Source organism: Pseudoliparis swirei, chromosome 19 (assembly GCF_029220125.1).
Source record: "Pseudoliparis swirei isolate HS2019 ecotype Mariana Trench chromosome 19, NWPU_hadal_v1, whole genome shotgun sequence".
In the NCBI taxonomy this organism is placed as follows: domain Eukaryota; kingdom Metazoa; phylum Chordata; class Actinopteri; order Perciformes; family Liparidae; genus Pseudoliparis; species Pseudoliparis swirei.
The window spans coordinates 13,343,106-13,628,636 of record NC_079406.1 but is presented as its reverse complement, the minus strand read 5'-3'; the positions used below and the strand labels follow the sequence as shown (position 1 = coordinate 13,628,636).

The 285,531-nt window shown below is 42.3% G+C and overlaps 18 protein-coding genes and 2 long non-coding RNA genes across 28 annotated transcripts; 12 read left to right on the top strand and 8 right to left on the bottom strand.

The window, feature by feature from the left end:
• Positions 1-3,497: 3,497 nt before the first annotated feature.
• cdx1a (caudal type homeobox 1a) lies at positions 3,498-6,621 on the bottom strand. The gene is made up of 3 exons (XM_056440237.1): positions 6,288-6,621; positions 4,984-5,132; positions 3,498-3,792 (listed from the first exon to the last, which is right to left on the bottom strand). The coding sequence occupies exons 1-3, from the start codon at positions 6,619-6,621 to the stop codon at positions 3,607-3,609; spliced, it is 669 nt and encodes a 222-aa protein (XP_056296212.1). The 3' UTR covers positions 3,498-3,606.
• Positions 6,622-14,730: 8,109 nt separating this feature from the next.
• Positions 14,731-39,901, top strand: pdgfrb (platelet-derived growth factor receptor, beta polypeptide). Of its 2 annotated transcripts, none has more exons than XM_056439868.1 (23): positions 14,731-15,116; positions 24,816-24,890; positions 25,457-25,774; positions 26,136-26,393; positions 27,007-27,137; positions 27,460-27,625; positions 28,370-28,550; positions 29,304-29,419; positions 29,584-29,707; positions 29,851-30,062; positions 30,483-30,577; positions 30,703-30,835; positions 31,694-31,798; positions 32,088-32,198; positions 33,186-33,342; positions 33,509-33,675; positions 34,067-34,179; positions 34,461-34,583; positions 34,855-34,966; positions 36,327-36,426; positions 36,526-36,631; positions 36,984-37,270; positions 38,470-39,901. In XM_056439868.1, the coding sequence occupies exons 2-23, from the start codon at positions 24,842-24,844 to the stop codon at positions 38,615-38,617; spliced, it is 3,312 nt and encodes a 1,103-aa protein (XP_056295843.1). In that variant the 5' UTR covers positions 14,731-15,116; positions 24,816-24,841; the 3' UTR covers positions 38,618-39,901. The 2 variants fall into 2 exon arrangements, with proteins under 2 accessions (XP_056295843.1, XP_056295842.1); XM_056439867.1 differs by having other exon boundaries at positions 24,813-24,890.
• Positions 39,902-40,817: 916 nt separating this feature from the next.
• csf1ra (colony stimulating factor 1 receptor, a) lies at positions 40,818-52,069 on the top strand. The gene is made up of 21 exons (XM_056438845.1): positions 40,818-40,901; positions 42,799-43,080; positions 43,256-43,543; positions 43,641-43,777; positions 43,860-44,025; positions 44,125-44,326; positions 45,465-45,580; positions 45,721-45,832; positions 45,935-46,134; positions 46,460-46,551; positions 46,647-46,773; positions 46,975-47,079; positions 47,187-47,297; positions 47,418-47,580; positions 47,685-47,767; positions 47,854-47,957; positions 48,326-48,448; positions 48,536-48,647; positions 48,741-48,840; positions 49,709-49,820; positions 49,927-52,069. The coding sequence occupies exons 1-21, from the start codon at positions 40,850-40,852 to the stop codon at positions 50,071-50,073; spliced, it is 2,934 nt and encodes a 977-aa protein (XP_056294820.1). The 5' UTR covers positions 40,818-40,849; the 3' UTR covers positions 50,074-52,069.
• Positions 52,070-52,667: 598 nt separating this feature from the next.
• On the bottom strand, positions 52,668-64,823 carry hmgxb3 (HMG box domain containing 3). Its single transcript, XM_056438844.1, has 21 exons — positions 64,686-64,823; positions 63,979-64,141; positions 63,640-63,814; positions 62,398-62,898; positions 62,166-62,273; positions 61,882-62,016; positions 61,516-61,772; positions 60,768-60,877; positions 60,605-60,685; positions 60,313-60,395; positions 60,042-60,149; positions 59,790-59,930; positions 58,986-59,293; positions 58,736-58,863; positions 57,823-57,954; positions 57,548-57,732; positions 57,165-57,387; positions 56,733-56,866; positions 55,988-56,107; positions 55,468-55,677; positions 52,668-54,692 (listed from the first exon to the last, which is right to left on the bottom strand). The coding sequence occupies exons 2-21, from the start codon at positions 64,116-64,118 to the stop codon at positions 54,060-54,062; spliced, it is 3,912 nt and encodes a 1,303-aa protein (XP_056294819.1). The 5' UTR covers positions 64,119-64,141; positions 64,686-64,823; the 3' UTR covers positions 52,668-54,059.
• Positions 64,824-64,997: 174 nt separating this feature from the next.
• On the top strand, positions 64,998-66,352 carry LOC130209284 (SLC35A4 upstream open reading frame protein). Its single transcript, XM_056438848.1, has 3 exons — positions 64,998-65,324; positions 65,678-65,776; positions 66,142-66,352. Exons 1-3 carry the CDS (start codon positions 65,310-65,312, stop codon positions 66,337-66,339), a joined length of 312 nt encoding a protein of 103 aa, XP_056294823.1. The 5' UTR covers positions 64,998-65,309; the 3' UTR covers positions 66,340-66,352.
• Positions 66,353-66,366: 14 nt separating this feature from the next.
• On the top strand, positions 66,367-68,128 carry slc35a4 (solute carrier family 35 member A4). Its single transcript, XM_056438846.1, has one exon. It carries the CDS (start codon positions 66,812-66,814, stop codon positions 67,775-67,777), a length of 966 nt encoding a protein of 321 aa, XP_056294821.1. The 5' UTR covers positions 66,367-66,811; the 3' UTR covers positions 67,778-68,128.
• On the bottom strand, positions 68,115-72,474 carry si:dkey-201i24.3 (kinesin-like protein KIF17). The gene is made up of 17 exons (XM_056440149.1): positions 72,448-72,474; positions 72,287-72,341; positions 72,134-72,192; positions 71,989-72,039; positions 71,750-71,878; positions 71,595-71,669; positions 71,429-71,511; positions 71,211-71,321; positions 70,853-70,981; positions 70,167-70,303; positions 69,875-70,086; positions 69,709-69,774; positions 69,490-69,601; positions 69,294-69,415; positions 68,669-68,836; positions 68,405-68,555; positions 68,115-68,258 (listed from the first exon to the last, which is right to left on the bottom strand). The coding sequence occupies exons 1-17, from the start codon at positions 72,472-72,474 to the stop codon at positions 68,185-68,187; spliced, it is 1,761 nt and encodes a 586-aa protein (XP_056296124.1). The 3' UTR covers positions 68,115-68,184.
• A 5,919-nt stretch (positions 72,475-78,393) lies between these two features.
• cd74a (CD74 molecule, major histocompatibility complex, class II invariant chain a) lies at positions 78,394-86,074 on the bottom strand. Its single transcript, XM_056439276.1, has 9 exons — positions 85,855-86,074; positions 84,618-84,787; positions 82,452-82,537; positions 82,244-82,297; positions 80,597-80,680; positions 80,429-80,501; positions 79,912-80,106; positions 79,768-79,825; positions 78,394-79,062 (listed from the first exon to the last, which is right to left on the bottom strand). The coding sequence occupies exons 1-8, from the start codon at positions 85,941-85,943 to the stop codon at positions 79,770-79,772; spliced, it is 807 nt and encodes a 268-aa protein (XP_056295251.1). The 5' UTR covers positions 85,944-86,074; the 3' UTR covers positions 78,394-79,062; positions 79,768-79,769.
• Positions 86,075-86,991: 917 nt separating this feature from the next.
• On the bottom strand, positions 86,992-127,860 carry LOC130209463 (bifunctional heparan sulfate N-deacetylase/N-sulfotransferase 1-like). 2 transcript variants are annotated; one of them, XM_056439140.1, is made up of 15 exons: positions 127,679-127,860; positions 99,088-100,100; positions 96,754-97,236; positions 95,647-95,734; positions 95,212-95,366; positions 94,307-94,492; positions 93,033-93,161; positions 92,118-92,300; positions 91,626-91,722; positions 91,268-91,391; positions 90,275-90,449; positions 90,002-90,172; positions 89,658-89,767; positions 89,127-89,229; positions 86,992-89,034 (listed from the first exon to the last, which is right to left on the bottom strand). In XM_056439140.1, exons 2-15 carry the CDS (start codon positions 99,631-99,633, stop codon positions 88,915-88,917), a joined length of 2,670 nt encoding a protein of 889 aa, XP_056295115.1. In that variant the 5' UTR covers positions 99,634-100,100; positions 127,679-127,860; the 3' UTR covers positions 86,992-88,914. The 2 variants fall into 2 exon arrangements, with proteins under 2 accessions (XP_056295115.1, XP_056295116.1); XM_056439141.1 differs by lacking the exon at positions 127,679-127,860 and adding an exon at positions 121,505-121,615.
• Positions 127,861-129,770: 1,910 nt separating this feature from the next.
• rbm22 (RNA binding motif protein 22) lies at positions 129,771-134,362 on the top strand. Its single transcript, XM_056439981.1, has 11 exons — positions 129,771-129,843; positions 130,919-130,972; positions 131,079-131,108; positions 131,215-131,347; positions 131,451-131,551; positions 131,934-132,106; positions 132,269-132,469; positions 132,574-132,738; positions 133,212-133,300; positions 133,445-133,573; positions 133,696-134,362. The coding sequence occupies exons 1-11, from the start codon at positions 129,790-129,792 to the stop codon at positions 133,848-133,850; spliced, it is 1,284 nt and encodes a 427-aa protein (XP_056295956.1). The 5' UTR covers positions 129,771-129,789; the 3' UTR covers positions 133,851-134,362.
• On the bottom strand, positions 133,940-139,688 carry LOC130210001 (myozenin-2-like). Its single transcript, XM_056439982.1, has 6 exons — positions 139,460-139,688; positions 138,543-138,636; positions 137,393-137,556; positions 136,341-136,497; positions 135,627-135,807; positions 133,940-134,934 (listed from the first exon to the last, which is right to left on the bottom strand). Exons 2-6 carry the CDS (start codon positions 138,628-138,630, stop codon positions 134,751-134,753), a joined length of 774 nt encoding a protein of 257 aa, XP_056295957.1. The 5' UTR covers positions 138,631-138,636; positions 139,460-139,688; the 3' UTR covers positions 133,940-134,750.
• Positions 139,689-141,239: 1,551 nt separating this feature from the next.
• LOC130210159 (soluble guanylate cyclase 88E-like) lies at positions 141,240-147,609 on the top strand. The gene is made up of 16 exons (XM_056440148.1): positions 141,240-141,359; positions 141,546-141,686; positions 142,073-142,212; positions 142,347-142,481; positions 142,993-143,122; positions 143,214-143,333; positions 143,486-143,570; positions 143,938-144,024; positions 144,841-144,958; positions 145,533-145,662; positions 145,826-145,972; positions 146,714-146,860; positions 146,950-147,106; positions 147,186-147,295; positions 147,383-147,472; positions 147,583-147,609. Exons 1-16 carry the CDS (start codon positions 141,240-141,242, stop codon positions 147,607-147,609), a joined length of 1,884 nt encoding a protein of 627 aa, XP_056296123.1.
• A 532-nt stretch (positions 147,610-148,141) lies between these two features.
• LOC130209188 (uncharacterized) lies at positions 148,142-148,946 on the top strand. Its single transcript, XR_008834565.1, has 3 exons — positions 148,142-148,212; positions 148,314-148,451; positions 148,622-148,946. It is a non-coding gene; the product is annotated as an uncharacterized LOC130209188 (long non-coding RNA).
• Positions 148,947-152,584: 3,638 nt separating this feature from the next.
• Positions 152,585-157,001, bottom strand: arl3l1 (ADP ribosylation factor like GTPase 3, like 1). The gene is made up of 6 exons (XM_056440249.1): positions 156,777-157,001; positions 155,087-155,230; positions 153,823-153,939; positions 153,464-153,514; positions 153,137-153,322; positions 152,585-152,975 (listed from the first exon to the last, which is right to left on the bottom strand). The coding sequence occupies exons 1-6, from the start codon at positions 156,792-156,794 to the stop codon at positions 152,919-152,921; spliced, it is 573 nt and encodes a 190-aa protein (XP_056296224.1). The 5' UTR covers positions 156,795-157,001; the 3' UTR covers positions 152,585-152,918.
• Positions 157,002-168,119: 11,118 nt separating this feature from the next.
• Positions 168,120-178,567, top strand: rgs14b (regulator of G protein signaling 14b). 5 transcript variants are annotated; one of them, XM_056440019.1, is made up of 15 exons: positions 168,120-168,239; positions 172,438-172,459; positions 172,608-172,759; positions 172,893-172,985; positions 173,537-173,680; positions 173,777-173,950; positions 174,051-174,132; positions 174,229-174,332; positions 174,470-174,688; positions 174,884-174,960; positions 175,243-175,369; positions 175,739-175,820; positions 176,580-176,623; positions 177,176-177,254; positions 177,527-178,567. In XM_056440019.1, exons 1-15 carry the CDS (start codon positions 168,120-168,122, stop codon positions 177,778-177,780), a joined length of 1,773 nt encoding a protein of 590 aa, XP_056295994.1. In that variant the 3' UTR covers positions 177,781-178,567. The 5 variants fall into 5 exon arrangements, with proteins under 5 accessions (XP_056295994.1, XP_056295998.1, XP_056295997.1 ...); XM_056440023.1 differs by having other exon boundaries at positions 177,564-177,668; XM_056440022.1 differs by lacking the exon at positions 168,120-168,239 and adding an exon at positions 168,956-169,045 and having other exon boundaries at positions 172,893-172,910.
• Positions 178,568-179,303: 736 nt separating this feature from the next.
• LOC130210032 (uncharacterized) lies at positions 179,304-186,365 on the top strand. Its single transcript, XR_008834758.1, has 5 exons — positions 179,304-179,419; positions 184,448-184,545; positions 184,625-184,702; positions 184,818-184,871; positions 185,507-186,365. It is a non-coding gene; the product is annotated as an uncharacterized LOC130210032 (long non-coding RNA).
• A 3,506-nt stretch (positions 186,366-189,871) lies between these two features.
• Positions 189,872-203,998, top strand: slc34a1b (solute carrier family 34 member 1b). Its single transcript, XM_056440147.1, is given in 15 exon segments — positions 189,872-189,937; positions 190,040-190,169; positions 190,172-190,219; positions 190,627-190,773; positions 191,030-191,173; positions 191,298-191,308; positions 191,983-192,020; positions 192,541-192,736; positions 193,272-193,367; positions 193,509-193,572; positions 193,709-193,824; positions 195,510-195,561; positions 195,730-195,846; positions 198,514-198,630; positions 199,123-203,998. Coding segments are annotated over 15 exon segments (1,653 nt in total). The 3' UTR covers positions 199,434-203,998.
• A 27,677-nt stretch (positions 203,999-231,675) lies between these two features.
• Positions 231,676-236,955, bottom strand: adra2db (adrenergic, alpha-2D-, receptor b). Its single transcript, XM_056440026.1, has one exon. The coding sequence runs from the start codon at positions 236,641-236,643 to the stop codon at positions 235,363-235,365; it is 1,281 nt and encodes a 426-aa protein (XP_056296001.1). The 5' UTR covers positions 236,644-236,955; the 3' UTR covers positions 231,676-235,362.
• Positions 236,956-251,808: 14,853 nt separating this feature from the next.
• simc1 (SUMO interacting motifs containing 1) lies at positions 251,809-258,080 on the top strand. 2 transcript variants are annotated; one of them, XM_056440017.1, is made up of 11 exons: positions 251,809-251,913; positions 252,029-252,196; positions 252,704-253,969; positions 254,066-254,313; positions 254,469-254,538; positions 254,806-254,954; positions 255,366-255,458; positions 255,579-255,710; positions 256,380-256,536; positions 256,682-256,766; positions 257,758-258,080. In XM_056440017.1, exons 2-11 carry the CDS (start codon positions 252,050-252,052, stop codon positions 257,967-257,969), a joined length of 2,559 nt encoding a protein of 852 aa, XP_056295992.1. In that variant the 5' UTR covers positions 251,809-251,913; positions 252,029-252,049; the 3' UTR covers positions 257,970-258,080. The 2 variants fall into 2 exon arrangements, with proteins under 2 accessions (XP_056295992.1, XP_056295993.1); XM_056440018.1 differs by lacking the exon at positions 257,758-258,080 and having other exon boundaries at positions 251,809-252,196; positions 256,380-256,420; positions 256,682-256,767.
• A 327-nt stretch (positions 258,081-258,407) lies between these two features.
• On the top strand, positions 258,408-270,105 carry cnot6a (CCR4-NOT transcription complex, subunit 6a). Of its 2 annotated transcripts, none has more exons than XM_056440025.1 (12): positions 258,408-258,481; positions 259,388-259,509; positions 260,460-260,646; positions 260,894-260,979; positions 261,076-261,180; positions 261,368-261,436; positions 261,849-262,006; positions 262,282-262,436; positions 265,204-265,358; positions 265,592-265,825; positions 266,765-266,967; positions 267,085-270,105. In XM_056440025.1, exons 2-12 carry the CDS (start codon positions 259,398-259,400, stop codon positions 267,298-267,300), a joined length of 1,680 nt encoding a protein of 559 aa, XP_056296000.1. In that variant the 5' UTR covers positions 258,408-258,481; positions 259,388-259,397; the 3' UTR covers positions 267,301-270,105. The 2 variants fall into 2 exon arrangements, with proteins under 2 accessions (XP_056296000.1, XP_056295999.1); XM_056440024.1 differs by having other exon boundaries at positions 261,076-261,228.
• The last annotated feature ends 15,426 nt before the right edge of the window (positions 270,106-285,531 follow it).

Sequence of the window (285,531 nt, the reverse complement as noted above, 5' to 3'; positions counted from 1 at the left end):
CTGTCCGTGTCCGGTGAGAGGGGTCGCCCCACCGGTCGCCACAGCAGACTCCGCCTCCGTATGGGTGGAGCGACCACCAGAATCCCCCGGCCGCCCAACAAAGGCGGGCAGACCCAGCCGCCCAGCGGACGGGAGGGGGGGGACCAGTGCCCTGGTGCCTGCCTCACGGTCACGCCTCCGTCATCCTGAGGACTACATAGCTGCCATTTCAGGGCAGCATGCTAAGCCGACAAGGATGCGGAAGGGCCCAGTGACTATCCCTGAGCCCCCCGAGGGCTCCTCCAGGGGACTGCCGGGTACTGGGACCCTATGCTCGCCTCCCTTGGCAGAGGCAGAGCTGTGTTGCCGCCGGCAAAGACCTTTCATCCTTGCCATAACTGCGGCAGGGCCATTGCCTGGGGGGTGGTGGTGAGCGTCCGTGCTCTGCCAAAACTCCTCTGCTCAGATCAGGAGGTAGTTTTTTGGGATTCCTCGTGACTCTGCTGGTATAAGTCATCCAGCGAAAGGATGAATAAGAATGCAGTTACGTATGTAACACACTTGCGGTTTCCCGTGTTGAGTCACATGAAGCCGCAGGCTCCACTCCTGCTGGTGCCTTCCGTCAATTCCTTTAAGTTTCAGCTTTGCAGCGGTGTCCCCGCCGTCCCTTTCATCACGGCCCAGTTCATGAAGAAAACCCACACAGTCAGTTTGCCTCAGCAGCTGCTAAAGGAAGACTAGAGGCCTTTAGATTGTATCATGGTGGAGTTAATGGTTGACAAAAAAGAGAAACATTTTCTGTTTAACCCTCCTGTTACCTTTACATTTACTAACATATTTTACCCTCGGGGTCAATTTGACCCCAGCAATTAAAACCTCCAGAAAATTATTAGAATTAATATTGTTTCCCAAGTTTAAGTGTGAAGTACTTTATGTTTGTTTGTTGACTACCTAAATAGCCCATTAAATATATAAAAAAGTTGAAATTTCTTATATGTTTGACACAGTGAAAAACAGCCTGGGGTCAAATTGACCCCAAAGAACACCAACATTAAACATTGAATGGGATCAAATTGACCCGAAAGGTAACAGGAGGGTTAAACATTCTGTTTAGGATGAAGATGTATTAATGTTCCATATGGAAGAAAACTGCTAAATAACTGCTGAGTTGCAGCACCATTGTATAGAAGAATGTATAAATGTATATATCCGTCTTTTGTCATAAATCTCTATGTTCTCACAAAATATACCGAGAATATCGGTAATATGTGATTAATCATGATTAATCCACAGAAACCTGTGATTAACCTGATTAAAAATGTTAATCGTTTCACAGCCCTAATATATATATACATATGTGTGAGTATGTATTTTATGTGTATATATATATATATTCTTTTTTTTACAACCATTTGTGCACAAAAACATATATATATATATATATATATATGTATTTTCTATGTATTTTAGCGGTTACTGTGCATTTAATCAAAGAGAGAGGTTTGGTTTGATAGCTTGAGCTTAAAAGTTGACAAACATGGACTTCCAATTCAGATGATTTACAGAGCAATACAATGTGTGTATGATAGTTAGTGTCCTTAAACAACCACCTGAGATCATTTTTGTAGTGCCCTCTCATTGAACACAGTCGAACTTCTGACCGACATACTAGTGAGCAAATAATTGACAACACAGGAGGAGTGTAATAAAGCTGCTCCAACAATAAAGTATCATGTTGCTACTTTGTTCAAAACAAGAAGTGTACCAAAATATCCAGTAATGTTGAAGCAGTTTTAAAAGGTGTATAGCGGAAATCCAAAGAGATTTAACTGTTGCACCGCAGCTCCTGATAGGTTTGGGTTGGACCACAATTAAACATTAATTTGTTTCCTATATAAACCAGGTGATTTAGTTTTAGTTGTCATGTGATGCTACCCAGCCATGCCAAATGTCTCTAATTATAAAACCAAGACTGGTGGCTGATGCCAATTCTTCAAATGGTTGTATTTTGATTCAGTATTCATACATTACATGTACAATAGTTATTCACTGTGGAACTGTAAAGAAATGCCGTGTTGAGACATTTAAAGGTTTCTGTGAAAATCATTCTGTAATGTGGTCTTTATTAATGTATGATTTAATATAGAATTATGGTTCAAAACATCAGTCATCTTGGGTCACAATTTCAGTAACTCCATGTATTTTGTAATTGTGTGGCAGATCAGTCAGTACACTATTACTTCACTTCCTCATTGGTAGCACAAACTTATTTAAGAAGCTTTTCTCTGTTGAAATGTTTCAAATGACTAAAAGCCGACGCTCAGTGCGAATTAAAAGAAAAACCTTGATTAACCGACACACCTATGCCGTTGCTTTTTATTTTATATGCAGCACAACCAACATATAGTGACGAGTTGCACACAGTTGGTGGTACAGTGGTTTATTTAGAAAAGAAGGTTTTTGCAATTCTTGGACAACTGTCAGTACACAATTTACATTTCCACATTCGCCACTTTTTCTTCCTCATCTTTAACATACAACCAGGCATGATGTGAAAGTGTGTTAACATGTGCAATGTAGTACATACTTTAACATTTCATTCATATTGTGTGTGTGCATGCCGGCATTTAGCAGTACAATGTCGGTGGACCGTTAGTCATGTAGCAGCTGTTTTTCAGGATGTGGCTAAATACTGCTGTCTGAGTGTGGTATTCCGAGATCCTTTTTAAACGTGTTAGCTCTCAGTTCCTTGCTGCAATCACAAAATTTAGCTCAAAAGGTTTTTAAAAAGTAAGTCACATTTTTTTTTAAAATGTCTATTATACACCTGTTCAATGCCAAATGACGACATTTGTGTTCATATCAAAATCATGCTGGTTTTATTTCTTTAAAAAAAACACATTTCTGTTTATTCACCCTTTCCATTCCACCAAACTCAGCTTCCATCCTCCCTAACTGAACCCTTTGGTTTATACTTTTGAATGATCTGTCTCATGGTAAATCAACATTTCAACAGTTTGTAACTTTTTTCTCTTCTTTTCTGAGAAGTAAGAACTGTACACTCTCTGTTTTCTCTCTCTATTTCCTGTAAATTGAAATGCCGATAAAGAAATGTATTTGCATCATTGAACGTTTTTATTTCTTGACAGAATCTCCATTATTCTTTTTTCCTTTTTATGTTCAAGTGTGATTTGGAGATGTATTTTCTCATGCAGTTTAATCAAATACATTGTCCCTCCTACCCACCCAGATCTCACACACATCTCAACATTCAAGAAACTTCTGAAATGCTTTTTCATTGTTGATTTAACCGAATAGTTTTAAAGAAGACACTGACGTTTGACAAATGACATGTTGTCCAGTGATTCTTTATCCTCATTAAAATCAGTATATTGGTGCTGAAAAGTATCCATAGAAACACACTGAAGTCGTGTGATTGGCAAATGCCCATCAGAGACAATCAATGCAACCGACATGTGGAGTCCCGTCATTGTGAAAGTTGGAGGTGCAGGTTTAAAACATCATGTTGATGTGAATCATCTTCATTCATTGTGTGGTAAAGTTATAAAAACTAAAATAAGGTATGTACATATTTCACGCTGTATCAGTCTTCCATATGAAATCCACCTAATAGTCCTCTGATAAAGTGTTCGACAAGATGTTGTTGCTGGGGCTGGTGTTGATGTGGGTGTCAGCGGGCCCACACAGAGCTGGTGGGGTGGGGGTTGTTGTGGAGGCCTGTTGGGAGTTCTGCAGCCTCTTGCGGTTTATCTTCCTCTCTTTGGCACGTCTGTTCTGAAACCAAATCTTCACCTGCGATATCAACGTCAGAAACACATTTATTAAGTGTGTGCTCCACTATGATGGTTATAAGATATGATCAGAAATAGCAATGATGCTTTCTCTGTAATACGTTGGCTTTCCTTTGACCCTCTGCCTGTGATTACGTGTGTTGTCTTCAGTTGACAAATCGCCCTGCCTCACCTACTTCTGCTTAAATTTAGTAATTTCCTTCATTCTCAGACTTACACAAGATGTTTTGGTGGCCACATAACATTATGGTTTACAGAGGTTCAAGCTGGTTCCTCAAAATGGGGTTGTTGAAGAACATTCTGCTAACGTGTGTGATGCTAGAATGACATATATATATATATATATAGCAGTAAGAAAAGGACAGCACCGTGCAACTGCATGTGCCAAAGGTACTATTTCACTGGGTTTTTAGGAATTGCAATTATTTTTTTTATATCACTAAAATATCAACAATCACATGAAGAAAATACAGCCTTTACTTCTTTCATATCTTTCACACCTCCCTACTGTCACCCCCGCAAAGTCACAAAAACATACAAAACAGAAACAAGAGGGGTGAAGCAAAATAATCCCGTGGCTGTCATTGTGAACAGAAGGCCCTCTTCCTCAACCTCGCACAGCAGCAGGGTTCTCACTATGTGCAAGGTTACATCACTTTTAGGGAGAACTAACACATTATATGTTTTACAAATTTAGAACTGTTTTAAGATTTCGGTACCCTGTGAATCTCTTTATTGCTACAGCTTTACTGGGCCTGGTAAGACCTCTAGCTTTTGATGCATTAACAAGAAGCTTTCAACGACAACTTGTGGCCACAGTGGCATGCTGTTCAGCTAGAGCTATATAGTTGAATAAAGGAAATCTTAATTTGACTTATCTTTTACTGGCACTTTATACTCCACCTCACGGTATCGATCAGCTGTTTGCAGGATGACCATAACATTCTGTCTCCAAAGGAGGCATTTGCTGCCCATGAGCCCAATTACTAGTTTGTGGATCTCACCTGGTGTCTCCATGCTACATTACAGAGCCTTTATCGGTAATGACCCTCTTTAACAATGTTAAAGAGTTTGGGGTTGATTTTTATTTTACATTTACTTCTGCCTTTTGCAGTAAGGCCTCGTATGTTTCTAACCTGCTCTCTCTGCCCCTTACTTTTCTCTGTCTAACTTTAATTTGCTCCGGGCTCACCTGTCTCTCAGAGAGGCTCAGCAACATTGACAGCTCACTCTTCCTCCTCATGGTGATATATCGGTTGCATTGAAACTCCTTCTCCAGCTCCAGGCGTTGCTGGTCAGTGTACACCACCCTGTACTTGTCTTTAGTGCGTGTCTTCGTTCCTGAATTACACAAAAATAACCCTGATTTAGTAAAACAATACCAGATTGGATGATTGACTGCCTTTGTGAATGTAAGTAAAGAGGTGTGTTAAACATGATTATAATGCCAGTGAGTCACGTGCAGAGTGAGCTGTGTCAAAACAGTTGACTAATATGAAGACGTCTGGTGCCACGTTCAAGTTCAGGCGCCGCTTAAAGCCTCATTAACTCTATTAATCACGCTAACTATAAGTCATGTAAAGACTCCCCTCTGCATTGCATCAGTGGTTCTCCTTATCACTGTGAGTGGTGTTTACATAGGTGTTTACACAGGCAGCTATTCATTGACACACACATGCACACACACACACACACACACACACACACACACACTCTCCACACATGCACACACAGGGTAGTCAGAGGTATTGATCGAAAATCTTGCCCATGTGACAACATTGATTGAGTCAGACCAACACACACACACACACACACACACACGCATACCCCACCCACATACACACACACATAAATAAGGGCTGAGGGTTCGCCTTAAGAGGACATTCAGTTTGACATCTGTAGACTTCCTCTCGTACCCATGTTATCTAGCAGGTTGTCACCCTTTTGCACCCACCCAGTGGACAGAGAGGGTGGGGAATGACATTTCTGCAGACTTCCTGTTAGCTTTGCATTGACATCTCAAACCATGCTGGCGGAAGGGAGACGCCAAATGCTTGATGGATGTGTGTGTGCAGTCCGTCTGACTTTACTCTGTGTACATGTTGAAATTATTCCTGTCCATGAATATGCGTGTTGCCATATCTGTCATCTGTACACCCACTCAACTGGGTTTAGCTTGTCATCATCTTGTGACTGGACTGGGGACTGTATCTAATACAAGTTATGGTACCTTACCCTGAGGGAAAGTGTTATCAAGATGACACATTTCCTGTTAGATTATCAGTAAATTAAAACATCCGCCCTTAGATAGATAAGAACATGTGTTTTAAAACAACATCAGATAAAAACTTCTTTTTTTAAAATCAATTCAAATTCTTTAAATGTATCTTTATATCTTAACATGTACAATGAATCATATGCCACTGCGCCATGCATCCGATAATAAGCCGATGGTGAGCTCTGTGGCGGTCAGCAGTATGAAGTCTGAAGTCCCACCTGAAAAGGACGGCCTGATGAGTTCATGTGGTCTCCTCCTGGAGCTGAAGGGGTCCTGTCCGGAGATGAAGTTGTACGCTCCTCCAGCGGAGTGAGGCGTGACGCTCAGCTCCGAGGAGGAGAAGCTGACCTGCCCGATGTCGGGGCTTGACCCCGGGAAGCTGAACGGATACTCCTCCCGGGGAGCGTAGACGGAGTTCCAGCCACTTGTCGACGGGTCTCCGACTCCCGGGACGTGATGATAACCGGTGAAGTCATACGATGGCTGGAAGTACTGACTGTTCAGTGACAGTGTCTGAGCCGGTTGTCTGGCCGACTGTGAGTTCGGGTACATACCGGTGCCCTCGACCGACAGGTAGGGCGACTCTCGGGTAGACCTCGGGTAATCAAACTACCTGGAGCATGTTAGGCCTCCTTGTTTATTCCCAGAATGCGCTGGCGCTCTGTTTTCACTTCAGTCTAAGGTTCGGCTACCTGTGCAGTCAGACTGCACACACACCTTTATAGATTTACTGCCGAGGAGTTCAAAAGTATCATCGTGACGTCACGTTTCGCCTGAGACCCACCTGCCTGCTCGTCTTGGCGACGTGAGGGCATTGACCCTGATGTACCGAGTCTACCTGGTGGATCATTTTGATAAGGCCAACATGCAGAGTGTGTGTGTACACCTGCACGCACGTAGACGTGAAGGAGTCATGTGCTATCCAGCACACTGATTGTAAATCAAGATGTGATTTGGCTTAGTGGTGGTAGACGTTTATTATACGTTAAATATTACCATGGGAAACATAGTGAGAGGTACCACAAGTCCTTCCTTCCTGCTGCTGTCAGGCTGCACAACAAACTGCAGTAGATTGCTGGAGATCCTGGCAAACTCAACACTTTACTCATCACTTTACTTTACTCAGCACTTTACTTTGTTTTCCCCTTGTATATTTAGTATTAGTATTAGTATTTCGTTTTTAGTTTTGTGTTTTATAATTATTTTTATTAATGCTCTGATGTGCACCGCTGCTGTGATTTTTTAAATTTCCCCACTGTGGGACGAATAAAGGTATATATCATATCATATCATATTGTGATCATCTCACCAAATTAAAAGTATAAGTACAAGAAATGTAAAAGTATTCATTAGGCAGGACAGTAGCCAGGAATTAAGGAGTTTATGAGTCCACATTGCCACACTCATACAAAACAATGTGACCGGGTATTATATTATATTATATATAACTTGAGTCTTTACACAAACGAAATATCAGAACCAGCTTTAAGAAATACAACTGTGCATTTGTGTAATAGCAGAGTATACCCTTTATATGATAACATGTAACCTCCTTGAGGGTTTGCAAGAACATTTAAAAACTAACATGAACTCAAAATAACTTAAAATAGCCACATGAGGGCAGCAACATACTGTACACTGTAATCCATTTAATGTACCAGGTCTGAAGTCCAGCAGATACACACACCTGCAGTTTTTATATGATCCTTATTTTCCACATTCAATTGATGTACTCAGGATATCATGGCAAAATAAGTATATAAGTATATTGTGTATTCCACATGCCATTGAGGGCAAGGAGGTTACATGTGATCATATACAGTTTATACCCTGCTATTACAGAAATGCATAGTTGGATTTCTTAAAGCTGGTTCTGATATTTCATTTGAGTAAATACTGCGCTGGAGACTCTATTTATATATAATATAATATGTAGTTCTTTCTGCATCTGAGTCTACCAAGCATACATACAATATAGATATATTGTTCAGAACAGTCAATATAAGCTCTAACAACTGTTCCATGAAGAAACATGAGGCACATGTTAATGGAGAGAAAAGTGCAACATCAAAAACAAATCGCAAAAAGCTAGAATAATAATAGATCACAGCCAATTGGCTATACAATGAAGAAATGTGGTTTTAGCACTTACAGAACACATTACAGCATGTGTTGATGTACAAACTGGACTGTTAGTTTTTAAGTGACCCCAAAATTGGCACTAAAATAATTTTAAACAATCAGACCTTCATTCAGACATCCAGAGGAGGTTTAGTTTAAATGTAAAGCCTGTATGAATCTCTAATATTTACCTAAATGATGGGTTACTTTAGGGAATGCAACATGTATATGGATCCAGTTCAAACAGTGGAGCATAAACAATGTTCCCACTGGTCTCCTCGTAGTCATTCAAGTGCATTGAGGGGGAACTAATAAAAGGCTTGGAGCCTCTTTTCACCAATTCTAAAAGTTCACATGTGTTAAAATGAGAGCTGCTGGCGGTGCCCAGACACACCCAGATCTTTCATCTTCCACAGCCAGGTCTCCTCTGAGACATATTACAGTCCACAAAAAGCCTGAAAACAGTACTTATCAAGTGCTAAAACACCGTGGCAGAGAAAACTGGATAATGATTTGAAATGCTATACAAGAAGCATCATCATCATTTATCATGGTTAACTAAACAACATAATGTAATAACTGTGGTTGATGCTCAAAAACATTATATATTTGTGAAGATGTGAATCTCTTAAAAAAGATAGAGAAAGTGATTCAAGTTGAATCATATTCAGTAAATTCTGAGTGCAACCCGACCACTCAGATGATAAAGTGAGAAAAGAAAGTAGCACATGTGTACTTAGTGCAGTGGTTCTCAAACTTTTTCTGTCGCGCCCCAATCTGGAGGAAGAAAGATGTTCGTGCCCCACCACCCCAACAAAATTGTAACTAAATGGTCCACGCTGAATTGTTATTGAAATAAAAACTTTTTGTGACTCCTAAAGAAAATAGAAAAAATTACCTTCACTTTTAATTAAACCAGATACTCCATCAGACAAAACAAAAATAGAACAAATATTTGGCAAACAGCTTATTGTGGCTGGAATTAACATGTTTTGCACTGGATATCTTTACAAGATAATAAGTGCAACCTGTAAAAAAAAAAAAAAACTCAACAAAGTTCAAATATTTTGCAATAAAAGGTTTTACACTAACTATCTTTTTAAAACAATAACTTGCTCAACAAAATTAGTGCAGATATGTGTGAGCCATCAAGTTGTATCAGTATTAGTTAAAATTTACTCAGATTCTCAAAGGATCAATATCCTTGATCGAGTCTCCTGTCACATCTCAGCTTCAGTGAAACCTGATCTGGTCTGCAGCTGAGGAAGATGCTGCTCTCTGCCTTGAAGATGATGATTTAATTCATTCAGCTTTCCAAATAGGTCACTGAGATAGGCCAATTTCATCAGAAATTATACATCAGCGAACTTAATAATTAAAATTGAATATATCAATTTGACTCCAAACAGTGGATACATGTTCCTTCCTGCTGCTGTCAGGCTGCACAACACACTGCAGTAGGTCGAGATCCTGGCAAACTCGGTACTTTACTTTACTCAGCACTTTACTTTATTTCCCCCCTGAATATTTAGTATTAGTATTAGTATTTGGTCTTTAGTATTTTTGGTGTGTTTTATATTTATTTTCATTGATGCTCTGGTGTGCACCGCTGCTGTGATTTTTGAAATGTCCCCACTGTGGGACAAATAAAGGAATATCATATCATATCATATGTGTAACGTTACAAAGATAAAATAAATGATAAACTGAGTCCACCTCCTCTTTGCATAATAATATGTGCATGAATAATATGTGTTCAATTTAAATTGTATTGTTCTGTCCTGTCATCATATGACGGATGTTTAGTGTCTCTGAGCTCAAAGACGCGACAACATGATTCCTCGTGAGAGCCACCGAGCTTCATGAGAAACAGCTGAAGGCTTTGGCTTATCACAGAGGGAAAACAGTGGTGCTTTCAGGGACCTTGTTTTTCTGAAACTGACCACGCTGATAGCATCGGTCAAAACCTCGTGTAGTTCACGGCACAGCCGTTCATCAATTCCAAGTACGCTAAGTACAGACTTTTGTACTTTTGGAGTTTGGAGTTTGGAGTCCAGACTCCAAAGGACGGGAGGACGGTCTTTCTGCAAATGGAATAGCAGCTGACTTGATGACGTCACCACATCAGCTGTTCTTGCTCATGAGTTTACTCCAATTATTCACTGTCAATTATTTTTTACTGTCAAAATATGACAACCCTGCTATTTTCTTTATCTTCGAAATATAATAATTTTATTTTGAATTGTGTGTGATGATATTTATATACACACAATTCAAAATATAATAATCATACACATATAATTGTATATATTGTGTACAAAAAATATAGTAATATATATATATATAGTGTTTATCTATATAAATATATATATATATATATTTTGTGTTTATAATTGTATATATATAGTGTTTAGAAATATATATATATATACATTTATATATTGTGTTCATACATATATATAGTGTTTTTAAATATATAGTTTAGATATAAATATGTGTATATATAATAACTATGTTATATATACATATATATTTGTGTATATAGATATTTGTCTATATATTAATATATATATATTTGTCTATATATTAATATATATATATATATATAGTTATATTACACATGTAATTGCAAACAATTCGGTCAAAAGTAAAAAGACACCGCTATAGTTCAACGTTAAAGTTTAATTAAAATATTAAGTTATGAATCTTATCCCTCAGTCAAACTGATTTAACGTTATCTGTGAATAATTAATAAACTCGTTGTGCTCGTTAGATCCTCCAAAACCCAATTATTATATCCAGTGGCGGGCCGTGCATTTACTACCTAGGCCTTCAATGCCGTCTTACTACAGCTGAACAACCTAATGTAAGATTAGTTCACCATGTATTTATGTATGTACATGTGTATATATCAGAGAACCCCCCACCCCCCCACCCATCAGTGCTTGAGCCTGCTCTATCCCCCCCACCCCCCCACCCATCAGTGCTTGAGCCTGCTCTATCCCCCCCAGTCTACGAGTATCCAGGGTACACATCCTGGTTACCATATTCTGCTCCCCAGGACTCTCCCAGATCCTCAAGTAGACCTCTGAACAGTGCTTGAGTCTGCTCTCTATTTACGCACTCTGGATCAAAGCTCCGTGACGTCACTATAGCTTATAGCGAGTATCGACGTCACAGCACAGAACCAGAACGCTGCGTTGTGAGAGCCAATCAGCGCTGAGCTGCTCCGCTGTTGGATCTAATTGGCTGTTGCTGCTCTCGTGATGCTGGATGCGGAAGTCATTCACACCGCGGCGCTAGATGTTGCGACGTGTGTGGCATTTCCACAAGAAGTATAACGTAGACAAATTGGTTAATTATTCCGTGGCGGATGGCGGAACATATTTTTCCACGGAGCAAAGTAACGGAGATAAGCCACGCAACCCTCAAATATTCTGATGATGTTTTAATGACGTGGTTCAATTAAGTACTCGCTCTCTTAAACTTTAAATCTTGAAAGAAATAATGTGTTGTGTTTATCTCATATTTGACCGCTTCGGAGACATCAGAGCCAGCGGAGCATTTAAAAAAGTCCAGGCTGCTGTTGGCGGCCACACTGAGCGCTGACCGCCCGGCGCTGCCGAGCTCACTGGTCCCGCGAGCAGAACCTTAACTCTACAGCGCATATTTTTATTAGGCTGAATCATAAAAAACTGACCACATATTTTATTTTAAAACTACTAACTTCTCACCTGAAAACATCCTAAAATTACATTCTGTGACTCAACAACAGTAGTATTTAGAAGAAGTTAACTGTCAGTTGTTTATTTCCTCCTCCGGCATTGTTTCCGGTTGCTGCTGCGAAATGCATTCTGGGATATCGGCTGACCAGAGTACGCACAAGTCTCCTCTGATGCATCCTCTGGAAAGTGGGAGGATCAAGTCACATCCGGGAATTTTGACCGTAGAAGTGGATTTAGAATTGGACCATGGACTCGGGCTGCAACTGATGAAGTTTCACAAATCCATGAGAACACAAGTACAGACAAGTGCGCATATTGGTAAACGCCTGTTCTTTTGTAATATGTGATGTTCTCCGCACTGCCCCCCACGCCCCACCTGTAATACCTCGGCGCCCCACAGTTTAAGAACCACTGACTTGGTGCTTCTGTACCCTACTTTCTCTTTTTTGAAAGCAGTTATTTCTTTCCTGCATTTGATTAGACAGTATGCAGTAGAGAACTGACAGGAAATGAGAGTCAAAGAGAGGAATGGCATGCAACAAAGGCCCCGAGTCGGACTCAAACCAGAGATGTTGTGATCACATGCTCAATGTCTCCCACACTAAGGTCACCCGGACGTCTTAGTTTCTCTAATCCTGCTGGACTTTTAATCTCTCATGATGTTCTGTATGTATTTGAGTTAAACACTATTTAAGAAAATAGTACAAATACCCATTAGAATTTAACTATAATTTTCTTAAATCTAAAATGATGTCCTCAGATTTGACAACAGTTTGGTATTACATTCGACAAAGACACTTTTAAAATTAAAATTCTCAAAATTGTTTCCAATTAATATTCTATCAATTATACCACTCACTTATGAAACTAATTCAGTTTTAATTCAGTTTATTTTGTAGAGCCCGATTTCACAAATTTGCCTCAGAGGGCTTTACAATCTACACATACGACATCGCTGTCCCAGGACCTCACATCAACCAACTGTTTAAGCTTTAAATTGAGTTTTTCTGGCTGCTCAAAGTGATTTGTTGAGAGGCGCTTTCCAGTAATGTGATGAGAGGTATGATTGATGTTGTTGTTGTAGTATCATACAATTCCCGGTGCTTTCTGATTTTAAATGTTGGGTCTGAATAACATCTGAATCAAGTCTTTAAGGGTCTCTGACATCCCTATATGTATCGCTACAATTATGGATCTGATTCAGATCAATCATTGAATGGCTTCATCCATCTTCATCTATCAGAGCTGTGCTGGGTTCAGCTTAAGTTCTCCTCAGCCCCAGTGTTTCCTGCTTCTAAGTCATTTTTGCTTTCCACCTTTGATCTCAAGCCTCTTTCACCCAGAAACCCATTTAGATACACATAATAGCCCTTCCCCTGGTTCTCTGCTCACACTTGCTTGACAGGTTGCACTAGTTGCTCTCCAGCAATGGACACAACCAGATTAGTGGTGAGAGGAACCACTCTGTAGCTGCTCTGATAGGCTGAATAGGCTGCGTATTGTTGTAGCAGAGCCCAGTTTATTGTGTGGTCTGCGACTTTGTCAAGCTGCAAACAAGGACAGCTCTAAATATAAATCCATTGCCATACCCCTGTGTGTTCTCTTTCTCCACCCAACCACTCCACTGTGACAACGCTGCAATTATAGAAAATAGCAAAATGCCTCATTAGACATCTTTTTTGGTATTCTTAAAAATTTAGAGATATAGCATGTCCTGTTCGAGGTGCAGGATGTTAGACAGAGAATGTGTCTTATCTCAAGCGGATAAAGGATTGTGTGCATTGCCCCATTATCTCTGGTAAACATTTTAATTGACTTTGCACTACAACGTACACAAGGGGATTCATGGGGTGGTGGACTTGGGTAGATTTATTGCAAGAAGTTGTTAATTACATAGTTATAAATAGATTTATGTTAAGGTGGCACAGTCCTGTGTGGTGTTGCTCCCCTCCTATCTAATAACTGGGGCGTCACTTGCTCTCTAATTACTGCGAGCAGGGCCTTTAGATTTACCCTCACAATTAGAGGAGAACATGGTAACTGTCCAATTTAGCCCCTATTCCCTCCTCCCCCTGTCTGCCCGCTCCTTTCAAGAGAGAAAAGGCCTTCGTCAGCTGCAGGACTGCGTTCTGAATTGCAAGCCATATGCTCATATCCTGGGAAAGGGAGACATTAGGCTGAGAGCCAATAGATGTACTTGCATGGCTTGTGTCTGATGTGTTTGAATAAGACAGGCGGAAAGTAAAGGGACAGGTGTTGAATTATGTGATGTGGGAATGGAAAAAGAGAAGAAGTAAAAAAATCCCAAGCTAGACGTAAGGTATAGGTTTACATCTTTTACACCTGATTCTAGTGTGATTATGTTAAGTTATTTAGCTGAGAAACTGAGACTTCCATGTTTGTTTCCAAAGCAGGCCACCCTGGGCTCTGCCAAAACCTTTCTTCTTGTCCCCGTTTGGACCTCTCACTCACTCTCTGCCCCCCGCCTCTTCCTTTATATTGTGTTTGTTGTTTTATGAAAGGTTTCGATGCCATCCAGATTTCTGCTGCCAACAGAGACTGTCTCACTTCACCTCAAGTTGCTCGCTACTCCATTCATAAACAAATCACTCCACCTCGGGACCTCTGAGCTGCTATCGAAGAACAACAAGCAGAACCTAACCTGCGTTTCAAACTTTTCTCCCTCGCTCTGTTCTCTTTCTCCCTTTACTTTTTTTCCCTTTTTTCAAACTTCCCTCTATTGCTGTCTGCTCAACTCCCACTCGCATCTTCCCTCCCTCCCACCCTCCTCTCTCTCTCTCCAACTCACTCTTACTCTAGCGTCAGAATCTGTCAGGGAAGCAGTGTGTATGTGTGTGCGCATGTCTCCATTGAGAACACTTCTTTTTAAACTTACAGCACTCTTTGGGAACGGTGGGCAGGCTTTTCCAGAGTGTGGGAGAGGAGACCCCCGCGGTGCTGTGATTTGACTAAACAAACAGCCGGGCTCAGAGCGGTAACTCCTCCAGCAGACTCCCGGGACAGCAGAGCTTAACCTCAGACTCTGAACATCTGAGGGATCTATACATCTGAGGCAGCAGCCCCTGTAGACAACCAGCTGGACATCTCTCCTCCGATTTCAGAAGGAGGACCGACTGCTGTCCAGCAACCTCCTCGGACGGTTGAGGAAGACTTGTCTATGCTTCTCGAATCACCCTCAAGGTAAGAGGTCTTACTTCTCTGTCACTGTGAAGGATGTCACTGTTAGTCATGGCTGCTTGGCAGCTGTTGACATAAGTAAAGATGAGCTATACCAAGCGGTGCATATGCATTCTCAGCCCTCTGTGACTGATTCAATTTCATAGCTGTCTGTCAGAGAGACAAGATGCACTTCATCCTTGCAACACTTCACTGTTGGTTCATATCATTTAAACAGAAACAAGAATCTGATTGAATGCCTCAAGGCAATGTCTGGCGTTGACACTTGAGTCTGTTTTGTTGTGTCACGTTGCTAGTTCGAGGTAATGTGTCTATGTTGGTGGTATTTGTTACCCACATACTTGGCTGCGCACACACAAGGAATTGTGAAAGGGTGTGAGCAACCTGCTCAAACACCTACATGGTGAGGGCTTGCATCTCTGTACATAGACACCTTTTCATTCTTTTCACAGCGCAACTTTAACAATGTTTATCTTCTCACTAAGAGAATGCGTTTGACAAGGTATCCCGGGGTGTCACACACATATACACACACACACATGCACACAAACACACACACACACGCACACACACACACACACACGCACTGGGCTTTATAGCACAAGCTGTTTGTATGCGCTCCACTTTGTGCTTCACTGCTAAAGAGCTTGTTTATACAGCTCTCTTCAGTCACCGAGAGTGAACCGGCGGTCCTCACTGCTCGCCCATCAGTCTTGTTAAGTTGTAATAGTTTATAATCCATGCGTGTCCGGAAGCCTGTTTCTCCACCATCTGCAGAGTGCCCAGTTTTGAGAATACCTTACAGTCTCTTTCCTCCCCTGTGAATGTCCCTCACAGAATCAATCTTCTCTGCAATGCTACATGGAGAAGCTCATTGAAAAGACGCGGGTGAGCGGTGATACTGGACCTGGCATCAGTCACTGTCACCAGCATCCTTCGGATCTCCTTTTAGTTGATACCACTACCAGCTTGAATACAACACTTAATGCCTTTGTCACCCTTCATTCAATTTAAATCTCTCATAAAGTTGTGGTTCAGTCTCATCTGAGGAATGCTCAGCCGAGGAGACACAATCGGTTGAATCATCTCCTCTCAATCATCACAGGAGAAGGTTTTAGTATCTGGAATGAGCTACTTTGCAATGCAAGCTATTTCATGGCAGACACATGTGTCATCCATGTCTTTTCACTGTAACACGCCATATGTTTTGCACTGGAAAGCCCCCCCACCCCCATTTCCCTGGCACGAATGGCTGCTGGGATGTTAATTTGTTGGGTTGGTTAACTATATTCATCTTCTTTAAACAGATGATTTTTTCATATGGCAGCATCTGAATCGGCATACGCTGTAATCAAAACAATGTTGGCATGTGCTTTACGTCTGCTGCTCTCCTCCTCTACAGTGAGTTATTTTTTAAGTTGTTGATCTTCACTGGCTCTGTGGATATTTTGGTCAAGGCATTTTCTCGTGATGTTGTTGCAGATGAGCTGTTGGAAAATACCTTTACCATCAATAGTATTAGACTGCATTCCATAGTTTCACCATCAGCTGGATGTCTCCTGCTGAACATTCCACAGCACCTTAAAAACAGAGGAGGCACTCTGACAGATCTGTATAACAAGGATTTGTAAAACATAATGAAGTTTCATTAGTCTCCTGACCCGTGGGGATGTTTCACCCTGTGCGTCAGGCGGCTGGTATGCACTCCAGCAGAGCTCCTTCTCCACGGCCCTGATGCAGTGCGGCCCAGTCGGCTCCACTCCCCTGGCACAGACTTAATCCTTCGTCATCAGCTGTTTCCCGGCTTTCTGGGCTCTCTGCATGCCATTCGCTCTGAGAAAATGTGTTTCACATTATGACCATGCAGAAAACATGCCAGGAGTCTGATTTGGCTCCCATGCGCCGATATGTCACAGCCTGATCTCACCAGCAAACACATCGATCCCATTTTGTCCTCTTGTGATTTATCCCCGTGACCTGAACACACAGCTGTCCAGCCATCGCGCACTAAAGTTCGGTTTTGTTTAGATCTGGATGAAGTATAGAGTTTGGTGAGTGCACTTTGTTTTTTAGCAGTCTCTGACTCAGTCACTTATTAAGCGATTCATAATTCATCCTTTATACTTTTGAGCTGAGCTGTTGCCTCTTTGGAAGTCCATCAGTCTCATGCCATTGCCTATAGACCATTGTACTTTGACACTCATCATGGCTTTAATGATCAGAACTAAGTGCTGCTGCGATACAGCATCCTGTATGGCTGCCTGTCCATCTGGCCTCCCCCTCATTCACTCCCTCCCTCTCTCCCTCCATCCCTTCTTCCCACTCACACAGCACTGACAGGCAGCTGCATCTCATCTTCAGCCAGAAAGCACAGCCACTCCTACAGGACAAGTCCTGGAGGAAATCTTTCTTTTTGAGTTATCATACCCAAAGGATGGAAAGTTAATTTACTTAAATAAAACAGGGGTAAATAATGTCCTGTTAACTCCACTGCATGTACTGTGGTGGACAATAATAGTTGCTATTAACGTTCATAATCAAAACCTACAAAAACAAAGCCCTTTTGTGTTCACTGTCAAACACATCTGATCAAACCCTACTCTTTATAACCAATAACTAATTATTTTGTTTTCCCAACCTTTAACTTGAGTGCTGCTTATTTAATCATAAATATGTTATGTCAGAATAGAATTACATGCCTAAGAGCACCTTTTAAACTGCCTAATTAACAATCTATTTATAGTTTATTTAATGTAAAAATGTTTCCCTGTGTCTAGTCCTCGTGTTAAACTAAGCTAACTGGCTCCAGCTTTATATTTACCAATCAAACATGAGAGTATCGTTCTTCTCATGCAATAAAGTCAAACAATTCCTCAGATTTTAAACCAAGTTTAAGTAAAGTTTAGCTTGTAATGCTTTTTACATCGTTGTCCAGGATTGGACGACTTCTTCCACCCCTGTATACATATAACATTAAAGGATACGACAATCTCCTCTCGGAATTTACTGCATCAGGAAGAATCCAGATTTTATGCAGGAAGTTTTGCTTCCATCTGATTTTTTTACAGCACTAGTCTTTAACTCTGGCATTTGTGTTGTCCCGAGTCCAACAAAAACAGGCTGGACATGACGGTACAGTGCAGTGAGACAGGAGGACGAAAGAAAAACACCCTTTGCTTTTACAAGATACGAAGATTTCACAGAATGGAAAATGGGGACTTCGTCTCATGGTTTTTTGCTGCTTTCAGAGAAAGTCTGAACATCTTTGAGCTCTAGTGATATTTATGGCGCTTAAAAAAGTGTTAATCATGCATAGGAAACGATACCCAAGAGAGCTATTCTAAGATTGTTTTGCTGCAAGTGTCAAAGATAACATAACTTAACTGTTCACATTGCATAAATTATCTGCCAGATTGATGCTTCTACTCTTTTCCCCTTATTTCCAACATTAACAAGTAGAATTGAAAGCCAGTCTGGCCAAATTGTATTCAGCTGTTTCTGTTTATTTATTTCAGGGGGGTGTGGGTGTGTCACAGTGGAGGCTGGAAGTGTGTGTAGGCGTCTGCCATTTCTCACGGGGAAGGTTGGGGGGCTTACACCCTCAAGTGTTAGTGTGACGGTCGGAGTGCAGGAAAAAGGAGGGTGCAGAGGTGGGAAAAACGTGGGAGGATGTGGAGCTGCCTATGCTAGCAAATATATCTGATATCCCTGTGTTGAACAGTTTGAATTGCGGCAAGTACAACAATAATTACAGCTGGAACTGATAATCAAAGATCTACTGCTCAAGAAAATGGGAAAAATGGACATGACTTCAAGAACAACAACTACTTTAGCTTTTTGACATCTTAATAATGTTCCCCTCATTTAGATTCCAAAATGAGTAGAAAATGAGATCATTAAACTGAAATCAAACATGAGCCACATCAAAAGCTGTTCTTCTACAACAGTCAGTTTTACCCAGAAGCCCTTTCCATCCCCCCACCACCACTACAAACAGCATTTACAACTCTGTTTGAAAGGGAGAAAACCGAAATTCCCAGTTTTCCAAACATGTGTTGCCTCGGTATGAGCAGGAGAGTCACTCTGATTACCGAGGTGAGACCTCTCACAGTCACCGTGCAATGCTGAACCAAATGAAACCAAAGGGGATTCATGAACAACAAGAATGTTTTTATTTAACATTTTTTTAAGTGCACCAAAATCCATTATCGCAAACTTGAGACATCTTAAGTGAAGCTTCAAGCTCTGAAGTTACAGCGGTTGGTTCTTGCTAGTCTAGTCCTGTTTTGAGCCCTGTAACTGCAACTTCATGTTGGGGTCATAAGTGACTGTTGGTCAGCAGAACTGAGCCCCCACCATGACTTGTCATTGTAATAAAGCTGTAAGACACATGTTCAGGCTCAATATGTTCTGCAAACAGTTCATTAATATTACCAAAACTATTATGACGCAGATTTCGGGTGTGTAGAAATATGCGGTGGGTTTCTATTTTGGTGACATATACATTTTAATTTATTGATTCTGCAGCTCTGATTATGGAAATGTACATGTGACAAAAGACACAAATAAACATCCAAGCTGTGTGGACTGATGAGATGGTGACATCCCCTCAAATTAATACATGAAATAAACAAAAATGCCATATTCCCATCATGTTTTCGACATCTTTTTCAACTCTTATTACATCATCTACTATAATGTAATTAAAGTTGCAGAAAAATATACTATAGGATTCTATAGTATATTTTTCTGCAATGGTTAAATGGCACAAGATTGGAAAATTAAGCACTCAATTGTATTTTCTACTTGCAATTTGGAAAATATTTAAACTTGGATGTCCGCATCCCCCAAGTGGCAAATAAATGTATTATTGCAGCTTTAAACACGTGATGCAAATTGGGGTTTAACAAAACAGATCAAATGCAACAGATATATGTGGTCCTGATATTTTGACAGAGATGTTCATCAATCGCCCTCTCTCCTTTTACATGATGAAAGATGGATTGTTGTGAAACAAACACAGACTCCATAATCAGCCTGCACACACTTCCTGTTTACATCAACTCACATATTCTGACAGTATGTTGATGACGCATGTTCTCGCCCAGCTGAAAGTGCCTTTCTTGCATGAGCCTGCAGTTTATCCATCATTATTACAGCTCTGGTAATGCACAGTGTGGTGGAAGACAACAAAAGAAACAAAACAAGATGTGAAACACTCAAATGTCTTTTAGGATTGATTGAACAGATACTTGGAATAATTAAATTGAACGGATAGAGCTCTTTCACCTCAGATGGTTCAGAGGACTGACCCGATGAAAAGGTTTAACTGAGCCTTTATACACATTAGCTTGCACCCCTCCGCCTGATTCTCCCTCCCTCAGTCGTCACCCTGCGGCAAAATCTCAGCGTTGGTGCATCTCTGGAAGGTGGTTTTGTCTACGAGGCTCTGGGGGACAGGCCAAGAACTTGAAGACAGTACAGCACATCAGACAGAAACAATAATAAGATACACTTGTTATTTGGCCCTGCTGATGGCGCCGAGTTGGTGGGGTCAGGATGAGCTTTCTCTTATGTATGTTCAGGGTTAAACAATACGAGTCGCATCTAAAAAAACACAGTACATGTATTAACCATGTCGGGGGACAGCCAGGTCGTCTCGGGTCGGTACAGTGCATTGTGGGTCTGCTTCTAAGGGACCAGAAGGTTTTCCTCAGGGGGCTGGGGGAAGGGGGTCTGTCCAAGACGAGTGATAAAAATGGAGGTTTGTTTTAACAAATAAACCCTGGGTCATTTTCTTCCCACAGAGCTTGCCAAAATCCGGCTGTTCAGAAATTTGTCAAAAAAACCTGCCATCCATCCCTCAAAAAAATATTTTTAAAAGAGTAGGCACGTCTATTTATTCTGTGCGGCAGCTAATCTAGTGATGTGATTTAGTTCATCTCCTAGAAAGCGTTCAGCTTCAGTGATTTAGTTATCTGAGTAATAATTGTTTGCATTGGAAAGAAGCGGCTGTTAAATGTAAGATGTTTGTTTTGCAGATCACGGCTTCCTGTACACTTACGCAGAGTAAACATCACTGTCTGTGATGCCAGACTCCCTCTGCTGTTTCACTCTGTGCTTTGATGTGGTGTTCCTATGAATTGCATTCTGTATATCGGCATGGTCCCCTGGTTGTCTTTCCCACTGTCTGGTGCCGTGTGCAGTCTTCTTGTGGTGTGGTGATGGTTTGTCATGCTTTGTCATTGGTCTAATTGGTCTGTTTTTGCATGTTGATTGTTTTTTCTCTTCCTTTGTTCTTGTTTTTCCTCATTCCTGATTTCGAGTATACATCTTTTCTGTGCAGCTTGTTATATAAAGCAGTTTTTTTCTTTGTAGCAGTGTCATTATGTGCAGATTGTCCTCTTCACATTGTGGCATATCTTGTTGTCTCCATCAGTATTTGGTTAATGTTTGTGGTGGTCTGCTGTGTCACTGATGCATCACAGCCATACACCCACTCAAGGCCAGGATATGTTCCAATACAGGAAGTCAGAGCTTTCCAGCTGGACATTTTTCTCTCTTTTGTTATAGATTACACCCCCCCCCCCCTCTCTAAATGCAACCCCCTTGGGACACACTCAAGCAAACAGTTGGCTGCAAATGTGGTTCACAAAGCAGTTCCCACCTCATCGAGGAGTCCTTCATCACTGCCAGATGTTTAAATAAAACATGCATCGAACAGTATACATATAGAGATAATCCCAGAAGTGGGATTACAGGCTGCTGTGGGGTTGTGCATGGGCTGCGTGCGTCCCACTGAGGTCAATTTTGGCATTCTTCCTCATTAGCCGGTGACACTTGGAGTGTAGCAGCGTTGTTTATGAAAACCAGAAAAGGGTCAATCAGCCACCAAATTCCCAGCATCTGTGGGAAAACATATACAGTGGGATTACAAAGTATCAGTCATGGTGATTACTGCACCATCACTTAAATAAACAATTTTGTTTTTGACCTCCACGATCATTGCAGGATTGGAGTATTCCATTTCAAAGATAACAAAGACAACAATAAACATCTGTGCACAAAAATGTCTTCAGATAAATCATCTTTGAGACCCATCACAAAATCCTCAGAATGAGAGCCACTTTACTTGATTTATGGATATCGTTTATTTTTCTAACTGTAAATTGCCTCAAACATCACTTTGTTGTCTCTCTGATTCAAACAAATACCTACTTTTGGTTTTAGTGGTCAGACTGCTACCGAGTGCTTTTAATAAGTAGGCAAAAAGTAACACTGCCAAACCTTCTTGGCAGGTTCACTAGTGTCCTGGCCCTTTTTAACACTTCAAATGTGTGTTTATTCACTTTCTTGCACAAAGAACTCACATTGGCAGAGCACAAAACAGACATGTTTTCAAATGTGTTCGGAGTCCTTAAGTGTCTCCTTGCACCAAGACCATGACTTTGATGTGCTGTGATTTGCATATTCCTAAATCTTGGAGAAGATCTTGCAATAATGTTCACTCTCCAAACTCTGGCTCCCTTTGGCCCTCTGATCCGAGTCAGCACATCCTATTTTAAGGGTCAGCATCCTTCGCCGTTCAACCCCCCCCTCCTCCATAGGTCAACATAAAACCCCATCGAATTGCAGTAGCCAAACATTATTTTTCCTTCCTTTTCAAAGACTAAACCAGATTTGAGCACACTGAGATTCTTGTTCAGCTTTCTGCTGATGTAAATATATATCCTGCTGTACCTCTCTAATTTAGCTCTTTGGCTGATTTGAGCATAGATATCACCAGCAGCCAGTTAAGATGTGTTAGTCCTCATGCTGCCAAGTGACCCCTGCCTTCGGCGTCAACGCATTTGGCTTCTTGTCGCTCAAAGTCACATCCCTGACACCGAGGTTACTGGTTCTCATAAGCACTGATGCGTGGCTTCCTCAGAGAACGTTCCCTCCGTTTTGGTCCGTAGGGATAAGGTGACCCCACACCCCACAACCCTCACCCCCACACCCCCTGCCGTCATCACCAGCAGGGTCCCAAGTGTTTCAGCGGTCCTGGGAAAGTTCCAGAGAAGTACTGTGGGAACGTGAACTGTACACAGACACCAGTGACAAGAAGAGGAAGAGGGGGAGAGATCTGTGTGTGTGGATGTAATGGGTGAAGAAGATGGTGGGGTTGAAGTGTAATACAGCGTCTGCCTGTCAGGATGTAAGAAAGGATGTGTCTATGTGCGCATGTCCGTGAACTACGGCAGAACAAAAAAAAGTCTCTCGCTCTATTTCACCACTTTTTATTAGAACCAGGAGGCCAGGGAGGAAATGGAGCAGTCATGTTTAAGGATCAACTCAAGAGCTTTTCGTTTTGGGAGCGGAAGTGCCAAAGGCAGTTAATTTAGAGAGACAACATGTATCTCTGGTTTGAGTCACTGGCTTTGGGTTAGTCATAGTCATAGAACTTCTTGTACCTCACCACCTCTGCTAAAGGGCTTTTTCTTCTTTTATTATGTTACGTTATTATATATATATATATATATATATACTGTATATATATATATATATATAACCTAATATACTTTAATAGATACGCTCTTCAGGTGGTGTTTCCAGACATCTTCAAATGATAAATGAAAAGAGTTGTCGATAAATTAGAGAAATTTAATCTCTAAAACACTTATTACATAATGCATAACTCTTTCTTAAAATAGAAATTGTAAAATGTTATCGCATCATCAAGGAAAAATGTTAAAGGGGGATACATTTCACAATTCTTCCACTACTTCCCTCTCTCACTTCATCCTCCACCCTCGCTCTTCCCAAGCCACGCTCTTCCGCCCTCTCTCTCTTTCCCACCCTCTTGCGTACAGGCCTGTGATCCATCCGTAACTGTTTCCAGACGTCTGCGTGCTGCAAGGCTTATCCCCCATCCCAAACATAATAACAAACCATTCCTCCCTTCCTCAATCTTTCTTTCTGCCTTCTGACTTGCATTGACTAACTGTGGTTGATCTTCAGTATGGGAGGAGGGTACAGTAAGCTATTGGTTACCTTTGACCCCAATAGCTCTTAAACAATGGGACTATCTCATTGGTGTACAACTTGATATTTGTATTACAAAACCAAAGCATCCTTTCAAAGTCCTGAGTACTCCTGTGTCATCAGTTTATGTGAATGCCCTCATTTTGCTTACACCAAAACCAATTAGTTGCTTGGACGCAGCATTGTTGCCAGTGAGTGTGTTGCAAAGCCGCACACAGTGACCCGCTTGTTAGTGGGCTGAATGCTGGTGGACCGGGAACAAAAAGAGCCGGACTTTGTCACTCTGTCCTGGAGCAGCGAGGCATCAAATACCTCCAGTACGCTGTATCTGCACCTCCGTGTGCCAACCAGAAACCATTTAAGAAAGCAGATTGACAGCCCACTAAATGTGTTTCCTTCAATAAGAGCCGAGCATTTTCTTTGATTGGAAGCAGATTGTCATGATGTGCAATGTCAGCTCCCAGCTGGAGCTTATGTGGGCAGGAATCAATCCATCACGACAAAGCCTTGTGCTAACTGTGGTGGTGTTATGTGTCTCTTGGAGTGAACTCAAACCAGCTTTTTCTGTGGACAGGATGATCTGTGTTTATTGAGGCAATGGGCAAGGCATGACATTTCCAAAAAGGGTACATGAAGTTTAACGAGCCTTAACTTCTGTAACTTCTGTTTTTTCAGCAGAACAAAGTGCATTGAAGGCTTCCACCATGAGGAGGGTGACGGCATCCATGCTCCATCTGACTGTCACAGTTACAGGTGAGAACTCAGATTCAATAAACAAACTAAAAATGAAAATATGTAACACAGGGTATTTTGCAGGGAAGCGAAGAGCATTATGCCAAGCTTAGGGGGAGTAGTTTACACTTTTTCTTTTTACAACATATCCAAATTAAATTGTATACGATTGAAAGGGTCATAACATAATACAATTTAGATTTGCAGTAATGACAAAGTTGTGCTTACTGTTGTTATTTATAGTGTATAAACAGTAATACGTTCATCTTAAAATATATAATATCTTACAAAAACCAATGTATCTTTTTAGAAGATGTATTAGCCGCCCAGCCTGTGAGATAACAAAGAAACACCATACTTGATGTAAGGGACGAGTGATGCATTCAAACTGACCTGTGCCCTTTAAAACACATCTGTCACTGACAAGGCATCATTATCCTCCCACAAAGCCACTCCACACAACTCATATCCTTCATCATTCAGAGATAGAACAGGATCTGGCATGTATTGTTGATTTAACCTTTGACCTCATGCTGCTGCCTCTTTGACCTCCAACCTGATCTTCTTTCTTGTTGTGCCAAACACAGCTCTACTTTTTTTCTGCACCAAGCTGCGTTGTCTGGAGATCACGCCCGATGACAAGGAGCTCGTCCTGGCTGAGGGCTCCTCTCTCACCCTCACGTGCTCCGGCTCAGAAGACACAACGTGGGAGTTCAAGAGGGACCATGTGCCGTACTTCCAAGCGGAACAAGTTCAAAACGATGGTCAAAGCTACCAAATTGTGCAAAGCAGCGTCACATCCAGTGTTTTGACCTTGTGGAACGTGAGCTGGACACACACGGGAGTGTATCAGTGCACCGACCTACTCACTGGAGAAACTAAGGAGGTGGCTGTTTTTGTCCCAGGTGAGGCCCTTTTTTATCCAGTTTATTCTAAGAGTTATATATCAAAGACACATTTAGGCCAACTCACACTGGTAAAGTGACAGACCAATGTACACTTAAGGAAGTGTGATGATGACCATGCACATTATTACTCCGCTTGTAAAACATACATCCTTCCATCCATTATCAATACCGCTTATCCTCATTCGGGTGCTTGTAAAACATGATTAAAAAATATATTTAGCTCACAGTTCAATTGAGTCCATTTATATCATCCTCTGTTTGTAGAAGACGTGGATGTCATGTAATCTAATTGTAAAAATAGGATACTGGAAAGATGAGTTATAGAACTGTATCAAACGAGTGGTGCTTCTGCCCCTAGACCCTGATGTGTGGTTCATCGAGAGCTCACACGGCATGGTAACAAAGACCAGTGAGGAGAGCACCATCCCCTGCGTGGTGACCAATCCCAACATCACTGTCACCCTGTTTGAGAAAGAGACGGATCTGCCCATCGAGGGGCTTTATGTTCCTAGTGAGGGGTACAAGGCACTGCTGGAGGACAGGACCTATGTGTGTCGGGGAGAGCTGAACAACGAGGTGAAAGAGTCTCAGGCCTTCAACGTCTTCAGCATTGCGGGTAAGTGTTCAGGTGAAAGAGTTTGAGAAACAACTTTTCCCAAAATAAAAATGTGGTCATTATTGATATAACCCCGCCTTAATGTGCTCACAAGCACACACAGAGTTGAGCCCTTCTCAGCCTACACCCACACTATTTAGGTTTATAAGTCTATCTTTTTAAAGCACCAGAGAAACAACCAGAAACATTCAACAGCTTTTGCAGCAAGATTTTGTTAGTCTAAACATATAATTCATTCCCTTATTATCACATACACTCTGGAAACATTACAACTCTCTGGTGGAAGACTTGCTACTGGTGGGCGTGTCTCAGAGTGCAATCATTTGCATATAAAACACATTTAAATCACAGGACAAGCTTTTTTTCTTGTTTTTCTTTTACTTTTGTAGAGCTTTAAAGTGTTTTGTTCTCCACAGAAGCCAGATACAGTTTAGTTATGTTCAATTCTGACTAATACTGATGAGATAAAGAGAAAAACATATTTAGTTCTGGGTTAATTTAAAAAAAAATCTGTTATTGATAAATAGTGAAGGACATTTTTTCGCCCCAATAAACCATCATCACAACCTCCTCTTCCTCCTCCTCTCCCCCACACTCTCTCTTCCCGTCTCAGTCCCCGAGGCCATCGACGCCTACATCAATGCGTCAAAGACCATCCTGATACAGGGAGAACCGCTGACAGTAAACTGCACAGTGCACGGAGTGGAGCTGGTGTATTTTTCCTGGGATTTCCCCAACAGAGATGTGAGTAGGAGTGTAGCTGAACGAGCGCTTTTGTTCAGCTTTCCCTCGGTGATCACTCTCAGGCCTCATGACCGAGCACAAATTGCATCAAGATGTCAAGACACACCTTAAATTCTATCCCCCGGAGAAATTCTACTGATAACATGTGGCGTTGGTATTGTAATAATCTGTTAAAATTTTTCTTTTGTGTTAATCGGTGGATCATATTAAAGATGGAAGTTTCAGTTTTTCAGTTTTTCTTGCTGATTTTTCCTGAAAATATTGTTATTTCAGGAGACAGCAACAAGACTCGTTATGCAGATGTCATTCCTCTCTCTTCAAGGTTGTTGATGTGGAGCCACTGACAGACTTCCTGCCTCTCATGACCATGCGATCCTGCCTGATCTTCCCTAGTGCCACGGTGGCCCACAGCGGACACTACGTCTGCCATGTCGAAGAGAGTACCCAAGACCAGAGGGCCTCTGCCAGCATCGACATCACTGTGCTCGGTGAGACATGCACACTAAACTAAAACAAACTGACGCTGGACAGATTATTATTGTGTTTCGCTGACAGAGAGAAGACTGCTCATTATAGACCTTTCCAAGTCAAGGTGAAAGAGGTGCTTCTTTTAAAGGAAATGAAGATGGCGGCGATTTATTTCTCTTCAAAGTGTGAAATAAACCCCTCTCACATGGTGCGGATGCCCTGAGGGACGCCTTGAAAAACAGAGCTGCAAATCCGGGGGGTACAGAAACTCTATATTTAGACTCTTGGGAATAAACAGCAAGTAATGTAGGATTCATCATGCTGAACTTCTCCACCTTGTTCTCTCTTAACAGTCACTGAACACGTTTGGGTCTGTGAATGCTTATTCTGTCTGCAGCGAGGTGTGCTATGTTTATGAAATCCTTGAATTACTTCAACCGCCATGCTCCATGGAGACTAAGGCTGTGTAGTAGTGCTCGCTGGACATCTCAGTGGAAAAGACATATATTGTCTGGCCACAGAAGGTCAGCAGAAAGACAGTACTGTCGCTAGTCTGCTGTCCAGTGAAGCAACTCGGATATAATTATACAAGTAGGCTATAATAAATGATTTTATATCAACAATGGAGCACATGCATACTAGTACATGAAGAGATCGCTCGTAGTGCTAAACCTACACAGAATGATATGGCAAACCTCTTGAGCAGAAGACCAAGTGCATGACATTTACATTTAGTTACTGATGATTCTATTTTCTTTCTTCAGAGCGAGGCTTCGTGGATGTGAAGACTGCTCCGCAAAAAAATATTTCAGCCAAGCTGCAAGAGAACGTGCAGTTGAGAGTGGAGATTGAGGCCTATCCTCCCCCCCAGGTCCGCTGGAGCAAAGACGGCGCCTCAATCAAGGGAGATAAAACCATCACAACCAGACGAGAGCATGGGATCAGGTGACACATTCAGCCACACCCGGTAGAGTCCCCTACACACCTCGGAGCAATTGAGGATCTCATACAAGTTTAAACATCTAGATAATTAGCTCTGAACCTCCGTTCGGGTAGCAGCCTCCGGAGGCATCCCGCTCTTGTCAGTCATCACCAGATAAGGCCTCCGCAGAGAGAAACACAATACTCTCCAGAGGGCAGGGCTCCAATCATTCATCACACGGAAACTATAAACACAAGATACCTGTCACAACTCACAAATGTCCTTCAGTAAAATGCCAAATAATGTTGTAATTGCATGACGATGTTTTCACATTTCTGTGCAACACGGATCAAAAGTGAAACATCATCCACGTGCTTGACTCCCAGATGGATGGATGGACAAGCCTTCTGTTAACAAACATGTTACTCTATCTCTTATTGACATATTTAGATTCCAACACATATTTACAATTTGTCCCACTAAGTTCCTTTGAAATACATCTAGAAATGAGTATTCCCTCTCAGAAGAAGTGGAAACCATGACCCCATATCTGAATGGTACTTTATTAACAGAGAGGACATGAGTCCATTTGCTCAAGATAAACAGGGTGATGAGCAGCTGTTTGTTGCACATAAAAGTAAATGTAATAAAATCTTTGGCCTCTTGGTAATCATCTTTTATATATTCATGGGTCAAAAATGTGGCAGCTCATACATGTTGTGGGACAAGAATAAGACATACTCAAATATCTTTTATTTTCGCCCTTTCTACCTCAGGTATGTCACTCTGCTCACCTTGGTGAGAGTGAGGAAGGAGCAGAAAGGCCGCTACTCTGTCCTTGTCACAAACGGAGATGACACAAAGGAAGTGACCTTTGACCTGGAGGTCCAAGGTGAGAGGCTGTTTTAAGAATCCTCACAGTGTGCAGGGTGTTCTTGTACATTTTTAAGCTCTTATACCGACGATTTGAAAGCGCACACGGCAAGTCAAGAACATAAATAGTTTTTTTTATCCACGTCAGAAATGATTAATGTCCGTTGCACCCCCTGTGTGTAGTTCCCTCTCAGATTAAAGACCTGACTGACCACCACCTCCCTGGGAAAAGACACTTGGTGACCTGTGTCGCTGAGGGGGTCCCAACCCCGACCATCCAGTGGTACAGCTGTGACAGCATGCACCGGTAAGTCACCCATTCATCACTCAACTGTCCCGTAACAAACACCAGACGGCGGATCAGTCACAGAAATGTATTTGATTTTCATATTCTGTGCTTTTGCTTTGACTTCTTTTGACTCCGTCCGCTGATCTCGTGCCGTGCTGCAGGTGTAGCAACCAAACAGCGCTGTGGCAGCCGCTGATACCAGAGCTGGAGGTGCTGAGCATCCGGACCAATGTCACCTACAGCGAGACTCACAAAACCAGCCAGGTGCGGAGCCAGGTGACCTTCCACAAGCCCCAGCAGGTCACCGTGCGCTGTGAGACCAGCAACCAAGCAGGACTCGTCGACAGAAGAGACGTCAAACTGGTGTCCAGCAGTAGGTGTCATCGCAACAGTCACCGTTTAGGGTGCTTTTATATTTCAGGACCAAAGGAAGTGAACATTGCGTGTTCATCAGTTCCACCGTGTAAATGTGCTCTGTACAAGTTAACTATAAGATCATTAAAACATGATATTAATAAAACATACAATTATATCACAGTTGGTTTATCTAAACAAACAAGGTGAACAAGAAAAAGTCAGAAAAGTTACATTTTAGAGATACATGTCAAGGTTTCACGAAACAAAATAATGTGTAGACATCGGTCTTAAGTTTAATGATCGCTTTATTTACAGAATCATTGCCAACATGTTTATAAAGGGACGTTTTATGTTGATATATTTGAGAAAACTTGGTTAAATGCTTCTTGCAGACGACCTTCTCTTCCCTTATGCTGTGTCTTTTTTCCTGTTGCAGCACTCTACTCCCAGGTGGCAGTATTGGCTGCTGTTTTAGCCTTAGTGGTTATTATTATCATATCTATCATCGTCCTCGTTGCTGTGTGGAGAAAGGTGAGACACAAAGTGACAAATTCAAAGTGACAAACTCAAACATCCATATCATTTGTGATAAAAAAGGGGACGCCTTTTATTTTGGTGTTTCAGTTTTGCTCTTGTGTCGTTACGTGTGTTCTCAGAAACCTCGCTATGAGATCAGATGGAAGGTGATAGAGTCAGTGAGCCAGGACGGTCATGAGTACATCTATGTGGACCCCATCCACCTGCCCTACGACCTGGCCTGGGAAATGCCAAGAGACAACCTGGTGCTCGGTGAGTCCTGATGATGTGAAGCCCATTGAGACACTTTATGTCACATAAGTTCCTCTTTTAGTAGTAGTTTTAGTTTTGTAGTGGTCGTTAATTTTAACAAAAAATTTGTCCATTTCACTAGTTAATCTCAGACTATACAGACTTCAAGAGCAAAGAAACAAGTGTGTAGCTGTCACCGGGTGACTATAGTGCTGTGGGTGGTTTGGGTCGCCTGAGCGCAGCTGAGGCTAGAATACTAAGTGAGGTGTTAAACTTGTCTTCCTGGCTCTAATCCCGCCTCATGTTTAAAGCTCTTTGTTTTTGACGATGTATTGTTAGTAGTCAGCTGCTGCGTACAACCAGGACAATTTGATGGTTAGAATTCTGCTCGAGAATCTGGACCATCAGTTAGGATCTTCTACCAGATAATTGTATTTACATTAATATTTAACCCTCCTGTTACCTTAGGGTCAATTTGACCCTATTCAATGTTTAATGTCGGTGTTCTTTCGGGTCAATTTGACCCCAGGCTGTTTTTCACTGTGTCAAACATATAAGAAATATCAACTTTTTTTATATATTTAAAGGGCTATTTAGGTAGTCAACAAACAAACATAAAGTACCTCACACTTAAACTTGGAAAACAATATTAATTCTAATAATTTTCTGGAGGTTTTAATTGCTGGGGTCAAATTGACCCCAAGGGTAAAATATGTCAGTAAATATAAAGGTAACAGGAGGGTTAAACATTGAATGGGGTCAAATTGACCCTAAGGTAACAGGAGGGTTAAATGAGCAGAGAAGGATGTCCCTTCTGTTTCAGGTCTAACATGTTCCCCCTCCCCCTTCTATCCGACTGAGCCTTTCTTTGTGTTTCAGGTCGCACTCTTGGATCAGGAGCCTTTGGCAGGGTGGTCGAGGCCACTGCATATGGTCTCGGTCATTCCCAGTCCAGCACAAAAGTGGCCGTGAAAATGCTAAAATGTAAGACACACAATGTAACAACACAGTAAAGCCATGTGCGTACTTGTGTGAACAATGTGGAGACCTCAGTAGAGCCCCTCCGCATACAGTCCCTGTCAGTTATTATGAAAGCAGTGCCAGATTCCTGCGAGCACTGAGAGAGCAGAAGCCCGCTGAGCTTCAGTTCGGTTGCCAGCCTGTTGAAGTTTCAGTTAAATCGGTCTTTGAGCAGTTTGGTGCCAGTGTCCTGGCCTCGCTCTGTTAAGTTCTCCTGTTCTCGTACTCATACTGCTCTACTCTCTCCATCCAGCTACAGCCAAGAGGAGTGAGACTCAGGCTCTGATGTCAGAGTTGAAGATCATGAGTCACCTGGGTCCTCACCTCAACATCGTCAACTTGCTGGGAGCTTGCACCAAAAATGGTGAGCACCGGCGCTTTGCTGTGCAAGCACCCATGATCATTAAGTCATCTTATATCTGTTTACGCATTAACGGTATACCTTAGATCTGCTGGTAGCATTTTCTTAATGCAAAACCTTCCTGGTGGTTCCGTTGTCTCGTTTATTTGTCTGTGAAATTATTAAATAATTTATTTTCATTAAAATGTTCTCCGAAAGAGAATATCTCACTGAGTTTGAGCTCTGTCCAATCTAATAATTACAATTCTAAGGTATGGTATGAGATGAGTCAAGGAAGACAATTATGATTAACTAAATTAACAAGATGTTACCAAATAAAAATATGTTTCCACACAAGATCAAACAATAATAAAACATGCAGTGCTTTTTCACTTGTTTTTCTCCATACGATGAAGTTACAGACATCCTATCTGCACTGTGAGCACATCAAAGAATAAAGCGAGACAATAACAATTTCACGCTGAGGGTTCAAGCATTTATGTGGCTTCAAAGGTTGTTGAAGAGAGAGGGAAAAATGACAGAACTAAACATGTTGTAGAAATGCTGCTCATACATGATTTCACCCCTTTATCCAGTTTATTCACCGCGGTTATGTAAGCGTCAGTTATAGAATTAAACAGACAGAATGTATATTTAAATATTCATTGTTCAATAATTCACAAATAGTAATGTTATCTTTTGTAAATGAAATTATTTAGATTTTTTAACAGACACAAAGCACATCAGTTATAATTCATAAATGAACAGGCCAGAAATATAACTGAATACTATTTAAGTGTGTACAAATAAATATTGACTAATTTTTACCAATTCATGCATTCATGTATATTATTTAATTCGAAAAGAATGTTGTTAATATTCAAGCTTCCTCCAGCTTAACATTTGCTTTTAATGTATATTTTGTTGGATAAAAAGTAAAAATGTCTTGCCTGTAGGGAAATTAAAGTTGGTAAAATTCCACATTTTTACTTATCTTCTTCCACCAATCAGGACCTCTGTATCTGATTACGGAGTACTGTCGCTATGGCGACCTGGTGGACTACCTGCACAGGAACAAGCACACCCTCCTGCAGGACAAGCCAGAGAAGAACCAAGACGACGGCTGCCTCATCTCTGGAGGGAGCACTCCGCTCAGCCAGAGGAAAGGGTGAGAAGAACAGATAACATATGTGTGTGTGTGTGTGTGTGTGTGTGTGTGTGTGTGTGTGTGTGTGTCTGCTGTCACAGAGACACATGCGTCTTCCTCACATCAATGAAATGAAATACACAAGAACGTTTATCACATTGCATTTCTTCCCGCTTTGTGCATCCAGCTACGTGTCCTTTGGAAGTGAGAGTGATGGAGGATATATGGACATGAGTAAAGACGAGCCCACCATCTACATGCCCATGCAGGAGCAGATGGACACCATCATGTACGCGGACATACAACCCTCTGCATACGAGTCGCCCTACCAGCAGGACATCTATCAGGAACAAGGTTTGATTTGTGTGCCTATGTAAATTATTTTAAATTCGATTGTATATGAAAACAAGTATTAAAAAGTCAAGCACATTAAACCCAGGAAACAAGGAAGCATGCTATGCATTACGAGGCCAATTCTTAATCAGTGAGCTTGAACTAGTGTATTTCATGAACACATGCATTGTTTTCGCCTCACAGATCAATGAACGCAGCTTGACTTTTCTCCGGTTTTTGAATAGCACTAAGAAATGTGAAAGCATGTGAACGGCATGAGCTTCATTTCAGGCCAGGCAGTCACAGGACAGCCGGAGTTTCCCCAATAACTAGACAATGTCTTCATTTATTAGATGCTCCTCACCTCCTCTTCTTCTCATTGTTTGTCCTCTCACTTTGTCGTCGTGTTCAGGTGGCAGCAGACTGGACCTGGCCATCAGCGACTCCTCCACTCTCACCCACGACGACCTGTTGGGCTTCAGCTATCAAGTGGCAAAGGGGATGGAGTTTCTCGCCTCCAAGAATGTAAGACATGAGACATATTTATGCTTAATATGTAGATGGTGATATTTGACTCAAGGGTCCGATGGATTATGTGACATTGTTTCCATTTAAGGGGATAGTTCCACGTTTTACCTGTACTTTAAATATGAAGATACAGCAAGCAGCCGGTTAGCTTAGTTTAGCATAAAGACTGGAAACGGGGGGAAATAGCTCGTGAAGCTCTGTCTGAAGATAACAAAAAGCCACCAACAACTACAACTCATTAATTACTACTTTCATTCAATGTAATTGTATTCCACCAGTGTGTCCATAGGGACCTTGCTGCCAGGAATGTGCTGATCTGCGAGGGCAAACTGGTGAAGATCTGTGACTTTGGCCTGGCCAGAGACATCATGCATGATTCCAACTACATCTCTAAAGGCAGCGTAAGTGATAAAATCATCAGTTAAATAAACAAAATAGTAAACACATTTTGCCACTCAGCTCTTGTTCCTATCAAGCTTAAATGAACTTATTAAACGTCAAACCAAAGCAACTGCTCAATGAATGTAATGTAATTGATATAATTTAACCAAAGTGTGCTAAGTAAAATGCTGCAAATATGATAATCAGTGGGCCTGCAATGGTAGCAGATGAGTGCATAATAAACATTTTTTAGCCTGTTCGACTGTCTAATGTCTAAACTCTTTCATTCAGACCTTCTTGCCCCTGAAGTGGATGGCACCAGAAAGTATTTTCCATAATTTGTACACCACCCTGAGCGACGTGTGGTCATACAGCATTCTTCTGTGGGAGATCTTCACACTGGGTCAGTCCAAACACACACATATCAACTCACAAAAAAGCCATGAACCCAAAAACAAATCAAAACTGGGATAGACACAAGAGGGATTAACTCTTTTTTAATTGCTTATGTATGTCACATTTCAAAATGTCCACCTGTTTGACTCCTCGTTAATTATTGAAGCCAAACAAACATTCCCAGACTTCTGGTAAACCGTACATTTTGAAAACATGTGTCTAAGATGAATGAATGTATGCAAAGCCAATTTCAAATGCCATGTCTGATTGGAAGAACAAACCATTCAGTTTGAAGACCTTTATGAGTTCTAAACCTCATTAAGCACAGTCAAGCTTTGAAATCACCATTTCCTCTTAAAAAATAAAAATAAATCGTAAATTTGCACGATTTTGGAAACTACTCCGAAAACAAAGGAGACAGTTTCTAAGTGTTTAAGTGATGGGAAACAAACTCACAATCCAGCCTCTGTAAAAAAACTGATTTTTTTCAATCCCTTTTCCTGACAGACCGACAACTAGAATCAATTGGCCCAGATTTGTGATTTTTAATTTCCAGACGGCGCATGACTTTATTGATCATCACGTTAGTGAACACGTCCTGTTTTCTTCAGCAAAGAAATATCACAAAAATCTAAAGATCTAGAAATCCAAACCTTTATTTTCTCCCATCTATACTTACTCTAAATACTGACAGCTGGTTCAAAATGCATCTGCCAGGTTATTAACTAGACCTGGCCCTTTGTTTTTGTTCATCCCTTCATAGGCTGTAACATTTATGAATAAATTATATGTTATCTTATTAATTACATACAAGGCAGCGCATGACCTTGCCCAGAGTTACAGTTCTTATCTCCTTGTTCCAGATTCTCGAACCACTCCGATCCTTATAGCTCATCTGTTTATCTTTCCTCCGCTATAACTGCAAAACAAAAGATGATCGCATAGTTGCTGTTTTGCTGATGTTTGGGCGGTTTTATGAGGCTTCAAAAAACCTGTCTCTATAGACAAGCCTTTTTATAGATCTCATCCCTGACCTTTCCGTTCCAGTTTGGTCTGTCACTTATTGTGTTGCAAGGTTTCTTCCCTTTTTTCCCTGTGAAAGTGTTTTTTATATTTCTTGGTTTTTTTCCTGATCCGATGTGAGGTCCTGGGACAGGGATGTCGTATGCGTACAGATTGTAAAGCCCTTTGAGACAAATTCGTAATTTGTGATATTGGGCTATATAAAATAAACTGAATTGAATTGAAACTAAACCATTTTTTTACCTACTTGTTTCAAATTTTTCGGGTGTGATTTACAAATAGCTATATAAATACAGCTGTCTCTAGATGGACTCACATTCTTACTTCTGCGATCCTTCCTGCAGGAGGAACCCCTTACCCTGACTTGCCCATGAATGAGTTGTTCTACAGTGCTTTGAAGCGAGGCTACCGGATGGCCAAACCTGCACACGCCACTGATGAAGTGTGAGTCTCATTGTAATCCCGCCACATTTGTCACCTCTCCAGTAACACAGACATTAAAATCTAGAATAAGAAATTAACTGCATGTTATCTCTGTTGCAGTTATGACATCATGAAGAAGTGCTGGGACGAGAAGTATGAGAAAAGGCCGGAGTTCTCCTTCCTGGTCCACAGCGTTGGGAACATGCTGGCCGACAGCTATAAAAAGGTACATATGCTTCAGAACTGTGAGCTTAGACGTTTACTCTACACCACACACTCCTAATCTTCAAATGTTTTTATACCAATTAATGAATCGACTCAGTCAGCCTATCTGCCTCCCCGTAGCTGGTTGGAAGAAAGAAAGAAAACTTCAGTTCACGAAGTAGACACACTGTCCACCAGTCTGATTCCTCACTGATTCTTAAAGTAGATATAAAGTGAATAGTGTTATCAGCTGTGATGTAAAATCCTTTGTGCTCAACATCTCATATCTGCAATCTGCAACCGCAAGCTCACAATCTGTTGACTAATTGATTTGTCATTGCTGAAATAGTAAAACTATTGTTCCCTGAACACAGAAATACAGCCAAGTCAATGACGACTTCCTGAAGAGTGACCACCCGGCAGTCACTCGCACCAAACCCAGACTCTCCTCCCCCTTTCCGATCGCCAACCCAGCCATTGGCGCCCCTTCCCCCCATTACCTCCCCCCGGACACCTACAACCAGAGCCTGAGCCCCGGAGAATACCGACAAGAGGCAGACACACAGGAAGTCAGAACTTCGAACAACGAATACATCATTCCCATCCCCGACCCTAAGCCAGAGGACGTTTTCCCTGATATGCCGTCAGAAAGCCCTGCAAGGTACGGAGACGCTCAATTATATGCTGCAGATGTATGCCAAATGCTGGGGTAGCAAGAAAGATGAGGGTGCTTAACAAGAGCAGTGTTTCTTTCCACCACACACCCACCCGTCCAGATGTTGAGCTGAGACAATAGCTGTATTATAGCGGCAGACATAAACATATAGTTTAATAAAGGCCAAATAAACACAATTTTTTCAACCATAACACTGCACAAACTTGGCTTTAATAGTTTAGTTTAATATGTGTGTTCAAAGAGTTTGTGAGTATTCCAACCCAGTGTTTTGGCTGTTGTGATTGTACCTTAAACATTGTGGTTTGGGTTTGAGGTCTTGGTGATGAGCCACATGCAGACTGATGTGAGGATGTCACAACAGGCAGTATTTTAAAATCCAAATCAGAAGTACTCCCTGCAGAGGGCAATCAATAAAAAGATTATTCAACAGTCAAGCCACAGTTATTTATTCCAAGAAATGTATTTCCTATTCATTCATTTCAAAATCAATTAGATGCAGCTCTTAAAAGCAGCCCTTTTCCCTGTTAAACTCGTTTGCTTGTTGATCCTTCACAGTCCGTTTTGTTTTTACGACCTTTGCCGTTTTCGTGTATAATGCAACAAATGGCGCATTGAACTGCACGCTCGGAGCTTGAGCGCCATCTGCAGAGGCTCGAGCTCACGATGCCGAAGACGCGTAAACAAAGCTTTAGTGCCGCTCGCACCGTTATCTTCGAGCGGCCGGTTCACCAGCGAAATGTTGAGAGGCAATATAAAGTTTCAGTTAGATCACTTCTTAGAGACCACATTATATACTTTCTTTTTAAATGTATTTAGGATGTTATACCATTACTACTTAACCTCCTAAAGAATTAAGAAGTGTTCTCACTTGTACTGGTCGGTTGTAACCAATTATTTAGTGCATGTTCAAAACACTTGAAGTACTCATTATATATACAAAGAGCTGCATTGGAAGAAAAAAAATGAAAATACGGTAGAACAAAGCATTTAAATGTTCTCAAAATGGGTGAGTATTTTAATTTTTTTGTTATGACTTGTGGTTGCTGGAAGGAAAATGAAAGAGCAAAGGATGATATCAGGATTTATTATAGGCATGAATAAATACAGACGGTGTTGTGCATTTCTATGACTCCTATGTGACTGAGTGCACAAAGTGAAGTTGTGCTTGGTCGTCCCACCCTCAGCTCTCTGGCTCTGGAGGAGGAGATCGACGCCACGTCGCGAGACACGGCGGACACTCTCCCGGAGGAGGACAGGCTGGAGGAGACCAATGAGAGAGACGCTCTGTTGGGTCTTTCTGGTACACCTGAGGTAGAAGATAGCTTCTTGTAGCCACACAGCTCTGAGAAAACATCCCCTTTTCCTTTTGAACCTGCCTGAAAAAGTGAACGTGACGAAACTAGAATGTAGCAAAATTGAGGCTGAGAAGAAAATCTTTGTATTTCCACGAAGCGCTCGAAACGGCTTGCCCTTCTTTTGAGTTTTTGTATCAAACTTCGTACCTCTGAAATAAAATGGTAATCATTCAGTCATTTAGTAGATAACATAATATAAATGCGGTACTCTGTAGGTAATCAGTTTCCAGTAATGTGTTTACTGTATTTTCTATTGTAGCCAGAGACGTATGAGGCCTTATGTGGCTGGTGAGACACAGTTTAGTTAAAGTTTAAATACTGCCCAATCAAGAACATTATGTCATTCCCATATTGGTGAGAATCATTAACATTATACAATAGACCACAATCAGCCATGGAAAGTATGAAATTGAATTTAAACTTTATGTTGCATTTGTTCTCTTAAGTACGACCTACTCACTGTATTGTAATATTTTGCAACATTTTATTTCTAGGACATGAAATACAGACATGCACTGTTTTACTATGACAAGTACTTTATTTTTTGTATTTACATATGCCATAGTGCCAGACATATTCAGTTATCTTTCTTTTTTTGTGAGAATTATATGAAATCTATGTCATTTGTGAATTTTGAATACTTTTTTTGTGTACAAGTTTAATTCATAGATAGCTCTGTGCCATATTTGCACTTTATTTAGAAACATGTGGATATACATAATGAAGATATAAATAAATATACTTAAATGTAGATTTAAAAGTTGAACTTGAAATCAACTTTTGACTAAATCCAGTTGTGTGGTGACAGGTGATCTCACAAGGAAAACACTAAATACAGCGTATCACTGCCTTAGCACAAGATGGCACACATGAGTGCCTTTGTACAGACTGACAGATTTTTGCCTTCCAGCTGTTGTTGTTCACCGATTATGAAGATTCTTTTATGGATGGATAAGCAGATATGAAACCCACTGTACTTAAGAAACCTATAGCCATATGTATACATGTAAAACTGATGCTTTTAGTCTTCTACTGCATTGTTTAGCATTCACTCACACATCAAGTCGGTACTGTAGTATTGACAAGAGTGACCATTTAAAACCAACTCGTTGTTATTTTATGTTGCATCTTAAAATGCACAATATCACTGTATCACAAGCTATGGTACCAAAGCTCTTCTTAACGTTTACAAATGTATTTTTTATATGTGCCATTTTGTATGTTGTAAATATGACAATAAATGTGTATTATCATAGTAGCACTGGAAGTGTAAGTCTTTAATCAATCATGAGAACGGCTCTCTTTAAACTGCTGTACTCTGTCCTCATCTCATGTCACAGCAGCTAAAAGATCACTGATGTTATTATAGTAAACTTAAATATAGACTTTTTTTAATGTCTCTCAGTGTCTTTCTTTGACTCCATATTTCTAAGAGCCCTTTGATTTTCTTTTCCTCTCCCACAAAACCATGCTTGAAAAGCCTGGCAGCCATGGCCCAGCAGTGGTGGAGGTGATTAATCTCACCTCAACGGATGTCTCGGGAGAATTGTGCCTTTCTGTAGCTAATTGAAACTGGCTCATTAATTTGTTGAGCGTGATGTGCTGATCCGGCCCCCCCACATACACACACACAAACACCCACCCCCACACACACACACCCACACACAGACACACAGTTCCCTCCACCCACCACCACTTGCTGTCTGAAAATAAAATCATGTTTGCTGTGAGAGTGGTAAAGAGACTGTGAACAAGCAGACGGGAGAGAGGAAGGTCAGAGGCAAACAGAAAGAGAAGAGGGGAGTCCTGTCAGCTCTGGATGCTGCAAACATCAAACCCTGCTGGGGAGCGATCGTAGCCCTACCCCTTTGTTAAACTGAAGACATCGGCAGGTAAGTACTTTTGAATTAAATGACTGATGCATTTGTCCGCTGTATTTTGAGATGAAGTGACTCATCGGAGAGTGCTTCCTCAAAGTATTCCGTACGTTAGTCTGTTTCCTGATTTTAATGTCCACTTACGAAGATAGACATTGGAGAAGAGAATTGTGTTAACGGGCAAAGTCAGAAAAGAGATCATAGGGATGAGTGATGGCTTAACGTCAGAGGAGTTTTTCTCCTTTCTCTCCCTAATGCCACAGATTAAAGGAAGAATTGTTGCGAGCACACAAACTTAAACATTCACAGTGCAGGTTTGGAGTCGATCCAGGATGCAGTCCTACCTCGCTCTGCTGCTGGGGATCGTGGCCTCTGCTGCTTCAGGTAAGGCTACACGAACACTGACTGCTACATCTACAGCTGCAGTGGATTCAGTGTCTTTTCTTCTCATTTTGGTTGTTTTTTGACCGATACTATAGATTTAAACAATCAAATATAACAATGTGATTGAAACAGGCATACAGAAGTAATTGTCTTCATCATTTTGGATGGATGGATGTATACTTTATTTATTTTTTGATTTTCATGTTAATTTGAAATTTGATGTGAAGTGTTTGCTATGTAAAAAAAAAAGTCCAAAAGGTTTGGAAACATTTTCAATACATTCTTTAAAGGACACATTTCTCTGCACCACAACTGACCAACTACTAAACTACTACTAAAAACACATAATCTGTAACACAGTAACATGACTTCTCATTTATTACGCTCAAAGGATTTTATGGTACATTTCATGGCATAAACTCGTGTTCAATGCAGAGGAGCTAAGAAACACTGCATGCTTCTTCATCTGAGATCTAACACACGCTTTTCTATCTTTTTTCCCATCTTGGTTTCTGCTCTGAAAACAATCACCCGTCAAGCATCAAATTGCAATTTCATGTATTTGCATTCGTGCACATGAAAGCATCTTTTGTGTGGTTTATTTACGACTCAATAAATTAATTTAGCCTTCTTCATCTGAGATCTAACACATGCTTTTCTATCTTTTTTCCCATCTTGGTTTCTGCTCTGAAAACAACACGTGTGAATATCACCCGTCAAGCATCAAATTGCAATTTCATGTATTTGCATTCGTGCACATGAAAGCATCTTTTGTGTGGTTTATTTACGACTCAATAAATTAATTTAGCCTTCGGGTGCATTATTTTATGAGGTGCTATTGGAGTCATGTTAAGGTCGGATGAATAGTTAATGTGGGGTATTGATCAGAAACATTGAAGGAAAGGCAACTAGTTGCACTGATAGCCAGGAGGTCATTTGTTTCATTCCTAGTTCTCCATATTATCTTTTGTGTGATTGTGAAAAGGAAAAATGCTGAACATAGATAATTTCAGTTCTGCTTCAAGCTTCCAAACCTCTAAACCTTGTCTGACCTTTACTGAGGGTGTCGACTGAACTTTAAATGAGAGGAAAGACATGTCCGTCTCTCCTGTGTTTGAACAAAAGTGGTCCAACGCCCTCAACAGTTTATGAATGATCCTACTCTACAAAGTCATCAAAGAGAGCATTGTTTTTTATCTCTAAAACGTCAACACTCCCTGAGGCTCCCTCAAAGATAAGCGAAAAATAGGACTCCACTCCAAATGTGTAAACCAACATCAGTACACGGTAGGGCCTGGGACCTTGCAATGGAGAGACCTTAAATGCGAGCACTGGGGTGAGCAGACTGAACATTTTTTTTTCAGAAATAGTAACAGTAATACAGTTGTTCAGCCTCTCGCATTCCCAGTGTGTCAAATACCGAGGATTTGTGACACGGCTCGGCGCCTGACACCCTGGGGTCCGTATCAGACCCGATATCGGGTTTAAGTAACTATAGAAGTAATCCTACCTACGTCATTATTAGACCATCAGAGAAAATGGTCCGGGAGAGTGATGACCTAGTTAGACCAACAACAAAAACAGAGCCGAAGTAAAAATACAGTAACAGATGAGATTTTCTTTCTCAGGGTCCAAGTCTGGTATTTGTTTCCTGAATTCATGAGATTACTTCAAAATAGATCTGAATCATGGCACAGGCAAGACACTTCTGCTTCTAATTATTTTGTGTGCGACCAAAACAGAAACAGAAACTACTTATTTAAAACACCCAATATATAAAAAATACCATCTGATGATTCCAAAAACTGATGTTTTAATGTGTTTTAATTAATTTGTTCTCAAACTGCATGAAAGGACAATTAATTAATTGATTAACTTCATTCATGTTCCTTCTCAGTGGAATGGAGGCGTCCGGTGATCAAGTTCAACTCTAAGGTGGTGCAGAGTTCTGAGTTGGTGGTCAGACCCGGGACCCCTCTGAATCTGAGGTGTGAGGGCGACGGACCCGTGAACTGGCAAACGAGGCTCGCCAAACACAGACGCTTCGTGTCCAGGGGCAACGGGAAAGTCCGCACCCTAAAGGTGGAACGTCCCTCTGCAGAATTTACGGGAACATACAAGTGTGTTTACACGGCGGGGTCGCAGAAACTCAGCTCCTCAGTGCATGTGTACGTAAAAGGTGAGGACGAATTAATGAGAACAGAACATTGGGACAAGCTTCCTTATGTTGACGTGTGAGTGCTTGGGCGGAACATTTTCCTCTTATGCGTTTTTATGTTTATTCGATTCCCTCAGTGTGATTCTCACATTATTCCATTGCTCTCATGAACCATAACCTTGCCTTTCTTGGGCAGAACCAAACCGTGCATTCTGGACCAGCAGCACGTCCCTACGGGTAGTGAAGAAGGAGGGTGAGGACCACCTGCTGCCCTGCCTGCTGACCAATCCGGCAGCCACAGACTTGGGCCTCCGCATGGACAACGGCACCTCCGTGCCACCAGGCATGAACTTTACAGTTTACCGGCACCATGGTATTCTCATCCAGAGGCTTCACCCAGGATTCAATGCTGACTATGTCTGCACAGCCAGGGTCAGCGGAGTGGAAATGATCTCCAAAGCCTTTTCCATCTACGTCATTCAGAGTGAGGCCACTCGGTCGGAATGATCACCCAAAGCGGTCACAGAGTCATTTTAAGTGCATCAAGTTTGATACTCATGTATGGTTTCCTCCTGCTCTAGAGCTTCGTTTCCCTCCATACGTACTCTTGGAGACAGATGAATATGTGCGCATTGTTGGGGAGGAACTCAAGATTCGCTGCACAACACACAACCCCAACTTCAACTACAACGTCACCTGGAAATACACCACCAAGTCGGTCCGTATTATGCATTCAAAGGGCCTTCTTGATTGTTTGGGTAATCATGATTTTAACTTAGATTTGCTCTTTTGGTCTTCAGAAACCAACAATCGAGGAGAGGGTTCGCTCTGGTGGAGAAAATCGCCTGGACATCGAGAGCATACTGACCATCCCTGCTGTGGACCTTACAGACACAGGGAACATTTCCTGCTTTGGCACTAATGAAGCCGGGGTGAACAGTTCATCGATTTACCTGCTGGTTGTGGGTAAGCTACAGAAATAATCACTTCTGCTATGTCTCACATTAAAAATCCTGGAGCATTTATCAACCACTAAATTAAAACTATTTGGGTTGTTCTAAACAGACGATGCCTACATCAGGCTGCTGCCCCAGCTGTCCCCTAAACTAGCCCATCAGGGTCTTTCTGTGGAAGTGAACGAGGGAGAAGACCTGGAGCTGACCGTGCTCATTGAAGCATACCCAGAGATTACAGCGCACAGATGGCACACCCCAACACCTCCCAACACGTCCACACAGGAGCACAAGCTCATCAGATACAACAACAGGTACAACACCACGGCCGGTAACAGGGGAGAGCATACCCCCTTCGTCAAAAGGTGGTCTCCAAAAGCTCCAATATGTCAGCACAGTTTGAATGTAAAGAACAAACAATAAAGAGCATCGTAGGAAGGGGAAGCTATTCTGGTTTCGTGAATTATGGGTGAATTTATTAAGGTCATTACATTTCCTCAGGTCATGCTAGAGCAGGGGTCAGGAACCTTTTTGACTGAGAGCCATAAAAGCCAAATATATTTCATTGAGAGCCATATAGTATTTTTAACGGTTAATAAATTAAATATATCTTTCTTTTAATGCGACTTCTGGGGGGGGGGGGGGGTGCAGGTGATTTTTTTCTTTGGTCCGCACTCCGCACCGATGTGCGCGCACGCCGGCATCGGATCTCTGCGGCGCGCGAGACGGCGAGCCGAGAAGTGTTACTGCGACACGTAGAGACAGAAGTGACATGCTGTTGTGTAGATACCATCAATAACAGACATTTAGAACAAAGACGTCTTTAACCCTCCTGTCGCCTTAGGGTCATTTTGACCCGATTAAATATTTCACCCTCCTGTCGCCTTAGGGTCATTTTGACCCGATTCAATGTTTCACCCTCCTGTTACCTTTATATTTACTAACATATTTTACCCTTTGGGTTCAATTTGACGCCAGCAATTAAAACCTCCAGAAAATTATTAGAATTAATATTGTTTTCCAAGTTTAAATGTGAGGCACTTTATGTTTGTTTGTTGACTACCGAAAGAACACCGACATTAAACATTGAATGGGGTCAAATTAATCCTAAGGCGACACGAGGGTGTAATATTGATTCGGGTCATCAGATACAACAAGGGTTAAGAAAAGGACCTGACATTACTTCTGCTGTAATCTGGAGCGATAGAGAAAATTACAGGGGGCGGGCGGAGATTTTTTTTTTTTTCAACTCAAAATTGTCTGCGAGCCATATGCCGTCACCGGAAGAGCCATATTTGGCTCGCGAGCCATAGGTTCCCGACCCCTGTGCTAGAGGGAAGAGTGGTGTTGACCTACTCAGCGGTGATGCATTGGAACTGTCTGAATTCCCACTGCAGAATTAGTCACTTCAGATTCCTCTTTCTCTAAATATCCTTCTTCTTTTTTTTTTAGATACCATGCTACGCTAAAGCTTAAGAGAATGAATGCACAGGAGCAGGGGATATACACCTTCTATGCCAAGAGCGACTTGGCCAATGCATCCATCACATTCCAAGTCCAAATGTATCGTAAGTGACATTACAAACACAAAATAAAATAAGTAAACAAATTCATGTTGTGTTCTCTGGTCAGAACAAAATGCATGTTTCTTTTAAATCTGCGGATTGTTGTTGGTCTCTCTTTACATGTATTTTCTTCTCACTGGCAGAGAGACCTGTTGCTGTGGTGAGATGGGAGAACACAACCACCCTCACCTGCACCTCATTCGGCTATCCTGCCCCCAAAATCATCTGGTACCAGTGTTTTGGGATACGGCCTACGTAAGTAGCACTGCACAGGGAGCAATACTCTGATTTTTATTCAAACTTTCAACCTCAACAGTTTGTCCTTTTCCTGACTGTATATGTTTTGCAATGAGGCAGGTGCAATGAAAACACCACAGGGCTGCAGCTGGCGATCCCTCTCCAGGCTCCCACCGTGGAGGTCCAGAGGGAGGAGTACGGGGCTGTGGAGGTGGAGAGCGTCCTCACTGTGGGGCCATCCAGCCGGAGGATGACTGTCGAGTGTGTGGCCTTCAACCGTGTCGGCGTCAGCAGCGACACTTTTGCCATGGAGGTTTCTGGTGAGTACCGGATCATTTGATTAGCATTTGTTCCTCTTCAGGAAGTGATGTAGTTCTCAATTTGCTCAGATGGTCCTCAAACCAAATCTAATGTCTTTGTTTGTGAAACTGTGTCCACATGGTGTCCAGATTCCTTATTTGTTGTTTTGAAACTGCGTAGTTTATTGTTTCAATTTGTGTTGCAACATTTCATAAAACGATACATATGCTAAAAGTGCACAACATCCACAGAGGTACATCATCTAATATACGCTTATGAGCCTGTACGACTCACAGTCAGTCCATGTAAGTTAATTGAGTTCATGATCTTTTTCTGATTGGTCAGAAAAACTCTTCACCTCCACCTTGACTGGAGCAGCAGGCATTCTGACTATCCTCCTTGTGCTACTGGTTTTTCTGTTATACAAATATAAGCAGGTAAGGTGTACTTACATCCATCAAAACAGAGCTACTCATTTGCTGTGTTGTTGTTGGTGTAGTTTACTTCCATTTGCTCCTGTTTTCATCTTCAGAAACCCAGGTATGAGCTCCGCTGGCAGATCATTGAGGCAAGAGATGGAAACAACTACACCTTCATTGACCCCACTCAGCTGCCTTACAATGAGAAGTGGGAGTTCCCAAGAGACAAGCTGAAGCTAGGTCTGCACCATGTAATCATGAATTGACTCAAATTTACTCATTTTTAACCACTTTTGAAACTATAGAAAAAGTATAAAGAATAGTGAATATAAACACGATACAATTAAAAAAAAAACATCTGATATGTTATTGTCAATAACAGACCAGATCTGGGCAAGTTAAACTCATAAAGCTTTCTCATTGTATGTTCTGTCCGACCAGGCAAGATCCTGGGCGCAGGAGCTTTTGGAAAGGTGGTTGAGGCCACAGCCTACGGTCTGGGAATAGAAGACAATAAATTGCGTGTAGCTGTGAAAATGTTAAAAGGTTTGCTGATCTAAAGGCCTTTAAGATTGAACAGAAAATCTGTGAAATCCTTTGTTGCGCATGATCAGATATGATCACAATTACAACACTGTATTGTATTCCTGCAGACAGTGCCCATTCAGATGAAAGGGAAGCCCTGATGTCTGAACTGAAGATCCTGAGTCACCTGGGACACCACAAGAACATCGTCAATCTCCTGGGAGCCTGCACCTATGGAGGTCAGACAGCAGCCTGTATTTGTTCTGTAGCTCGAGGAAATCTACTATATTCAAGTAATTTGCATGCAACCGTGTTCTCCCTTGTTGAGAGGGCCATGCCATGGTGTGTCTCTCCATCAGGACCAGTGCTGGTGATCACAGAGTACTGCAGCCTCGGCGACCTCCTGAACTTCCTTCGCCAGAAGGCAGAGACGTTTGAGAAGTTTGTTATGAGCATCCCCGACATTACGGAGGGCTCTAATGACTACAAGAACGTCTGCATGGAGAGACAGTTTATTAGAAGGTACGTCACCAGACATGTGCAGTCTGATGACGGAGGATTTGTGAAAAACATTCACATTTCTGACACCACTCTGTCTTTCTTCTCTGGGTTTCTCCATCCAACAGTGACAGCGGGATCTCCAGTACATTTTCAAGCAGTTACTTAGAGATGAGACCTAGCAGGGTGCCCAATATGGAATCATCTACAGGTAAAAAGCGTCCCGAAAAGCATCCGCCCCTTTACTTCCTGACACCTGTGTGATACTAACATTATTCCTGTCTGATTATTGCCAAGACTGTGTGTGTGAGGAGACAGGTGACTGGCCGCTGGACATTGACGACTTGCTGAGATTTTCCTTTCAAGTGGCTCATGGCCTTGACTTTTTGGCTGCCAAAAACGTAAGTGATTTGACCAGTAAAAAGCATCTAAATGAACACACATCGAGAAAACATTACCGTGAACATTTACAGCAGCAGCTTCTGTGTTTTTGCCACGCATCAAGCCAAAATATTCAGGCAAAAAACTATCTTTGTTCTATAGAATATGATGCATGACTTGTGAGTTAATTTGTGAGGGGCCTGTAAGGGTTTTCCCCATTACATTCTCCATATGTACACATCGTCATAGTGACAATATAGATTGTAATACTTCATGCTGCACTAACATACACTGTTCAGTGATATTTTCGTCTTTTGATGTGTGAGACGACAACCCGAGATAAACTGTGTCTGTGTGTGTGTGTGTGTGTGCGTGCATATGTTTGCAGTGTATTCATAGAGACGTGGCTGCTAGGAATGTCCTCTTGACTGATCACAGAGTTGCCAAGATATGTGACTTTGGCCTGGCACGGGACATCATGAATGACTCCAACTATGTGGTGAAGGGCAATGTAAGCACAACAGAGCGAATGTTGGCTTCACATTAACCCCGTTATGGTCAAATAAACACTTGTTGTGCTCCGATGTTGTTCATGAAGGCCCGTCTGCCAGTGAAGTGGATGGCTCCAGAGAGCATCTTTGACTGTGTCTACACCGTCCAGAGTGACGTCTGGTCCTACGGCATCCTCCTGTGGGAGATCTTCTCTTTAGGTCGGAACATTTGCATGTGTCCTACATCCTACATCCACACACATGCATTTCATGATTTGCTTGCTAAACTTACCGTATATGATTCTCTATCAGGCAAGAGCCCGTACCCCAGCGTGGCTGTGGACTCCAGGTTCTACAAGATGGTGAAGCACGGCTACCAGATGTGCCAACCCAACTTCGCCCCGGCTGAGATGTAAGCTCGGTCCCTCAGCCACATAAAGCCTGGTTCATAAACGGATGAATCACTGCTTCTTTTTCCCACAGATGCCCTTTTTAACACTGGACTTTGTCCGTAAAATGTCACCTGATTATCAGTTGAGTTTAATAATAGTCGCCTTTTTATCCACTGCTAACACGTTGTCACATTGTGCATCAGACTCTGATGGACACAGGGGGCAACTAGTAACATTAAAGATGAGAAAGGCTTTAACTATGACTGATTTATAATAAATAGGTGATCCAAAGTTGACTTCAACATTGAACAGTTCAAGTCGTGTGCGTCTCAAATGTTGATCCCAACAGAACAAAGAGCCCTTATATCTTCTGCTCTAACGTCTGAAATAACTGACACATGAGGGGATCTCATGAAGTGCTTTCATTATTCCTTACCAAGCCCAAATCTTAACAAACAAAAATTATTTAAAAAATTAAAAGAGTATTTGTCCCAGTACCTCCGAGAGCACTAATGTCTTGTCCGTGCTGATTTGGATGTTGCACCAACCGGAATAATTGTGGAAACAGAGGAGACTGAATCATCTGTTGTTCTGCTGTTTGTCAGGCCTCCGTTCTGCCTGTTAGCCACATGATCTCAAACCAGGAAGCCATGTAACTGCTATTTCATGGCAGCAAAATGAGACTGGAGGGGCAGTGGTTGTTTTGAAGAGGGACTCTCATCAAACTGCGTCACCACCTCCTTAAACCTCTCCTTTATCGTCTAATTTGGCGTTTCGCAAATTCTTGATTTGAACTCTGCACAGTTTGGGTTACAAACCTCCTTCAAAATGTGTGCCATCAATGTTTTTTGGAATCTGTTTGATAAGAGTGGTTCACTTGTGTTTCAGCTACACGATCATGAAGATGTGCTGGAATCTGGAGCCCACAGGGCGTCCGACGTTTAGCAAGATCAGTCAGATGATAGAAAGATTACACGGGGAGCAACCCGAGCAAGGGCGGGTGAGTTAGCTTTGCCAGAATTGTGTTCCCCTTATCACACCATCATATTCAGATGAAGCTGAGCCTTTGGATCGAGGCTCACCCTCCTAATGCTGCCTCTCCACAGCTTATCTACCAGAATTTGCAGCAGCAGGTCACGGAAGGTGAAGTGAGTGAAGAGCCCAAGTGCTGTGCCGGCCCCTGTGACCAGTCTTGTGACCACAGAGAAGAGGAGCTTCCTCTGATGAAGACTAATAACTACCAGTTTTGTTGAAATCCCGAGCATCAGCAAGCATCAGAAAGTGGGAGCAGCTGTAGTTCGTGGCCAGAGAACCACAGCTGGTTCTTCTAGCCGCCAGGCAGTCGCAGAGAGTTGCCTTCACAGCTATTTTCTGCCTGCTGTGTTTGCTCGCCAGCCAGACAAGCAGCTGCAGCAAGCATGTGACTTGCTTCTTTGCAGACCATGACTAGTAATGACCACGTCTAGGAGGAAGAGGAGGAAACATGTCAACAAACTGCACAAGCGTCCAAAGCTGTGCCATATCCTAAACATCGCTCCTTCTGATATGTATTTGAGGTATAATCTGTTATCCAAAGGAGAATGTGTGCGTGTTCTTAATGATGTATTGTGCACTGTGTTTATTCCTATTTCATATTACTTCCTCATGATTGTCATTGTTGAGATTTCAGCCACATTTGTCAGCAGGTTCAATTTTTGTATGGTTTCTCAGACGAAGCAACACAAGTCACAAATACTACGTGACTGCTCAACTTTATGCGCTCCAGACAAGTTAGGTTTTATTCTCTGATCACCTTACAGTTCTTCGACTTCTAAACAGAGCTAGTGTGTGTTTTAATATGCTGAATCAACCATGGAGAGGCAAACAATGACCATGTTGTTTTCCTCTCTGTGCTTTGGTCATAGCTGTATTTCTTGAGACACACTTAATGCAGCTGTAAGTCGGAGGAAACATGTGATTGTTCCACTTCAACTTAATACATTAAGCAGTGCTCTGTGTGATGTAGGAGCAGGAAATACAACACATCTGTGGATCTCTTGTGGATGAGACAAACAATGTTACATGACAATGTGAAACCCTTTTTTTTCTTCTTTTTAGGAGCACAACTTAATCTTAATTTCCTGTAGAATAAGACGAGTGTTAGGAAGTAAACCTCACATACGCCTATAATGTAGCAGTCAGCCTACACTGCCAACTGTTTGAAGACTTTAGAACAACATGTCTGCCATGTGAGCGACACACACTGCCAATCTGGATGACTCCAGGCCTTGCATACGAGTGAATCATGAGTGACATGTCAGATATTGTATATATCTCATCATGTAAATCAAGAATTATCTTTATATTTGCTGGAATTTTGTAGAGTATATGGTAGTTCATCAGTATGTCATGTTGTGTGTTTGTTGTGTGCAAATGAGGCAATCAGTGCAAAAGCTGCAAATTAAATCACTGAAAAACTACAGAGGCTTTGAATGAAGCTTTACCATTTAAATTTCAGAATGTAACGTTTTTATATACTAAGAGATTATGATATTTTATATGACAGCTATTTTGAGTTTTTCTTTGTTGTACCTCACTGAGCTTTACTGTCTTTATGTTTGTCTCTCCTCACTTCCCTTTTTGTATTGGATAACGTCCACTCTGTATTTCCTCTGGAACATTTCCCACAGTATCTGTCAACATTGCAACTCCGACATCTTTGGAGGGAAGTATTCATCCCGCCGCCGAGATTACGGAAAGTCTAAGTGCTTTTTTCCCGTTGTGTGGTTTCAGCTAAAATCATATTTTGTTTTGAAGGAGCCGACCACTTATGGACACTTCTATGGTTCATTTTGAACAAGTCTCTGTTTAGTTCTCCATCAAGAAACTAAAATATTACAAAGTTTAAGTAAAGCATGTGCCTTTGTTGCTCTGCACGCGTGTCTTCATCTGTTCTTTCCTTCAGTTGCCTCAGAAGGATTTATTTCTAATAACTGTGGCATTTTGTCGTCATCATGTCGATAATCTTATCAGCGACAGACAAAAAACGAATATTCCCGGGCTTTATGTCGACGTTTCTCCTCAAAATTCAGTTTTTCAGGAATGTAAAGTACAAATCCTGAACTAAATTGTACTGCGCTACAATAAGTGAAGATTTAGACTGTAAAATGTATGTGTTTTGTTGGTGGTTCACTGTAATTTGAATGATGTTAATTCAATTATGCCAATCTGTTGAAGTTTCTTGAGAATAAAAAAAAAATTAAAAGTCAAGAGTACTCACTGAAGAAATGGGCGTGTTCAGCTGGTTACGGTGGTGTGAAGCATACTATATCACTGAATCATATTTAAAGCTGATTTGCAAAATGTTATTCAACAATGAAAAGCCACGCTATTGCTAATGCTAATAAAAAAGACACAATATATTTTTTTTAAATCTTAGTGGAGTCAAAGTCCCCTCAGCTCTTTATACAGAAGTCCAGTGTATCTACAATCCTGACAAGGCTGCGTGAAATGCTGCGATGTTTAAGAAAGTTATTCATGAAGTCCAAACATACAAAAAGAAGAAAATACATGAGATCTGTTCTACTCTTGGCACAATTTGAGCTTTGACTTAACGTTTGAAGCCTCTTTTCATACAGTACCCCATGACTAGAATGAGAACAATGGTTGTTCCAGTAGCTATGATGATGAAGACACATGGATGTTATGTGTGTGGTGGCCAACATGAGGCTGAGGCTCCCTCCACCGTCCACCACTTCTGACGAGTTATAAAAGGGTATAAGTGGTCAAAGCCAAGTTTACTTAAATCACCGAGATATTGCACCTCCATATTCTTACTGTTCATCAGACAATGATTTCTTATAATCTATCAACTTAATGATTTATTTAATTACTCATTCATATCCATTTGTTACATCAGCAGTTTCATTTACAAGATAATTGTTTAAACTATTTTCTTTATCTACATAATATACGATAATAATAATAATAATAATCATTTATATAGCGCTTCTCTTGACACTCAAAGTCGCTTTAAAGTCCAGAGTCCAGTAGTCATACACACACACAGTCATCCCGGTGGTGGTAAGCTACATCAGTAGCCACAGCTCCCCTGGGGCAGACTGACGGAAGCGTGGCTCCCAATCAGCGGCTTCGGCCCCTCCGACCACCGCCAACATTCATTCATCCATATGAACCGGGGTGAGGCTGCGGTGCATGTCTTTATGATGGTGGGGGAAACCGGAGTACCCGGAGGAAACCCACGCAGACACGAGGAGAACATGCAAACTCCACACAGAAAGGACCTGGAACGACCGGGATTCGAACCCAGGGCCTTCTTGCTGTGAGGCGACAGTGCTAACCACTGAGCCACCGTGCTGCGATGTCTTCAGTGTCTCCTATTGAACACTTTAAGTCTGACCTTAACTATTTTTTATTAATTGTTAAGCAAAGCATCGGTGACAAAAAGTGAGTTCTATAAAGCACCTCATGCAGATCTCTTAAAATATCTTCAATTTATTCTCAAAGGCTGACTGTGGATTGGAAATGAAGCCAATCAATTGTATGAGTCCTTGAATGGATCTCCATTGAGAAGACTCAATATAAAAGATCCATCACCACATTATGAATGAGTACGTTCCACAGAGACGCATTGATCCTCACTTCTCTTCTCAGTCCAAAAGACCACCAGTAGCAGAGGAGAGGTAAAAGCAGAAATGCTTCTGGACATAAAAGCGGCAATAAATACAAAATACTATATTCATGGTGAAATAATAAATACATTCAGGCTTGAATTAGAAGAGTTATTAAAATCCTGTTTACATTGTTTGAGTCACAGGAACACCGTTACTCAAACTTTCACTTCATGGCCCCCTAATGGTGAACAACACATTGTTACATTCCTTTAGTCATTTGAAATAATAATTTTGACATTTTAGTCTCCATCATTTTGACTTATACCAACTCCCTGATATTGTTCCCTGACCTTTATTTTCTTTGTTTATTCACAGTAACCATGGCTGATATTTCCTCACATCACAAACACACCCTTAGGCTGTACAGGTTCGTTAGGAGAACGTCTGCCAACACTGAATTGCAGATAGCGCCGTGTCGCCTCCTGGCTCCTTCTGGTAGCACCTGCTTCTCTCCTCATGGCACCTCATTTGTCCTCATGTCTCTTGTTATTATCTGTTCTCCTGTCTGTGTATGCAGCCATCTTTACATTCAGGTCATCCATGTTGATTGTCCATCCTGAACATTTCTACTCAGGCAGCTCGACCTCATACGTGTCTGTCCCTACCTCGTGTGTCTGTCCCTCCACTCCACTTCCTTCATTTCCCTCTTTCTCTGTGTTGATCTGTGCCACTCCCAGTCGGTACAGAGCATCCCTGATCACGACCTCTCCCGGTTGGCAGGCTTTTACCACGTAGTTGATCTGCTGGCTCACGATGTCTCTGCTGGTGAGGAAATCTACCAGGCGGTTGTAAAGGTAGTAATAAGCTGTGTTGTTGAAAACTGCAGGTTGGCGCCGCGCACGACTGACCGAGTAACAGTCCTCAGATTTCACGGCGGAGTCATCCTGGGCTTTCGGTTCTTCACCTTCGTCAACCTGAGCTTTCGGTTCTTTACCTTCGTCATCCTCAGCTTTCGGTTCTTCACCTTCGTCATCCTCCTCTTTTGCCTGCTCGGCCATCAGGTGGACGTAGGGTTCCAGATCTCTGCAGAGGGCCATTGAGTGGTGCTTTGACGGAGCCGGAGGCTCCTGGGCTGCTTCAGGAGGATGAACCAGCCAGCAACTCGATGACTTGGTGATGGGGTGGACCTGCTGGTTCTCGGCTACCAACGAATGGTCCGCGCTGTACGGCTGCTCTTCTAGCTCAGCACATGACACAAACTAAAGACAGCAACACAGTGTGGGCCTTTATCCAAGAAACAAGTATATATGCATACAGCACACAGTGTGAGACCGTCTTCCTGATAGAACTACACTACCGTTCAAAAGTTTGGGATCACCCAGACAATTTCATGTCTTCCATGAAAAATCACACTTTTATTTATCAAATGAATATAAAATATAGTCAAGACATTGACAAGGTTAGAAATAATGATTAATATTTGAAATATTAATTTTGTTCTACAAACTTCAAGCTCAAAGGAAGGCCAGTTGTATAGCTTATATCACCAGCATAACAGTTTTCAGCTGTGCTAACATAATTGCACAAGGGTTTTCTAATCAGATATTAGTCTTCTAAGGCGATTAGCAAACACAATGTACCATTAGAACACTGGAGTGATAGTTGATGGAAATGGGCCTCTATACACCTATGGAGATATTTCATTAGAAACCAGACGTTTCCACCTAGAATAGTCATTTACCACATTAACAATGTAGAGAGTGTATTTCTGATTAATTTAATGTTATCTTTATTGAAAAAAACTTTTGAACGGTAGTGTAGATGGACTTGGACTTTATTACAGGCCTAATCTGAGATTTCTTATACTGGATGGGAAAGGCTAAGGCCAGGCACAAAATTCAGAAAACTACATTTAATCCTGCTTTTACTTAAGCGGAATTGACAGGTCTAACTCTAAACATTTATTTCTTTTTTGTTTTTTTAAACACATGGGGTTTCCTAAATAGATAATTGGATTTCATTGCAATCACTCACCTCCGGCTTTTCGAAAGGGTCAGAGAAGCAGCCTTGGTTCCTGCTCCACATCTGGGTTGCCTGTTCTGGGTACTGCATGTCAGCACAGAGCGCCACCTGACGGGCACAGTCACTAACGTAGACTGGGGGCCAGTAGCGGGAGGACAGGAGCAGGTCTACGTGGTCCCGAGCAGTCTCTCCTCTCACCAAGTACTTCGAGCCGCACACCACCTGGAGACAGGTATGGGAGCGCAAAAGATGAGTAACACGAGACACTTGGAATTACACAGGGGACATTTGAGTTTGAGCCGACTTTGGCCCCGTTCAGACCCGGCAGTATGCATGGGTGGTCAGATCACAGGCGGACACCTCAAAGTACCGTTGAGAATGCAACCAAGAGACATTGAGGATGCACTGAGGTCCGATTGCTCCAACCACATTTGGGGGAGGAGCTGTCCACTGATGATCACCCAGACGCATGCCAATGGCAGATCTGAAAAGGGAATTTGTTTTTCACATATGACCGAGCTGCTGTTTTCACCTTGTGGGGGCAGACCTTGCACAGCTTGCCAGCAGTGAGGTGTGGAGGGGGTTGTGGGGCCGTGGAGAGGCCACCATGAACAAGTGTGTACAAGGAGATCAGGGACCCCAGCAGCTCATTCTAAGTCGGGAGAAAAGAAGGAGGCTTTTAATGACGCAAGATCGCACAAAAATAGAAGTTAGGAACAAGGAAATCATCTTTTAACTATGATGCAAACCAATATGCTGACAAAGTCTGACTGTTCCTTAAGGCCAAGAACTTAACCCATGTGTATACTAGCTAGTATTTTACATTCAACATGCTGTCTGTCTGTGTCTGTGTGTCTGTGTGTGTCTGTGTCTGAGTGTCTGTGTGTTGACATGTTAAGTGAAAAGAGACCCGTGTAGCACCGGGGTCCAGGCTTCAAGGCTCTGCCGACCGAGTCTAGCATGTTGGCCGCAGCTCATTGACTTTTCTTTACTTCCATGGAGTCAACAAGTACGAGCGGATAGCCTGCAGGAACAGCACCACTCGGCGATACTAATTAATAACGCTCATGACGTTGGTGCTGGTCAAATGACTCTACTAAGTCGGGCCCGGCCGCCTGTGGTCAAAGTATTGTTTTACCAGAAGACTGTTCCCAGCCATGGGTTCACTGAAGTATGCATTTGTGCACTAGTTAATATACAACAGCAAAAACATGTGAGCACAACACATTTGATTGTCTCCTTCTCCCTCATTATCTCTCTCTCTCTCTCTCACTCACCTTCGTGGAGTCTGGGGTGAAACTCGCTGCGCAGCGGTCCAGTATTGTTCTCAGCTCGTTCTCGCTGTGCTCTTCTAGCTTGTCGAGTCTTAGCTGACCGTCATGAATGAGACGCACCAAAACTGATGGATCTCCTAAAATAGATGATTAACAACTTAAAATAAGTTTTTTTTATGGTCCATATAAGCAACTTGTAACGTATGAAAACTATTACTCACAAGAAAACATTAAACATGAGAGGATATCTCAACAAGTAACACTTAATATACAATACGTTGAAACTGGAACCCAGACATTTGCACCATCAAACAAAGCATACCATCCATCTTAATGCCATCATCTTTTTTCATCTCATTCTCTAAGCCACATCTCCATTATTTCAGACGCCATAACAGTTTACTACACATTCAGTGGTTTAAAGGAATCCTGTACCAGAGGGCGGCTGGGTGTGTGACAGGACCTTGTCCTTCTCTGTGTTGATGACAGTGGGACTCCTCATCAGCGGGGGAATAAAGGGAGCGATGATGGAAGCATCCACCCGTGTGATGGGGATGTCCGTGGGGAAAGTTGCTTGCTCGATAGCCTCACTTTCCATCGTCAGCCAGAAGTCGTCAACGTGTACCTCATCCGAGACTGAAAACTCAGGCCAAGTAAACTGGACAGAACGACATGTGTGTAAGCTAGTGAAGCGGTCACTACAGTACACCCAACATCTTCGCAAGTTTACCTTCTGTAGGTTTGAGGAAAGAATACTGATGACACCGGCTCTCTACATTTGTTAATGTCCACCTCAATTCTTTATGTTAATCTCTTACCTCCACATTCTTTAGCTCCAGGACGTTGCTTGTGTATCGCTTTGCAATCTCCAGTTTGGGGGCAACACCACAAATGCCGCAGATCATGTCGTTGTAATCGCGCACCGTCAGACACTCAAAGGCCCAGTAGCCACTCAGGAGAAGCTCCTGGATTTGAGAGATCTCCTCTGGACTCAGCGCGTGGACTGAGTGACAAAAGGGAAACAAGTGAGATCCAAGATGGCAACATTTTCAAATTAAGAATTCATGTATGTAGAGTTGAATCCAGTGTTTACCAGGGTGATTGGGGGTGTGGTCTAGTGTGGTCCTGGCTGCCTGAGGGGGGGCTTGGCCCTGTTTGATACAGGTCCTGATCTTCAGAAACAGGTCAATACTTACAAGCAGTCTGTTCCCAATGTTGAACAAACCTGTCACAAAAGAATCAACATTGACTGAACATTGCGAGCTGACATCCGGCCATACCACAGTTACGTGTTGATGCATTGCTGTACCATGAATACATGAGCAAAACACACTGTGGTCTTCCACACACATAAAAGAAAACAGTGTGGAAAGCTGCAGCCAATATATACTTAAGAGTCTTATACTAAGCTAGAGAAAGTTTCTGTTCAAACAGTCGTGATACATGATGATACTCATAGCAGTTTTACATATATGTTTGCATTTTCATCTTAGAATGTGACATAATGCTGGTTCTGAAATATATACTGGCCACAATAAGTAGCTAAATATCACAATATGTTGGTGTCTTAATCTTAAAATTACAATAATTTGGCTGGTTTTCATCAGCACTTACACAAAAACAAGTAAAACATTTTGAAAACATGTTCCTAATAAATGCGAGCACAAGAGTGGGAATGTGTGGAAAAAAGGGGTCAAGTACTTTTGACTGAAATCTTACTTCAGACACATAGTTCATAGTTGTGGTGTCTCATCTTGACAGACCAATAAAATACTGAATGTAAATAATGTAAAGTCTCAGCAACACATTTGTATTTGCAGAAGCTTCCACCATGAAACAATCAGTGTACTTCTGAAAATCATGAAACGGAGGTGAAACCCAGAATTTCCAGAAGTACGAGCATTTGATTTGAGAAATTCTGAACAAATCGCTTGGAACTCGATGGAGGACAACGAACCAGGAGGAAGCTAAAACTATGAGGCTTCATCACTTGTGGTGCCGTTTACCTGGATGTAGGTCAGTGAAGCTGTGCAGAGCCAGACACTGAACGTTGAGACACACCTTGAGCTGAAGAGTGGCCGTCTGGATCAGAGTCTCAGTCAGCAGCCAGCAGTCTTCTTGTCCTGCGACGGTACTACGATGTAAACAAACACACACACACACGTATATATGAGGAGACATTCGGGAGGAGAACATCAACACAACATGATGGTACCAGGGGCAGAACGGTTATCATACAGAGACCCATCTTCTCACCTCTGACCTCCTTTGAAGAGAGGATAGCTACACAAGCCACAGTGAGTTGCTGCTGACTCATAGAACTGAGGCCACCCAGACTCCACCAGCGTCTCCGTCTCCAAGTTGTCCCCGTGCTCCTGTCCACATGGTTGAACCAAGACGATCTGGAGACTGTTGAGCTCCTGGATGAGGGTCAGCGTTTCCTGAAGCTCAGTCTCGCTCTCAGGGATCTGCAGGGAGCGGTGCAGAAGCTGCAGAGTGTTCTGGCGCTGGATGTCCTTCTGAGCAGGACTCAGGGTCTGGTACGGATCGAGCAGAGTCTCGGACTGACAAAAGGAAAGAAAAAAATCGTCATTCACCCTGACACCCGCGGAATGGCTGACATTTCTGTCTTTAAGAGGCTGTATTGTCAGTCTTAACACAAACTGGTATCAAGGAATCCATCCATCGGTACCGACCGCGTCAAATAACACTCCAAAGTCAGGCTCAATGTTGACAACATGTCATTTCAATTAACACGGGGGGACCTTGAACTCTCAACTGGAAACATGTGAATGAAAATGGATTCTATGTTACACACAAGCCTCTCCCTCTACAGACATACCCACTTTTGTCAAAAACCAAGCAATTTCACCCGTTCCACAAATTGTGTAACTCAATATTTCTGCATACTGGGGACATTATTGTATTCATGTGTGATGATGTAAGAGGCAGAGGTAGACCCATGGTTGTTCTGAGACTCATAAAGGGCTTCAAGGGCAAGAGATACATCTGAAAGCTAATCCAGAACTACAGCACAATCTGAAGGAAGTAAGCTTTCACCTTGGTTGCCTTGGCGCTCTTCTGGGTCAGCTCACAGCCACACTTAGGGCACACTGCAGGTTTGTGTCTGTTCTTGTACATATAGTCACAGGACGTGTTCTTACATCGACCCCTTCCTCGAGCTGTAGACAGTCCCAAATCCTAAAAGAACAAAGTAGAGCAAGAATTACACAAATCAAGAAAAAGGGGATATCCAGAAATAAATATACATTACAGAGGAATATTTAGTGTTATATATAGTAGTTTACTGACAAAGCTGGAAACGGTGTGTTGTTTGAAAGGGACGAATGACACGATATTCACTCCCTTATCGACCATTGGACAATTCGGCTGGCTTCCAGCTACTGGAACAGAAGAGTCCTACGAAAGACATACGGAAAAAGACAATATTGGACCAAATCTGAACCTTTGCCGTCTGTATTTATGTGTTTCTAGGTGTCTGTGTGTGTGTGTGTGTGTGTGTGTGTGTGTGTGTGTGTGTGTGTGTGTGTGTGTGTGTGTGTGTGTTTGTGTGTGCACTAACCTGCTTTGCTACAGTTGTTGGGACCGTCTGGCCGAGCTGCTTTAAAGTGCTGGGTTTGAGACCTGAGAAACCCTCTCGAGGCGCTGTGGTTGTCAGACAATGATCGCATCAGCTGAGAGCTGTGACCTCAGAATGTGCAGTCACCTACAGTATATCACTCCCTCTCTGTATAATACCATATAGTATGCCAATAACAAAGCGCTGACTGAACATACAATTAGACTGTGTCCAAACTACGAACTAAAAGATGACATTTAATCAAATATAATACAAATCAAATGATTCACAGTACCGGTTGATGATTTATTGTCGTTTGCACTCTGAATCTTTCCTTTGTCAGGTGGGACCGTTATGATCTGGAACAAAGCCCGGCCTAGTAACACAAACACAAGCCTATATGTAGATTGATTGAACGGCTTAACACTATTGCCCGTGTGCCGTATGTTTTAGTTCACCTGTGTTATAGTAGGCAGGAAGTATGGCTCTCACTGGCCTCTTCTGAACTGCAGCATTGCTTCCGTCTTGGCTTTGGCCAGCCGTGCTCTGAAGGCGGCCTTTCATCGGTCTACTCAACGACAGAATGAAAGTACATCAAGTGAAATGCACACAATCATCCAGACCGGCAATGACAACAGCTGCAAAACACTTTAGTGCGACATTAATGTTTGTTAAAAATACTTTGGGCTGCAACTATGACAACTATCACAAAAGAATGGGAACAGTCAGAACTGTCACTTACAAGACGTAATTGAAATTATAAAGGAAACCTATGTAATGGAGAAATAACCTTCTTTAATTTTTTTAGCACTGCAACAAAGCAGATTTCAGTCATATCAGCTTGACTTATATATTTGCAACATTATATGAAAGAGTAATTTTGAGAAAGACCGATGGTGTAAAACAAAAAGGCTCTCTCAAAAACTACGAGTGAAAATAACAGCTGCAATAAAACGCAAATGTCTCATAATCTTATTCCTTCCATATTTTCGGGTCAACTGAAGGTTCCAATCACACACTTCCATGCACTTCGGCATTTCAAATAAACACACTTAAATCTATTCATCACGTGTATCGTAAGTATTGTATATATTAGCACTAATCTGAAAACACAGCCGTTTTCACACAGCTGTCACAGTCCACATGGTCAACATGCTCTTGAGATCCATGTGGCAAACAGAACCCAATAAAAAAAATTGTCATTACAATTTCATGGTTGCTGTCTTGTTTTGTTCCTGCTCCTTGGTGCTGCTGCCCTCTGGTGGCTTTTCAGCTGGAACTGCACACTGCTTTTTGGCGCGCCGTTGAACTTGCCCTACTTTTTTGCTCCCAGTGGCGTTTATTTCAATGACATCTGCATTCTGAGCCGGGGGAGGTGTGGCTTGGCAGCTTTCGTGAGTCTTGGTTTCAGCTTTCTGTGGCAATTGCTTGGACGCAGGTCCTTTCTCTTGTGCCTTCTTTGCCTAACACGTAAATGCAGACAAGGTTAACTGACTTGAGGAGGCAACTCATAGATGTTCTTTTAAGATTGAGCATCCAAAACTGTTTGTGCAGATGTTGTTTGACACTTACAGCAGGGATCCATTTTCCACCCAAGTGGTTCCCGCATTCAGGACACTTTGGTGGCTTGTGGCGGGTGACATAAACAAACGAACACCCAGGATTTAGACACCTCCCTCGACCTCTTCGGGTGTATGTCTTAACAGACTGCAAAAAAGAGCAAATCATGGAGGTTCGTGTCTCCTAGCTGCGATGGACACGATCATCTTAAATCTAAATAATGACATTATTAGACTCTTTGCTTGCCAATTTCAGTATTGACATTTGTAAGGTTGATGAATAATGTTGGTGCTTACCATTTTATAGAAAGGTTTGGCACTTTGTTCTGTGCTGGCTCCGACAGAGACCAGCATCAATGGGCCCACAGAGCTGACACCTGGCAAAGACTTGGACTCTAGCAGGTTCTAAATTGATGGACAAATCATTACGCTGCATTAGTTAAAACACTTTCTGTGATTAAAATGGTCAATAATTCTTGAGTAAATTAAGCTCATTCTGCTAAGTGGTAGAAAGACATTTCAGTCTCACCTGTGTGGGTACGATGGAAACCACATGTGTCATCTCCCCCTGTATCTGCTGCACCATCGCTCCACCATAACCACAAGCAGCAACTCTTGTCTCATTTCCATTTAGAGTGACCCCATTTGCTGTAAGGCCACCAGAGCCCTGTGAGACGTGAGCATCTATAGAGGACTGGGCTTTGCATGAAACAGAGGAGGATGAGCAGCGAGGGATGCCTTTGGGGTCTGTGGGATTAGACACCACTTCTGTTTCGTCTGCTATGCCGTCGACAACAATGGACTGCTCAGAAAGCTCCACCTCACTGTCCAACTCAAGAGGTGTGAACTGGGGGAGAGGGACTGAAGGCAGGCCTCCCTCCCCTGGAGAGTCCAGAGCCTCCAACCTCACCTCTGACTGAGCGCCTGCTAGCTGCTGATTTGAGGAGCAGCCTTTGGATAAGAGAAAGTAACTGGCTCTGGGGAGGATTTTGCGGAAGCCAGGCAGATCTTTGGAGAGGTTGAGAGACGACTGAGGAAAAAGCACAATCGAGAATATTGTTCATAGCTATCCATAGATCTATCCCTTTGACATTATAATAGCCACCAGCAAGTTTGGCCATTTTTAAGACAAAGCAGGTAAAAGCTGCTTTATTTGTGCTGTGGTTCTTGATGTTAATGAGTCACTTCTTCCTGACCTCATCTCCAGTTACATGAGGTAAATGTATTCATTACAAACTAAATCAAGCCAATTGACAAAATGAGTGCTCGGCAAAGCTTAATCATACAGAAGGACTCTGATATCCTCAACAACCGATACAAAATCAAGCACTCCATTGTGGAAACATTGTGGTTGTTTGCTTTGCACTATCATTAAATTACTGCTGCAAGTTGCCACTGATGCAACATAATATACATAATTATCCCTGCAGGTCTCAGAACCTATTAAACAGGAAAATTAGTTTAATTTCTGATATGTTTATCCTAGTATGTTTTGTTTATCATAGAGTTTTCTGCTAATTGTTTTGCACTTTCTGGTCATGTAGGTTATTATTGACCCTTAAGCTGTTTAGAATTGGTTGTGCCTTACTTGGTACCACCACGATTGAGTATTTCTTGGAGACTAGGAAACATCATAAATCTCAACAAAAGATATTCAGACAACAGAAAGATATCAAAATATACATTTGAATTACCTTCAGACAGGCAAGATGATTCTAATGTTATTAACACGTTTTATTTATGTCCAAAAGTAGTTTAGAATGCATCTTACAGTGTCTTTGCCCTCGTTCTCTGACTTGGCCTTCTCGAGATAGTAGCCTCTCTCAGCTACACTGAGCCTTTTCCAGCTCTCGCTGATTCTCTTGTTGATCTCTGACTGTGGTAGACTCGGGATTTTCTTTTGCATAATCTGATGAAGATCAAAGTAGTATAGCAGGTAGGCAGACCTAAAAACAGATACACAGACAGACATGCCACATCTTCAATCAGTACATGACAGTAAGGGGGAGACATTTTATTTGTAGAGGCCCGATCCCTGTTAAGACAGGGTCATAATTTGCATTATATTGTAACAGCTGTGAATGAAGGTCTTTTGGACTTTGTACATTACCTAGGCTTTTTAGGTTTCTCAACACTGTCTTCTTGACCTTTGCTCTTCCTCTTTTTTGGAATAGTCACCTCCATTTTGCTGTAGTAGCTCTCCACCTCCTCAGTCACTTTCACAACCTCGAACACCTCCACTTTCTCCATGATCTCCAAAGATCTCAGGCCAACTTGGAAAATATGACAAGATTAGTCGGTTGTTTATGTCTGAGCCTTCACGAGAGTTTAGTTTATTACGGGGATGTGTATCAGACTGCATACATTTAAGCTAAATATAGGTTTATTAAATATAGATTGCTTTGCATATTACTACGCTTATAACCTCCTAATGTGGAGATGGCACAGCAGGCACATACTTGAGCAGCATTACTCATCTGTACTTTAATGACATAACTGGATTTCTGAAGTGTATCATCGCTCAGCGTGTAGCTATATCCCATAAGAGGCACACAGAGATACAATGTCAAGTAAAAGCCACAGAGTAGCATGTTGACTACGGGAAGTAACTTCATGCAGAGAGAATATAGCACGGAAGTGTCTTACAAATATACCATGGAAACGTGTCATGCATATTGCTCTTGGGAGACTAATAAAGCGCAAACATATGAAATGCAGCAGTCCTTCCCTGCTTCAAAAGTAGATGTAATAACGTGTGCTTATACTGCCTGCACAGTCAGAGGTATCCAATGAAATGCCTTCTTATTGAAGCCTTACCTACGACGACCCGAGGCGCTACAAACAGCTCTGGGCGACCTTTAGAAGTCGCTGATGAAGTCAGGCATCTTCCCGACGGAAGGTAATGCTGGAATTCAGCTGAGCTTCATATTAAATCAATGAGTTGCGATGCATAAATGTCCTTAAAGTAGCCTCCCTTCTTCGATTTGTAAAAACATGGCGGTTTGTTGCCATGGTCTTCATCCAATAAAATGTCGTAATAAACAAGTACGGGCCAATCACGGAAGACGTTTTTGACACGTGAAAGTCATGCGTCGCGTGCGTCCCCTCGGCTTTTATTCCCCATCACCGGTATTACGTTAGCGTTACATTTGCTGACGCTTTCATCCAAAAGCAACTTTGATGAAGTTACTCCAACATGTTGGTACCCAGTACAACCCGGCCGGGCTTTATTATCGAATGCATTAGTTTCAATGTGCTAAATGAACTAATCTGGTCTTTCAAACTACCAAATTAAGGCAACAAGTCACGGATGGAGCGCCTTTCCTCGGGATGAATATATGGGTATCTTATTTTGTCCCAGGCCAAATTAATCGAGTTGATTCAACAACAACAAAAGTCCCAGGCTGACGAGCCGAACGCCGACCATCCATCTGAGCAAACATGGCGGATGACAAGGTGAGCGAATTGCACAATGTTGTTGTTTTCAAATGTTTTACCTTCATGTTTCGTCAAATGACAGCTACTGCTAGAGGAGGACACAAATATGTGTCCTCTTACAGGCAATTGTCTATCAAATTAAGTCAACGAGGCGATGATCTTTCCTAAATTAAATGTAATCGATCACCGAGCTGGTTAAATTATGTTGCAAATGAGTAAACCAGCAAACATCGAGAGACTGCCGTTTAGTTGCAGAAGCTCTTCAGTGACTAACTTTAGGCTGTATTGACGCTAGCTATCCTCAGTTAGATTAACGATGGTATTGGTACACTGTTTTCTAATTTAAATGTGAGTCATTGCTTTCATTACAGAATCCTCTGAAACAGTTAAAAGACTTGACGAGGCTCAAAAATCAGCTGGAGGCGATCCAGAGGCGCGTGGAGAACGATGTTTCTGTAGGAATCCCTCAGGTAAGTTGTTAACGGTGCCCCTGATAATCGACCTCCCCAGTGGTGAAGTCGGTGTGCATTGTTGTTTTGGGGATGGAGAGTGTAATTCTCATGGCAAGTGTAAATAAGCAGATTAGCAGAAACACGTCTTGTATTTTTTAAATTACAATACATTCCCCCACACAGAGGGTGATGGGGTTTATTTTTTGTTTGTCCTCTTGTGATTTTTTTGGTGTGTTACATTGTTGAAAATTTGTCACGATTGTGATGCCTATGCTCCCCTTTTTGTGCTGTAAATATGTTGGATATTATTCACCCATATGTGTGTCCCCTTTCTTTGGTGCGACTGTGCTTATAACTATTCTACCCGTCTTTTAATCTTAAAGGGAGACTCAGTGTTGGGATCGCCATTTCTGAAAGGCTTTCTGGCCGGCTATGTGGTGGCCAAGCTACGCTCCTCTGCCTTTCTGGGAGTGCTGCTGGGAACAGTCACTGGCATTTACGCGGCACAGAACTACCAAGTGCCCAACGTTGAAAGGACTTTGAAAGAATTTATTAACAGCTGTAAAAAAGGGCCAAAATGATTCGGGCTGACTGCTCGTCTGGTCAGTGACCGAAGGGGCACAAGAGAAATACATACTGCTGCTGTCTTGTCAGTGGCTTGTGAAGGACCAGCCTTCAAGACTGGACTATGGGTTTAAGGATACAACTGGACTTTCATTGAGAAATCAAAGTAAAAGCCTGATGTTTTTTTATTTGCGTATTACTTTCTTGGTTCAGTTACATACTGTTGTTTCATTTCCACTTGTGTCTGTGTCAAGTTAACGGAGTGGAAGACTTTGTTCCTACAATGGTTTAATGTTTGGTCCATCAGATTTTTCACATTTCCAGCAAATGTCTCCTACTTATTGCTCCGATTAAAATACATAGTCAAAGTTATACAGAGATTAATGCAGAAGTAATTTAAAATGGATATTTAAATGGCTGAGATATATATTTTTTGTGTTTTGCACTAGTATTTAAGTTTGAGAAATTGTTTCTTTTGAATAATTGAGGATGATTGTGATTGAGAATGTGGGGCCCAGATCCCCAGGAAAGATTAGGAGACAGGGGAGGAAGAGGACTCTGTGGGGTGTCCTGTTTGGGCTGATGGTTCTTATCTATGGCTCTCATGCACCACTCATCGCCCTCACCAAGGTACACGGCCAAGTCCCTTTCAACCCCTCCTCATGTGTTGTAATGATCGAGTTATCCAAACTCCTAATTTCTCTGGCGACTCTCGTGTTCACCGGGGGTACGTCCGCCTTATATGCGGCTCCACCTCTAGTCCGTGTGGCCCCCTATGCAGTCCCTGCGATACTCTACGCCCTCAACAACAACCTGGTAGTTCTCATGCAGGACTACATGGATCCCAGCTCATACCAAGTCCTCTCTAACCTGAAAATTGCCTCCACGGCCGTGTTGTACTCACTCTGCCTGGGCAAGAGGCTCCGGCCTTCTCAGTGGTGGGCCTTGGGGCTCCTCATGGGTGCAGGGGTGTGTCACAGCTACAGCAGCCTGGATCTAGGGGGCCGTGTGAAGGCGGAAGGTCCCGGGCTTCATATCACAGCGTGGGGGCTTTTCCTTGTGCTGCTGTACTGCTGTGTTTCAGGGCTTGCAGCAGTTTACACAGAGAAGGTGCTTAAGAGCCAGAAGTTGCCCCTCAGCTTGCAGAATCTCTACCTCTATGTGTTTGGGGTGGCAATAAATGGGATCTCCTCCTTCTTTGTAGCGGGTGACAAGAGCTTCCTGGAGGGATACTCGGGGGTGGTTTGGGCCATCATAGCAGGGCAGGCAGCTAACGGACTTCTGATGTCTGTGGTGCTGAAGCACGGCAGCGGGATCGGCAGACTGTTTGTCATTTCCTGCTCCATGTTGGTGAACGCTCTGTTGTCTTGGGCCGTCTTGGGGCTGCAGCTCACACCTTTTTTCCTCCTCCCTGTTATTATGATTGTACTGGCAGCTTTCATGTACTACAGATAGTTAATGTAACTCATTACAGTCTGTACATTGGGTTTTCAGATGTGATTTTTTTCTTTCTGCCTTTTTAGCGATCTGCCTTCTGAAATCGAGAATCGAACGCATATTTTTATTTGTAACCAACAATATCGTGTGAACATTTGTCAGCTGAACCCTACTTTTGACAAGTATCTTTTTTTAAATGTTATTCACAATGTCTTCACACTGATGCAAGTGAAATAAATCATGATCATTTATATCTTCAGTGAAACATTTCTGAAGAGTGCTGCTCGTGTAATTTTGTTTTTGTATTTTATTCTCTGCTAAGGACAATGTCAAAGTGTGTTCATGATAACGAATAAACTGTCAAAACTAGTTTTATTTCTCATGATTTGCATTACATGTTTCAGAAACATATTCCGGTGATGCATTCAGTGTTGTTGGGATAACCCTTCAGCCATAGGACCACTCCGCACAGCTAGAGTATCCTTTAGCTCGCCCAATGCTGTAAAAGAGAAACGCAGTATGTTTGAATGCTGAGAGAAATCTTCATATCTGGGCCTCTGTGCAACATTTGACTTCAGAGGTCAGGGGAAGTTCTTTCTCCAACATGACATGCAGTCTGGTTGAGGTTGAGGAACATACACGCACCTTTACGGAGTTGTTTGTTGTCGGCCTGCAGCTCCTGGTTCTGGGCTGAGAGGTAGACTGCATCCTGCACAGCTTCCAGCAACACACTTCTGTATCTGCTCTCTGACATCCTCCTCTGCTCCTCACTTACCTGCCGAAACACTCTGAACACCTGCAGTAAAACAGAAAATGAATTATCCATATTGGTGAAGTAATAATAAAACAAATTAAATGGAAAAAGTAACATTTGAATCGGTGTTCTCTCAAAGTGTGTCCTCTCCCAACCTGCAGGCTCTCCTCTCTCAGACAATGCAGCTCTGTTTGTTGGTGTTGATATTGATTCTGCAGGTCTTGCTCAGCCTGCTGGGCCTCAGCACGCAGGGCCTCTATCTGCAGCACCAGGACCCGCCTCTCTCTGGTCAGCACCAGCAGCTCTCTCTGGGGGCCTTCTGTCTAGCAGAGGAATGGATGAAACCATAACAAATGCAAGGGAACAACAGAATTAAGTTGCACATGCAGTCGTTTCCACTGCTCACCATAAATCCAGCCTTGAATTAATTCAAACTGACTCAGCATCCTCAGCTAAGATAGATCACAAACTGAATAATGCTAAACAGCGCATCTCATGATCTCACCAGTAGCGGTTCCTGGGCCAAGTCTCTCTCCATCTTCTCCACCTCCTCCTGAATTAATCTCAAGTGGTCCTCCTTAAATTGCCTCCTCTGTTCTTGTGCGTTGCTATATTCCAACTGAGACTTAAATTAGCAAAATACATGTGCTAAGTGTGAATAACCCACTCTCACACACATACATATTGTTAATATGTTTAATAGATAACCACAACGCCTTGTTAATACAGTATCCACTTAGATATACAGGCATACAACATATTCAATAGATAGAGCATTACTTGTTGGCGGAGGTCAGATTGCTCTGTAGCAGCTGGATTGAGTGTCTCCTCTCTGAGAGCATCCATCAATTGCTGGATTCTTCCTGCCCTCTCCTGCACTTTCTCTACATCCCCTTTACCCTCTGTGGATATGAGAAACACACAAGTCAATATCATGGATGTCCCTATATATGAACATATTATCACAGCAAATTACCTCTGATATGTTCTTCCATTTCTTGTTTCAGTTGAGCTTGTAAGTGTTTCATTGGGTCTGAAGCCTCTCTGTGGTCACTGCTGTGCACATTGCTTTTTGGAGGCCGACCACTCTGCCAAATCGATGCAAAAAATGGTTCTCATTTCATAATGTTGGGAACACATAATCTGTTATCATTCTGTTAAACTTTGTGGAAATGTTTAATACATAAGTAGGAACCTGTGTTTTGCCTTTTATCTTCTTTGACTCTTCCCTCCTCTTCTCCCAAGACTGATTTTTCACAATCTGTTTGAAAGACGGCAGAATGCATTTCAACTTTGATCTCATTTAGTCTACAGATATCACTACAAGCACCATTTCTTTCTAGGTTTATTTAATGAATTACCTGCAGGTTTTGGGTCAGCTCTGCTAGCCTGAAGGTGTTGTGAACTTCGCTCCCGCCCTGCGACATCATCGTGTTTCTTTGGTCCACAATGCTATCTCTGATCTTTTGCTCGTTTGCTCTTGGAAACCAGCGATAAACAGTGGCCCTGGTGACCAAACCGCTCGCCTTCTGGGCCAAAGCTAAAGCGCAGGGGGTCTCGTCATCTAGAAGACCTGATGGATAAAGACAAGTCATCGCTATGATCAAGGGATTATGGGTAACTTGGTGTAGCCAGGCTCAGAGGAACGCTTACCCTGAGGGTTAATACAGTAAATGAGGGCCGTCCTGCTGTTTCCTGTTAAGGCATCATTTAGGAGGAAAGGGAGGATCTTGTCATTTGATGTGGCTTCCCGTTGAGTTTGGTCCACAACCTTCACCAGTGGGCTGACTCTGGAAAGTGTTTGTGGCAGAAAATGATGAGCCGTGTTGTCATGGTTCTGTATTTTAAGAGGCCTACTTCACACTTGGCATGCTTTATGTGAAGAGGCTCTGGGTGTTGAGATAAAAATGAAGACCGTGAAGCTTTTCAGATGCACCTTGTTTATGAATATGATACCATCTATATGAAATCTGGGTGATTTAAAGTCTCCATGGCAGATGATCTTGCGCAATGTTGATAATAACATTGTTTACATGGGAGCAAATGTCTTCATTGTTAATTTGACTTGACCCTAAAAGGTATGTACACCTGGACTTCTCCTATGACTGTTGTTTTTAAAGATACTTTTTAAAGGGCATTCTGGAAAAAAAGGGGTTAAAAGGTTTAAACTAACTAGCATTTCTTCCTCCAGCATATTTCCTGGGACCTCTTTAATTCACCAGGAACATCTCCAATCAGTCAGATTACTGCTGAAACATGGAGCTGAACATCAGCATATCATTTCCAGTTCCTCTGGCCCATGTAATAGATAGCTGACTGTAATTGAGTACAGGACTGACCCCCTGAGGTCGGTCCTGCTGGCTCCTCCTGCCAGTCTGAACAGCTGCAGTCTGCTGCGACAGACCTCCGGCTCCACCTCCTCTGGGTGAAGTTTCCACTCAACAGCCACTGAGAACAGGGAACTACATCTGAAGGAGGCGCACGCGCCACGAGGAACATGTAGAGACAATAACAAGTCAATTCATTCAGGAAGCTCAGGACTTCACGACGAAGCACAGCGGCACATTTTCTGCGTGATGATCCAATCACTAATGCGACAGACACTTAGTTCTATGAGAGCAGCGATAGTAAATAATCCATTTAATGTTATTTAATTCATGGATTACATGGCCAGAGTTTATTTGACCTGTGCTCTACCTGCTTGAGATGGATCCTCCATCGGCCTTCAGGCTCTCCCTGCACGTTTCATACAGAGAATAGGCTTCTTCCGCTGAGTACACACACACCTCACATACACCTCCTACAAGGCTGAGAAGATAAACAAAGACTACCTTTGGTTTACACTTCATATTAGGTAAATGTACATGTAGAATGCGTATGTGTTGGTTGTATCGATGGTCATCAGCTCAACTCACTTCCCGAGGACGGGGTGAGCCACAAGTTTTAGACTCTGTCTCCTGGGGCTCAGGAGATCCACAGCATTGTCATCTGGGTAAAACTGAGATTGACAAACATCAGTTATCTTGCACCACATTGTGTCTGATATGATTCATGGTGATGCTCATGAATGGAAGGACAAACCTGAACGAACGACACGGAGATGAACAACTCCTCCTCCCCTTGTGGCAACACACTACTAAACAGATCTGCCAAGACCTAGGACAGAGTCAGCGGTAAGATGAATTGTTATAGATCAAATCTGACAATATTAAGAGTAGTTCTGTTTTGAGCTCCACCTGTTTGGTGATAGTTTGGTCAATCAGAGTGCTAATCTTCTCTGTGAAGGCTCCACATATCAGCAGCGCTCCATTGTAACCACTGGATATTGACTCAGCGAGAGGCTGCAGGAACTCCGGTTGGAAAATCTGCAGATGTATATTCAGGCTTTTAGTTTCCAGACATTCAAATAAGTTTGGTAATAAAAAGCTGTAAATCTCAAACTGATGTAAATCAGAGGTCAGAGGCCCTTTGGTACCTGTATGTTGTCAACAGTCACAACTTGGTCAAAGGAGAAGGATTTTGCTTCCTGATTGAAACACACATTATAGCCGTGAGACAACATCAGAGGCTTCACAGAGCAAATATTTAAATGTTTCTTCATGCAAATCCAAATGTTTTACCTCATTATTTCCCGACTTGTAGTCCAAACCACGTCCTTCCTCACCAATAGATACATAGTCTTTACCCAAACACAAGGAAACAAACATGTAAACACACATTTAGGAGAGAGCATAGCGCATTTACAGATGATATATTGTTTGTCTTTGCTTTACCTGTGAGTGCAGTCAGAACTACTCCCACTCTCACTGGTTCTCCTCCCTCACACAACTGGAGAAACATGGAAATTGGTCAAAACTGATCAAATCAATCAGTCTTAAGTCCTTTATTGTCTTTCACATCTTTACACATGTGCTTGATAAAAGAAGGTACTTACAGGTGCGTTCATGTTCACAGTGGCCATCCCATGCGTATGCGTACCACAGCCACTGGGTCACCTGGGTTTCATTACACTGCACTGAAATATTTACGAGCCAGAATCTACTTTGATTGGTCAGGGTGTTCAGGGTGGAGTCACCAGACAGATGAATGGCACAACTGACGGTGTCAAGGAGAAGTACAAAGGATCAAATGTTTACTATAAAATCACTTTTACAATGCCATTTTGAAATAACAGAATGAGATCAGATTCACATATTAGTGAAAAGTATGAATTCATCAGATTTACTTGATCTGTTTTTAATCATTTACACATATACACAATATTGCAACACTGATTAGATGTTCAATAACAAGATACAAAATAAAAGAAGATTTATCATGCATTAGTTTGACATTAAAGTTGACACTTTTTATGGCACCCTTGAAATGTGGGTTGAAATTGAATAATGTTTGAAGTCAACATTTTTTATGGTTGAATCATTTTTTATGCAAAGTTGGCTATTAGAAATATCAATTTCTAACATTCACTTTTTGCTCAGTGTCTGAGCAGAGAATGAAGTCGCTCTCCTTCTTCATGGTCTTGTCCTCGCTTGGTTGACACAGCCGGGTCGGCGCACGTGAGCGCGCTCTGGTTAGCTCGCGGCTCTTTGTGTGGCAGCTTCACCTCCGCTCAGTAAACACCGTTAGCTCTGAGATTGTACTGTTAGCTACGAGCTAACGGGCTGAGGGGCAATATAAATGCCCCCCCCCCCCAATTGTGTACATTGTGCATGTAATAAATGATCAACTAATTGATTTGGCTCCAGATCATTGAAGAAGGTAATCATCCAATCAGTAAAAGGGATTTTTACGACCTATAACCTATTTAACTAATGCATGTAATTGTTTTATATATTTATAGTCGATAATCTGTTCGCCATTATCTATATTGTTAAATTTTTTAATGCTTTATTATAAAGTGGTCCACAAACAAAGATGCTGTCTGCAAACAATCAACAAAAATAAACAAGGTATGACAAAAAAACCACGAAGAGTGTCAGGCAGAGAGGAGAGTCGTTGGGTTGTGTCCCACCGGTCGATTTCACACCATTTTCAAGAGACAAATTCAGCTTTTTCAGGGTCAGTGGAGGGCTGTTGAATACCTCCAGAGAATTATGACTTGGATCCAGTTCTTCCAGAGAAGTGGAGTGCAGCAAATGAATCTCTGTGATCCCGGAGTGGGATAGGTTGAGCATCCGGAGCGGCTTCAACTGGATGCATGCAGTGCGGGTGCTGGACGATGGAGAAGTTGTTCCTGCTGATCAAGTACGCCGAGGGCGCGGGTGAGACTCAGGAGCGTGCAGTGGGACTGGAGGGAGGTGAGGTTGCTGCGTCTCAGATGAAGAGATTTCAGACTAAATAGAAGAGAGGAGCAATGTGAGATATTCTGCATGCTATGAAAGAGATACGTTTCTCTGACAGATCGAGCTGCACCAGGTTTTCCAGTATTAATCTCAACTAGGCCACACCGAACAAGGACGAGAGATCTCAGAGAGCTAAACAACCACTGGTGGAATGAGGGCTGTAGGAGAACGGCGTCCACTCTTACGTCTTCTAGTAGAAGTGTTTCTATGTTAGATGCTTTCAGTAACTCTGGATACTTTAAAGGCTAGATGGAATTATGTTAATTTAGCTCAAACGTAATGAAAACATTTGTCTACCGGGACGTCTCGGCCTCGAGGACATTCATGATTAAATTAATTAAAGTTAAACAATATTTAATGGCAAAAGTAGATAGACAATTAAGGTTCAAGATCGTGAGGCTGGAATGAGACTAACGCCCACAGTCAAATACAGCTCGGTGTATTAGTCCCTCTGTCTAGCGAGCAGACCCCAAAAATAACTCCCTCATTACAACTTCTCCGATAGTAACAGACACTGCCCTGAACACCTCAAAAGTTAGTAATTGGCAGGTTCAAATAATTCAACAATTCAGTTGGTTAAAAGCCAATTCAAGATTGCGGGTGCGAGTTTCCTGGTTCCAGACCAGCCAGACCCACACGCCTTCAGCATACAACTTTCTTATCTTGCCTTCAGAATAAAAGTAACGTCTCGGGTTTCAACCGGCATCCATTTTAACATCATCTCTAAACAATACAATCTCATTCATTCTCATGCATCATACAGTTAATTGTTACATTTTTCATCACAAACAGTTATAATAAAAACAGTGTCTTTCTCTAATGCTTTACAATACATTCATCTTAATATTCTTCATAATATTATCTATTAATTATCATAACCTTCTTAATGCATTGTACTGTAAACACAGAGTTCCCTTATGTACATAAGGAGTAAGAAGGGCAGAAACGGGATCTTTGCACTGATGAATGACGTGGAGATAGTGACGTTATTAAAAATGAGTTTATCCATCCAGATTAACAAAAGAACATATGGATATGTTCTAGTATCCACCTCAGAGCTGACATCCAGTTTACCATCTCTCAGCTCCACTTCCAAAGTATCGAAACAATCCAGTCGTTGTGGGTTGTGGATAGTCATGACCTTGCGCACGCACACACACACACACACACACATACACACACACACACATACACACACACACATACACACACACACACACACAGAGAAGTGGCACTGAGTCCCGACAGCAGGAACAGAATAATTCTCGGATGCAGTGCCTTTGTGGGCAGGAGGACTGTCAGTGACACCTGAAAATGTAAAGGTGCAGAGTGGAGATCCTAGAAGTGATGAAAAATACATAAAAAAATATTACCAAATATGTCTTTAAATAATAGAAAGGCACCCTTATAACATAAAAAAAGATCAGAACAGATGTTAAATTTGACCGTCTGTAACCTAAAGAAACTCTGCTAATATAGTTCTGGGTGAACGACAGAACATTGAATTTTAATTACTTTTCTTTCTAAATATGGTTTGTATTGTTTTCTCGATTCTAATTGCAAAATGGTATTGTTCTGTCAATGATGCCATCCATCTCAATCAGTTTTTTCAAAAGCTTCTAAAAATGTCTCCACCCAACCAGACAACTCTCAGGTTCAAAATATAAAAGTTCTATGATCTACAACTGGACCTCAAAATGAAGTCAACCAGTCCAGTTAAGCACTTACCCTCCGGTCACTTATCTGCCCCCCCCCCCCCCCCCTTGTGGTAATTAGTTGGAACACTTCAGCAGTCCAACTATTGTTCTTTAATAAACGTATTCTTCTATTTCTTCCATACGTATTTTGGACCCTTTCTCCTCCTTCAGCTACATAAACTATATTAAAATATTCAGCTTCTTCAGCTCATGATTGCTTTGACTTTTCATATTTCTAACTCTTCAACTGTTCATATTATAATATTTTTATATTATAATAAAATATTTTATGGTTATTAATTTGAATGGGATCACAATGGAGAAAGTCTTCCAATTTATAAGCTTCTAAGATCTTCATACTTTCAGCTAATTCAATCTTTTTTTAAATGTTGACATAACCTTCAACTTTTACTGCATATTTTCAGATATTTTGTATCTTTCCACATTATCAATTGTCTTTTAGTTAACTAGTTCCTGTTGGATGCAGCATTATTCAAATAGTTAATAAAAGGCTTCCAGGTCTCTTCAAAGGATTCACTGGAATCTCTGAGTCCAAATCTGATCTTTTAAAGTTTTCTTTGATTTATTCATAAGGCGCTGATAGGATTCAAAGTTAATGTGAAATGGGATCTTTGAGAATTTAGTACCGTTGTCAAAAAAACAAAAACTTTAAGGAGTCCAAAGTTGAAGTCATAGGGTAAAACCATGGAGATAAGCCGCTAAAACTCACACGAGTAAACACAGCTTAAGGCGCTGAGAGGACTCAAACTTTTATTTATTTTTATTTTATTTTATTGATTTTGCAAATACAGGAATGAAGAATAATACCACCCCCAAGAAGTTGGGGTACACAGAACTTTACATTCAGTCCTTTGGAAAAATACAAAATAAGGAAGTAAGGGGGGGGGGGGGGTGGTGTAACTAGAAATTATTATAACCCACAAGCCTCAAAAACAAAAAAAGGCACTGGTAATGGTACTCCTGGTTTACTGGGATGGGGTTTGATTCCCTGAAGTGTCCTGCTACTTTTTTGGCATAAACATGGTGTAATATTTTCATTGTCACTTTTTCTGAAAATAGTGTTTAACGCTTCCTACATTCACAAATAACCTGTACATAAATTTGTGTACAATAATTCAGATGGGCATAAAGTATGTCGGAGATAACATTTTCTGACTGTTGTGCCCACATCGTTACAGATTGAGTCCATTGTTTCTCTAAATCGAGCATTACGTTATGGTTGCACGACAAAACAGAGTGCAGGTGGCACGAGAGGAGCTGGACTTTGATTATTGGTTTGTCAAACAAAGTTAATGGTCAATACTTTTAGAATATTACACTTTTTAGATGCTCAGATGTCGACTCTATTAACTGCCCAGAAAACTTTTTTGTTGCTGCGGCTTACATTCCTTTTGATGCAAATAAACATAAATGCACAAGCTCTATAACAAGTGTAGACAACATCATGTGCATGTCATGTAAATGAGATTGTTTGTCACATAATACTGACTTCCTTTTGCCAGTAGGTGGTGCTATGATGGAGTGAAACCTTGAATGTTTTGATTCTATCTCTGAATACTATTTTAGATGAAAGGCCATAAACATTTTTTTTTAAACATACAACATATGTGTGTGTATGTGCTCTAGTGTTTGTAACACCAGACCATCAAAGTAAATACAGGCTTCTAAACCAACTGTGTAAACCAAGTGGTGTAGAGGGGAATTACTTTTCATATTTCAAATGTTTAAAATGTTTGTATTTTTAAATACTTTTATTTCTTTTAAATTCATTAGATCCTATGGAAAAAAAATCGTCAACTTTAAAAAGCTTACAGTATCTTAATATTTTCAGCAAATTCAATCATTTAATTTGTGTAATGTTCACATAGCCTTCACCTATTACAGTATATTTTCAAATATTTGTTATCCTTTCAAATTTCCAAATGATTGATTTCTTTATGGAATAAAAAATGAATGGGATCCAATGGTGGAAATCTTTAAATCCGCTTAAACCTTTTCAACTTTAAAAGCTTACAATATCAGCATACATTCAGCTAAAGGAACAATTCCACCTTTAAAATGTTGGCAGAATTGTGAGCTATAACTTTATCATTCAGCTTTTATTGATAACTCTTATAGTTATTTAACTGTCCCCGTTTTAGTTTGATGTGTTAGCCACACCATCTAAATGTATTGCGACATTTTCTAGTTGTATCTTTCTCCTCTCTCTCAATTTCTTTCTTTCTCTCTTTTTCTCTCTGTCTGACTTTTTCCCTCTCCTATTTCTTGGATTGTGATTCATATCTTTGAATATTTAGACAATAGAGTTTTGCTTATCTTTTTCAGTTATACATTTCCACTGCCAGGATGTTCAGTTCATGTCAATGTGTTTGTGCTTCAACGCTTTCAGCAGGAAGTTTCCCTTTTTTAGAATTTTCAGCAATTTTCTGCTATTTTCAGCTGTTGTCTTTTTTATTTCAGCTTAAGTATTTCAAATGTTAGCATTCCAACACATTTTCAGCAGGAAATGCTTTTTCTAGTTCATAGTACCTGTGGTAAGTCGTGGCTTTGTGCTTTAATGTCAGTCTGCCAACATGACACTATATTTCATGACTATATACACATATATGCCATATGTCATGAAAAGGTCAGACTGTATCTATAAATTACTGGTTGATTGTTCTGTTTGTGTATGTTTTAATTTATTGAACAGCAAACGTCTAAAACTAAGTGAGTCCAGCATGCGTCAATGAAAAGTGAAACTTTAAACTAAGAGCGGATGGAAGAAGTAAGTGAGCAGTGTGAGGGACTCTTATTAGGTAGAAGTTAACAAGGCAAATATTGTGTCAGAAAACTTTATTGAACCTTCTTATCACAAACATCATTATTAGTCGGTATTGCATTAGTTCACAATCTTGTTGAACGCTCACCCAAATTTCAAAGAAACTAAACTTGTATATAGCCATGCAGATAGTTTGAGTTTTATTTATCTGGGGTTTATTTGCGATGCTCACAGCATTGAAAAACATTTATGTTGCAAATTGTCGGGTGACTATGCCATGTTGTCAGCAGGTCTGTCTTTCAATCAGGGGATCAGCTGTTCGATCCCTGCCCTAGTTGATATGTCCTTGAGCAAGACACTTAACAATCGACACTGTTGGGTTAAAGATTCTGGCTGTTAACGTGTTTTAAATGTAATGTTTCAATACTGTATGCACCATAAACAAACAGCTGTTCCTCCATTGTGGTTGGGTACAGGCAGACATATGTGATTATATGAATAAAGATTAAAATGTCAAGAACACTTCCAAAATGTGTCTGTTAGAAAAGACACAACGATTAAACCTTAAAAGCAATACACTGAGAGGCCTATGTTGATTTGATTTCAAGCAGCCAGCAAAATAGTTCAAATGACAAATTACATGGAAGTGCACAAACTGATTAGCAAATCAAACAATAACTGTCGGCAAAACTTGGTCGCATGTCTTCTGCTCCATTTGTTTCACTAATCTGGAGAAAGAAAAAATGAGTACAACATGTGATGACGTGTAGCTTGTGAGTGAACATCTAAACAGATTTTTGCAATTGCTAAAATAATTCCTGCAACTGGGCCCTATTTGTTATTATCTTACACCCAAAAACATAAACACAAAATATATAACATTTCATGCAAAACAAATAGCTACAATGGTTTTAATGTAAGAACTTTACTTGAAGATTTGTCTGTTACTGTAGACCAAATACAGTATATTGTAATAACAATACAGGATACAACAATACCATGTCTACCCATGGGTACAAATCAAGTAACCTGATCCTGATATTGCATTTACAGTCCTCTAACGCTCTCCCTTGTTGTGCACCCTAGAGTCCAATTTATAGAGTTCAAGCTTGTGTTCATAACTGATCTAATTGGTTTCAGGTGTATTCTGGGTGCAGGTAATTGATGAGTGAGTGTGGTATTTCAATGGTTGTGTTTTGCACACACAGGTTTTTAGTTTTTAAATGATGTGTCTGATGTAGATAACTGTTTGTAGTTTTATCAATAAAGTCAGTTTCAGAATTTCTTAGTGTAAAGCAGACAATCGGCTTATGGTTTATCATACCTGGTCAATACAGTGGTTGAGTTAGTGGTTTCAATAACTGTGCCAGTTTTTGCATCTTGGCGGTTCCAAAATAAAACCTCTAATCCACTAAAAAAACTAATATTCTCACCATCAACGCTGATTCTTCAGCAGCAGCGTGGGTGGAAGCATCCTGCGGCTAGGCTGAGCTGAGGGGAAGAAAACGGGGAAATTAACTTCATGATTCACGTGAAGCTACGGACGTCGCGTTGAATCCTTCATCCGTGTCTCCTACCTGTCTGACAGTCGGGGCGACCGCGCATGCGGGTGCCCTCGATGGCCGTGCCGGTCAGGTCCACACACCAGCAGTAGCCGGTGGGGGACCAGCACTGCATGGGCTTGTAGCCGCCCTGCTCGTCACACTGGGGCTTGTAGAAACCGATGGCTCCAGTTAGTGCACCCGTCTGGCATTTGGTCTTGATCACAGGGGCTGAGGGATGGAATTAGTAGAGGACAATGAATATTTTCTTTAAATTTCACCATCAACAGTGCAGACAACAACATTATTATTATTATTACTACCTATTGAATGATATAATTACGCGTGTCTGGATGAGAACATCAACTATGGTGAGTGCCTCATATTGGGTTCTCTCTCTCTTTCTGGACGAATTCACGTCTCTTCATTGCACATTACGAACTCGACTTCTTCGCCGGAGCTCTCTAAGACAAATGTGTGCTTCTGGGCTGTATAAAATAAACTGAATTTAATTTAACGGACTAAAATGTAAAGAAAAGAAAGTTCTAGTAACCTGGTGTTGGGGTTGCAGGTTTCTGCTGGGCCATCTGGAAGATCAGCCAGAAACGCATCCAGGACTCAAAGCTCTGCAAATAGCAAAATGTATAAATTCATACAAATCAATATATTCATGGCTACCTCTGTCTTGGTGGTGTCCATGTAAGTGTGTGTGAGGCGTCACCTTCCACTCGCTCTCATTGACGTGCTGCTTCAGGCTCTGCAGGTTGGCCAGGAAGGTCTCGTTGAACTGCGGCAGCTGGGAGTCCTGCTCAGAGCACGACCGGAGCTCAGTGACAACATCAGCAACGCGAGGACACACAGGACACACAGGACACATAGGACACACAGCACACACAGGACACACAGGACACACAGGACACACAGGACACACAGCACACACAGGACACACAGGACACACAGCACACACAGAGGACACACAGGACACACAGGACACAGAGGACACACAGGACACACAGCACACACAGGACACACAGGACACACAGGACACACACAGGACACACAGGACACACAGGACACACAGGACACACAGGACACACAGGACACACAGGACACACAGGACACACAGGACACACAGGACACACAGGACACACAGCACACAGCACACACAGGACACACAGGACACAGGACACACAGGACACACAGGACACACAGCACACACAGGACACACAGGACACACAGGACACAGAGGACACACAGGACACACAGCACACACAGGACACACAGGACACACAGGACACACAGCACACACAGGACACACAGGACACACAGGACACACAGCACACAGGACACACAGGACACACAGGACACAGAGGACACACAGGACACACACAGGACACACATCACACACAGGACACACAGGACACACAGGACACACAGGACACACAGGACACACAGGACACACAGGACACACAGGACACACAGGACACAGGACACACAGGACACACAGGACACACAGGACACACAGGACACACAGGACACAGAGGACACACAGGACACACAGGACACACAGGACACACAGGACACACAGGACACACAGGACACAGAGGACACACAGGACACACAGCACACACAGGACACACAGGACACAGAGGACACACAGGACACACAGGACACACACAGGACACACAGGACACACAGGACACACAGGACACAGAGGACACACAGGACACACAGGACACACAGGACACACAGGACACACAGCACACACAGGACACACAGGACACACACAGGACACACAGGACACACAGGACACAGAGGACACACAGGACACACAGGACACACACAGGACACACAGGACACACACAGGACACACAGGACACACAGCACACACAGGACACACAGGACACAGAGGACACACAGGACACAGAGGACACACAGGACACACAGCACACACAGGACACAGGACACACAGGACACACAGGACACACAGGACACACAGCACACACAGGACACACAGGACACACAGGACACACAGGACACACAGGACACACACAGGACACACAGGACACAGAGGACACACAGGACACACAGGACACAGAGGACACACAGGACACACAGGACACACAGGACACACAGGACACACAGGACACACACAGGACACAGAGGACACACAGCACACACAGGACACACAGGACACAGACACACAGGACACACAGGACACACAGGACACACACAGGACACACAGGACACACAGGACACACAGGACACACAGGACACACAGGACACACAGGACACACACAGGACACACAGGACACACACAGGACACACAGGACACACAGGACACACACAGGACACAAGGAGAACATACCTGCATGAGATCCTTCAGCTGTTTCTCCACGCTGACAACGGTGTCCTGCAGTTTCTGATGGGAGGGAATATTTTGATCAAATAATGTTTGAATTCTTGTTGAAACATATTCTCCCATTATACATCATCCAGTTCAATATCTTGAACAACTTGTTGCCACCTAGATAGTTTAAATGATTTTATTTGATAGAAAGCCTGTGTCAACCTACTGTCAGAGATGTCTTGGCGTCCTCATCTAATGTGAGGTCCATCAGCAGAGGAAAACTCTTGATGGGTAGCCGCATGTTTCTTTGAGCTGCAAACAGACACGCTCATTAATTTGCAAAGAAAGACAACAAAATATATGTCATTGCAAAAAAAGAGATCAACTTTGTTTGTTTTTACTGAAAGCTAATAAAGTGATCTGTTTTATGTGTTATTAACCACACACATGGTTAATGCCTGGTCTAAAATCACAATACACAAGATTAATGCGTCACAGAATAAATAAATACTCTGAATTCCAACATATAAATATAAAATTAAAACTGAATAAAATGCAGGCAACACATAATCAATCCTCTAAAGTATGCGTTTCATCACAGCAACAGCGGACGTGTGAGTGCTCGAGAAATATGGTGACTCCATATGATGCTGCTCTAAATTACAAGATCAACAGAGGTACTCACACAGCGACTTGCTGACCCCTCCCCCCATGAATCATGGGGGGAGGGGGTCATCCATGTTTTTATCCATCAATAAAAACATGGATGACCTGCAACTTCTTGATGTTAAACTCAGACAAAACTGAAGTAATTTTACTCGGCCCTGAGCACCTCAGAGATCAATTATCTGGTGATGTGGTTTCTGTAGACGGCATTGCCCTGGCATCCAACACCACTGTAAAGAATCTTGGCGTTATCTTTGATCGGGACTTGTCCTTTAACTCCCACGTAAAGCAAATCTCAAGGACTGCATTCTTTCATCTACGTAATATTTAAAAAATCAGGCACATCTTGTCTCAAAAAGATGCAGAAAAATTGGTTCACGCGTTCGTTACTTCGAGACTGGATTACTGCAACTCCTTATTATCAGGCTGCTCTAATAAGTCTCTTAGGTCCCTCCAGTTGATCCAGAATGCTGCAGCTCGTATTCTCACTAAAACTAAGAAAAGAGATCACATCACTCCTGCACTAGCTGCTCTGCACTGGCTCCCTGTAAAATCAAGAATCACTTTTAAAATTCTTCTCTTAACGTACAAAGCCTTGATTGGTGATGCACCATCATATCTTAAGGAGCTTGTAGTACCATATTGCCCACTAGAGAGCTGCGCTCACTAAATGCGGGACTACTTGTAGTTCCTAGAGTCTTAAAAAGTAGAATGGGAGCCAGAGCCTTTAGTTATCAAGCTCCTCTTTTATGGAACCAGCTTCCAATTTCAGTCCGGGAGGCAGACACAGTCACCTCGTTTAAGAGTAGACTTAAGACTTTCCTCTTTGACAGAGCGTATAGTTAGGGCTGAATCAGGTTCACCTGGTCCAGCCCCTTGATATGCTGCTATAGGCTTATAGCTGCTGGGGGACGTTTTAGGATGCACTGAGTACCTCTCTCCTCTTTTCTCTCTCCTTAAGGATGAATTTTCATCTCTCAATCACACGTTACTAACTCTGCTTTCTCCCCGGAGTCCTTTTGACTTCACGTCTCATGGGGTCATCGGACCCTATGAGACGGCATAGATCATATCTGCTGATGGATCATCGAGGTCTGGGTCGTGGAATTCCTGCTACCAACTACGCCACTGTCCTGTTGAGACTCCGCCCACTGTTGAGACTCCGCCCACTCCTCCTCTCTACCGCCATCTGCCTGATGGATCGTGGAGGTCTCCATCGTGGAATATGCAGACTATGAACTATTCATACACTCTGTCATATTCATTGAATGTATTTAAACTCTAAATCTGTCCTTCTGTACACATTACATCTATTGCACCTGTCCATCCTGGAGAGGGATCCTCCTCTGTTGCTCTCCTGAAGGTTTCTTCCCTTTTTTCCCCCTGAAGGGTTATTTGGGAGTTTTTCCTGGTCCGATGTGAGGTTTTGGGGCAGGGATGTTTATGTGTACAGATTGTAAAGCACTCCGAGACAAATTTGTAATTTGTGAAATTGGGCTATACAAATAAACTGAATTGAATTGAATTGAATCAGATGCAAATGTCATGTTTCTCTGTCCAGGTTTTAGTTTTCATATCAAGTTCCTTTAAGCAAACTCTCACTTCCTTGTCCACCTCCTTATTCCTACCTCCTCCTCCTCCATGTCTGACAAAGACTACTCATTAGTGACACATTACGGCTCGGACCACCCTGCCTGGTCATTGGGACTTTCATGCTTCCTTCTACCTTGGGATGAGTGGGTCAGCTGTTTGTCCAATCTTTCTACGTTTCTCTGCAGTGAGTGGATCTCCTGATTCTGGTCGAACACCATGTAGGCAGTGAAGACCAGGCTGGCCAGCAGCAGACATGCAATGGTTGTCAGGCCTGCCACCTTAAAGGCATAACGGTTGGAGCCCCTGAGAGAGACCAATGGAAAACTATGTGAGGATAAAGCAGCAGAGAAGAACATGGAAATAAAACATGGGAAAAATTATATATATACATACAGTATATACATATATATTATGTACGTATATACATATATATATATATATTATGTACATATATACATATACACACATATATACATATATATAAGTGTGTATATATACATATATATATATATCTACACATATATTCTCTTAATCAGTTGTTACCAGGCAGACACATTATTGATGTTGTAATGAAGTACACATATAACTACTAGATAATACCTATTAAAAATGATAAAGGGGTGCAAAATCTATATTTTATAGTGGCTTCAGAAACAAAAAAATAATTACAACCAAGAAGCTCATTGTACAGTATGTAAACAATGGCACCGTATCTAACTGAGGATTGTTAATAGGATGTTGGTCTGTTAGTTCTATTTTATCTTCAGAGAATATATTTAAAACTGAATACAAAACAAGTTACGTGAGAGGGATAAATGAGGGGTATCATTTGATACCCCTCATTTATCCCTCATAAAGAAACATGTTTTAAACATTACAAACTTATTTTGGAATGTTCATACATCTTATTTATCTCTAAGTTTAAATGTATGACGTTGGACAATGTTTTTTCGCTGTTGTTAATGATGGCGGCAACACCTGTTACCAGGCAGACGACTTCGAGGCCGCTGTCAGATTTAAAGTTAGACGACGAACGACGCTTTAAAAGCTGATTGGAAAGCAATAACTAAATCCACTTATTGTTTCATCAACTAACCTGATGGAAAGAAAAGATGCGGTTCTATATCTATATAATATTTATAATAATAATAATAATAATAATAACAACACAGAAAAAAGTCCGCTAATTAATAAGTAATTCCTGTAAATTAAATTAACTGGGCTTCTAACTTAAAGTGTAACACGTTTATATTTGGTTTATATCGTAATTACACAAGTAAGAACGAGTACTTTCGTAGCAAAGGTGTGAACCGAGTCCTGCTCCTGACGAACAGCTGCTGATATGAGGTCCAGTTCATCCGACTACTCACCCTGTGGGTCCAGCAGGGGCAAGAAGGACTTCTTCGCTCCCCGCCTGACTCCCGCTGGCCAGGGGAGCATCTTCTGCAGAGTCGGCCATCTGTTTGGGGAGTTTGTCCTCAACGTCTTCACTTTAAAGCAAGAAACTAGCGAAAGTCCGACGAGTTTGCTGGATAAATGTTAGAAATGAGGAAGGAGCACAGGCGTGTTCTTCAAAAAGGTGAAGGCTGTGGAAAGTCCCACCGCCTTGAACGCGCAGCTGGGTGTATCGGCGAGAGCTTTGCGAGCTGTGATTGGTCAATTAATAACTGCCGTCACTTGTTGATGGAAGCAGACAACAGTGAAGGAGTAAAGTTCACTTGTTGTTCTGGATATTATCTATAGTTTGCACACATTCTGAGCCAACGTGTCGGTTTAATACTACTAATACGTTATGACAAAAATACTACTTATATTACATAAATAAAGTGTACTCCTAAATAGCCTACTTCTAATAAACCTTTTCAGTTAAGCATGGTCAAAAAGTGCTATACAGGAAAATGAAATAAGCAAACAATAAAAGGCAACCATCATATACAAGTATACTTCCTTCCATACCAATACTAATAATACCCCAACAATATATTTTATAATACTTAAATGTACTTGTATCCGTAGTGACAATGCAAACAGGCATTTCAGTTATGTATTTAAACTTGAATCCATTATTCCTCTGACATTTTGCAATTCATGGTATCATACGTTGGCCAATGTTTAAGTCCTGGAGCAACAGAGGAAAACCTTTTTGGTAGTCTGTTTTACCAAATTAGGAATACAGATAAAAGTAACACGAGCCGCATGTCAATGCACCCTGGGCCAAGTTCCGCTTCAGAAGAGCAACACAAAAGTGTATTTTGCTGTTGAACCGGTCTATTCTTGTGATGTTGACAATCAGGTTCTTTGCATCTCAATTATGAAGTGAAACTAAAAGACAAACCAACTTTGTTTTCAGCTAAATTCCAGCCCATGTGTGATGCCAATTTCAATAAATCCCTGCACTATAGACACCATAATCCTGCTAGCACTGAATTAAAAGCTCAATTAAATAAGTGTGTTGCCAATAAAGAGGTAGGACTTCAACTGAGAAATTAGGGGAAACCAGATCAAACTATTGAAAAATACAGTGGTGTTTTATTTGCAAATTAAAAAGCACCGACAATATTAGTTACAATGTAAAAATTATTGACAACAATTACAAATCTTTATCATACAGTCCAGGAGATTAGTACCATCATTGCTGTTATGCGTTATCACTTAATACTTTATATGGAGACTCAGTACCTGCGTACAATAGTTGGCAGTGAGAGGAAACGATCGCAGCGACACACCTCTGCCCGATGAGGCAATCCAAACTCCCCTCAGCACAGCACGGACATTTCACACTACGGGAATGGGCTGATGAAGTGTAAACCCAAACACATTCAATAATTTAGGTCTACCGAGGGTTGCGTATAATGTACATTACAAAGTCGGGAAATGAAAGGATCAACATGTGCATTGATATTACATCAAAACATTGTACAAAACTATTGCAAAGAGAGCAGCTTTTTGTTATCTATGCTTGACATGTAGTTGCAGTGGTAACACCTTAACCGACAACCAAATGTCTGTCTGGTCTCAATGGGCATACTGTTGTTCTGCCCGGCAACTTCTAACGTTTTTCCCAGAGACAGTATTCCCCCCTCAAAACTTAAAATGATCTAATAAATGAAATGAAATAAAGTATACAGTTCTGACATCAATAAAAACAATCCAATGCTAAAAACTGATTTGAAAAGCCCAACCTTGTTCTGTACACTATCTGAATCTCTCTGACCACAATGTGTCATTAAACATACAGTAGCTAGCTTATGATCTTCTTCACAGACTGTAGGAGGATCCATTTTGTTAGTGTGCTTTCCAGTAACCTGTATGTTCAGAAGCGATGTTCACTCGAGTGCCTTAAATATTGTGCTTTCAACATTATCTATATATATATATATCCTACTGCGATATAGATATATATATATATATATATCCTACTGCTCCTGCTTGAGCCGACTACTTGGTCTAAACTGACTACACAGGAGGCTGAGCCGAACAGTTTAACACTTCTGTACATCCGGCCGGCATGAGAAAACTGAGCTAAAATGTTTAGTTTTGGTACATTCTACAATAATGCATTGCCTTCCGCATTATAGAAACGTTAAAACAAAAATCTGAGGAAAGTAAAGAAAACATAAAACTTTATAAAAAAGGAACCCTTAAAAATCCACATGGTAATATTTCAATGAAGATTCTGTCCTGGCACTTGTAAATGCGATAACTAGATACAACCAAGGCCCGTCGAATAAGGCTACAACATGCAGCCTGAGTCAAGACTCCAGATGTCTCATTTTTCTCTCGTTCAAACACTTATTCACACTTTATGTCAACGGCATTTGCCACCTTTGTCTCTCTGTCAACCAGGCTGTCATCCATTTAAGTCAAGGTTAAGTTGCCTGTTTTCATGTGCTCCAAACACAACAACTCTTCGCTGGAGACACAGGTGAACTTGTGTTAATCTTTTCCACATGTCTTCCAGAGGTGAAACCGTGAAGACCGCTCGAGCGAGTCCGTTTTCCTTCCTTTCATTTTAAAGCTGAAATCCATGTGAAGAAGAGATGTTTGTTTAAGGAGAGCAGGGATGTGAAGGCCCCTCCTATGCACCATACACTGAGCCTTTGCTTCTTCTGCTGGACACAGCGGAGGCCATCACTCGGACTTCCATGGTTCTGGTTTGTCCTGCAGGGGAGTAACAGCTCCTGGAAGCTCGGGGAGAGAGGGGAGCGCCAACAGCTGCTCAAAGCAACTTCGCTCTCTTCTTGATCATCATCCACTACTGATCATTTGGGAAGATCACAGTTAAGTTTTGAGTTCTGGTTGGACATCCCATCCTCAATTTTTGATAAATATCAGTCCCTTTCAAGACTATTTGGGATCTTCAACATTTCAGGCTTCCCCAGCAGGGTGGAGTTCAGTGTGTGGAGCTGTGGTCTCCCCCTGTGGTGCTGCTACCTGGTGTGGACCAGCTCTTCTCTGAGCCAGCTGGGCAGCAGCTGACCCATCCTGTAGAGCAGCTTGGACAGCTCAATGTTGTGATCCCTATAGTACTTCCTAAGGAAGCCCTCGGACTGAAGGAGACAAGGAGACAAGATGAAATGACCTCGAAAAAACGATTAGCAAAAGTAGAAATATAACAGCTGGTAAAACGTATTTCTCATACCTCCGGGTCCATGTCAGGGTACCTGCGCCCTTTATTCTTCCCCAAACACTTGGTCTTCCCTCCCTCCAGCAGCTGACACCAGAACCCTTTCTTAGGGTCGAACCTGTCCATGCATAAAAGAAGTGTGAACTACAGAGCACTTACTTTGGAGTTCAAATCCACTGTAACCCATCACAACTCCTCCTTACAGTTGCATTAAAAACAAAAACACAATTTGAAGCAATTTTGGGACATTTTTATGAAACAGCATCAGTAGAAGGATGACAGGAAACTGGGATGATGCAGTTCATGGTTGGCATCTTTACCCAGTCAAACAAATGATTCATAGCGAGACATGATTTCTACCAGATGAATAAAACCAAGTCTTGTGTATCTGCTTTGTTTCAGTTGCATTTGAAACACAAGTGTTGAAAAGTGCCAAACAAAACTAAATGTCTGTCGTTTCTGAGTCTAAAGCTATAAAACAATCTGTAAACATGGCAGTTGAAGAAATGACTCTGCACATGGTTTACAGTGAAAGGTGATGCTCACGCTAGGATCTTGTGGTAGTTGATGACGTTGACCGGGGCCAGATACTTCTGGATTTTATCCATGATTGAAGCAGGCTCAGTCTTCAGCATCTGTCCATCCAAGACTAACAGCTGGGTGAGACACACAAACCGCAACCAACAGTCAGAACAGGAGCTGCTATGTCAACAGCTGTGAAACGTCATCATTAAATCATTTCATGAAAATATAGAAAATACAGATGTTCTTTCTTTTACCACAATGGCTAACTGAAAAAAAAAGTCTACATTAAAGGATCGGCTAATAGATAGCCTAATAGCCAGCCACCTATAAAGTCTGTAACGGCATGCTGCCCGCCAGCACGGTACCTGGCTGGAGTGGTAGAAGTTGAGCCAGCGCTCCAAGTGGATGGCGTACCAGCCTGGCACCAGACAGCGGTTCTGCAGGACCCGGAGTTTGACCGGAGCGTCGTGGCCTGCGGTGATGACATCACGGAAGGAGTACTTCAATGCCACCGGGTCATCGTGGGCTCTTTGGTGCTGTGGGCCGGCAGAGAGGCGAGTCAAATAAATCTCATTTTATTACGGTGTTTTTCGTGAACAGGTGCTCGTGTTATTAGTTTGCCGTTGCCTGCGACTGACCTGGTACCAAGAGTAAGCTCTGTCCGCTGGGTTGATGAGGATGGTGATGATCTTGGCTTTGGGCAGGAGAGCCGCAGCCCTCTGAGCAGCCACCTCAGAGTCAAAGTAGTTGGCACTCTTCTCAAAGTAGTAGTCTGAACTGGTGTTGGAGGGCAGGGGGAAGTACTCCATATACCTACGCACAGCAAACACACACACACACACGCACACACACAGCGTTACAAGCAGCCGTAGTTGATCTGGTCCATTTTGCTCTCCGTAGATAAGAATAATCTTCCTGTGCGCTACGCGAGTGATCGGCCATGTGCATCAGCTTGTCACCTTGTATACAAGGGAAAAAATCATCAAGCAGCACTTACGACATAACTATCAAGCCCACCAAGTAAATTTTGTGTTGGACTCTTTTTGCTGTGATGCATGAAGCGTCTTGTTGGTGTCGGTTTCACATCAATTACACCTCCAGGAAACTCCAAACATTGAAGGTCTCACTAAATAGGTGTTGATTGTGCCACTGGTCTTGCTCTTAGGAATTTCACTAATGAGTATATTTGTTGTCGAGTGGGGTCTTGGCATCATTTGCTACTTGATTTAATTTGCATGAAATAAAACACCCCTACCACCTTAGGGTTAAAAAAAAAAAATCAATAAGAATTTCTGAATTAAATCAAATTATTTGTTGTAACTGTTCTTTCATGTTTTCGTAACTTGACATGTGTTGCACACCGATATCACCTGCAGTCCCTACAGGGATGTAGTATTAAGACGTGTCCTGTATATTTTAAGGTTTAGTATTAAAAATTTAGAGTTTTACTTCCTCAAGCCACAACTAGTCTGTGCTCACAATCAGTTTGTGAGCACAGCGAAACTGAAATTCAATTTCAAAAACAAGTAAACACCCAAACCAAAAATAAAACATGCGCATGAAGCTCGTTCAATGTGCTTGGTAACTGTTGCCATGCACGGCTACTTGACAAACGTCTGTGAGCTACTTACCAGTCGATGCCTCTGTGGTAGTTGTGCCCATTGAAGAACTGGATCTCCTCAAAAGTCTCCTTGCTCGGGTAGTTACTAGTCAGGTCAGGGTGCATTCCAAGAAACAGGTAGAGCGCTGTCGTCCCTGAGAGGAGAAAGAAAGAACAAGTGATGAAGACGAGAAAGAGTGGAAGAACAGAGAAAAAGGGTTTTATGGGAGTGTACATCCCATTTTAAGATTAACACGCAACGTAAACAACAGCAGCATTTAAACCACTCTGAACATGGCCCCGACTTCTGCCAAGAACTGACTGATGAACTTCTGATTAAATAACTTCCAGATTCCTCCTGCAGGTGGTGCTGAAGCCCCGCTTCTCACCTGTCTTCTGGGGCCCGATGACAAGCAGTTTGGGGAAGCGGTCACATGTTTTCTCTTTGGACCAGATGTCCTTGTGTCTTTTGTCCTCACATGGATCCTGTAGCCACAAAGAGATAAACACTCGATTTGTTTTATGTCTGGTTTCTACAGAGTCCTCACAAATACGGCAATTTAACAATACAAGAGAAAGCAGGTTTGTCCAGGACTAGTTAACACATGAGATGCATTTAATACAATATATAATGAGTAACAACATTGCTCTCCATCCATCCATTAAACAACGTATTACTCATTACCAAAGTCATTATAGGAAAAGATTCAAGCTATTACTGTTTAATGTCATATTTAAGGGATACAATGTGTGTTATACAGTACCCTCGTCTGCAATATGGGTTCATTATTGCAGTATTCAACTGAAAGCTGTCAAAAAAATTACTACTTAATGCAAATTTTATATGCAATAAATCTATAAATAAATGATGTCACCATCACCTGCCAGAGTGGATCTCTCTCAGAGGGGAAGAGGCTGAAGTACTTCTGAGAGAGCTGAACAGGCGACAGGGTCTCCAGCTTCAGGTTGGTCCACGTCTGGAGGAACATCACCAGGCTTTTAAAGGTGTACAGGCCGAGGCGGTCATTGCCATAGTTGGACAGATGGGTCATGAAGATACTGATCTGTGATGGGGCAAGCATAAAAAGTGTTATTAAAGTGGATGAAGGCAAACTCAATATGCTTATACATCGGGGATGGGTGGTATCAACTGTGTCAACGGCACGTTGTCAAAAAATACTAATGAAGACGTCACATTGAGATCTAGGCAATCCTATATGTCATATGTTTTTGCTATGTTATGATGGATTAAACAATGAACGGATTTATCAAGGAAATACTAAACACATTATATCGATAATGACATAAATATATTATGTATATATATATTTTTTTAAATCCAGAACCTATCATCTAACTAAGGCAGTGTCACCGACAGGACACTCAAAATACAAGCGTAATTGCTTCCCTTTCATTCTTATACGAATGCACTTCATGGTAAAGTGGTGGAGAACTTGATGGAAGGAAAAGACCAAACAATAATCAAATTGTTTAAAAAAAAGGCTCATTATTCCATAGTTTAGTTTTTCTTAAAGTAATTGAGACATACATGTATTACAATATCTGTCATGCTGTACATAATTGTAACCTGTTTTATCATCTCAAAAGTGAAGCTCCAATAAAAGAAGCTTTCACAGTGGTGTAAAAAGAGAAAGCACGATGCAGACATCACTGCGTGAGTCACTGCTGAGTCACTGTCCCATCCCTCATTTAGATTTCAATGTAAGCTGCCAGTTGAACGGGTTTCCAAGTGAGCAAGACAAAGGCTGCGCCTTGTGGATATGCAGTTGACTCACAGGGTTCAGCAAAACTGTGAGGAAGAGTTCTCCTCCATTGATGAGCTTGTCCAGTTCATTCGGACTGCCCGGGTAGTCTTTATAGAAGATGGTGTGTGTGAAGAGACCACACGTCTGCCTGGGCAGCACCTGTCATATCAACACAAAGTCACCAAAAGGATTTTTTTTTTTTTTTACGAAAAAAATAATTCACAAATACATTGATAAGGAAATCACAAAGAAATGCATTCACACCAACAAACCACAAACACCATCAGCCCTCCGCTGAGCGCGGAGCCGTCAGGACTCCAGGCGGTTACCCCACACATTGTTTGCTCTCAATAACATTCATATTATGCAGCTCATCTAGCCAAAGCAAACCCCTTATTCACTCCAAGTCTATATGGAAATTGGTGGAAATGCGTTTACAGTTTTTAGAGTCAGGGGAACTGAATATCAATCATCAGTAAGCAGTGCAGACTGTCCATTCAGACTGCAGCGCTATCTGAAGGACGGTTGTAGAGCTCTGAGACCACACGGGCCGACTGAATGCCAACGCTACAAAGGAACTGCATCGAGGATGCACCGTTTGCTATCAGCGCTGAAGGTCAACCCGGGAATGACATAGATTAGATTTCTTCTTCCTTTTACCAAACCTCTTGAATGTTATCTATTCAACTTGAATTCTGCCAACTTTAATTCTGCTCTCGTGGCTATTTTATTCAGCATCGGCTGTGAAGTTGAATGGAGTGAAGTTTCTTTGGGGTGGTGTTGACATTTCAGTGATTGGTTGCGAGCAGACTGGTGCTAGTTGTGGTGCTGAGGCCGGCTGGGCAGCACTACTCGGACAGGGGACTCGAGCAAGACTGGTTCACTTGACTTTCGCCCCCATCATCTCATACTTAGAAGAACACAACAGCCCAGCTTGACTAATGAGATGATTGCCTCAGTGGTGTACCGTAGTGACATTAAGATTCTGCTCTGTATCTTTGGAGACAAGACGTAAGAAAAGCAGAGGCGGCGAGGAAAGGAGGCTGAGGGAAACATGCAGGATGGAGAGTAGCCGCTGGTCCTGAGAGATAATGAGTAAAAAGAACTGGAGGGGGTGGAGACGGCGAGATAATGAATGAATGAAGGATAATATATATGTTGTTGGAGTAAGAGAACCCTATAAGGGGCTATTAGCTGAAAAGATAATGGATGTCGAGAAGACAAGTGGGGGAGAAGCAACGGGCCAGAGGTAACTCGACAATGAGGCCTTGTGGATGCTCGATGTGGATGAGACGTGGTCTTACGCTGATGCCGCTGTGGCTGAAACCTCTCCGAAAGCGGGCAGGCTTCAGGTGGGGGTATTCCTCCGTGCTGGTCACCTTAATGCCCCACACCTTCTTCCAGGCGTCGTACAGCTGCATGTGGACAGGGTAGACGCCAGAGTGGTGGGGCGCCACCGCATAACCCATGTTAGTGGGGATCCCATGCGCCTAGAGGTTGAAGACATGAGTAAGAGTTGGGAGGCGAGAAAAAGAGATCATTAAAAAGGTCAACCCATCATAATAAAGCTATAATAGTATCCTCAAGATTTTCATGAAATAAAACCCAAGAAATATTTAAGGTCAAGACATTTGCCACAATAGCCACTGAATGCTTTTGTTTTTCTTGGTGGCGGTGGAGCCCACTTCTCCCACACTGGATTCAGAAAGCCGACATTCACAGGAGGGATTCACAAGAAAAACACAATTTTCACACCGTTTACTATTCGCTCCCTTACGGTCGTTGCCAATGCTAATTCTGGCGGAAAAAAAGGCGAACAAAGTCAATGTCATTTCCGTCCCCTCTGTTTGTTCCAACCTAACAAACGTCACTGTGAACGCCTGTTGTGTGCAGCGTGACGTCTGAAGGTTGCAAACATGTTTGACCTGAAATATAAACAGCGTGACTTTGTTTGGCTGCACAGCAAACAGATACACCAGTTGCTCTCCCTGTATTCCTGACTAAGTACGAGTCTTTACTGTAGCACCAAACTTGCTGTTGCCTTGGTTACCACAGGTATTGTCAAATCAACGAGGACTCAACTCTTACAGATTCTAGCTTGTAAAAAGCATAAACAGCTTGCCTGAGACCGCTATTTGAACAAGGAAAATGAGATATGAAGTACAGCTCACCCAAAGCTGTGATCTGACCTTCGCCCCCTGTGACTCACCACGGCAAATTTCTTGTTGAGCAACATCTGCTCGGCCAGCACCGACTGGTTGTGGAATAGATGGGGCTGCATGTGGCTCCACATGTGAGGGAACCACCAAAACTCCTTCACGTAGTAAAGCAGCAGGTCGTCTCCCAGGTCCTCCTCATCAGATCCTGGACACGACAGAGGTGTAAAGGAGGGAGGCGATGGAGGGGGGGACAAAGGTCAAATGGGATATGGGAGGAAATGGAAGTCGTTCAAACATTAGAGAGGAGCATGTGGGAGATTAACGGCAGAATAAATTAAGTCAGGGCATGAAGGGGAAGAAGTGGAGTAGCGAAATTAAAACATTGTGAATCAAAACATAGGTGTCATCTGTTTTGGTGAAGTACGTGTTCTTATCTCTGCTTGAATTAACAGTAGCAAAGGCTTCCTTCACGGGCTGCATCTTACCAGCATGAAAGAATTTCCCTGAGAAACCCAGATTGAAGGTGAAGTTGGGCACACGGGTGCGCAGCTCCCTTTGCGTCTCCAGCAGGGCCTGGAACAGTGGGAGGAAAGCAGAGTGAGTCAATGCACGTTTTGCTCATACTGGTGCACGAGCGCATTAATGAGGAATACATATATTATTACGCAACATCCAGTCCCGCTTGCCTCACTCCTCTCCTTCATTCCATTTGATAGTTTTCTCTCCTCTGATTTGGGTAATAATAATAATAATAATTTATTTTATAAAGCGCTTCTCAAGGCACCCGAAGTCGCTTTACAGAGTCCAGAGGTCATACACACACACAGTCACCCCGGTGGTGGTAAGCTACATCAGTAGCCACAGCAGCCCTGGGGCAGACTGACGGAAGCGTGGCAGCCAATCAGCGCCTCCGGCCCCTCCGACCACCACCAACATTCATTCATCCATACGAACCGGGGTGAGGCTGCGGTGCATGTCTTTATGGTGGTGGGGGAAACCGGAGTACCCGGAGGAAACCCACGCAGGCACGAGGAGAACATGCCAACTCCACACAGAAAGGACCTGGAATGACCGGGACTCGAACCCAGAGCCTTCTTGCTGTGAGGCGACAGTGCTAACCACTGAGCCACCGTGCTGGTGTCTCCCGCTCACTGATTTCTCAGTCTCGTCAGGGTACGATTTGTTCCTTAAAGCTCTGTTGCTCTGCCAGTGAAACGGCTTTATGCTTCCTCCATGTATCCTTTTTCTTACACCCTCGGCCTCCAGATGTGAGGGGGTCTGTTCTGCTCCGAGGGGACGCAAACAAGGAGCTTTTCAACATTCTTTGTATGTCTCTGGGCCCCTGAAATATTCATTGCTGTGGAGCTTCTGTGACAGTGTGAGCAGTGGGGCCTGTCAGCTTTGAGTGGCCTACTGGGACAAACGCATTCAAAGAGAGGAGCGGGAGACGGGGTTCTCCGTGTGACTGGCACAGGGTACCATATGCTACGTGTGTGACAAAGAGCAAAGAGCTGTTGAAATATACATTAATGCGTTCACTTTCTATTCTGATAAAGTTTTTATTTCACTCTGAAACTCATGCACAAACTCACCTTGACATCAGGCACCTTCATGCGTGTGCCCTCTTTGCCCACGAAGATGTCATCTATGTCCACCAGGACGTAGCGCTCCAGGGACAACGAGAGCCTCTTCCCCGTCAGAAAGGCCACGGCGTCCACAAACACCAGCTTGTGCAACCAGAAGCCCAAGTTGTTGCCGAACAGGACCCTCTGGATGCCATCATGGAGCCCCAAGTCCTGCACCACCGATGGGAGCAGAGCCGCGTTCTGCCCCATCGAGGCCACGCTCTCAGCTGACTGGGTCTTGGCCAGCAACACGGGCTCGTACGTCGAGTGGTTCGACTGGAAAACGGTCCAGTCATCCCCGGGGAGGGGACCTGGCAAGGGCTGCCCGGATCGAGTGATAAAGAGCAGGGGGGACTTGGGGTTGACAGTGCAGTCCTTCAGACCCAAGTTGGAGTGCAGATAGAGAGGGAAGCCTTTCAGCTGTGCACTGAGCAGACTGTTTTCATTGGCCTGATCAACAGAGACGGAGACAAGAGAGAGCGAGAGAGATCACACATATGTATCAGACACCAGAGTGATGAAGAAATAAATGTATTGGATATAATTCCCCAATCGTGTGTGAAATGAAGAATGTCAGGCCGACTCAAACATGAAGCTTCTACCTGCTATGCTGAATCTGCGAGATTGCAGTCAAAGTGAATGACCTCCTGCTGTGTCCTCTACGAGTCAATGTCTACGGGGTTCAGTGATTATTCATTGAAATTTCTCCTCTATGTGTCATTCTCCAAATCTCACATCTCCACTGCCACGGATAGACAAGGCCTATTTTCTCAGGCACTTTGACTTGAGTCTTAAAACTTCACCACGACGCATGTGTGGTGGGTGTAAGATCCACACACACACACACACACACTGACACTGTGGCGTTCAGCCTCTTAACTACAGCCACTGATATTTGAAAAATCCAATAACAATATATCAGATACTCTTTAATCCGAGCCCACAGACCTGATTGCTGTTATTGTAGATATTATAATTGCAGATCAACAATTTATTTTGTTATTTTCTTGTCTTTCTTTTTCAAACCCAATATGGAAAGGTGAAAGTGACATGTGTACATGACCATAAAGTATTGTTAATCCTCCAAATAAGGGAACATTTGATGAGTTGTTTTATGGCTGTGTCTGCGTTAATGAATAAGTCTTTTGTTTTCCAATACAGTTACTGAATGTTATCCTATACATTGACTCTAATGCCTACTTAGAACTGTATAACACCAAGAACAGAAATCCATAGATAGAGCGCATATGAGAACCTGTTATGTTATAACTGAGTTCTCTAAGAAACTGAAGTATTTTGTCAATTTCTACTGTGGACTGTTCAAAATCATGTTTTTTAAGCATTATAATAAAATGAGGAAAGGTCATGAAGTGCCAAGCTGATAAATCAATGTTTAAGTCTGGGTTTTGTTGCCGTTAAGGGCCCCGAGGTTCTCAGGATGCCAAACCGAACACAAGAGTTCAGATAAAACGCTGCACATAATGTAAACTTTTGTATATGGATCCTTTAAATTTGCTATAAAATAATTGTGACCAAGCTATGTACCAAACATATACACATGTAGTTAAACTATACTTGCACTATCCTCGTAATTACCTCAAAAATGATCTTTTTGTATTGCATTTTCTTGTTCCTCATCTCTCTCGTATCTTATCAACACGCATGACGATGCAGATTCGTAACATTCAGATATTCAGTAATGTTCAGATAGTCGGACAGCGGCGTTGTGTGTCCAGTTCATTGGGATGCACACCCTTGCTCTACTTCCTCCTCTCTCAAAAGCTGGTAAATCCCACCAGGCTTTCATTTCTAACCTTCACCTACACCCCCCAATATCCCTGCACCACCGTACATGCCTCCATATTTCTTTCTATATTCTTTCCATGGCTCAGAGCTGGTGATGATGAAAACGATAAGACCTGAAAACAGGCCTTTAGGCAAACAGGCTGAGAGGGATTACTCTGGGGAGGGGGGAGAGCGGGGGAGAACGAGAGAGAGAGAGCGAGAGAGACAAAGAAAAGAGAGACCAGAGACAGACAGACAGAGAGAGAGCAAAACAAAGAGGTTTAGAGCACCTTGGAGAACTTTAGAGAAACTAAAACAATCAGATAGCAGAAGAAAAAGTAGAGAACGATAGAGCATAAGAGAAAAAGTGCAACAGGAGTGAGTGATACTGAACCAGCCAGGTCTTTCCAACCCTGTGAATCCCATCTCCTTAGAGACGGAGGAGCCAGATGGACAGGGCAGAAGGTGTGAGTGAGAGGAGGGAGGGGGGGGGGGGGAGTGTGGTGTTGTCCTAACCTTGAAGAAGCCAATGATGCCCACTCCATACTCCACACAGTATTTGTCCAGCAGCTCTCGGTTCCAGGTGTCCAAGTTAACATACTTGAGAATGTTCTCATAAATCACCAGTGTGAAACGCCCTCTGTCTTTGTCCGTCAGTGTGGGCATGTCCCCTTTACCGGGAGAGATCTCAGTTCGGTACTTGAACCGGCCAGATTCCAAGATGGCCACGATCTCCTGACCCAGTTGAGAATACTGGCTTTCCACAAACACCAGAACCACAGGATCTGTCCTGGACCCTCCGGGATCCATCCCCGGGCCCCCTGAGACGCCCCGCAGCGGCAGCAGCCGGGACGGAGTAACCCTCGAGTCATCGGAGTCTGCGGACGCTCCCTCGGCCCCGGACACGCCCCCTCCCGATGGCTCCAGCTCCCGCTTGACGCCATAGAGGAAGTAGGCAGAGATGAAGACGCTGACAGTGCAGAAGAGGAAGAGGAGGAGGAGGGAGGTCTGCAGGGGGAGGAGACGGACTAGCCGACGGAGGCGTGTCACACATCCCAGCATCGTCTCGCGTCACGCCGCTCCGCCCCACCAGCCCAGCAACACGGGGACCGTCTCTTTCCGTGTGGGTAGAATCCGGCGAGCAGGGACCGATCACAACAGAGTCGGTCTCGTTATCGAGCTGAACACAAACGGCGATAAAGTAGCAGCAGCTACTGGAGAAAGAAATGAGACTGTCTCACGTTGGCCCTCCCTCATAATGCAGCACCGCTTATGTCACCATGGCAGAGAAAATAGGGGGCCTTGGACCACTGGAACACACTGCTGCCTCAGAGGGAGGGCTGGCAGGCCGAGTCACTGGTGGAGAAAGATGATGGAAGACTCCATCACCTGTCCATCATGTGAACCCGCCAACCATGTCCTGGTTAGATTCTGCCCCACGATTTTGATTGAAGAATGATCTCTTGAGAAAAGCAATGTCACGTAGGTCATCTCAGCTGCACCGTTCCCATAGGGTCGAATTTCCTCTCCTAGAAAAACAGCAAAACAGGAGAAAATGTCAAAATCTGAAAGAACAGCAGCGGCACCGAGAACAAACAGACAGAACGGGCATATTGCTTTCTTTTGTTGTGTGGGTTAAGCCGTGTGTGGGAAATGCGTGCATATTGCCAGTGCCAACACTCCAAGTAGTCCTTGCATTCACCTGCACAAAGTAAGGGCTGCCAATGTCCCCCTACACACACACACACACACACACACACACACACGCTCCTAACTCATGTGTGCGCAAACATACAAATGTATAAATAAAAAATAAGCTTTCTAACGCAGCCTCCACACAATCAATAGGCGGAAAGTGAGCGACAACAAAGCCTTGAGGCGAGCCAATCCCCAGTTCAGACCAGTAGGACTGTACACAAGTGAAGCCATCACCCGCGGGGACACCGCCTTCTATTTTCCTTAAATCCTCAATAGTATCCAGGCCAAAATAGAGTCCAGGAGAAGGAAGAAAAGCAAGCTGATGGAAGGGAAGCGATCCACGGGCAGAAGAGGCAAATTTGTAATTTGTGATGTTGGGCTATATAAAATAAAATCGACTGAATGATGGTGACAGACAGACCTGGCAACAGTAGGATCCATTGCTTCAGGAGAATAGCTTTTATCACATTCAATAGACATCCCCATACCCTCTGCAGACCCATCATCATACAGCCCTTTAGCCAATCTCCATCAAGCCGAGTGAGAAAAGCACACAATGCGGCATGAGAATGGCGTGAACTTGTCTCTTACAAATACATAATTTCTCCATTTAGAGGCCGGGTGGAGAGGCGACAGAACGCCTTAAATCTCCCTGCGAGTGCAGTGGAAGAAATCACACTTTTCTCTGAGTCGTTTCCAAGTTTCCTCTTTACGGGGAGTTAATGTAAAGAGAGGATGTAAAAAAAAAAAAACAGTGGGCGTTCGCCGCTTAGAGAATCTATCGCAGCCGAGCAGAAGAAAGCCAACGGCCCTGTCCGCTTGAAGATCCTCTCGATGTCTTGTTTGTTTGTTTGTTTGTGAGGGGGCCAGGGTTTGTGTCCTTGCATATCAAAGATTGATTATCCACAGGAAGTGACTGTGCTGGAAACAGTGAAGCAGAAGAGGAGACAGCGAGACAACTTTAAACACCACACCGAGGCGCCACACTTTTTTTTAGGTCTTTTGGGAAAAGTTTGGCTAAATAGAAAATATTGCATTCACTTAAAACTACCGATGAGGTTTTCTCATAACCACCTTCTAGTTATGAGGGCTGGGAAATGAATCTACATAAATCAATGGATAGTGTGGAGCCGTGTGGTAAGAGAGGGTCGCCGCCTGAAACCTGCCACTGAATTACAGCCCGGAGCCCGTCTACATCCCCCAAGAAAGAAGACTCCTGGTATTGTTGGAACTGGTGCTGGGGGAAACATACAAACTATAAAGACTAAACATGGTGAGTGTGTTCGCTACAAAATTCTCAAAAAAATAGGCTAAACAACATAATCTTAGGCCAGGATGGAATGAATATGTGTCTGAACTCCATAGAGAAGCTAGAGAAGCTTTTAAAAACTGGGGTTTATCAGGAAAAGCAAGACATGGTCCAGAGTGCGAACACAAGAGACACGCAAATGCTCGATTTAAATATGCTGTGCGCTTCATTAAAAGAAATGAACAGGAGCAAACTCCATGGCCAAACATTTTCAGCAGAATAATGTCCTTCACTTCTGGAAAGAAGTTAAAGTTGCCAATAACATGAAGACGCCTCTGCCATCCAGTATTGATGGGGCAGATGGTTCGGACAGTATTGCAGATCTGTGGAGTAAACACTATAGGGACATTTTCAATAGTGTTAAGAGTGACACATTTAATATTGGTAATGTTCCTAATGATGCTGGTGTGTGTATTAGACCTGATGAAGTGTTGTATGCTATTGAAAAATGGTCATTGAACAAAGCATGTGGCCTTGACCAAATAACAGCAGAACATCTGAGGCATGCTAGCAACAGGTTGTCAGTGTTACTTGCTGTATGTTTTTCTGGATTTTTAATGCACGGCGTACTTCCTGATGCTATGCTTACTGTGTTGTTCGTGCCAGTAATCAAAAATAAAACCGGTAAAATATCCAGCATTGACAATTATCGCCCAATTGCTCTGACCAGTATACTTTCTTAAGTATAAGAATGAATCCTCTTAGATAGGCTTCAAGATTACATCTTAACCACTGATAATCAATTTGGTTTTAAAAGTAAACATACACAGACTTATGTATATATGCACTGAAGGAAGTTGTTAGTACGTACAGGAGACATAACACCACAGTATTTATGTGTTTCCTGGATGCATCTAAAGCTTTTGATAGAATTAATCATTCCAAATTGTTCGTCAAATTACAAGAGCGAGGGGTGCCACCATATTTGATTACGATTTTGCACTTTTGGTATGCACGTCAAACCATGCAAGTTAGATGGGGTAAGAGTGTATCTGCACCCTTCCGAGTGACAAATGGTGTCCGACAAGGTGGAATACTGTGCCCTGCACTTTTTAATCTCTATATGGATGACCTCTCGAAAGAGTTAAAAAAGTGTAAGACAGGATGTATGGTGGGAGAAAGTCTCATCAATCATCTCATCTACGCTGACGACTTGGTGGTCCCGTCTCCTAATAGTGCTGGTTTACAGCAATTGCTGAGTGTGCTCAAGGCATGGGGTGCACTATGATATCGAGTTCAACTAAAAAAAAAAGTGTTATCATGATAGCAAAAACCAGGGAGGATCAGAAGCTACATTTTCCTTCATTCTTTTTGGGAGACCAGGAGCTAAACGTGGTTCAGAAATACAGGTATTTGGGTCACATCATCAGGAACGACCTCAGTGATGATGACGATGTGCAGCGGCAGTGTTGCAAACTGTATGCTGTGTTGAGGAATTTTATGTATAAATTTAAATGTCGACTAAGTGCCTCAGAGAATGTAGTTATAAAAGCCTTGGCTGACCCAGCACTGAGTGATACCAGGTATTCGTCTCGTTTCTGGAAGCAATGGAACAAATGTTTGTATGTTTTTTAATCCCGAGTGATTGGCTGGACCGGTGTCCTCGTATTGTATTTTATATATTGTTGTTGTATTTGTGTTTGTTGTTTTATGGACCCATGAGTCTGGAATAAAGATAAATACTGTTAAAGTCACAGGTTTCCAAATTACTTTTTCAACCAGTGCTCAAAAACCACAAGATATTAAATACAAACAATTGATCAAATATGTATATTAAAAGGTGCCCTGTGTATTTCTCTGATACACTTTGTTTCTTACCAAAGCGCAGTTTGCATCTTTGACACATTTGTTTCTTTTAACATAACGAAACACAAGCTGCATTGTTTAGTCTCGATGGTTTCTTTTCTTCCCCGTCTTTGCTGGTGCATTGCTGCACTTCTCTGCACACCTCGACCGCACCCTGCACATCCGAGAAATGGTGTGAAGCCATCCCAACATGAATAAGTAACGTCTCCCGTGTGTGCACATGTATGAGATGTGTTGTATATTGACAAAGTAAGATAACGTTATTAATAATTCAACAATGATTTCTAACACGTATCGCCCAGCTCCAGTCTTTAGGAAAAAGGCAATCGTGAAGCTATTTTTGGTTAACGATTAATCCGAATGAAGACACGTTATCTCCGGCTGCAGGGAGACGATGAGCTCCGCCGTGTCGCTAATGGCACTGCTGAAGAGGCTTGAGAGCAGATCAAATGGGGACACACCACCAACATGGCAGAGCCACAGAAAACCTCACTTCTGGCACAATTCGCAGAGGTTATGGCCGCCTCCCAATGTTGACCTTCAGACTGAGACACAGAGAGCTACAACCGAAGGAAGGAAGGCAGAGAGAGAATGTGACAGTGTGAGAGGGGCAGTAAGAGAGCCGCTGACACAAATAGAAGGAAAGCTCAAGGCCTCGAGTGTGAAGCGCCGGCTCGGAGATCGGGCCAGCTAAATAGAGAACAATACATTAGACTATAATGGAGACGGGGATATAGCACTGACATAAGAGAATAATGGCTAATGGATCTCAAGTGTCTGCCCCATCTTAACTAATGTCTTTCTGTGCCATGTATACCTTCGAAGAAGCCCAGATACAACCGCAAACATCTCACTCCGTCTTCCTCCACAGTAATTGATGCAAAAATGTAGCGGAAGAAAGGAGAACATGAATATTTCATGTTTAGCTGATGAGAGGTGTAGCCAGCAGACATATACGCAAGGTACAGAGCAGCCAAAAGGTGCGTAGAGACCAGAGTCTGCCAAAGAGCGTCAGTGTCTTAACCCATGCATAAAAGGAGAGGCCGAGGGAGACTAATGCGTATCCGATAGCCAATCTTTTCATTTTCAAAGATGGAAAGAGCTCGGACTGAACATGAGCTCAGTATCCGCACATGTGGACTAAATGGAGATGGCCGACAGACCAATAAGAGGGAAAAAAGAGCAGTAAGAGAGGAAAGGGCGGAACAAGCCTCGGGGAAAGACAAAGATCAACTCCCAAAACTAGAGAAAGAAAACAGATTGGGGGGAGAAACGAGTGAGAAATTCCCACCTACGGCAACCATCAATCTCAAGGCTTTGAAAACATCAATTAAAAACAGTCCCCTCATTATTTTATCGCAGCTGAAAGATGGTGACAGAACGAAGTGGAGGCATAAACAATGGCAGGTGACGGTCGAGAGGACAGACTAATGCTTTTCCTCGGGGTGGGTGGTCACTAAAAACCTGCTCCCTCTACATCATGGGAAGCAAGCCAGAACCATCCCGCTAGATTAATGAGAGACGACGAGGAACAGGAGGACGGAGCCTGGTCCTCAGCTGGAACAACTCTCTGGATAAACAGCGCTAAGGCTGGCCATATGTAGCCTCACACCCCCTCCATCCCCCCGACACTGCTGTTGCACTTCTTTTAAAGTGTGAATAAGACCAAGTGTCCCAGGGATGCGAGTAGTACATTAACACCGTGTGCCAGAGTCAGACTAGCCGTGGGTGATCCCTTCGACAAATAAACTTTTAAAGGAGAGCTGGACCCTCTAAGCCCCTCAAGAGCCAACAGTTCCCTCCTTGCCCCCTGCTGCCCCCCCTCCGCCCAATCCATCCCCTCGGCACTGACTGACGGAAACAAAACGATGACCCTCTGTGTTCAATCACCAGACCATGGCAACCACACGTTCTCCATGGAAACGCTGGAGAAACTGTTCAACAGGAAATAGAGGGAGGGCAGTAATCCATAGTACACTCATCAAAAGGCTATCGTCGTTGTCACTTTTCGGTCTGAGGCTGTGTATTGATGTGCATTTACCACGGGGGCTCCGTCACAGCGGAGACAGACCCGAGAGACTCATTAGACGAGTCCAAGTTATCCATCGACAAAGCGTGTGTGCGTTTCGTTTCATTGCTGAACAAATATTACTGAGCTTTGTGCAAACACTCTAGCCTCACAAAAGACAAAAAACAACTTTGGCCAGACAGTTTGAACTGAACACGGGGGCATGGGTCAAGGTTAAGAAAGGGTAAGAATGACGCCAGTGTAATCCCCAATTTGTAATCCTGTTAATCACGACACTGCAAACAGTAACACAAATGTGCTTATGCCAGCTCGGTTTCTGTGCAAGATGCCTTGAAGGGATTAAGAAACCAGACACAATAGAGCGATGAAGGCGAGGGGTGAACGTTTTATTGAGAGAGGAGGTCGAAATGCGATGGATCTCGACTCCTCACCTCGTTACCTAATGGTGCAGACCACTGTGCTGGAAGCCTCGACTGCATGCAGCCAGGAGCAAAGCTAAAGCACACTTCTGCATTTGCATTCAGCCTCTTCCCATTCATGCCAGATATTAAACCTAAAAAGCACACACTTTCATATTTCTTTTGAAGCCCAGCTAAAAGCAACAAACAGGCACATAGAGGCAGCAAGGACTCGCCTTCTTAAAAGGTTACATTTGAAAAGTTGCAGGGAAGATTTTTCTCTTCATTTTCTCTCCCTTTCCATACGCCAGCCTTGGCATTCATCAATATAGAATCAATCAGAATTTTGAATTCCATTTTATGCATCCATTGTGGCTGCTGCGATTAAAGGCTTAGGCCATGGGATAGCGTTAAACGCACAACGTATTTTTACTCCAACTCGAGTCTCCCACCCCTCAGACAACCCGAATGCACGAGCATGGAGCTTCGTTTTAGCTAAAAACATCAACACCGACACTTCCTTCTCCCTCCGTCCCATGAATTCATTGCATGCTGCTGCGTGAAGGACAGAGGACTCGGGAGGGAAATGTAGTTTTTCTTTTCAATTTACGAGAAAGTGATTTTCAGAACGTTCCCCTTACCAAACTATGCGGCTGAATTATCACAGAATTTTACTCACTTTACTGTCCGCAAGACTCAGGCAATATCACAGAAGAAAAATGCCTTTCCTCAATTCGCACATGCCCCTCCAATTACATCTCAGGGCCCTACTTGGAGACCTCGGCCCCAGTGCTGTCGTAATTGAAATGATGGCAAAGTTATTCGTTGACACAGTAATGGGACAAAGAGGCAGAGACTCATCTTCAAATCCAGACAAGGGAGTGCAATCTTTTCTTAAGAGCAATTATGAACAGAATGAGAGGACAGCTAAAGTGTGTTCAGTGACCATTTCTGTACCGCTGCTGTACTTTGAATCGACAGAGCAAGATCCCACCCTCAGACATCCATTAGAGAAGATCATGTTCTGACATATCAACACTGATATCATCCTCAGAAAACCTGAGCAGGCACAAGCACAATGGCATCTTCACACATTCCTATTATGTGCTGACGATTAGGACCAAGATGAATAAAAAACACAGGGCAGAGAATAAAATATACATGGTGCTCAGAGTCTTTTTCATCTTAAAACAGGCTCTCAAACCGCCCACCCTCTTCAGATCGGGGATCTTGAGCAGGAGCCTTCCGAGTGCGGCGGGAACTGTAAAATGGATTACCTCGCGGTGTGAAAAGCAGTGTGGATGAGCTGTGGGAGGGAGCCAGGGGAAAACTGTGGCGGGGCGGGGACAAAGCGGGGAGGGGTCATTAGGGAACGGTGCAGAGATGTGAAATGGAGACTTTCCTGAAGGGTAGTACTCCGGTGGGTGGTGGGGTAGAGTGGCGAGAGCGGAACCAACACCTTCATCAATAGCTGATGCTCAACGCAGCACACAAAAAGCACCGCATGCACAAATACCCCCCCCCTCCACCCACCCCTGCTGATAACCACCGGGAGCTCGCTACCACAGTACATCTATTTATAGACACGGTGTGCTCCATTTACAAGCATGGAATCTGTACAATAAAAATGAATACAAAACAGGGGAGACCACAGAAGACATCATTTGTATCCTGCTGACATGTACAGAAAATACTGCAGGAAGCTGAAAGGCCATTAGGGAGAACAGTCAAGCCGCCCTCATTCACAAATGACGACGATTTCAAATACCAACGGGGTCATGTCTAAATGAACTGCAATCTCATTTGTGCGACTACAAAGTGGACGGATTAATCAGAGAAAGAGAAATAATTCACCCCACTTTGAAGGCTCTGCATACGGCTTCGTCTTTGAGTGGCATCGCAGACTATTAGCCAGAATCCACAGGAGGGGAGATCCTACAGTGTGCGCCATCGAAAGAATCGGTGAATCGAAAGAATCGGTGTCTTGGTGTCTGATTCTCTGACCTTTTCAAAAAAAAAGTTCCTCGTTTGTTTGTGTTTTTTTAATATGAACATTCTTTGGCAATAAACCTGTTTCTGATTCTGATTCTGATTTCTGATTTCTGATAATTATTTCCTTCACTGGTCTCCTTTGATGGTTTGACAATGTGCATATGGATGTTGTGCAGGCTTCAAATTACGGCAGTGGCATGTTTACGTGTGAAAATTATAGCGAGGACCCGAGGCAATGAATAACCCCCATCCTCTACCAACAAAAAAAATAAAAACGGTGCAATTCGGAGGAAAGAGGGCCCTCGATCTATTGGAGCGCTGAGAGGAGAAAGAGACGTGTAGTGCCTCGGACAGGCACACACGAGGCAGAGGGAGGAGGGAGTTGGTCATTTATCATTTTTGTCAGTCCTGGAAGAAAAGGGAGGTGGGGCACGGGGGCTTTCATATAAATTGAGTGTAGGTGGAATCAATGTGGCGTTGTTGGTGAGAGGAGGGGGGGGGCGAGGGAGTCGGATCAATGCTGGTGGGCGTGACTGTTTGTTCACATTGTTTATCTACTGTCATCTCAGGACGCTGCTGAAGGACAAGGGAGCATGGCGGGCAGCACAATGTCTCCATTGGGACTCAGGATTCGTAATGGGCCTCTCCTTATACAGACAATGGACATCACTCAGAGGTGAAAGCCATAGTGCTTGTGGATAAGGCACGTCTGTGTGTGTGTGTGTGTGAGTTCGGAGGGGAAGGGGCAAGTAGAGATAACAGTACTTGTCCGTGTGGTTTCATACTGCAGGGTCTGCTGATCAAATCAACTGCTTATTCAGCTGCAAAAACCCTATTCTGAGCTGCACATGATCTCTTACTAAACCGCAACAGTTTTATTTAGACTTTTACACCTGCAGCGGAACAGCAATAAGGCTGCTGACCTGCCTTGAACCAGAGATGCTATCAAAACAACAACGGCGTTTGTGATGACCGCGGACAAATAAGAGAAATCAAAACTACTCAGAAAATCCCCAGGCATGCTGTGGCACACACACACACACACACACACACACACACACACACACACACACACACACACACACACACACACACACACACACACACACACACACACACACACACACACACACACACACACACACACACACACACACACACACACACACACACACACACACACACACACACACACACACACACACACACACACACACACACACACACACACAATCTGCTCAATCAATCGGGGAGAGATTGAGTGGAAACTGCAGAGCAGAGCATGTATCTGTAATAGGGATAAGTATAATACCCAATCATGAAATGATGATGCGCTAGATTCAAATGCCGCCCAGTGAATTTCAGGTATTATCATTCCCATGGGAGACGGGCCTCTGGCACCTCCTCCCTCGCTTTGTTTTTGTACACCTCCCTCTTCCATCTTCCCTTCTTCCATGTCCAGATAAGAGACGGCCTGCATTGATCTGACTGATTCAAAGCAGTAGAAATGCGTTCCCATGGGAATATGACAGTGTGGAAGAATAGCTGACACAAGAGATGAGATTGTGTTGTGCTGCCCATATGTTTGCCTGCGAGATGAAACGGATAGGATTGTTCCTCCTGCATGAAAACGTGCTCATAGTCATCAGCTTGCCTTCATAGCCCAATCAAGAACAACAGATGATATAACATATGATATGATATTCCTTTATTCTTTCCTTTATAGATGAATGGATTGCAGAAGAGATTTGTCTGGGGGGTGGTATACTGTATGTTTTACATCAACAAACAGTGCACACTTGACACGTGGACCCATCGGTACTTGCAGGCAATAAATGTGTGAAAACTGCAACAACAGAGAAATACCCAGCCTCATGATTGGTTTATCACAATAACAACAATTACACTCCCAATTGTAGCCCAGATTATGAATCCAATTACAAACCGTGTGTGTTTGTAAAAAAACTGAAGCTAAGCTCCGGCTATTCTCGTCTCGCTCTCTCTCTCATACTTCCTGCCTCACTCGTGTTTTTTACAACACAACCACAGTGAAGCTACACTCCCCTGTAATCCAACGTGGCAGTAGTCCCCCTCCAAGACCCTCTTTGCCGTTTGTAGGCCAATAATTCAAAAGATCTTTTGAAAAGAAAACCAATATGTCAACAAATATAAGATGGCTCAACACAGATGTGATGCTATGAACAGCTATGGGAAGGTATTTGTTATACACAGTATCGGCTCTATATGTGATTAATGTCAATAGAAAATTGTCAAAATTCTAATAACAACTAAGTCCACAGTTTTCAGAAGGGGCATAAGTTGCAGAGCTCTGTGTAACTAAGGTGTGAACACAATAAATACACCTGTATCTGGATGATGTAACAGCCGACATTAACCTGTCAAAAGCTACATTACGAGGTCAAAGGAATATTCAAAATAAGGAAATAGATGATCAATTATCCCTCGTCGTACAGTCAGTCATTACAGAAAGACGGAATCTGCCACAGCTGTTCTCTTTTCCAAGAGAAGGTCATACGGAAGTAGAAAAAGAAACTGAGATCTCTCTGCATTAAAGCTTTAGTGTGAAGGCCACCGAGAGGCCACAGTGCATTCAAAAGCTGCTGCCTGGGGGTTTCAGCAGTCACAGTTTTATAGAAAATTGGTAAAGACACATGACACCTCAGCTCGGGTTTGCCAGAAGGCAAGTGGGAGAACACAAAATTGACAAAAATGCAATGCATGCGCTTTGGAGATGCTTCTCTGCAGTACAACCTGGAAGAGTTGAAGAGGGTCAAATACAATACAGCACAAACCAATGGGATAAACTAGCTAAGGTTTGACAGAAAACAGACTTTAGAGAAAACTAATGTTTAGCAAAACGTAAATCCCAAACAAAGGCCAAAAGCTACAAAGGAATAGCTTGAACCAACAATGTTAATGTCCTGAAGTGACAAGGTCCAGACCTCAACCCAATACGGACTTAGCTGCAGTTCATGAAACGTGACAGAGCCTGTTAATACAGAGCTATCCCCACAGCCATAAGCCTGTCAGTTACTTTATCTACTAATTATTAACCTGAGATGGATAAAAGAAAATCCACTATATTGCATTTTAAACGTCTGTTTTATTTGTTGATCAGTGTCATAAAATAAGCTTTTTCCAATATATTAATTATGAAAAGTCAAAGGCAGCGGACTACTTAGAAATAATTAGGCATTGTACATAGCTCTCGCCTCTTCCTCAAGTCTGTTATTGTTCCTCAAAATAAAACACAGCTCTGCCGCGGAACACCGGTATACCTTTCCCTGCTCTAGTCCCAACTGCAACTTGTCAAGACTCCGTGTCTATTTCCTCCCCTCGCTGAAGCGCTCTACCTGTCGCCATCCAAGCTGCTTTGCCTTCCTCTGTTCTTGTCCTGGACCAGAGGGTGAGGCATGTGTGTGTGTGTGTCACGGAGCTGACAGGTCTATCTAGGCTCCGTCTACTGGGCTGGCTCTTCCCATTTCCTCTATTCACTGCACGCCTCTACAGCTGCTGTGCAACACACACACACACACACACGCACGCACAGGTAGCTGTGGCCTGTGCACAGGGTCAAGCTGCATGCATGGGGTATGTCGATGGAACACGGAGATGAAACCAATAATACATTATTTTTTTAGCAGGGGAGAGCAGGAGAGAGAGAGAGAGGGCTGTATTTATGTGGCAAGAGGTGATGCATTTCCATGTCAGTTCAAGGAAAGCCTGTCAGAGTTATGGATTAAATTTCACTGTGCAGCATTGTGAACACACACACACACACCTGGCAGTTTAATGGTGTGCGTTTGTGTGCTCAGCGTGTGTGTGTAGACGCGTGCATTCACGTGTTGCCCGATGCATGCGGCTCGGCGGTGGGCTATGGGTCCAAACACCCAAACTGGAAAGCAGACTGTTGTCATGCGTTAGCCATATAAAATATTAAATGCGTCTATCGCCACACATCCATAACCGGCAGCTGTCAAAGTCAATGCGGTTCAGCCACACGCCGTCACCATAAACCCATGTAACACATTTCTCATTTGCTACGCCTCAGCCATTTGCTCTCCTGAGCACCCAAAGACGTTTCCTCTCACACATGCACAAAATCAATTATTCCACACACACACATACAGACTTCCACACACACACTTCCACACACAGATTGGTGGGGTGTTTTCCCCTCTGTTGGCAGTAACAGGTGTGTGTGTGGGGGTAGTAAGTAGTAAGCTGATCCCGCCATGAAGACCCACTCCTCAGTCCCACCACTATCCTTCACCTCCTGGAGGGAAACTTCCAATCAGTCCAGCAGATCAATACACCCTGGCCTCCAGATATGAGGCTCTTAAGTTAACTAGAAGCACTTAAGGAGAGGGGCATCTGTATCGATTACAAAGGGTTAATGAGACCTCCTTGTGTGCTAGCTATGCTTTTTGGAGATTGAAAATGCAGGACGTCATTTAATTGATACAAACTCAGAACACGTGCACAAACTTGACTGGTTGAGGATTTAATACGACAATTCGACAGCCCACTGCCTTGTGTTTTGACACTTTGCAGTGTGCACACAGGTGAATTGAGGACAGATGGAACAAAGATAATAGCTCCTCTGTCAGAGGAGAGGGCTCGGGGCCACCATGAATCAGTGCAGACTGAACGAGGTGACCAGAAGAAAAGCAAACTAATAAATCTTTTATCTGCACTGCAGGTGAAAATACTGAGTACGATGAAGTTCAGGATGCCACATCATTGCTCCAATATCAATTATTCAGCATCGCCTTTTCTAACCCTTTAATTATACATAAGTGTAAGAATAACAAAGGGTAGGGACGCTCACTGTGTGCCCGCTTACAAAAGTCTTGACAATGGGACCGGATGGGGAACTTCAGCCTTTAGGTAGAGGTTGGAGCAAGACGGAAGCAAAAAGGCCTTGGGGACGCTTCGCCCCGCTGTCGAGCTGTCATTTATGATGCGTCCGCTTCACCCACTGTGTGATCAGAGATCAAAGGGTTAACTGAAACTCTGGCCTTTAGCCCTGCACTGCGTACATTATTCAACAGCTTGTTACAACAGCCTGCTCCCTGATCTCACACACAGGGAGACGGAGCTGCAAACTCCAGGGAGGGGAGCACTGGGGACGAAAAGCCGGATTAGGAAAAAGGGATAACAGAGGGGCCGGGAGGCTGGAAAGAAGAAAGATAAGAGAGAATGAGAGGTTGCACTGAGGGATGTGGGGAAAACCTTTAGGATTTAATCGGATGAAAAGAAGTACTGAGAAAAGTGAAGGATGAAAAGGTGGTGAAAGATAGTGAGGGAGCACAGGTGGAGAAAAAAGGAGGCCTGTCCGTCTAAGTCTGCCCGTTGCCATGGGAAACTGATCAGAATCACTGAAAATGGATGTTCAACCTTTGACCACGGCATATAGCCAATTTGTTAACTCTGCTCCACAGAGCAGAGCTCCGAGGGAAGCAGAGGTTTTATTTCCACAACAGTGGCAACAAATGCTACAGTCCATTTACTCACATCTCAATTATGACAAAACATAATGATTAAAAATGTTCAAATCCATCTTTTTCTTTCACTGTTTATTATCTTTTTTTCAAGACTTTGTGTGTGTTTTTGTGGGGGGGTTACCACCCAAAGCCAGCAACATTGCGATTTTTTTCATTTCGTAGGCTAAACAATCTTCATACACAATCCCTCAGTTGGGAGCAAGAACCAAAGATATAAAATGCCGTTAGAGAATAAGTAAGGGTACTACCACACAATTATCAAAGCAAAATAAAAAATAAATAATGTGATTTAACGATCAAACAAGGGACTTGTGACCGTGTCCAAATGGTCCTCCGGGCCCTTTTCAAAGTCCTTTAACGGGCCGGCTGCCCGTTCCATGTTCACCTCGTTCACGACTGATTCTCCATAAGAGACACCTGGATATTGGTTGCTTGTGTGTTTGAACAGGTAGCGCAGCAATATCCACTGGCTTTGGGCTCTTCTGAAAGCATACTCAGACAAGTGTAAAACAACAAAGCCAAACAACATCCATCAGATGAGCACTGAACTGACAGCGACCATGTTTTGGGAGCGCCCCGTTAATAGTCCCAGACTCGCGCCGCTTTTCAGTGAGCGGGCTCCTTTGTTCATTAATTGATTGGCCTTCCCTGCTGGGCCTCAGTAACTAGGTTACACGGATCCATGAAAAGGAGAGCCCCCCCCCCCCCCCCCCCGGTGAAAGACAGAGGATAGATAGACAACGCAAGGGCAGGAATCTGAGTGTTAATATAACTAATGGAGTGAGGACGAGAGTAACTTTATTGAAATCACCCTCATCCCATTAGAGCAAGCAGCTGATGAGAGCAAAGAGGGAAGGGAAGGAAGGTTGGATCCCATTATGAAAGGGTGAAGTCACCGTCGTATCAACCGATTGGGTAAAGTGATGGCTGAGAGTGACGCATTACCCAGCTGTCACAAGACGGATCTTACACATACACAACCTCCCATTACTTTGCTCACTGTCACGGGCAAATATAATGAAAGCAGGTGAGGGAAAGTGCAGAGGCGGTTGTGAACATCATGCTGGAAGTCATGGAGGCAGTCAATCTGACGCACTAGTCACCTAGTACCACATCACTTGATGAGAGTATGTGACCTGAGACCAGGAACGGCTCAGTAGCTAGGAACACAATCTACGAGCTCTGCTGTCATGAAAGGTGGTAAAGGCAACCCGTGTACTCATTACTAGAAGTTTAACTTTTCATCTTAAAGGAGTCAGGGAAACGCTGCCCCTTAAAAGTTCCTAAAATATCAGTACAAAAAATAAGAAAATATAATTGCCAATAATTTGTAGGTTCTTCATTTGATCCTGTTTATTGTATAAAGCGGGGTTGTTGCACAGTTTATTGAAGTCCAGTATGCTTTTGATTACTGGGGCTCCTGGGAGCTCATCGTTGGCTAATTGTGGACAATGTGTGTGGGCAAAAATTATATTTTTGCTAATTAGTTTTTGGTCTGGAAAACGAGTGTGTTGTTTTGAAAGCTGCTTTGCGAAGTGGAAAATAATTGGCACCCTGCTGCCTGTAGCTCAAGTGGGCTGACCTGAAGCCACCATATCCAAGAAAACCAGAACCAACCAGTCATGATAAATATGTCATACAAGAAGGGAAAGGCGTACTGTTTGGGAAGAACATGTTGTTGTGGACAACTAGATGGCATAAGCAACACACATTCTGATTTTAAAGAAGCATGAAAACCTCACAGCAAAGTAAACCATAAATATCTCTCCACCAACAACATTGACGGAGACGCGCTGTGGCCTCGCTGCCGGCACAGGGCGCAACAGCTGAAGCAACGGAGGCTCTGCATCTGCCCCGCATACGTCAGAGGATATAAGTTTCCACCATACACTTTATCCCTCAGGTGACAGGACTGAGCTCCCTCCGCTAACAGATGGACCGGGTGGTGGGCAATGTGGCAACCGGTGTCACGAGCAGCCTGACGGATATGGGTACTATGCGGGGTCACGTTCAGTACGGTCAATGAGCGGTGTGGATGTCATTGGCAAAAGTTCGGATCACAAAACTCGATCAAACAAGGCCTCGGGTGGTTTTTAGAATGAGAAAAAAAAGAACATCACGATATGACTTTGTAAAATAAATTGCTGGCAGAGTACTTCTCAACCCAAGTGGGGCGTGACAGCCCGCAACATCATCTCAATATATTATTGGCTCCTCCTACTAAGAGCGATGGAATCATTGCGCATATCGAGCTCCACTGAGACCCTGAGAGGCGGAACAGTTGAGCACTCCTCAAAAGAGGACTTCAAGGTCACAGGAGGACATTGCAGTCGATGTGAGGTGCATCACCGTCACTGGTAGCTAGAGGGAGAGGACAAGAAGCAGAGAAGTAACAGAGAAAATGAAAAATAAATCTTAAGCATTTCACTTGTATTCCTTTAGACTGCCAATAACCTACTCTGCAAATTGCAAGGAAAGGGAGTCCACCTCCCCCCAACAGCCCCTCTAATGGTGTTGCCTTTAATACCGTTATCACCAATTCATTGCTCCCGATTTTCCAGCAGTAAGGGTTGAAGCTTAGCCTTCTGTTTTATTGAGAGCCAGTGGCTTCAGGCCCTAATCAGTCAAAACTACCAACAGCTTTTCTCGGGGGACGGTGAAGCCAAAAACAGCATTATTTTACCAGTAGGCAATTTGCTCTGTGTGCAACTTCTAATGAGTATAATTTCAGACTCCATGATGGTGTTTTGTGGAGTGGGTAAAATGTCAGGCTGTAATGAATGTGGAGGTTTCCCTCGGTTGTCCCTCGCTTGAAAGAGGATGCCGTCATTAAGCGGCATGACATTCAAAGATTTAACACACATGCAAGACTTTTGGTGCCCATTCAAATCAATAAAAAAAATTAGCTGTTAAAAAAAAAAAATTTAAAAAGGAGAAATAAGCCATTTTCTTTTCTCGCTCCATCCCACTTCGCCACCACCACCTCTCCCCTCGCACATGGAAGCGTACACAAGTCTAATTAGCTGTGTCGTATCCCTTGATGGCTCCGCCATTTCCTCTCACTGGGAAGATTAACCACCGGCACACTAATATCAGCCTCCACATTAACACAATTAGGTGAAGAGTGAAACGCGAGGCATGTCGTCACATCTCCCCGGCTTCATTAGGGCACGCAGCAGACAACTTGAGGACAGACGAGCCGCTGCGTCTGCAGGTTGGGGAGGCACTGAGCAGGTGTTCTTGGCAACCCAGACTGTCGCTATGAGATGTTGTTAGAACTTGTCCTAGATTACACAATACAGACATGTTATAAAACGAGCACAAAGGCCACTTCAAAGTAACGACACTCGTCTTATCTGTTGATTAGAGGTGAACAGTGACCAATTGTAAAAGAAAAAGTCGGCTCTAATGGTGCCAATAACTTGCGTAGATTGTGTTGAATTGTATAAACATTTCTTAAATGCATTTAGCCTTTATAGCAGGTATATGAATCTTTCAGATCGGGACATGTCCTTTATACTGTATGTAAGTGATATCATTCAGTGAGGATCCAATAGCATGAAGCCAAGGCTATCCACAGCTGACATGACTGGAATGAGGATATGATTTTACCCTCATTCTGCTATTCCACCAAACGGTTTTGAGTATCTACGAGGTTCAGTGCGAAATTTTAAGATGAATATCAAATCAAAGAATGCCAAGTAACTCACTCTGTCATCCAACTCCTTCCCAATTTTATCTCAAGAGGCCAAAACTTAAGGAAGTCAGGAAGTAGAAGCATCCATAGAGTTCGACATGGAGCCTGCCTCAGAAAATCCATTGTTTCAGATCGTTTCCAGATGCTAAATACTTTTAAACTGTTGCATATTTTGGCAAAGATGTGTCATTCTTTCAGTCAAATCACTGGGATGCCTATAAATTCTCGTCAGACGAGCCACCACCCAAAGCATCCTTCACAAGCAAGTTATGAGAATACCCTTCAGCAACGACTGGAAATCCTATCAATCATATTAAACATTGTGTTTACGCCACGAATGCATTTGTAGAAGAACACAGAGTATTTGTCATTTCAAGGATTTGTTTTTGGCAGGTTAGTCATCAAAATGATATAGAATACAGCTATATGAGGAAGATTACTATTTTAATAAAGAAACAAAAAGCACCTATAACTGCATTATATTTCACCATAATCTGCTTGACAGATTACAAACTATGACCAGTTGTACCATTATGTTATTTATCAAAAAGGCAGAATTTGTCATCCAAAAGCAAAACCAAAGACTAGCAGCCCAACAATAAACATCTAAACAGAGCAGGGACATATAACTCATCAAGTAACAAAGTGGACACAAAATACACTTTAAAGCCCCTCAATATGTACCAATACCATTTATGTTAAGATCATAAAGTATAGTATATTACATAGTGGGTATCACATTACACCATTAGTTGCTAACAACGACCGCAATTTAAAAGCAAAGTCAGTTTCAAGCAAATTTGCTAACAGCAAACTGTTCATCGTTCCAGCTTCTAATATGTGTCACACATGAAAGCCAAATATACATTGTTGAACTGGTAATTGGAAATAGTTGAATATATCAACTTGGGGTTAGGGAACATGTGATATGCACTTTTTTTTACCATCAAAAACATACTTGATAAATTGAGAACATTAGGAACAGATTCATTAATAATTAAAATAATATATGTTGTATTATCTTAATTCACAATCACTAGATAAACATAAAAATACAGGTTTTTTTCCAGGAGTTAATTTATTTTTTGTTGTCAACATGCATTTGATCCGAAATAAAATATTCACTGGGTCTGGAGCAAGTTTGTTCAAATAAAGCACCAAATAGTCACATCTGTGCAGCAAGGTGCTCCAAGATGAGATCAGATCATCCATCTATATACAGGGGAGATCTATGCCGTCTCATCTATTGTTTTCCCAGGCAAGATGCCACCATGACAACATAAAGTCCTGCCATGTCCTATGATGCACAAATATCTGTAACAGTTGATGCTGCTGGATCCTTGCATGATGTTTTCACTTAGGCCTTCAGACCACCTCACGGGTTTCCTGGCAGAGAGAACTCTTTTTTTCCACTGCTTTAAGAATAGCCAGGCACAGAGAGATTCATCCTTATCATCGGATATGCTGTCAACTGACATGAAGAGCACACAGCAGATATGTGCAGCTTTCTGGAAACATCTGTAGAATCATAGAGGACTGTCAGACAGGCAGGGTAAACAACATGCTTACTAGAATCCTACACCATCCTGCTCGCCCGGCAATCACAAGAATCAAGCGTGCGGCTGCGATTCGGATTGGGACGAAAGAAGACGGCTGTGTAACGGATGGTATGGTATCGCAGCCGGGTAAGCCGCTACACCACACGAGCAATAGACTGTGGCAAGGACTTGCAAAACACAAAACAAAAAGAGAGTTCACGACTCAAAGACACCGACAAAAACACAACAAATGCTTGGCTAATTGAGATGTTGTGCTCAAAGAACTGCCGCAGATCATTTAGCGAGAGCTTGAGCAGCGAGTTCACGAATATGGAAGTGAAGAAAAAGAGGAGCTGTGCCACTGAACACGACCACACACACACACACAACAGAGGAGAGAGAGAAACAAGAGAGCTAGAACAGAGGAAATCTAACAAAAGACAACAGAACAAAGTGGAGCCGAGCACAACGCAGCAGAACAGGCTGTAATTGTGTTGTGCGGGACTGACCCTGGCGCATCCCAGCAGGCATTGCATGATGAATGGGCCTGGCGATGACTACATCCCACATCCCTCCTCCTCCTCCCCCTCCTCCCCCTCATGCTCTTTTCTCTCGCCACTATTAGCCCTCCTTCTGTCCCTCCCTTTGCTCCCCTCCTTTCCCCAAAACCACACACTCTATTCAGCTGCTGCCATCCCACAAGATTAATTTGCATTCAGTACACTTAGTCTTCGTATTGTGCTTTGACACAATGACATATTACAGTGCATGGCACACCTATTAAACAAATAGGCTAGCTTGAGGGTCGATGCTCTTTTTTTTTTGCACGATGGTTATGATAGAGTACAAATGTGGGGAACAAGAAGTGCGGGGCCTGGATGGTTCTGAACGCAGAGAGGCTCTGACACACAAGTTACAGCGGGGTCATTACAGGAACAGTTAGATAACCCCGATTAATGATTCACGAGACCCAAACTAATAAACTGGGTCAGATTGTGTTTGCAGTAGTAGCAAGAGCAGATTGACCTTCGGGTGAGACTGCCTGAGATAGAACAGCAGCAGCGAGGCGGGGAGCGAGCAAGAAAAAGAAAATTACAGATATAAAAAAAGGCGATAGAGGTGTTGGTGTTACTCCACGACAGACCCAGAGGAGAGAGACAGTAATACATGGGAAATGGCCTTTTTACTACAGATTTCTTTGCTCCCGTTCTCCTTCAACTGTTCCATCATGCCCATGTCCAAGGGGAGCATAACAGGGAGACCAAATTTAATTTGCTACACCGTCTCTAGCCTTCACCCGTTGTGCCTGGGGACAAACGAAATGGATTCTGAAGTTTAAAAAGGTGAGAGAAATGAAGAAATAAAAACCGGGTCCCCCGGAGAAGGCAGAAGAGACAATAGCACAGAGGGTGGCGGCGAGAAATGAGAGCGGAAGAGTCTGTGGGGAGGGGAGGAGCTAGGAGAGCGTTATGTGGGCCAGATATCTGTAGAACTGTATGGTTATCATAAACCAGCTCAGAGGCCAGGCCATCTAGAGAGGCCACAGGTTTACTCAAACAACCAGATCAGGCTGGTGATAGTGGCCACTGCTGATGGCACAACGTCCAGACACGGAGGTGACTGAGGGGTTAACAACCCATTACCTCACCCTGCTGCGCTCCCTGAGGGCACACAGTATGAGGTTATTATGGTGGTGGTGTGCGTCGACCTCATAACCCGTGGCGCACCTTGAGGCTGTTACTCAACAAAGGGGAACTCAGCGCAGTGACATCACCACAGAGACCTCGCCTCATGGGTGCAGGAGACAAGTGCATGGAGGCTGTGGACTATGTGGGAGTCACATTACTCCTCTCCAGCTCTTTTCGACACACAAGGACTTTGAGGACTCAACAGTAGGGATGGGTATCGTTTGGGTTTTTTCTGATACCGGTGCTAAACCGGTACTTTTAAAATGATACCGGTGCCTAAACGGTGCCTGAACCGATACTTTTTTTTAAAAACGCACAATAAGGACATTAAAAACCTCTTTGGCCATATTCCCTGGAGAAGCCGTTATCATGGAGCACTGACAAATAACGGATATCAGACTGTTAACATACACAATATATGTTCTCCATTATATGATGTGATATGTATTGTCATGTGCAGACCTTATAGGGTTAATCCTGTCACTGTTTTGATGGGCAAAGAGAACAACCAATCAGAGGGACTGAAGATGACACGTGACAAATAAAGTTTTGCTTCTGACAGCGAGAGTTACACTGAAACAAAGTGACGCCCCACGGTCTTTATTCCTCCGTCATTATATTCCCGGTAACACCGGGTATACAGCCGGGACCGCTGTACATCAACACATCTAGCAGACTGTCACGCTCGTAGCTAGCGCTAGCTACGATCTAGCTTAAATATGGTTATAATGGCTACATTTATTATTTATTGGGCTACTTTTATGAATGCAAGACTTGCAATCAACGATACGGTACTAATCTGAGTTAAGGCTGCTCGTCATCATCGGTCTCCACGTGTTCAGGGGGACCGGTGACGGTCTCCCCGTCGCGCCCAGCCTGACGCTGGTGTGCTCCACACGGGCTCACTCAGTCAAACACGGCGCAGCCTCCGCTGTCAGAGTTAAATATGAGAGGCTCGTAACCTGCTGACAGGGCGGAGTCACCAGAGAAGTTCACAACAATCGTTTTTTTCAATTTCAATCGGCTCAGGCACCGGAAAGAAGCACCGGAATGTGCGTTGCGTTTCGGTCCGGGTAATACCGGTTGTATTGGAACCGGTAAAATATTGGCACCGGGTTTCGGTACCCAACCCTACTCAACAGTAAAGCCAGAGTCTTGACAACTTTTAACACCTTCTTCGCTGGAGTAGATCAGAGGCACCAGAGGGATAAAGGGAAGAATAAAGGAAGAAAGAGGAATCTAAAACTCACCAGGCGTGCTCAGTGTGTAGCCTCAGCATTGTGTCGAGTCTTGAATTTCATTATCAAACTGGTGGACTCCAGTTCATCCACTGCTCAGTCCCACCGTAGAAGGGGAAAGAAATCAGGGGGCCTCCGCCCCGGCTCATTGACAGCCAATGATCTCTGGTGGCGCTGCAGCAGAGTCGGGGGCCATTACGGAGGGAAAACAAACACGGACCTCTGGCCAGGCACACACAGCGTGGCCCGGACACCTGTGTCCCATTCAACCAACATATCCGGCCACTTAACACTTCACAGAGGGGGGACGGGGGTGTTTGTGTTTGCAGGCTTGCACGCCCCACTTTGGCTCCTTCAGTTCAGCTTCTTTACCCAAACAGCCTCTGAGCCTCCCTGTAAGGACCAAATGCTCGCGGCTGTAGCTCGTCCCGCTGAAAGCTCCCAACCGTCACACCACCTGACCATCACAACTGACCCCGTTTGAAGCTGCACACTCCGAATAAAACTGGCCGAATCATAGCTCGTTCATCCTGCTGTCAATTGCAGTCTCAAGCCGTTCTCCTGTCTAGATGACCCAGCTGCATCTGGACTGACCTCAGGGTGGCCAACACCTGTCCTGCATCGGCAGTGAGGGGAGCACACGCACACACACACACACACACACCTCCCACCTAGGATGGATGAGAGACAGCAGGATGGGCAGACACGGCACCGACTCGGATCATTGGAGGGGTACGCTTGGAGCTGCCAGCAGCTAAACCTCCGGTCGGCACCATTACAATTCTTTCCACTTCAGCAATTCAAAATGGAGAAGAGGAATGCCGTCAGCTGTGGTCACTTTGTTATGGTGGATTCTTAATGCCTCAACGCAACGTAATGAGTGGAAATGGAGATGACCCATAACCCTGGTAATGCACTCATAGGTTCCACCCAAAGATTGAGCGAGATAGCGGGGCCGAGTTGTTTAGACGCTTGCATGCCACAATGCTTTGTTTGCAGAGAAGCCAAATGCCCTCACAGATGGGAGCCGACTGAACAACAGATGACTGGTGTGGTGGCTTGGTCTGCTTTGAGGCGAAGGGACCGGGGAGAGGGGGTAGAGAACAGGGGCACTGGGCACCAGATGTCTTGCTAAAGTTTACTCAAACGGACACCATGACGCTCCGGCCTGGTCTGAACTCGAGGCCGTGTCACAGATGTGCCCGTTTCTATGTTGGACTGTTGTCCTGGCCAACAACTACCTTGACCTTCTGTTGGTCTTCTTCTACCGTGACATCACGGTAAACACAAACTCTGCTATGCAAACACCGAACACGGTCTTCCTGACAGCATTGGGCCATGTGGTCTTGTTTAAGCTTCAGGAAAAATGGTGAAACAGGAGAAGCAAAGACAGCTACACTTGTTAAGGAGAGGGGCAGTAACTAAAGACTGAACAGTCAGGTAATATGTACGTACCTAACGAGCAGCTCTGCAGTTTTGTCTGAAAGTGTTTTTACATCATTCTTGTAACATTAGTGACGTTTTCCTTCAGCAAGGTACCACTAAAAATGTGCAATAAAAATGACTAAAATGTTATTATTGTTTTGATACGTCTCAAGACATTGGTGTAAATATTACATTAAGAAACCTGATTTAGTGGAGCGCTCTTCTCAATGAAAAAAAAAACAATTCCCACTTATATCTGAATGGTAAACAACCTGAGGCACGCATGACTGGGCGTGCACACACACGTGAGCTCTGAAGTAGGTGAGATTATGTATGCGAGATCTGTGGTACAGCCAGACCCGGTGAGGCCACCAGACAACTGGGTAAACATACAGACCCCCCCTCCACCTGTCTTCCCTCCGTGCTCACCTCAGTGAGCCTTTAGCACGAAACCATAGGTCCAATGATGTACGGCTACTGTCAAACATTTACACAGCACAGTCTTCATCGCAGGGTCCCTGTTCTCGTAGTAATAGTATAAAACCTTGACCCCAATACAGCATGCTCAGAGTTCCTCAATATTTATGACAAGCATTCCTCAATGCAACGCTAAGGCAACACAAACACACGTCTCTGAAAACAAGCCTTCCAACCGGCTAAATGGAGAGAGACAAAAACAAATCTTATAGTATCCGATGACTGATAGCACTTATGGTGAGGACAGGGTTAGAATAACCCGCAGTGAAGAGGTGCGTTTCCATTCATGCATCTCTCCATCTCTGAAAATGGCTTCATTAACAGGCCAGTGCCAAGAGCTCTCTCGTCGAGATGTACCCCGAGGGTCCACTGGAATGGCTGAGGTGAAGTCCATTAATCCCCGACAGCTTGTTTTTTGACCAATAAATAAAACTGGGTATTTTTCTGTGTCTGCGATATAAATAGCCGTTAGCTTAGAAGCTGTCGAGAAACACATTTCTGGGGCTGAAAACGCTGCGACTTGGAATAAAATGAGATCTGGCTCTTGATACCGCATCATCACAGGTGTTGATCTGGACTCAGGAGACGGTGTCGTACATAAAGAGCAATGTCACACAATGTTGAAACATCTTCATGTCATAACTTGTCGAGAGCGTAGCCAAGCAGGATCTTGGTCAGAAGTATTTTAAGGACCAGTTTAGCTGCCTCTATGGGCCCAATCGGAATATAACAGAGTTTAATGGACAAAAGATAATTAGAGTTTTCCTACGGTGACTTTCATGGTAATGTGTTGCCTAAATGCTTAAAATGATGAAACGGTGGCAGCTGGGCGTGTAACTATACAAAATATGTTTTAAAAATGCTGTCCTTTGCTGGGGATAAATCCATATCTCTCACAACCCGTCCTTTTCTTCTGGCATATTTCCCGATCCCTCAGGCAACCGGAGCTGACTACCTCTCAGCCTATGACATAGCTCTTACTTTCCCAGCACTTGCGCTCCTCATCTGATGAAACGCTACACCCTAGTCACCATTATTCGTCTGGATACAGGAACCTCTGGAATGTATCGGATTTCTGCCTCAGGGGGGGGGGGGGTAGGCACTTTAGAAACATAGTCATACCTCCCCCAGCTAGCTTCTCCCACTTTTCCTCTGCCCTCTCTCTTCGTCTATCTCTCCATTCACTAAAGTTCCATTAGAGGCCTGCTTGATTTATGCCTCGTCATCGCCCATCTGATCGAATGAGGTCACATTTTTCACGCACATCTCACAATAGAAGGATTTGTTGGGGCCAGTTTTGGAACATTTTTTCCAGCCGTCTGCTGCCTCCTTTTCCATCTCGTGTCCAACCAAACCGCAAACGTCCCAATCACGCTCACACTCGACTACGTTTGATGCTGACTCACACTACTCGTCATGTTTGAGCACAACTAGAAATTCCAATTCTATAACTATTTTGTCCTCGAGTGCAACACTAGTGCAACCACATCTCCCCTCTCCAGAGTGCAACAGTTATGCAGAGCAGTACTCGGGCTGTAGAATTGAGTACCTCTGAGTCACTGGCCTGCGTAATTCAGTCTAGGGAATTATGACAGTGGAAAATCATTTGCCTGGGCCGGGGATAGGAGGCCGTGGCTAATCGTTCAGTAATCTGATCTGCCTGCATACTGTAGCATTCAGCCGTGCCGCGACGCTAGCCAGTCACACATGTGGACACCCCCGGTGCCTGCCAACTATCTGATGGAGGCTCACACTATTCAAAAACAACTCTACAGGTTTTTCCGAGGATTACCGATGCCATCGGATCATTTGCTCATACTCGGTTGTGCTGTTCCGTTTGAAATGTATTGACTCTGCTCCTGCTCTCCAATACCCCTCATGATAGCACAGCCTAAGCCAACAAATGCCGCAGCCACATTCCAGACAGAAACAGGCGTTTCAATAGAAACTTACTATAGTACAATCTTCCTGCTGCATTCGGGAGTGTTAATCCAAAAGCTTGACTGAATGAGGAAACATCTGAGTTGGTCTGTAAACAGCAGGCTTTTTTGGGTACACTTCCAATCGTAGATTCCAGTATCTAGTGAAGCCAGTGGTGTTGTAGTAGTAAATGAATAAGAACCATAGGGAGCAGTGCTGTGGCACAAAGCAGTGCTTATACCCAGCAGAGAGGGTTGGGGGGACTTGAGTTTTGGAAAGATGCCTGGCTTCATCCCCACTCTAAAGAGAGGTCTCCCCCCCCACACACACACCGAGTGTGGATACAAGGGGCACTGACATGGAAAAATACAAGAGATGGCAAGTTGTTGGGCACCAAAGTTCCCAACAGTTTAGCTTGTGTAAGCATTTAATGTGATGGCATAGTTAATTCACTACAATTAATCCCACAGCCTCCTCAATGCGGAGATGCAAAGCAGTCAGAGTGATGACTGACAATATTATTCTTACTCTTCCCCATTGAAGCCTCAAATCTAAAATGACACATTGTCTGTGATCATGTCTCGTTCTGATAAACGTCCAAACACCGTTTGGAGACGCGATCTGTTACATACCGTCAGGCCCACAGCATTTTATCAACCTCCGTGTGTAGGCATTGCCACTGAGTTGCAGCTTTTCACGGGCATATCCAAGTGAAGAGATGCTGATATACGATCAAATGGCTGCGGCAGCAGTGGCAGCCTTCATCAACAGAAAGTGCTAGATCACAGCATGGTTGGCAGCCAGTGGGAGCAGTCAGATGGAGGGTTAGAACAACCAGACAAACAGTTGGCAATGATAAAGAGCGAAACTTAAAATTCAGCTCTCAAATTTAACAAACAAATGACAGCAACCACACTTTTTAAAAATACAATCTGCAAATGGAATAAGCCCTAAAAAAAAATTGTATGATCGGTGGAACATGTGATAAACAACACATGGCGTGTAAATAGCAAACATGTGACGCACTGGTTGAATAAATCTCATGATACATAAAACCAGAAGGACTGCACATTTCAGTTCCGAGAACGTCTTCAGCTGGGGAGAAACTCAGGAAACGTTCTTATGACTTTGGCAAATACACTCTGAACATGAGTCACTGTCATTCTCTTTTTGTAACATCTTACTCACATAGGTGCACGCTTGCACGGGCACAAACCCCAGGGCAACAGATTTCAGGCAGGTCTGGACTGCCCCTTTATGCTACAGAGCAAAGTGTTTTTAGTTTTTAACAGATGCAGCTATGACGGTGGAGATGCTCCACAAAGGAGAAGCCTCACACAGAAAGAAAAAAAATCCTATTTAAGAAAGGACACCGTCTCATCAGTGCATTGTGCAACTGCCAGTATATGCATTTAGTAACAACAACATATCAAAACACTCACAACTGGCTGCATATTTGTAGACAGTGCATCCCAAATTGCCCTCCTTTTTTTGGGAAGCTAAAACTAGAGCTTGATATGGGAAAGTCAGCATTATCTTTCACACACAGACTTTAGAAATCTGACTGAGGAGCAATATTAGTAGCAATCAGCCTGCATGATTCCTACAGGTAGCAACATAATAGTCTGATGCATCATCTGTCATAACACCCAGCCTGTAATCCCTGCTGATAATTAACCCAAGTTCCACGAAATAATTTGGACAAATTGAATAATGTTTAAGCGGTCGCCGCATTCCCGTGGTTATCTTTTAACCACCTCTGTCATGTGCGGCGCTATTGGATTAGGTGGCAGACGGTCGTATCGACCTTTATTTATAATTTGCACACAAAATCGGTTGGCTTTTCCGTTGTACGGTACACGTTAGACTGACATTAGGGGTTAAATTGCCACATTAACGCCAAATAGTAAAAGCTAACTTGAGGCGAGGAGCGTTTGCTAAATACTCTATTCATCGCAGCTGCTGCTGCAAAGTTACACAAACAAGTTCCCCGCGTAGCTGTTGCCGTAGCTGCCTTACGGTATCCAGCTGGATAAAAGAATTCCGATATTAAATCACAGCCGGAGCAGCCGGTCACGGCTCTCTCCTGAGCACACACTTCCACCCGAGCCGCAGCAAGAAAATACCGTCTTTTCTCTGGCGCCGTGCGGGCTGAACTGACCCTCCGCTATGTCGCCGGGGCTTCACGTTTCCAGTCGGGAGGTAGTCAGGCCGAAAAACTGGCCTCATTCTCCGTCTGCGCCAGACAATATTCACGAGCCTGGCCTGGGAGACCGAGCGGCGGAGCTCTCGGTGGTGGAGGCTAGCCGTAGCGAAATGTGCTTAAACACCGCGCCGCGACTCTCGTTGCGCCTCTGTACTCACCTTGTTTGAGGTTAGGTGGATTTGGGGACGACGCGGTCCACTTGGGATGATTGCCGGAGTGGAGCACGGCGCGCGCGTGTCGTCGCCTCGGATTGCTGTCGGCCGTGATGTGGAAGCGGCACAGCGGACTCAGCTCGGAGAAATCGGGAAATCTGAGAATGCCCCTCTCCTTTTGCAGCTCAGTGCACCGGCAGTGGCCCATAACTGTCGACAGGGGGCGCCCGCACAGCACTTGTTCTTGTTTCTGATATGCGCACACATGGATGCACGACTACGTAGTGAATGCACACACCTCCCAAAGAAATCTCCGTGCGGTCAAATTCGTGTCCGAGTTTTATCCTCTCGAGTAGTGAGATTAGAGCCCTGGTGTAATGTATCTGTGAGTCAATACTTTAATCGGAATTAAATTGTGCATTGCATGATACCGGGATAATCCTGAAAGTTCTTCTGATTCCTATTTATTTTCTCTTCCTTTCTTTCCGTTTCCTATGGGGGTGATTGATTTGATTAGTCACCCTGCAGATTACACAACAAGGACCGATGTAAACAATGTGTACAATTGCACAGTGTAAATCTGTACAAATACAAAATATAACACTAATATCCCTACATTTCAAGTAGGCCAATATGTATATGTCTCAGTCATAGTGACTCAGGATAAATTAACAATTATTTTATTTAAGATTGTCATTATATTGTATATCTTCACATATTATTGCTACAAAGTTTACACTGAAAACGAATAGCTTGCTTTTACAAAACATAGTTTATGGACAAATTATTCTAAGTTAACACCTACATTGTGCACAAATCAGAGCAAATTTCCCAGGGTACCACATAGTAACGTAACATCAACAGTAGCAACCATACGCAGAATATAATATGTTGAATGGAGACACAAAAACAGCAGCTGTGCAGCTGTGAGGTCACAGGACACCAATATGTCCCCTGACCTTGTGACTGGTGAGGATGGTGATTTTGATTACAGATTGGCTATCTAAAACCAAGCCGCCCGTTTTGTCTGTCTCATCCACATCACATGATCAAGGAGACAGGGCCACACAACTCATTAAGACAAAGAGGGCAATGACTGTGTCTCGGTGTCCCCAGAAACACATGGCAAGACACAAACTCTGCAACTGGATACAAGGGAAACAGGCGGAGGAGGATTGCAGTTGAAGCCTTTCTCTTGAAATATGATCACATGCGCATGTGTTGATCACTAATCTGTTTTACCTAGCTGATGACCACAAAGCAACTGATACTAGTCACAGAATCTAACTTGAGAAGATAAGTTTTTGATTTGGAAGTACAGCATGCCCTTCTGAATGGAAGCTGCACTATGACATATTTGCCATCTCTTCAGGTTTGCGTCTAATCCCTGTCTGTTGACTATTCTAAAACCTCAACCTGACCTTAAATAAACAGTAGGGCTTAATACCCATCCATAATCTCAACTACCTATGCCCTGGTAATTGGAGTTTCACACAGCAAAGACACCCTGACCTGAGCGGGAACAGGTGGATAGATAAACTGTAAGTGGTGCACACAATTGGCTTATACAAGCTCACACACGCAGCACTCAGTCTTCTGTCTCTCTTTCTCACTCACTCACTCACTCACTCGCAAACAGACACAATGGTGAAAAAAGTACTCACATCCTTTACTAAATTAAATAATTAAGAATACTCGCATTATCGGCAACATGTACATCCCATTTTTTAAAATCTTTTTTATCCACAAAGTAATTGATTGAAATTAACTAACTGGAAAATGTAGAATCAAGTAAAAATGTTACACCAGTGACTAGCTAAAGGCCTTCCATATCTCTGTATCGTGATGTACATTGACTACAGCAACACGATGAACCATATAGCAACGTATACACCTTAAAATGTAAACGGTTGATGTCAGAGTTATTGTGATACACAGCAAGTAGTTATACTTTCCCAACATGTATATTTGCTTCTTACATGTTATATTTTATGAATTGAATTATGTCAGATAGTTTATTGAAATAGGGCGACACCCGAAGGTGAAACGTGGCTCTCTGCCGCGGTGCATTGTGGGCCAGCACCTCTTACGGCGCCGTTTGGCTCACATTCTGCAAAATGGCGACGTCGCTAGGATCCAATACGTACAATAGACAGAACTGGGAAGACGCGGTATGTTATAATTGCGTTATTGTTCACTTTTTAGAGGGTTTGACGAGGACACGGCAATTCCCATTTACATTATGAGATACAACGGGACAATTACATCTACCAGTGTGACAAATGCGCCCTGTTTGCGTATTCGCTAGCTAGCTACTGTTAGCTCACGCTAGCTAGTAAAAGCGTGGCTGCTTCGTTCCTTACGCGTCTCTTACGAGCGGCAGTGTACACGTTGATTAAAACACATCGCCGTTTCATCTGTGCGCAAAGGTGCCTGGGCTACAGAAGAAGGACTAGAGCTTGGCCTGTAAATAACCACTCGGTTAATTTGACCGAAACGTTCTTTGTGCTAAAGTTAGCTCCTGAGCTAATGGAGCCTAGCACTCAGGCTAAACAATAATATATGTCAGTGAACGCTAGTTTGACTCCATTCACCATCATCGGGACAATCCCACACAAAGAGCTGTTGTCTGTGGATGTGCTTGTTGTAAACTACTGTCGTTAAGTTAGAAAGGTCAACGTTAGCCGACACGGGAAAGGACCGGATCCAACTTTATATTACGACCCATGGGAACACGAGAGACGGCGGTCCGGCTCCACCGTGCTTCACGCACACTCGTAGCCGTGCTTGCTGCTCGTCATTGTGGCGGGGAAACGGACTGATGTCACGTTAACCATGCCAATGAGCCGACATCGACCACATAGTAACCATTCTATGTGTACATTGATCCTCTTAACCTATACGCCTACAACCTTTTTAAGGCGAGACATCACGCAACGTAACATGTGGCCAATGTTTGTTTGATCAACAACGGAATATAAACGTTTCAACATTTTAGTTGACGTTTCAGCATAGCTGCTTATATTGAGGTGTTTGGCTGTCAGTTGGATGGATTAAGACAGTCATGGTCACCAGCTAGCACTTAGTGATACAGCATCCTTTGACAGATGGCTAAATAGAAGTCCCATTTATCCCATATTCACACATGTAACATTGCCAACAACATGCAATGTATCACAAGACTGTTGGATGAATAAGATATTACTTTTCGTCTTAAATTAATACGTTTTCCTTTTTTTTCCTCAGGATTTTCCAATTCTGTGTCAGACATGTTTAGGAGAAAACCCTTACATCCGTATGGTGAGTTTACCTTATTGTGCATCATAATTATTTGAATGTTATTTTCTTGTAGCGTTGATGACTAAGCAGTGTGCAAGCTCACATTTGTTCATTCTTTGCTTTACAGACCAAGGAGAAGTATGGTAAAGAATGCAAGGTATGTTTTGCATTAATATATTAAATCTGGAGTATGCAGCACACAGCAACTATATTCATGTTAAAATATGTATTAATTCATTTGTATTTGTATTATTTCCCATTAGATATGTGCGCGACCATTTACTGTGTTCAGATGGTGTCCAGGCACACGGATGCGTTTCAAGAAGACGGAGGTCTGTCAGACATGCAGTAAAATGAAGAATGTTTGTCAGACATGTCTGCTGGACCTGGAGTATGGTGAGTCCGCAACTAACTCTTTGTAATTGTCATTTGGCCTGTGTACATTCTTTATTAAAGAATACGTTTGTTTGACCTCCTTGTCACACCTTGTGTTTTACAGGTTTGCCGATTCAGGTCAGAGACACTGGGCTGTCAGTAAAAGATGAGGTTCCCAAGTCAGATGTGAACAAGGAGTACTACACACAGAACATGGAGAGAGAGGTAACATTTCTTTCTGAAGCAAACACAAATGTGTCTTTTGTTTATTGTGATACAGATATGAAGGTTAAAATGAGCTTGACGTTTTGTCCTGAACACTTTCTGGTCCTCTTCTTAAAGTTCCATAGTAGTTGGTATCTGGTGCAATTTATGTATTTTAAGAAATTGTTTCACACAGAATAGGAATAGCTTGGACAGGTTTGAGCGAGTATTTAATTAGTTAAACGCAAAGTGTGGATATGAACCACTAATAGCACTTTGTTTGGTTCACCTTTAAGATTTCATCAAATGAGGGGACAAAACCAGACATTTTTAAGTAGTTTGTATTGCTCTAAAAGGTTGCTTTTTGTCAATTATTTGTGCCTATTTGCTTCTGTGTTACTAGATAGCCAATACTGATGGCACACGGCCTGTCGGCCAGTTAGGTAAAGCGCCCAGCTCGAGTGATATGTTGCTGAAACTGGCCCGGACCACTCCGTACTACAAGAGGAACCGGCCACACATCTGCTCCTTCTGGGTGAAGGGAGAGTGTAAGAGAGGGGAGGAGTGTCCCTATAGGTGAGGAGTACTTCATGAAAAGGGCTGCATGGGCAGTTCCTATTTTTGATGAGTTTTCTATTATTCTTGAGTACCTCTTACCAAAGGCCAAATATAAATTGGTTTGTTCTTGTGCTTCAGTTACTGCAACATTTTCTTATTGTGGTTGTTCTTTTTACACAGGCACGAGAAGCCCACAGATCCTGACGACCCTCTGGCCGACCAGAACATAAAGGACCGTTACTATGGCATCAATGACCCAGTCGCAGACAAGCTGCTGAAACGTGCCTCAACTATGCCCCGACTGGACCCGCCAGACGACAAGTCCATCTCCACCCTCTACATCGGGGGGTTGGGAGATACCGTCACTGAAGGAGAGCTCAAGTAAGGGTCCCCCCTTTGCATTGTCATAAAGGGACTGATGTTAGAATTGAAACCTTCAAATCCAGTGTTCTTGAACTATTGGACATTTATCTGTTTTATTGCAGGAGTCACTTTTACCAGTTTGGTGAGATTCGTACCATTACCATCGTCCAGAGGCAGCAGTGTGCCTTCATCCAGTTTGCCACTCGACAGTCAGCTGAAATGGCTGCGGAGAAGTCCTTCAACAAACTCATCATTAACGGACGCAGGCTCACTGTCAAGTGGGGAAGGTAAGAATGAAGGGGTTAAAAGTGAATCATAAGGGGGTCCATCCCCAACCTGACCCCAGGACACCTGCTCCAAGCAGTCCTGAGTTCTGTGGATGCAACGGGAAGAAGCTCCTCCTCTCATCTGATTTCTTGGCTTTTATACAGCCCCACTTACTGGAGCCCCATGGGAGGAGATGTATACTGATGGTTTGCTTATGAAACTCTTGATGGTGTTCAGAGAGCATGTGGTTTGAAAGTAATAAACTATGTTACTTTTAAACCACACATGATGCCATTTGAGTTCAAATTGGGATTAACCGACTGACTCGTGCTTTTTAATACATTATTGGACCTGTATGTAAAAGAAGCCAAACCATGGCAAAGAATGTGTGCAGGGAAGGACACCGTTCTTTTCATTCACACTATTCATTGGTGTTAAACAAAGTAAGTGATGTGAATATTATATCCATTATAACTTGTATTTGTTGTTTTAGGTCTCAGGCCGCAAGAGGGAAAGAGGGCATCAAAGAGGGCACCAGTGAGATGGGCACCAGACTTGATCCTGTACCTGGATTGCCTGGAGGTAAGTCTGCAAACACGGAGGTTTGGGATTGGTGTGTGTGTGTGTGTATTTTTAAGTAGTCTCATGTCAACATAGTTTCATGATTTTTGGATATGTATGTTTGCCATTTAGCTTTCTTTAATTCTATTGTTCTTTGTGTTGTAGCTCTTCCTCCACCACCAGCTTTGGATGAAGAAGCTCCTGCGAACTACTTTAACCTCGACCCGAGCTCCTCTCCTGCAGTCATGAACATTGCTCTGCCTCTACCTCCAGGCATCAACCCGCCTCCTCCAGGTAAAATCCCTACTCTGATCTCATTGATGCAGCTTTTATCTCATACATTGTACATTATTTAAACACTGAGAACATATATATGCCTAATGATGAATTCCTTTCCTTTTCATCTGCTTAAACAGGTTTTGGCCCTCCAATGTTTCACCCCATGGAACACATGGCTCCACCTATGCCCCCTCCAATGAGCATGAGACCACCTGGTCAAATCCACTACCCCTCTCAGGATCCTCAGCGCATGGGTGCCCATGCTGCACACGGCTCTCGTCATGGTGAATAGCTGCGAGAGTGAAGCTGTTCTGTGATTGGGCGTCGGGGGCTTTCACTTCAGATGCTGTTAGAGGGCATGAAACCAGCAGGAGGAAAATGTCTTACTGGATAACAATGCTTTATTATGCCAACTGCAGTAAATGAAATGAACCAGCTTAAGTGTCTAGAGAGACGACAATTAAAAATATCACAAGATTACTTTGTCACCAGTCAATTAAAATGTACCAGAGTGGCATCGGCAGACGTGAGTACTGGCCAATGTGATCAGAGCCATATAGTTTTTAAAGGCTCCTGTGGCTGGAGCATTGTACATATAGAAATGCATACTGTCAGTTAAACTTGTATTTGTCACATTGTGCAACATGGATACAAATCCTGAGCAGCATTTTTTTAGTTGTTAATTTTCAATTACTTTTTTATTTGACCCAATCTTGTCATCCTATAATAATTTTGTTTATTGTAAGGCTTTCTTTGAATGTTCTTTTCACTTGTCATTAAAATGACGCACTTTTGTCAATGGTCCTCGCAGAATACATAATTTCATCATTTGTGTTTAACTATTTCAAAGGAGAAATTATCCTATTATTCACACATAATGGGAGACAAATGTGGAAAAAACATGTAACGTCAGTGTGAAACTTATCAGATGAAGACTGTGAGTTGGAATAGAAGGCTGACAGGATCAGGCACCGCTAAGGATAACAAAAGGAAACCGAGCTCTTCAGCCCCTGACAGCATGTGTTGGACTCTGTGGTCTTCAGAGTTTAGCTCATCTGGCCGAAGCTCTCGGCAGTAGCAAAGCACTTTAAATATCATGCAGGAGTGTTTATCTCTCTCCGGCAGTGCCCACTGATTAGCAGAGGGATCATCTTTGTAGGACGAGAGCGCTGGTCAGTGGATCAGCCCCTTTTCATAGTTCATTAGATTCAGGGTTGTAATCGATACCCCACCCCCTGGGTGCTCTGTTGAAGTTGGGCCGTCGACACATGCGGTCCAGAGCGATGCTGGGCAAGTTCTGGGATTCCATCGCCACAAAGCCGATCACTGGGATCACCCTCTCGCTGGCCATAGCGCCAGCGAATGGCATGGCAGATCTGGGACAGAGAGGAGTTGTTACTTAGCAAGCTGCATTGTGTTTCATGGTCTGTGCAGAATATGACCCACCGTATTGTATTGCTTAGAAGGGGGGGGCTTTTAAATGATAAGTGATACCTACAGTCACCTAGACTTCAGCATGAAGAATGTGTGTGTGCTTTCTACTTGTGAAGCTGTCGGAGTTCAGATTTAATTATGGCTTCACAATTTCATAATGATCTGAGGCGTGTAAACAGATCCCTCTACAGGTTCAGACTGGCTGGCATAAAACGGATTGACAGGCATAATTGAGTAAAGTCTGAGAGTGTCTTTCATATATTCTCTGCTCAAGCTTAACCTTTGTACTGCCTCGCTTGTGTGATGCAATTCCTTGTGTGCCACAAGAAAATTGATTCCCTTTTGTGCGTAATATGTCTTGGGGGTTATTAAAAGCAAGCATCCCCCAAGTGGATCATCTTTCAAGAGCCGGTGTTCAAAATAGCCGTCACGGAACCACACTCCAAGGAGGCGCAAGCCAGATATTAATTTCCACTGGAAACATGGAGTGGAGCCGAGGGAAGTGGTGATTGTGATGGATTGCGGGGTTAGGTCATTTGTGGGGCTATTTGAAGACGGGTCTCCTGTGCCTCCAACTGAACAGGATTTAACAAATGTGTATTTGTTGGGGCGAGGTGAGCAGCAGCAGACGCACCTGTTGAAGCAGCGGCTGGGAGGCTGTTGTGTTGGTGGGATCTGAGGCAAATGGCTGTTGAGGGCTCCCGGGAGCTCCGTGTCGTCTCCCAGAGCTCTGCTCCACGGGGAGCTGTAGGATTTGGGGATGATTGTCGCGTTGAACCTTTCATGAGGAATTTCCTTCAGGGGTCCAGAATATCCTGACGGGAACAAGTCCAAAGTTAGATTCATAATGACATACAGCTCAAACTGTAAAGTAAAAGCTTTGTTAATTTAGAACTTTGTTTAGACAAAATAGTCTTTTATTCCTGGAAACTATGACAAAACCCCATGAGATCTTTTATAAAAGCAAGCCCAAGCAGAGCACAAACAGATCTAATATTCATCTACATATTTTTGGTGTCTCTCCTGTCAACAAGAGAACCTCCAGTAATTGGATCTCAGTGTGACTCCACGATAATAAACAGACTAGCTTTCTTTCTAATCGTTAGCGGTGCCTTCAGTCAGGAACAATACTCAACAGCACTTGGAAAAGATGGTCACACAACCACTTTCTCCAAACAGCCAACAACTGACACGAAGAAAACTCACAATCACCACTTCCCTCCTTACATTTCCATCTGAAAAGTCGACGCTATTGGATGAAGGTGAGATACAGCGTCCATGCATTGGCTTGGTGGTGATCTCGTGCTTCAGCTCTCGGCAGTCTTCTTCACCATCTCTTGAGTTTTACCTGGAGCGAGGACGTCTGGGCTGCCCTTCTTCGCGACAGTCTTCTGGAGGTTCATCACCAGGCTGTGCCGACCCGGGATGGAGAACGCCCGGTTCTCTTTTCCTCCCTGTGTCTCAGCGAAGGTGTGTGGGGGGGGAGGAACGGCCTCAGGTTGGACCTAGGGAATGAACGCAGTTAGATTTGACAACTTATTTGCCACATACTCATGTTTTCAACAATGATTAGAAGAAAAGAAACATAAAGATTATAATTTGTATGACTAAAATACATGTCATATAAGTATTTACATAGTTGAAGTGCATATTTTCTGGGATAGGACAAATGTCAAATGAATAAATATGAACTTTCCTGTCATTTGAAATGATTTAAACTACTAACTCATGTAACCTATATATATTGACCAGGAATGGTTAGCTATATTAGACACATCATTTTAAAACTAACGGTATGTGTGTGTTATTTGCCATTGAAATGCCACACTCGATTATCAACACCTGCACCCCAGATGTGCCCGTGGAAACACCTGGAATGTAAGAGTTCACTTAACAATCAGAGCTTGAACACGATAAATAGGATCCAGTGTTGCTCTTGGTGCTCCACAAGGGACGCCACATTTGAGAGCGTTACAGTACTGTAACGGCAATATACTGTATTTTGTTTCCAGTACAATAACTATGTTTATAGGTCATCTTCATTTAAAGTGAATGTGACTCATACTGTTATGAATATGAGTAATGAGAACAAACTAACTGCATTCGTGTTAATGGTCCACATTTACAGCATACGACAAATTAAAATAAATAATAGTGTGTGGTATACTAAGCACATCAGTGTTTGCATGTGGAAAGAGCTAAAGCAAAACTATTTTTTTAAGAAGAGTTCATATCATTTTCATTTAAGTATTAGCTTTCGCGTGAGCAATAAGATGTTTTGTGTCGAATTCCAACAGAAATAAATTGTGACTACGGGTCAAAAACAGAAGACCAATCTTTTGGTGGTGTAGGTTACGGTAAGGTCAGTGAATGCCTCGTGCCGTCTCTGCGGTTCCTCACCGCGGTGGTGTTGTTGGCATCATTAGCGAGCTTCTCCAGGGTGAACCTCTCGACCCTCTTCTGTCTCTCCTGAAACATGCGGGAGCCTCGATTAGACAGAAGGTTGAGCTCCTCCATCATCACATCGTTCGGAACGCTGCTCTTCTTCCCGATGTTCACGCCCTCTGGCACAACACCACAGACAAATGGTGGCGCTTTAATAAGTCATTACATTTAATATCCTTGTGTAATTTAAAAAAACGGCAGGATCAGAGTGGAGAAATCTGTTTGCCTCAGGTCCCTAAGCTGTGCGGCATGGCATCGCGTTAGGCGCTTCCAACCCTGCATCAATACATCATGACATTTAGTTGTTAGTGCAAAGGCAACTTCTATGATAACAGCCACTTCCAGACATTTTGAACGAAAAGGAGAACAAACCCGACGAATAAGGACCCTTGGCAAATCTTAACGTCTCCTCTGATCTTCTTGTTTCTGTCGACATTTAACAGCTGAGGGGCTCTGATTTAAAAACGTGTGCAGCCTCACTAAGTTGGTATCCATGCAGCTCAGGCTCTCTTTTGGTGTTGTATGAGGGCACGCTGAGTGTCTGAAATAGTCTGGAGGTGATGTCAAGGGGTGTGTAATGTGTGCTGTGGTCCAGGGCTGCATGGGTAACATGGCATAAAAATAAAATCTTTGGATGAAAGGCCGGGACGGCCCTGTTCTTCACACATGAAATGTGTGAGGGGACTTCTGGGCGCCCTTGACGAGCTGCCTTTGATCGGCCTGCGTAACATTCAGTGGAGGGAGTCACATTCTGCTGAGTTTTGGGGACTTGGTTTCTAAGCCTAGCTCGAAGGACGCCGCTGGAAAACAAACCGGGATGGGTCCCCCCCCCAAATGTTTGGAAAATGTCAACAGCACTCTTGGGATTTGCAAGTACAGTTTGACGTCGTACAAGTGCCCAGACATTTGATGTCTGGCTCATCCGACAGCCTCGGCTCGTGATCACACGGTGGCTGGAGCATATCACTTTGTGAAAGATTTGTTCCCCAGTATGTAAACTACCACGTTTGTTAGCTTACTTCCAAATACGATGTGTATGTGAGTTCTGTACTGACATCGACGGGAATCTGATGGATCAAATCAATCTCAACCCATCCACACTTACCTCCCCTGACCTCCTTACACAGAGCCCGAGCCTGCAACATCTTCTGCTTGGTTATGTCATCCAGGCCTGGCTGCATCACCATCATCATCTTCCTCTGATGGACATGTAAATAATTATGGTTCAGGAATTTTATGGATTGATTTTATTCTCCTAGTTTATGTAATTTACTACTGAAAATCCCTTTTAGTATGACTTCTTATTTAGTGCAGAAAAAAGTCCTTTATAGATCATGAAATACAAGTCATACATTTTAAGTTATATTAAGGGCATGACTAAATTAATGCGGTCATGTCCTTCAGCTTCAAGGGCCCATAAAATACCGTAACTGTTGTTCTAAAGTTAGCTGCAGTCGGGTTCATCAACAAAGCCCCGGACCCGGTCTCACATCCCAGGACAATTTTACACACCATTGCACATCTTTTCTTCTCTTATTAAAATACACTCGCCACTTTTATTTAAAAATATATACTTCTTTTAAAGTACTGTTATGTTTGTTATTTACCATATTGATCTTTTATTGCACTCTGTTTATTGTTTTTTTATTATATTTCTATATTTCTATTGTTTAATCGAGTCAAATTCCTCGTACCTCAACGTACTTGGCAAATAAAGAATTCAGAATTCAGAATTCAGATTTAAATGAGTTATTTGTTACATATGTCCTTTTTTTTATTAGTTTCATGAATCATTACACAAATCTGAAGTTTCCTATTGCAGTAACACCACAGTGCATGTTTACATTTTAAAGCTGTCTCTGTATCATCATATAAATGTATATACAGTACAGTTCATTAAAGGACCCGGAAGCTTCACTTTACACGTTATACTCTGTTCAGTTGGATTGGAAGCAGTGCCTTCTACCATTGTTTATTTTGTCTATTATTAAAGCCGTACAATCCCGTTACCTCGGCCCTTACCTATGTTTCTGGCCGGCCTGTATGTCGAGTGTTGGAGCTGGTCTGCGTGGCCGGATGGTTAATCCCGTACTGGAGCTGGGATGCCTCCACGCTCCACTCGGTCTCTCCTCAGCAGAGAAGGGGCAGCCGATATAAAAACCATCTCGGGATTCCTCGGGGGCTTACCTCACGGTGTTATTTTAGCTTTGGGATATGAGAGTAAGGATGGATGAAAGGAGTGTTATGGAGGGCTATAAAGGGCGATTAAGGGGAAGGGGCAAGTATAAAGATTTACCTCAAGCCTATTTGATAATAATAACTTGATCCCCTCTGTATGTGTGTGTGTGTGTGTATGATAACAGCTGCTATCCAGACACTGACACTGAGCTCTCAGAGAGGTCAAGAGGCCAAGCTCTTGAGTGTAAATATAGACACACACAAACACAATGTCTGTTTCCCCATTCTGTAAAGCACGTTGTAACTATCATCTGCCACATATACTAGTTGCTTTCAAACACACCCACCATGTGTTTTCCATACAGTTTTACAAGTGCTGCTGTAAAATTGATGAGGTCACTGCAGTTTAGCAGTTTAGGGCCAAAGGTTTTGACGCCCTTTTCCTTCACACTGCTGAGAGTTTTGGGTATTCGAGATACCTTAGTTATTCAGCAGTGTAAACTATGGCAGTACACAACTCAGTGTATTTGATATTTTATTATCATTTATTGATTGGGTTACTAACTGCTAAGAGTTGTGAATTTTGTGAAAACTCACATTTTGCATGACACTATAAAATGCCCTTTAACTTTACTTTTAGTTGGCCTTTTTGAAGTCAGGTTCGTCTGTATCGAGCAGCTTTTTCCCTCACAAATTGATTCATAGAGCACAGCAGGAGCCCCGCGGGGAAGAAAACATTTTCCTTATCCCTGTTGAGATTGGATATTGATTTTGCACCAGCACTGCTCCACAGCACCACCTCTATCCCCCAGTGGGAAGCCTCCTGGCATCTGAAAGAAAAAGTCATCTGGAGCCACAAAAAAAAAAGTTCAGATACACAATAGAAGTTAAATAGTTGCTGCCTATTAAGAGTTTATTTAAGAGTGTTGGTTAAGTAGAGAAAAAGCAAATTTGCTTCATAAAAATAAACCACAGGAGCTTAGCAGCCTCTGAATATGTGAAAAGCTTTTGTGTGGTGCTGTATTGAACTAAGCCTTAGTGTTTACAATCAATTCCTCACTTCCATTTGATTCCAACCTATTTCTTATTTCGATCCATTACAAATAAGGTTTTTATGATATTTGTGTATTGATCATTCTGTGATTTAAAAAGCAATTTTCTTTAAAAGGACACTCACAAGATTATGAAATGGAACAAATTCTTGTGACTGGTGCCATCTGTGTTTGAGAGGTGCAGTGTGTTCATGTCACCTAGAGAGAGGTGCACAGCCACCAGGCGCTGACAGCTAACACAAGAACAAAAGAGGCCCATTCAGACTCAAGGGCTCGTGAATATGGCACCTTTAAAACCGTTTGCCCTGTTGGCCTACAGAGGAAACCTTAACTGGCTAGCTTGTCTCAGGGAGTTCAAAACTCCACAGGTAGTGTTGATAGGCAACAATATCCAGCGGATAACTTTTTATAGCTTCATGTTGAAAGCGAAATGCATTGAAATTCAGCTTGCAGCAGTGATAGAGTTATCATTCTGAATTTTTCTCACTCAGGTGCCTTTGGGAGGGCTGTTGTAAGTCAATCAGTTGGGGAGCCGTCTTGCTCGGTTTTAATCTCCAATCCAGAGAGGCACAATGTACGGGCTGCTGTGTGAGAGCCTTCACGACTTCATCAAGGAGTCGTACGGAGAAGATGTGTGGAAGCTGGTCAGAGAGAAAGCAGATATCAGGTTACACTCTTTTGTCACCCACCAGGTACGTTTTCTGAGATGAATAATATCATTCTGTGTGTGCGACCTGAATAGTAATATATGTGTGAGGCTCTCTCTGTGCATCCAAGTCAATCTGTCTTCACTTTTTGTCACTGTGTCTGAGCTTCATGGTTCTGATGTCAAGAGACATATTTTTATATAAAATCTGTGTGTGTGTGTGTGTCTGCAGGTGTATAGTGAGAGTGTGATTCCCCGTATTGCAAAGGCTGCCAGTGGAGTGACAGGCACGCCCTACAACGAGCTGATGAACTCCTGGGGCATCTATTTCCTGGGCTTTGTTGGGAAGTACGGTTATGACAAGATCCTCAAGGTGAACCAAAAGATCTCAGACTCAAAACTGTCTAAAAAAAGATCTATGTTGTCTTTTGGTAGATGTGTGAGAATATTATTAACTTCCTAGTGAGCTATGTATCCTGCTATTGTGCCAGTGAATATATTATTGGGTCTTATTATTGAAGAAGGAATATGTAACTCATATACAAATAAGTCATAAGTACATAATAGTCAAAATCACAGCAGCAAAGTGCAAGATATCCTGATTTGCAGTCAATTGAAAATGCTCATCGTTAATGACTTTTTGTCCTCAAGCCAAAATAACTCTGATGGTATTAAGTTAGTGAAGTGTCCTTTTAAAAGTACTAGAATAAAAAGGGAGAGCAACTTTCTAAGACATGACCTGGCTGTCACCCTCTTCAGGTGCTGGGCCGCCATGTTCGTGACTTTGTCAATGGCCTTGATAATCTCCACGAGTATCTGCGCTTCAGCTACCCCAAGGTGCAGCCTCCAACCTTCTTCTGCCAGGAGGAGTCCACCACTGGGGTCACCCTCCACTACAGGTCTGACACCAGGAGGAGGAGGGACATTGACAGATTATCACACATCAGACCTAAACATCACGGCAAACAGAGAGGGCTGTGTGATTCATTTATTTTTAGACTGATATTGAATTGTCTCTTTCTCTGACCGGCAGGAGTAAACGCAAAGGCTACCTGTACTATGCCATGGGTCAGCTGAGGCAGATGGGGAAGCAGTTCTACGACACCGACATCCATGTGGAGGTGCTGTCTGAGCAGATGGTCGGAGACTACTCCCATGTCACCATGAGGTACACACACACACACACACGCATGCACGTACGCACACACACACACACACACACACATGCACGCACGCACACACACACACACACACACACTACATACATACGTAACATTTTACTCAGTGGTGGAAAGTAACTATAGGTACATTTATTCAAGCGTATGTAAGTATAAGTTTGAGGTATACGATACTTGAGTATTTCCATCTTATGTTATTTCATACCTTTGAGAAAACCAAGCAGTTAACAAAGTTAGATAAAAGTAGCTATATTTGGGCTAACCACAGCAAAATGCTAGCGTACTGATGTATCAGTCCTACATCAATCTCATAGTGAGAGATACATAATATTATTTCACTGAAGAATGAAGACACAAATTCTTGATAATACTTGTGTACTTTAAATGCAAGTTTACTTGTAATACTGCATTTACCGTTTTGTGTTGGAATGTTAACTTTACCACAGTTTATACTTTGCTTTAAAATTTAGAAAACATAATGATCTGTGTGTGTTTATGCAGGCTGAACTTTGACAACTCAGCCTATCGCTACATCATGAAGGAGGAGGAGGAGGAGGAGGATCAAGACATCTTGCCCATGACCTCGGACTTCTTCTTTGAGGTCTTCCCCTTTAACATTGTCTTCAGACAGGTAATCCTTTTGAGTTCCATCCCTCACCTCACCTAATTAATGAAGTAAAGCGTTGAATTAATAAAACCACTGCAATGGTTTGACTCTTTAGGACATGGTGGTGCATAACGTTGGCTCGGGCTTGGCCACTGTCTTCCCTGATCTGGATGGAAAGAAGATCAATGAAGCCTTCTTGCTGGCTCGCCCCCTTGTGGAGTTAACCTGGAGCATGGTCAGACATCACTTTGCATGTCCCCGTTTAACTGCAGTATTAAGTCAAATATATATATATATATATATTATATATATATATAAGCCAAAATGCTTCAGTTTAAACAGCACGCTGAGGATTGCTGATATACTGACTTGAAAATCTATAAACAGATTACCTCCCACCCCAACAACCTGTTTGAGATCATGTCCAAGGAGCCTGTGAAAAAAGAGAGGAACCTTCACAACCGAGTCCAGAGTAAGAGCGCGAGCCAAGCAAACACTTGCAGGGGTGTGTGTGTGTCTGGAGGGCCAGAACTAGCTGGCTTAAGGTCAGATCAATTTTACTGCCTTCAGTTGCAAAATAAATGCTCAATTTCAGTTTCATTGAAGAAAAGAAAAAAGAGCAGGTGTGCAGTAACAATCTGCTGAATGAAAGTTGAGAGTTTAAAACGTCATGCAGTTGCAGAAATTGAATTGTTTGATAATAATAATAATAATAATAATAATAATAATAATAATTGATTGCATTTTTCTGGATATGAACCCAGCCCTAGTTGTCATGGGTGGGGGTGGTGGGGATATGAATGTTATTGACTCCAACAGTTTACCCTGTTTTTCCACAGATACAGACTATGAAAATGCCAATCGCACTGCTGACGGAGATGTGGAGCTCATGGCTTTCCAGTCCCTCATTGGAGAGGATTACAAAGGTCATGACCTTTCTTTTCTCTGAAAAAAGACAAGATCTGAGCATTCAGACATTGAACTAGTCTTGCTGATAGTGACAACAACAAACCTATTAAAGACACAGACACATTTAGAATACAAAAGATTCTCAGTTTATTTAGGAAAATAAGCGTATTCGTCCTCTTGTTGGAAGTTTGTGAGTGGATACGAGGGTTGATGCCACTTCAATATGAAGCTGTAGCCAGCAGCAGGTTAGATAAGCTGAGCATTATGTTGGGGAACAGCTGGCCTGGCTCGGTTCAAAAGCAACAAAGCTTCCATTGTGGTTTTTTAGAAAATCGAAAGTGAAAAAGAGACAGTTTATGATTTTAGAGATGAGTATGGGGAGTCTCCCAGTTGACTGAGACCAATTACTTTCTGAAGTCTTATTTTCAGTGTGTGGTTGCCAGGCAACCAGCAGACACTCCAGAAAGTCACTGTTTCCTTCCAAGAAGTCATCCAGCACAAAACCCACTGAATGCCATTCATTGTTGTTAGGCCAACCTTAAATCAGATTTGGGTTGCCTGTTTCCCCTGGTGCTGGTTTTAATACTGAGCTACATATTCATGAACATACAGATATGAAATGTTATTGTTCTTCTCATCTAACTGTGAACAAAAAAAACAGAAAAACACATTTTCCAAATATTTCAACTATCCTGAGTTGAACCATAATAAACTACCAAATCCATTAGAACGACATTGTTAACACAGTGCAGTCATTATCTACAGCTGGAATTGGACCTAAACAACTCTCTAAATGTTTGTCTTGGTGGTATTTCATTGTGCTCCTCTTTTAGACAGCAACAGTGCTAATGCGATAGAGAGCTGGGGCGATGGGAGCCGCTGCCTAAAACTAAAAGGACAAATGAGATACATGCCAGAGTGGGAGTCCATCATCTTCCTGGGAACCCCTGTGTAAGGCCCACAGACACAGACACACACATGCTCGCGCGCACGCACACGCACACATCCATAGACACTGATATTTACTCAAACAATGCCATTGAAAATTAAAAAGCTGCAAGAGCTAACCTGAATAAGGAGGCTGGAAATAAAAGCCTGGGCAGTGAATCAAATCAGGGGCCCATTCTAACAGCACTTACCATGCATGAAATGAGCTGCTAATTAGCTTGTAATCAGACAGTGCAGCTCCGGTGGGCCTAATGGAAACCCATTTGCAACTGAGAGTGTTTTCCAGAGAGTACATTACCAAAACATCCTCCTCCTCTTCTCAAACATTTGGTTTTGCAAGTAAATGCCCGTATGCCTGTATTGACAAAACTACTCGAATGTTAAATGCCACAACACGCTGCTTACATTATTTATACTGTAGGAAACAAAAAATCTCTCACGATCACTGTCTTTTCATTGTTAAACTTGTATGGATACTGTTGTATATACATGTCGTTATTAACATTGTTCGAATTTGTCTTTTTCATATTTGTCTTTATAACTGTCTGTGTGTGTGTGTGTGTGTGTGTGTGTCTAGGATGGAGAGTCTGAGTGCTATGTTCAGGACCGGCCTGTACATCAATGACCTGAGCATGCACGACTCCAGCAGAGACCTGGTGCTGGCGGGCACGCAGCAGTCAGAGGAGCTGAAGAGAGCTCTCATACAGGTTCGATATGTGTGATCAGCCCACTTGTCACTTTGCAAAGTTGCTCTGAAGCCTTTCTCTCAGTCTGGCAGCCCCAGATCGCCCACCCCGCGCAGACATGAGATGAAAGAAATAGACACAAACCTCCAGTTTTATTCTGTTTTATTTCTCATTGTGAGTGCAGGAGCAAAAGAAGTCCATGAAACTGGAGGAGAGCATGAAGCTGTTGGACTATGAGATGAAGAAGACTGATGACCTGCTGTACAGGATGATTCCCAAGCCAGTGGCCAAGAGGCTGCGCAAAGGAGAGCCGTCTGTGAACACCTGCGAGGTCAAGACTAGAACAAATACATGTCACTATAGTTTAACACATAGAGCAAATAACATAGGCAACATTTTCAGTCTTTCAACATTTGCTACTTTCTGAAACAGAAGTTGAACATGATGGGAAATGACACGTTCACCTTCTTGCAGAGACTCATGGCTGTCCAGTGAACATGAAGCTACAGGACATCATTAGCTTAGCGCAACGACTGGAAACAGGGAGACAGCGAGCCTGGCTCTGTAACAAAGGCTGCACAGAGCTGAAGAGGTGCAGATTGTGTTACCCTTGGACAGAGCTCAGCTCGTTGTTTACAGGACGAGCTGTTCCCCCAGTTTCCAGTGTTTGTGCTAAACTAAGCCGAAGCTGTAGAGCTTCACATGTATCGCACAGACATATTCAGACATATCAGTCTTCTCAAGTAACTCACAAGCGTTGGCACAAATATAAAGGTTTCATCTTGTATCGACAAAACAAGTTTTTTCCTTGCTCAATATAGATAGTGACAGAAATCTAGAAACACACACTCACACATATTCAGAAAACTGTACTATTTGAGACTGCTGGAGTAAAATCCAGGTAAATTAAGAGTGACTTCCTGATGGTGCTGCTTACCAGTGTGGAGTGGACACAAAATAGGGCCTAAGAATGCCTGACTCATGAGTATACGCACATGTGTGTGTGTGCGTGCGTGTGTGTACAGTGAATCAACATGTTTACTCATCAACAACCGTATCTCTGTTCTCCCAGGTGTTCCCAGATGTGACCATTCTTTTCAGCGATGTCGTGGGATTTACGCGCATTTGCAGCCGCATCACTCCAATGCAGGTGGTCACCATGCTGAACACCATGTACACGCTGTTTGACACGCTCAGCGAGAAGCACCACGTCTTCAAGGTCTGTGTGTACATCTCCCTTTGTCTCATATGGGCCTACTTTATCTATAAGTGCTGCTGCATGGGAGCTGCTGTTCCTCTCTTTTCCAGGTCGAGACCATCGGAGATGCCTACATGGTGGTAGCCGGGGCTCCGGACAAGACAACGTTTCACGCTCACAACATCTGTGACATGGCCCTGGACATGGTGGGCTCCATAGACCACCTGAAAGACCCCTCCAATGGCAACCACATACAGATTCGTGTCGGTGGGTAGAACGCGCGAGGACTCATTTGTGTCTACGTCGGTGTTTGACTGAGTGAAGTACCGAGCTGTTCTGGTTGCAGGGATCCACTCTGGGATGGTTGTGGCAGGTGTGGTGGGGCATAAGATGCCACGATACGGTCTGCACGGTGACACAGTCCACACTGCGTCAGCCATGGAGAGCAATGGAAAGGTGGGGTACCCAAGTCTGCATATAAGTTTGTATATATGATGACTGTGCTTTTGTTGTAACTGCCTGGTCTTCCTTTATCTCATTTAGGAGATGCACATTCAGCTCACCAGCGCCACCTACGAGCACCTGAAAGGAGGTCACTTTATTTGTGAAAGGAGGGGCACCATTATTATCAAGGTTAGGAGTTCAAACTGTTGCCGAAGCAACTGCACTCAACACTTTAATTACATTCACTCAGCTATTATGACAAAAATACAATTCGTGTGATTTGGTGCTGAATGTGTGAGCAACACACAGTGATGCTGTGTCTCTGAGCGGTCTGGACGCCTCTCATTAAAAGTAAATACATGATATCTATACAACCTATTTGAAACTAAGCATTGCAACTGTAATTTGTGAAAACCTTTCTATCAGCAATCTGACATAATAAACATTTCAGAATCTTAGAACTATATAGTACTTGTTTTGACTCACGGCGAATCAGAACCTAATGCATAGAGCTGGTAATTGCAGCTTGCTGGTTGATTAATCTGTTTGATAACTGAGTCTTGACTTTGAGGCTGTACATTCAGTGATAATGCCAGCAAAGTGACCCCAAAGGGTTTTAAGGCTGCTGATTACAGGCAACAATCTCAGGACTCCTTTTCCATCAGGGTATTCTGATTATTGGAATCTGCCACCTGCCATTTAACTCCACTCAGTAATCATGCCTTTCAATATTTCTGCATATGTGTCCAAACATTATTCTTATTTTTATTGTTCTCTTTGTCCATTTTTAGGGGAATGTTGAAATTGAGACCTATTGGCTGAAAGGAAAGAGGGACAAAGATGGGAACGCTCAGGCGTCGTGTCCTCAGTTTGAGACCCAGACCATCAACATATCCAGCCCCGAGGGCACCGGAGATAAACAGGGACTGGTAATAAATCAACTAAGACGTCCTTCAATGGTTTACACTCTCATGTGCGTCGTCGTCGTCTTCATCATCATCATCTCTGATTCTCTGAGTTTCACCCCCAGGGCTCCTTACCGGTGGCAGGTCGAGACGAGAATGATGTGAAGTCAATTCGCTCTCATCGTATCAAGATGGACAATTCAGGCCATCGTCTGAAGGAGTCGATGGAGGAGTGCCAGGTGGAGGAGATGTCTGTTCATAAGGTGAGTGGGAATTATTGGTGCCAAGATTCATAGACTTCAAATGACTCTGCTTTAACTTCAAGCTGTCATTATTTTTATTGTCATACTATGATTTTTCTCCTGTCGTTTTGTTACTGGTGCGATTAAACGAAAGGTTTTGTCCCCACGCCCACGATAAGAATGCCTTGCAGGACAACCTCCAGGAAACTCACCTGCAACTGCACTCCCCCGAGTCTGACGGCAGAGACTCCATCTTGGACATCCCTGCCAGCTCCTGTTACTCCAAGAGCGCCATGTGCTCTGTGTCATGAGCCAAGCCGACGCCAGCTGACGCTGTAGCCAGTAATTCATTTGAAAAAGCTTTTTGAACACAAAACTTAGAACACGCCAGATAGGAATGCAGTTTTTTGCTCATATTTTGGCGTCCTTGTTGTGATGCCATGACAATCTCTAATGACGTAGTGTTTGTTCATGGCCTAGTCTGTAATGCTTGACATTTCTAGTAGCTGTGCATTGTGTTATGTTACATTGCAAAATCATCAATGTTTATTCAGCTCCAACACAACAGAAATAAATCTCAGCTATCATTGCTGACGAATGCTTTAATACCAAGAAGTGGTCACTGCCACATGGTCCAGCTGGACACAAGCTCTGTAATTTCCTGTTGGTGCTGCTGCACCTTGTAGATTTGACATCTTATTTCATCCCCGGAAGAAATCCCTCTGAATCCCTCCTCCGTCCCTCTCCTTCATCCTGCACGTCTGAATTCATTGTTCACTATCAGTCTCGTCAAATACCCAGCTGGCAAAATGTAAACGCTTGTCAGCTCAGTGAGAATAAAGTGAGCCGACTGCTGAGCCGTGTGTGGATGTGTGGAAGTGTTTGTGTTTGTCTTGTCACTCAAAGCCACTGGCAGTCAGATTCACATGTACATTTGCATTTATTGAACACATTTCTCCATGGACATGTTCCTACAGTTTCTATGTGTTCTCACGTGAAATGCATGCATGTGTACCTGCACCTTACCTTACAAATGCATCACAACAGTTTTTTATAGTAATTATAGTGTGGAAAACCCTGCTGCTGTTCAATCAACCATCAAACACAGGAACAGATCAACAAGTTAAAGCAACGTCTCAGATTTCCAGCTTTGTTTTAAGGAAGGTAAGTTACTCTCTGCCCGATGGTGCTGCGACACATCCATGCATGTCCCCAGAACGACAATAGCGTAATCCTAACACAAATAGACAGTCACATATCCTGGTTCTGTGTCCCAGTCAGACAATGTTTCCCACTGGCTGGTTCTCAGGGGAGCTGCACCTGTAGGTGGCGTCCTCGCGGTCTAGGCTGCATCCGCTGGCTCTGTGTGACTCTTTAGGCAACGAACCGATGGAGCAATGGAAGCAGAAGGTGTAGAAGAAGGCGACCAGGAGCAGAAAGCAGACAATACTAAAAATGACGACTATCAGGATGGTGTGGACCTGCATGTGCACCTCCTCCCATGGGAGCAGGGTGGTGGTGGTCAGGAGGCCAGAGGTCTTCAGAGTAGCACTGAAACTGGGCAGAGGAGGCTTCATGGAGGGCATGTGGTCAACTTCCGGCATGATGGGAAGTTTCAGTGTCTCTTTGTTGCAGCTTTAAGGGGAAACAAGTATTCAAGTTTGGTATACAGATTATATAGAACAATAGCATAAGAAATAAGGACTTCCTATGATTTTCACATTATTAAAACAATCCAGTTTTCTGAAATAATAAAACATCGAATTTTTTTGCAATACAAACATGTCTAATTAACCAGCCTATAGGATAATCATCTTTTTCACTGACAACCAAACACAGACGTGTCGTTTGTTCATACCTGGGTTGTGATTCAAGATTCAAGATCAAGATTCAAGATGTTTTATTTGTCACATACACACACACAGTGCAGTGGCAAAAAAGCAAATGCTCAGCAGGAATGTGTGGCACAACAACAACACATTTACACAACAACAACACGTGTGTGTTGTGTGTGTGTGTGTGTGTGTGTGGTGTGTGTGTGTGTGGGCAGTGTGGGGGGGTGGGGTCCTGCCTGGGTTGGAGGTTCACAGCCTCCTGGGCCCTCAAAAACCTCTCTCTCTTTCTTCTCTCTGTTCTGCCTGCGTGACCCTGAGGCGCAGACCGCAGCAGTCGCAGCAGCTGGTGTGTTGGTTCATGATCCATCTGATCCTGCGGGCCTGGTCTCTCTCCTCCTGCCTCCCTGTACAAGCAGGGTGGGAGTCAAGAGTGAATTCAATAGTGCGAACTACTCTGCTCTGCCTTTCTGTCCTGGGCTCCCAGTTGCCAAACCCAGGCTGTGATGCTGCAGGACGCTCTCTACAGCTCCAGCAGAGAAGAAGGAAGGAAGGATCCTCTGAAGGAAACTTCTCCAAAGCTGCCTGAGGAGGAGAGGCTGAGGCGCTGCCTTGCCCTTCTCAGTGTGTGTGTTGTTGACCATGTCCATCCTCGTGTGATGTGGACCCCAGGTATTTATACCCGCTCACCCTCTCCACAGTAGTCCCGTTAATCCCCAGTGGTGAGTACGTCCTCTGTTGTTGTACCCTCCTAAAGTCCACAATCAGCTGTCCAGGCTCTCTGAGATGGCTTTGTTTTGATGAGCAGAGCTTGGGAAAATGAAATAAACGGAGGACAAGAGAGGGAGGGCTGAATTGAAGAAGAGTGGTGAATGGTGGACCAGGAATAACAGGGGGGGGGGGGGGGTGTTGCCATGGCAACACCTGCTGAGGGGACACTTGCATTGAAGTGATGTCATATCTCTTCAGCATTAACAATGTGTTTTAAAGTATAACAATTAAGATATTTGAAGGTGTTAACAGGTTAGTTTAACACATGTGCAGCAATAAAGCTACCGGTACTTTATGTAAACCAAAATCAATTGTAATTTATATATAGCTCATAGAAAAACACATTTAAGTGTTATTCTTCTGAAGCTGTGCAATACAAGTATCTGCTCAAAGATGAGCTTTGGAACAAAATTACTGAAAATAGTTTGTGTCAAATGAAAGAGCAGCCCTGCGATGAATCAGGCTTTCTACTGCCACCTGTTGGTAGAAGCAGCACTGAACAACACATCTCCCCCAGCCTCTTTCAAACAGCCATAACGAGTCTTTGATACAAGTTGTAATTGGTCCCACATCCCCCGCTGTGCTCGCTCAACAGAAGTTGATGCCTAAACATTTTTTTAGGACTTGCACCAAATTGTAGTTGCCATGGAGATAACTAAATATCCATTCATTTTAGCCGGTAAACCAGCGAGCTGTTTTTTTCAAACCAACTCATAAATACCAGACAAAAAAAAGAAAAGAAGAAAAAGGATTCATTAGCGTAATTTCATGTAGAGGAGAACACAGAATGAGCTGATGTGATTTTAGAGTGTTTTCAGATGGTTAATTCCAGCTTCAGACAATAGAAACAAAAAGATCCATTAAATCCCACTGCAGATGAGTAGAGCCAACATGGTTGAATAGAGGACTTAAGGAGACCAAGGTCAATCTAAAGGACAAATATGTGAGAACAGACCAGGGTTGTGAGGGCCTTCGTCTGCTGTCGTCCTAGTGAGGTGACCCATGTGTGGGTAAAGACTGAAGAAGACTTCTGAAATCTATGATCTGCAAAATCTCTATTGCAGATTTCAGAACATAAGGTGAAAAAGGCTTGTACCTCAAAATGTAATTAAAAAAAATTACTTGCAGAACAATAGTTTCTACAGCTGCAGTTTAGATGCGTCAAATTTCCAACTATATCTCGGAGGGACATAGAAAGCATGAACATTGCCTGCCAGAATTAACATGATTTTTTTTTTTAGAAAGTCTCTCTGAAGTAAATTCATCAGCCTCTCTGCGTGTAATTTCTTGCACTGGTTGCTCTGCTGTGCCTTGAACATTTAATATCTTGTTGTACTCTCCTCTCTCTCAGTCTCGCTTTTCAATTGGTCTCCCTCTACAATGTGAGTGCTTTTCATTGTGGTGGAGAAATAAAGCAAGTTGACAGCTCTTCTTCTTTTCACTCCTGAAAACACAATCCGATGATTTCTGTCATTCGCTAAGTTTAAAAAACATAAGATTCGAAAACAAGAAAGCAAAAAAGCAGAAATGACTAATTATTTTATTGTCAAAACTGTTATACTTTACACTCACACTGCTCTGCGTCTATGTTACTGACTAACCCCAACAGTTCTACATGGCTACACACAGATTCATCAGACAAGAATCCTCGGGTTAAGGGGACAAACACATTCATTTTGATTGATAACTGCCTAAAAGACTTCCTTGAAATTCCAAATATTCATAAAAATGACACAAATTGTAAAAACAAAATTAGGATTCAAATATGTGAGGGGAACAGGATCTGTCATAAGTGAGGTGTGTTATAAATGAAGTGACACGTTGTCTTTCATCCCGTAAGTGATGCAGGTTCTCTGTTTGACTCTCTGGTCAGTGTTGTCTGGGTTTACTTCTTCTTCTTCTTCTTATTCACAATGTTGTTGCAAATCCAGTTCATGCCATCCTGTCGGAGAAATAAAAAGACGTTTGAAGATAAAAATTCAAACATCAAATGAAGCAGGTCAAATAGGTTGTTGATATAAATAAAGTCTCCATGCAAGCCGCTCTGACCACGCTTACATGTTGGTGAGACATCAATGAATCATGGCTGAGACTAAGTCTGACCTGAACTCCCTCCCCAGACACAGCTGAGCAGGCCTGGATCTGCCACTCACGGTCCCGGTATGTGTGCAGGTTGAGTCCCTCAGCGATCTCACTGGCCGGTGACGCTGTGGCCAGATCCTGCTTATTGGCAAAGATGAGCACTGCAACGCCCTTTAGATTCTCCTCGTCAATCAGCTCGGACAGCTCCTACACACACGCGCACATGAGACTGACTTGTTTTAAAAACAAAAACATTCTCTCGTATATATGTTATTGTGATCAGCATCAAGTCATTTGATGGTTCATGTCAGAATGTATGTGTTGCTGCAGAAAGGACATCAAGCTCACCAGTCCCGTCTCCTCAAACCGCTTCTTGTCTGCACTGTCAATAACATAAATCTGAAAGAAGATATACATGTTAGGATCAAATTTGCTGAAAAGTTAATGCAGCAAAATGCATCGATGAAAATGTTTCTCTTCGGCCTCAAGTCCTTCTGTCAAGCTACAATTATAATGCATATTTTGGGCATGCATGATATACTTTAATGCCGTGGATTTTTATTGCTTCAGTATCTTCATAGAGGACCCGTGTAGACCTCAGGAAGACAAGCAACCACTTTGTGATCATTAATGAGGAAATAATTACAGAATTAAATGTCTCCTACCAGGAAAAAGGGAAATTATTGAAATGAAGTTTATTCACTCACCAACAAGTCTGTGTTTTCCAAATACTTCTTCCAGAAGGGCCTGATCTTCCTCTGTCCTCCAATGTCCCAAACATTGAGTTTCATGCCATGAGAGGCAACGCTCTTTATGTTGAAGCCCTGAAGTGAAACACAAGGCCGGAGTTACTGGACTGCACATCACTGCCTTCCATGGAACACATTCCCAGTACCGGCACCTGGGAAGTCTTACAAATGGTTATGAAGCAATTCACCAAGTGGCGATGCACGAGAGCACACATGTATTAAATGATTCCCTGTTTGGTTCATCAGTGTAGCGTATCATGTGCTCTAAGCTTTAATAAGGAAGTGGTCACTGTGTTAACGCCAGGCTGTTTTTCATGAGCAAGCTCCTCTCTGTTTCAGTCGGCGAGGTTGTATCACAACTTTATCCTGAGGGCTAGCTGAGGAGCAAATCTGAGGATAAGACTGGAAGGATCAAGTGCGGTGTGTCTGTGTGTGTGTGTGTGTGTGTGTGTGTTTATGTGTCAAGTCTGGTTTAGCTTTGTGGTGACTTGTCATGCTGGACAGCATCCTCCCACTGACAGCCGTCACACTCACCGGGGACCTGGCAGTACGTCTGCTGTATGTCTTGTGAGAGTAAAGCAAGGGAATTGGATAATCTTATTAGAGGTTAGATGATCACATCACAAGAGGGTGATGAAAGAAAAGCTCACTATAATGTTTGGGTGCTATAGGAAAATGTGTTGAGAGGATGCAAATCAGGAAGATAATTTCCTGCTGAAAGGTTGTTGAACGTACTATTTAACGGGATGGACATCCTGAAATCATGACTGTACTGGTTTTGGTTAAATCGTGTGTACTGTAAGAGCTCTCATTTCATTTCACAGCGACTCAGAAAAGCAAAGGCCATCTGAATCCCATTACTATGAGCGACAGCAATGGTCCAGCTGGTCCCACAAGATTTAAAACAATCCCCCTGCTTTTTATAATCCTGGGTTAAAGGGCCATGAAAATAGGAAATATCTCTTGAAAAGCTGCATTGATAAAAGTGAAGACCAATTGATCTCTGAAGAGAGGTCATTTTTCAAATCATTGAGAATATACTTCTGGCAGATGCACCCTGTTTATCTGAGACACTGAATGATGGGCATGAGGTAATGATGTTTTTAAAGTGGCTCATCTGTTCATGGAGAGATGATTGAATTAAAATGAAGGGCACAAAAACATCCTCTGCATGCGTATCGGTGTGTGTGTGTGAGAGTTTTAACACATCATTTCCCCTCACCTGTGTTGGTGTGATAGTGTTCACATCCTCAGAGGCGAGGCTCTTCAGCAGGGTGGTCTTGCCGGCGTTGTCCAACCCCAGCAGCACGATCCTGACCTCCTGCTCTGCGGATCCCTTCAGTTTCTTAAGCACGGAGCGTAAGCCCTGCACGATGGGAGGAGGGTGGAGGTGTGGAAGGAAAGGCAGACTATCAACGTACTGCAGCATTCACACAAAAGCACGACAAACTGAATATTATATGTGGCAAGATGTTTCTTAGAATACTCTGGAACATCCGACTCAACATCCTGAGGTAAACACACTCAAAGAAATGACTCATTGGATGAACTCAATTAAATTGTTGGCAGGTTTTCCATCCAATAATTATATGCAACTCCAACTCAAATTTAGCACATCAGTGCAATAAAATGTAATTAAGTTCGTCCAACTCATTTGTATCAAATATATCTAAAATAAAATCACGATATTCATGAAATTAAATTCATTTGTGTTTGTGCAACTCAAAATATAAACTAACAAAATATGCAAACTCCACACAGAAGGAACGCCCCGACTGGGAATTGAACCCACGGCCCTCTGGCTTTGAGACGACAGTGCTAGCCACTACACCACCGTACAGCCTTGAAAGAGTCTTCACCTCATGTAAACAACTGATTTTCAGCTGGCGCATGCGCAAAGGGTAGTCCTCAATGAAACACACTTATTTTGAGTTGATATGCACACCATCTAACCTAAATAAATCTAATAAATGAAAGTATTCATACATTTTGTGTTACACCCATTCAAAATAAATATCTTCGTTTTGTAATTGATTTATTTAAATGTATCAAACAATATTTAAATGTGTCACCTCTAAGAAGGGCTTCAATCGTTTTTGTGAGTGTAACCTAAATAAATCTAATAAATGAAAGTATTCATACATTTTGTGTTACACCCATTCAATATAAATATCTTCGTTTTGTAATTGATTTCTTTAAATGTATCAAACAATATTTAAATGTGACACCTCTAAGAAGGGCTTGAATCGTTTTTTTGAGTGCAGAAACACAGGTTTCAAACATACTTTACACCTGCAAACGGATCCCACTGACCTCTTTGGGTTTTGAGGTCAAAGCTCTTAATACATACAACACGTAATACCACACATATGCCTTCTTGCTCCACCCTCCCTCCCTCCCTCCACCCTCCCTTCTCCAGACATCCTTCTCTTCCTACCGTTCAAGCTCCCACCCCCATTCTGTAAGAATTAATCTTTTGCTTCATTTAGAAAAGGACTGGTGTTTATTAGACCTCCATTCATATAATGCTACACTATTTCATGTGATTAGTCTGAAGCCAGGTTGTGTAATCGCAGGCTGTCACTGACCAAAGAGGCATACGTTGAACTTGAAGCTTTAGATATTTTGATCAAGGGGACAGATACTACGATGTATGTGTGATTAAGTGTACATTAAAAGTGCATTAGAGGTTACATTTAGATGTATAATCATTATAGCTGCACTATATAACAAGCCAAGCAATTTAGACAATCCAACTAACACAGCGTAGCTGCATCTAAACAGCTACTAATCATGAAAAATAGTTATTCTATTGCACCTTTGGAGCCTTAAACACCTGTAAATAGTTTCCAGTGTCAAACAACTACTGAATTGGGGTTACACATCCTCTTCCTCCAGATCAGGTCACTTACCTTTTGAGCTTCTCCCATGGTGACGCTTCCTGTGGCTTGGCTGGAGGGCTGCAGCTACATCTCCAGTGAAGCTGACGCAGGTGTGTTAGCGATGAAGGTCACCCAGGTTAACTCTCCAGAAAAGGTTCCAGCAGCCTCTGTCTTTACCTCTTTACACTCTGTCCACTTGAGTTGGTTTAGTGCTGTGTGTGTGTGTGTGATATTAATGTCTACCTGGGCGTCAATTGCTCCTCACAGAGAGAGGGGGAGGGTGGATGGGACTGGGATTAGGAGGCCAGAATTAGCACTATTCGTCCATGCAAAGGCCACCCCATCCCCCCTCCCCCCTTCCTCTGTCCGTCCCTCCACCTCCAGTTTGCAGTGGATTATCCCTTAGCCACCTGCTATAGGAGGAAACTGAATGAACAGTCCTTCCTGGCACACTCACACACACGGATATAATGAATAGAGAAAGAGAAAAAAGGTTCTGAGATTGTGCCATATGGTTGAGGGAAAACATGCTGTTAACACAGAAAAACATCAGAGCAGCCTGGGGATAGTAGACCACAGAGACTGAAGCATAAACTTCAAAAGATTATATCATCTTGTTGGACTATGGGAATTTATTATTTCTGTGTTCATAAATCAACTATCAAATCCCAATAGCAATATCATCCCATAAATGCATTACATGCCAGCGGCGATAAAGCTGCTCTGTTTGGGTCGTCTGTTAGTTCCTGTGAGTAGCGCGTTCATGGGGATTAGTTTGAGCACGCATGTGTCTGGATTAAAACATTTCTAGACTCTTTTCCTCAAGTGAACAGGCTCTCTGGTCAAAGGGTCCGCCCTGGGCTGGAAATGGCTCTAAACATAAGCTTGTTATCTCAATGTATCACACACACTTCTTCAAGAGCGTTTTATGTCTACATCAAATACATCAATTGTAAATTATAAAAAAAGTATCACTAAATCCCTATTCATAAATGTTTGAGATGAAGGTGGTTCTTCATTAGGACACTCTTGGTGTGGTGGAAGCTGGACCGCCACGCTGCTCCATTTCCCTGTGCTGCCTCCTCGCTTTGTACTCAGCTGCAGAGAGAAAAAAGGGGAGGCGTCAGACTTTATAATGTACATAGAGAGAAGTCAAACCTGTAATGTCTAAGATTAGCAGGATGAAAATGTCTAGGATAATGTATTTTTACTAAACTCTCAGGTCTGTAGGGAAAATGTGTTGCTGGAGTCACTCAGTGTTAGATGATCTTAACATGAAGGCTGGAAACAGGGGAAACACCTTGGTTGGCTCTGTCTAGTAGCACCCTTAAAGAAAACTCATTAACATGTTCTATGTTTAATTCTTACAAATTAAATACAATTTTGAAACGCTAATTTGTTGTCAACACACTGAGATTTGAACACCCAAATGAAATGCTGACAGTAAATAAAGTACACAATGAAGTAAATATGGACTCCAGAAGTCTTTTCCGGTTGCCTGGCAACTGCTCCTGGCAAATAAATAGTCAGAGACAAAACCCCTGGTAACTTTGCCATTTTTACCCTTCAGTTTGTGTTTGCATTAAACAAACCTGATATCACATGTTAATCAGTGAGCTTCAGAGGTTCTGTTTCTTTGTGCTAAGCTAAGCTAACTTACTGCAGACTGAAGCTTTATTTTTTATGGACAGAGTCTGTATCCGTGTTAACAATCTAATCCAAATAAGCAGATTTCCCCCAAAATGTTTGTCCATATCTCTACACTATATCTTTCTTTCAATCTGATTTGTATTCCAGACAATATTCTCTGTCTATGTGGCATATAATACCACCAACAACCTGAACTAATGTCTTTACCGCTGTCTTTTTTCAGCTTGTACTTCATAGCCAGCCCCATAATCAAGACCAGGACCAAAGCAGAACAACCGCAGACAACCAGGATCAACACACTTTGGTCTGGATGGAGGACAGTTAGGCAGAAACACGAACAGACAGTTAAGAATTATAATATCAAAGGTCTTTAAATTGTGCATTTGACGATTCAACTCTTCATTAAATGGTCGAGCTTTTTCATTTTCAATTCCAAAATAACACAATGCGATATATTTACCGTCTGGTTAATGAATTCAAATGTACATCAAGAGGCACATGCAATCTGCAGCTTTGTGAAAGCAGCAGGGGGAAGTCTCCCTCCGACTGTGTCTACTTACTCTCTACAGTGACATTGTGTGGCAGCGACTCGGAACTGCCACACAAGCTGTTCACCAGGCACATGTACTGGCCTCTTTGATGCGACAGCATCTTTTTTAGCAACAGCTTGCTTTCATTGCCAGCATCCGGGATGTCCTTCTTGTTCCTCTTCCACACAAACGTCAGATTCAAATTGGGATAGTTATGGACACATGTCAGAGTAATGTCCCCACCCTCTTTTATCTCGGATCCAGTACTGTTGATGGAAACCTGAAAGTCTAATGGGCGGGGGACACATTTATGTGGAGGGGAGTAACAGTGATAGGTTTTAGATCAGCAGATAGTTTTTTTCACTTATGTGTTTAGATGCACTGCAACATACGAGGATATTGTTACAGGTACCTTTGGTGCAGTTTGATGGAATATCTGGAGCAAATAGTAAAAATGGAAATGAAAAAAGTCACAATAAGCATTTGTTTAGAACAGAGCATACATGACACATCCCAGGTTTTTTTCTGAGAATGTGTTAACTTAACTTATTCTATTCAGTTAAACCCTCAGCAATACACTAGTTACAAAGATCAATAAAATGTAGCATTTACATTATGTTCCAAGTCTCCTGTGTTTGCCGTGTTCGATTAACCTTGTTGTATTCCCGCCATTTCCCAGACAATTGCTATACCTAATGTGCCATGTCAAATTCCTAGGATTTATCTTCAAGTAAACAAATGAAAATAAAGATGCCACTCAATTCAATTCAATTCAATTCAATTCAGTTTATTTGTATAGCCCAATTTCACAAATTACAAATTTGTCTCGGAGTGCTTTACAATCTGTACACATAGACATCCCTGCCCCAAAACCTCACATCGGACCAGGAAAAACTCCCAAATAACCCTTCAGGGGAAAAAGGAAGAAACCTGGAGGAGAGCAACAGAGGAGGATCCTCTCCAGGATGGACAGATGCAATAGATGTAATGTGTACAGAAGGACAGATTTAGAGTTAAAATACATGCAATGAATATGACAGAGTGTATGAATAGTTCATAGTAGGCATATTCCACGATGGAGACCTCCACCATCCATCAGGCAGATGGCGGTGGGGAGGAGGAGTGGGTGGAGTCTCAACAGTGGGCGGAGTCTCAACAGGACAGTGGCGTAGTCATGAGCAGGAATTCCACGACCCAGACGATCCATCAGGCAGATAGGATCTATGCCGTCTCATAGGGTCCGATGACCCCATGAGACGTGAAGTCAAAAGGACTCACCATTGATGCACTCTGTGGAATTGTTTGAGCAGAGTACACAAGAATCTAAAGGGAAAGAGTAGCATGGACCAGATTGTTCCTGTACATTTCACTTCACCTTATTCATTGTCAGACAATGCTCAGGTACATTAGCTGCTACTTTACATTTCCAAATGTAGCCTCTAAAAAGAGAGAGGTTAATGGTTCTTTTCCTAACCTGCCTGAGTTTCTCCTGTGGCATTACATCTCAGACACTGGACAGGAACACAGCTAGAGCCAGCACCAGCTTAAATACATGTTTAAAAAAGGATAAAATAAACAGCTAAACAAGCATCTACAGCATATCAACTGTCAAATTCATAAGTGGCTACTTCCCTATGAGGAGATGACCAAGCAGAATATTTAGAAATACCCCTTTCATAAACATTATCTGTTGGAAAAGACTCAAAGTGTCATTGAATTGCTTTTGCCTCACAATAAGTTTAACAGTAGATTGAGACTCCTCATCAATGCAGATCACAACTAGAATGGGCACTCGGTAGAGCGCATACCTTCGCATATCACAAGATTGGGCATTGGATTATGAACATTTTGGCATTAGTTGCATGCCAATTGGACAAAAATGTATCATGCTATGGTAAAAAAAGAGTTTGACCTTTCCATGACCTTGACCTTGACCTTTGACCCGATTGATCCCAAAATCTAATCAAATGGTCCCCGGATAATAACCAATCATCCCACCAAATTTCATGCGATTCAAGAACATGTTGACCTGTTCATGACCTTTGACCTTGACCTTTGACCCGATCGATTCCAAAATCTAGTCAACTGGTCCCCGGATAATAAACAATCATCCCACCAAATTTCATGCGATTCGGTTGAATACTTTTTGAGTTCTGCAAAAGATTTTGACCTGTTCATGACCTTTGACCCGATCGATCCCAAAATCTAATCAACTGGTCCCCGGATAATAAACAATCATCCCACCAAATTTCATGCGATTCGGTTCAATACTTTTTTAGTTCTGCGAAAGATTTTGACCTGTTCATGACATTTGACCTTTGACCCGATCGATCCCAAAATCTAATCAACTGGTCCCCGGATAATAAACAATCATCCCACCAAATTTCATGCGATTCGGTTCAATACTTTTTGAGTTCTGCGAAAGATTTTGACCTGTTCATGACCTTTGACCTTTGACCAGATCGATCCCAAAATCTAATCAACTGGTCCCCGGATAATAAACAATCATCCCACCAAATTTCATACGATTCGGTTAAATACTTTTTGAGTTCTGTGAAAGATTTTGACCTGTTCATGACCTTTGACCTTTGACCTTTGACCCGATCGATCCCAAAATCTAATCAACTGGTCCCCGGATAATAAACAATCATCCCACCAAATTTCATGTGATTCGGTTCAATACTTTTTGAGATTTGCGAATAACACGCATACAAATAAATAAATAAATAAATAAATAAATAAATACATGGCGATCAAAACATAACCTTCCGGCATTTTCAATGCGAAGGTAATTAGGAATAAGAGCTAACAACATCTACACTTTACACGTATATTAAATATCAGTATAGATGTAAAAAAGAAAGCTGAACAGTTTTTCTTTCTACCTGTGGTGGTGTTGTCTCCTCACAAAGTCAAAAGGTGAGCTGCTCTGTTTTGCCTAACCTATTGGTCTTTGCGTCACAAAAGACACGGCGCTAGCTGATTATAAATACTGATACTCATGCAAATAAATTCTTCCCTGGAACTTAATGGCACAAACAATATCATTGTTTGTGTGTTTTATAGATGGGAGTCATCGCAACAGTGACAGTTAAGCTGCTGCTGTTTATGTTGTCTAGTTACATTTAGGTGAACATTATGTGCTTTTAAACACTTTTTACTAATGGATAGAATAAGAAATTGACAGAGAGACAGACACAGGAATAAAAAAGACATAATGAAGTGTAACCTGTTGTAAGCAAATCAGTGGCTTACTTTCTGAGTAAATACCCTGCTTTTGCAGACACTATATAAAGTAATACATCGGTATAATATTACCCAAACTTTTTGGTGATTATGGCACAATTCTATAGAACTGAAGCTTTTAAATACCATATCATCTTTCATATACATCAAACGGAGCCTTCACACACAGTATATATATTTGTGCAGTGGCCAGTAGAGAGTGCTGCTGATCACGCTCCTTTTTCATTACATTAATCCCATAGGAAGCTGGAGCTCATCCCAGCATGCACTGGGAAAGAGGCAGGGTGCACATTGGACAAATTGCATAACCCAAATGCAAAAAGGCAATTTAGAGTTTTATTTGATCAAACCTGCATGTGTTCATGCTGTGGGAGGAAAACAGAAAACAACACACATGCAGACAGAAGGGGAATATTCAAACTCCACATGGAAATAACAAAACTGGTTTGTGGATTCAAATCACCTCTGAGTCCCTTTGTCTCTCTTTCATCATAGATAATGTACAGTAGTGAAGATCTCGTTGAACTAGATTGGTGTTTTCTGTCATCTTAATCTCAACCAAACCTTGCCTAAACCACATTCAGTGATGCCTAACCTAAACTAAGATTCTATCCCAACAATGAAGGGCAACATTATGGGTAAAAGCTATTATATCGGTGTAACAGACTTTGACACAGGACCAAGGTCAGAGTTGTTCTATCTGCCTGTAAACACCTTGTCATTAACTATTCTAATCATTATAATTGCCTTTGTGAGTAATATCAATGTGGATGTTGTGCTAGTCTAACAGCATCGAGGCAGTTCTAGTGCAAGCCAGACAATTACCTGAAGAAGTACACGAGTGAGAAGAAGACAGTCACAATGTAACATGCCTTTACCAAGTCAAACTGTTGGACAAGATTACATTTCCCATGATGACCCCGTGATGTTTATTCATATTACATTCATGACAGTAGAGTTGCATGTCCTAAAGTAATGTAAAAGCAGTCCTGTTATGCATTTATAATTACTTCTTCATATTTTATTTAAATTATGTAAAATATACAACAATTTTCATCAATGCCAAAAATTTCAAATTTTACAATTACAAATATACAAATAAATCCTGCCACAAAAGGAATAGAACGGACCAACCAAAAAATAACCCTAAAGGGGAAAAAAAACAGAAAACCTGAGGAGAGCAAAAGAGGAGGAAAGGATGGACAGATGCAGAGGATGAGATGTAGGAATGGACAATACAGAGGATAAAAAATACAGACAGGACGGATTTAGACAATGTGTAGGTATATTATAGTTCAAAGATAAATATGTCAGATAATGAGAGCTCACGAGACTCATCAGGCATCCATCAGGCAGATGATGTGGCCAGAGAGGAGGGTGGGGCAGTGGGCACAATGCCGTGGATCACGATCAGACCCAGACGATCCATCTCCATCCATCAGGCAGAGGGATCATATACGCCTCACAGCGTAAAACAGAGGGGAGAATGAAAAGTCAAAAGGAAAGAGAGGAGAAAAGGAGAGTGAGTAATGAAATCATCCTTATGAGAGAAAAAGGAGAGAGGAGAAAAAGTGCATCCATAGGGTCTATAGCATCTCCCCTAGCTATAGCAGATATCAAAGGAGCTGGACCAATCCAACCTGGTCAGCCATCTATAAAAACTATTAAAAGAGAGGAAGCTCTAGGTCTTAAGTTAAACGAGGTGACTTGAAGTGCCTCCTGACTGTCATAAAAAAGAGCTGATTCCGAGAAGCTGGTTCCATAATATTTAAGAATCTAAGAACTACAAGGGACTGATTCGTAGTTAGGAACTACAATCTAGTGAGCAGAGGGAGTAGTAAGGTGATATGCAGCATATGAGCATGGTTTGAGCAGCTTAAGAGGAGATTTTGATGGAGCCAGTGATTTGGAGTTGAGAGTTAAGAATTTTAGTGTAAAAGTGATTTTTGATGGGAGCTCAGAGCAGCAGAGAGTGTGAAGTGGGAGTGATGTCTTTCAGCTCTTAGGGAGAGCAGCGGAGACCTAGAGATTCTGGCTAGACTAGAGGGATTAGCAGTAAGCTTCAAGTAACCGGTGTAAAGAGTTGCAGTAATCCAGTCTCTTTTTTGTGAGCGTGAACCAATTTTTTTTTTGCAAAATGACAAGAATGAAGAAATTTTTAAAGAAATTGTGGAGAAAAGAGGTGGAGATTTGCTTGATCAAAAATAGTAAAGGAAAAGTCCCATCAAAGATAACGCTAAGAATCTTCTACAGAATGTTGATGCCAGGGCTATGCATTGATCTCTATATCATCATTTTCGATATTGATCTCCTGATTTTTCCAGGGCCGCCAAATAAAAGGGTTTTTAAGACATGTGTCTTTAGTTTGATGCTTGCATTTGTTTTATTTCTTTTAGACATGTTTAATTTTTACAGAGTTTTGGTGTGTTCTATGTTTTTTGAAAGTTAATAGTTGAGTGTCATCTCTACAATGAAAAGGAATGAGTGTTTCAAATATTGACCAAAGGAAAGTTGTAACAGGTATCCCGGTATTAACGTTGGTGGTGAACCAGAAGGTTGCACAGAAGTTATATAATGTGGATCGCAGATGATAAATATAAATACAAACTGAGATCGAATCTATAAATAGGAATTTAAACCAAACTAGTGAAATGCTCAAAATGCCAATCGACTGTCAATGTCTCAAAATCAGGATGTAAGGTCTAACAAGACCAGGACAGAGAGGAGTCCTTTATCTGCTGCCAGAGAACATTATTTGTAATTTTCAAGGTGTTCTCTAATTTGTTTTAACAAATCCTGATTTGCTGTGAAAAAATAAAAAATTCCTGATTGAAATTTCAAAACTGAATGTCGCATGTAGAAAGTCGCACAAGAGATTGAGGTCTTTTAGAACAAGAGGTTCTGAGAGGAATCCTCTTAGGTTGAGAGGTAGCTTTCAGAGAGGTTTAATAACAGCCACCCTGAACTGTCAGTGGAGGAGTTGGTAGAGTCACCTTGAAATAGTAATATCTAATGATGCCGTAATTAAGGCAATAACGTCTAATCGAAGATAATATCTAATAGAGAAATGGCCCGGTCAGACGAGGTAGACGTGTTTGAAGGGGTCAAAGAAATAGATTGGTCAGAGGAAGAATATAATTGAAACCAAATATACAACGGGGCATACAGAAAATCCTCCACCAAGACCCATTCCAAGGCCTGGTAGACTTATTATTCTTGTTAGGAAAGTTCTAATACTAATAATCTTAAAAATAGTTAAAATCTTTTCATTAAAGGTTAAAAAAGTTCATTAAACGAGTGTTTTAAATCACACTCTGGCTCCAGCTATAGAAACCTGCGGTGCTTTTATGTGACTCTCTTTATTTTGATTTGGCTGATTTTTTTTATTTTGTTTTGGCTTTTTGAGGCTTTTGTCTTTTATGGAGGGCCTCAATTATCTTTTAAGACTATTAAGACCACTTTAAGATTGAAGTAGACGCTTCGTTCAAGCTTTAAAGCTTCAACGCCAGTGGTGGTCTGGTGGTCTGAGGGCAGGAGAGGTCCTTCCTCAGGGTCTTCTTCTTCTTCTTCAGAGGTCTCATTCTCAGATTTCTCAGGGCCTCTTCAAGGACAGTCAAGAAGAGAGTCACCAACATCAAGAAAGACTTGGGAGACGGATTAAAGTTAGACCAGAGTAGAGTATATACAGAGACGATGAAGAAATCGCTTAAAAGAAGGAACAGCTCGAGTTAGACATCTAGTGTATCAGTTTAGGAACTTTTATCTAGTGTTTAACGTAGTAAAGTAAAAAGTATGAGTTGTGGTAAAAGTTAAAGAGGATTGGTCTGACAGAAGAGGATTCAAATCAAAGATGTCAGCGCCATAAGTCAAAACAAGAATATAAGTAAGCCAAAGCCAAAGCTGTGAGTGGGTTTCTGTTGACAGAAGAAGCCAAGAAGCCAATCGAGATGAATGATCAGATGACTAGCCAATCATTATCAACATCCACATATATATTAAAATCCAACAATAATAACTTTATCGGTTAAAAGAAAAGAACTGATATAAATTCTGAGAATGAGAATATAAAGATATAATATATGGATGGACCTGGTGATCAATCACAAATCGAATTGGAATGTTAGTTTCCAGGTTGGATGAAAAAATAAAAGAAAGTGAAAGACTAAGTGTAGTGCTTGTTTGGTTTTTTATTAGAGGATTAATTAAGAGTCGATTCAAAGATGGCACCTCCCCACCTCCTCTCGCTGCCTCGATATGTGTGTAGTATATGATGTGGAGAAGGAGTGCATTCAGAGTCACATTTTTCTTTTCTGCTCAACGCCAGGTTTCAGTTAGGCAAATCAAATCAATTATCTGATATTATTAAATCATTTTACAGTAACACAGCTGAATGACGAGATCGAATATTTTTAGAGACCCACATTTTTAGACTATTTTGTTTTTGCTTGTTAAAAACTGCTAAAACTTATAAGTTAACTGTGTACTCTTCCTCTTCTGCTTGATTTTTTTAATTATTTTATTAGTGACAGACACAGGACACACTCTAAAGTCTCTGGTGGTCAATGGCTGGAATGGAAGAGGAAAGAAGAGCAAGTGGGTGTTAAAAAACTCTCCTCCCGGTTCTGATCCTGAACCCTGGGTTGTCATAGATTAAGTCCGGTGATCAACTTGGTCATATTCGCAGAAATGAGACGCGCTCCGTCCAACGTGGGACAAAGGTCTTAAATTCTTAAAAAATGTGAATTGTACTTTACTGAGCAGTTGTGTCACTGTACATGATGCAGAAACCATGAACAATTACACCTTTTTCAAAAGTGGAATTCAAAATATTGCTCTATAATAGGAATAACTAATTTATTCATAGCTTGTTGCTTTAACGGGCTACTATAATATTTTAATATTAGAATTAGTATAATATCACAGACCTGCAACTACCCATAAACATACTAACAGGCTAATATTTATCATGGTTTGGTTCATCTGACAGCTAATGTTCTCAAGTAGCAAGCTGTTTGACAAAAAACAACAACTCATGATTGAACCTAATGCAGTGGGAATAAATTAAAGCACACTTGTTTTGTGTCAACACTACATTCAGAACATTCACTCATCTTTTTTCTTGATGTTTAATGGCGGGAGTGGGAATAAGTGGATTTGACCAAGTCCCTGGACGAGATGGCGTCACAAGGTCATCAACTCTATCGATTACATCAGCCAGTGCCAAACAGGCAACTGCTGTTTAGTGTTTAGTGTTGAGTGAGGCAACCAGCACCACATTTCACCACTTTAGGAGAAACAGAGAGAGAGAGACGTGCAGTTCTTTTGACTGCTCGAGTGTTCATCGATGCCACCATCTTTATGTTTTCATTTCGTTTGACTGTTTCCTATGGAAGCCCGTTTCCGCCACTGTGAAAAAAAAATTAACATCCTGTAAGTCATAATTATGAGATACTATCTCATAATTATGACTTAACTATCTCATAATTTCGACTTACTATCTCATAATTATGAGATAGTATCTCATAATTATGACTTACAGGATCTTAATTTTTGTATCACAGTGGCGGAAACGGGCTTCCATAGTTTCCCTCTACACTTTGTGTGTAAGATAAACTGCGTTGCAAGTAAAGGATGTTTTACCACTGTGTCGTACACACAAGTATATGTTGAATATGTACTTTCACATTACTTCTCAAAAGATGCACATAGCTTTAACCAATTTGCAAAAACGCGTTGAAACAAAAGTGGACCGGAAATTTGTTGAGACGTGGAAGCTAATTGATAATATGTCGCAGGTGCGCTTCTCCTGGGGTCCCCAGCTAGTACTGCGCATGTCAGGATTCAACAACTAGGTAACGATGAGATTGCAGCTGGTAATTAACCTCTTAATGTTGACTTGCAGCGCGTTCATCTCTCTCTTCTGAGCTGTGCGATTGTTTTCCTGAAGATGTTCGCTTTCAGAGGACTTTATCACAGATTCTCCCGCCTGGCAAAAGTTTCTGCAAAACAGCAATTGAGGAAATATGACAACTATTGCGCCACAGTCACTGGCGTCATGGACAAGAAGGTAAGACAATCAGCGCGCGCACGCAAACAGTGTTTGGCAATAGAGAATGTGTATAATTTGATGGTTGGAATATTTTACCATTTGATTGAATTGCTTGTAGCAGAATATTGCGTCTGTACTGAGGAACTCCTGGTGCTCTGTGTACCCCAAAAGTCATTCTTTATATATATATATATATATATAGGCCCTATATATACAAAATTGACCAATTGAATGTGTTTTAAAAGAAAATACCTATTTATTGTTTGAGATGTAAAGTTACGCTTACAGCTTGTAGAAGTTCAGTGATGTTTGGAGAATAGCCTACTTATTTAAATGTCTATCTTAACTTGGTGAATATCAAACCGTCTCGATTTTGTAGTTATGCCAACATCTTACTAACTTCCAACTACAATAAAACGTCAGGGACCCAAATTAAAAGTGACATTCTGAAAAACTAAAATGTGCTGTCTCGATTGTATAACGGTTGTAACTGTGTCAAGTAACTTGACATCAAAAAGTAAGCGAGTGCGTTTGTCTCGTATGTTCCCACATCATCGTGTTTCTCAAGATGTAGGCGGAGAGCAGTTTGATCACAGTAACTATACTTCCTCTTTTGTGGCTCGTTGCTATGGCAAGACTTCCCTCACGGGCAGGAAGTGAAATGATGACCTCAAATGATGATTTTTAGTGTGAAGAGAGTGCATCATGTTGGGTGGAGCACTTTATTGTGTGCCCTGACGGTGTGCCGTCACGTCTTGTCGTCTGGTGTCTGAGCCGTCATGGCGAAGAACTGCAATGCTTTAGGGAATCCTGCTGGCCACATGGTGAGTAATCTTCTATTCAGGACACTTTCTTTTCGTGGTACAGCTTTTCTTTGGAGCCAGTGGTCTGTGGGAAGAAGGCTTTATCGGCCCTTGCATAGAGGAATTGCAAGACTGAATGTTCCTTGTCATGATTTGATAAATAGGAATGTCATCTTGCAAAATGTCTACATCTCTACTATTGTAACGACTGAGTGCGGTGGAGCAGTTTCTTGTTTGCTTGTATTGTCCGTCTTAACTCCTCAGAAGGGAACAGCGTGTAGCTACTGTCAATGGATCAGGCCTCGAGTCGGAAGCGAATACGCTTGCCAAGCTGTCATCACGTTTCTTTAATTGGTTTGTGTGTCAAGGAAATGTAGCTCTGTGTATTTTGAGTGCTTGTAAATGTGCCTCTAGTTGTGATGCATCAGACTCCAAAGGGTTTGCAGTTTCCTAATCCTCGGCTATTTCTCCTCTGACTGTGTGTGCGAGAACGAGCAGTGCTCAAGCACGACTGATGAGTTGTTTTCATTGCAGACTGTATTTGTGGGCACCGACACGTCGTGTTTTTGGAGCCAGAGTTTGAGCAGTGAAGAAAGTGTAGAGGTGGAGCGCCACCTGCAGAAACTGCCAGCCGATATCCACCTTATATGGGCAGAGTTTATCAGATGCCAAGAGCTGTTGTCTTTGAGTTGTTGTGAAACACTTTCTTTTTGCCAACCCTAAAATGATCATGATGCAGTACATCTTGTTTTTTCACCGCCTACTTCCACACAGGAGATGGGCCTCGGTCACTTGGTACTAACCTGGTTCTCCGAGGAATTTTCAGTCTCATTAGTGGATTCTAAGTTTCCCAAAATCATCTCACTCACATTAAGACTTGCACCTTTCTGTGTGCTCAATAGTTTGATGTGGATACCTATTTATAGGTTAATTGTCAAGATGGTTTAGCCATCCTCAAGAGGTGATTCACATTTTAAGATGTTTCATAAAACTACCCCGAAGCTTAAAATGATCAGGGAAATTGAAGTCTGTCATTCCTACGCATGCAGCTTTATTTATAGTAGAAACCAAAGCATTCAAAAATGTCATCAATATACAATAAAGAAGATATTACGATGAATGAAAAATAAAAGTAAGAATTACCACAACAAACCAGCAGAAGTGACTTGATTTAGCAGCTCTATGAATATAAACTTGTGAACCAAGATATTTGTAAATTTCTAAAATGTTTTTTTATAAACGGGCAGATAATCCCATTTGATGTGCTCAATTCCAGTGGAAATATCACCCTTCAGATCGCTTTTGTCCATTTAAAGATTATATTGTATTGATTGTAAAATGTTGAATGCACCTCCTGTAGTTCCCGTCGTCTTGTATTTACCCAAAGGACATTCAGAGTGTGTGTGTAACTGTTAAAGATGACAATGTTTAAACCTTTACACATGTAGTGTACACTGCAGGTTGCAACTCACTGGACTAAACTCCAGAGATGGACAGACACTTTCACACCTGAGCAGTCTGAGATCATGTGAATAAACCGGAGCAGAGGAAACCAGGACAGAACGGCCTCTGCATTAAAACCAAGAACCCCGAAATACTTTTTCAGCATTACCAGATTTTTGAGTAGGGGTCTTTAACTTAAAACTGACGGTTGACCTGCGTATCTTATTTTTTCTTCTGAAATGCCTCCTTAGTGTTTTTTAATCAACATCTAGGTACATTGACACTCGAGTATGCATGTACAGGAGTCGGCTCGGAGTCGTGTGCGACATAGGTCAGAATTTCTTGACTATAATGATTCATTATTTTTCCTTATTTGTATTTTTTTATTTATTAGTTGTGTTTCTTCTCATTTTTCACTTTACGTTGTCTGTTTGCTCTACCTTCCTGTCACTTTATGCAGTACTACTGCAAACAGAACAACACACACACAAAAATACTTGTTCGCTGATCCCTGTCGCTATATTGTGCACATTCTCTAAAAAAGTATATAAAAAAAATAAAAATATGTATATATACATATTATTTATAGATTTTATATTTATATAGATTTTATAAATATGTATATATATACTGTATATGAGCATTATGTTAGATAAATAAATAAATATATATTGCGAAAAAAAAAAAAAATTCTTGACTAACTGTGAAAGTGCTCAAATGGAAACAGAACTTTTTTACAAGATGTGAATTTGGTGCGTTCTAAAAGCTGAATGAGAGCCTTTGTCATCAGTGTCACAACCACTTCCTGTGAAACGGTTTGACTCGTTGCACTAAGTAGTTGCACAGAAGAAGGCAAAGAGCACGCCGCTGGTGTTCACATCTCACTTCCTAAATGTATGCGCCTCTGTGTGCGAGTACGCGTGTCTAGCTTCTGTATTAACACTATTTGTAGTATTGTAAAGATGTTATTGTTTGTTCTGTGCGCTACTTTTAACCCTCCTGTTACCTTCACATTTACTAACATATTTTACCCTCGGGGTCAATTTGACCCCAGCAATTAAAACCTCCAGAAAATTATTAGAATGAATATTGTTTCCCAAGTTTAAGTGTGAGGTACTTTATGTTTGTTTGTTGACTACCTAAATAGCCCTTTAAATATATAAAAAAGTTGATATTTCGTACACTACCGTTCAAAAGTTTGGGATCACTTAGAAATGACTAATTTTCAAAGAAAGGCACTTTTTTTCAATAAAGATAACATTAAATTAATCAGAAATACACTCTACATTGTTAATGTGGTAAATGACTATTCTAGGTGGAATCATCTGGTTTCTAATGAAATATCTCCATAGGTGTATAGAGGCCCTTTTCCATCAACTATCACTCCAGTGTTCTAATGGTACATTGTGTTTGCTAATCGCCTTAGAAGACTAATGTCTGATTATAAAACCCGTGCAAATATGTTAGCACAGCTGAAAACAGTTATGATGGTGATATAAGCTATACAACTGGCCTTCCTTTGAGCTTGAAGTTTGTAGAACAAAATTAATACTTCAAATATTAATCATTATTTCTAACCTTGTCAATGTCTTGACTATATTTTATATTCATTTGATAAATAAAAGTGTGATTTTTCATCGAAGACACGAAATTGTCTGGGTGACCCCAAACTTTTGAACGGTAGTGTATATGTTTGGCACAGTGAAAAACAGCCTGCGGTCAAATTGACCCCAAAGAACACCGACATTAAACATTGAATGGGGTCAAATTGACCCTAAAGGTAACGGGAGGGTTAAGTGCAGCTGCAGGAGAATTAAAATGCCTTTTCGGTATCCCTTTTTGATTTTGTGACAAGTGAATGTTTGAATTCTAACCATCGTAGTCCATGGCAGCCTGACTGTAGTATTCCCCCTGATCAGATATTTAGTTGTGGGTCGTTCCCGACCTTATCGCTCTCTCTCCATTCACAGAGCCAGGCCGTGTCAGAAGGAGGTGAGCATGAAACGCCAGCGTGCACGTTGACGATCCTGTACATCTCGCATTTCTCCGAACTGAAACATGTCTGCGCACGACAGGAGAACGTATCTCGTTTCTCGTTCATGCTCTTCTCTTGTGATAAATGGGTGTGTTTGTGTTGTAGAGTTGAACATGTCTGCACGGGGCTGTGGAGGCAGCAGCTGCAGCCTTCCAGGGACTCCGGGCGGCGAGGGCGGCCCAGCCCCCAGTGTGCTGAGCTGGGCCGTCTCCTTTGAGAGGCTCCTGGAGGACCCCTTCGGAGTCCGCCAGTTTACGGTGAGACGCGGGAAACGCACACGGGGTTGTGGTTTTGATGTCCAGGAATACATCTAGTGTGGCTGTTTTCCAGCAAGCGTTCTCAAGGCCTCCCATCTGTGTTCATACATGGCGTACGTGTCTGTGTCCACAGTCCTTCTTGATGTCTGAGGTGAGTGCGGAGAACATTTTATTCTGGCAAGCTTGTGAAAGATTCAGGAAGATCCCGACCAGCTCCTTGGACGAGGTATGGCAGCAATTTTTTTTTACTGCTTTCCACGGTGAATCATCTCACACCTATCATTTGTGATATTAATCTGTACAACACTATTTTCTAATAAATAAATACTCTTTATTAGAATGCTAAAACAACCTCTTTTAGTCGTTGTTGACCAGACGTTGCTTTTGTTGAATGAAAACGACACCAATTGACAATGACATCTCCTGCGCGACAGAGAGATGCATGAAGAGTGGCTGTAGGGTAGTACAACACATTGAAAGCAGTGCGACCGACAACGAATATAGCTTCATCATTAAATTCAATTTTGATGACTGACTGAGGCTGTCTAATCTTTTTGAGATGTTTCCCTTTTGTACTGTTCAAACTGAGAAGTTTAAAAGCTGTTGAACTGTTTTGTACCTTCCAGGCAGACTTGGTGTTTGTTTAATTGAACTCAGTTAAATACTCATAAGATCCAAAAGAAAATTGGTGTTTGAATCTATTCTGCTTAAAATATGCCTTTAGTTCATCTCTAATCTTCAGGAGGCTTCAGTCTGATGGAGCTGTTGTGTTCCCAGATGAAAGCAGCCGCTCTCTCCATCTACAACACCTACCTGTCCGACAGCGCTCCCTACTCGGTCAACATTGACGACACGGCCAAGACGGAGGAGAAGGACCTGGAGCAGCCGACACTCGACATGTTCAACAAGGCCCAAGCACAGGTCGGTTTGGAGTCCACACTCTCATTGTGTCTCAGCAAGACAGTGATTAATTGTTGCCGTGTGTACAACTGTCCCCCCACCGCCCCTGTGTGACAGATATTTAAACTGATGAAGATGGACAGCTACAGGCGCTTTGTGCGCTCCCCTCTCTACCACAGCTGTACTTTGGGACTCGTAGGAGGTAAACTTGTGCCTCAGCTCTCTACGGAGCCGGGCCGCGGTGGGTCCTGGGAGGACGTGGCCATCAGGAGCCCCTTAAGTGACAAGAAGGTAGAGTGACATGGAGGACATGGACAGGACATGGAAAAACAAACCATAATAGCTGTTTTAAATTTTTACATTTCATTTATTTGATCCCCGTCTCCAACAGAATAAGAAGTCGGACTCCAACATCTTGCCAGGTGAGAAGACTGCCTTGGAAAAACAAGGACAGAAAAGAGGATCCTGGGGAGGTAGTGGCAGATCTTGTGCTCCTAAGTTCTGCTTTGATCTACATCCTGTGACTGTCTCTCACAAGTCGTCTTCATTTCCTTCATTGATAACAATAGATGCATCCGACAACCACAGCTCAGGCTCCCACAAAGAGTCCCGTGTGTCTGTCAAATCGAGCAGCAGCGGTGTGGGGATCGGCTCCCTCTACAGACAGATAGAGGTTGGTGCAAGAGGGCACACATGGATGACCAAATACTGTATTCCAGAAGACAAAATTTGACTTTAAGTGCCTCACTCTATTGGTTTGAAGTATATGTTTCACTCTCGGCTGTTATTTCCTCTCCATCTGTGGCATAGAATGGGAGACCGAGTCTCCGATCTCCAGAGCAGGGTGGCGGCGGCGGAGGTCTGATGGGGATGGAGGGGGGCTACTGCTGTGTCTACCTGCCCGATGGCAGTGCCTCGCTGGCCCCCACGCGTCATGGCCAACCCATCAAAGACATGCTGGCTAGCCTATGTGAAAAGAGAGGCTTCCCGCTGAAGGATGTCATCATCTACCTGCAGGGCAACGACAAGGTGAGGACTTGGCTGCTCCGTCTGCCGCACCAGCTTTGAATCACAGCGTTGTTTTGCAACAGGTGGCATGAGAAAGATGACTTTCCTCTTCCGGTGTTAATATTCTCCCAACCGCTCGCTACCTCTTAGTTTCTGAACGTATCCCCAGTCGTCTCTGAAAGTCGCCTCTCTGGTGCACCTGTGCTCTCTCTGCAGCAACCCTTATCGCTGGAGCAGGACTGCGCCGTCCTGAGGGACCAGCAGGTCTCTCTGGAGCTCAGGGTGATGTTTGCGTGAGTCACTTCCTGTTTGTCCCTTTTTTCTTCGTCACCCTTAGCGGGCTCTCACACACTCGTCTCCACCACTGCATGCAACTTCTCACCCCATCAGAGGGAAGTCCTTTTGTTCACACCAGACACAGATTGGTCATCGCGTGCATTGATTACATTTTTGGTTTGTATCATTTGGTGGCTGCCTTTTATGTGTTTAGTTTAGTTAGATTAATGCTGCTCTATTGCTGTCCAACTGTATTTATCGTGTGTGAACGAGATTTTTGAAATGCATGTGTGTTTCAGGCTGGAGATTGCCTCAACTGGTAAGACGGTGGGGATCATGGTGAAGTCCAGTAAGACGCTGCATGACGCGCTCACTGCGGTGCTGCAGAAACATCACCTCAAGCCACAAGACGCCGTGGTCACCATGGTGAGTGTCTGCATGTCTGAATGAAACTATATCATGGAGAAAGTCTTTTTCAGCTAAGTAAATCATTGATAAAACCTTCCCTTAATTGTCGAATCACCAAACTGAGTACTCGCCTCTACTTTTAAAAGCAGTAGACTTGTCTTACATTTTAAAATGTACTTGTCTTTCCCGTCTGCCTCTCCTTCTTCCAGCAGCCGCTGCTAAGCAATCACTCGCACATTACCAATTATGTTAATATCTATTAGATCTGTAATTTTAAATTGAAAATGTTATGCGTTTCAGGATTTGGTTATTGGAATAAGTGACGAGGATTATGGCATCTTTGTAATTCATGAATGTGTATAATTCTTAGTTCCTTGCTCCTTTCAGGTTGGAAGCGATGAGCCTTTGAACATGAGCGTCACGGTGTTCAGACTGGCCAATAAGACGCTCCGGCTGGACATAACAAAAGGTTAATACATGTGACCTTTTTTTTTTTTAGAACCCAATTTTTTACTTTAACGGGGATGTGGGCATAATCTATTAATGAGTACACTGCTCCTCCAAGAGCACCAGCAGCCACAGGATGAAAAGAAAAGCAACCTATTGGCCCACGAGGAGACGAAATGGGTTTTCGATGATGTGGGTGACACGTTGGGGATGCTGCGTGTGTGTGTGTGCGTGCGTGTGTGTTCGTTTTCTCTTCTGTTGTCTGAACTGGCTGTGCCTTCTTACTCACCTAATTGTTTCCTAATGGATCTTGGTTCTCACTTGCTCTTATCTGGGCCCGAGGAGAGTCTTTTCACCGTCCACTTTAACGCCCCAGTTTTTCTGCATCGCTGGCTGCATGTTCTGTTTTCTTTGCGCATCGCTCTCTCTCTGCGTCTTTGTTCATTTCTGTGAGGTTAAAATGTCTGAGTCCATTTGCTTTGTTGAGTGCTGTGCCACTTTGAGTTGGCTCGGCTCATTTCCCACTGTGAGGAGAGCAGAACCAACGCCACTTTACATCAGTGCTCCCTAACTCGGCCCCATTCAGTGCATTTAGGACGAGGGGAATGGATTGAAGCAGAGGTTTTTTTTCTGAGAAGGACCAGTTTAATTCTTTTCAAGAATATTTTATTTATCTTATGTCAATATTTTACAGTTTGGGTCTGTATAGTATTTTAAGCAGCCGACAGACTGGAAGTGAAAGCACTATTAGAAAATAAATGTCTTTCATGTGGTTGAACAGGAAGAGACCCGACGAACAGTTCTGCTGCAGCCACACCCACACAGGTGAGGCACGTAAATAAACTGCTAAACATAAACAAATACAAACTTCCTCTTTCCAAAACTGAAATGCATACAAGGCGAGCTGCTGTGATCTAGTTATCTAAATAAGAATATAATGAAGACCATGGCTATGCGTGAACAAGAGTCATTTTAGAAAACCTTGGTGGCAACCTATATTATTATTCAGAATATAATTAACACATATTTGTCTTAAAAAAAAAAAATCTTGTATAGAATAGATGCATTATTTTAATGTTTGTATAGGGTAGAATATTGTTTACATCAATGAAATGCGATTAATTGAATTGTGGGATTTCTAGCAGAAATTAAAGTACTTACTATGGACACTTTCTTCCAACCCATTTTGTAAAATTCACACTTTAACAAATGCAATGTAAATATTGTGCTCTAGAGTAAAAGGGAAGCTGTTTGGGACACAGCCCAAGGCATCGATCTCATAAAGAGTTATTCCTTTTAGTGAATATTAAAAGGATTTAAAACCTGTGAAGCTATATTGTGTGCATTGATGATGCCTGAAACTGGTTTTGGTAACAGTCGGAAGCAGTGAATGCAGATGGGGGGGAAACCCAAGCCAAGACTCAGCCCAAGGACAGTAAAAAACAGGAAATGGAGGGTAAGACATCTCTGTAGTATCTTGTTGGGTTGACATGACGCTACATTCATATGTAATTGATGGAACATTTAGTCCGTAAAGCCCACTCCTAGTATCATTGCCAGTGGTGTGGTCATGAATTAATATTTACACTGTTTTTCAAAAAAAGTTGTTGGCGGACTACAAACTATAAAATGTAAATACTGGAGACAAATTTAAAATGGAAGAGTGTTATTTAAACGATGTCAGAATGTCCTTGATATTGTGTGTGTGTGTGTGTGTGTGTGTGTCAGGGTTACTGGACTTGCTCACGAGGGCTCAATGCTGCAGGGTTGATGACCAGCGAGGCCTTTTGACCAAAGAGCAGCTGGAGGTCCCTCTGTTCCTGAAGCTGGCCTCAGACCGGGCCCAGGACACAAAGCCAGACAAACCCAGTACAACCAGCTCTCCCAATGCAGACTCCAGGGAGACGTCAAGCCCAGCTGGCGCAGCGGAGGAAACACCCGACTCGGCTGACTCCAAAGACGTCAGGGAAACGGCAGTTTGAAAGACTTTTCTGTGCGTGTTGGATGGACAAAGACACAATAAGAAACTACAAGAAACATCTCTCAATGTCACGAGAGCATTCACGTCAAAAGACAGTGAGAATGAGTCAAGCACTTTTTATGATTGTTTACAAAGAAGCTCTGAGACCGATGTGCTATCATCTCTGCTATTGATAATGTGCCTGTCAAGGCAATATGTAAAGAAGAAAGATCATTGCAAGCATATATGGTGTCATTTTAAAACACTACTTATGTTAAGGAAAACTTGCTATGAATTATTTAATGTAGCCAACATTTTGAAAATAAGTTGTTAGCTCAACATTTAAGTCCTGAAGCCCGATTAGTTTGCCTTAGTGTTCCCGGATGTTTTTACTGGACAGTTTGAAGTTCACGTTGCTTTACTTTGTCACAATCTCACATTGCAGTCATGCTTTTCTTTGAGCACACGTTTCTGCAAAGGACGGCCAGAAGGGGTTTTGAGGTGTATTGCACAATTGTTTTGTTTTTTTACTCTTACTGAGATGAGTTTAATATTTTTAATTACTTATTTTAATTTGTGTGCTTAATTACTGTGTTCAAATGTTGTGCATGTGGTACTTTATGCCTTTTTTTGTTTGCTGCGATGGCACTTTGAGAAGCCCTGGTCAAGTCCTGGTATTCTGTCCCCTTAAGGTCCAGATTATGATTTAGTAATGTGAAATTGCAAGAAATGAAATAACTATGTGATCAGCAAAAACTATCCCACAGGGTGTAACCCAACAAATTAAAACATTTTACGCTGAAGGGCAATCCTTTCTATTCGTCTTGTTGTTGTGGCTAAGATGCGTTTGAGCTTTTAGCCTTCTTGTGAGGAATGTTTCTGGATGAATCATTGATGTCAGTTTCTGGCTTGACAAATGCTACGTGATTTGATTTTCTATGTGGATGAGCCCGACCCATCTGCCCCAGTGGACTGGCTGTATGACTCATGCAGTGTAAAACAAGACTGCAGGTCTGTAACTAGCTTTGTTTACATAATTTAGTTCCTTTACGTTGTTCCTGGTAGAGAAACTGCCCTCTAAATGGAGTCTTGTAAAGATGTCATTTTTACACAGTGACGACAGACTATTGCAGCGCTGTGGTTGGCTCGTTATGAAGAGTTGTACCCAATCACACGCGTCAGCCCTCTACAGACTTGTTGCTGGAAGGTGATTTCTAGTTGAGGAGCTCAGGAACACGATTATTGGGTTACATGTGGGTTAAAAAACAAATGAGTCACAGATGGATTCAGCCACGTAGATCATTTCAGCATATTTGATATGTGACGGGACGGCGTTGGGGAGCATCTCATTCGCCCAACTTGATGTGATCGTCCCTGAAGTAAAACACCTGAGACTAAACAATGCAGTGCAAGAAACAATAATGTGCAGCACATTATTGCCGGTTGTCTCCCCCACAGCTTTTGTCTGCCAGACTGAAGACATTAATGACTGTCGCACCTGGCGTTAGTGTGTGCGTGTGCCCTTGAGTGGTGCGTCGGCGGCGCTATGAATGGACAGAAGGGTGTGCTCTCGCTTACAGACACGATAGCAGCAGTGAGATGAGGAGTGCCATCTACTCCACTGCACGTCTGTACTGAGAAGGAATAAGGGAGAAGAAAAGGTGAGTTTCTGAATTTCCCCCAGGCATTTAACTGTCATTTTTTGGGGGTGATCGCTGCATGTAGTTTCATAAGATGTGTCAGCCTATCCTCTCTCTCTCTGTCACTCCCATCATTCATATTTTCATCCTGTCTGTCAGTGCATGTCATTCCCTGATTAAATGTCTTCTGCTGTCTTGAGATAAATCCTTTCATCTCCTTAATCATAGAAAAGCTTACATTGTGCCCGTTTTTCATCCCATCTCTATTTCTTTTTATTTGTTGCTTTTTCGTTACTGCATTGGGATGGATAACAAATGGGCTAAGTATATCTGTGAAGTGTTTATTTTCTGAACTCAATCCTCTGCTAATGGGAGTTCTGAATGTTGCCCACTGTGCCGTTGAGAGTCTAGCAGCGCAATACACAAGTGGTGTAAAACCAAACCTATCCATCAGATAAATGCTTTAGATTACCGTGCACTGGAAGATTCTGCTCTGAGTGAAGAACGGCCACTGTTTGCTGTGTTTAGAAAAACCCCAATAGATTCATTAGCACTGACTCCGTTATCAGGTGAGATGCAGTCGAGCTGCGATTCGATGCCCTCTCCACCGTGGTGTCCTCTCTACTGTGGTGCCCTCTCCACCGTGGTGCCCTCTCCACCGTGGTGCCCTCTCCACCGTGGTGTCCTCTCCACCGTGGTGTCCTCTCTACTGTGTTGTCCTCTCCACCGTGGTGTCCTCTCTACTGTGTTGTCCTCTCCACCGTGGTGTCCTCTCTACTGTGTTGTCCTCTCCACCGTGGTGTCCTCTCTACTGTGGTGTCCTCTCCACCGTGGTGTCCTCTCTACTGTGGTGTCCTCTCCACCGTGGTGTCCTCTCTACTGTGGTGCCCTCTCTACTGTGGTGTCCTCTCTACTGTGGTGTCCTCTCTACTGTGGTGTCCTCTCCACCGTGGTGTCCTCTCTACTGTGTTGTCCTCTCCACCGTGGTGTCCTCTCTACTGTGGTGTCCTCTCTACTGTGGTGCCCTCTCTACTGTGGTGTCCTCTCTACTGTGGTGCCCTCTCTACTGTGGTGTCCTCTCCACCGTGGTGCCCTCTCTACTGTGGTGCCCTCTCTACTTTGGTGCCTTCTCCACCGTGGTGCTCTCTCTACTTTGGTGCCCTCTCCACTGTGGTGCTCTCTCCACCGTGGTGCCCTCTCTACTGTGGTGCCCTCTCTACTGTGGTGTCCTCTCTACTGTGGTGCTCTCTCTACTTTGGTGCCTTCTCCACCGTGGTGCCCTCTCTACTTTGGTGCCCTCTCCACTGTGGTGCTCTCTCTACTGCGGTGCCCTCTCCACCGCGGTGCCCTCTCCACCGCGGTGCCCTCTCCACCGTGGTGCCCTCTCTACTGTGGTGCCCTCTCTACTGTGGTGCCCTCTCTACTGTGGTGCCCTCTCCACCGTGGTGCTCTCTCTACTGTGGTGCCCTCTCTACTGTGGTGCCCTCTCCACCGTGGTGCTCTCTCTACTGTGGTGTCCTCTCTACTGTGGTGTCCTCTCTACTGTGGTGCCCTCTCCACCGTGGTGCTCTCTCTACTGTGGTGCCCTCTCTACTGTGGTGCCCTCTCTACTGTGGTGCCCTCTCTACTGTGGTGCCCTCTCTACTGTGGTGCCCTCTCTACTTTGGTGCCCTCTCCACTGTGGTGCTCTCTCTACTGTGGTGCCCTCTCCACTGTGGTGCTCTCTACTGTGGTGCCCTCCACTGTGGTGCTCTCTCTACTGTGGTGCCCTCTCTACTGTGGTGCCCTCTCTACTGTGGTGCCCTCTCCACCGTGGTGCTCTCTCTACTGTGGTGCCCTCACTACTTTGGTGCCCTCTCTACTTTGGTGCCCTCTCTACTTTGGTGTCCTCTCTACTGTGGTGTCCTCTCTACTGTGGTGTCCTCTCTACTGTGGTGTCCTCTCTACTGTGGTGTCCTCTCTACTGTGGTGCCCTCTCTACTTTGGTGCCCTCTCTACTGTGGTGCCCTCTCTACTTTGGTGCTCTCTCTACTGTGGTGCCCTCTCTACTTTGGTGCTCTCTCTACTGTGGTGCCCTCTCTACTTTGGTGCTCTCTCTACTTTGGTGCTCTCTCTACTTTGGTGCTCTCTACTTTGGTGCCCTCTCTACTTTGGTGTCCTCTCTACTGTGGTGCCCTCTCTACTTTGGTGTCCTCTCTACTTTGGTGCCCTCTCTACTTTGGTGTCCTCTCTACTGTGGTGCCCTCTCCACCGTGGTGCCCTCTCCACCGTGGTGCCCTCACTACTTTGGTGCCCTCTCTACTGTGGTGCCCTCTCTACCTTGGTGCCCTCTCCATCGTGGTGCCCTCTCCACCGTGGTGCCCTCTCCACCGTGGTGCCCTCTCCACCGTGGTGCCCTCAATACTTTGGTGCCCTCAATACTTTGGTGCCCTCTCCACCGTGGTGCTCTCTCTACTGTGGTGCCCTCTCTACTGTGGTGTCCTCTCTACTTTGGTGCCCTCTCCATCTCTATGTGCCTGCATGTGCTCTGACTGTACATCCTCAGCCTGTTAAACGGTACAGATTTGGCGAGGTGACAACGTCAGACCAGGCTTCAGTTCACCTCCTGAACTGAGATTATGGGGATGAGTTGACCCAAAGGAGTGGAAGCTATCTCCAAGGTGTTAATCACCCATTTCACAGCTAAAATGATATTTTCTTTCATTGCTAAGGACTGAATGGACATGATGACTACCTGCTGCAGACACAATCGGATTGCGTCTGCAGAAGGTAGTTATTTGGCTCGACCTTTCAAGAAGACAAGGGGAGTGAATACGTGGATGTTTTCTTTTGTAAACGTTCCTGTTCTCATGAAACCTTTTTAGCTTCCTGTAGAGCTCTAGTTGGGGAGTTAATTAGTGTTGGCCCAACAATCTTGGTCTCTTATGGATTCAAATCTGAAGAACAGATTTTCTTTCAAACACATGTGCTGACAAGGCTAATTGTTTTTGTTAAACTTTGCTACCTCAGAGTCGTCATGCTCCTCTTGCAGTGATGATGAAAGGGTGAACAAAGACAGAGGCAAAATATTCTATTCGCCCATCCTTGCAGAAAAAGTTCTTGAGAAGCTCTTAAGGAAAATGCCCAGGCGTTGCTGTTGTGTGTCCATGTAATAATTTATGAACTTGTGGTTGTACGCATCCTCCCACAAAGTGGCGTAGTGTTTTTGGATGTCCCAACTTGGTTAGCTTGCTCATGTGGACTCGTCGATGGAGAAATATCTCTCAAAGCTGCAGGTCTTTTCTACCTCGGCTACAAAGGAAATGTACTTCAGTCTAGCCCATCCGGTCCTTCATCCCTTTGCCTCGACGACAAACGAGGGATTCCTTGTCTGACCAAAGTGGGACAGACGGAGACGGAGGAAAGCATTGGGGAGAGACGGCGTTAGACAAGCATCGCGGTCATTTCCCTCGGTGAGCTGGTCACAGAGCGCACTCGGGACTTTCTGAAGGCGTGCCCTTCCATCAAGGCTGAGATGATCCTCTATCCCTGAAAGGGCTGAAGCGTAATGCACATTTTAGAGTAAGAGCATGGAGTGCACCAGTCTTTCGTGCCCCTGTGTGAGCCAACTGAACCGACATGCATGTGCATAACAGGCCAGGTGTGGGAGCACTTCACTGGCTCAGTCCCTCGAGTGCAGCTTGTTCAGTGGCAGGTAGGCCTTGTTGAATATTACAGTCCAAGTAGGACTCTGATGCGGTTCCCCATGGCATCACATGTGGCGCTGACGTCAGCCGTCCCAGCGGGTGAATGAGCTCCTGTCGATCAGCTCCCATTCATTCTTCATGAGCCTTGGGCTGAAGGCTTCCTGTAGAGCAGCAGGCGTAACGTTCGTCTACGGTGGAGACAAGTCTGTCAGCTCGGTCACATCAGGAGGCATCCTTCTACGTATTACATAAGTAAAGTATGTTAACCATTAAACAAATGCCAAACGGATATTCCCAAAAGAACAAATTAAATCGTCACGTTTTAGAATAACTTACAAATGTAATAATAACAATATCTTGATCTGCACAAGGACATGATCAACTTACTTGGTGTTTCTTCAGCTTTAAGCAACATCCTTTAGAGCTCAGCCGGCATGCTTTTCTGCTGAGGAAGACCACGTGCTGTAGCTTTAGAAACATCAAGTAAGTGGACCTCGTGGTGAGTTGTCTCTCTTTTGCCCGTTTATTTTGCTTTTAGAATGAGCAACATCAATGAACACCTTAAAACCCTTCGATATCTTACCATGGTATCTCTCCACCATCTAAAGGCCTCAGCAGGATATCAATGCAGGAAACCACCCATTCACTCTGACATGCCAGCAAGTATTTTGATTGATCTGATCTAACTGGTCAGGCACCACAGATCGTTGGAGTATATAAATCTGTCTCAAGCAAATGGACTAAGACCCGGAGGTGTTTTGTCCCCAGCCACCAGGGCTCCAGGCACCAGCTGTGGATCTGGATGGGACTGTTATCGGTGATCAATAATCATTGTGGCCTTTTAGCTATGCCAACATCAGTCTTTGTTTTGCGTGGACAATATTGGACTATATTCCTGGCACCATTTCAAATGGGATCCTAAACGTATGGCTGTGCACTATTTCTACTGTTATAGGACTCGCCTTTCTGTTTTAAAATCTTTAGTTACAGTTTCTGCCAGAAGGATGAAGACCAACACAACTAAAATCATCTACAGGTGAAACTGTAGTGTTTTTGTGTATTTCTTTATAAATTAAAATGAGAAGCAATAATGGGAGCCGCAGTGTTTGACGTTTCAATGTGACAATTGGTACCAACGGTCAAACGCCTGAGGAAAACCACCCATCAGAGTTGGATCCCTGAGTCCGAGCCGCCATCTAGTGACAGAAGTTCAAAACTGCACATTTTCAGCTGGCAGGTTCAGTTTAGCTTTTTCACATTTAATTGTAAATAAAATGATCAGTTTATATCAGGACCCCGACATAATTGTATAATGTATTGCAACCACATGATGCGTAAAGTTCTTCTTGTTCTTCGTCCTTAGTCGTTCCAGTTGTACAACCACAATATTCCAGAGGATATCATCTTATAAGCCCTGAACTTCTGCTGAGAAAGTCAGCCATGGAACCGAAGGCGAATGAGGTGTGTGAAGGCCGGATAGAGAGGAAGCATCACATTGGACAGGACTAGAATGACTCTAATATTGTGTCTCTGTCTCTAGTGTCCCACCATCACGCCTCCTCAGAAGCACATGAAGAGCAGGTCCAAATCTACAGAGGAGATGCAACAGACAAAGAAGGTTGATATCGAGAGGACATTCATACCTCCTGCGGTTTTTATCCCATTTGTTTTAATAGTTGTGTAGTTTTGATAGTCGTCTGACCTAATGGAACTCCTCCTGTCTCACATTACAGTCCTTCTCCTCACAAAAATCTCTCCCGGGCAGACCAGAGCTGGAGAAAGTGAAGGTGAGCTGTGCACACGTTTCTATTTGTATTTTTTTTAAATATTTGAAGTATTGAGATCCTTTTATATAAAATTACTAATTACCACACTATGAAAATACTTCACTCCATTGTGCAGTAGAAAGTTCCCTGTCAGTGTTTAACTCTTATATGTTTCTGGACTAACGTTGCTTTTCACAGCTATAATTGTTTATGGTTGAGCAAACTTATTTGTTAATGTTTGTTTTTATCTACAGAAATGTATCATATTCTATAAGATCATATGTTTTGTGATGATGCATTTTCCATTTTCTCAAACTACAAAGAAGCACTTCATCCAAATCACCACATTTGGAAATACGTGGCTTTCACTGGAAGGAGGAAGATGAACAACTGTAATCTCTAGTGTTCCAAAAACTAAATATAGTGGAGTAAAAAGTACAATATTTACTTCTAAGATGTAATTGAATAGAAGTTGAAAGGGAAATACTTTAGTACCATAAATGTGTACTTGTGTACAGTACACAAGAGTAATTGGTTACATTCCACCACTGTAATGCAGAAGTGTGGTTATGCATTTATTTTTATGTCACTGTTTCAAAGATATGTCATGTTAATGAAGCTGTATTTTTCTATGTGCCTGCCTGTTTTTTGTGTAGGAGTGTCCTGACGGCCCCGCCACGCCCTCGTCCTCCACCGAGGAGCTAAAGTGACAAAGGGAAAGACATTGAATTTAGCCATCAAATTAGTACACAAGGAAACATACACAAATATTATTCAAGATATTTGTGAACTATTTTAGAAAACACACAAGCAATGAATTTATGATTGGTGGAAGGAAACTGTAAAAAACGTGGTACATTGAACACACGCTGAAACGATCCCTTGTAAACCTGTGATGATGCTATGTTGTGGTACCGAGTGTCGTATTCCTACCACGGTGAATGTGTGTGGACAATAAAGTAATGCTGTTGACTAAATCTGTCTCTATTCGCTTTCACGTCAAACATCTGATGCTGCTCTGAGGTGTTCAAACACAGCCGTTACTGTTAAGTATCCTGTATACAACACCCGCCTCACCCGCAAAGCGACCTCGATTGTGAGTGACCCCTGCCACCCCTCACACGGTCTCTTCAGCCTCCTGCCCTCTGGGAGGAGATACCGGAGCCTCCGGGCTCACACCGCCAGGCTGTCCAACAGCTTCATCCACCAGGCTGTCAGGAAGCTGAACTCTCTCCCCATCCTCCCACTCCGTCCTCTCTCAGACTCACATGTCTGAATGCTGCTAGCACAATTTATGTTGTCTATATGTTTACATGTTTCTTACTATTTTTGCACTTTATGTTGTCTATGCACTTTATGTTGTCTATATGTTCACAAGTTTTTTACTATTTTTGCACTCTATGTTGTCTATGTTGCACAATTCACTTTATGTTGGACAGAAGAGAAACGCAATTTCGATCTTCTGTATGTTTGCACATATGGAAAATTGACAAATAAAACTGACTTTGACTTTGACTTTGACTTTTGTATGTGTTGACAGATGAGAGTGACAGCTGTCAAGGGTCCAACAATGCTTTCTGAATCTGCTGACTCACATCTGATGTGGTGTTTGTGTCAGCATATAATGTACTTTAATGTGTGAAGAGTCTCTTAATAAGGGTAAAACCATAACGGCAGCCATTTGGAGATCTTCCCCTTTACAATGATTCAATGTAAAAGCAGAGAAAGGAAAAACAAACAGGTGAGTAATTCAAATGTCCTTCAGCTAAAATGACTAAATAAATAAACCAATCCCAGATAAACCATTGGTTAATACCTGAGGCTATACCATTACATTGACAGAACCAGTAATTATTAAAATACAACTTTTTGACTTTGTATCCCTGTTGGGTCACCAAAACATAAAAGCAGCACAAATGTAAAAGCTTCATTTGGGTTTCAAATGATTTGGCCATAACTATGTGGCTTTCTACTACTCGCAGTTCAAAAAGCCAACTCTGTAGAATGTTATGAGACTCAATCTTTATTTTTTATTTTTAAGATGTTACTTCTGAGATTGAGTCAATTGAAAGCTGTTTTCATTTCTTGATGTGAAGATCTTTACGGACTGCACCAAAGTATTTAAACACGTTTTCTCTCTAGCAACATACCATGTTATGAAATCCTGCTCGGCACAAGTAATCTCATTAGTCTATCAACATTCATCTCCAAATTAGGGCTGTAACTAGCAACTTTTCCATATAAAATGAAGACTACAAAGTGACGCCTTGACATTGTTTTGTCTGACAAAGTCCACAACCAAAAGATTAAATTCTCTAGCTGACTAAAAGAACAGCAAATATTCACATGTCGGCAGTCAAACCAAATTGTTTTCTTTAAAAAAAACGTGTAGGCCCTAGGCTACGGGTAATTTATTATAGTGACAGTTGCCAACACATGATCTACGGCTTGACTAATGGATTAATTAATTTAATCTTTCTACTGTACTCCAAGACTGGAGAGTTTGTGTTTGTGCTTATTATGTGGCCTCCGTTTACATTTCTAAGGTTGAGCATATTTATGATTGAGGGATTGCCTCCGCATGGCTCTCAACATGGCGCCGCCAGAACCGGTGGTTCAAAGCTAACCAACATATGTTTAGAGATAATGTCTCTGTGATTCCTTTCACTCAGATTACAGGCTGCTAACTCACTAAAAGCTACATGTATTCATCAGTGTGAGATTAACACAGAATTACTCAGCCATTGGGGAGCAGAGGCGGACTTACGCCGTGTACCTCCTGCTCATTGATTGGCAGGTGTTTGTCGTGGCAGGCCGATCAACAACCTCTCTGTGACCTGCACATCTGGAACGGGGATTAACGGCATCACGGAGACGGGGTGTACCAAAGAGCTCGGGAACTTGGCCAGAGACGTAGCCGTCTGAGTGTCCATGTGTGCGTGTACATCTCGGTGTCTCTTTTCCTTTGCTCAATGCAGCGCCACGTCTTCTGGATTTATCCCCCAGACACCATTGACAGTCTCGGCTCTGGTCCAGCTGCCTGCACAACAACAGAGCCGTTATCTTGCTCTGGCTCCCAGCTCTCTTAACAGTTTTGAAAATAACAACTTTAGGCTAGTGGGTTATTAAGTGCTGCTCCGTTGAGATCATGGATGCAAGTCTGAGGTCAGCAGGTTTGGCAGATTTGGTTGAGAGCACTGCTGATGTGGCAGAACTGTAGCTGGACTAATTCTTAACAATTTCCCTGTAACACACAGCGAGGAGGACCTTGCCTGTGAGTCGTCGGGTGTGTGTGTGTGTGCGAAGAGGATCTGAGAAGATATTCCTGATATTTAATTTCCAATCACAAAATGCTTGATCTTAAGTCCTGGAAAAGTACCATAAGCACCTGCACATGCTGCACGTCTCGCAGATCACACTCAACGTGTTTGAAATACTTCCACTGACGTTTATCATGCAAGAAATGAACATGTAATATCCTGACTTTATTCTGTACCAAACTACAGTGTGTGATGCAAACAGCTGTTTGAACATACTGGACTAAAAGTGTAAGAAATGATGCTTTTCTCCTCACTCCTACCAGCAGGTGTCACATTTCTCCTGCTCTCCCACTTGAAACGAGAAGAACCTCCAACAACAAGGACGATCATCAATCACATCAAACGGTCCTCTTCATCTGGAATTCTTTATCTGGCTCCATGTCAGGGGGAAAAATAGCTGCTTGAACAAACATCATTCATCACCTAATACACAACGTGCTTTCCCAACCCATGCGTCTCTGTGTTATTAAGTTATGTCTGTTATTGATTACCAGTGAGGTCTGTGACAGCGGAGCAGGCTAACGAGAGATGAGATGTTACCTGGTTGCTTATTTAAGGCAGATGTACACTTCAGTTTGATGCTTTCTTTTCCAAGGGGTCATACCCAACACCTTAGACTGTTTCAGAAGAGGTAAGATACTTTACTGCGTATGTCATTACCAAATAAGTATGTTAAGTGATTTTGCTTCATTATTACTGAAGATTTCTTATATTATTTTAAATGAATAATTCATTAATATTATAGTAAATCTTTCCTCTTATCTAAAAGGGACCAACAGAAATGTTGGCATGTTAGCCATCACTCACCAACTGTTACTAAAGTAAAGGCTTTGGTGCAACATAAACATATATATGTAAGCCCTAGTAATTTAAAGGCAACTCACAAATAGTAGAGAAAAGGAGAGCAACAGTGAGGGTAGGGCAGGTAGACGAGAGGATGGCATTCTCTAGACACACACACAATATGCTCAAGTACATTCAGCTGCAATTTATAGAACTTGTCTCACTCACATACACACTTATGTGAACTGGGCCGCTGCACATCAGAAGTTGCAGGAGGATGCTACACAGAATGAGACTGATGCAGCGACTGTAATTACTGTAATTTTGACTCCTGTAATTACTGAACTCACTTCCATCCTCTTTGCTTTACAAAGACACATTAGCACTCCCTCCTACACTGGAGAACCCCAAAATATGGCCGACATGAAAAGGGGGATAAATAAAAAATAAAAAAGCGTTTCTCTTCAAACCGAGAGCGTGAAAATCCTTGGATGGAGCCGCGGCACTATAGACAGTGGAGAGCCCTTTAAGAGCTGCTTACTGGCAGCTGCAGGAAATGCTGGGCAAGATGAGTTACATGGAAACTGGTGTTTCCTTATTGATTCTGACAAGGTGTTCATTTGTTGAGAGGCAAGACGAGGCCTCGCGGTGTATGTAGTTGAAGCGTGTGGTTTGACCTCGAATACCAAGGACAGCTGACAATTACAGTGTGGGCCACCTTTGTTCCTTTATAATTGCTTGTCTGTTGATCTGAGTCGCGTGGCGAGAGACGGGCTCATACACAGACACGTTTGTCTCCTTGGGCTTCTTTTTTTTACTGCTGCAGGTGACTTATGAACCAATTCTCTCTCACATGTGTTCCCTCTAAGGTGTCAATTTGTAATGACCTCCATGTCTCCACACAGCATTCAAAGCACCATGTCGTCTCGATCTATAACCATCGTGTCCTCTGGACGGAGCACAGGGCTCCACTACACTGGTAACGTATTGGCTTCAATGGCCATCATTCTGTTTATGTCTGTCTTTGAGATGCTTTGAAGCAGATCTTGCCCACCTGAGTGTCTGCTCTTTATTATTCTTTAGGAGGGGGGGGTGAGGATGCACGGCACTCAGCTCTCTGCACAGCCCAAACTCCTGCCGGAGGAGGACAGGGAGTCAGGCATTGGCTCCACCCTTGACCTCTGCAGCACCTCTGAAGGCCAGAACAAACATGGCAATGCAGCAAACCTACATTTAGGGAGACAGACAGACTCCCAAAACAGAAAGGTACAAGAGTGGCATTAGGAGGAGAATGTTGCACTCAGGTCCTGCGTTGGAAGTATAAGTCTGATCTTAAAAAAGAAAATGCTCAAAGACAGACAGAGCCAGTGGGACATGCAGTCTGGGCAACACAGGCGAAGTCCTGCTGTCACTCATCAGCATTTGGCTGCATATGGGTAATGTAGTCGGTCAGATGGATTTGCTCTCTGTTATTTGTGAGATTGCTTCCTGAGGCCATCTCTCTCATCCAGAAAAGAATCATAAGAATGGGGGGGAAAAAATTAAGAATAAAGGCTAAACATACCACATTTGTGTGGTATCTGTGAAATATTAATATTTTGTATGACTGTTCTACTGAAGGGCATATTGTAAAGCTACACCATCTCCCGGGTTAATGTTGTTGCTTTCAACAGATAGCTCTCTGCCGATCACAGCAGTGAGTCAGAACAAGAGCAGGCAGCTCCTTACCAATCTATCCAAGATCCCTCTCCTCCTCATCCTCTTGTTCCTCTTTGTCTGCTCCTTGGACACGCTGAGCTCTGCTTTCCAGTTAGCAGGGGGTAAGTGCTATCACCCTCTATGCCCACCTTAGCGGGTTGATAGTGACTCAGCCAGTTGATGTTTGACTAATAAATGAGTCACTGCAGAACACTGCTCTGCTGCATAATTTACCACGAAGCTTCATCTGGTGACCTTTCTGGACTTGGGGAAACAAGAGGTTTAATTTTTGATTAACATTGTTCTTGGTAATCGTGTTATGTCTGAGACCAGTATTTGTTTTGTCTCTGTGTGTATGTGGGCGGCATATCTAACCAGGTAAAGTAGCAGGGGGCATTTTCCAGGACAATGCAGTGCTCTCTAACCCTGTGGCAGGCCTGGTGGTGGGGATCTTGGTTACGGTGCTGGTCCAGAGCTCATCCACCTCCACCTCCATTGTCGTCAGTCTGGTGGCCTCCGGATGTGAGTAGGAGAATAAAAACGTGTAAACAACAAGTTATTTTAGGTTTTAAATAAGACTGGAATAGAACAATGTGGATGCTGGCCTCATTTATTGTGCGATATAGTGTATGCTGTTTGTCTCTAGGCTATTATTGGGCATGCAAAACATTACAGTTAACAAAAAACAGTAGCAATGCATTAAATATAGAAAAGACTGGCAATAACACATAGATAAATAGCACATTTATTATAAAAAAAAAAATAGAATCAGCATCATCCTTCACATCTAATTAAAATGACTAAATTAATGAGACGTAATTTAATCTTTCTTATTTGTGATGTATATCATACACTGAGCTGAAAGTAACTATTTGAGATTGTAGCGCTGCAGTGGCAATTTTTAGAAACCGTCTCAGAATGAATGTACTCACCTCATGCAAACAACTGATTTTCAGAAGGCGCATGCGCAAAGGGTAGTCCTCAATGAAACACACTTATTTTGAGTTGATATGCACACCATCTAACCTAAATAAATCTAATAAATGAAAGTATTCATACATTTTGTGTTACACCCATTAAATATAAATATCTATTTTTGTAATTGATTTATTTATATGTATCAAACAATATTTAAATGTGTCACCTCGAAGAAGGGCTTGAATCGTTTTTGTGAGTGTAACCTAAATAAATCTAATAAATGAAAGTATTCATACATTTTGTGTTACACCCATTCAATATAAATATCTTCGTTTTGTAATTGATTTTTTTAAATGTATCAAACAATATTTAAATGTGTCACCTCTAAGAAGGGCTTGAATCGTTTTTTTGAGTGCATGATGCAAGCTGCTGAGAGGACCGAGTTCCATCGGTGAGTGAAGAACGGGGCAAAAGGGTGAGTGCAGGGGAAGGCTGAAGAGCGGGGAAGAAGAAATTGAGATGGAAAACTGAAGAGGATAAGTGGGGAGATGGAGACATGAAGGGGAAAGTGCTGAAAGTGCAGAGGAGAAAACAGAGGAGGGCGAAGGGAGAACATTAGCAGCTGCTCGCTGCCTCTTTGCTTCAGCCTCCGTTCGAGCGTCATTTCTACAACAGTGACAATAATGGCACCAATACACTTTGAATTCACACCACTAACCCTTTGGCTTGAACATGTACGTCACTGAACAGATGGCACGTTGCTTAATCTGTATCTGGTCAGATTAATGTCATTTGTTAGACTTTTATAATATACTCACACACTGAGTCAAAACTAAAATACCAATTACATCAGACACATCCCCGAAAGGCGAGCTATTGAATAAGCAGATTAACAAGCAATCATTTTGAGTGGCTGATCATGCTGATGGCTGACCTTCGATAAAAGTGAAGATGATTGTGACCCGCTGCAGGGCCTTCGCCGGGGCAACGATCCACGACTGCTTCAACTGGCTGTCGGTGCTGGTTCTGCTGCCGCTGGAGGTGGCGGGTGGCCTCATGTCCCAGCTGTCGTACCTGTTGGTCACCAGCTTCAAGCTTCAACCAGGGAAGGAAGCACCTGAGATGCTCAAGGTCATCACCGAGCCAGTCACCAAGTTCATCATACAGGTGAATCAGACGATCGGCATTTTTCTAACTCATCATTTGCAAAAAACCCTCCCCCAAGCAGATTATCCAATTATAGCTTAACAATTGTAACCACGGCGGGACTGTCCATCTTTGGATTTCTGTTGTGAGAGACATGCATTTGAAGAATTTGGAGCATGGTGGTTTTTTTGCCTATTTTTGCTAGCAATGCAACCCAAGTTAGTGTTGCCTTTCCCCTTTACTTTGGGTTGACATCTTCCAAAAAGCCTTTTTAGTTTTCATTAAAACAGACAGACAGACAGTCTTCAATCCAGGACACATTGTTTTTGGTAAATCTGCCTCTGGTATTATATTTAAGCTGCATATGTGCCGCAGAAGACTGGAAAGATTGATAGATATTGCAACTGTAACTAAGGGGGGAGGAGCCTAACAAACTAGTCAGTTGATTGTCCTAAGTATCTTGGACAGCAGGATGTGAGGTTGAACATTTTAACTGCACGATTCTTGAACTCACTGAAGAGAAGAGACACATATTTCTCTTTTATTTCACCCTCAGCTAGACAAGTGTGTGATCACAGGGATCGCCATGGGGAATGAGGACACGAGGAACAGGAGCCTAGTGAAGGAATGGTGCCAGACTGACCTTGTTACGGCAATAGCACCGTCTCTCCTGCTCTCTCCTGCACATGTAGACACATTGTGTCACACACTGGCGCCAAATAGAGCGGCGCCGCTGCCAGTGAATTGTGTTGCAAATGTGTTTAATGCTTCTTTCTTTCTTTCTTTCTGACAGCCCACTGGCAATGTGAGCACTGCACACTGCAGCCCCAGTGGCATGCCCCGATCATCACTGAAGTGTGAGTTCAAACTCAATAATATGTGTATTGCACCCTCTCTTGTGAAGTGCCCAGTGCTCTTCTTGTATGCATTTCTCTCAGCATCGTATATTTGTGGGATCATTTCCTGATGGTTGATGGTGCTGTCCCTCTGCAGGTCGGCATTTATTTGTGTCCAGCGGCCTGTCGGACCTCACGGTGGGCCTGATTCTCCTGGCAGGCTCTCTGGCTGTCCTCTGTACCTGTCTGCTGCTGCTGGTTAAACTACTCAAGATTCAAGATTCAAGATTCAAGATGTTTTATTTGTCACATACACACACAGGGTGTGCAGTGAAATGAAAGTGGCAATGCTCAGCAGGAATGTGCAAGGGCAACAAGTACACACTATTTACAATAAAAAACAACACAATATTTACAGTAAGTGTGTGTGTGTGTGTGTGTGTGTGCCTAAGAGGGGCAGTTGTGTGGGTCTATGTGGGGGTCCTGGTGAGGTCGGAGTTCACAGTCCTGATGGCCTGAGGAAAGAAACTCCGTCTCAGTCTCTCTGTTCTTGCAGCGTGACTACGGAGGCGCCTGCCTGACCGCAGCAGCTGAAACAGTCTGTTGTTGGGGTGGTGAGGATCCTTCATGATCCTGCCGGCTCTGGTTCTGCACCTCCTGGTGTACAAGTCCTGCAGGGTGGGAGTGTAGTTCCAATAGTGCGTTCAGCCGAACGCACTACTCTCTGCAGAGCCTTCCTGTCCTGAGCGGAGCAGTTGCCAAACCAGGCTGTGATGCTTCCTGTCAGGACGCCTCTACAGCTCCAGAGTAGAAGGACTGAAGGATCCTCTGGGAAACTTTAAATTTCCTCAGCTGCCTGAGGTGGTAGAGGCGCTGCCTTGCCTTTCTCACCAGAGTGTCTGTGTTCGTTGACCATGTCAGATCCTCGGTGATGTGGACTCCCAGGTATTTATACCCGCTCACCCTCTCCACAGTAGTCCCGTTAATCCCCAGTGGTGAGTACGTCCTCTGTTGTTGTACCCTCCTAAAGTCCACAATCAGCTCCTTAGTTTTGGTGACATTCATGATGAGGCTGTTGTCCTGGCACCAGAGTGACAGATCAGCAACTTCCTCCAGGTAGGCCTTCTCGTCGTTGTCGGAGATCAGGCCCACCACCACTGTGTCATCCGCAAACTTGATGATGGTGTTGAGCTGAACCTGGCCACACAGTCATGTGTGTACAGGGAGTACAGTAGGGGCTGAGGACGCAACCCTGGGGGATCCTGTGTTCAGGGTGAGGGGTTTGAGGTGTGTCTGCCCACCCTGACCACCTGTGGCCTGGCGGTCAGGAAGTCCAGGATCCAAGCACACAGGGGGTGTTCAGTCCCAGCTCAATCAGCTTGCCGCCAGTCTGGAGGGACTATGGTGTTGAAAGCTGAACTATAATCAATGAACAGCAGTCTCACATAGCCCCCTCTGGCTGTCCAGATGAGAGAGTGGGGTGTGCAGTACCTGGGAGACAGCATCATCCGTGGATCTGTTTGGGCGATAAGCAAACTGCAGCGGGTCCATGGAGGAAGGGAGGAAGGCGCAGATGTAGTCCTTTATCAGCCTCTCAGCATTTCATGACCACCGAGGTGAGGGCCACCGGTCGGTAGTCATTCATACATGCTGGAGAAGCATTCTTGGGCACAGGGACAATAGTGGATCTCTTGAAGCAGGCGGGGACCACGGACTCAGCCAGGGAGAGGTTGAATATTGTGGTGAACACTGGAGCTAGCTGGTTAGCACAGGTCTTCAGTACTCGCCCAGATATGCCATCTGGACCTGCAGCTTTCCTGGTGTTCACCCTCAACAGAGCCCTCCTCACACTGTGCTCGGTCACAGAGAGTGTGTGTTCATCCCCAGCGGTAGAACTCACCTCGGCTACGCTAACGGTGTTGTTGTTAGCCGGCGAGCTAGCGCTGTTGTTGCTCAACTCCCTTCTTAAAGGCCAAGTCGCAAAGGTCATCCATAAAGTCGTCAACACAGGTGGGCTTTCTTTTGAGCTGCTGGAGGTTTGACACATGTTGTCATGGAGCAAAGGAACCAAGAAACCCTTCTTGTATGCAAGTTACTCGAACGGGGCTTAGAAGAAGATACAAGTGTTGATGAGTTAATACATGTGCCCCATAATCTCTCCTCTCTGCATCCCAACAGACCTGCCCTATCCGTGCGGCTGGCTGTCAGGATACATGGCCATGCTTGTGGGTGCAGGGGTGACATTTGTGGTCCAGAGTAGCTCTGTCTTCACTTCAGCCATGACTCCTCTAGTAGGTGGGTGAAATATGCTTTTGTGGAGATGATATATCACGTGATTATATTATGTGTAGGTACAGTATGTATGACCCAGAAGAAAAGACAATGCATTGCAAGCAGAAGTGAAAAACTCTTCCGCATAATAGGAAACAGAATCCAATGAGTCAAAGCATGAAAACCATGTGCACAAAATAGATATGCCATACATTAAAAATGAGAGGAATATGTGATAAAGGCAGACAAGATACATGCAGACATATGTTAATAACCCCACTAAGAGGACTACTAAGAGCTAAACATTTACATAATTGAGTTATTTTTTGATATTGAAACTTCATACATTTGTTATTTTCCTGTAGACTCATGACATATGATGACATCCACTAACACTGCTTTACCCAAACGGTTATGTAAAACCAACATCCGTCGTGAGAATAATAAACGATGTTGCTTCAAAGACAATTGAATAAATGTCATTTAATATTATTTATTTATTTACAATTTAAGACTTGAGTATAATTTGAACACATATAGTTTTTTGTGGAGACACACAGTGAGTTTACAGTGGTTAAAGGGTTGTTTCTAGCAAGACATTTTTTTTATAAAAGCTCTTTGTTGTTCTTTGTTTGACAGATTTGTTTGTAACTATTAGTTTTAATTAAAACTTTCTATATTCTTGGTGACCTATCAGGTTTTTGCACTAGTGTCTCACTGTCGCAGCTGCTCAGAGCGTGCAGCACAAACACAGCTTGAGCGGAAAACTCGCTGCACGGCTTTGTTTTACTCTCTTGGATGTGTTCTATCTTTCTTGTTCGTGACCACAGGAGGCCGAACCATTTTAAAACACCCCCCACCCCCATCTATTAAAATACAGAATAATAAAAAATGAACCGTGTGCATTAATCACCTCAGTGCGAGTGTGAAACGTGTGGCAGCATCACTTGGATATTACTGTATAAGAGTTATGTGAGTAATATTTAACAACAATGTGATCACTGGCAGCTGTCCAGCACTCTATTGTCTCTACAGAAATACTATCTGGTAAACTGGACAGTTATTCGTTGCATCCTGATGGCTAATCTGTGGTACTTTAGTGGGTTCCGCATTATATGCTAAATCCAACTGTAATTCTACTCATTATAGTTTGTCATTGCAATTTTCTCTTTGTGATTCAGACGTCGTATACAGTAGAACAACTCTTAATCACTCAATTTGCTTAGTTCTCTCCTCTTTGTGTTGGGTTATCCTCAAGAAAGTGTTGTTTGTAGTCGGGGGGCAATTCCAGCATCTGCCAGTTGGACTGATGTGACTCTTCTTCTCATCTCATCATGATGCATTTGCTGCAAACCCTTGTGGAGTCTCTTGTAATGTCTTATAAACTGGACATTAACTGTGCAGAGTATCAGCTCTCGTCCATTGGGGGGCCTGCACTGTGCAGAGGTGGATATCACTCATGTTACTTGTCTGGATTCTGCATTTGGCATTTGAGGTTTGCCACTGTGTTGGTGAGCTCAGATTATCTGACTTCATGTTTTACACACATATCAGAACATATGATTACTTTGTTTTGAATATGTTGTGGAAGAGAGAGGACGACAAAAACGCTGAAGACTACATCACCTGTGTTTTACTGTCACTCAAACCTGGAAGAACTGCCCATGTAATCCAGCAGCTCGTAAACTGGGCTGTTGTTTCCAAGCTGCTGCTTTTTGCACCAAGTTCTGAATTGTAAAACCACAACCTCTGATCAGACGTGCACTGCTACAGTATTACATTGTTCACTGTTTATTGAGAAAAGGTTTACCTGACCGTCATGTATTTACTGGCTCATCACGTTAGAATACCTACATTTCCTTGTTGCTAGATGAGGCCAAATAAGGACACGATGCTGCTTATTTCGAGTCTTGTGAAGTTTGTAAGATCATGTTGCATAACCGGTATTGTATGCCACTGGCTAAACGAAGCATGTAAAATCAGTGATGACTGAGTCACCAGCCTGCGACTCAGTGATAAATGTGAGATTGGAATCATGTCTCATTTTAAACAGGAGTAATTGAGCAGCTGGAAAAAAAAGCTGAAAGGCAAGAGACTAATACATATGGATGACTTCCAATCCTCAGTTATAGTTCTGTTTATTTTTATGTTAGGCTTTACCTTTCCATCAACTGTTGCTGTCAGTTTCATTTAAAACAGAAACACAGCAACCATGTTCCATCTATTTCAATATATTTAACTAAATATATTAAACTAAATAGAGACTATTTATTTTGGTCCTACTTTGGTTGTCAGTTGCTGTCAGGCAGCTGCTCATTTGACTGGCAGTTATATTTCAGCCTCTGCTGCTTTTTGTTATATTGGCTTTTGTTCATCACCACGTTCGATTTATTTGTTATGTCGTCTATTAATATGAGATGGTAAATTGAGTCATATAGTGTGACTAATTCATTTTTAAAACATTGTATGGTGAACAGCCCTTATGGCCCTCAACCAGGATCCCAGTACATTTATTGTGTTGATGTAGTTCTAAACTGCTTCTTATCGTTGTAAAAGAAGTGGATTCAGTTTTTATCAACTTCTCAGGAACGTAATCCCAATCAAAGAATTCCACTTTTAATTCCTGGTTACCCATCTTTATTTATTGTCCTTGAGTCCTCAGATGCAGTATGTTTCTGTGGTCTCTCTCAGGTATTGGTGTGATCAGCCTGGAGCGGGCCTATCCTCTCACTCTCGGGTCCAACATCGGTACCACCGCCACAGCCCTGCTGGCAGCTCTGGCAAGTCCGGGGGAAAAGCTAGCAGCTGCCATATAAGTAAGCCAATGCGTTATCAGATGCAAGAGCCATACAGCGAAAAGAGAAACACATATAGTGAATGCACCATTACCAACATCCTCCCACGTTGAAGGAAAAACATATTTTTAGAGGACAATTTATTCACAGTGAGACAACACTAAGGGAGCCCACGAATATATTTTTCATCTACACAACAACAACAAAATGTGCACACTCATACAGATTGTTGATACATTATTTTGATGAGCATGTATTTATGCATAAACGAGCAGGAGGCAAATAAGTGGACGCTCATCATGGGAAAACAGTTGTTTGTTAATCTTCTTTTTAAACAAAACTGTCAAAAATAAGGACAATCTTGTGTCATTGACGGATAGAATGTAACATGATGACAGAACAGGTCACGCAGACTCTCTGAGGATTTAAATGACAGTATGACACACATTGTCTGTTCAATACATCCTTCAGCGCTGACGCACTGTATCTTCGTATCTTCTCGCTCCATGTAGATTGCTCTGTCACCTCTTCTTCAATGTCTTTGGTATCCTGCTGTGGTATCCTCTTCCCTTCACACGCCTGCCGATATTGATGGCTCGTGTCCTTGGTGAGCGCACTGCCAAGTACCGCTGGTTTGCAGTCGTGTACCTCCTCCTTTGCTTCTTGCTCCTGCCGTCGCTGGTGCTGGGCCTCTCGATGGCAGGGTGGCGAGTGATGGCTGGCGTTGGGGCCCCTTTTCTGGGTGTGACTGTCTTCATAGCCGTGGGAAATGTGATTTTAAAAGGGTTACAGCGGTGCAACAGCACTCCACTCTAGTCTAACTGATCAAACATTTCAACTGAATTGTCAGTATTGAGATGGATGGAAATAATCACATTTTGTAATTGCTTAGAAATGAACTAATTTTCTGATTATTAATTGATTCATACGGCCTCCCAAAGACAGGCTAAATATCATGAGCTCAGTATGAGATTTTCATCCAATTGAGCAAGCTCCATCTGCTGATGGATATCAGTTTTTTTTGTCACCTGATGACGCGATCGATGAAGACATTAAACTGAATTAATGATGAACGACATAGACGAAGCATATAGTGTAGCATAATAACTGTTTTTGCCCACTAGTGGTGCTGGAGCAATGTTTTTGTGAGATTGTTCCCATTTTGTTTCTGCCAAAAATGTAGCAATGCGTTAGCAAAGGCAGTGATGTTAACATTGATGTCAATGACGCAGAATGGTTTTAATTTTAATATTGTTTGCTTTAACTAAAAAAATATATTTTTTGTGTGCAGAAAATGGATTTAGAAAGACGTTTCACTGGATCATTTTGCAGATTTGACAACATTTGCAGAACAGCCGTGTTCTCCAGTCAGTAACATGTCCAGTCTTGACTACAAAGTCTTTATGTTAGAGTGAGTATAAACCAAAGGATTCAGCTGTACTGGCTGCAGAGTTCATTCATTTTATGTTCTTTCTTTATTTTTTCTCCATGTTTGTGTGTCAAGAAGAGGCGGACAGAAAGGTTGTTGCCCCAAAGTTGAATGATAATGAATCGTATGATGGAGCGTAAACACACATCATGTTTAATTCCCTGTAGTCAAGTGTATTTGAGCACCTGAATACACACAGCCACTACACAAGATTCAAATGATCATAATATTAGCTTCTTGATGTTATCTACAAAGTAGTGTGTGTGGTGTGTGTCACGACTCAAAAAACAGGACCCAAAAAACAGGACCCAAAAGCACGACTCCAAAGTTCAGGGCAATCAAAAGGGTTTATAAAAAACAGAAAATCACAGCTATGCTGGAAAAAGACGAACAAAGTACAAAACAAAATCACAACTATGCTTGAAAAGTAATCCAGGACAAACTGTCTCGTTTGGCTCTCTCCGAAGGCGGTCACATTTTTCTCTCCCTCTCCTCCCCATGACCTTCCCTGCTTGGCTCCTATCGTCATGTCTTGTCTTATACTTGAGAGACTCTCTCCGCATCGCTCTTCGAACTAAAAACCATGGACCGATCAACTGGTCTCTCAACGCAATTGACACCATCTTCTCGACGAGAAGCTCGGGTTCGGGGGAACCTGCCTGTCCTGCCGGGACGGTTGCAGCTGGTTACACGATGGACGCGTGGGAGAAGTGGCGTGTCGTGTGCCTAGCGGCCCTTTCCGCGGAGGACGTAGAAGACGTCTACCTATTCAGAACTATGATTACAGGATTTCTGCTGTTTGGATTTGGCGCTGCCCTGGTTTATCGGAAAATTAAGGAAACGGTGACAGCTGTTAAAAGCCCCCTAAGGCTGCCCGAATGCGCTGGGTAGAGTTGTTGGCACTCAGACTGTGGCATTAAATCGCCAGAATGATAACATCGTGGAGAAGCTGACGGTTCTGCAAATGAAATTGGATCGATTTGAAAACCTATTGGAAAATGGGAGGAAAATGGAGGGATAGTAGTTGCGCAAATTGAATGCAGCTACTGGAAGACCAAACAATCCCAATCTTATCTGCTTTCGGCTCCCTCAACCAGAACGGGCCTTGGCCATTACTGGAACAACAACTCCCCTGAAGATCGCTGAAGTGAGAATCTCTCTCATTCCCTTCCCCCTATCCACAGACACCTGTGGTTGTTGTCTCCCCAGGACCTTTCAAGGCTATCTCCATGGCAACGACCATCTTGCGCACTGAGAACTTTGTCTGTTGTGGCCTGGGGGAGGACGACATACCAGGCCACTCATACACAAACTTTCAACACACTGATATGCATTCACTACCCTCACCCCCATCCCACGCCTGCTTCGTACCCCCAGTGTGACAGGACGGGGTCTGTGACTGCCGCTGTAATGGCTGCTGGACCGGCTGACTGCTTGTCTGTGCTGGTTACCTTCTGCCCCCCAATGGCTGGGCTTAGATCACCCAGTCTTTGGCTTACCCCCCCCCTCCTCCTCGTTGCAAGTCATGTTTAAAATGTATGTGCTTATGTGCTCTCTCCCCTCATGTTATGCTGTAATCTTTCATCCTTTCTTGCCATTTCGTTGCCTCTGTACCTGTACTCTAGCAATGGCAATAAATTGAATCCAATCCAATCCAATCCAATCCAAAAGACTACAGACAAGAGACAAGACGATCTGACACAAGACACAGAATAAACAAAACATTCTGTGCCAACAAAAAAAGCTGCAACTTTTGATTGTTTATTATGTTTCCAAATCTCAGCCAGATGTGAATTCATACTTGTTCCTCATACGTTCATGCAGGTTCCACACATACACGCTGTGATGTCAAACTCAAAAAGAAGTGATGGATCACTTTCTATGACCATTTTTCATGGATAATTAGTTTCTACTTGGTGGTTTCTAAAAAATAACCAGAGGAACAGAACTGAAAGAGATCCATTATTTGTTCAACATGGCCGGTGGCTGTTGTTGAGTGAGCAATGTGTGGGCCTTTAGGGAACACACGTTTACCAAAGCTGCAGAAAATGCTTCCCTCATATATCATTCTTAGTCATGCGGCCAAATGATATCGGTTTACTTTGACTTCTTTGTCACAAATCCAGTTGGCTCCTAATGAAATGTTCTATTTAAGCAATGCCCGTTGAGTTTTATGTGTTTGCATTTGTTCTTCTCATAACTAAGTGGCTGTGCGAGATGGAGTTTTGAGGATGCATTAGAATGAGAACCTTTGTTTTCATTCAAGAGATCCGCAAGCCTGCACATACTAGTGCAGGGTCAGACCGTGACGGCTGTGTGAGTGAGGCAGAATTCATGAAAGTATGCTGAAGTGCCTTAAGTGGGTGAATTTTGAGAGGTGTGTAGGCCACCGCGAGTCAGGTAGCTTGTTAAACAGTAACAGAGGATTTCTCAGTGCAGTTCAGGTCTTCATAAAAACAATCATGTTAAATGTTGAGAATTTAGACAGAACTCACACACAGGGACCTCATTATCACAAGGTCTTCCTCCACCATCTAATTTAAAGTGTTAACTGATGGCATATTATGACACACATTGCTGGGTATTTTTACCTGTGCAATGAGCATGCAGACAGAAAGATGGGGAAGTTAACTCGGGACATTATAGAGGGTTCCATTATTCAACACAAAAAGGATATCATAAATGATGGGGAAAATAATCCTACACTTTGTCCTCTCATATGAACGATAGCTTATTGAAGTAATTCGATATACCATTCATGTTTGCAAGTCCAAAAGAGCGAGACAGTTCCAAGGTAGAATCAACAATGACCGACATGTCTCGGGTTCATCTTCGTGGAAGCCAAACATGATCGATTCTAGAGTCCCTAGAGTTGATGGGATGCACAACGGCTTCGGTAATCATCTACCACAGCTATTATATCACAGAGCTTCTGGAAGCATATCAAATATGCCGATGAGGGCTGAATCAGCAGCGATCATTCTGACAGCCTACTTGAAGGCTCAGAGTTCTCCGCTCCATTCAGCTGGATGATGCCATGACTTGTTGTACCGGATCATGGTCGCTTACTTGGGAACTTTTAATCTAAATAAAGTGTTACAAGATGTCCGTGCTTAAAGTACTTTTGATTTCTCACATGGTAAAGGAAACAATAATTTCTACCACAATAAACATTATTCCTGACGTTTAAAAGGTTTCATCACTAAAATGGTTTAAAAAAGCATTTAAATATTTTGAAAAAGTCTCCATTATTATCTGTGCTGAACTCACATAATTACCTCTCGAGCAGCACAGCACATTTATATTGAATGCAACTGAAATAGAGGAGAGAGAAAGAAAGAGAAACTAAAGGAGGTTTTTAAGGAAAAACAAGCTCCCTCCTTGCAGGTTAAAAGTGGGTGATTGATTTGAAATATGTGTGTTAATATACTCTCTGTTTTTCTGCAATTAATGTGTATTGACTGGTAGTTAAGGTTGTTTACCAGCATTGTCAGTGCTACTGAACACCATGTTAGTGCAGTCATACTTCACTTCAGCTATGAGCCTCCATGTGTAATTAATTCTTGTTTGAACATGAAGTTGAATACCATTATTATCCTTATGTTCAGCACTTTGTGATTTTAAATATGCAGAATTGTGTTAATGAGAAAAAATTTCCAAATGTTTTCATGAATAGGTTTGGCTCTATTCACAAAAAAAGTAGCTTGTACAATACTGTGGACTGCGGATAATAATAATAATATAAATAATAATGCAGAGTGCATTAATACATACCTTTAATTCCAATATTTGTTCTGTCAGACTCTGACCAGTTGTGTACAAAATTGTGAACAACCAGAGTGAAAAACAAGATATGTTTGACTATTTGCATAACAGGAAACAAAAAATACCAATGCTTTTAAAGTTAATAATAAAAATAATAACCTTCAATCTTATATAGCGCTTCTCTAAGTACCCGAAGTCGCTTTACAGAGTCCAGAGTCCAGTAGTCATACCCACACACAGTCATACCGGTGGTGCCACAGCTGCCCTGGGGCAGACTGACAAAAGCGTGGCAGCCAATCAGCGCCTCCGACCACCACCAACATTCATTCATATCCATACGATGCGGTGCATGTCTTTATGATGGTGGGGGAAACCGGAGTACCCGGATTAAACCCACGCAGGCACGAGAACATGCAAACTCCACACAGAAAGGACCTGGAGCGACCGGGATTCGAACCCAGGACCTTCTTGCTGTGAGGCGATCGTGCTAACCACTGAGCCACCGTGCTGCCCGACACCTGGAATATGCAATAAAGTGAGATAGTGAGAAAGAAAGCTCAGATGCTCCAGGAATCTGGCAGCAGGACAGGAGATAAAAACATCTGATCTCAGACAAACAGGACAAGACGGGAGAAAAAGCAACCAGGTCCAAACAAACCATCTTCTTTGGTGCCCAGCAGTCCAATCTGACATTTAAATGTACATTTGGCCAATAGTATACAAACATGTTAACACCATTGATTGATAAAGAAAACATATATATACATATATATATATATATATATATATATATATATATACATATATACAGGAGGCAGAGCATCTTAACTCAAATAACAAAGCATCCCTGTAAGATCTGAGATGAGGTGATGGTTTCAGGTTCACACATTTCTGATGTGCCATGAACTCATCGACCCTGGGCTCGTGAGATGGTTGAGTCGTGTCTCGCCAGCTGGAAATGATTAGCTCTAATTAAAAGTGAGGAGCGCTCCTGACAAATATGATTATATCTGTGTCACAAATACTCCGTGTAACTTGGTCAGTGTTGAAGATGACTTCAAGAGCCCCTTCCTGATGCTTAAATCAACAAGCTAAACACATGTCTCCTCTCCGTGGAGAAAGAGAGACAATATTATTGAACATGTATCAGACGCCATGAGATAAAGCTTTGTTTCCCTCTTCTTCTCTTGTCTCTGGTTCTGTGAGCGTGTCACACCACTGGAGTGTAGCGAAAGGTTAATAATACATCCAAGCAACACATTAACTTAACCGAAAACACACTTGTAGTCAGATAAAGTGTGCTCGATATGAAGCAGTCATAATACAGACATGTTAATTTATGCATTCACACACTAGGTAATTTGTTGCTGTCCTTCGTGCATTTGGCTGTTTAAATGGTGTTACTTTCAGCCTGAATTACACGTTTAACTTTACGTATTTGTTCAATATTATAGTTGACAAGTGACTTGTCTTTGTTTGTGGTAATATAATACAAACAACGGCCCTTTAATGTGAACACGCTCACAGCCAGATTGGAAAAACCTGGATTGAATAGTCATACACAGCTGGTTATTAACTGGATTGAATAGTCATTCAACCCAGTTAATAACCAGCTTCGTGGGCTTGTTTTGTGGGATCATGGTTGTTGGGGTTATTTAAGCCACATAACCTAAAGTTACTCGGGTATGTTGGACTCGCTTTGTGAAACAGGTCTCTGTTTATTTGGTAGATGTTTATTTGGAGTGTGTCCGTCAATATAAACAGAGATAATCCACCTCCTCTAACAGTCTCATAAGAGGAGCATCAATGTGTGTTTTCAATGTAACATGAGGTAGCAGAATTGCAAAGATAATTTCTAATTACTTTGTATTTTAGACATAACATCTGTGACATAGTTGCATGTTTTCTCAAACCATTGGAATGCTGAAATGTCTTCGTCTCTTAGACAGCCGTGTTGACAGCTGGTATCATACATGTAGAGCAGAGTTATGGGCTCATTGGAGTATTGTTCCATACAGATTTTGTTAAAGCCGAGACTGGCAGTTTAGCTTTTGTACCCCCCCCCCCCCCACACACACACACACCTTCTTTCTGCTTCTTTAAATATGCCTTTTTTAAGTTTGTCTAAATCTACATTTGTGAAGTTCTCTGAACAAAACAGCTCTTTTAAAGATACCAATGATATAATAAGGGCGTACTCTGCAACACGAACATGAATCTTGGCAAAACTATTCTCTTCACAGTCGATCTTGCCAGCATTATAACAAAAGCACGAGAAGTGCCTGGTTTGTTTAAGCTTTTTAAGAGACCACTTTAAAATAATGTATTGTTATCTTGGAGTCAATGTAATGTACTCTGCTATTCTTTAGCAGTGAGTCAGTATAAAGTCTAAGCTCTGTGATCTGGACCACTTCACTGGTATTTCTTGACCAAGAGTCATGGATGAGTTTGCCTCACCTCTAATCACATGCACATAACCAAGCAAAACCGACACACACACACACAGACAACCCCCCCCCCCCCCACACCCACACACACACACACACGGGACAATGGGTTTGTTCATCCTCAGGATCTGAAACTGAAATAAATGTCTAATTTGCAGTTATACACAATTACACATTAATTTTGCTAAACAACAGGCAAATAGATACAAAGGTTTGCCCCAGAATAATAGTCAAATATAAGGAGGAGAGATTAATCATTCGTACTGCATGTTTGAATCCACCTGAGAGTTAAAAGAAACACATGTTTTCTTGCCCATGGACAAAGCTAGTGGCTTCTGAGTGACATGTCAGTGCTCTCCTAACTTCAAACTAATAACTTCAAGTTAGGTCGAGTTATCGAGTGGTGAAAAAGGACACGTGTATCATTTTAAATCAGCGCCAGTGATAATGTGATTCCACTTGACACTATCAGACAGTGGCCCCGATATTTCTGAATCTGCATTGGACGGGTTCATAGAAATGATGATTACATCTTGCTAACTTCAAAGAGCTGTTGTCACTGTACAGTGTGTGCTTCCTTTAAAAATGTATAAATATAACCTCTAATTTCATTGAGCCGATGATGTGCAGATATACATATATGAATAAAACCCAGTAGTGACTCCAAAATCTGTCCACACTGCACAAATGATAATCATATGATAATACAATTCACAGGCATTCAAATGAAAATGCTGCTACTCCTTGCTGTCTTTACCGACATGCACATTCCCATTTCATCAACGGGACTGAGGCCAAGCGTGTTGCCCCTCAAGTCCCTCAACACTTCACCCTGGTCAAGAAGGCTCACCAGTGGCTAATAAGGAGACTGAGGAAGGTCTGTCTGCCACCTCTGGTGAACTTCTACCACAACACCGTATAGAGCAGGGGTCCCCAAACTTTTTCCTGTGAGGGCCACATAACGTTTGCCTCGTCTGCTGGAGGGCCAGCCGGGGGGGGGTGCTCACCTATGCGCGCGCATCACGGCTCAGTGGTGCGCGCGCATCGCTCGCGTGCAGACAGCATTTAACGGAGCAGCGCGTGCGCTCTGATCGCTCTTTTAATGTAGTATCGATACTAAAAATATGGGGGTGGAGATTTCACCCTGTTATAATAGTAGGGATAACACTGGAGTAGATAAGCGTGTCTTCTTGTCTGATCAATACGCAACTGTGAGGTGCGCGAATGGACCGAGCGGCCAGCTGCTGATCACTCACTCAACAGCCCGACTTGCACGAGCAGACGGTGCACCGAAGACTCATTTTGACCCAGGAAAAATCCTGGATGCGCGCGCCACTCGCTGTGAGTGCATGCACGTGCAGACAGCATTTAACGGAGCGAAGCAGCGCGTGCGCTCTGATCGCTCTTTTAATGAAGTATCGATACTAAAAATATGCTAAATCACATCGTTTTTAACGTACGGGTACTTTGTTAGTATCGCTACACCGTGCAGCGTGACGGCAGCAGATGTAGCGGACTAACATCCAAGCTAACCTAACTTCCCAAACGCTGTGGACATCTGAACGCTGATTGGCCGAGACGCGACACGTCCCATCAAAGATGTTCTATTGCAAAGAGCACCACTCCACATTTTCTCCGCGTCTCACTGCAATCTCAACGGCAGCGGGCCAGGTGAAAAAAATAATAAATCGGAACGCGTCTCTGGTATTGTTCAGGGGGCCGGTCCACATGGGGAGGCGGGCCGGATCCGGCCCGCGGGCCGTAGTTTGGGGACCACTGGTATAGAGCATCACAGAGTTTGGTAATGCAACTGCTGGGTCTCGGACCAGAAAGCACCACAGAGGGTACTGAGAACTGCCCACAGCCTCTGGGAGGCGCTGCAGCACTCTCCGCTCCAGGACCAGCTTCTTCCCCTTCGATTAAGACCAAGTATTCTTTCCCATATTACCGTATCTTTTTAAGAGCTTCATGTGAACTGGAGCCAGATTGTGTTAGTGCACCTTTAACTCCCCCGCTGTCCTCTTTGGCCTCTCAGGTGAACTAGTTTGGGTCTTTGGTTGTTTAAAAAAGCAAACCTTACTGTAAAACTAAAGAGGTGTTCTGGTCTGGAAATTGTTTGTCTTTTAATACAAGACAAATATCTGCTTGCATTCTATCTGTCTGCTTATTTATTTTCTGATCTATGACTGTAGTCTTGCTGTAGTCTTTATATGTAATGTTGATGTTTTCATGTAACTATACCCTTTTTATACTATGGTTGTTTATACCATGTGATGATATTTTCTTTACTATGAAAACGGTGTTACTATTTGACTAAACAATCCCAACCCAATGACAGCTTTATGTTTCCTGAGCTGTTACATGGTTTCAGAATCTACGTTGAGTGCAATGCATTGAGTTTGTTTTCGCATGTTTTCTTTTACCTGCTGGGTTGATATGTACAGTTTTGCAAAAAAGATTATCTGTGGTACCAACACTTGCATTTGTGTTTTCCATGTTTTATCATATTTGGAGAATCATAATGATCCTCAATTTGAATGACCAATTTCAACTAGCTAAAGTGTTTTCCAACAGCGTGTAACGTACTGACATTTCATCCAGCGCTTTGCTGTCAGCAGCTCTTCATATCTAAGTAAAATCTGTCCGCTCATCTCGAGCTCGAAATGGTGCAGAAGTAATGTTTCCTCGGCACCTACAGCCATGAGACGAGGGAACGAGAAGATGATTAGATAAAGAATTCAAGTAAAGAATAATGACACAAACAGACCAGTCAGCAGTTGTAAAGTCTAACTCATTTTATGTATCTTTAACTAAAAAACACTGCATGAGAACATCCCTGTCAATCAAGTCCAGTTTTGGATTCCAGCTCCATTTAAATAAGAACTTTCAGCACACACGTCGCTTCTGTCTGTCTGGCTGTGATTCCAATGCAGATATACAAACAGACAGATGGAGAGAGTTCTCTTCAGTCTGAGCACGTTGCTTTTTTTGGTTCCCTCTCTTCCGAAAGACTCTTGAGTTGGTTGGCGCCACTGGTTAGACGGGGAATTTGACTATTATTTCCAAAGAAGAGTATGTTTTGCACTACAAACTACTTTATTTAGACACCTGAACAGGATATCTTTTACAAGACACACATTTTTTAAACCACTTTCCCACACGGTGACAACTGAAACATTTAATGGTGATATCATACTGAGCAATTAAGAAAACATTGAATTGTGTCATGAGTTTGTAATCAATGGCCCCTAATTTACGGACGCTGAGACCAGCCTTTCCATTTAAAGTTGCCGATTGATTGATGGATTGTTGGTCATGAACTAATTGGTTGAAATTGGTTGACAATAGCTCACATAAGCGTATCATATTTAGATTTTAATAAAAAAATAGACCTTTGCATACATTTGTTAGAAAGAGGCAGATATGGGATCTGAAAGGATAACAAAGTTTTTCTTCATTTCATTTAAAAAACAGGGTTCCTCATTATTTCCTTAATTCGTAGACACAAACTATTAGTGCCATCCGCCCACTCAAGCTGCTTGATCATTTGAGAGGAGCGGAGCTGTGCTCACTGCTACCTCAAGAACATCATGTTATACAACGCAGCTCAGTGTTGTTTTCCTCTGCCCCATGCTGGGAAAGAGAGGAGACATTGTATTGTTTGTTGTTGCGATTTGTATCAATACTGATGCTGGTATATTGTTTTCACCTTATAAGTCTGTGTGTGAGTCATAATGGAAAAATGTTGTCTATAAGAAACCTTCTGTATAGAAACTACCAAAGAGGTGCTTTTGCGTTATTAGACAAGCTTTTATATAAGTGTCTGTCTGTGGAGAGATGTTGTTACTGGGATAGCATCACAATCATTCAAGATGCACTCATGAATATGTACAGGTGAGAAATTGAAATAAAAAATTTAGGCAGAATTTGAAGCTGGGTGTACTCCAAGTGAGGTCGCCAGATTGAACAGGGTTTGTAGAGGGGTCGTGGCCAAGGGTCAAGTCTTTCTTATTTTTGATGTCTTGAAAGGTAAATGCAATCTTATCTAATTGCAGAGCCCTTTGCACTCAGCCATGGGCATGGTTTGTCTGCTATTGGATTTTAATGTTATTTTTATAACAGATTTACTACATCTGCTGCATCTTTTTGTAAACTGGAAGCAAAGCACATTTAGAGTTTACAAGCAAGGTGCAACTGATCTGGTGGGTCATGATGTACAGGCACCTGAGGGCAGTGTACCTGTGTTTGCATATTGTTTATCTCTTAGTCTTGTGTGTCACCTGACAGTGTCGATTCCCTACATGTTACCTTTTTATAATAGTTTCTCGCTGTGTATTCGGAGTTGGGTATCACAGTCATCTAAACGTTTCCCTAGTTCAGTTGATGTCATGCTCGACAACAAAAAATCAGATTAATGAAAAAAGTACACACAAAAAACAACCTGCTGCTCTCTAAACTATTGTCTTTACTTTTTTATCTTAGGTTATTAACTTTAAAATCGCACAAGTGTTGTTGTATAGGAGCCTATGTTGTATGCTATGCAGAGGATGTGTAATTATTCTAGGAATTTGGGGGTTTTAGTTATCCAAAAAGAGTTTACATTCTATAATTAAAAACCTACACACATTAGAAAGTAAAAGAAAGACATTTACACTTTTATTTATCCACATGCGGAAATTCAAACACGCTCCCCACTGAGCTACAGCTGATCAATACAAGTTATTTGTTTTGTAAAATGAATCAAGTATTTTTTATCAATAAGCATAGGATATTTCTTTATTCCCTACAGTGTAAAGAAAGCAGCCTCTTGACCTACATTTTGTAAACTATTATACTATTATTCGTCTATAGTTATATGGGCGACTTTGAATTTCTATATATAAAAGTTAAAGAAATATTGGTCAATGTTTGGTTATTATCACATTATCACAAAACAGCAATAACAGCTTATTTAAAACAATAAACGGAACTGGAAAATATTGTAAAATAAAAGTTCAGCTTCAGCAATCAGTGCACATAGAAGTATAGACGTCGACATTATATCAATATCGTGACACTATAGTCTTACATTTTAGATATTGTTATGTCGTGACGTGGCATAAGTGTTGTTTTTCCTGAACTGTATTACAACCTGTGTGTGTGTGTGCAGAACAGAGCAGGGCATTTCACAATTTAAATCATCATGTCCAATTATATTTAAGAGGCACCTAGAGTCTGATCAAGATATACTTTTTTATTCCATCCATTTGTGCAGGCAGTGAGCCAGAGGACGGCTCTGCAGGTGTCAGTGTATGTACCGTAGTAGTGAGAGACTTTCAATGAAATGAATGTGCTGTCATCTTGGTGCTTCATATATGTATATATATGTATATACATATATATATATCTCTCAAAACATGTTTCCCAGTGTTTGGAAGTCGGCTGCTGTTATTCCAGTATTCAAAGAAGGAGATCGCCTTTCTACCTCTAATTACAGACCAATCAGTATCCTGCCTACAATATCAAAGGTTGCAGAAAAGTTGGTAGCTGAGCAAATGATCTGCCATTTGAAAAACAGTCCCTTTGCCCTTCATCCAATGCAATTCGGCTTTAGAGCCAATTATTCCACTGAGACGGCCACCTGTTTCTTCACTGAAAAAAATCAAAATTCTACTGGACAAAGGGGGTGTTGTTGGAGTTGTGTATCTTGATCTCAAGAAGGCATTTGACACTGTAAATCATAGTATTCTTTTGTCTAAATTGCACAGTTACAACTTCTCCTCAGGTACACTTAAATGGATGGAATCATATTTGCTAAATAGGTCACAGTCTGTCCAAATTCAAAAACATCAATCCGCTGCCCTCCGCTTGTCCACAGGTGTCCCACAAGGATCTGTCCTGGGCCCATTATTATTTTCCTTATATATTAATGATCTGCCATCAGTTTGTCCTCATTCCAATATTCAAATGTATGCTGATGACACTGTCATTTATTTGCATGGCAGCAATTTGGGAGATGTAGCAAAAGAACTCACTACATCCATGGCTAATGTGACTACTTGGTTAACGCAATGTTGTTTACAACTCAATATATCCAAAACTGTGTGTATGTTTTTTACCAAAAGAAACTCTGATAGTGTAGAACCGGATGTTTTTGTATCTGGGGAGAGGCTAAAGGTTGTATCTGAATACAAGTACCTGGGAGTACTTTGATTCTAATTTGTCTTTCAAATCACAGGTGCAAAAAGTTTGTAATCGGGTAAAATACAATCTATCCAATTTCCGATTCTCGCGCAACTACATGTCAACAGAGGCAGCTAAAACATTCATGCATTCAATGGTTATTTCCCACATGACCTACTGTTTAACAACCTGGTCACATGCTAGTGCCACTACGCTCAAACCATTACAGTCATTATACAAGCGGACGCTCAAAACTCTTGATAAAAAAAAAGTTCTGTCACATCATTGTCCTATACTAAAAAAATACAACTTGCTTAGTTGGGATAACTTGATTAAATATGTGCACGTCTGTCTGATGTACAAAATCATACATGGATTGACCTCTCTTCCTCTCAAACAATTTGTCACCACACGAACTGGATATCGGCTCACAAGAGGAGCAGCGAGAGGGGATTGTATCATCCCTCTCAGGAAAAGTGCTTTCAGTCATGCTGCTTTCTCAGTACAAGCAGCAGTTGACTGGAACTACATTCCAGTATCTATCAGAGAGCTACAATCATTCAACTCTTTTAAAGCAGAAACAAAGAAATGGTACATTACTACCCAGCTCTGTCAGCACTAGACTGTAACGGCTCCTCCCTCCTCCATCTGCCCAGGTTGGACTTTCATTTTTTCTGTCTGTCAGTTGTTGTCTGTCTGTTGTCCGGTCTCTGTATGTCTTGACTTGCTGGTCGGCCGTTTGCTCCACCTGCGTGTCTTCTCTTGTCGTTCACCTGTTTGCAGTTATATGTCACATTTAGTCTGTAAGCTTTTACGTTGTATCTCTGACATTATGTTTTTATTCTGTCCATTTTAACATTGTTCTCCCTTATTTTATTTGCTTTATCTGTAGATTGTATTTGTAATCTTATGTTTTTAGGTTTGTTCTTAACATCAGCAACATTGGGACTACAGATGAAAAATAGCCTCTTGGCTAACTCTGGCACATTTACTGCAAAGTTTTTATCAATGTGCACTGTCCCTTATTAAATAAACCATTATTAAAAAAAAGAAAAAAGGGCGGTGGTGGAGGAGGTCAGAGATTGCCATGACCATCGGGAGTCATTCCCTGTTTGCAGTGAGCTCTGAACAGCCACTGTGACGACGTGTGAAACTCAACAGACACTGACAAAGAGCAGCCTCACTGGTAAATGTGTACACGCTGTGGGTCTGAGGCCTGGTGAATAATGGTGAATTATCAATTTCACACATACTCATGATGACATGCTCTGAAAACACTCTCCCTCTTCTTCTCTCCTCTCTTCGTCTCTCCTCTCATGCCTTCCTCACCCTCTTCTCCTAACCCGTGCTCCCCTCACTCATCCTGGGTTAAGGTTGGTGCACAATGAGCAGAATTAATACATTTTAATTGACAGCTTCCTGTTGCACTGTGGCCTGGTTATGTGCAATGGGTAATGCATTGGAACCTACCTGGTTTGATTTCCAATGAGAAATGACACTAATGGTGTGTGTGTGTGTGTGTGTTTGTGTCTCTGTACACATGCATATGCTCACCTAACCCAGCTTCAAATGTCCACCAGATGACAGCTTGCATGTCACAGTCTGTTTGTGGACTCATTCGGCTTTGATTGGTCACTTCAGTGAGCTGCAGTCGCTTTGTGTCTGAAATGGATCAGTTTACCCAATCATAATCCAAATGACTGGAAAACAAAGCTCATGAATACGCTCACATTGAAGTGAGGCATTTATCTGATGTCCATCAGCAAGTGAATCCTAGGATAACATATGTGTTATTATGTTGGAATGACTTAGGTAAGATAAGAAGAAGGGGGAAATGTAATTGATATAGGGAACAGATATTGGGAGACAGTTTTTCCATTTTCTCTTAAAACGGTGCAAGAAAAAAACAGTTGTGATCCAGATTTATGTGAAATTGAATTGTCAAAATCTCTACAACACATCCCACTACTGGGTTGTAGCTCAACTAAAGGCAGAGATAAATAGGTGGATTTGCATAAACCAAAACCATAAAATATGAATGTGAGTTAGACAGGTTGACAGGCAGGAAGCAGCCTGGCTCATTTCCCTTCAGGACACCATGACATCACTGGTGGGTGTTGGTTTCAGGTAAGACATATCACACTTCAGACAAAACCACACTATATCCAGGGTGTAATCTGAGGTCCAACTGATTTCACATAATGTAGCTTTCTGTTATGGATGTTGTATTTGTTTGCAGGTTTTGAGAAAAGCAGTTTCATGAGTCTTGCTTGAAGTGGGTAATAATGGGGCGCTCCTTCACCAACCTGGGCACCGGCTGATGGCAGCTGATGATCAGCACCTCAGACTGATTGCACCAGCGTGTCATCGGTAAGCCACAAGTCGCTCTGCATGCTGACATTACAAAACCCGAGTCTGTGTTTCTCAGACCCACACAAATGCTCAGTTTAGGTCCATCTAATCAAGCAGTAGGGTGGACATACTGTGATCAGATTATTTGTATCAAGTTTGGTTTATTCTAGAATCATCCCTCTCACCTTTACGTGTTAGTTGAAATGAAAAAAGGATTTTGTTGTGAAATAGGTGGTGAGATTGAAGGGTTTTTGTTTTGGGGGAAGGGGGGGGGGACGGGCGTTTTTTGGATGGGAGGGGGAGTGGGTGACGGAGAGGTGGTGGAGTGGTGTTTTTCGCAAATCAACGTGTTTGTCTCGATGGGCAGCGGCAAGATGTCTTCAGCGTTTGTCAAGATCAGCGTAGCGTTGTTAGCAGCTGTTGAATGTTGATCTGTTCGCCTGCTGTGTGGACTTAACGGTGGCTGGATCGTTAACAAAGTACTGTCGATACATATTTAGATTGATTAAGCATATAAAGAGCGATCACTTCATTAAAAGAGCGATCAGCGCACGCGCTGCTCCGCACAGCTGCGCGTGCGCACACTACGCGAGTGCTAAAATTAAAAAAAAAAAAATTGCCGTTAAAAGAAAAATTTTTAAAAAAAAAAATTAAATCTGTTTTAAGTTCTGTGTTAAGTTCTGTCTCTCTATGTTCTGTCTCTGCCTCTGTAACTCACTATCTCTCTATCCCTGATAATGATAAAGTATCATATGATGTAATCATGTTCATTCATAATATCATTAATATCTAATATAATAATACTAATTTGTATATTAATAAAAAGTTTAAAAAGTGTGAAAAGTTTAAATATTTATATATTATTATATATTATTTATTACTATATATAATTTATTTATACTAGGATTATTATATGGTACTGTATATTATATATGTATGGTTATGTATTATATATATGTATAGATTCAAACTAGATGTCATGGTGGGCCAAATGTGGCCGTCATTTGCATGTTTGGTCATCATCATTCTGTCATCCTATGTATCTTTCTTGTTTCCTTAATATTGTTTTTTTGTAATATTTACTAAAGGGAATATTACTAAATAGTTGTTGTGCTGAACTCTGTGCTTTTCACTCTCAACTCTTCTCATTAAAAACATTCTTTATTAAAAATTATTTGTCATATTTAGGTCTCAGCTTGTCATTCAGGTTAGTGTCATTCAGGGGTGCAAACCCCCCCCAGCCCCCACACCACCAAACCACCACAGCCCCAGACCAGTGGAGAACCAGAGCCCCAGACCACCCAGACCCCAGACCAGTAGACCCCCACCCCAACCACCAGAGGAGAACCACCTGTCTCAAGAACCAAACCTGTCTCAAAAAAAAAGCTTTTAACAAACTTAATGTAATTATGTTTGTTTGATCTTCGATAAAGTAATGTAATATAAAATAAATATAATTTAATAAATAAATGTATTATAAATAATTATACATCTATATTTAATATAGAACTATAAAGGAATAAGAAAAATAAATAATTAATTTTATTAATAAATATATATATATTTATATATATATTATATATTATTATATATATACTAAATAAACAAAAATAAACAACAAAAACAGTTGACAGTAGTTGTACTAGATAGTTAGTTATATTTAGTTTGTACGTGTTAGTGACAACGGCCCTTTGATGGCAGCGATGAGCCTCGGTGAAATGTGTGTGGACAGTGTGACACACCCTGATGAGCAGAAACCAGGCAGAGGCAGAACAGACTCACAGAACAGAGGAGACTCAGCAGAGCAGACAGGAAGACTTTGAAGACTTCAAAAAAAAAAAGTTGGTTCATGAATGACTATATTATTATATATATATATTTATTATTATAGGCCCACTGACTTTGGTGTCAGAATGGAGGAACTATAGATTATCATACAACGTCAACATCGATGTTCACCAGTCACACCAGCACCTATCCTTCTTTCCTTTTTTTTCCCCTGACCCGTTTTCATGCCTGTAGAATATACATATATAAATGGCTTACAATATGTTGTGGACACACTTCGACTGAGGCTGAGACTCTCTGAATGTTTATGTAAAGCTTACAAGTGCAAACAAACACAGTTCAATCAGAAGACAGGTCAGATCAAGAAAAGATCATTATTATAGAATCTTGACAGATTCGTTGGCGATTGGACTCAAGATAAATCCCCCTGTGGAGTCCAGACCTGATGGTGGTGCTGATGGTGATGGTGGTCGTGGTGCTGATGAGGCTGATAGAATGATGAGTTGATGAAGCTGATGGATCTGTGAAGACTTGGTGGAGATGGGGAGGTGGAGGAGTGTGTAACAGCAACATGAATTACCTGAAAGTATAGAGACAGTCAAATTGAAAAGAGACAGTAGCAAGATGATTGGCTAACCATGTCATTGCTTCCTTGTGCTCATTGGATAGAGGAGACCAGCTGATCTAAACAGCTGGTGTCATGATTGACATAATGAGTGAGCCTGCCTGAGGAATAAATGGTCTGAATTTACGCTAGAGCTTGATTTAGAATTAGCTGGTGACTTGAACATTTAGATGGTAAAGATCCAGATATTCTTATAAATATTGGACTTTATTGAAGATTAATCAGGTGAACTGAAACACAGCTTCAAATGAATAGTGGTAATGCCACTCTGGGTCTGCTGGGTGTTTAAATATGCAACTTTTTGTCAAATAAAAAACACTTCTTGACAAGAATACTTATGTGGTTGATGTATTTAAAAGTAACTTAACGCCAGTCTTCTTTTGGGTGAAAAACTTGAAGTATGTTGCATCACATTCTAACATCCCTGTTGGGTGTGGTCTCAGCTGGGACATTACTGATCTTAACCCAACTGACACCATCAATAAATGGAAACACTCAATGGCAACAGATCAGTAGTCAGTAGGAACAAGATCTCCTGATGGGGTTGGTGTCCTCTTTAGAGTCCAGAAGCACAACAGAAGGAACTCTCATGAGTCTCTGAGCGGCTGCATCTCCATCCAGCCCCGTCCGCATGAGCACTGAGGTCAAACTGACATGTTCTGCAGCTAAACCCATGTTTAACATCAGTGAGGGAGTATAGCTGCGGTTGCCATGACTTTGTCTTCGTGAAGTCAGTGGAGGAACATTGGACACATACCGTAAACAGGTCGTGACGATGCCATGTTCTGAGCATCATCACTGATGGCGGCTGTATCTTTTGCCAAATGATGTAACTGTTTGCTTAAGTTGTTACTTTTATATCACATCTTTTTTTATACTTGTGACATTTTTCAAGAAAGACATGAGAACCCTTTCCTTCAAATCCAATACTTAAATCTAAGTGAGAAATAAGTGTCATCTCATCAGCCTCAGTGATTTTGCTAATGAGAAGACGACCGTGTTACTGAACGAGTCGCGAGGTATCACGGTGTGTGTTCCTGTTATAAGAATGAACCCAGAGGAGAGGAGTACGTTAACTGTGCAGCAAAATGGCAAAGTGTTATCCCCAGAAAACACAGTGACTCAGCACTGTCAACGTTAATGTCTGACAATGTTACGTTGAACTAACTGTTGTGAAGACTTATTTATGCAGAGCTGCAGGATTGACTCAATCTTTGTGGCATACCGGTTGCATGAGACATGACTCAAGTAAGTTTAAATGAAACCAATGATCAAAACACAGTAAACAGCTTTTTGCTGCCAAATAAGAAAATAAATGTCATATGCGATTTAAATAAATGATATCCTCTTCGGAAGAAGAACAGCAGAGGCTTAACACCTGACTCCCAATCGGTCATGCAATATGACACACTCAAATGATGATTTAAATTGTGAAAATACACACACACACACATACACCCCCCCCCCCCCCACACTTATCTATATTAATTTTACAATCACTGACAGCTATAACGAAGGATGTACATTCTACATAATGAGCTCCAAGTTTAAATGTAATTTTTTTCTTTTCTTGTAGTGGTAAAAAAGAAATGTGTTAAAAAATGTGAACAACAGACTAACAAGTATTAGATCTTCAATAGAGGAGGAGATACACGTTATGTCTCTCCTTTTAAATTTGATATTTGATCTCATACATCCAGCAATTAAGCATGACTTAAGTTACATTCATATCTTTAAACACTGTGGCTCAGTGGTTAGCACCTTAACGAAGAACTGTTTCCTCTGAATACTTATATAATATTTTCTTTTCTCTAAAATACTGTCCTTGAAGCCCCTTTGATTGGTATTTCTATAGTAACAACCTATTGCATTCAAGCTGCCCAGCACCATACACATACAAACATTAGCAACTATATGTTTGCTGATGGTGGAGACCATAAAGAGTAAAAGACGATTTAATCATCTATTGCACTTTAATGTGTTCCACTCTCTGACTTATATGTCCAGCTTACTACATTAAAATACTACCTGCCCCCAGAAGTGCTGCGTGGTACTTTGATTACACAGGCATTCATTTAGCCGTGAGCAATACATTAGTCTGACTAACCGGATGTAGGCTGTAGGTATCAGCTGCTGCTGGCCGTGTATTTCAGGCAGCATTCTGTGCTATCTAATTAGCAAGGACAGTGGCGCTGCATTCTGGGCTCAATTCCGACTAAGACATTTGTGATTGTTGGAATGAATTACACAGAAGCCAGGTGTTTTTTTTCTCCTCATGCCAGAATGATAATATGAGGAGATAGACAAAGGTGAGACTACAAATTCATAAAGACAAAGGTTTTGCAACTCCAATGTGATACAGGGACCACCTCACGACAGTAAAGAAGGACACTTATCAATGGTAGGTGTTATTATTTTCAATGGTACATGTCCCCAAACACAATTCAGCAGTAAGCCTGGAGCTTTCTGTTCATAGTTGTCCTTGTTGCCCTGTTTGTGATCCAGCCTTCCCTCTAACCTCAGAAGACACCAAGAGGATTTAATTCATATTTTTCCCATGACACAAATACACAGCAGACATACTCTGAACTGTGTGAACTGTACACACTTGACACTGGATGGTAGCCCAGAAGCTGCTGCAGCATTATCATGTCCGTTTGGGAGAGTTGCCTCGACGAGGAGGAGGAGGAGGCGGCTTGCTGCATCCCGATGTAAACCTGCCGGCTCCACCAGCTGCTTTGTGTCTCTGCTCGCTTCCACTTCCCACACCACCAAGTGCAGTTAGAGCTGATGTTCTCACTGTGAGATGGACTGAGATGTATTTGTTTATGAACAGAATAGCTGCACGGTTGATTGTTTCTGTGCGCACATGACTTTTATAAACTATGTATACTCAAAGTAGCATTTTTATGTTGATCTGTTTTCACGTCTGTCCACTTTAGCTTCATCCTCCTATATGACACTTCTGTCTGTGCAGCTTAGCTGCTGTCTGTTTCAACCAGCTCAGTAATCTGCAGGCGAGAATGGAACCAAACTGTCAAAACACAAAGAAGTGTTCCTTTTTTCAATGATTGTTAAATCCAAAGGTCACCGACATGTTTTTTATCTTTTCAGTTTTGAAGACCTTTTAAAAGAAATGTGAAAAGAACAAAGATAAAACTCCAGCACACACAATGATGAGAAAGGACCGCAGACTCACAAAAGTAAGACAAATGAGAGAGTGTAGGCTTTGAATCATGGTGCAGGTGCAGATTTATGGAGAGCTGAGGAAAAACGAGATGCCTCGCCAACATCAACCATAACCGAGTTACGAAATGCGAAATTGGGAAACAAGGACATGGCGAGCCTACCATCTTGCTGCTGTCTCAATTAAATATGTCTTTCTACCTTCAGTTCATTCATGTTGTTGTTACACACCCCTCCACCTCCTCATCTCCACCCAGTCTTCGCGGATCCATCAGCTTCATCATTCGGATCGGATCGGCGCAGACGGCCCTTAATAACAAATCTCCCCGTGGAGTCCAAGCGCCAAAGACTTCACCATTTCGGATCATCTGTTAACAATAAACTTTATCCGTTCTTCATCCAATTGGTTTCTCCCTATAGCTTCGGACAGGATAAATTATATACAGGAACATCTGGGGAAGCTATCAGTCTGATATGGAGTCCTGAAGGCAAGGATCCCCATATTTAGGAAGGGAAATTATGTTCTTGCTAAAGCAGAGCAACTTGCCACATATCACGTTTTATTCCACATAAAACTCTCCTTAATTGTAACACGACTGTACGTATTAATTAAAGACGACAGAGACAGAGCAGGTGATGTCTTTTTTAATAAAAAGAGGTATGCTACAGATTTTCAGCTGTTGTTGAACTTTCATGCAGTTATCATTGACAGCACCCTGCTAACTGATCACAGTGTGTGTGAGTGTGCGTGTGTGTCTGTGTGTGAGAGAAAAATAAGAAAGAGATAACTCTTTAACATAACAGAACCACAAATAATCCAGGTTTGGATATTTTACTCCAAGTCTAAATGCATACCATAATGTTTTTCCCATTTTTTCCCCATTTATTTATTTAAACAGGGACCGTACACATCAATCAACCCAGGGGTAAATGTGTCAGTCTTAGCTAAGACTACATTTCTACCGTATTCCCTGTGGCCAGATATTACAAGCCATCACTAAGGGAGAAAATGGTTATCACAAAAACATCATAAAAAGCAATAAACATACAGGTTACGATCAAATAGAGGCCTCATCATAAAATCATAAAAAACATTTAAAAAAGTAATAAACATACACACAATCACTGAGGAGGGTATCACGATTCATGCTCACAGATCTGATTGCTCATAAGCCAGTTGTTCAGGCCGTGTTTAAAAGAGTGATATGTTTTGCTCGTGCGTATATGCAGAGGCAGAGCATTCCAGAGGTGTCCTGCTTTCACTGAGAATGCAGACTGGCTAAAGCTGCTTTTCCTAAATGGGATGATACAGTCACCTCTCCCGACAGATCTAGTTTGTCTACTACTCTGCGTGTTTTGTTTGATAAATTCACCAAGTGGGAGTCGAGCCATATCATGAAGAACTTTAAAAACAAGCCACATATTGGAGAATTTAGTGAGGTTATCCCGGCTCCTGTTTAGTTAGAATTGTGATAACTCCTGGGCTTTTTATCATATATTTTAAGAGCCTGCTGATGAAGGATTTCAATTGATTTTAGAATTATCTCTTATTTACTTGAAATTAAATAAATAAAATCTGAAAACCTTTGCCACGTTTTTTACCTGCTTTTTAAAAGAAAGGTTTGAATAGAGGTAGATACCTAGGTATTTATATTCAGGCACTATCTGGAGCCTCTCACCAGAGACCTAGACATCTGGCTTAGATGAGTTACATACCGTCTTTGTGAAAAACATACAGACCGTCGTTTTTCACATTTAGGTGGAGACAGGAATCTGAGAGCCATTTAGACACATTGACCATTGTATCAGTGAGTTTAAGTGCAGTGTGTTCTTTGTTTTTCCCATGGACATAAATCGCTGTGTCATCAGCGTACATTTGAATATCACACCCCTTACAAACACTGGGGAGATCATTTATATACAAGCTGAAAAATAATGGTCCCAAAATCGAACCCTGAGGGACACCTTCTTCATATCCTAGCATAGGCGATACAGCCTCACCTACTCTAACACACTGGGTTCTTCCCTCAAGGTAGGACTTCATCAGTGCTAGCGATTCAGCTGACATTTTCCTATCAGGATATTGTGGTTAAAGGTGTCGAAAGCCTTCCTGAGGTCAAGAATTACTGCTCCTACTACTCCCCCTTTATCCAATTTAAGCTTTATATTCTCCAGGAGAAAGCAGTTGTCTGTGTCAGTGGAGTGCTTGGCTCGGAAACCAAACCTCATGGGATGTAGCTAGTAAGGTGAGTTGTTCAGGTGTTCAATTAGTTGTTCTGCAAGAGATTTCTCAGCTATTTTAGAGATAGCGGGGAGGATGCTGATGGGCCGATAGTTGGTAATATCGGTTTTATCACCTGATTTGAAGATCGGTGTTATTATGGCTGATTTCCATCCTTTAGGGAACACACATTACCTGATGGAGTTGTTGATCATGCTGGGGATCGGGAGCGTGAGTGGGTCTTTATGTTTCTTAAGGAACATGTTGTCTATACCACACACATCTTTTGCCCTAGAGTTCCTGAAATAAGCCATGTCTTAAGGTAGTGTATTGCATTTATTTGCTCTGTACAGGAATTGTATTGTTTCACATTTATCCATAACAGGCTGTGTTTGCAGTGCAACAGTACATTTACCTTTTGAGAAATATACATATTTATATAAATACTTAAACTGTTTCTCATCCTTGTGCTAATCAATGCAGTCAGGTGCTTTAGGGTTGGGTGGGAATGAAAGCCATGGCATTTTCTCTCGTGATTTCATTATGTTTTACAATCAAGCAGCAGTGACATTTTAGGACAAAACCTCTATGCCTAATGGTCCCGAATTATTCTGAGTCTGTGCTCTTCTCTCTGTCTATGTTTCTGACTCACTGTCTAGGCATTATCGGACTGTATCCATGGGTTGTTTTAGAATGTCAATTTACGAATGCTTTTTGATGGGTGTATGGCAACAGTGAGAATGCTCACTTATCAGCTTGCTATACCCCCTTTTTCTATATTTTTCATCAGCTACATCTGCAGGAAACCCCAATTCAACTGGGGTGAGCTCCTCAAGCTGTAACACCAACCCTGATAGGAGATAGATTTATTGCAGGATTAAATGCTACGAATAACTGCAGTGCTGTTTTGGTCAGGAATTGTAGTCCAAGTCGCATGAGTACTGCATAATTCATAGGTAGAGCCCCAGGACCCATCACTGTAATAAGCCAGTGTGACGTGAATTGTCACCTCCGTCAGCAAAGAACAATGTGCTGGAGAAGATGTGAGTACAACTACAGTGGCATATCCTAATAAACTCAAGATATATTTTCCACAGAAAACTTTCTACAGTTTCTAACACTGTGTTTGGATGGACAGACATTATTTGTAGCCTTGCCAGTAGCGAGGCTCTAGGAGTGGCAATGCTGATCTGTCGGTTCAGACTGAGACACCTTCACTATTGGATGGACTGCCATGAATTACTGAGTAAAGTCATTCATGGTCTCCAGAAAATGAAGCCTACTGACTTTGGCAATCCAGACTTGAGTACCAGCATAAATTTAACATTTTTTTTTTCTTTTTCCAAAATGTCTCGAAATCCACTCGATAAATTGACACCAATATGAAGAAATCTGTTGCTAGCTCAGTGGGGGCATTATAATTAAAGGTCAGAATCTGATGTTTGAGAAACATCACATCACCTCTGACACAACCCTTGATACACACATTCAGCTTCCTTTGCAAATTAAAATGGATCACCCTAATGAGGCCACATTCATTAGCGAAAGGTCATATTTTTAGACTCAACATGATACCAGAATCTCTACTGGCAAAAAAGCGGGATATGTTGTACTTTGTTGCTGTTGAAAAATTTAAAGTGTGAAAATAGAGGTCAGATGTTTCATAGTGGAAACATGTATTGTGTCAAACACTGAAATAAGGCATTCTTGTGAAAAAGTACCACCATATTTTATACTTTTTAACCTATATGCTGGTACCCACAAGTTTAAATATATTATATAATCAGTGTCTGTCATATGATGTAGGTCACCACACAAATTGATATGTCAAAAAATATATATATTTGGGATCAATTATAAACATCATATGGCTGCATAATCGAACATGTGATCAGTGAAGTGTGTGTGCGCATCCATCCATCACCTGCCTGTTAGATCACTACCTCATCCTCCCCACACATTCTCTCTTCTCCTCTGTTACTCGTTCATGGTTACCTATCTGAGTGTCTGAGATGGTTTTGCAGATCTGTCTCTCCTCTCTTTTCACTCTCTTTGCAGTGGGATGAACTCTAGCAACCTTCTGCCTGCTAATCGGAGCACACAGGCCGTCCCCTCCCCACACCTGTTCCTCCTTAATGGAGTTTGGTTCCCAGTTGCAGCAGAGATACTACCTCCTCCTTTACCCAGCAGTCAGCACAGCACCTACAATCCCTTTGCAGCAGTATAACAAGGCGTTTGACACCCTCATGGGAACCATTCTTAAAGAGGACTTGCCTGGATGTATGACACCAATAAGTTATGGTTTGCTCTTATTACTGCTGACAATGTTTACTTAATGTATAGCTTCATAGAGCACATTCAGAGCTATGGAGACTATCTTTTAGCGCCTGACTCATCACAGCACACCTTCTTTGGTTTTACACACTGAACGTTGTACACAAATGGAAATCAGTGAGATTCCCTCATGGTAACTTGCTTATTTACTGTGATCAGCCCGCACCGTATCCCCTCTGTGCATGTGATAGGTTCACAATAACGATCTATGGTTGTGTCTTAATTAGCTTAGGACTGCTTATGTTTCCCTGGGAGGTCATATTTGCACGCCAACCCACATGCTAATACCCTCAGTTAGATTCCCAAGCTACATAAAAACAATATGAACACACCAGCCAGTTTACAGATGACTCCCACACCTGTGTGAGTCATGTGCTTTATGTTTATCTCACCTTTGCAGACATAGAAAAGTCAGTCTCCACCTTTCAATCCCTGTCTCCTGAGACACATGAACGAGGGGAGCACTAAAACGTATCCAGTGGTCAGAAACATTGGGGAATTGAATTGATACTGTGACCTCAGATTTGAAATGTTCTGTGGCGATTGGACAAAGTTACAACGCGCACTACAGTTTGTATATTCGAGCAGATGAAACAGTGTGAAGTAAAATAAAATCTTAAGTGTTGTGACCTTAGTATTATGTTGAATTTTTAACAGGTTATGATACTCAGCAGGGCATGGGTGGTTCAAAAGCACTTTTCTCAAAGGTTAGCCGGTCTAACAGTCTGTGACATGTCTGTCACTTCTGGCAAACAGGAGACTGAAACTGGCAAGCAACACATCCACAAAAGTTGGGTAGCTGACAACTCAAGATAATAATATTACACTGTGTACAATATACTATTCTTAATTTGTTATATAATTTAGTAAACAAGCAATCCTTGTACCATTCTGTATCATACACAACTTGAACTGATGATGAATAGGCCTTTTTTACTGACGACTACAATGTCCTCAGAAAAAGTGCCTGTAGAAAAAGCACAAGCAATGTTATGATGGCTGAGATCCTATAGCTGATTCAGCTTCAGAGTCCTGGTATTGTTCCTGCTGGCTTAAAGGCCCTTTTCACAACACCTGTATCAGTCATTGCAGCTATAAATAACAACATTAAAAATGACCATGATCGATTTAGGTGAGTCAGAGCCCTGGTGTTGTGCATCCTGGCTCACTGGAATGGCTGTGACACACTAAATAGAACAGGAGCAATATTCACTTTTATTAATGTACGTCTACCCTGCTTTGACATTTGCTTTGTATCGTCTTCAAAACCCCAGGAAGAGAACCAGGCCTTAAAGACAATTTTCGTAGTGGCTAAACCTTGTAATTACAACTTCCGGATCCATCATGTGATGCCATTGGACCAAAAATACTTTTTTTCAAAGACTTACATTAGGAAAGAGAGATCTGTAAATTAGCCAACTACCCAGTAGGAACACACCCCTTATTTAAATAATGAGGTCCTAAAAGTTATAAAATGAACTGAAGCCAAGTTACTTCCTTCCTCTGCTCATCTAAACAAGCCTGAGATAGCTTGGCTTGGAGGCGGGGCTAAAGGAAATGTTATTGCGCTTGTACTTTTGGCCAATGGAAGTGGAAGAAGTGCAGAAGTATCGGGTTTAGGTGGGACGAAAATCCCATGCTGACAATATTGCTATAAGAAAAACAAAAATGTACGTAATTATATTCCAACAATCAGCTGAAGATAGAAACACACATATATATATATATATATTTATCCACAGAAGATACACATGTTCACATTGTATTACCAGTCATGATACACAAAGGAAAACAGGATCAACAAATAAAATCAAGCAACTGGCAGGAACTGCCCTGGTACGGTCTGGCCATCGTCGACACCCTGATGATTGAGATTGAATCACTTTCCATTATGGCAGTGGGTTTCTCGGGTCTCTTGGTCTTTTGGGTCTCTTGGTCTCTCGGGTCTCTTGGGTCTCTCGCCTGCTCTTCTTGGATGGGGTTGGGGGTCAGATTTGCGTATTCTGTTCGATTGCGAGTTTTAGGAGATTTGTGGTGTTTCCAACTTGAGTCTGACTTGTTTATTGCACAACCTACAAAGTTGCCAACTGTGGCTCAGTAGTGACCAGAGTCGTCCTTCAATCAGAAGATCTGTGGTTTGATCCCCAGTTCCACTAGCACAAAATAGCTCCGACTGAGCGACTGTGGGTCAGTGGGCACCAGGTCTGTCTTTCAATCAGGGGTTGGAGGTTCAATCCCCGCCCTAGTCGATGTGTCCTTGAGCAAGCCGCTTAGCCCTGAATCGCTGCGTCTACGGTCTACGGTTTATATTTGTAACAGGATTGTAAATCGCTTTGGATGAAAGCGTCAGCTAAATGACATGTAATGCTCCTGTAGCTGTGTCTACGGTGTGTGAATGTTAGTTACTCCTGATTGGCAGGTGGATTATTAGCTCCTCCCATCAGTGTGTGAATGGGTGCTTTTAGTGGACGAAAGACTAGAAAAGCACTGTACATTTCCATTGACTTTGTTCTCTAGCTCTCCTTTTTCGTCGGGTTTAAAACCAAAGATTCACAAAATGACTTGGATTGTTTTTGCTAATGCAAGTGTACATCTTTCCTGCTGGAATTGATGGCCTCGTAATAATTACTATTATCGTAATAATTACTATTATTATGAGGGCTTTTCCGAATAGTGCGAAGCTTCATTTATACAATGTTGACGTTCTAATTATTATTATTAATAACTTCGAGAAAGATTAGTCCACCAGCTTCCACCTTCTCTTAATAGCTCTCCCCCACCTCTCTCTCTCTCTCTCATGCCTCATCTCTGTTCTAATAACCTCAGTCAAAATGCATTGAAGGTAGATCGATGTAGTCATTTCAAAAATCTGCAACATGTTTTTATCCAGCCAAATATGATGCTTTAATCAATATTTGTTGGCGTTCAGGCTTTCAAAAAATAAACTTTACCTGCGATCAAATTCCGTTGGCATACTATGAGATTACAATTCTGCAATTATTGAAACGTAATTAATAAAAGACCATAAACAAAGGCTTTCTCTTTGAAAACGTTCAATTGGCTGCCATCCAATTAAATGTCAGGTTCTATCGGCCCGAGAGCAACCATAGAGCACCTGAGCGGACACCAAACCATAATTTATATTGTCATTTTCTTTAACCCTCTAACATCGCAGCCCTGGCGACACTGCGCACATCGCTCACATGGGGTCATCGTCCTTGTCTCAGCCTTTATTTAGTAGCCTTCGTAAAAGGGAAAGACAAAAGGAACCCAACAGGAAGTGAGGAGGGCTGTCGCACTTCCTGCATCTCTTCTGAATCGGAAATACGGATGTGATGTCAAACCAAACTCCAAAGAGAGATAACCACAACGCTGAGAGATACTCGCTCACGCAGAGTCTCTCTCAAGCGACAGCAGGACATTTTTCAGTTGTTGCTTGAGAAAAAAGTTATTCAGCACGAAAGTATTAAAACAAATTTGGTTTAGTTTTTGATGATTGAAGTTGGATCATAGCTAATTTTTTAGCTAATTACTTTTGTTAACATTAAACATTTTCTTTAATGATGAGGTGAAGCTTGAGTACAGAAAAGTCCCACAATAAATTCGACATTTGACCCTGAAAACACAAACGAGCAGAATGGTCCTGGAATGTAAATCTGACCAAAAAAGGTTGAACAGAGAGATAAGTAAAGAGAGATGGAGGCAAATAGATGCGGTCGAAAGGGGTCAAAGGTTAAGAAAATAAACATTCCCCTTCTTTGGACAAGTTTGCGTGACAGTCCATTCCCTCAGGGTGTCGTCAGCTCATGTTTCGTTGCTCCTTTACTTTTCCCCCTGCTATATTTTTATGTTGCACGAATGAGGGGCCAGTATCTCGCACAGCTGTTCTCTCCTCAGCATTGCTTTCAATCAGCCCATGTCTTTGATTTGTTACTTCCTGTTGTCTTTGGAATCACTGAATTTCACTACACACTCTGTGGAGCGAAAATGTGAAACTTCAGCTCCTTTGGTGCTTGGGAGCGCTGACCGCAAGGCCTGACTGTGGGGTCTAAAATAGTTTGGAGTCAGGGGATGAGCTGAAAGGATCGGGATGGAAAACAAAATGACTCTTATTTTCTGAGCTCAGCTGCTTGTCTGCAGGTTGGATGCCTGTGAGAACGTACCATCTCCGGATGTTGGATGTGTGGGTGACCCGAGTCACTTCTGGCCCCTCAGGGAGTGGTGAGTGGGGCCAACACTTGAGTAATTGTTTCACAATCTGGATTAGCGCTGTTAAGATACCGCATACGCCACATATCAGACTTGTCTGTTAAGATAAATAAATATGAAACAGATACATAACAGCCATATCTCTGCTGGGTGATTTCCTTGCAGCGTGAGTGTCGGCTCCATTAGGCTGCGGTCAGCTCAGGGTCGCTGAGACAGAGGTCAGCGGCGGGGGAACCTTCTTCCATCCCTCCCAAACTCTTGCTCTACTTCCTGTCCCAACAGCTGGCTTCACCCCATCCTGTAGAAAAGTGATCATTTATAATTTCAGTATTTAATCAATTTTGATGAAGAATTAATATAAATAACATATTTCTTGAGAGCAAATAGTGCTGGACACAAACCTAAAAACTAAAATCATTGCACTTGATTATTTCACTCAAAAAACTAGATAATAGTTATTGTTGATATTAATTAAAACATTTTAGTCCTTTCGTTTTGTGAATATCCTAAATGCACATCATGTATCTTTTATTCTCTAAATGATTGTCAGTTATGCTGTACCAAATAGAAAAGGACATTTAACACTTCATTAATTTGAACAACAAACTGTAAACACACACAAGTTGACTTGATGACAGTTTCCTGTTTACATATCTAGCAGACTTAAAGCAACATTAGCGTTCAATTGGAATGGTGTGTTTGGCCAAACGGCAAATTAAATGTACTCCGCTTTAATCTTTTATTTTTGGTCATTCTATGGTATTCAAGCCCTTAAATATGTCAAAGGAAATTGGTCCCAACTACCCACAAACTGCTCTGTTGTTGTTACAGTTGTGCATTTATAAAAAGAGGATAATGCTTTAGAACGTCTTTTATTGCTTGAACTCACCCTAATTGTTATGATTTATTCCTTGTTCAACATGTTGATTAATACTGCATACTGAAGATCTTGATGATGAACATGAAGGTTGATGAGGTTGCAGTGTTGGAGAGCGGCGATGTGACGCTTCCAGCAATGAAGTGGTCTCTTCGTGAGGAGCAGGTTGAACGCCTTCTTACTCTCATATCCAGCTCACCGCAGGTCGTATTCATTGTGAATTATCGGGCTGAATCAAAGATTCATGATGACTACAACCCCATGCCTGCATGATTAAAACACTTCCTTCTGTGAAGTGCATGCACCAATGGGTGCCCTCAGTTTTTTGGAGGCCCAAGGCAAATACAAGCACAGGGACTCTTTAATTACACCCCCAGCATTTACACCCACCCCTCCAACTCTGTGAAACTGGGTCATATATCAGAGAATGCACACGAGAGCTGAGAACAAATACACCCCTGATGCTCCTACTATTATTGTTATTTCTTCATTCTCCCTTAGCTCCTAATATTAGTTTCATGGCTGCAATTATTGCTCCTGCGGGGGCCAGCACTGGAGCTCTTTTGGATGATGATATTACACACAGATGATCTTCGACATCAAACGTTTTTAACAAAGCTTTTATTTCTGTTTCATTGTCCCAAGAATTTTGGGGATTTTTATTGTTGCTGTTTGTCAAGAGAAATATGTGGTTGGTTGTAGATACATTATGTCAAGATATTGTATTTGTCTGTGCCCCGTTTGTGCTTGTGACCTACCTGCACATAATATCTTGTAAATACAGTTCCTTAGTACCACAGGTCATAGAGGTGTCCGGTTAATGGCGTGGCTATTACGACAAAATGTGTATACATATAGAAAATACATGACAGAGTGCAGGAAGTTCATGTGTTTTTTCATAGGAATAGAAAACCTAAAGGGAGGAGAGAGCGCTGTGGTCCAGTACAGCATCATCCCAGTAATGTGCCTCACTCCGGGAACGGGGGAAGTACTCGAGACTCGAGAGTAATGGAGTTTTACAGAACTTAGTTCGGGAGCAATGACCACGCCCCGAACGTAGCTCATTCCCGCGCACTAAAGCATTTAAACCGAGCACACCTGCCCATCTCCCTGTGACTCTGTTTCTACATCCCTCCCCCCCAACCCCTTTTTTCAAAACATACCATCCTCTCTCCCTCACAGGAACGGAGGGATTCAGCCCTCCGAAGCTCCAAGAGGAGACAACCCCCACCCACGAGTCTCCACTCCCCGTTCCCGCAGCTACCGGGACACCGGCAACCCGCCGTCTCAGCCCGCCGACCTTCTCTCTCTCTCTCTCACCCATCTAACCCCTCTACCTCCCTTACCTCTTACCCCTCGACCGTCATCCCGTTCCCCTCGACCCCATCCCTACATCCCTCATCCCCACATCCCTTCCCCTCGACCCCTTTTCCTTTTCTCTCTTTCGCAATAAACCGTTCAAACTCATATCGCTACCAGCGTGGTCATTGTTAGTAAATCAAGCATTGCACATGGCATAACAAATTGTGAGAGAAACACATTACACAACATTTCCCGAGAAAATTACGCAGCTGTTGTTAAGCAACAATGTTTTGTTTGGATTTAAACATTGCCTGTGAATGCCCGCAAAAAAAAGAAGAAGATTAAATCTCACACAGAAAGCTGAGGAAGCACGTTCACTTTATGAAATAGAGTGTGTGGAGATGAATACAATTTCTCCCACTAAAGACAAATAATACAGTACAAGACAATGTTCACATGTGTACGGTACCATAACATCTGTTTTCTGAGACCTTTGAGGTGTTTATCAAGCAGCGAGAATTCCTTGAATGTTCATTTCTGTAAACGGGATGAACAATATGTAACTGCAAAGACTTGGAAATAAAGTGAAGTGGCAACATTTTTACATACAAATATTTTTTGTAACCAATATACAATACTCACTGAGGAATGGGAATAAATATAAACAGAGGGATACAGGCACATTTCTCTTTGAATAACTGCTTTTATAACTAGTTAAATATGCAGGAACAAGGCAGGCAACAGAACAATCGAGGAGACACACATGTTTCTAACAGTTTCAAATTGCAACCGTTTGGTCCAGAAGAAAATTGAAAGTTCAGTTAATTTGGATGAGAACGTATTTTATAAGGAGACATGGTTGCATTGGCGCTTTTGTTTGTTTCTTGGAATCAAAAGAAATAGAGAAAAACATCACGCTTCCTTTAAAGCTGATCTATTTATTAAATATATATGTTTTAAATAAATCTTAAAATTTCCAATGGAAATGTAAAATTCTTCGAGTGAGTATACTATCTACTTGCCTGGTCTAACCAAGAGGTGTGGAGGACACACATCTGTATATGTGTACATACAAAAAACAGAGGCCAGTAATCTGACTGCCATCTTGAGGTGAGCACTGCAGTTTTATGATTTCCTTCGACACCCCAAGTCACACACTCAGGTCTCAAACAGGACAATGTGCTAGAACAGCCTGCAGGCAGTGAGCTCTGTCCCGCTCTCGCTTTGACACCAGCGGATTTCCACTAATGACATAAACTGGCTATTCCTCGAGATACGGAGCTCACTGTGATTGAGGCCAGTTTGGGCCGGGCTCACCTCCAACGCTTATCTTATTAAAGATTGAAAAAAAGCAATTACCTGCATATGTCGCACTGTGCCTGATTAACAAGGTAATGTAGCAGAGGACAACACGCAGCATCATTCTCTCTCTCACATCCTAAGATGCTGCACCCATCTTGAGACATTTATAACCACATCTCCACCGACTCATGTGACTGTAAATAGCCTCGCCCGCACTGCAGACCCTAAAAAGCCCTGGCAGCTGGCTCTGACGGTCCACTATTCTTCCCCTTTAAAAGGCCCAAATAAAGCGTTCCCTTCAGCATCCCACACCAGGAAATGTTTCAACTCTGTCCAGTTGGTCTGTTGCTCTCATTAAGAGAAGTTGGGAGGTTGAGGGGCGCCACAGCTGAGTCTCCAACTTTGTTTACAGTCTGGGATAAATAAAAGGTTCACTTGGCTGAAAATCAGAGCACAAACAACACTACTGTTGTCTTGAATACAAATGCAATTAGCAGAGCATGTATCTCATAGTGAAGGATTGTGAGGGATCTGTGTTTAGTTGTGTGAAGATTTTGTTTTGTTTCTTCAAGTGAAATTTAACATAATATGACATAGCATGCTGCTCTGCGCGTAGGTCTCTCGATTCGGACTGGAGAAATTACACATGACTAATGGTGACCAGAAAACACGAACAGCTGATTAAAAGCACTTTGCTCCATTTGAGCAGTGAGAGGTTGATGAGAAAGATAATTAAATTGGGAAGTGAGATTGAACAAGGGAGTTACATGTCGTATTGGACAGTAATCGGTATACAATCAGGAAGAAAATAATATGAATTCCTCCCGGGACAATAACATTGCTGTCTATGTTGAAATGAAGTTGCAAACACAACAACATCAAGTTACGCAAGTCCCAACACCATTAACACCACTTTCATCCCATGATTATTCAAGATAAAGACACATAGCTCATTTTACCGCTACCTGTGGCATTGACATTTCATTTGATTCAAGACTTTGTGAATCCCTTTGAGAAAGATGTTTCTCTCTCTCGCCAGCTGCACTTTTCTCAAGACTACTTCATTCTGTTCATGAATAAAATGGAGCCGTGCGTCAAGAGCAGATATGCAACCACCTTCATTCTTGTTTCCCTCGATGATATTTCAACAACACCCTCAGCACAAGAAACATTTGATACAACTAAAAAACATTCCTTTCGAGCATGACACCCCTCAAACAGCTTGATTGTCTTTGGCACGGCGCCACTGAGCCGTAGGACTGCTTTGAAGACATTCCTAGAAGGATATAAATAGTGTATCTTTCCCCCGCACCCCCATGGAGACAGTAGGCTGATATGGAGCTGGTCAACCTTTTTTTCACTATGCCAAGTTTTTACAAAGAAGCGCAAGAACTTCTCATGCAAGTTTTTATATACAACATTTCACATACACTTTATATCCCAGATGCACCACGAAGCAGCTCATTTCTCCTGTGAATTACGTGTACATATTTTCAAGAAGTTATAGCTTAGTTGAAGCCAAAATGTGTAGGACTTTTTCCTATGATAAGACCAGCTTTATAAAGCTGAGGGGCCAGAGGGTTGACTATAATAAATTGCAGCTCTATTATTGAACCAAGGAGATTTGATGCTGCATGGAGATCCAGATCTTCCCACACTATCTTCAGAGATGGTATTTTGAATACGCTATGTAGCTTTTTCCACGCGTGATTATCCTTACAATCCTCTGGCATGCAATGTCATGGTCAGTCAAATCTACTGGAAATTATTTTTCTCATCTTACCATTCACATTTTATCTGTAAGAGAGTGAAATATATAGATTTTACAACACAATGAAAGTATTATTTGCGAGACTATATAACCTAGAAATAATGTTGTGTTGCATAGTATTGCTCTTAAATGTTTTAAATATTGACTGAAAAGATACTGAGATATTGTGAACTGTTGAAATAAAAACTCACAGATTTGTCCAATAGATTGTATACACGCAGGCCTCAGCTTGGCCGTTGTTCTGGTGTGAGGTGGTGTGATATTAGACTCTCATAAATTTGGGGGGTTCACTGATGGAAATGGCTGTCTTGCTGTAGCTTTCACTGCAGCAAGCAAAAATAAAAGTGTGTCCAAAATACCTGAAGTTATGCCAAACATGTCTACAATGCTACATTCTAGACAAAATGATAAAATAATTTAACCATTTGTTCTATATTGGATTTAATTTGGATTTTGCTGTGAGACACAATCACAGGCCATACTAGCTTGTCTCCTAATCCCCATGCTCATATGCTATGGATGGTGGAGATTAATCTCCTTTTTATCTTTACACAAAACACCCACTGCTATCCAGCTGCAGCGCCGGAATCCAGCTATTCATGACTTCAATTTTTTCTTTCCTCCTGCTTGCTGCAGCATGAGTGATTTTATGATCAAACGTAGCCTACATGTTTTCAGGACTTATTATACAATTACAGACATATTACAACTAGTGTGGCAGAAATGCATCTGATTAAATTACTGACAATTTGCGACACTGATTGACTAGAAATGTATTTGTTGTTGTTGTGTTGCTCGACTTAGAATTGTATTCACAGACTTTGTATATGTGCAAACAACACTGTTTTTTTCTTCTTCCAATATGATAGTATTGAATAATGAATAATGAATTTGTGGCGGGGGAACAGTCAATCAAGAAGAATGAGTGCCAATAACTCCCAGCATTGCATGAAAGAGGCCAAACAGATCTCTGTTCTATGTTTGCGTGCGTTTTGAAGTTCTGCAGATGATTTTCATGAAGGATTTCCTGAAATCCCTGTTGAAAATTGTGTAAATTATGGGGTTTACAGAACTGTTGCAGTAGCCGATCCAAAAGAAAAGGTTGAAAAGTGCGACAGGGATGTAGCAGCTGTCTCTGCAGAGAGCGTGGAGGCTGTACGTAAAGAAGAAGGGGAACCAGCAAAGCACAAAGACCCCCATAACGACCGCCAGCACGAAGGTGAAACGTTTCTCCCGCATCTGGCTCACTTTGGTCTTATTGGCCGCTGCCAGTTGTTGCTGTCGCCCTACGGGGTTCTTCTGCTCCGGGTAGAGCTGCAACGCCCGTGATGAAGCCCAGGAGAGACGGCAGTTCTGAGGCGGGCAGCAGTCTGACCCCTCCACCTTTCTCCGTTTGGTGAAGCAATGATTGCGGGGTTTAGTGTCCGCCGGACAGCAGCTCTCCTCCAGGTCAATATCATCCAGCTCACCCTGCCTCGGCTGGTGGCTGCCGGAGCTCTGGCTACTGGGGCTCTCCGTCTCGAACCGGTCCTTCCTGGCGAAACAGGTCTCAGACTCAGAGGGCTGCCTCTCCAAGCCATTCTTGGCCACGAACACGGTGGAGGAGCGCTGCTTGGCCACCTTGTAGATCTTACAGTAAACCAGAATCATGATAAGACCCGGAGCAAAGAAGGACACCATGCAGGAGGAGAGGATGTACCAGGTCTCGTCGTTCAGCAAGCACTCCCGCTCATCGTGTTTGGTCATGAGAAGAGGCGGGAAGGAGATGACGGCAGATATTACCCACACTACAACGATCATGGTCTTGATGCGCTTAGGTGTCCGCTTCAGGTTGTAGCGGACCGCCTTTGTCACTGACCAGTATCGGTCCAGGCTGATGGCGCACAGGTGTACGATGGATGAGGTGCAGAACAACACGTCCAGAGCCAGGTAGAAGGCGCACCAAGTGCTACCAAAGTACCAGTAGCCCATGACCTCATTGACGAGGGAGAAGGGGATGACCAGTGTGGCGACGAGGATGTCCGCTGATGCCAGAGAGACCAGGAAAAGGTTCTGGGGCGCACGAAGAGCTCGGCTGGTCAGCACCGCTACAATCACCAACACGTTACCGACAATGGTCAACGTGATGATCACAGTAACCACAATGATGATCAGCGCAGTGGCTGCCGCCGTGTGTAGCAAGCCAAGCGGTGCGTCCGTACTGTTGTCGTTGTTGGAAACGTTTTCCACCGACACATTTAACTGGGTTAAATCCATTGTGTCTCCGATTTGTCCTTTCGTCTCATGTTTGTTGTTTGGCACCCTTTTTCCTTTCCGACGACTAGATGCGCCGAGTTGCCTTCCTCGAACACATGGAGATATGCTGTGCGTAACGCTCCTGGTTAATACAAACCCAGAGTAGCCCGGAGAAGACGCAGTTATTGCACAGAGGCATCTCCTCAAACAGCAAATTCTACATTGGATCCTCCAAATTATCCCAACGCGCACACGGGGTTCCGAAAATATCCCAATGCAACGCTCCACGAGGAAAGTCGCTCCTCTTCTGTCACATCGCGGTGCGCAATGGTGCTTTGCTGCGTTTTGGAGAACAGCATCTTTGGAGACAAACTGCTCATGGAATGAATGCCTACACAGGAGCGAGGTGACATCACTCCAAGCCTCCTCCAAACGTAGAGAGAGAGAGAGAGAGAGAGAGAGAGAGAGAGAGAGAGGTGGGGGAGAGCTATTTGAGATTCCTTTGAATATGGAAGTGCAGCCCTCAGGCTTATTGTGCATGATTTCGTAGACTCACACTTAGTTGTTTTCTTTCTTTTCTTATGAACTTTTTCGGAGTATTACACATCGACCTGCTTCATGAGTGGAAAACCCAAACTGTCTAGACTATCTAACACTGTAGCTTTCCATTTTAATAATATGCGCTTCCTTCCAGTGAAAGGCTCTCCCACCCACAACCTGACTACAACCTTCAACAACTCTGTGTTAGCCCCTGCTCCGACTGCCAGGAACCTCGGGGTGATAGTCGACAGTCAACTCTCCCTGACGGCTAACATTACTGCGACAACACGTTCCTGTCGGTACATGCTGAACAACATTAGGAGAATATGTCCTCTTCTTACTCAGAAGGCGGCACAGGTTCTGGTCCAGGCTCTGGTCATTTCACGCCTTGACTACTGCAACTCCCTCCTGGCTGGTCTACCTGCTAAGGCCATCCGACCTCTGCAGCTCATCCAGAATGCAGCAGCTCGACTGGTCTTCAGCCTCCCAAAATTCACCCACACCACTCCGCTCCTCCGCTCTCTCCACTGGTTACCGGTGGCTGCCCGCATCCGCTTCAAAACATTGGCTCTTGCGTACCGTGCTATGAATGGATCAGGCATCCGGGATATGGTCAAGCTGTACACACCAGCACGTTCACATATCTTTTCCGACTATATCTGGAATAATAACAGAGTAGCACTTCAGTGACACTTAAATGGCACTTACTTATAGTACTTTTGTAGTTTGACTTTCTTGAAGAATTGTAACTTTCTTGATTCTTGTTGTTCTGAGTTTGTACTCATGGTTGATGCACTTATTGTAAATCGCTTTGGATAAAGGCGTCTGCTAAATGACATGTTATGTAAATTTAAAGGATTATTTAAAAATATTGGCAGGGATGTTTCGGGGGAGATGGCCTTCAATAGTCCCCGATGGATAAGGAGGTCAAACAGCTGGAGGTCTCTCTAAACTTTATCAGCCCAACATGGCTGCCAATTAAGTAGTCAGTGTTCAAAGTAAAAAGGCCTTCATTCAACAGTGATTGGTCAATCTTCATTTTGTTTGTGAAATTTAGCGGTGCATTTTTTTAAGGCCCATCTCTCTGACAGAGGCCTAGACTTGTTATGCTCCCTCATTCTTTTCCATTATTCATACGCTGTAATATAATATGTATGCAGCGATGTTAGGCAGCCAGTCTAGAGCCAGGGGATATTTAAGAGTTTTACAAAAAGAAACACCCACACACACCCACACACACACACACCTACACACACACACACACACACACACACACACACACACACACACACACACACACACACACACACACACAAACAGACATACGGCCAGTCAGGGGTCATTTTGAAATGAAACTATGAAATAAAATGAATGCTGAGCTGATCGTCTGTATCTCTGCGCAACAGATGCACTTCACTAATTTTGGATTGAAAATAAATCAAATAAATCTATTTGTAAAGTAAAGAGCATCTGCCGGATGCCTGTCAGGATGAGATTTGTCCAGCAAAAGCTGTCTGATGGATGCCATAACGAATGTTGAATTTTGTATAGCCCAATATCACAAATTACAAATTTGCCTCACAGGGCTTTACAATCTGTACACATACGACATCCCTGTCCCAGAACCTCCCATAGGATCAGGAAGAACTCCCAAAAAACACTTTCACAGGGAAAAAAGGGAAGAACCCTTGAGGAGAGCAACAGAGGAGCATCCCTCTCCCCAGATGGACAGATGCAATAGATGTCATGTGTACAGAAGGAATCATTACAGAGTTACAACACATTCATCCTTGAGCATCCTTTAGTGGCTGCAGAGACAAAAAACAGCAGAAGATGTGGTGGAGGATTCTCAGTTTCTTTCTATCTTGCTCTTATCTCACTCCTCTGGATAAACATGAAAGCCAGTGAAGATCATCTAAAGGGGGACTGTCACCATATATCAGTGGTATGTGGGCATTCCCTTAAGGGTCTACCTGCTGCATGAAAACAGAAACAACACTGACTTCAGTAACCAGCGTCCTCCAACACGAACATGCTCTTTGCGAGTAAAACAGAGTTATTTTGTGTCTGACTTTATGACCTATATCACATTATAGGTGTCACATTAAATTATAATAGTTACAAATGAGCTCTTGTTATGCAATCCTTTGAAAGAAGAAGCAATTACACATGGTGTCCCTCTGTTATTACTTTTTTCATTTGAACCATAATTATAAAGGTAATGTTGGATTTGTTCCAAAGCAGAACACATATGTACACTTCACACTTCTATACTTATGTATCCTTGAGATGAGTAAAAGTGTTTATACTTAAATCAGTTACTTTCTCCACCTGTACCTTTCACCATGCCAAAAACAGAACTAACGAAACAGCTCTGATTTTTTTCTGCTGAAAGAAATCCAGTCAAAACAACAACAACAACAACGGGTTGTGTCTCGTTGGTGCACTGGCGGTACTTTTGTTTCAGACAATTGTTCAGGAGAGAAAGAACAACACTTGCTCCACAATACTGTGGTGCTCTCTATTCCAAAATGCCAAATGTTACAGTTACATAACGCATATAACAAAATATCTATTAAAGCTGAAAGTCACTGCAATATCCTATGAGCTAATGCAGAATTCACAGAAACACACATATTCCGACATTGCACATGGACTAAATATGTAAGGCATAATGTATGTAAGCCATGAACACATGCAATACCCACAGTGTATTATAGACACATGCATATACTTGTTATTAAAAACTGTAGAACTTGACTAACAAGCTGTCAAAACCATTTTTCAGTCATCACAGAAAAGTTATGTGGGATCTGAGGAAAACTAAATTATAAAAACTAATTATACAGCCTTCCTCTATTCCAAGCAACACAACAATAGCTAACATCCTGCCACTTTGGATTCAGCTTCCTGTTGGATTGTTGTTGCAGTCACCGCTCCTGGCGAGGGCTCCTGACGTCCACGCCTCTGTGTTGCCAAATGTTTTTCCCACAAATTAAGAAATGACACACTTCAAGTCTCCTATCAACACATCATTCAAACTATTATAGTTTCCAGTTGAGAGTAAAAATCATCATTGAACCGGCAAAACTAATCAGCTGCCACATCCAACATCTTTGTGGCACACATGACGCAGATGCCAGACTCATTTACTGTCACATTTTAAAATAGCTCTGTGCAGCCCCAGAAGCGTGTGTTTGCTCGTTCATTTGGATCCCCAAAAGCTTTTGCATCGCAGCTGCTATTCCTCCTGCGGTCCACACAGTTTACATGGTGGCAATGTGCAGGGAGCGTCACACACATTTACACAGTCACCGGCATGGCTTTCATCTCATCAACTCATTGATTATGACATATGCTTTGACTGATGTAATTTGCTGAACACCATTGCACTGCTTGTTATAAACTGTACACACACACTTCTCACTTGTTATTTTTGAGCTCACCTAAAGACGAAAAGTCTCGTTAAACTAGAAGAGTTGGCACTTCTAATGAGACTTTATAGGTACAAATATGGCATGGTGATGCTGAGGAGTAACAATTTTATAGGCTTTGATACGAACCGCCTAATGAGATTATGTTGTCACAGGCCATACCAGACAAGCTGCCTGAGAGGTTCAGAAGCGACTGATGGCTGAGTTTCTCTTACTGCTTCATTCTGCTCACCTTCCTGTTTTCTTCAGGCTGTTTCTGAGCAGAGCACACTGCTGTGTTATGTAACGTTCCAGGAATAAATGGCCTGAGGCAGAGTGTGAAAACCTCATCTGAGGTGGTAGGTGATTTGTAATAGTAAACATTTTCTTTACGAAATACAGCCATGACCCCATGTGATGACTGTATATGCATATGCATGTGTAATGTGGGTGACAAGATCCTTTGCTCTTCTTGATGTGTATACTTGTGGGAGATGGCGTACAAGGAAGTGGGAGTGGACTCTGTGTGTGTGTGTGTGTCAAAGTCACACTGTGATTCACAAGTTCTTTTTTCAGGGATCTCACATCTTTCCACATCTCCCACTTTCGTCAAGTATTGCTATTGCTGTAAGTCGGCTTGGCAGGTCTGGATGAATACATGATTACTGACCTTTACTGCGTCCCATACAAACACGATTTCCTTTAGATTTTTCCACAGCTTCGGACACGGCTCACTGGAATTTGAAAGCATGACTGGGTTAACGAAGCTTTGAAGGCCACACATGTCAACAAATTATCCGATGGAAGCTTCATCTGTAATATCAGATGGAGTTTGGCTTTTTATAACCGAAGACGGTGAGGCTCAAACATATCGATACATACAAGTAAATATATATCTGCATTTATTTTAATTGGACATACAAAATAAAAAAGATTGGCTCTTTTTAGTAATCTCAGAATGTTTAAGCATACAGACATCTCTGTAGATTAATACAATATCCCTGAATATGTTTCAACTGGGACTGATGAACTTGTTTCATCAGCTGCTCTCTGAATTGGAATGAGGTATAAAGGGCTTCATCTTTGATAACGAGCTGTAATGGTTGTGTACACATTCAGCAGAGGAAGGAACTTTTAAACCAAGACCCAGAGAAAAGGCTTCCTGCAAAAACACTCCAGTGAAAGAAATCCTCCATCTCATTTTAAGGGAAAGAACACATCTGTATCTGGTTAAAAGTGCCGTGGTATTGTGATTTGGTTACATTCCTGTGTGACTGGTAGCTGCGGTGTCAAATTAAACAATGACTGAGGAAGAAGGCAACTTGTGAGTGTGAGGGCTAATCAAACCTTGATTGTTTTGAGTAGTGGGATCAATTCACTAGACTCTAAGGTTGGGAAGGGTCCTTCCATCAAATAGATTATGTCCACAAAATGAACCTTGTTTACTCAGATCAAGTGGAGCACTGCCTCAGAACTCACGGATGACTCACAAGACATAATGTATTGGTCATTGTGACAAACTATGAAACATGAGTTATCACATGACGTAGATTAGAGGGAACATGGGTCATAAATGCTTCACTAACAGGATGTTGTTTATTTAATATTTTAGATGGAGTGTATTTACACCGAGAATGAGATCCAGTGGTGGTGTACTTCTAATTAGACACGGGAGAGCACAATGAATGAATGAATTAACGAAAAGTACAGTTCGACCTGCGGATGCAGCACAGATACGGCCATCGTGTTCCTAAAACCATCGTGTACTTACAGGACTGTCTCAGAAAATTAGAATATTGTGATGAAGTTCTTTATTTTCTGTAATGCAATTAAAAAAACAAAAATGTCATGCATTCTGGATTCATTACAAATCAACTGAAATATTGCAAGCCTTTTATTCTGATTTATTGCTGATTATGGCTTACAGCTTAAGAAAACTCAAATATCCTATCTCTAAATATTAGAATATCATGAAAAAGTATACTAGTAGGGTATTAAACAAATCACTTGAATTGTCTAATTAACTCGAACACCTGCAAGGGTTTCCTGAGCCTTGACAAACACTCAGCTGTTATAAATCTTTTTTTTTACTTGGTCTGAGGAAATATTCAAATTTTATGAGATAGGATTTTAGAGTTTTCTTAAGCTGTAAGCCATAATCAGCAATATTAAAAGAATAAAAGGCTTGCAATATTTCAGTTGATTTGTAATGAATCCAGAATGCATGACATTTTTGTTTTTTTAATTGCATTACAGAAAATAAAGAACTTTATCACAATATTCTAATTTTCTGAGACAGTCCTGTATATCAAGTGTGGGCCATGTTTGACCTGCATAGTGGCGCAAGAAGATACATTCGGGGATCACTAATGTCATTTATATGTCAACTACATGGATGAGCAACCAACATCACTCCAGCAATATAGCCACTAATAGAACAATTATTACAAAATGTAATTACATTTACAAGTCAAACACCCTGTTGCACCACTTGATACTGTTTGAGTGATACTTTTTATAATAATATAATAACATAATTCAAACCTACATTTAGTGGATGTCCCCACTTTGCTACAAGCCAGGAGAGAATACTGTTGGAAACATTTCCCCCCAAAATACCCTTCAATTGTGAATTTGTTTACGAGTCCAGAGAAGCGTAAGTGCCCCTTTATTCTTATTGGCCACACATTCTGCTTGTAATTGGGCTGCACATATATTATTGTGTCCCTCTGCAGTCTGGTTGGATTGCAGGGCTACAACTGTGATTTGTCTATTCATACATTTGACATCCAGCTAATATTGTATACATCATATAATAGTCGTGTTTCTATAGTGACTTGTGAAATAGCATTGTTAAAGCAACATTAGAGTCATTATTTTGCACTTGAACCAGAAACATGAATTTGTCCCCATTTAAATCTGCACACATTTTGATGCTATAAGCTTCACGTAGTTTTTTTAAACAATTACTGCTGATTTATTTTCATTCTTACTCAGAGACATCTTTGTCTCTTTCTGCCCTTTCAGTCCGTTTGGTTGAACCAGTGTGCAGCATTTTGTTCTCCATGTCTTAAACGCGATTTTATTCTTGCAAAATGACTTCTATTTGGAAAGAAGGCTTTCTACTGATCAGACATCTGATTGAAATGACTCAAGTCTGTGCGGGAGGTGATCCCAAACGTGATTGCTGTGAACAGCATAAATAACCGAGATAAGATGACGATAACACATCCTATATGTGGGAAGGCAGGCAGCAGGCAGTCGAGCATTAGGAGCCAGGCAAAGGGCCAGAGTCGATCAAAGGGGGCGCGAAGCTCACCTGGGCCTTTCCTCCTGAACTCAGACATACCTGAGAGAGCAGCTGAGGCCTTGGTTTCGTGACTGGTGCGATCGACTTCTTTTATGTATAACTATGTGTAAAAAAAATGATTTTAACACTGAAATTGTAGAACCATGATTTGTTCTTCATAGTTGATAGCATCAAATTAAAGGTTTGTCAGATAATTGTAAAACATGTGTTTTGTTTTCATGTTTGGTGAAACTGGGAACATCAGCCAAAAAACAAGGAATGCTGAAGCTAAGCATTTTTTTATGTCGGTTTTTAGTCCCCTTAAAACAATATTAACACATTCTAAATAAAGATTCCAGTCACCTGTCTTCCACTGGGGAGGGTACTGTGATCCAGTCTAGCAAGGTCGATTTTTTACTTTTACATTGCATGTTTTATAAAATGAAGGTTCCTTTTGTATATTAAAGCATTGCTGTTTCTTTTCTTTTTTAAACCAAGACTCTAGAAGAGTCAACCATTGTTTTTCTCAGACTTATTAGAATTGAGTGGATGTGCTTTTTAACTAATCAATTGAATGGCCGTTTTATGTTTTATTTTTCTTGCTGTGCTTCGAGTGGTAGAATAGCCATCTTGCATGTGTATCTCATTGTGTGATTTTAGTCACCGTAGCTTGCTGGGAGAGGGTACTTTTTAATTGATTTTCTTTGTTTGCGGTGGTGGTTGATTCATAATTTGCCCCCTTGTTTTATAATAACTCCCTGATGGTGCACTTTATCCCCACATCGTTAATTACATTTTTCAATTCAATTCAGTTTATTTGTAAAGCCCAATTTCACAAATGCCTTTTTATCACAGAAACAATCTGTTTCTTGACATGAGCAATTTTATTGTCTCACAATGCTGCCCTGGCAATTGCATGGTTGGCTTTTTAATAATAAATTGAGGATTCTCTATAAAGTTCATTTTAATAGAATCTTAAGAGGCATCTGGTAACTCTCAGATTTGTAATATAATCAAGGCTTCCCCTTGAACACAAATCGTAACTCAAACTTCAAACAGCCATCAAATAAATCCTGTGCTATAAAGAATATAGAAAAAATGTGAGTTTATTTTTTACTTGTCTTTACCTTGTGCTTTTTTAGAGGAACAAGGCACACAGGAACAAAACCATCCCTGAGACAAGCACTGTTGCAGAATAACTCATCTCCAAAATCCCATGACATTTTGTATTCTTTTTGGTGTTTACAAAAGGGCAGATTCCAAAATATCTCTTCAGTCCTCTGACACAGTGTCCAGTATTTCCGAGCAACAGCCGTCCAGTGAAGGATCCTGTTGTGACATCCATCAGCCTCTGGGGTCACGGATTTCAGAGTGAGTCATCCGACGGTGCTGCGCCATCAGCCCCGTCCGTCTCTGGACCTGGCACGCTCTGCCAGTCAAATGAACCTCGTTAGGGATACTATGAAGCTCCACAGCCAGAGAAAAACAGAAGGGAAGAAAAACAGGTGCACAGTGCATGACATGGAGGTGGACAGCGAAATGGAAAAGTGATGTGGGTGTTGGATGCTTTTCAGACAGCGTTTCCTTGTGTTACCATCCCTCTCTAACTTCACCAGACCTCTTTCATCTTTTTGCAGTAACAGCTGACACCTGTTGGTTCTGTCATCAGTTTCACTTCACCCCGCTACCTTCCTTATACCTGCCTCTCTCTCCTGTTGATCCCTGACCATCAGGTGAGGTTTTAGGGATGTTCGGTCCTTTTCTCTTGCCATGCAGCTGTGTGGCAACAAACCTCTCTCACGCCCACGGGAACACATTACATGACCATGTCCAAAAGCTTCTGACCCTGGCAAAACCGGCCCAACAGCATAAAGCCTGGATATGTTCATGAATACAGATTTCTTATATTATATAACTATAGCAGTTCTTTTTTTTTTACTTGACAATAACTCTCACTAAAAGTGAGTCTGAAAAGTGGATTATGCTTTAAACACCATAAAGTATATTTATCAAGCTACTCTACTTAAGTGTACTCAACATCAGTATATCCATGTAATGTACTTGATACCTGTACCGGTACTTATGCCCCACTACTATTCAGGGAATAATATTGACTTCCTACTCTACTAAATTCATTTGACAGAGTCACTTGTTACGAGTCAGTTTTCACATAGGGTATTACATAAAAAAACATTTGATCCTATCAAATATACTGTAGTGTTTTAAATAAAGTGGTTTGTATAGCTTATATTGGCTTGTAACCACATACACAAAAGCAGTTTCACTAATCAGTTATTTTTCCCTCTCAACCTTTCAATGGGTCAAGGCCTTTGACACTTTCAGCATATTTAGCTGATAATGTTACATTACATTACATTACATGTCATTTAGCAGACGCTTTTATCCAAAGCGACTTACAATAAGTGCATTTCAACCTAGAGTACAACCTAGAGTACAACCTAGAGTACAAACTAATATTACAGCCAAGAAAGTATTTTTTGGTGAATGCTCTGTGTATCATTTCCACCTTTGTTAGACACAGCCTACCTGCTTTCTTTTTGTAAGGAGCGATGTCATATAGGCAAGACACTTCTGACAATATTGTCCTCTAAGATGTTTTTGCATTGCGGTGTTTTTATCTTTCTCTGATATATTATGAACCAGGATGCAGACAGACGGTCTGATACTATCGCTCTGTGCCAGTGTATAATATCAAGTATTTATTCATAGCTCTTTGATTAGTTATGAAAATACTAGATAAGTCAAGCAGCTTGTCTCAAGGTATTATTGATGTTGATTGTGTGATCAAAACAGTGGAGACTTATGATATGATGAATTGTCTGCCAAATGTGATAAGACAGCAGATGTGACCTTTGACCTACTCCAATGTCACAGAGTCAGGACTGTCAGGCTGAGCTCCTCAGTACAAAGAGATAGCTGCCATATATGTAGGTCCTCCTCTCTGATCATTGTTGTTTAATATCAGGAAAGTTGTTGAACAATGATATGTTTGTATCCTGTGTAAAGCCTTTAGACTAAAAGTTGCTTTAAGGCTACTCTAATTCAGCTCTATAAAACTCTTAACTCTTAAAAGACTTTGTGGAGTCGTGATGTTTTTACTGTACACTCATGATAATACCTTCTCCAAGCATGTTTTGATGCCTGTCCCTATGGGCCTCCACTACCGATAACAATCTCTTCCTATTAAGCCCCGAAATAGGAAAATATAATTCATTTATTTTTGTATAATTAGTTTGCTGTAAAGCAATCCAATGCTATTCAAAGATCTCCTCAACAAGTCTTTCTAACGCCAGCTGGCCTCATATCAGAACTCACTGGTTCCCAATGCAAGTAACAATGAGTGCAGACATGCTTTTTATTCACCTTTCAAAACAGGAAACCGCATGGTCTGTTGCTGATAAAGTATTTAATCCTAAATATGTGTCCATGTATGGGCAGCAGAGTGTGGAGGTTCATCTGGGATTTCAAATATCATCCATCTGTCTCTCTGTCTAAATGAACTTGGACCACCTTTTCCAGATGAATTATATTTTATGTAGCAATATTTGTGTTCCCGCTACTAGTGAAATGAACAAAATAATACGGATTGACGGGAAAAAAATATTTGACATCAACCACTGTTGTCTTGAATACTTGTATTATAAATGTAATAACAGTCTGCTTTCAAACTGAAGCGAAATGTGGGCTCCAGATTTGAGAGCATTTTAACAGGAAAAAAGGAAAGGATGATTCCTAAAAGGAACCATTACAACTCAAAATACATGCTTCATTCCTTTCTCTCCGTAACCATCATAATAAAGTCGTCACATTGCTCAATTGGTGTCAGGAGTTAGCGTACGTCTGATTACGATGACTCATCCTGCCTCATATTCCTCTCAAGATTTCCTGTCTGGAGCCATCCGAGCTTAACCACATCCAATTACATTGAAGGCAGTTTCACATAGTTACATTTCTTTGAAAAACAAACACGAGTTATACAAACAACATTGCTTTTTTTCCTGGAATATCTGCTGTGTACATCACATGCATTTTAAATAATAAGAAAATATTTTTTTTTAGAATGGAATAAAAATATGATATAATAACGAGGTTGTGAGCTGACAACAGTTTGCACATATTTTACAGTTTAAGCAATGTTCTTATCATAATTATAGTGTTCTTATCAACTCAACACACCAGTGAGCCAATGTGTATATCTGTCACAGCTTCTCATTAAAAGGAAGTGGCTTTTTGTGATACCACGCACCACAAAACACTCAAAGCACTCGACCATGCTTATCACACGAAAGAACGCTGTAAAATACCATGAATGTGTCATCTGGGGATGGCTTACAAAAACAAAACAAATATTACATTTGTTCCCCACAGCCTACTCAACTCTGATACTGTGTCTATATCATTATAACACACTGTCCAGTGGATCCACCGGGTATCATAAATGCATCAGAGAGACCAAAAAGAACAAAAGAGCCTCAACAGCCCCCTTTGGAACAAGAAAAGGGAAAGAAAATGTGTATTCCTGCCTGTGTGTAGTGAAGCCTGATGGCAGGTGAATAAGACCAACAAAGGCTGATCTTAAATCAGGATATTTCTGAACTATAAGTAGTTCAGACCACTTTTAGGGACATTTCCATAAGGAATACACCGATGCTTGATGTCTTCATTCTGTCCTGTGAAGGCTTTATGTATACACGGTATTTGGCACAAAATAATTTGCACAACACTAGTGCACTCCAGTGGTGATGTGTGAGACAACACAATGTCACACAACTCACTGTAGATAAGGTGATCTGATTTGTATTCATCTGTGTATTTATGTTCTACTCGACACCAAGTGTGACATCATTGATCAGGTCATTTATTCTTGCAAGAAGGAGCAGAGTTGAAATCACAGATTATGCTTCCAAGTTGTCACTCTACGGTCTTGACTCTGCTTCTGTCCTTTATACCTTGTGACAAACACTTCATGACAGGAGGGGCGAGTGGAGGCCTGGCTGACCAAGCCCCCACCTTATGTTCTTTGAGATCAGGTCCTGATTGTCTTAGACCCTGAGGTCATGAACAGAGTCCCTTTCTTGTGTGATTCTTCAGAGGTCAATTAGTTGTAACAAAGGACCTGAAACAGTTATGTTAAAACATTATGCGACATCTAAGGTCACAGCCCAACTAAATACAAGTTATACAAGTTATTTCTCCAACATTTACTACAGCATATATGGCATAAAAGGAACACATCTGTCAGTTTTAGTGACGAGCAACCACACTAACGTGCAATGTATTTCTTTGTACACTTCAAGTCAGTAACGAGTTTAATTGCTACTGTAACTATAAGTTTTCATATAACAAAGTGCGATGGAAAAATATAGCATTGCTTGTGTTACAAAGGTAGAGCATACATTGCATAGATAACTAGTTGGTGTATAAAATGCCAATGTAAGCAAAAGTGACTTGGAGGGTCAGGGCCAGAGAAAACAATGGGCCTCTGTCTTGAGACGGACTGCGTAGCTAAAGATAAGAACAAATTGCAATGTGCGTGAGAGAGACGTTTTCTATGATTCTACCACACTAACTTTTGTTAAGAATTGATAGATTGTGTTCGTGAGAAATATACTTACTTTGCAGAAACAGAAACGGACTTAGACTAGTTTAGATACTGTTTAGCCCCACACTGTCTTCTCATGATTTTTTGTTGTGCTTCTTTAAAAAGGGTTGTAACTTTCAGGTGTGTATGAATAAGCATGTGGTCTTTTTAAATGTTGAAGCTTATGCCACGGACTACCCTGAGTAGCTGTCTTACTTTTCCCTTGCAAGCAATAAACAGACAAAGAGAACTTTGATTTCAGAGACTTTATTTCTCCTTTCCCAATTGACAGAAAATCTTCCATCACAAAAGAAACAAGAAAAGGGAGTTTGTTATGTCAGGTTACCGAGAATTCAATTAAATTCAGTTTATTTGTATAGCCCATTTTCACAAATTACAAATTTGTCTCAGAGTGCTTTACAATCTTTACATATAGACATCCCTGTCCCAGAACCTCACATCGGATCAGGAAAAACTCCCAAACAACACTTCACGGGAAAGAAAAGGGAAAAAACCTTCAGGAGAGCAACAGAGGAGGATCCCTCTCTGGGATGGACAGGTGTAATATACAGGACTGTCTCAGAAAATTAGAATATTGTGATAAAGTTCTTTATTTTCTGTAATGCAATTAAAAAAACAAAAAGGTCATGCATTCTGGATTCATTACAAATCAACTGAAATATTGCTAGCCTTTTTTTCTTTTAATATTGCTGATTATGGCTTACAGCTTAAGAAAACTCTAAAATCCTATCTCATAAAATTTGAATATTTCCTCAGACCAAGTAAAAAAAAAGATTTATAACAGCTGAGTGTTTGTCAAGGCTCAGGAAACCCTTGCAGGTGTTTCGAGTTAATTAGACAATTCAAGTGATTTGTTTAATACCCTACTAGTATACTTTTTCATGATATTCTAATATTTAGAGATAGGATATTTGAGTTTTCTTAAGCTGTAAGCCATAATCAGCAATATTAAAGAATAAAAGGCTTGCAATATTTCAGTTGATTTGTAATGAATCCAGAATGCATGACATTTTTGTTTTTTAAATTGCATTACAGAAAATAAAGAACTTTATCACAATATTCTAATTTTCTGAGACAGTCCTGTATGTAATGTGTACAGAAGGAATCATTATACACAAATTAAATCACAGTATAGTGTACAAAGATAAGATAATCCTTTATTAGTCCTGCAGTTGGGAAATGTAAAGGATTACAGCAGCAAAGGGGTAAAGTCACACATGACATGGTAAGATCAAAACAAGTGATACTGCATAGGATATAGCCAACATGTTATGGTGTATGATTATGGTGTCTAATTTTTTTTGTAAATAAACTTAAATGCTACGGTATAAGATTGTATTACCTAAAGCCTAATTAGGATGAAACTAAACAATTCATCTATAAACACTATAAAAACAAGTGCACACACAGGTGCACAATAAAAGCAAAGAAGGTTGTGCGACAGGGTTAATAATAATAAAAAAACCAAAGGGTGGAGGAGCAGATTTGAACTAACTTTATTGGAGTGGAAAATCACCTGGCAGGCATGTGTTTATGGAGGACATAAAATGACTTAAGTATAAATAAATAAATGCATGAATAAATACAGGAATAAATAAATAAATGCTTAAATAAATGTATAAATAAATAGAGGAATAAATAAATACATGTTTAAATAAATGAATAAATACAGAAATATAGAAATATATTTATCTAATGATGTCCTGTTTAGGGACAACTTATATTTCAATTATATTTATTTCTTCCTCTATTTATTTATACAATTATTTAAGCATTTATTTATTTCTTCCTCTATTTATTTATACATTTATTTAAGCATTCATTTATTTATACCTCTATTTATTTATTCATTTATACTTTTTAAAATGTATTCCTCTATTTATTTATTTATACATTCATTTAAACATGTATTTTTTATTCCTCTATTTATTTATGTATACATTTATTTAAGCATTTATTTATTCCTGTATTTATTCATGCTTTTATTTATTTATACTTACGTCATTGTATGTTCTCCATATGTGTGTGTTGAGTGATATGGAGAAACCAAAAGAGTCAAACTTGTTAGTTGCATAAAGCATAACGTGGTATGAGGAGATGCCGGCAGGGCGAGTCTTCCCGCGCCAGCAGGTGGTGCTGTTTGAAACGGTGTCGCTGGTCGGGATCCACCAGAGAAGAAGAACATACACGAAGAAAGAGGAAGAGTCAATTCTCGGACGTCGATGATACATTTGATTCGACTTTACGCACCCGATGCGCCCGGATTCCGTGTTTCGGATATAGCTGCGTGTTAGCTAGCTAGCAGCGTCACTGAGCCGCCCCGCGAGCTGTGGAGATAATGTCACAGTCAAATCTAAAATCACCGACGCGGGACAAACTAACAAGGAAATGCCACAGGACCTAAGGTCACATGCTTCACCTGAGCGGTCAGCGTGAGGTGTTGTTCTCCAACACATTATGCGCATGTTGGTTTCGGACCGGGGCGGCTGTCATGGGTCTGCTTCAGGTAACGACACCGTACTGACGTTCCCGTCTCCATAGAGGGTCAACGGTCGAGGAGCCATGGACGACGTGATCACCCTCAGCTCCGACAGTGATAAAGACGACTCCGATGTGGAAATCATCGGCTCCTTCGGGGCCATAGTGACCAAAGCCGAAGCGAGCCCACTGCCCCTCAGCGCGGTGCGGGTGTCCGTCAACGTCCCCAAGGTAACATAACAACCTTCTTCATTGGACCCTTAATGTCATCATGCGCCAATCGTATTGGTTGCCATGTCTGTTCCCACAATGATGTTGTGGTGAAATACTGTCAAGCAATCAATGAAATGCGAAGCATGGGTAATATGTTATTTATTTATATGCATGTTCTTTAACGTTGTGCTCTACTGTTTATGGCTGTCCTGCTAAATGTAATGTTTTTGTCCTCTACTTTTATTAAGCAGCATTTATCATTGGTTTGCAACATTGTCCACACCCCAGCTATATACAAGGGGCATCTCTGACAGTGGTCAACTCTATACCTTCTGATAATCTGTGTGGATTACCAGATGAAAATACTAATTGGACAATTTCATATACGTTAACCTTAATGGCCAAGAGAAAATGGGTAGATAGGCTTACAGTTAAACATGTGTAGGAATGTGTTTATGCTGACATAATTCAAAGCCATGATATCCTTCACGGTAATAACATTATGTTTATTCTTCTCTTTTATAGCTATATATTGACCTCACAGATGCAAGATGGACTCTTCCAGAGCTGAAACACAAAAGACCAAATCCCTCTGCCTTGACGGTGGAGGACTTGAAAGAGGCTGACGTAGCAAATGGGACCAAATGGGAATCAAAGAATTTGCCACCAGATGACATTCAAGTGAAAGATGAACGTCCAACTAAAAATCTCACTTCAAACCAACAAGATTGTGACTTGAAAAGCTCATCCAGAGACCTCACGGTCTTTGCATTACAGAAGTACTGTGGCAATTTAAAGCCGAAGAAGAGACCTTTGGATTCTCCAACACAACACCAAAAGCAGCCAGATAAAAAACAGCATCGCACAGCAATTGTAAAATTAAGACGATTGCCTTTCCATAAAATTCAAATTGCAGAACTGCAGACATCAAAGTTATCCGTCTATTTAAACACAACTCGTTCACAAATGTCACTGCTGGTGCAGGCAGACAATAACAGTGATACACCAGAATGCATTATTAATTTGAGAAGAACTAGTGCATCAAACGGTACACATCTGGATCCCTCACTGGCTGAATCTCCTCCTATGGTGGTGGAAACTCTTATTAGACAGGAGGAAAAAGAGAACAGTAATACTATTACAAACACACAGTTAAATAGTCAAATATCTCCGCATCGACAGACCCCAGCTGAGTCTCCCTGCTCTGAGAAAGAGAGCAAAATGGAGCTCGGCCCTCGTGAAGACAGGAGAGATGACTTTTGCTCATCCATGCTCATCTCCTGTATAACATCCACTTCTTCACTCCAAGATGAAACACAGGATTCCTTAAGAAGAGAAGTCTACATATTGCCCAACTCTCCGACCACCGGACCAAACCCGTCTGAGCATTTTGATCTTGACTCTCGGTCCCACACAAATCCCATATCTCATAACCTTATGAGCCCAGTCGACCAAACACTCACCTCTGAGCAGACACGATCTGAGAGTCCATCTGAATGGCAGCGAGAGAAGATGCAGGCTGACGAGGCCTCAAACGGCTTTGACTTCTTGCACTGGAGCGCCCCTAATGAACCTCTTTTTGAGGACATGGAGGACAGATCTGAGGATGGGACATCCAGAGGGGATCTGGGCATTGACAGTCCAGTGTCTTTTGTTTGGCAAGAGGGTAGTGACGAAGTGAACAAAGAGAGCAGATTCGATATGGACTTTATGGTGGCTAGTCGAGAGGACAGGCAATTTGTGTGCCCTGTTACCCTCAGGAAAATAATGTCTGGACCCGTTCAAGCCCTGGTAAGAGGCATTTCTACAAATCGTTCAATTTCCATTGCTCTATTTACACACGATCATATGCTAGGTGGAATGCACAGAGTCTATTTTGTCTTTTAGTTTGATGAAGAAGACAAAGGTTTTGGAGCTCCCGAGGTGCTGTGCCGTCAGAGCCTGAGCCTGGTTTACAGTACCATGGATGAGAACTACCCAGAGGGCACTTTGCAGCTCTTGTCTGACCTGCTTCAGCCGAGTTACTATCCCCCGAGAGATATCACCTCCCACCTGCTGCGCGGCATTCTGCTCGACCCACAGTGTCCTTATCACCTGTGCGTGCAGGCCTTTAATCTGCTGAAGAGGACACAGAGGTGAGCGAATGTAGGAATAAGAATTAATAGTAATGTGTTATTTCTAGTCCTTTCTATTTACATTATTGATATGTCCTTTGCGTCCCCCCCCTTCCATCTTCTCCCTCGCATTTCCATATTTAGATTTAAAGATTAAAACTGCTTTCTGATTGCAGACACCACATGGCTGATCATACCACCGTTTCATGGGACTGGGAGCTGCTGACCTCAGTCATGGCCGATCAGGTACTTTCCTCGATAGCAAAATGTGTGAATTTACAATAAAGCTTGGTGATATATCAACGCACCACCAGTGTGGCTATACAAGACCATGTCTTGGTTGTAATATTATGAAATGACCTGTTTCAAGACCAAAAGTAGAGGAAAGAATATTTAGATATTTCTTTCACTTTGCTGTAGTATGCAGACATATTTATGGCTGATGATTTTTTTTCGTGATTTAAGTAAACTGACCTTTCTGTGCCCCTCCTGCTTCCTTGTTACCATACAAAGAAACATCCATGTGAGGTTGTGCGTATGCTCCTGGACTATATTGTGCAAACCTTGGAGGATGACTTCCAGGCCAAACGCTCCATCTCGGCTCTCCACCACTCCATTGCCAAAACAACATTGTCATGTGATCAGCAGTTTCCTCGTGTCAGGTGCACATGTTTTTACATTTTTTTTTTTTATGTTTAGTTCAGGGGTTCAAAACCAATCAATAGCCCACACAAATGATTTTCCTTTCCTACACACTGTCTTTCCTACAATAATATACTTTTTCTTTGTCACTGCAGTGACATAATTCCCCTGTGTCTGAACAGGGGCATTTTATTTTAAATACACTGCTGTTCTCTGTTAATGTTGCATGCCCAACTTGTTGGTGTACATTAAACTCATAGCTCATAGCACTTAAGAAACTAAGAGTTCAAAAGAAGATGCTACATTTAAACTCACTAAAAGGCAAATTAATGACATGCAACAGCATATTGCAAATCACTCTACGCTAGGGTGATCACAAGAGTGTTTTATATTTGTGACACCAGTAATGTGGATGTTCATTTGTTTTCCAGGGAGGTCATCAAGTGGCTCTTTTCTGCCATTATGAAATCAACAGAGCATGGAGAGACCCCGGAAGCAGCCAGAGAGAGAGATGAACTAATCCGGTTAATCACACATTTAGAAATGTTCTTTATAATGAGTTGTTCCATGCATGAATATATCATTATGGCTGCTTCTATGCCTGTCTAGCCACATTAATGTGCTTGTCCTGTGATCTCGTGTAGAATGGTGTCCATCTTCCAGAGGATGCTGTCCTTGGCCCTTGAGGTGGACCGTTCTCCAGCTCTAAACTCTGCCAAGCTGTCCCAGGAGCTCTTCCATATGCTCATCAGTAATATACCTCTGCGAGCTCAAAGGTGAGGAGGAGAGCTGAGCAGGCTTTGATCATGTTGAATTAAGCGGGAGAAACTGTTTTCTTTAATAGACAAAGATCACTTTTGCCTGTGATATTGTGCCACTGGGATATTCAGTGTTTTCAAGTTGTCAATTATAATTGATTTTTAATTGGTAAATGGAGCAAATTATTTGTAAAATAAGTTGGATAATATTAATAAAACAATTAAATACCTGGCAGACAATGTCATCGTGTATTTAAGACGGGCATAAAATAATTATAAAGTTTTTTTTAATTACATTTTTGGAATATGTATTACATATTGCCTTAAAAATGTATTTATCTTGTTTTAACATGGACCTTTTCAATTGTATGATGTTTTTAATTATGTGTATGAAACAAATACTGAACACATTAAACCAGGCTGATATATTAATTGTAAAATCTATATCATAACATGTTACAAGACTAACACAAATGTATTCATCAATATATTTTTCATTAATGTAATAATAATTTCATTATGTAGTAGTGTGTTTTTTAAAAATGCAAATGTATTTCAGAATGTTCTAGGTGGTCTTTAAGTGCGGCCATTAAGTAACAAATATTTATTCCAATGGCACATTGGGCCTCTTCTTCAGTTTTCCCAGTTTTCCAAGCTAACAAGGACTAATCTGTTTCTGACACGCAGGATTTTGTTGCTGGAGAGCCTGCAGAGCAAGCTGCTGAGATGTAAGCTGTTGGAACATCTGTTGGACTATGCATGCCCACTGAAAACCCCTCTGCCCATGTCGCTCAGTCTTCTGCTTCACTTTCTGAAGTACTGCACACTTGCACCAGACCCTTCGGTGAATATCACTCTTGCACCTTGGTTTCTTTACCTTATCAGTCAGCGGTTGCTCTTCACCAATGTAATTGTATGAACATATCACTTATAAGTTAGCCACAACAAACAACCGTACACGGGACCTGATTCATGACTGTGTTCTGCAGGACGGTACTGAACGGTGGCAACGGTGGGAAGAGTTGGTCCATCTTCTCTGGATGTTGCTGCTCAGCTACAACAAAGCAATGAAAGGTGAAATGTTGGTGAATGCAAGACAACTGTGTCACAGTATATGCAGATATTATCAGGAGATGGCTCTTTATACATTCTGTAAATTTGAACAGAAAGTAGTTGCTTACTCGTAGCCATGATGCACAGCCACAGTTTAGTGGTATTACCAACATTACTTCACAGTAGCCTGTCGAATCTTTGTTAATATCATTCAATATAACAAGACCAACTTTATCCTTTAATAAATTATAAATAAATGAATAAGTACGCTAAGCCGGCCAGTAAGTAAATCTTGTCAGAATCAAAGCCAACACCTATTGACTAAAACAGCTTTCCACTGTCCTGCTGACATGAAGCAGATACCTCAGACTCCAGTAGATGTGCAACATGTGGTGGGTTACCATATGGACTTCTACGGAGCTGTTTTATGGGAATCTCTTTTTTGTACAGCAGAGTAATACAAAGTTCTTACCATGGTTACAAATATTAAACAAGAGCTGGACTTTCCTAATCACAAAGTCAAATGTCTTTACATTTCCTTTCTACTTAGACAGATTTTCTAAGTTTTTCCAGCATTTCCTATGTCTGGAAAAACTTAGAACAACTGTAATTCGTTCACCTCTGGGAATCTCTGTGTCTATTCTACAGAATTAATTAATTAATGTCATGCTAAATGCCTAATTTAAATCTAATATTTAGGAACTGTATACCCTTTTTAATATTCCTGTGCTCTGTCCTTTTTAATGTATTTATGTTGTTTATTTTTCATTTATTTTAAAATCTGTCATCTGTGTTAAAATGTTTATATAGCTGTTAAATATTAAATATATTTGTGATAGTCTTTTAGCACTGATTTCCATAGATAATATTGATCCTTAATAAAGTTTCTAAGACATGGGTTACATTCACTTTTACTAACTGATCTCAGATGTACCAGTACCCTGAATATTAAAACGTTTCAACAGTAGCAATAAGCCCACTTTGTTTTAACTCTTTCGTCTTTTGTACCCAGGCTATCTGTGCAACTCAGTCTCTGAACAAAGAGGACATATTGGCAACTTGGTTTACAAGCCAGATGATATGATATTCAAGCCTGCCATTTGTGATGCTGTGGAGGCCTTCCTGTCCAGATCCCGGGCGGACCTCGGCCAAGCCTTGCCTCTCCATGTGGAAGAGTCCCTCACTTATCTACAGGATCACCTGATAGATGTGTGTCAGTGTTGAATTTAAACAATATGTTGTTGTACTTTTTACTAAATTAATATTTATTTTTGTATGACTTGTTCAATTGTTTTAATCTTAATAAAGTTCATGCCTTGCTGTGTTTTATGAATATATTGATATAAGACATCTCTTTACTACTTATTATCTTCGCCAGCAAAGAAATCAGTTTGTCAATAAGTGGATCGCCCTACAGATGCAACCATGACATCATTGCTTTGTTTACATCAGTCTGCTTACTATGCATAATATGTTAATAAGTCAGCGTAGCTCGAAACGTGGCATTACATCTATCCATAACGTGGTCCATCACACATCATTTTGGGATAATATTTACTCTGGTTCAACAGCTGGTGACACCGTCTGCGCGCTGACCAATAGGATCAGGCGCTGTTATCGACGGGGAGAAAAAAAAACTTCCAGTCGCCATGATACAGCAGCGGAAACGGGTGAGAAGTAGCTAGAAAACAAAAGAGAACACGCAGTCGTCCTCGCGATTTGGTATGCTCTTGCAGGTATAAAAACAGCAATCACTGTGATTTGACGTTAACGGGTTTCTGACGTTTCACCGCAATCTCGTTTAGATGTTCAAAGGGACGTGGTCGTTTTTTTAAAAGTAGGACTTATCTGGATAGGAAGTCGCTCAGCTTCGAGTAATTGAGATATGTTAGCTTTTAGCTAACAAGCTACCTCACGCTAAGCTAAAACAAGCTTATATTGTCCTGAAACCCGGCGTTGTGTGTCGCTGTGAGCTGGTTTGCTCCCAGTTTATAACATAGTGGCCCATTCTTGCTCCCGCAGTCGAGCTAGCGGCAGCTAACTAACGCGCTGCTTCGTGGCCTAGCGTTAATGCGCAAGTCAGTGCTTTGCTATTATGTAAACAGCAATTGTGCAGTATATTTTAATATTCCGGTCCCTTTTTTTTAGCTAACCTACTTGCAAAAGGCGGTAAAGCCAGTTGACTAATTGCATAATATCACTAACTTCGCGTGTTCGTTCACCTTCTTGCTCGTTAGCGAGCGAGCTAGCTTTAGCTATTTACCGTTTGTTATGTGTAGTTTGATAGCTAGCTAATGTTACCTATTTAGGTTAAGCTAGGCTAATGAGTGAGCCACAACGAGAGGAACATCGTCTAATTTTAGCTAGAGGTAGTTATTTTTACTTATTGTTTTCTAAGTGCAGTTTTTTTATTGTGAGTTCATCTCCGGGCGTTAATTAACGCTTTACTCAGTTCTAGTTTGCCAAGTTTAGTATGACATGTATTACGTTGTTGATTTGAATGTAGCTTGTTATGTAACTTGACAACAATGAAATATCAGCCTCTATAATAAGCAGTTTAAAGTTAATTGTATAGTAGTATACACGATTCCAAATAATGTATCAATCTAACCATATCTTAATTAAAACACGTTTGTCTGCAGTGTTATAGGAATGCCCAAGGAAAAATATGACCCGCCGGATCCCAGGCGGATGTACACAATTATGTCAACCGAGGAGTCAACCAACGGGAAGAAGTCATACTGGGCTGAGCTGGAAATCAGCGGTGAGTATTTTCCGATATGTTCTAGTTTAGTAGGTAAAGTAGTGTCTTCAATTATCTACCTTTCATAACCCCACATGCAACGGGCATTTACAAAGTAGACATTTTGACATGTCATGTTACGAATAGCTCTAGTGATGGTTCTAATAAAGTGCCCCCTATGAGAGAGACCCATCATGAATGAAGTCAAAGCAGCTCATTGAATTCAGCTGTCATTCATTCTATCATTTAAGTCAAAAGGTCTAGTGCAGCAAATGCCTTTGACTGGATCGTCACTGTTCAATCTAACTGCACCTGTCTATCCCTTTTTATAAGACCCCCCCCCCCCCTATTTCAAATTAATCTGCTAATTACACACTTGATTAACTGCTTGGCTCTTAAAGATGTTGGAAATTGGGGTTAAATGTTTGTCAGTTTCACAGAGCCCAGCGCAACCTCTTCAGATTTCTGGTTATTCTTGACCAACAGCCCGAAACTCGATGATATTAATTATATTTTATAGTAAACGCAAGAAAATCATCATATAGCCACATGTTAACCAGAATGGATGCAGGTACCACTTTATGGTAGGCATTTCCCCATAGACATCAATTGAAGGATTTTTTTCATTTGCGTAGTTGTTGCGAGTTGTTTTTCTAATCGGCACAGTTCAAATCCCAAACTGTGTTTGGCTAGGTTTAAAATGGCTCTCTGTGTAAAAAAAAAAAATACTCTCCTGGAGATGCAACATAGTGAGTGTAAATCAACACTCTTAACATTAATCTGTTTGTCCATTATTTCTGGGAAATTAATGCAGTCCATCAGTTATCTTAATCATAGTGAAATCATTCAACCCAGTGTTGACCCATTCCCACCATTGGGATTCGAGTTATGTCATGTTTTCCTTTGTTGCAAACGGATTAAACAGATGTTGGATTTAATTCTCCTGTGTTCTTTTCCCGCGGACACTGCAGGCCGTGTAAGGAGTCTCAGCACAGCCCTGTGGTCTCTCACCCATCTTACTGCCCTGCACATTAGTGATAACTCACTGTCATGCATCCCGCCAGACATTGCCAAACTACACAACCTGGTGTACCTGGATCTCTCATCCAATAAGATCAGGAGCTTGCCGTCAGAGCTCGGCAACATGGTATCGCTCAGGTGAGTGGTTTTAGGTTATCATTTACCCTTAATTCAGGCACAATGTAAAAGAGTAGCTATTCCATGATCGATCTTGAAACTGGTTTTGGCACCCACAATGAGACATACTGGTAGATTCATAAGATATCTGGCAATTTTCTTTCACATAACAATCAATCTGAAATTCAAATGCATGGCATAGGCAAATGATGGTTGTTGCTCAGGAGGGCTGGTTTCTAATAATCAAATTCCCCCATGTCCTTCACAGGGAACTGCTTTTAAATAACAACCAGTTGCGAGTTCTGCCATTTGAGTTGGGGAAACTGTTTCAGTTACAAACACTGGGGTTGAAAGGTGAGTGGCTTATCAAGGTTTTTTGTAGCCATTCTAGCCTTGAAATCCCATTGTTTTCTTAGTGATGATTCAGCACACTTTGCTTTTTCTTCACAGGAAACCCACTTGCACAAGAAATTATGAGCCTCTACCAGGAACCTGATGGCACGCGGAGACTGCTCAACTACTTGTTAGACAATCTGGCAGGGGCTATCAAGCGCAGTGAGTCCCTCTGTGGCAGTTCTGAGACCGGACCAGGACTAGCATATTGCAAGTTTTTATTCACCCCAAAAATGTCATCTGTAGATATAAATGTTGAAATTGTCAACCCAACCACTTATGGGCCTTAAACAAAATACCGTGGGTGACATGTTGTCACCCATATTAAACTATTTGTTCCTCTGCTCAGTCCCAACAGAGCTGCCACCAGCCCGGTCATGGATCTCACTCCAGGAACCAGACCGAACACGGGCCTCAGGTAAGGACAACATAGCTGAGGTTAATGCTCTTTCACGAATGACTAAACCCTTGTGAAAATTTCAACCAATCTTTGACAAATTGTGCCTCCAGACAACATTTTTGGAGAAATAAATGCAAAAATAAATTATATATATATTTGGTTGTGTTGATAACATTCTCTTTTTAGGAAACTGTAACAATTGGTATGTAATTTACCTTGCTTACCAAAAGCTGTGTAAAATAAATGGTTTCCATGTCTAGATAGGAACAAAGAATACAGCATTAATCGAGGCTTCATTGTGGTCATTTGATGTTGTTTCATTACTAGTGAAACAAGTGTGGAAATGTCCCTACCCATCCTAAAAAATATCTGAGGCAATAAATGATCAGTTTCTCCAGCAATTCTAAGTTGTGTTCATTTCTCCCCACAGCACTGTTCTCTGTGATGTGCTACAATGTGCTGTGTGATAAGTATGCCACACGTCAGCTATATGGCTACTGCCCCTCTTGGGCTCTTAACTGGGAGTACAGGAAGAAATCCATCATGCAGGAGATAATGGGCTGCAATGCAGACATCATCAGTTTGCAGGTGAGAGATGAACGTCAACGCATGTCTTCAGGTTTTTACTGAAATTAACTAAATGTTATTACCAATGCAGATTTAACAAGGTGAAAAGATGTGGGTTGGGTAGGGGTAGCGGGATGTTTTTGGCTGCACCTGTAAATCTTTATCCAAGCCAATAAATGCTCTTTGTTCACAAATCTTAAATTAAATGTTTAATTTTTAATTAGTTTTGTTCTTTTTGGAAGGTGTTTTATAGATGAGTGGCTGTTCATCCTGACACTTTTCTTGTCGATTTACAGGAAGTTGAGACGGAGCAGTACTACAATTACTTCTTGCCTGAGCTGAAGGAGCATGGGTACGAGGGCTTCTTCAGTCCAAAGTCACGAGCCAGGACGATGTCAGAGTCGGACCGTAAACACGTTGATGGTTGTGCGATTTTCTACAAAACAGAAAAGTATGTGCCCACACATTTTGCCATTATTTCCCTCTGGCCTATATCTCTTGTTGACTAAACATTTGATTATACTTCTAAACAAGTTAAATATCATGTATTATTCTTATTTATTTTGTATGAATGCCAGACAAACTGGCTGGTAGCTCCAAGTCCAAATCCAGTTAATCACTTTAATATCTGATATTGTATGAAGATATAATTAGGATTGAGCCTAATGTTACTGGAGTGAGTTGAAATGCAATAATTCTAACAGAAATTAGGTTTGACTTTTTTTTTTTAACCATTTCACTCCAGGTCCAATCTAATGCTGGGAAGATGAAACATTACTCTGTTAACCGTCTTGTTTTTGTTGAGCGTTGTATCAGCCGTGTGGAACTACCACTGTTGATTGTACCATTTTAATCTCACAATATGTCAACAAAAGCTAGGTGTGTATTGTAGAATAAGAAAGTGGTGCTTTTATGAATCCGCAATAGCTACTTACAATATTCAGCATACTTCTGATCTCAAAATTGGTTGGGCGTTATGCTAGAAAGCACTTTTTAAGATTGGAAGTCAGATGTGGTCAATGACTCCGAGCTATTAATTTTCATAAAAGTGACGACCTAGATGTTACACATTAAAGGCGGTTTAGCTTTTGGACGGTATGATTGCATACGTGGAAAAGTTGTATTTTGTGGCTCTGAGAGCGGTGTTAGGGCTAATGCATTTCATTAAGTGATTCCTCAAATTAAAAATTAAAATGTTCTGGTGTGGCGCAACAGTCAGCTCAGGAGACGTCTGTAGCTGCTGCTCTGTCTGCTTGCATCCTGAGGCTTCGTTGGCAGCTACTAGCACAAAACAGCAGATTATATGAACTTTTTGAATTGTAGTTGCAAGAAAGAAATGTGTAGAATAACAAATGCGATGCTAAATTGATTGGGTACTAATGCTAAGATGGCATAAAAACAATATCGGTCTAGTTTTTACACTATTTGAGAAAATAAGTGATGATAAATAATGAGGAACTGTTTAAAAAAATATCTAAACCATAATATGAACTTAAATATCTGAGAATATATGCATCTTTATTATTGGATAACTGCTTTTAGTGTTAATGGGGTAAAAACAATAAAACCGTATGACTCATTCATATGACTTATTAGCCTGCGATAAATTAAAATATATTTTTTTGACCAATTTAAAACCCATAGAAGGCTGAGGTTTAATTCAAATAGCAGTTGGCAGTGCTGATCTCTGCATTCTGCTGATGCAGTAGGTGGAATAAGTTGAATGGTTTAGATTTCAAATCACTCATACAAATTAATAAAATATATGACTGTAAATGTATCATTATTCTTATAGCTTTACCTAAATTGGTATTTAAATCATTGTTGCTCTGTCAACTTTTAACCAATTAACTACATGTGAGTCAGTCTGGGGAGCTATCGCAGTGCTTTGGGAGAACAATATGTAGTCTCTGTTAAAGTCAATTGGGTGGAAAAAGTACAGAATGGAAATGTAATACAATAGGCTCTGATGTTAAAGTGTTGTCATGCATGAGCAATTGAAAGAATCAGCTGCAATACTGTTGAGCCTGAAGATTCCACCACTTAGTTCATATATATTGATAACTGCTTCTCCTAATTTAAGTTTCAAGGATAAGAAAAATCCGATAATATTATTATTAAATAAATTATTAAATTCATGGCTATCGTATCCATATCGTAACATAAGAGATTCTAACGATCCGTAAATTAGATGTTTCAATGACTGCTCGTCATGTCATACCTATGTTTAGGGTGTATTGGTAGGCTGTTCGACGCGCACGAGCCGTAATGTCAACAGCTCTGTCGTGGACAAAAGAGATACTCGTTAAATCTAAGCAAAAAGGGAAAAGCACTCATCGTCTAGTTAGGGAGAGGAAATTCCACCCTGTAAAAATAAATAAATAATAATCATTAAATAGTTTAGTTTTACATTTGAAATGAGTTTTTTTTTACAGTAAATATAGACACCGTTTAATACATGGTCCAGAAATGTTATAACACCATCATACAGTTTAAGCACCCTTTCAGTCATCATACTTCAGTGTCATTGTCATAGCCATACCGACCGGACAAGTTATTTAGGACGAGGTCTGTGCCATCCTAACTTTGCATTCCTATCTTGGAGAAGTCCTTGAAATATGACTTATCTTAAAGTGGAAATTTGCCACCTTTTTTATGTGGATGTCTAGTCGGTCCTGATGGTGAAGTTGGCCTACTGAAGAAATAATTCCTAAGTGAGAGCTATATAGACCAAGAAAGCTGACCTCTTACTCCCACATGTACCCGGAAGCATTGCACAAGCAGCAATTTCACTACAGCTGATAAATGAAGCGAATGGAGTCCCAAGATGTCATAGATGAAAACATTTTTTTATAACTAAACATACAACACTACACATCTTGAGTTTAAGTTTCTCTTTTACACTGAACTAAGGGGCTTAATTATCTTTTCAACTGATCGTAAAACATGCTGTATGTTCGGAGGCTTTGGTCCCTCCGGCTGAAACGGCTGCATGTTTTTCACATTTACCTCAAATGGATCAGAAGAGATGTTTTTGAGATGAGATCAGTTTCTGTGATTCCAAGAAATTCTGATGTACTATATTGAAACATGTGATGTTAGACTTCATCCAGGATCTGTTTGCAATGCATCATAAATTATGCTTGTTTTCATTAATTATTTTCCGTCGCTGCTCCCAAAACTTGAGTCTTCTCTTCCCTCGTCCTGTTCATCTCCAGGTTCAGCGCAGTGCAGAAACACACAGTGGAGTTCAACCAGCTGGCCATGGCTAACTCCGAGGGCTCGGAGGCTATGCTGAACAGGGTGATGACCAAGGACAACATCGGTGTCGCTACGCTGCTTGAGGTCCGCAAGGAGATGATGGAGGCCTCCTGTGAGTCGACGCTCTGTTCTGATCTTGGAGACTTCTTATTTGGCCAAATAAGATTGGCTCGTCCTGTTCAATCTGATTTGGCTTTTGTCTGAAACGGACTCGCCTACGGCTTGTAGGCGTCGCTACAGACACATGCTCCATGAACGACTGACCGTTCTCAGGATTGTGCATTTCATTAGCCGGAATTCCCATCTGTATGACATCTCCCTGCTTACCTTACTCCCTCACCTCAGCTGGAAAGTCCCTCCATGGCATGGAGAAGCAGCTGCTCCTGGTGGCCAATGCCCACATGCACTGGGACCCAGAGTACTCTGACGTCAAGCTGATCCAGACCATGATGTTCCTGTCGGAGGTGAAGAACATCGTCGACAAGGCCACACGCAGCCTCAAGCTGTCCTCTGTCTCTGGTGAGATCAATGCCATTCCACTGGTGCTGTGCGCTGACCTCAACTCCTTGCCTGACTCTGGTAAGTATGCACGGCTAATAAAGCCGAGCTTTATCTGACCCGAGGGTTTGATTACTGTACATGCTTTGAAGATTCCTAAACGGTGACAATGTGTTCTCAAACTTCACTGGATAAGCAGGTCTGTCCTTCATGGATGCTTTGTCTGTTTACCAAGAAAAATTAAACGAGTGCCCAATCACCGAAATATCTCATTACTCAAAATACATTTTAAAAAAGTGTCTTCAGACTTATTGCACTGGCGGCTATACATGTGTATCATACTTTAAATTGCATTTACAATTTCATACTTGGATAGTATGAGATTTTTTTCAGAAACCAATTTTACACTCTAAAAAAACCCTTCACCCCATTATTGTGGCAGTCGGGTTATGCGTTGCTCTCCCAGCAACAGCTGGTTCTACAGCGAGCTGACTGGTCTCATATTCGACCCGTTTCCAGTTCATTGCGCCCCACAAAAGTGATCTTGAACTTGCGTGACAATTTGTCATTCTCTCTTCCAAATAATCCACCCATGTAATTATCTGTTAAAAAGGAAGCCCTCCGGAGTAAAGCACGACTAAAAGACGGATCACTGTCACTTTTAAAAACGTAAAGGATGGTTAGTTTGATGTCAAGTTACAGATTTTTACATTTATTTAGGTACTTATTACTTTGACTTGGATAATATATTTTATGATAAAATCAGAGATTGTTCATTTTTGGGGATGGAGAATATCTGCCGAATAATCAGCTGTTGTCTGTTCCAAACTGTTTTTCAGATATCTGCCTTTTGATCCAATTTAAAGTCACTCCACTGAATATCTGTTTTCATGTGAAAACTAATGCTGCCGGCCTATGGCGTTACAGGAAGTGATTTGGTTGGGTCTGTTGGGACCTTGCAGCGCCACTTGACCGTTCTCCATTCTGATGAAGACCGCGTCTCATCTCCTCCCTCTATAGGTGTCGTGGAGTACCTCAGTACTGGTGGCGTTGACTGCACCCACAAGGACTTCAAGGAGCTCCGTTACAGCGACAGCCTGACCAAGTTCAACTGCAATGGCAAGAGCAGCTCGTCCAACGGCAGGATCACCCACGGCTTCAAGCTGAAGACCGCTTATGAGAACGGCCTGATGCCTTACACCAACTACACCTTTGACTTCAAGGTGATTGTACCGGCGTCACATTTGAGTCTGGTTGTAGTTCATACGGTCGCTTCTCCAGAAGCATCGTGGCAATGCGTGTATTTCTTTGAGGTGACTCTCCCCATCTTCTCTTTTCAGGGTGTCATCGACTACATGTTCTACTCCAAGCCTCACCTGAACGTGCTGGGTATCTTGGGCCCCCTGGACCCCCACTGGCTCGTAGAGAACAATGTCAGCGGCTGCCCACATCCCCACATCCCCTCCGACCACTTCTCCCTCTTCGGCCAGCTGGAGCTTCTCCTGCCCAATTTGCCCCCCCAGGTCAATGGGCTCAATCTGCCTGCACGCAGGTAGTGAGTCCCTGCCACGTCACCAGGGGGAGCTGCAACCACAGACCCTCCTCCCTCCCACTACCAGCTCTTCCCTCCACCATACCGGAGGAGGAAGACAAATACACAACCTGTAAAATATTCGTACAGTGAGTTATGGCCGACAGGGATTTCGTATAATGTTATAGATGATCTATATATTTTTTTTCTCCGTTTTTCTTTTTTGTTCTTTTTTTTTAACTGCTTGATTCAGTCCTGTTCGTGTATCATATTTTGTGTGTTTGGACTCCCCCTCCTCCTCAAATCCACCCACCCACTTTGCTTCTGTCTTTCAAACTCTAGGGGATGGTAGCTCACTCGGCTTTGTTACACGGGGCACCGTTTGGCTTTAGAGCCAGGGGAAACTGAGAAGTGGCTGAGGGGCCGACGTCCACCTGAAAAGCTCCCTGGCTGATGGTCTGCCTGTCTGTCCTGTATAAATCTGAAACCAGCAACGGCAGCAGGCTTGTCGGTCTCGGACTTCCATCTTTGGCCTGTGCTTGTTTCCCCCTGACCTCTGGGCAGCCAGCATACTTTGTCTCTTTTAGGATTTGCTCATTGGCGAGTCGGATGTTGTTGGGTCGGCTCAGCCGTTCAGCTGGTAGTTCAGCGGTCCCCTAGATGGATGTATGAGGTGAGATTTCTTGCTGCCGTTCTGTGGTGCTGAGGCCTTTTGTGTGGTCACGGCCTCCCCGTGGTGCTACACCATAGTCTCCACCTCCCACCCGGCCCTGGCGCGTTAGCTACCGATCCCACAGATGCCTCGAGAATCTGATGTCCCGAAAACTACATTTGCCCCGTGTCACTTGGGCTGCATGTCGTGTTCATTTGTGATGGAAGGGTGCGGTGATAAACTGAGGGCAGCTACCATCTTGTTTGCCGACTGTTAAACCCCAGCTTGTGTAGTTGTGAGGCTCGGCCTCTGTTGAGGAGCGCATGTGGCCCACGTACCCCCATTGTTGGTCACGGGATTTAGGCTGAGGGGCGTTCACAAATCTTTTCTTTGTCTCGATTGCTTTTAGGTGGAGAGAGTAATGGCTAATGCATAGGAGTTCCTCTCGCTGTCTGGAGTTGCCATTCAACTCCACACATGCAAGCTGACAGACACACTTGCAAACACAACTCGACACACAACACAGGTAATTTGCAGGCAGATCTGTAGCACTGTCTGAGGCCAGTAGTGACTTTCCCCAGCCATAAATTCCACACACGAAAGCCGTGGTTTTTTCCACAAGTGTTTGTACAGAATAGAAATCTAGACTCAGTCTTTACATGATTGTATATGAACCACAAAAGACCTGTTTTTTGGCGTTTTTTTGTACTAAGAGTAAATTATGATCAGATTTGAAAAAAGGATTGTATTGTAAACTATGGCTAAATTTTTATCCAGTTAATGTTGAGATGAATTGATATTACCAGCTTGTACAAAAGACGTAAGAAGAGGTTGTTCAAGGCGTTCACTGTCACAACGTTGCACTCCCTAGATATTATTAACTAATTAATGCATCGGTATCGTTTCTCTCTTTCTCCACCCGACCCCCTGCTGTTGATTTAATATGCCGACCTATTGCTGCAATTGTAAATAGACCCCAGAGTAGTCTGCCTGTTGCTTCTTGCCCGTTAGCAAAGCCATTGATCCTCACTGCTGCCATCAGTTCAGATAAAAAGACACGAGTCGGCGCCCACCAGTGACTCCACAGCTGTTCATCTGTATATCTCACACACACTCCACTAGTGACGTGTGACCCGTACAACGTATATTAATCCCACATGTACAAGAAAACATCGTGCCTCACTGTAGCAGTTGTCGTTGTCTTGCACTATTTACATTTGACGAACGCCTGAACAACCTTTTCTCCTTTTATTTTTAAATACTGTTGAGACATTTGTGAAGATTTTATGTCCTTTTTATTGTTTTTTGTTCATGTTGATTACCTTTTTTATGAGCTGTGACAATGTTATGATGATGTGTATATTCTTCCTATTCATTGAGCTCTCTAGTAATCAGGTATGCTTTCTCCCCTCCTGACACGAGTACGATGTGTAATCTGTGTTCGACCCACTCTGATTGTGTCCCCGAGCACGGCGCCGCGCCCAGAACCCCAACATATCTATAGTCCGCTGCTCCTCCCCATGGCCATGAATTCTAAATCTCCTATGCCTGTCCATCACCCGATCCCCCCCCCCCCCCCCCTATATTACTCAAGCTGTGTCTTTTTAAACCCCCGTGCTCAACCACTCTGTATAGTTCTCTTCCCCTCGTCACTGCAGCTAGTGCCATCTGTGGACCGCCTACCTCTGCATTGGAAAAGGTGGATGCCCACTTTGCTTTTGGATGACCGAGGGCTGAGGGGCAGTGAGCTCGGCTATTTCTCTCTAAAAGCGAAGCCGGCATGAATCAAATTTGTGACGTCTCAACAAAACAGATGTATTCAACCGACATGCTTTTTACTCCAAATCCACCGGATGAGGAGCACTTGATGGATTAAGATGTAGCTCCCCTCACTCTGGTCCATCATCTTGGCAAATAAAGTTTGAATTTACTTTAATGTGTATGTTGAAATTAAATTTGTTTTAAAGCAAGAGGGAAGCAAGTCAATAGGAAGTACACGTTTAGTCCTCAGATCAAGGTTCCTGGTCCCTTTGTTTCCTTCCCCCTTGCATGTTTGTCTTTTAACTTTTTTCAATGGAAACCAATGTGTCCAGTTTTTTTCTTCCTGAATGGCATTAGTATTGTAGTAGATTTAAAGGATAGCTTTTTTGTAAAGTGTGAATAAAAGATGTATCTCAAGTTTCCTTTCTAAAAAGATAATGAATTGTGTTTTGATGTTGAAATCATGAATTCTAAGATGGTGTTATGTTTGCTACACTGTTTTTACTTGTATTAAATATATTTCCCCCCCAAAATTAATATTACCAAACAAATCCTGAGTAGAAATGATAATGATTCGCGTTGAGTGTTGCTGATGCTTCCTAGAATGAAGGTTGAGGGCTCATCGGAAGGAACGCCTGCAGCATCGGGATTCTCATTAGGACTTAATTAGCATTTTCATTTGCGGTTCAGCTTGACTTTGGATGTTGCGAGGCGCTAGCTGGAGAGAGCTCGTGCCTTTGTTGGGCCAGCAGAGCGGTCTCGCTCGTGGCTGCCGTCAGGACTAGAAGCGCTGGTCTTGCCCCTGCTCCTGTGATGACCGAGGACTGGTCCGGTTCTCTGTTCTCGTGCATCACGTGTTCCACAAGCTCCTCTGGGTGCCTGTGTGGCTCTTGCATCTGGTTGTTCCCGCCCAACCCTTTGTTAGACAAAGACGTCTGACTAAAGTTCTGGCCAATCGGAGAGTTAAGTCCCTCTCAGCGCCGTTGAGGATCACATTGATAGCTTTGTAGTCTCCACTGTTTCATTGTGTTTAATAGTTGGCTTGTTTAGGTGTAGAGTAATTTCCCAGGCTGCATCTCTTTGTCATGGTGCGCACCAAAGCTGCTTGTCCAGTTCTCTGTTGTAGAGCAAGTTCTGTCTCCAACCACTCCCATTTTGGTTTGGTTTGAATCCGAATCCTCGTCTTCATGAACTGCAGGGCTGTAGGGAAATCAAGGTATTTTAGTTTGACCCTGATTCACAAGAACAAGTTGCATCCATATGGATACTCTGGTTGGGATTTGGTTTCTCAAAACAATCAGCTGAAGGCATCATTTTTCAAATCGACATGGCAATGTCGATTTGGTGGCCCTCACCTCGGTGGTCATGAAATGCTTTGAGAGGCTGATAAAGGACTACATCTGCGCCTTCCTCCCTTCCTCCATGGACCCGCTGCAGTTTGCTTATCGCCCAAACAGATCCACGGATGATGCTGTCTCCCAGGTACTGCACACCACACTCTCTCATCTGGACAGCCAGAGGGGGGGCTATGTGAGACTGCTGTTCATTGATTATAGTTCAGCTTTCAACACCATAGTCCCCTCCAGACTGGCCGGCAAGCTGATTGAGCTGGGACTGAACACCCCTGTGTGCTTGGATCCTGGACTTCCTGACCGCCAGGCCACAGGTGGTCAGGGTGGGCAGACACACCTCCAAACTCCTCACCCTGAACACAGGATCCCCAGGGTTGCGTCCTCAGCCCCTACTGTACTCCCTGTACACACATGACTGTGTGGCCAGGTTCAGCTCCAACACCATCATCAAGTTTGCGGATGACACAGTGGTGGTGGGCCTGATCTCCGACAACGCGAGAAGGCCTACCTGGAGGAAGTTGCTGATCTGTCACTCTGGTGCCAGGACAACAGCCTCATCATGAATGTCACCAAAACTAAGGAGCTGATTGTGGACTTTAGGAGGGTACAACAACAGAGGACGTACTCACCACTGGGGATTAACGGGACTACTGTGGAGAGGGTGAGCGGGTATAAATACCTGGGAGTCCACATCACCGAGGATCTGACATGGTCAACGAACACAGACACTCTGGTGAGAAAGGCAAGGCAGCGCCTCTACCACCTCAGGCAGCTGAGGAAATTTAAAGTTTCCCAGAGGATCCTTCAGTCCTTCTACTCTGGAGCTGTAGAGAGCGTCCTGACAGGAAGCATCACAGCCTGGTTTGGCAACTGCTCCGCTCAGGACAGGAAGGCTCTGCAGAGAGTAGTGCGTTCGGCTGAGCGCACTATTGGAACTACACTCCCACCCTGCAGGACTTGTACACCAGGAGGTGCAGAACCAGAGCCGGCAGGATCATGAAGGATCCTCACCACCCCAACAACAGACTGTTTCAGCTGCTGCGGTCAGGCAGGCGCCTCCGTAGTCACGCTGCAAGAACAGAGAGACTGAGACGGAGTTTCTTTCCTCAGGCCATCAGGACTGTGAACTCCGACCTCACCAGGACCCCCACATAGACCCACACAACTGCCCCTCTTAGGCACACACACACACACACACACACACACACTTACTGTAAATATTGTGTTGTTTTTTATTGTAAATAGTGTGTACTTGTTGCCCTTGCACATTCCTGCTGAGCATTGCCACTTTCATTTCACTGCACACCCTGTGTGTGTATGTGACAAATAAAACATCTTGAATCTTGAATCTTGAATCAATAATACCCAGAAAGATTCAGACTCATGCAGAATGGGCTTTTAAACATTTTATCCGGATAGGTAGCCTTTTCTTTTTTCAAACTGGTGGTGTTTTTTGTGTTTTTTGCTTCCATCCTATCTTCAGCCTGCTCGACCATTACACCTGAACACCTTTCTTTCACCTTTGTATCCTCTATCTTGTATATTTGCTCCTCTCCTCCTCCCTGCCGATCTCGTAGTAGTTGTTCAATGATCAGGATTGTCTATCTGTAGTCAGCCGAGTACATATATTGATCTGTGTCACTGTGTTTATGCACTGGACCAACTATTGTTTACCATTCATGAAATACCAGCAAAAATAATAAGAATGACAAAACACTTGCACAATGTTGTAGAATGTCCATTAATCCAGATGAGAAATCAAGGCAGCTGTTTTCAAATCCACACTGTTTTAAAAAGAAACTGAATGGTAAACAATGCTTTCTGTTGTAGCACTTAGCCGTCCTCTTGATTCTCTTCGGAGTAGTTTTGTTCTTTGATTTTTTTTCTGTTTGACTACAGCTTCTGCTTGTTTCCTTTACACCTAACTATGTATTTTCCTACTTCTGGTTGAAAATAAATTATATATTATCTGTTTCAGGCTGTGTCACCGATTATTCTTTGCAATGGATATTGAAAATAAAATCTATATCTGTTCTCCTGGTACAGCCTCCTTTTTCTTCTTTCCAGTTTTTTTCAGACTTGATTTAACTCTATAGATCAGTGGTTCTTAGCCTCAATCAGAGCCCAGGGGATCGGCAGGGGTCAAGACACACACACACACTATAGCCCGGTTCACACTCGCAATGTCGGGCCATTTTTATCGGTCGTCAAAAAATTTGGCTGCTGACATTCTGGCTATCTGTGCTGCAAGATTTTGTGATTTTCTTTTAATTTTTCAATCATACTAACTATGTTGAGCAAAAAAAGAAAGTGGTTGCCATATGGATTCACGTGTAGGCCTATAAAGGAACATCACATTCATCGTCCTCATAGATGATTTGCAATGCCAAGTTGAGCAGTTCTAGTCTAGCACAGTGATTTTGTGTAGAACTGATGCCTGGTTCATTTTGTGCACAAATAAATATATATACCTAATTTTCGAAGAAATCATATTTTATTTTTCGGCTAATGCACTGATGAAGTTTGCAGGGTTCAGTACCTCCAATAAGGTTTAGAACCACTGATCTAGACACATGGACGGATTAAGAAACCACGGGCCCCTGGGCCTGGACGTGTCAAGGGCCCCCCCCCCACCTGCAAAAAAAAAAAAGTCTAAAAAAACAAGTCAAATTTTTTTTTTCAATATAAATATATTTTTTTTACATCGCTAACAAAACAGTCCGTATGGAACAACGATACCGGAGCTGAGCAGACAACATAACGCGAATTATATGACCATGACATGAATGACTTAAGCCTAGCATATACCGGCTATGGCGCATCGTGTCATATCATCATATCAATACAAAGTTAATAACAGCTACTTCACGCAGAGGCTCTGGATTAGGGGCCCCCTGAGCTCATGGGCCCCTGGTGCCGGTAGGCTCGTTCGGTAATCCATCCCTCAGTAGGACTATTGGGGCCCTGTTACTGACATGAATGATTTAAGCCTAGCATATACCGGCATACGGCGCATCGTGTCATATCATCATATTCATATCAATACAATGTTAATCACAGCGACGTCACGCGAGGAGGCCCCTGAGCTCATGGGCCCCTGAGCTCACGGGCCCCTGAGCTCACGGGCCCCTGGGCTCACGGGCCCCTGAGCTCATGGGCCCCCTGAACTCACGGGCCCCCTGAACTCACGGGCCCCTGGTGCCGGTAGGCTCGTTCGGTAATCCATCCCTCAGTAGGACTATTGGGGCCCTGTTACTGACATGAATGACTTAAGCCTAGCATATACCGGCTACGGCGCATCGTGTCATATCATCATATTCATATCAATACAATGTTAATCACAGCGACGTCACGCGCGGAGGCTCAGGCCCAGGGGCCCCCTGAGCTCATGGGCCCCTGGGCCTGGGCCCGGTAGGCCCGTTGGTTAATCCATCCCTGTCTAGACACAACACAAATTGACTGTGGATCGTATTTGTAGTGTTAATTTTCTCCTACGCCTCAGTCCAGTGACCTTATCAACAATGTCAACTGTGGAAAACCTGCAGTGACAGCAAGCGGCCTACAAGGTCACACCACGTGTTCACTCACCCCCATCTCACGTGTTACACCATGAAAACCATCATTTGTGTGGCGGTTGATTTTTGGGGATGCAAGTGTGTCGAACAGCTGGTGCCAGAATTTGCAGGTTTTCATTCCGACGATATTCTGCAGCAACTTAATTCCATGTGAGTATCGGTTGGTGTTTGATCGGGACTTGTCCTTTAACTCCCACGTAAAGCAAATCTCAAGGACTGCATTCTTTCATCTACGTAATATTTCAAAAATCAGGCACATCTTGTCTCAAAAAGATGCAGAAAAATTGGTTCACGCGTTCGTTACTTCGAGACTGGATTACTGCAACTCCTTATTATCAGGCTGCTCTAATAAATCTCTTAGGTCCCTCCAGTTGATCCAGAATGCTGCAGCTCGTGTTCTCACTAAAACTAAGAAAAGAGATCACATCACACCTGCACTAGCTGCTCTGCACTGGCTCCCAGTAAAATCAAGAATCACTTTTAAAATTCTTCTCTTAACGTACAAAGCCTTGATTGGTGATGCACCATCATATCTTAAGGAGCTTGTAGTACCATATTGCCCACTTGAGAGCTACGCTCACTAAATGCGAGACTACTTGTAGTTCCTAGAGTCTTAAAAAGTAGAATGGGAGCCAGAGCCTTTAGTTATCAAGCTCCTCTTATGGAACCAGCTTCCACCTTCAGTCCGGGAGGCAGACACAGTCACCTCGTTTAAGAGTAGACTTAAGACCTTCCTCTTTGACAGAGCTTATAGTTAGGGCTGAATCAGGTTCACCTGGTCCAGCCCTTGATATGCTGCTATAGGCTTATAGCTGCCGGGGACGTTTTAGGATGCACTGAGTACATATCTCCTCTTTTTCTCTCCTTAGGATGAATTTTCATCTCTCAATCACACGTTACTAACTCTGCTTTCTCCCCGGAGTCCTTTTGACTTCACGTCTCATGGGGTCATCGGACCCTATGAGACGACATAGATCATATCTGCCTGATGGATCATCGAGGTCTGGGTCGTGGAATTCCTGCTCCTGACTGCGCCACTGTCCTGTTGAGACTCCGCCCACTGTTGAGACTCCGCCCACTCCTCCTCTCTACCGCCATCTGCCTGATGGATCGTGGAGGTCTCCATCGTGGAATATGCCTACTATGAACTATTCATACACTCTGTCATATTCATTGAATGTATTTTAACTCTAAATCTGTCCTTCTGTACACATTACATCTATTGCATCTGTCCATCCTGGAGAGGGATCCTCCTCTGTTGCTCTCCTGAAGGTTTCTTCCCTTTTTTCCCCCTGAAGGGTTATTTGGGAGTTTTTCCTGGTCCGATGTGAGGTTTTGGGGCAGGGATGTCTATGTGTACAGATTGTAAAGCACTCCGAGACAAATTTGTAATTTGTGAAATTGGGCTATACAAATAAACTGAATTGAATTGAATTGTTTGCACACTCACAACTCACTGTGACACATGTGTCCAGGCTCGTGGGTTGGAGAGCGTCATGGTTGAAGCCTCTGTGTCAGCAAGTCCTCTCCCCCTGAAGTGTCCTTGAGGAAGACTCCGAACATCTATCGGCACCACGGGGGCGGTTTTGTAGCCGGGCCTGACCTTTTGTTTTTCCTCCAGGACGGCAAATGAAAAGAGAATTTCCCATTGGAGATCAATAAAGTTTAACATTGACATTTAAGACCTAAAATGGCCCGGGGATGACAGTTGTGTTTTATGCTTTGTAGACACACGGTGGAGCCAAAGGATCAGGCTACAACACTCAAGTGGAACCGGATCCAGGTCTGAACGAGTCACCGGTGGCTCATCACGTCAGCTGGAGTTGATTTAGAGAGATGTTGAATTCAAACACAGTGGGTGTGCAATAAAAATACTCCAATCAAGTAGAACATAACATTGGGAATCTGAGAGGTGTAAATACATGTTATTGATATGCCGATTAAAGCTGCCATTGAGGGGAGTTAGTTGTTTTATGTGCAGTGTAGAGAGTAGACAGTATGTTGTTTACAACCTCTGGCCACACTTTCCTAGAGCTTCATGGGACTAGTGTCACGAGTTGTCTATGAATCACTTTTAATTGACTGGTTATGATGATTAATGGAATAATGTAATAAAATAATGTATCAACCAAAAAGGAAGGTATTTTTTGTGGGGTTTTCTTGTCTGTTGACCTCATGGATGGTTGATTTTTAGTCTGAAGACATCAGAAGGGTTAATCAATAATGCTCATCTCCTGCCATTGATCAATGTGGCATTCACTGAGGTGTATTGGTTGTGTGTGTGTACATTATGCACAATACAGTGGACTTGCACACTCAAGTGCTGCAGTTGTGTCCATGACAATATTACCAGTCAACAGAGCTGCAAAGATGCCATCTCTCCTCCATAAAGATGAAGATGTTACAGAAGAAAGCTGAGAGACTCATTCATGCACAAGTGGAGGTGAAGCTTGAAAATATGTCCACAGTAAAAGCAACAAAACAAATCATAACAACGATGTGAAGTACAGAATCAGGTTTTTAACCCACACAGAACTCGACAGTGAGTCAATAAGGGCCGTTGACGCAGCAGAAGTGTGCCAGGAGCCACAGGGGTTTCCTGTGAACTAGAACTCTCACCTGACCGCGCTCCAAGGAAACCAAGCGCTCTCTACACACGCTGCCTCGATTCAGCCGAGTTAATCCAGTCAAACCAGGGCTTGGACGTTCCAAGAGAATATCAAAGGCGTTCAAAGAGGCACACTTTCCCTCTTCAGGACATTCACTTTTTTCATGCTTTTAACAGCTGTCAGAATGTGTGTTTGTGTAACTTAGAGAGGGAGAAGGAGGGAGAGGAGAGACAGATTCCTCTTGACTTCTTCACCTCAATGTGTGCCGACTATCTGTCTCTGTGTTGACGTGGCAGCATGATCGCAATGCCTGTAAAGTCATTTGCAGATGTAGCCTCCCTCTTTCTCTCCTCTCTTGCTCATGCTTGTTTTCTTCCTCCTCCAAATCCTCTTTTATTTCACATCCCCCATGCACTCTACCAACCCTTTTTTTGGTATCCTTTTCCTCTGAAATTCCCAGTAGTGGGTCGAAGTATGTGTGTGTGTGTGTGTGTGTGTGTGTGTGTGCGTGCGTGCATGCGTGTGTGTGTGTGTGTGTGTGAGTGCGACTGCTGGGCCAGTTGCCTGTGTGATGTTCCGCCAACTTCCTTCTCTGGATTCCATGGTTGTGGATTCAAGTTGTTAAGCTCCAGAAATGAGCACATGAAAAATAGCTGCATGTGTTTGAGAGAGCTGGACCAGCCACACACACAGCCGACGCAGCAGGCCGAGCCTGAGCTTCCGACCTGAAGTATCCTGAGAATTTTCTGTGGAAATCCAGTGAACCTTTTGAACCAATTCGTCCAAAGTGACGATTGCCTGGCAAAGTCTTTTACTCTGGAGGGACTGACACCTGAGCATGTGCCGGTCTGTAAAACAGCACATGCTTGTGGCTGTGCATGTGTGTGTTTTATCACTCTTGTTAAAGCAAGGGGTGTGGTTTGCTCCTATTAGAGAGGAAGGTGCTTCCCAGAGAGTTACGTGCAGTTTTGGAGAGAAGAAGAAGTGAACTGCAAAACATTGAGAGTTGGTTCTACTTAAAGACGTCACTTTCCCTGCTGCCTTAAAAACATGACCGCTCACTAAAAACAACTTAGATCATTTGTTCAGTCGTCTCATGTCTTTTGTTCACTGCTCTGGTAAAAACAAGCGAATTTAACCTCAAGACATTAGGTTAAATCAACGGCTTCGTCACACATTACATACACATATACATACATATACATTCAAATGTGTCTTACATTTACATTTTCACTTTAATGTCGTGCGGTAGTTTTCTATTACAAAACCGCACAGGCCTACTAGAGGTCCAGATGCAATTCCGGATGGGGCTAGAAACACAGCACTGGAGGAGAGTGGTGGCAAAACAGAAAACTGATTTAGGTTCCCTATCGGAGTGAGAGAAAAGATAGTAACAAGGCAAATTCACAAGGTGAACATTGTGCTTCACGGAAGGAACAACGTATCACCAGTGAGAGGTCAACAGTAGGTTCTCTGAGGAACACAGTAATTGATCTGGGAAACGTCACATAAAGTCCACACAAATAACAATAAAAAGAGTGAAATCCAGGACACATTAGCAGATAGTTAGCACAATAAAAAAGAAAAAGTACTTTATTACGAATGAGTAAAGCAGCTGAAATAAACGAGCACCTGAAGATAATTCTTCAACAAGGACAGTTGAGCGTCGGGATGGAGTGGCGAGCGGTCCAGGGTGAACCCTGCCTTCGCCCAATGTCAGCTGGGATCGGCTCCAGCGCCCCGCGACCCTGAAAGGAAGAGAAGCAGTTTGGATAATGGATGGGGGGATGGATGGGGGGATGGTTGAGCGTCAGATCAAAGATTTCCGTCAATATTTGATCTTTTGTCCCTGCAGGTCTGACCAAATGGTGGATGTTACAATGTCAGTTTAGCAGCAACTATGGTGCTCTGTGCGAGTCCGGGTTGCTACCAGCACCAACATGATCAGATGAAAGAACTGAAACATAACGATGATCTATATATCTATATATATTTAACTCAATGATACATTTTTTGTTGATTCCTTTCAAATTCTCATTCGATTTCTGTCTGAAGTTTTACAGTGTGCGTGTGTGTGTGTGTGTGTGTGTGTGTGTGTGTGTGTGTGTGTGTGTGTGTGTGTGTGTGTGTAGATGTGTGTGTTTGTGTGCGCGTTTTAGGGCTTTTTCTTTAAGAGCAGGGTGGCCAGGTGGCCAGATGTGACACAATAACTAAAGGCACCTGTCAGGGTGCAGTGAGGTTAAATTCACCATGCCAGAGCACTAGAATGTAGCCTGAGCTGTTATCTAACTGCCGCCTTCACAAGCCAAGTTCACAAGCGAAAAGACGTTGACCCATAGGCCTATGGAAAAAGATAAGAAATATTTTTCTGTCCACGTCACTTTGCCGTTTTCTTTATTTTGACTCGGTCAGTTTCCCACTGCAGGAGTTTTATTATAAGGACGATCCTCTTTTAACATATCTGAAGAGGTCCACTGTTTATCTCATAGGTCATAAAGAAAGATCATACAATTGCAGACATACCGGTACTCTAAATATCAGTATGTTTCCTGCAGACTTGCTATGGTGCAAAGTATTTCTTTAAAAAAAAAGTCAGCAGTCGACTCAAACATAAATAATAATGCTTGACTGAATGCACTAATTCAAGTGCTACAACTCCCCCTGTTTGAAATGATTATCTGAAAGGAAGAAGGCAGGACTGTTATGCTACGCAAACAAACCCATTGTGATCAGAGCAATACGTTTAATGATGCAAAAGGTTATTTAAGGATATTTTGGGATTCGTAAAATGTCCATATGAGCAGGTGAATGTAATGCAACCTTAACTTACATACCTCTGGTTGGGGAGGATAAATGCAAATAGATCATCAGCATTTTCTTTTGAGAATGAATCAGTCGGCTTGTTTTCTCCCTCAACATGTTGGACAGTTGACAAATGAGGTACAACAGACTTAGCGCGAGATGGGGGACGCACCAAGCAGTGAGCACAGGTGCTTGTTAATGCACACATAAGCAATCCCTTCATCAGCAGCACCCCTGCCACCACCAACATATATTATCCTCAAAGAGCAGAGAAAATAAGGCCATGTGTCTGTGAAGTCGTGCCAGGAATTCACAGCACGTAGTTTGTGAAAAAAAGAAGGAGAAAAATACATGCCCCAATTTTTCTCAAAATGTGCCGTGTTTCCTGAGAATATTTGTGGTTGAAACTTGCAACGCTCTGCTTGCGCGTCAGTATTTTGTTTGATTGTGATTTTTTGGTAAAGTTGCAAATATTCATGGAAATTCTTATACATCTTTCTTTCTTTTTTTTGGCAAATGCTAAAAGCGGTTATGATTTTTAGCAAGACTTTAAGCAGGGTTTTTGATAAATTGTGAGGTTATAGTGGCAAGATCAGTGTGTGTCTAATTATTCAAAGAAAGTGTCTGATCCAGCTGTCATGGCCTCTGTGGAATGAGAATACCTGTTGTTGAGAGTGAGTGGAGGCCCGCATCTTCTCCACGGATCCTCTGGATTTAGAGGCGAGAATTGGACTGTCTCTATTTCTCTCTGTCTTTGTCAATACGTCTTGTAGCGTGCAGCATCTGGCAACTGAACACGATGCGTTGGAGCAGGGTCGCAACCCTTCGTCTCTCTCCAGCGAGCTGCCTCCATATGACAGTCCTTCCCTCTCCCTTTGTCTCCAGTGCTGCCGCTGCTAATTGTTCTCCAGGCTAGGGAGCATTTGTCTGTCAACCGAGGCCTGTACACTCACATCTGTGGGTCACAGGCTCCAGCAAAGACGGTTGAGTATGACAGACCCTTCTTTTTTGTGTGTGTGTGCAAATATTATAATGAGCGTGAGAGGAAACGGTGATGGTGTGCTGCAAGAAAAAAAAGACAATTAAATGTAAATGAGTTCAAAATAAAAGTAGTTGGCAGAAAACGGCATTGTTATATCTAGAAGGTGTGCTTTCACTTGAATGGCAGACATTGAGGCAATTATGTTGTAGTAATGAAAGGGTTTGACATTAAAACAGAATGAAATCACATGAACAAGTTCAGATAAACTGTGTAAGAATGGATAAATAAGACAGAGCCAAATCAGCTGCAGCAGAGTTATTGCACTGCAATATTGTACCTGGCCAACAGATTGACGGAAATCAAACACACCCACGACATGACCAACAGCTAGAAGGCTGACCTTTCACCTTCAGTGAGGCGTTTGAGGCCCTCCTGCTATTGTAATGTGACTTTAGCCGCATTCAGCACAACACTGAGCTGGTTATATGCTTTGGCACAGCGCTGGAACCAAGTGGGCAGGTTTCACAGTCTGTGTGTGAAACTATTGCTTTGAGCATGAACCAGAGGTCTTCAACTGCAGACGGATGTTCAGACAGGTTTGTTCGAGATGAGCCAGTCTAGCGCAGAATCCATCACCGTGATATATGAACCAGGTTGTTTTTGTTGTTGATAAAGTAATACTATGAACCGGGTGGAAACACTATAAGAACAATAACAAAGTATCTACGACGTGCTTTTTTGTCGTCCATCTCCTGAACATTGTAGTTTCACCCATTCAGACTGACCTCAATAACATGCACCTGCCATCGTGTCATAACTACCTTTCCCACAGAGGTCAAGGAAAAGTGGTCAGGAATAGACATTAGAAGGTCATTTTTTTATTGTTTGACCGCAGCCTAGCTCTCCACCGACTGCGTGGCCCAGTGCATGATGGGAAACAGGTGGCTCCCACCACATCAGACAGCTGATTGGCTTTTAGATATGACAGCAAACACCACATGTTGTAGAAAATCCGTTTTTTTAAAGTGTAGTTGTAATACTTAAAGTAACATTATGTAACAATTGTACCTTAAAATAACAGCTTGAAAAAAATTGTGCCGCTACAATGACTTTTAATATGGCGATTTGCGGCTCCGCCATTGCCATCGGGGGTCTGTGGGGAAATAACTCCGCTATGTAAGATTCTGGAGCCGCCCGCTCCGGGGCGGATGTACTTCGACCTGCTTTCTGGCAGTGATTACGCAATGTCATATAGTGCCACTCCACGCTCGCAGCTACAGTATAAGGGTAGCTTTTTTATGTAGCTTTTTGGTGTTGTCAACAATATTGTATTCGATCACACGATTCAAACATTTAGAAAACAACGTATATAGGCTGAAAACGCGATCGGTATTTCATCTAAACTAAATGTTGTCATTCTTTTGGTTATGTTGTAACAATTCGCCCTTAGCAACTCAATCAAGGGGAAAAGGTACAATACGCAAAAAAAAAGGGAATGGGCGGATCTGCGAATTCTGGTGTTAACTCTCTGCTCAAATGGTCGTAAAAGAAAAACACAGTCGATATGCGGAAACCCAAATGTGATTATATTAAATCAAATTCAATGCATCTGCAAGCCCCCAAAATGAACACATACACTACAAAAAATCAAACCCACTCAAAACAAAGTATAATCCCCGGATCCCGACAGTCCCCAAAGTCTTTGCAGTCCCCCAAAACAAAAGTAAATGACTGCACGCGCCCACACCCCCCTCCCCCCAAAAGCCGGCAAACAGCTGACCGACCAGGCGGAAACGTGGCGAGGCGCCGCGTTCAATCCCCGCGCTACTTCACCCTAGTCCGGTAGGTGCTGGGCCCAGTTCACAGTGTTCCTGCGCAGTCTTCTATTAGTGATCCCGCCCGTTGGTATAAATCCAAAATAGAAACAGTCGCCGGATTGCTTCTACCGGGCTGCATCTATCGTAACTGGGTATTTACGACACTGAAGTAAACGTTAAATACCTCAAAAACTGAAGGGGGCGCTAAAAGGGAAAAACGACATAATGGGGCTTTAACAGACTTACATTTTATTACAATTTTATTAAATTTTTGTTCATTTTGTCACCATGTTTTATTTTTACCTTCTCATTGAAAATGCGGAAGGTTATGTTTTGATCGCCGTGTATTCATTTATTTATTTATTTGTATGCGTGTTATTCGCATAACAAAAAAAGTTAAAAACCGAATCGCATGAAATTTGGTGGGATGGTTGGTTATTATCCGGGGACCATTTGATTAGATTTTGGGATCGATCGGGTCAAAGGTCAAGGTCATGAAAAGGTCATGAAAAGGTCAACATCTTCTTGAATCGCATGACATTTGGTGGGATGATTGGTTATTATCCGGGGACCATTTGATTAGATTTTGGGATCAATCGGGTCAACGGTCAAGGTCAAGGTCATGGAAAGGTCAACATCTTCTTTTTACCATAGCACGGTCAATTTTTATCCAATTGGCATGCAACTAATGCCAAAATGTTCATAATTCAATGGCCAATCTTGTGATATGCGAAGGTATGCGCTCTACCGAGTGCCCGTTCTAGTTTATTTAGTCTTAGTCCTGATGTCAAATGCCGTTGTTGTCATTACTGATTTCAACAGTCCTCCTGGCTGCGCTCACTGTGTGTCATGTCAGAGAGATGTGGTTTTTTATGTTGTAAACATAACACAACCTTTGTTTGTCAGCAATATGTTAATATGTTGATACAATCAGTAAGTGTGTAATGACGGCAATGCTGTTTCGTTGTAGTCATGGAAAAAATAACTTTTGAATCAGTTTGCCCACTCAAAGCGAACACTTCTCCGTAGCTGACTCCCCGGCTGTGGACAGTGGTTATAATCTTGCCATTGGCCGCCAATTTTGTCGGGCATTCTCCTCCCCTCCATTATGTATTCTGCAAAGACACGGTTGCTGCTTCCTGTGTTTTGTGCTGCCCAAGATGATGATTCGTAAAGAGAAGTACGAACAAGCCAGATCATGTTTCGTATTCCCCAATAGCAAAATGATGATGTGTGGAGCCGGACCTTTCTTTAACGCTGGCGCAGCGCTGTGGAGATAGTCTGGCTATGCGATACGACTGCTTCTGTAATACATAACTAGACTGAGGTTTAATTGTGAGCATCCGATAACTGCTGTCGTTGGTGCAGCAGTTATTGTTACTGCTGCTGCTGTCATAGCTTGTGGGAAAGAACTGAAGTCGAATGTGAGAGGTTGCTGGCTGCGGTTGTCCCTTTGTTTACTGTTGTTTAGTCTCTAGTATTTTTAGGTACACTGCTGCCTGTTTCAGCTAATTACACTGTGGAAGCCATAGGGATGATTGCTGTAATGACTGGTTGGCTATCCAAAGCATTCTGAGCTTCCCCTCTGTTCATAGGAGGCAATTAGCGAATTTGTGTTTGAATTAGTATGTTTTCATTTGTATAGTCTGCCTGCGTGCATGCAGATGCATATTTCTTTGTTCATGATCACATTGGTGTGACTCCATTTTTTATGACAAATAACACATTTAATTCTCAGCTATAAAATTGCCAATTAAATTGGAGCCCAGGTCTCCTGCATCCTCAGCAGCTCACTTAACATGCAGACACAAACCCCAAGAATATTTTTTAATCAACCTTAATTATAGTTTCCCAGATTCTGCTGCTCCCAGGTCAGTTGTTAATCCAGGCTTCTGGTTCAAAAGTTCAGTGTCGTTTTATCAGACGGCAAGTGCCTCTGAACACCTCTTGCCTACTACCAACCAACTCAAACACCAATGCAACTTACACGATAAGGGCCTCATCTGGGCGCCCACATATCAATGCTTTGCTAACCGCCTCTGTTAATTATGAACAATGCTGAACTTTGAAATGCCCTCTCTGTTTTATTCTGTGTCTGAGTGTCTAAATTCAACTAATAAAAGTGTGAGTATTGTCAGCATTTAGATCAACATTGTCTGTGGCGATATTGCTTTGTATTTACATCAGGAGAAGGCAGACACTGTCAGGTAACAGTGCTGCACTTACACACCTCTGAGAGCGAGTGACACAAAGAGGAATATGAAGAGCTTCATGAGTAAAGCTGAGAGATTCTGTAATTCAGTCCAGATTCAAAGACACATACATATACACACCCCCACACACACGTGGAGTGTGGATGTTATGGGCATAGTTTGGAAGAACAGCTGACATGTTTTCAAAACAGTGCATGCCGGGTTGAGCGTGTGCTGGATGGGTCAGCGAGGTTTGACAGGGGAGAAACAGTCTGGTGTGAGCTGAAGATACATATTTCATCTCATCGGACTGTCCACAACCTCACGAGACCTCATGTTTAATCATGACCACTGGTCTTATTTAATTTAGTAGAAGGAAGTAAAGGACGGCAGACTTTTGTTTTTCAAATCTTTACATTTTTACTTTCAAAGGGTTTAGCTAAATAATTTGTTTGGTCTGACCAAAATTAGGTAAATGTTTGCGCGTGGTTGTGTGAATGTGAATTTGTGTGTG

What these genes read in the sequence shown, in the direction of transcription:
- si:dkey-201i24.3 (XM_056440149.1), bottom strand. Translation starts at nt 72,474, where the DNA reads ATGGCCACTGTGAACATGAACGCACCT. An exon ending in TGACTGTTGACAACATACAG is followed by an intron (nt 71,879 to 71,988) that starts GTACCAAAGGGC and finishes ATACATCTGCAG; the next exon opens with ATTTTCCAACCGGAGTTCCT. An exon ending in AGCAGGACCGACCTCAGGGG is followed by an intron (nt 70,304 to 70,852) that starts GTCAGTCCTGTA and finishes AACACTTTCCAG; the next exon opens with AGTCAGCCCACTGGTGAAGG.
- cd74a (XM_056439276.1), bottom strand. Translation starts at nt 85,943, where the DNA reads ATGGCCGACTCTGCAGAAGATGCTCCCCTGGCCAGCGGGAGTCAGGCG. An exon ending in ACGCCAAGACATCTCTGACA is followed by an intron (nt 82,298 to 82,451) that starts GTAGGTTGACAC and finishes CCCTCCCATCAG; the next exon opens with AAACTGCAGGACACCGTTGT. An exon ending in TCAATGAGAGCGAGTGGAAG is followed by an intron (nt 80,502 to 80,596) that starts GTGACGCCTCAC and finishes TGCTATTTGCAG; the next exon opens with AGCTTTGAGTCCTGGATGCG.
- LOC130210001 (XM_056439982.1), bottom strand. Translation starts at nt 138,630, where the DNA reads ATGATGATGGTGATGCAGCCAGGCCTGGATGACATAACCAAGCAGAAG. An exon ending in ATGCCAACAACACCACCGCG is followed by an intron (nt 136,498 to 137,392) that starts GTGAGGAACCGC and finishes TTCATTCCCTAG; the next exon opens with GTCCAACCTGAGGCCGTTCC. An exon ending in CCCAGACGTCCTCGCTCCAG is followed by an intron (nt 135,808 to 136,340) that starts GTAAAACTCAAG and finishes TGTTCCCGTCAG; the next exon opens with GATATTCTGGACCCCTGAAG.
- rgs14b (XM_056440019.1), top strand. Translation starts at nt 168,120, where the DNA reads ATGTTCGCTTTCAGAGGACTTTATCACAGATTCTCCCGCCTGGCAAAA. An exon ending in TCGGAGTCCGCCAGTTTACG is followed by an intron (nt 172,760 to 172,892) that starts GTGAGACGCGGG and finishes CTGTGTCCACAG; the next exon opens with TCCTTCTTGATGTCTGAGGT. An exon ending in ACCTGCAGGGCAACGACAAG is followed by an intron (nt 174,689 to 174,883) that starts GTGAGGACTTGG and finishes CTCTCTCTGCAG; the next exon opens with CAACCCTTATCGCTGGAGCA.
- slc35a4 (XM_056438846.1), top strand. Translation starts at nt 66,812, where the DNA reads ATGATTGTGATTGAGAATGTGGGGCCCAGATCCCCAGGAAAGATTAGG.
- rbm22 (XM_056439981.1), top strand. Translation starts at nt 129,790, where the DNA reads ATGGCGACGTCGCTAGGATCCAATACGTACAATAGACAGAACTGGGAA. An exon ending in CACAGAACATGGAGAGAGAG is followed by an intron (nt 131,552 to 131,933) that starts GTAACATTTCTT and finishes CTGTGTTACTAG; the next exon opens with ATAGCCAATACTGATGGCAC. An exon ending in TGTACCTGGATTGCCTGGAG is followed by an intron (nt 133,301 to 133,444) that starts GTAAGTCTGCAA and finishes TTTGTGTTGTAG; the next exon opens with CTCTTCCTCCACCACCAGCT.
- cnot6a (XM_056440024.1), top strand. Translation starts at nt 259,398, where the DNA reads ATGCCCAAGGAAAAATATGACCCGCCGGATCCCAGGCGGATGTACACA. An exon ending in CGGACCAGGACTAGCATATT is followed by an intron (nt 261,229 to 261,367) that starts GCAAGTTTTTAT and finishes TCCTCTGCTCAG; the next exon opens with TCCCAACAGAGCTGCCACCA. An exon ending in ATTTTCTACAAAACAGAAAA is followed by an intron (nt 262,437 to 265,203) that starts GTATGTGCCCAC and finishes GTTCATCTCCAG; the next exon opens with GTTCAGCGCAGTGCAGAAAC.
- cdx1a (XM_056440237.1), bottom strand. Translation starts at nt 6,621, where the DNA reads ATGTACCCGAACTCACAGTCGGCCAGACAACCGGCTCAGACACTGTCA. An exon ending in CATCAGGCCGTCCTTTTCAG is followed by an intron (nt 5,133 to 6,287) that starts GTGGGACTTCAG and finishes TGTGTAATTCAG; the next exon opens with GAACGAAGACACGCACTAAA. An exon ending in TGAGCCTCTCTGAGAGACAG is followed by an intron (nt 3,793 to 4,983) that starts GTGAGCCCGGAG and finishes TTGATATCGCAG; the next exon opens with GTGAAGATTTGGTTTCAGAA.
- hmgxb3 (XM_056438844.1), bottom strand. Translation starts at nt 64,118, where the DNA reads ATGGAGAAAGTGGAGGTGTTCGAGGTTGTGAAAGTGACTGAGGAGGTG. An exon ending in AGAGCGCCAAGGCAACCAAG is followed by an intron (nt 59,294 to 59,789) that starts GTGAAAGCTTAC and finishes TCCTTTTGTCAG; the next exon opens with TCCGAGACTCTGCTCGATCC. An exon ending in ACACACCCAGCCGCCCTCTG is followed by an intron (nt 56,867 to 57,164) that starts GTACAGGATTCC and finishes CATCTATTTTAG; the next exon opens with GAGATCCATCAGTTTTGGTG.
- arl3l1 (XM_056440249.1), bottom strand. An exon ending in ACACTATCACACCAACACAG is followed by an intron (nt 153,940 to 155,086) that starts GTGAGGGGAAAT and finishes GTTTCACTTCAG; the next exon opens with GGCTTCAACATAAAGAGCGT. An exon ending in GGTTTGAGGAGACGGGACTG is followed by an intron (nt 153,323 to 153,463) that starts GTGAGCTTGATG and finishes GCGTGTGTGTAG; the next exon opens with GAGCTGTCCGAGCTGATTGA.
- adra2db (XM_056440026.1), bottom strand. Translation starts at nt 236,643, where the DNA reads ATGGATTTAACCCAGTTAAATGTGTCGGTGGAAAACGTTTCCAACAAC.
- simc1 (XM_056440017.1), top strand. Translation starts at nt 252,050, where the DNA reads ATGGACGACGTGATCACCCTCAGCTCCGACAGTGATAAAGACGACTCC. An exon ending in TGTCCGTCAACGTCCCCAAG is followed by an intron (nt 252,197 to 252,703) that starts GTAACATAACAA and finishes TCTCTTTTATAG; the next exon opens with CTATATATTGACCTCACAGA. An exon ending in CTGGACCCGTTCAAGCCCTG is followed by an intron (nt 253,970 to 254,065) that starts GTAAGAGGCATT and finishes TTTGTCTTTTAG; the next exon opens with TTTGATGAAGAAGACAAAGG.
- csf1ra (XM_056438845.1), top strand. Translation starts at nt 40,850, where the DNA reads ATGCAGTCCTACCTCGCTCTGCTGCTGGGGATCGTGGCCTCTGCTGCT. An exon ending in GTGGGAGATCTTCTCTTTAG is followed by an intron (nt 48,648 to 48,740) that starts GTCGGAACATTT and finishes ATTCTCTATCAG; the next exon opens with GCAAGAGCCCGTACCCCAGC. An exon ending in AACTTCGCCCCGGCTGAGAT is followed by an intron (nt 48,841 to 49,708) that starts GTAAGCTCGGTC and finishes CTTGTGTTTCAG; the next exon opens with CTACACGATCATGAAGATGT.
- pdgfrb (XM_056439868.1), top strand. Translation starts at nt 24,842, where the DNA reads ATGAGGAGGGTGACGGCATCCATGCTCCATCTGACTGTCACAGTTACA. An exon ending in AAGAGACAACCTGGTGCTCG is followed by an intron (nt 30,836 to 31,693) that starts GTGAGTCCTGAT and finishes TTTGTGTTTCAG; the next exon opens with GTCGCACTCTTGGATCAGGA. An exon ending in GGCCGTGAAAATGCTAAAAT is followed by an intron (nt 31,799 to 32,087) that starts GTAAGACACACA and finishes CTCTCCATCCAG; the next exon opens with CTACAGCCAAGAGGAGTGAG.
- LOC130210159 (XM_056440148.1), top strand. Translation starts at nt 141,240, where the DNA reads ATGTACGGGCTGCTGTGTGAGAGCCTTCACGACTTCATCAAGGAGTCG. An exon ending in GTTATGACAAGATCCTCAAG is followed by an intron (nt 141,687 to 142,072) that starts GTGAACCAAAAG and finishes CACCCTCTTCAG; the next exon opens with GTGCTGGGCCGCCATGTTCG. An exon ending in TTAACATTGTCTTCAGACAG is followed by an intron (nt 143,123 to 143,213) that starts GTAATCCTTTTG and finishes TTGACTCTTTAG; the next exon opens with GACATGGTGGTGCATAACGT.
- LOC130209463 (XM_056439140.1), bottom strand. Translation starts at nt 99,633, where the DNA reads ATGCTGGGATGTGTGACACGCCTCCGTCGGCTAGTCCGTCTCCTCCCC. An exon ending in TCAACAAGAAATTTGCCGTG is followed by an intron (nt 94,493 to 95,211) that starts GTGAGTCACAGG and finishes TTCAACCTCTAG; the next exon opens with GCGCATGGGATCCCCACTAA. An exon ending in GAGCTTACTCTTGGTACCAG is followed by an intron (nt 90,173 to 90,274) that starts GTCAGTCGCAGG and finishes GCCGGCCCACAG; the next exon opens with CACCAAAGAGCCCACGATGA.
- LOC130209284 (XM_056438848.1), top strand. An exon ending in TTTCTGTAGGAATCCCTCAG is followed by an intron (nt 65,777 to 66,141) that starts GTAAGTTGTTAA and finishes TTAATCTTAAAG; the next exon opens with GGAGACTCAGTGTTGGGATC.